General features: G+C 41.6%; 14 protein-coding genes, 1 non-coding gene and 1 pseudogene across 32 annotated transcripts in view; 6 read left to right on the forward strand and 10 right to left on the reverse strand.

The window, feature by feature from the left end:
• The first annotated feature begins 733 nt into the window (after window positions 1-733).
• On the forward strand, window positions 734-35285 carry LOC146692809 (gamma-aminobutyric acid receptor subunit rho-2-like). Its single transcript, XM_085433007.1, has 10 exons — window positions 734-1049; window positions 2774-2842; window positions 3742-3848; window positions 21811-21878; window positions 26045-26268; window positions 26352-26434; window positions 27567-27707; window positions 29615-29767; window positions 29942-30150; window positions 30236-35285. Exons 1-10 carry the CDS (start codon window positions 928-930, stop codon window positions 30548-30550), a joined length of 1491 nt encoding a protein of 496 aa, XP_085289133.1. The 5' UTR covers window positions 734-927; the 3' UTR covers window positions 30551-35285.
• A 642-nt stretch (window positions 35286-35927) lies between these two features.
• On the forward strand, window positions 35928-36073 carry LOC146692810 (U1 spliceosomal RNA; annotated as a pseudogene).
• A 3619-nt stretch (window positions 36074-39692) lies between these two features.
• On the reverse strand, window positions 39693-59320 carry recql (RecQ helicase-like). Of its 2 annotated transcripts, XM_085433006.1 has the most exons (16): window positions 59213-59320; window positions 58292-58343; window positions 52766-52993; window positions 52498-52677; window positions 52287-52393; window positions 51204-51402; window positions 50937-51103; window positions 48277-48358; window positions 47482-47630; window positions 45737-45854; window positions 45499-45637; window positions 45320-45411; window positions 45010-45226; window positions 43721-43850; window positions 42004-42143; window positions 40364-40428 (listed from the first exon to the last, which is right to left on the reverse strand). In XM_085433006.1, exons 2-15 carry the CDS (start codon window positions 58299-58301, stop codon window positions 42039-42041), a joined length of 1923 nt encoding a protein of 640 aa, XP_085289132.1. In that variant the 5' UTR covers window positions 58302-58343; window positions 59213-59320; the 3' UTR covers window positions 40364-40428; window positions 42004-42038. The 2 variants fall into 2 exon arrangements, with proteins under 2 accessions (XP_085289131.1, XP_085289132.1); XM_085433005.1 differs by lacking the exon at window positions 42004-42143 and having other exon boundaries at window positions 39693-40428; window positions 59213-59319.
• A 347-nt stretch (window positions 59321-59667) lies between these two features.
• golt1ba (golgi transport 1Ba) lies at window positions 59668-69042 on the forward strand. 3 transcript variants are annotated; one of them, XR_014915292.1, is made up of 6 exons: window positions 59668-59922; window positions 60479-60570; window positions 62958-63136; window positions 66034-66115; window positions 66854-66917; window positions 68422-68510. XR_014915292.1 is itself a non-coding variant. In XM_085433009.1 (6 exons), the coding sequence occupies exons 1-5, from the start codon at window positions 59898-59900 to the stop codon at window positions 66461-66463; spliced, it is 387 nt and encodes a 128-aa protein (XP_085289135.1). In that variant the 5' UTR covers window positions 59668-59897; the 3' UTR covers window positions 66464-66489; window positions 68422-68510. The 3 variants fall into 3 exon arrangements, 2 of the variants coding, with proteins under 2 accessions (XP_085289135.1, XP_085289134.1); XM_085433009.1 differs by lacking the exon at window positions 66854-66917 and adding an exon at window positions 66455-66489; XM_085433008.1 differs by lacking the exon at window positions 66854-66917 and having other exon boundaries at window positions 59675-59922; window positions 68422-69042.
• A 6767-nt stretch (window positions 69043-75809) lies between these two features.
• Window positions 75810-78477, forward strand: spx (spexin hormone). Its single transcript, XM_085433014.1, has 6 exons — window positions 75810-75947; window positions 76397-76480; window positions 76626-76683; window positions 76810-76872; window positions 77654-77740; window positions 78302-78477. The coding sequence occupies exons 1-6, from the start codon at window positions 75942-75944 to the stop codon at window positions 78364-78366; spliced, it is 363 nt and encodes a 120-aa protein (XP_085289140.1). The 5' UTR covers window positions 75810-75941; the 3' UTR covers window positions 78367-78477.
• Window positions 78478-79340: 863 nt separating this feature from the next.
• gys2 (glycogen synthase 2) lies at window positions 79341-92711 on the reverse strand. Of its 2 annotated transcripts, none has more exons than XM_085433011.1 (16): window positions 92465-92711; window positions 89713-89894; window positions 88774-88965; window positions 88452-88637; window positions 86694-86838; window positions 86226-86343; window positions 86001-86121; window positions 85811-85917; window positions 84866-84925; window positions 84687-84765; window positions 82962-83075; window positions 82581-82707; window positions 82379-82474; window positions 82115-82278; window positions 81496-81576; window positions 79341-79909 (listed from the first exon to the last, which is right to left on the reverse strand). In XM_085433011.1, exons 1-16 carry the CDS (start codon window positions 92586-92588, stop codon window positions 79727-79729), a joined length of 2079 nt encoding a protein of 692 aa, XP_085289137.1. In that variant the 5' UTR covers window positions 92589-92711; the 3' UTR covers window positions 79341-79726. The 2 variants fall into 2 exon arrangements, with proteins under 2 accessions (XP_085289137.1, XP_085289139.1); XM_085433013.1 differs by lacking the exon at window positions 79341-79909 and adding an exon at window positions 80396-80487.
• A 7083-nt stretch (window positions 92712-99794) lies between these two features.
• kiss2 (kisspeptin 2) lies at window positions 99795-101790 on the forward strand. The gene is made up of 2 exons (XM_085431160.1): window positions 99795-99925; window positions 101105-101790. Exons 1-2 carry the CDS (start codon window positions 99814-99816, stop codon window positions 101365-101367), a joined length of 375 nt encoding a protein of 124 aa, XP_085287286.1. The 5' UTR covers window positions 99795-99813; the 3' UTR covers window positions 101368-101790.
• A 2001-nt stretch (window positions 101791-103791) lies between these two features.
• Window positions 103792-113800, reverse strand: ldhba (lactate dehydrogenase Ba). The gene is made up of 8 exons (XM_085433015.1): window positions 113667-113800; window positions 109708-109844; window positions 108500-108617; window positions 108230-108403; window positions 107965-108138; window positions 107759-107876; window positions 104986-105109; window positions 103792-104663 (listed from the first exon to the last, which is right to left on the reverse strand). The coding sequence occupies exons 2-8, from the start codon at window positions 109834-109836 to the stop codon at window positions 104496-104498; spliced, it is 1005 nt and encodes a 334-aa protein (XP_085289141.1). The 5' UTR covers window positions 109837-109844; window positions 113667-113800; the 3' UTR covers window positions 103792-104495.
• Window positions 113801-125075: 11275 nt separating this feature from the next.
• Window positions 125076-127899, reverse strand: LOC146692817 (uncharacterized). 4 transcript variants are annotated; one of them, XM_085433019.1, is made up of 5 exons: window positions 127291-127899; window positions 126546-126636; window positions 126334-126468; window positions 126100-126177; window positions 125076-125918 (listed from the first exon to the last, which is right to left on the reverse strand). In XM_085433019.1, exons 2-5 carry the CDS (start codon window positions 126625-126627, stop codon window positions 125743-125745), a joined length of 471 nt encoding a protein of 156 aa, XP_085289145.1. In that variant the 5' UTR covers window positions 126628-126636; window positions 127291-127899; the 3' UTR covers window positions 125076-125742. The 4 variants fall into 4 exon arrangements, with proteins under 4 accessions (XP_085289145.1, XP_085289143.1, XP_085289144.1 ...); XM_085433017.1 differs by having other exon boundaries at window positions 126546-126978; XM_085433018.1 differs by having other exon boundaries at window positions 126917-127899.
• A 5040-nt stretch (window positions 127900-132939) lies between these two features.
• slc25a3a (solute carrier family 25 member 3a) lies at window positions 132940-138297 on the reverse strand. 2 transcript variants are annotated; one of them, XM_085433022.1, is made up of 8 exons: window positions 138212-138297; window positions 137607-137769; window positions 135761-135885; window positions 135143-135322; window positions 134703-134884; window positions 134047-134219; window positions 133768-133878; window positions 132940-133391 (listed from the first exon to the last, which is right to left on the reverse strand). In XM_085433022.1, the coding sequence occupies exons 2-8, from the start codon at window positions 137746-137748 to the stop codon at window positions 133231-133233; spliced, it is 1074 nt and encodes a 357-aa protein (XP_085289148.1). In that variant the 5' UTR covers window positions 137749-137769; window positions 138212-138297; the 3' UTR covers window positions 132940-133230. The 2 variants fall into 2 exon arrangements, with proteins under 2 accessions (XP_085289148.1, XP_085289146.1); XM_085433020.1 differs by lacking the exon at window positions 135761-135885 and adding an exon at window positions 136732-136856.
• On the reverse strand, window positions 134434-134633 carry LOC146692819 (small nucleolar RNA SNORA53). Its single transcript, XR_014915426.1, has one exon. It is a non-coding gene; the product is annotated as a small nucleolar RNA SNORA53 (small nucleolar RNA).
• Window positions 138298-140279: 1982 nt separating the features above from the next.
• On the reverse strand, window positions 140280-150520 carry tmpoa (thymopoietin a). The gene is made up of 6 exons (XM_085433027.1): window positions 150010-150520; window positions 146292-146409; window positions 145842-145967; window positions 144055-144182; window positions 141610-141710; window positions 140280-141214 (listed from the first exon to the last, which is right to left on the reverse strand). Exons 1-6 carry the CDS (start codon window positions 150247-150249, stop codon window positions 140860-140862), a joined length of 1068 nt encoding a protein of 355 aa, XP_085289153.1. The 5' UTR covers window positions 150250-150520; the 3' UTR covers window positions 140280-140859.
• Window positions 150521-151193: 673 nt separating this feature from the next.
• Window positions 151194-160456, reverse strand: strap (serine/threonine kinase receptor associated protein). Of its 3 annotated transcripts, none has more exons than XM_085433029.1 (10): window positions 160392-160456; window positions 159221-159414; window positions 158055-158190; window positions 157177-157258; window positions 154445-154517; window positions 153698-153797; window positions 153474-153611; window positions 153175-153311; window positions 152136-152327; window positions 151194-151636 (listed from the first exon to the last, which is right to left on the reverse strand). In XM_085433029.1, the coding sequence occupies exons 2-10, from the start codon at window positions 159330-159332 to the stop codon at window positions 151575-151577; spliced, it is 1032 nt and encodes a 343-aa protein (XP_085289155.1). In that variant the 5' UTR covers window positions 159333-159414; window positions 160392-160456; the 3' UTR covers window positions 151194-151574. The 3 variants fall into 3 exon arrangements, with proteins under 3 accessions (XP_085289155.1, XP_085289154.1, XP_085289157.1); XM_085433028.1 differs by lacking the exon at window positions 160392-160456 and adding an exon at window positions 159543-159711; XM_085433031.1 differs by lacking the exon at window positions 160392-160456 and having other exon boundaries at window positions 152136-152285; window positions 159221-159702.
• A 298-nt stretch (window positions 160457-160754) lies between these two features.
• Window positions 160755-185275, forward strand: LOC146692822 (protein bicaudal D homolog 1-like). 4 transcript variants are annotated; one of them, XM_085433023.1, is made up of 11 exons: window positions 160755-160997; window positions 168415-168627; window positions 170417-170572; window positions 173057-173361; window positions 173601-173775; window positions 175427-175921; window positions 178036-178214; window positions 178472-178850; window positions 179511-179705; window positions 181280-181431; window positions 182240-185275. In XM_085433023.1, exons 1-11 carry the CDS (start codon window positions 160764-160766, stop codon window positions 183243-183245), a joined length of 3489 nt encoding a protein of 1162 aa, XP_085289149.1. In that variant the 5' UTR covers window positions 160755-160763; the 3' UTR covers window positions 183246-185275. The 4 variants fall into 4 exon arrangements, with proteins under 4 accessions (XP_085289149.1, XP_085289150.1, XP_085289151.1 ...); XM_085433024.1 differs by having other exon boundaries at window positions 170420-170572; XM_085433025.1 differs by having other exon boundaries at window positions 160755-160982.
• Window positions 185276-197954: 12679 nt separating this feature from the next.
• Window positions 197955-267435, reverse strand: large1 (LARGE xylosyl- and glucuronyltransferase 1). Of its 4 annotated transcripts, XM_085433034.1 has the most exons (16): window positions 265783-266265; window positions 265474-265521; window positions 247674-247860; window positions 243930-244228; window positions 237964-238046; window positions 227283-227406; window positions 226965-227136; window positions 219831-219935; window positions 219413-219525; window positions 215862-215987; window positions 213198-213353; window positions 207317-207480; window positions 204730-205008; window positions 204490-204636; window positions 203572-203767; window positions 197955-201032 (listed from the first exon to the last, which is right to left on the reverse strand). In XM_085433034.1, the coding sequence occupies exons 3-16, from the start codon at window positions 247777-247779 to the stop codon at window positions 200835-200837; spliced, it is 2268 nt and encodes a 755-aa protein (XP_085289160.1). In that variant the 5' UTR covers window positions 247780-247860; window positions 265474-265521; window positions 265783-266265; the 3' UTR covers window positions 197955-200834. The 4 variants fall into 4 exon arrangements, with proteins under 4 accessions (XP_085289160.1, XP_085289161.1, XP_085289158.1 ...); XM_085433035.1 differs by lacking the exons at window positions 265474-265521; window positions 265783-266265 and adding an exon at window positions 266841-267435 and having other exon boundaries at window positions 247674-247782; XM_085433032.1 differs by lacking the exons at window positions 265474-265521; window positions 265783-266265 and adding an exon at window positions 266841-267435.
• Window positions 267436-282081: 14646 nt separating this feature from the next.
• The window catches only part of LOC146692824 (interferon-induced protein 44-like), a 4808-nt gene continuing 568 nt past the window's right edge, over window positions 282082-286321 (reverse strand). Inside the window, exons 2-8 of one of the 2 annotated variants that reach the window (XM_085433038.1) lie at window positions 285719-286210; window positions 284949-284997; window positions 284663-284858; window positions 284427-284579; window positions 284155-284326; window positions 283709-283809; window positions 282082-283620 (exon numbers count right to left, since the gene is read on the reverse strand). In XM_085433038.1, the coding sequence (XP_085289164.1) occupies window positions 283426-283620; window positions 283709-283809; window positions 284155-284326; window positions 284427-284579; window positions 284663-284858; window positions 284949-284997; window positions 285719-286190 (1338 nt within the window). In that variant the 5' untranslated portion in view covers window positions 286191-286210 and the 3' untranslated portion in view covers window positions 282082-283425. Of the gene's footprint in view, window positions 283621-283708; window positions 283810-284154; window positions 284327-284426; window positions 284580-284662; window positions 284859-284948; window positions 284998-285718 lie in introns of both variants that reach the window. The other variant, XM_085433036.1, reaches the window with a different exon arrangement.

Genomic DNA, 286321 nt, shown 5'->3' on the forward strand with positions numbered 1-286321 from the left:
GAAAATTAAAAATACAGATACCAATGTTAGAATAAACAGCTGTACTATCCTGATTTTATTCAATGTGTTTTTGGGTCCAACTCCTGCTATCATGGACTTTTGTAGGCTTTTCTTTTTCACATTTGAACAACATCAAAAGTTGTTTAAGGAGGACAGCCTCCATTTTTACTGTGCTTGTTTTTATTGCCTAATTGTAAAATCTACTCTTGCCAGTAGCAGTAGCAGCAGCAGTAGTGAACCCGGGCGGGCTTAAAGAAAATCATCATCTGTTTGTTTCTCCAAACACTTGATAGGATAATGCATTCTAATCATTTAAGAGCACATCGTCCTCAACACCCACAAAGACTGCTCGAAAATTTGGTGCTGAGTTGACGTCAGATTATCTGGGAAGAAATTTACTGTAGAGAATCATGTCCTGACTGACAGTAGAGGATTTTGGCGAAACCTCTGATTTTATAATGTATATATCTCCTATTGTAAACTGAAAATGATATCGCAAATGCCGGACAGTCATACATACAGCTGACTGGAATTAATCTAAGGAGTGTAGCTCGCAAATATTGTTTTTCATTGTTATTTTTTTTAAATATTAATACAACGATCACTCCCAGCTCGTCAGGCGTTCATTATGTTTATGTGCTTGTTTATATATTTGATTATTTCATGTGACGCTACATGTGGTCCTGAAGCTGCGCGCTCCTATCCACGAAAAGCACCTCTGGAGTTTGATGACCAATCACGGCGCTTTTCAGTCTTCACCATCAGTCTCTCTCTGCGAAGCAACTGGCGCACTCCTTCACCACAGTCTCTAGACTCAAGCTCGATTGTCTTCCTGCTTTAGACAGAAACATGGTACGGCTCACGGAGGGTGCTGCGCGTGGAAGGAAAACGTCGCTAATCGACTCTCAGCTGGACTTCTAACTCATCATGCCGCGTTACACCAGGGTCCTGCTTCTAGTTTTGTGTGTGAGTCTGATCGGGGAATGCCGGAAACACAGAAGTAGGAAAAAACGGTGGCCGGCACCGGCCGGGACTCATAAGCCAGCAAAGTAAGTTCTCTGTTTCGTTGTATTTTAAAGTAAAAGAAAAACAACAACAACAACAACAACAACAAAAACCCCAAATGAAATGAAACAGCAATGTGACGTAAATCTTTTTGCACGTCTAGATAATTCACTCGTGGTTCATCCATCATATTAAAACATTAGTGTGGCACTGAACAGCATATTTAAGTCTTTAGTCTTTCTTTCTACGAACACATAGAATCACAGCATTCAAGTGTAAATTCCCCGTGGCTAAATACATTTTACCAATTTGCAGTCCGGTTCATTTTTGAATGGTAACTAATTGTGTGTTTATGCAACCAAACCGTGCGTAAAAAGCAGCCACAGAACAGCAATCCGCTGTCCTCGAGCTTCGAGAAATCATCTACAGCAAAGAAAACCATGCTTGGAGATACAGCGTGTTATACAGATGTTATTTTAGTTATCAGGACTTCTGTGAAGGGAGCAGGAACGGGTCCGTGGGGGGCAAGAATTTTAGGAATTATCATTCTGCCTGTTATTTAGCTGCTATCGTTCGCTGATTGTCAGCTCTCTAACAGGAGCACTCCATGACTCTATATCCTGGATTTAATCTCTTTGGCTAACAAGATGTGCAAGTTACTGATGCTGATCGTGTAACGTCGGATTACAGACTCACGTTTCCTTTAGTTTCTTCCGTAATAATTCTCCCTTTTCATTGTTGATCTGTTGCTGATTATTCCTGATTTCACATGTGTCATGGTTCCTGTTTTCCCCCAGTTTTTGTGTGTTCTTGATTCAGTTCTGAGTTATGATGTTATGATTTCCTTCCAGCTTCTCATGTTTTAGTCTCCCCCTATGTTTAATATTATGCCCCATTGTTCATAGTTCACTTATGGATATTTCTAGTTTCTAGTCTCAGCTAGTTCCCCCTCATGTCCAGTTTGTCTTAATCACATCTTTGTGTTTTTTCCTTCCAAGCATCCCTCTTGTATATCAGCATTCTCTCTGGCTGTTTACATGTCAAGTCTACTTCTGCACTTCCTGTCTTAATTTACCACCAGTCCCTGGTCTTGTGTGCCTTGTGCTCAGCTTAGTTTCAGTCTTGTTTCTCAGATTTAGCTCGTGTTTTCTTGTGTGTTCCAGCTCCAGTTAATTATGTCACATGTGTACTTAATCCCCCAGTTTCCCTCAGTTCCTGGTCGTGTCATAAACCGTCATGCTATGTGTCTCCCCTGTGTCTCCCCTGTGTCCCTTTTGCCCATCCAGTAGTTTCTCAGGGTATTTTAATACTCGTTTTTTAATTTTATTTTTGCTGTACCTCAAACTGGGCTCTTACAGTGTTTGTGGATCATAATTATTTGGACACTTGCTAACTGCTTTTCTTCCTTCATTTTATATGTAAATAGAGTTGGTTGCAACTCATAAGGGTCACCATTCATACATGATCCATTCATACCACAAGTGACAGCAACTTAGTATAGTGTGTTATTTTGTCACCAAAATTCAGAAATGTGCATCCATCAACCTTTGCATTGCATTTAACTGTGTGACTTTAACTTGCAACAACTCACCTCCCACAAGATTTAAGAGTAAAATGTCTTTATTAATTGAGCTATTTATATGTATTAGATTTATTGTGTTATATTTTGTAACTTTGCAATATATTGTGTGATTTAATTTAGTTGACTTTTATTAATGCACAAAGTTCCTAAATATTTTTCATTTGAATATAAATATATGTCTTATAGGGAACTTGCTGGAACACCTGACACTGTTGTTATTGTAAGGCCAGGCTCTGAGACCAGGATGGAGGACAGGTGTGTAACACATTTGTCTTTTATGCCCAACATTCCAATGTTGCAATTAATTGTTCACATTTGTTTTTAACTGTGACCACAATCTTTCCATAATAAAAATTATAATTATAAATGTATTCATCACACTCAATCACAATTACATTTGTAAATTTCAAGAAAAAATATTTGCAAATTAATTACGGGTCATAAAAGCAAAGTTTGAAAAGATATTAGATATTATTTTATTTTATTTATTGTTGTTTGGATAGTGTAATGGTTGTTTGTTCCTAACAGAATTATCATTGTGACCATTAATAAAACAACAGCAGTCTTTCTAGTTTAAGGGTGACAACGTCCGCATTAGTAAACAGCACACGACTTTTAGAGTCTCATGTGGTACTACTTCTTGATTTCATCTTTACTTTCTTTGTCCTTTCTTTAGTCAGAGTTAGGAAAGCTGATGGTTTGGCCTAGTATAGACAAATTATCACATTAGGAAGTTGAGGTTTCTAGGCAACCAGGGTGACAGGTTCAGCTCACACATGTAGGCAGAGGTCATTTAGTTTTAAATCATAAAGGTAATAAGTAATAATAAGCTGGTTACACAACTGAACTATTGACTTATTTTGTCACAGAGCAGTCTCCTTCTAATTAAGCCCAAATGTTCAGCTGTTAATCATCATCATGTTGGGTTCATAGAAAATGTGGTATGTGTTTTGCAATGAGTGAGGATTGTGGATGTTGTTCACCACTGCTAAATTGAAAGATCAATATGAAGGAATCATTTACTGACGAATATGAGGAGTAAGAATGATTTGAGTCATGGGCACCTGACAGTTTTTGCTTTTAGCAAACGTTCACTACTTCTTAATCCTATCTTTTAGTTCCCCTTTTTTTCTCTGTCTGGTTTTTGTCATCAGTCCTCTATCAAAGAAAGTTGTGGATGGAACTAAAAGCCGGAAGGTAAAGACCAGCCACCTCCTGCGCATTGATGAACACGATTTCACCATGAGGCCCGCATTTGCAGGTAAGCTCCAATAGCTGCTAATTTCCATCATGATAAGAGTAATGTGTTCTTGATTTCTTTAAAGACATGTGTTTTCTGAGAAATATAGAAAACCTACAGAGGCAACTGGATATGTCAGCTCAGCGCTTCACTAACATAGTCTCCCAGTCTATTTCTCCAAATTTTGTTCAACCTAAAGTCAATGTTGATACCACTCTGACTCTTTCCTTCTTGACTGACCCTTGTAACCCTTAGTTTAAAAAAGATTCATTCCATGATCACTTGTGCTCTTTAACACGTGACTCCTGTGAGACTCTCGTGCAGTCATTTAAATGAGGAAGAAGTCAAAGTGTGCACCAGCTGTTGCAGTCCCTTCTGGCTTTAAAAGTAGCGACTGCAGTGTAACTAATGAAAGAAGTGTTTAGTGTTTGAACTGCTTCTAAAATGTATATCAGAGTGTGACAGTACACAAGGTTTATCGTCAGCAGTGTATAAGGAGAGCTAATAAGGTTTCTGTGCTTATAATTAAAGCACCTGCACTGCTCCCATTGGACTGTGGTGAGACACATTTAATAGATGAACAGTAGCAGACAGTTTGGTGAAATATTTGGAATATTTCATATGACATCAATCTGCAATGTATTTATGTAGCTCCACCTTCATGACTGTCTACAAAACAGGGCAGATACACTTGTATGGATTGGTTCTATTTGTAGTATTGAGACAGTCTGGTTTTTATGTCACCAATGTCACTCTGAGGAACTCTGCAGTGGGATTTCTTTCTGGTTTTACTGTGTGTTACATTTTCATTGTCTGTGAACTGCAAAGGTTTGCATAAATGTCATCATTAGACATGGAGCATGAGGTTTGGAGTGGACATCTACGTGCACGACAATTTCTTTAGGAATGTGCGGCCCCATCAGCGGGGACTTTATGTTCCACAGGCAATGCAATGCACTTAATATGCATGTGTTGCAAAGACTTCAAAGAAGTATAACAGGAATGATTATTCCTCCAGCTGTCTGTGTCTATGTTCGCAGCAGAGTAAAATCACTGCTTAATGCACAGGCCTAGTTGTCTAATCTAAGCACAGTCAACCAACAGTGGATTTACAGTTGTTAATCCACACAGAGTTCAGCATGGAATGGACAAAGTGTTTTCTCTCTCTATTCTGGTGAACGGACAAGATAATAATTCAAGCTCTCAAAACTAAGGCTGACTAGGAAAAATTACAGCTGCAATCTTAGATATGTGAAAAAATAAAAAGCAGTTGATTAGTATTTAAAAATGAACTCATGCTTCAGAATCAATCACATTATGTATGTAGGGAGACACTCCTTAAAATCCGCACTGCACCATTTGAATAGATAGAAACAAAGGAAAGATTGATGGAGGGGTTTGGTTTTTTGGTTTGGGTTTGGTCAATTTAGCACACAAAAGAACTAGATAAATAGCAGCCCCACATGTGCTGAGGCACAGGATTAAGATAAGATAAGATAAGATAAGATAACCTTTATTAGTCCCACACGTGGGAAATTTGTTTTGTCACAGCAGGAAGTGGACAGTGCAAAAGTTATGAGGCAAAAATTAGAATACAATAAGAATAAATACAGTACACAACTGTACTCACCCTGTTCAGCAGGGGTCAATAATAGTGGGACACCCCCACTAGGGCTTAAATACCTTGGACTCTCCAACAATTGCCCTTAAATCTGAAGAAGCTTTTTGGATACGAGGTGAAATGTCTTCAAGAAACTTAAAGAAGTCCAGTCGCTTTTCTTTCCAAGGTCCTTAGAGCTCCATAGGCCATACAGCAAAAGTATTTTTCCCTATGACATGAGCTGAAATTTACTGATGATAATGGAGAAATGAAAACGAAAGGCTCATCCCAAGAAACAAACTTGTAAAAGCATATGCGTTACTACTACTAATAAAATCTGTTTAATAATTTTACTCTAGAATGAGCAAATGTTAGTCTACTAGTTGACTAGACTTTCCTTATCTTTACAAAAAAGATTACACAGTTGTATGACTCCAATCTAACAGCAACAGTAACTGAAAACGTATATATGTTTATGTATTTTTAAAATTTTAAACAAAAGTTAAACTAACAGGAAATGCAAACCCTGGTTCCCCTGGGTGAAAACCTATCACGCCAACACTGTGGCACATTTTGTACATACTGTTTTGTGATCTCAAACATGTATTTGTGACAAATATACCAAAAAATAAGAAATCAAACACATTTCCACAGCACGAATGTAGCATGATGGATCCATAGTGATGATGCACTTTTGATTTGTGGGCAAATCCACACATAGGACACTTCATGCAACTATCTCATCAGTCTATAAATGTTTGGAAGAAGAACGGATACCTGCTTTGTCCGAAAGTCTCCTTATATTTCAATCGCATCGCTATAAGTGCAGTGTTAATTTCTGCCGATAAGTTCCACTTTGTTCTTACTGTTTGCTGCGGTGATGACGTCACATGCTTTTACGACGCTCCTGCCGTATCACGAGTCCGAGGAGCACTAGCCATGTTTTTTCTCCATGAGTGTGGGGGAATAGCGATCTCCAGCCGTGTGCGTTCCTGTGCAAATGTGAGTCAAAATCCCTCCAGTTCTACGAGTCTATTTCCACTTATAGCACGGGTTGTACTTTGACATTGATTACAGGGGGTTTATGCTAGGAGATTTATTGAGAGTGGTAGAGGCATGTGACTTACCACCGTAGCATTTGTTGCAGGTTGGATCTGTGTACCGCGGTTGTGTTATTTAGCCACAAGAGGGCACTGAAGACCATGTAATTGCTGACCTTTCCTAATTTGGGCGCATTAGGTCTTTTCTGTTGTCTGAGATATATAGATATTCTTGTTTCCTGCCTGTTTAAATGGGATTGTGGGACTTTCTTATGTCAGAGCATTCAGCTGATTATTTGGGTTACAGATCATTATATTGGCATGATGTTGGGAAGTGACGAGTGTTATATTTATATGTGAAAATTGTTTCTCCTTGTTTCTTGTTATTCAGAACCACACGTCTGTCCACCCCTCCCACATTCGTTAAGTATGCCTACTGCTGTACTGTTGAGCTGCTATTAACTTCCATTAAAGTATATCCGGACATCACTCTCTGTGCCCCACTCTCTGACCGGAGTTTAAGTCCTGAGGGAGCTATCATCCCAGCATCCCAGAGATAACTCTCTAACAAGTGGTCCTTCGAGCCGGATAGATAGCTACTCTGAGGACGACATGGAGTTTAAGCACCAGGATATCCCTGACATATCCGTGCGACGGAAAACTCAGCGAGAGAGACATCTCCCGGCTTACTTTGATGATTATGAAGTTGAATATCAACCCAAATCAGGTACATCCACCGATAAACCAACAGCAGGTGCAGAGGCAGGGATGGCTATAGATCAGCGCTCTGCCAGGCAGCGCTCGACCGCTTCACGATCACATGCCTCAGGTTCTCAATGCAGTAAACCTAGATCCCAGGCTAGTGGTCACTCACCTTCGGGAGGCTCTATCATCGCAGGGCTAACTGATTTGCAGACAGCGATGTTGGAAGAGAAGATGAAGGGCATGGAGCTAGCAGAATTGCAGCGGCAGATGATGGAAGAGAGTCTAGCTGAGGAACAGTGTTTAACATTGGATGCTCAGGCCCGGGAAGCCCTCAGTAAGAAGGAAGAACTATACATGCAGCAAGAAAGGCAAAGACGTCAATTAGACGAAGAGGCACGTACTGCTCACAACACCAGAGAATCTATTACCAGACGTCTATCAATGCAGCGTCGACTCAAAGAGAAGGAGATGGAGCTAAAGAGAGCTTCCCTCATTGCTGCTTTTCTTCGTGATCAAGAAGATGGGCTGCCAGCACCTAGACCTTTAAATAACTGTGAGTATGACTCGGGCCTGCAGGCTTGCAGCAGTGGTGTAAACTCCCAAGTGAATCTGTCAGAGCACCCAGCACATAACGGACAGCAACGTAATATGACCAGCTATGCGAATGCTTTCCCACCTTCCATCTTGCCAGTGGATGCATCAGTACCAGATTCGCAGCCCTTACATCCCACCAGCTCCTCGTCTGTCCTGGAGCCAGTATCTGAAACTCTCCATGAGTGTCCAACGCAACATATCAGTCCTGCTATGGACACTCCCTCAGCTGGTCATCAGTATGGTCAGCAGCCAGGCGGAAATCACCCCTCTATTACCTACTCGACTCAGACTCTCCGACCTGCAGCAGAGGACAGCTCTAATATTCCTAACCGACAATCACAGCCTCCTGGAAAGGTGAAACACCAGGGATGGCTTCCTCCAGTGCCATACTCAACACCCAGTCAGTTTCTACCGCTTCCTGATTTACCGTCCCGCCTGCGGGATAAAGTCGGACCAGCTGGCTGTGGGCCCACGGCGCCGTCTTTACAGTCCGAGATACAGTTGCCACCTACTGCCAGCAATGGCAACAACTTGATGGAACTGCTAATTGCCAGCTCGTATGGGATCCCCAAGCCAGCACTACCTTCTTTCGCCAGTGGTAAGGAAAGTGATTTCGCGCTTCTTAAGATGGCTCTGGACAGTCTGCTTGGTAGCCATACTCATCTCACAGAGCAGTTCAAATATCAAATCCTTCTGGAGCAGTTAAAACTACCAAGTGCTCACAGACTAGCACAAGCATATATGCATGATCCCCTGCCATATACTACAGCACTCCAGGCTCTCCAAGACAAATATGGTCAACCTCGTCAGCTCGTACAGAGTGAGCTTGGATCTATCCTGAACTCTCCCCAAATCCGGGTGGGGGACCCAGAAGCCTTCGACAATTTTGCTCTGGATGTGCAAGCTTTAGTAGGTATGCTTCGATCACTGGACGGTGAAAACGGCTACGAACTGCGATGTGGCTCTCATGTCGATAAGTTACTGAGTAAGCTCCCAGCAAGCTACAGAGATGGGTTTGTTGAGTACAGCCTCAGTCGTGGGATACTGAGAACTGGAACTGACAAGACATATACCCTGCCAGATTTTTCGGCCTGGCTCCAAGTGAAGTCGCAGGCCAAGCGCATATCTATTAGGGCAGCCGACATGTTTCAGGACCAGACCAAACAAGGTCAGAAAGGCAGGAAAAGCCAAAGATATCCTTCCACGGTGTATTACAACACAGACAACAGGAAGGGGGATGGAGCTCATCTGGAACCAGGTCATCGGACACCTCCCAGTAAAGGGAAGATTAAGCCGAAACCTTACTGTCCATACTGTGACACCCGTGAGCACTACCTTAATCTTTGCCCCAAATTTAAGACACTGTCCACCACCCAAATTGCAGAGTGGATCAAAGATAAAGGTTGTTGGCGTTGTGGACGGAATCATGCACCTGATGTGTGCACCCTGAAGGCACCCTGTAAAGTGTGCAAACAGCAACATCTTACAGTGCTGCATGAGGTTTGCCAACAGGAGCCTAGGAAAGTCCTGATGGTTGGCACTGCCCCAGATACGTCCACCATCTACATTGATCACCCAAACCGTCCGCATAAGGTCCTGCTAAAGGTTGTGAAGGTGTATCTGTACAATGCTGGGTATTCATTGGAGACCTTTGCTGTACTAGATGACGGTTCTGAACGATCCATCATCCTACCACCAGCCGTGCAGCACCTCAATCTAGGGAAGGAAGCCGAGACACTTCCATTAAGAACTGTTCGTCAGGATGTGATTCACCTGCAAGGGGCCTCGGTCTCCTTTGAGATTTCCCCTGCCCATGATCCTAAGGTGAGATACCACATCCATCATGCCTTCACTGCTGACAAACTGGGCCTCTCCGAGCACAGTTATCCGGTTAAGGCACTCATGCAAAAATATGCACACCTGCAGGGACTCCCACTTTCCCCTGTCGACAGGGTGCAGCCTTTAGTCCTTATTGGCTCAGACTTCCCTCATCTGCTTGTCCCAACGAAGCCTGTACGGTCTGGCCCTCCTGGGGGTCCATTGGCAGTCTGTACCCGCCTTGGGTGGGCTCTGCAGGGTCCAGCTAACTTAACCCAGTTCGCTGTGGAAGAGCAACAGTGTCTCTTTACTGGGTCCCCAAACAATGATCTCCTTCAACATGTAGAACGATTGTGGAAGACAGATGTACTCCCATACACAAATGTGAAGACCGCGACACGTTCTAAGGAAGATCAGAAAGCACTTGAAGCTCTTGAGCAGCGCACAACCAGAGTGCAGGTGGAGGGAGTGACAAGATATGCAACGCCCCTCCTCCGTCGCAAAGACAGTCCTCGCCTCTGGGCACCCAGACTGGCCTTGCTACCACAGCTACGGAGTACTGAACGTCGGATAGCGAGAGACCCAGGGCAGGCTGAAACCTATTGTCAGGAAGTGCATAAACTGGAGGTGGTAGGCTATGTTGAGAAACTATCCCCCGAGAAGGTGGATTGTTCGGGCGAGTCATGGTATCTACCCCACCATGTAGTTCACCACAACAACAAGGCTAGACTTGTATTCAACTGCTCATACCAGTACAACGGGCTCAGCCTCAACAGCCAGTTGCTTCCAGGTCCAATTCTGGGACCTTCACTGCTTGGGGTCCTCCTCCGCTTCAGGGAGCATACTGTGGCCATAAGTGGTGACATCAAGGCAATGTTCCACCAAATTCGGTTGCTGCCTGAGGACAAACCTCTGCTCCGCTTCCTATGGAGGTCTATGAGGAAGGATGAGGAGCCAAGTGTGTACGAGTGGCAGGTTCTGCCTTTTGGTACAACGTGCAGTCCTTGTTGTGCCACCTATGCCCTCCAAAGACATGTCAGGGACAACAGCCAGGGTAATGAAGATATCTTGGACACGGTGGAGAGGGCCTTCTACGTCGATAACTGTTTGCATAGTCTCCAATCTGCAGAGGAGGCTAAGACACTCATAGATCGGATGCGAGAGTTACTCGCCAAAGGGGGATTCGAGATTAGGCAATGGGCCAGTAATGTTCCATCGGTGGTGGAACACCTACCAATGGAAGCCAAAGCAGCCAGCACAGAGCTTTGGCTCTCCCAGCACAGCCAAGACCCAGAAGAACCAGCTCTGGGCCTTCGTTGGAACTGTCTCACTGACCGCCTTGGATACAGGCATCGACCTGTGGAGTACTCTCTGCCCACACTGAGGAATGTTTACCGGGTGATGGCATCACAATATGATCCTCTGGGCTTCCTCATACCCTTCTCAACTCGAGCAAAGGTTCTAATTCAGGATCTTTGGAAGGCAGGAGTTGGATGGGATGCACAAATCCATCCTACGGCCTTACTAGACAGATGGACACAGTGGGAGAAGGAACTAGTGAACTTGCCACAGGTGGAACTACCAAGATGCTATGTCTCACCAAGAGCCGACGTCGGGAGACCGGATAGAGGGGCTCACATAGTTTGTGATGCCTCCGAAAGAGCCTATGGAGCAGTAGCCTATCTGCGAACACAGGACTCCCAAGGCGGCGTCCACGTGGCATTCATGATGGCGAGGTCAAGAGTAAGCCCCCGGAAACAGATTTCTATGCCACGTTTGGAGTTATGTGCAGCTCTTGCCGGAGCCCAACTGGCTAGAGTACTGGAGACCGAGCTGGCATTTCAACCCAGTGACATTACCCTATGGAGCGACTCAACAACCATTTTGACCTGGATCCAATCTGATTCATGCCGCTATAAGGTCTTTGTTGGTACCAGGATTGCCGAAATACAAGATCTTACCGAGGTGTCAAGTTGGAGGTATGTCAACACCAAGGACAATCCGGCTGATGACCTCACGCGAGGGAAAAGCCTTCTCGAGCTGGGTCAACCAAACCGTTGGACTCAGGGCCCACCTTTCCTTTTAACGAACCCTGATACCTGGCCAACTCTCCATGAAGGTGAAGGTCAAGAAGACGATGGGGAGCTGAGAGGAACAGCATTCTGTGGAACCACCAACACATGCAGTCCACAGCAAATGGTGCCAATTTCCAATTTTGGCAAATGGAGTGAAGCGGTTAAGGCTACCCATCGGATCCTTCATGGGGCGGCTGCTGATCACGAAAACCATGTCATGACTGCTACAGATGTATCAGCTGCTGAGCTGCATCTCCTGAAACAAGCTCAAAATGATAGCTTCCCCGAGGAATTACAGACCCTGGTTGCTGGTAAGGCAATTCTTAAGCAGAGTCGCCTGCTAACACTTGCTCCAGAGTATGATCCGGCTATTGGACTGATAAGAGTTGGGGGAAGACTCAGAAGAGCAGAAGGTCTGGACTTGGATGCCATGCACCCCATAGTCCTTGTTCGGGGAGATGAGGAGGAAATATTGGATTCTCCGAGGAAGGGAGGCAATCAAGCGGCACCAGCACAGCTGTGGTGAGTGTCGAAGGTGGCGAGCCAGTCCTGATATTCCTCGGATGGCAGATCTACCCCCCGCGAGGCTGCGCCTATACAAACCACCCTTTTGGTCCACTGGGGTCGACTGCTTTGGCCCTTACAACATCAAAGTGGGACGGCGCACTGAAAAGCGCTGGGGTATCATATTCAAATGCATGACTACGAGCTGTGTGCATCTTGACCTGTTGGACAGCATAGATACCGATGCCTTTCTCATGGCTCTGCGTCAGTTTATTGCACGCCGGGGCAAGCCATATGAGATCCTATCTGACTGTGGTACCAACTTCAGGGGAGGAGAGACCGAACTGCGGTCTAGTTTCTCAGCTCTTGAAGCCCCCATTAAAGAGCAGCTGGCGGAGCAGAGGATTGAGTTCCGGTTCAATCCACCAGGTTCCCCCCCATTTTGGAGGTACTTGGGAACGGGAGATAAGGTCTGTGAAGACAGCTCTTCAAGTGGTGTTGGGAGGCCATACGGTGACAGAGGCAGTTTTGCAAACTGTGCTGATCGAAGTGGAAGGGATCATTAATGCAAAGCCTCTTGGGTATGTCTCTTCGGATGTAGCGGATCCGGATCCAGTCACACCCAACTTATTGCTAATGGGGCGACGAGATGCATCACTCCCCCAGGTGATTTATGCTTCGAGTGAGATGCTGGGAAGACGGCGATGGTGCCATAGTCAGATTCTGGCGGACCATTTTTGGTCCAACTTCCTGCGTCACCATCTGCCGGATCTTCAGAGGAGACAAAGATGGCAGGGGGAAACTGACAACTTGACCATGGGACAAGTGGTTATGGTGGTTGACTCACAACTACCGCGAGCGCAGTGGCCCATCGGAAAGGTGGTCAAGGCCTGTCCAGGGCCAGACGGTCGGGTGAGAGCGGCTGAGGTGACAATCAAGGGACAGACATATCTTCGACCAGTTGCCAGATTAGTCAGACTCTCAGCCTGGGAGGATGATGAGGCCTGTAAACCCAATGATGCTTAGACTTTCAGTTGAAGAGCAAATTTATCACTTAAATTTGGGGGCGGCTGTGTCCGAAAGTCTCCTTATATTTCAATCGCATCGCTATAAGTGCAGTGTTAATTTCTGCCGATAAGTTCCACTTTGTTCTTACTGTTTGCTGCGGTGATGACGTCACATGCTTTTACGACGCTCCTGCCGTATCACGAGTCCGAGGAGCACTAGCCATGTTTTTTCTCCATGAGTGTGGGGGAATAGCGATCTCCAGCCGTGTGCGTTCCTGTGCAAATGTGAGTCAAAATCCCTCCAGTTCTACGAGTCTATTTCCACTTATAGCACGGGTTGTACTTTGACATTGATTACAGGGGGTTTATGCTAGGAGATTTATCGAGAGTGGTAGAGGCATGTGACTTACCACCGTAGCATTTGTTGCGGGTTGGATCTGTGTACCGCGGTTGTGTTATTTAGCCACAAGAGGGCACTGAAGACCATGTAATTGCTGACCTTTCCTAATTTGGGCGCATTAGGTCTTTTCTGTTGTCTGAGATATATAGATATTCTTGTTTCCTGCCTGTTTAAATGGGATTGTGGGACTTTCTTATGTCAGAGCATTCAGCTGATTATTTGGGTTACAGATCATTATATTGGCATGATGTTGGGAAGTGACGAGTGTTATATTTATATGTGAAAATTGTTTCTCCTTGTTTCTTGTTATTCAGAACCACACGTCTGTCCACCCCTCCCACATTCGTTAAGTATGCCTACTGCTGTACTGTTGAGCTGCTATTAACTTCCATTAAAGTATATCCGGACATCACTCTCTGTGCCCCACTCTCTGACCGGAGTTTAAGTCCTGAGGGAGCTATCATCCCAGCATCCCAGAGATAACTCTCTAACATGCTTTACATTCTCAGTAATTTATTGAACATGAAAACTTGTATTCGTCCTCTGGATAGACCACCGCTATTTCCTTGTCACTCTGTTTGGCTCAAAATGGACTTTGACTGTAGCCAGAAATTAGGCAATCCTGCTCCAAAAGCACTGCTAGCTGAGGCTTTTTCTCTGCAGGCATCTAGTGTTATGTCAGCTGAAGGGGCGTGTCTTCAGGAGGAGTTATAGTGAGTCCAGAACGTGACATGTGACATATGATGTGAGTAAGAGAGGGGAGAACACTGACAGCTGGAGCTGGGCACGAGTTACTATCCCTTCTTCCAGGTAGCAGCTTTGCTGTGCAACCAGTTATGTAAGGCTGACTCTCTCACTGCTGCAGAGATTAACAACACCACAGCAGCCAATGTGACTTTCATACAGAAACGACAGACTGCTGTGTGAATTTGTTTCTATCTGTTATGAGCCTGCTAGGATACTCTTCCATATCCCTCTAAATCCCAGACTGGCCTTAAATATAATCATCTCATCAGCTAAACAACACAGAGGAACAAACATGAGAATGCTGTGTTCTGCCTAACTCAACCTTTCATGTGAAATTACCAGTTATTACTACTGGCTTTAACGGGATACTCCAGCCTGTTATTCTAGGATTGTGTAAGGAATGCACTGAAAGCAAGTTTGCAGATCATAAGAGTGACTGCATCACATCTGATGTCACATTTCTATTGAAATCAAAGAAGATCTTAGCACACTTAGTTTGTGTCATCAGAAACAAACAGTTAGACACTTACCCATTCATGAGACAATATGCTATAGTTATGAAAGCCAAAAGTTCTTGTCTGTTGTGGAATTTCAGCTGCTCAACACTTTGGGGCCCTCACTGGCTTCTTTTTTTTTAAATTTCAAAATGTACCCAATAATTTCAGTGGGAACTGTAGGCAGGCATGCTGTTTTGCCATGGGGCCATGTTGTTGGATGTCCAGTTTGTCATCATCTTACTGATATAAGCATGGAAAAAAATGCCTGTGCATAGTTCAGTTTTATTGTTGCCTTTACAGATGTGCAAGTTACCAAATGTGCATTAGTGCACCATAGACCTTACCCCTCAGGATTCGGTGTCCATCGTTTTCAACATGTCTTCGTTTAGGTCAGACCAGAGTCTGGCCAAAAGGAAGACATTTTCAGGACAGTGTTCAACTTTGAGATCTTGTGTTTTCCTGCTGGAGTTTAAACTTGCATTTGTGGATGCAGTGACAAACTGTGTTCATAAGCAATAGTTTATAGAAGAGTTTCTGAGTCAATATAGATCTAGGTCGCTTCTTAAAGCTGTTGTCAAGGCTCCACTGTGTGGTGTTGAGAGTAGGGCCCAAATGCAGGATTCACAAAGCAAGATTTAAAATTCAAAAGGAGCTTTACTGCTGAGAACTTCAAAGTAAACATAACATAAAGCAGGAACAAATAATCTGACGAGAGGCACCTAACTGGAGGCACACAGCGAGAGACACAGCTTGAGGGTGGACGTGACAAATAACAGAAGCAAACCGAGGCTTTAAATAAACAAGAGGTGATTATGTCAGAGTGCCAACACCTGCAAACACAGCTGAATTGAATCTGACTAATTAAACAAGGGGAAGCAAAACCAAATATAATGCACACAAGATGAGGGACTGTCAAAATAAAACTAACACTGCAACCAAGACTATGACATAGAAACTGGACACAGTTTAACAGGGACCATGGAGACAAGACAGAAAGATACAGGGACATTATGGGGGAACAAGAAAGGTAAATAAAAAAGGAGACAAGACTGACATGTCACAGGAGACAGTGACGACAAAACAAAAAGACGAAGCTGGGACAGACTGGACACGACAGATATATAACATAATAAAATAAGAAACCAAAATCTTAAAACAGAACTCAGATGCACTACAAAATATTATACTCAAAACTAAATATTACAAAATTTGACCATAAGTCATCTTTTAAATCCAAAAGAAAGAAGAATGAGTCTACAACAAAAACTTAAAACATTGGATCAGCGACCCTGGACCATGACAGCAGTGCTACCTGCTAGCCAATTATTTCAGCTTGACCTTTATGCACAGATTTTTCTTGATTCTCTAAGAATTTGTACTATAGATGATGAAATCTAGTTTTTTTGCAGTTTGGCAATGAGAAATACTATTATTTACTGGTTAAACTTTTTGTATAGGCCTTGTTCAGTCTTTTGAATTATGATGAACTATTACTATTAATTACTTACTTATTAAGGTCAAGGTGAACTTAATAAGGTAGCATGTTTCCTGGGCTTGTAATCATTGTCTTAGCATCTTTGAAATATGTTAACAACAAATTTAAAATTTGTTTGCAGGATTTCAAATGTCAGTGACAATCTGGTTACTTTTTCCATTTTATTATTTCAGTTGAATATAGAGAATATTAGAAAATCATCTGTACCTCTTTTTATTTACAGTATGCACAGGGTTCTAACTTTTTGGATAAAGTTTCAAAAGCAATGTGATTTTAATAGATGTCTTCACTATTATTAATTTGTAAATAGCTTTTTAAGTGTGCTTATTCCTCTGTGCACAGATATGCGCCTGCACAGTTTCTATCCTTGGGCAATAAAGACTAAAGACAATAATGAAAGTACTTTAGGTTCTACTTATTCTCATTGTCTTATTTCCAGTGTTGTAATATACTATTTACAGAGGTGGGAGGTAATGAAGTATTTGAACTGTACTGTAATTTTTACTTTTACTCCCTTAATTTTTTAAGAAGTATCTGTAATTTCTACTCCTTACATTTTCAAAACAGACTTGTTACCTTTGGTTTAATGTGTTATTTTAACTTTAAAAATCACGGTGATTTGAGCCTAAACAGTAACACAGAAGTCCCGTTCATGTATTAATCACCAAGGGTGAAAGGGATGTGCCATAGTCAGAGGTTAAAGTGGGCCAGTGTTTATTTATTCATTTATTATCATTGTTATTATTTTATTTTATTTTTTGGCACAATACCAGAACAACTGCATGTTTCCATAAACTGCAGTTGCAGTACCAGCTAGTCCTATAGAAGAAGAGTGAACATAAAGTGGCAGGTAATTTCAAATGGGTCATTGCATTTTTTCATGTTGAGAAGGTAGACTGTGCTATTGAAAGGTTGCATGAAAATACTTTGCAGGTTACTGCACAATAAACAGGTTAGTTTGCTGTACTGTGACAGATTCAAAGTAAAGAATAGTGTGTCGGACTGGTGCACAGCAGTTGTGGTGCTCATGGTCAGTTAGGTACATAAAGGCTAGCAGTGATTAAGTTGAAGTTAAACTGATGATGTTGAGATTCATTCAGTAAATTCAGAATCAGAATACTTTGATAATTCCTAAGGAAATTATGTGGGTTACTGTTGCTCCAAGATAACAACAGTAACAGACTGAACTAATGAAATAATACAATATATTACAGTAAGAAATATAAGAAATAGCGCTAATATATATACAAATAGCTCAATTATAAATATCCAGAATATTACAGAGATTAAATATATAACAGACATTTACTCTAAACTGTAAAACGTTGTTATTTGTTATTTTACTGTAGAACATATGCAAAAGAGTGTGTAACTATTGCACTGTGTACTGTGCATTAGATGGAGGAGTTGTACAGAGATATTCACATGCAGGAATGATTTCCTGTGATGTTAAGTGGTGCATTATGGGTAATCTAAGTCTCCCACTGAACATGCTCCTGTGACTGGCCAGCACATCATGGAGTGAGTCGGAGGTATTGTCCAACATTGTCCTTGTCTTGGACAACATCTGCGTCTCCGAGTCCAGCTCCGTCCCCACAACATTACTGGCCTTGTCGTCAGTTTATTGAGTCTGTTGGCATCTGCAACCCTCAACCTGCTGCTCCAGCATGCAACAGCATAGAGGATGGCAGCGGCCACAACAGACTGATAGAAAATCCTGAGCACTGTCCAAAAGATGTTCAAAGTCCTCAGAGACGACTCTGGCCCTTCCTGTAGAGTGCAGTGGTGTTTTTAACCCAGTCCAGTTCATTATCTATGTGTACTTATCTATCTAGTATTTATAGTCCTCCACAATGTCTACATCGATCCCCTGGATTAAAACAGGGGTCACGGGTTTCCTGGTCCTCCTAAAGTCTGCAGTCAAGTCTTTGGTCATTGTCACATTGAGCTGCAGATGATTCTGCTCGTGCTATCTTCAGAAAACTTCTGAAGATGGCAGGTCTCTGTGCAGTGGCTGAAGTCTGTGGTGTAGTGGGTGAAGAGGAAGGGGGAGAGGATGGTCCCTTGTGGTGCCCTTGTGTTGCTGATAACCTTGTCAGAAACACAGTGTTGAAGATGCACACATTGTGGTTTTCCTGTTAGATAATCAACAATCCAGGACACAAGAGACACATCCACCTACATCGCTGTCAGCTTATCACCCAGAAGGATTAGTCTGATGGCATTGAATGCACTGGAAAAGTCGAAAAACATGACCCTCACAGTGCTCGCTGGCTGGTCCAGATGGGTGTAGACACGACTGAGTAGGTAGATGATGGTGTCCTCAGCTCCTCTGAAGTGAAGGGGATCCTGATGTGGTCTGACTATAGGTCGCTGGTCAAGGATGAGTCTTTCCAAGGTCTTCATGATGTGGGAAGTCAGTGCCACAGGCCTGTAATCCTGGGACCACTGGAACATGGCGTCTTTGGTACAGGGACAAGGCATGACATCTTCCACAGCACTGGGACCCTCTGCAGACTCATACTCAACATGAACAGTTTATGAAAGACTCGACAAAGCCTTGAGAACATGAGGACTCACCCCGTCTGGTCAGCAAACTTGCCTGAGTGGAGTCTCCTCATTTGCCTCTGAACCTGGTCGTTAGTGTGATAGGTGGGGGAGGGGTGTCAGGACTCAAAAAGGAGGCAACGATGCAGTGTTGAGAGGGAGGGAGAGACAGTGGTGTGGCTACAGGCAAGTCAGTAGGGGGCTGAGCATTCACTGCAGTGTTGAATCTGTTGAAAAGCACATTCTACTCGTTGGCTCTGTCCTCACCACCCCCAGCTCCCCTGCTGTTGGATGGCTTGAATCCAGTGATTGTCTTTGTAACAAACCCACAGCAGACTCGGGTGCACCTTCATGCTTTGCAGCATCATTTATTTGCTGGTTGCTGTATACACACAGTTGGCTGCAGCTCTCTTTCGCTGCCAGCCACACACACTGACAACAACAACAGTACTGCAGGGCCCAGTACCATATTTAAGTGATTGCGGATGCCGTGCAGGTATGTCCACCTTCCCTGCATGACACCGCAGGCTATGCCCCACCACAGTCTTCATGCCACTCCACACCTCTCTCATGCTGTTCTGCTGTTCTGTTATTCAACCTTACCAGCTGTAGAGTGTATAATATAAAGCATAAACAGTGTACTGTCCGTGTAGAGGATGGAAATCAGCCAGGACACCTCATGAAACATCTGCTCATACAGTGGGGCAAAAAAGTATTTAGTCAGCCACCGATTGTGCAAGTTCCCCCACTTAAAATGATGACAGAGGTCAGTAATTTGCACCAGAGGTACACTTCAACTGTGAGAGACAGAATGTGAAAAAAAAATCCATGAATCCACATGGTAGGATTTGTAAAGAATTTATTCGTAAATCAGGGTGGAAAATAAGTATTTGGTCAATAACAAAAATACAACTCAATACTTTGTAACATAACCTTTGTTGGCAATAACAGAGGTCAAACGTTTACTATAGGTCTTTACCAGGTTTGCACACACAGTAGCTGGTATTTTGGCCCATTCCTCCATGCAGATCTTCTCGAGAGCAGTGATGTTTTGGGGCTGTCGCCGAGCAACACGGACTTTCAACTCCCGCCACAGATTTTCTATGGGGTTGAGGTCTGGAGACTGGCTAGGCCACTCCAGGACTTTCAAATGCTTCTTACGGAGCCACTCCTTTGTTGCCCGGGCGGTGTGTTTTGGATCATTGTCATGTTGGAAGACCCAGCCTCGTTTCATCTTCAAAGTTCTCACTGATGGAAGGAGGTTTTGGCTCAAAATCTCACGATACATGGCCCCATTCATTCTGTCCTTAACACGGATCAGTCGTCCTGTCCCCTTGGCAGAAAAACAGCCCCATAGCATGATGTTTCCACCCCCATGCTTCACAGTAGGTATGGTGTTCTTGGGATGCAACTCAGTATTCTTCTTCCTCCAAACACGACGAGTTGAGTTTATACCAAAAAGTTCTACTTTGGTTTCATCTGACCACATGACATTCTCCCAATCCTCTGCTGTATCATCCATGTGCTCTCTGGCAAACTTCAGACGGGCCTGGACATGCACTGGCTTCAGCAGCGGAACACGTCTGGCACTGCGGGATTTGATTCCCTGCCGTTGTAGTGTGTTACTGATGGTGACCTTTGTTACTTTGGTCCCAGCTCTCTGCAGGTCATTCACCAGGTCCCCCCGTGTGGTTCTGGGATCTTTGCTCACCGTTCTCATGATCATTTTGACCCCACGGGATGAGATCTTGCGTGGAGCCCCAGATCGAGGGAGATTATCAGTGGTCTTGTATGTCTTCCATTTTCTGATGATTGCTCCCACAGTTGATTTTTTCACACCAAGCTGCTTGCCTATTGTAGATTCACTCTTCCCAGTCTGGTGCAGGTCTACAATACTTTTCCTGGTGTCCTTCGAAAGCTCTTTGGTCTTGGCCATGGCGGAGTTTGGAGTCTGACTGTTTGAGGCTGTGGACAGGTGTCTTTTATACAGATGATGAGTTCAAACAGGTGCCATTCATACAGGTAACGAGTGGGGGACAGAAAAGCTTCTTACAGAAGACGTTACAGGTCTGTGAGAGCCAGAGATTTTCCATGTTTGAGGTGACCAAATACTTATTTTCCACCCTAATTTACGAATAAATTCTTTACAAATCCTACCATGTGAATTCATGGATTTTTTTTTCACATTCTGTCTCTCACAGTTGAAGTGTACCTCTGGTGCAAATTACTGACCTCTGTCATCATTTTAAGTGGGGGAACTTGCACAATCGGTGGCTGACTAAATACTTTTTTGCCCCACTGTATCTTGTTCAGTTCAGTTGTGTAAATCCTCAAAGAGCACTGAACATCCCTGTCCCTTTCACAGCTGGGGTTCCGTTCTGCCAAGACGAGCCATCGGAGTCTAACCACTAAATACATCTGTCTAACTTCTGTTCATCAATAAATCAATTCATTCTTTTAATTACATGTTCTTATTGAACTGATTTTAACAAATCTGCTTTAACCTCTTCCCTGCTCATTTTCCTGTTTATAGGCAAAATCAGCCACTACAACGCAGGCAACAGAAAACAGAGCTATGTTTTTATTTTGTTCCACTTAACTGATTCAAGCTGAGGAACTGTATTAGAATTAAAATTTAGACTGAAATAAAGTTGGTATTCTTATATACTAATGTTATTTTATCATGGCATTAATATAGCAAAGGATTCAGTTAGTTTTGCATAAAAATAGGTGGTAAAAATGTTCTTCAAGGAGCTACTTTACTTTCTTACTCTGAGCTACTTTACTTTCTTACTCTGAGTACATTTCAGAGCTGATAGTTTTTCATACTTGAGTAAAGAAGTTGAATTAGTACTTCAACTTTTTACTGGAGTATTTTTAACACTAGTATCTGCTTAAGTACAGAATGTATGTACTTTTGGCACCACTTCAGATTTGTTTGTTTATATCTGAAGGTCCAGCTGTCCCTGTTGGGGTGGACGTTCAGGTGGAGAGTTTGGACAGCATATCAGAGGTAGACATGGTAAGTATTTTAAATGCATTAAATGTAAATTTGCATTACACAAAATGTAGCTTAACAAGTATTTGGATAAAGTACCTGTAAGGCTGAATGTTTAATTGACACTGAAGTTTAAGAGACATGCAAAACTGACTGTGTTATCAGACATGTGACCCCATTCATTTAGAATACTGGAATAGTGATTATGGAAACTGCTGGTTCTTGTAGTGCACCCAGCATCTCGTCATCTAAATTTGTGGCACAAACGCAAAACAGTGCCAGTGACTTGGACATCAAAATTTCCAGAGCTGGTAGGAGACTGCTGTAGTAATGTCCAGATGTCTGGAGCTATATAAAAAAGTGGTTTCATTACTGCAATGAAGGAAGTGTGAAACACAACAGGTTATGGCAATAATCCCAACAGTCCACTTGGTACCTCAATTAGACACACAGCATAAGTATCATGTGCAGCCGGGGGCAAATTTTCAACCATGCCATAATCTTGCTAAGCAGTTCTTAGTGCCTAAAAATGAAACTAATCACACAACATAACACAAATTTAACACAAACACACAAACTGTCCCGTCTCACCAACTTAACGTGTTACAATGTGGACTTTAAACAGAGGGTCATTATCTGTGAGCACCCAAGCTTAACATGACTTGTGTGTCAAGCCTTGGAATTGGGGTAGATTTTATCTGCCAGTGCTTAATAAATATAGCATTGTCCAAGTCTAATTTATGAGAGACCATGGCTAAAATATGCTACGTGTAGGTAGAACAGGGGTGGCATTTTTACTTTTACATAAACTGCTGATCAGTAAAACATCCTTCAATAACTACTCCTTCATTAGGCTTAAGGTACTGGCTCAAAATGGGTATGTTTTAAATTTTTGTAATTAATTGTAATAAAAATTAATTAGGTGACACTAACACTTTGTGACAACCAACCTTGCTTTGGGGTTGGTTGTCCCCAGAGTTATCAATGAGATATCAGTAAAAATTGTGATTTTTTTTTTTTTTTTTCTGATATCATCTGAGAGCCCAGCTTTGGCACACACATTGACACATCAAAGCCATTCTTCCTTGGGCCAGCTACTGATATAAGGCTCAACACAAACCAAGCTGTTCTGTTCAGTGGAGGTGGGAGGAGCCAGGCACTCCTGTAACCCAGATAAGGTTGGAAGACAAACTTTGGGCAAACTCAAATTCCTGAAGATATCTCTATTTATTGGGTAGATGCCACTTACCCTGAACGATACTGGATGTTGGTAGGGGGTGCAGCTATTGGGAAGGAAATGGCCACAATCCTTAGAATAACATTTGGCAGCATCCAGGCATCACGGGCAGAGTTGACATACTTTTTAAAAGATCCATATTTTGACCCGTCCATGGGATTGAGTTTACGTGAGCAATCTGGAGGGAATAAAGGATATGATGCCCCCTCCCCCCCCCACCTTCTGCTTCGTTCCACAAGTTATTCAATTCAAATCTGTATTTCAACATGATCTGCTCCTGGTTGTCAAAGAACATGCCAGCATTCTCCCTGTTGAAACTTGTAGTGCGTGCCAAGCTTGTGGTCTGTGGTGATCAAATGGCAAGAGTAGGGCAGTGTTTGAGGAAGCGACTAAACCAGTCTGCCTCGGCTTGACTGGTTTTACTCCAGGGCTTTGAGATTGTGACTTTCTGTGCCACTGCAATGTTGTATACACACTTATGGACTTTTTGTTGGTGCAAAGTCATATTAAATATCAGAGGCCTTAATGATGGAGCTTTCCAGTAGTTTTTCTTGATTAGTGCCGACAAACTGACAATTGTTTATGTGCCAACTTGCACATATGAAATGGTTTAATTCCCTTCTTCTCGGTAGATGTTTTTTGGTAGTAACAGGTCAGTGTTCTGTAGTTCAATTCAATATTATTTATATAGCACCAAACTGATCCTAACCATGGCTTTACCTTATTATTAAGTGTCTAATACTGCCAAAGCTCTTAATAACAAAAACCAAAAACACACACAACAACACGTGAAATTACTCTGAATACCTCCTCAACTCGGTCTATTTTTGTTTTACAAAATGATCGCTGTAAAATGGACAGCTCGTAATGGTTAAATATGTGATATCAACAAAGTTTCACAGTGCCTTCTAGTGTGGCAGTAATAAACAACGTGCCAACCAGCCCAAATCTGTCCTACACACTGAAAACAGTCTGAAGTACACAAGGCAAAAACTGTTTGTCAGGATTAATTTCAGCTGTATCTTTGGAGGTGTGTGACTTTAAACTGCTGTGCAGAAAGTATTGTTGGTATTTGCAAAGAGAACATGGACAACTGTGTGTAAGAAATGGAAACTGGATTTTTTTTAAACTGACCATATTGCACAAGCATTTCTGTAAATTAGTTACTCAACTGCTAATTGTGCCAGTTTTCAATGCTAAAAAGGCACGTCTTAATTTTTGAGCTTGATATTGCAGCAGTTACTGCTGTGTGGAAGAGGCATTGCAAAGGTTTAAGAGTGCATGCTTAGAAGAGTTAGACATCTCTCCAATTTATTTGGAATGTCAGATGAAGATGTTATAAAAGAAAATGGATTACCAAACTTCCTGATTTTAAATTTTCTCATTTAACTTAGAGATGACCTCCAACCAAAACAATACCAGCAGCAGTAAAACTTGTCCTGGTGGTAAATTTCATTGTTTGTGACCTTATGCTAAATAATGCGGCTCTTGGCATGTCATTTTGAACTAAAACTGACCGCGCTTGTGTGTCACTTCACAATTTTAACAAATGGAGTCATTTTAGTCTCTGGGCCAGGGACAAGTTACTGCCCCAAGTGGAGTTTAAGTATCTCAGAGTCTTATTCATGAGTCAGGGAAGAAGGAAGTGGGAGAATAACAGATGGATTGGGACTATGGCTACTGTGATGCAGATGCTGCATTGGTCCGCTGTGATAAAGAGCATAATAACAAAGATTTACCAGTCAGTCTGCACTCTGATCCCTCAGCTGTGATCATACCTGGGTACTACCTGGGTGAGGTGTTTTGGGCATGTCCTACTAGAATAAGGGCACGGGACAGACCCAGGACATGCTGAAGGAATTCAATTTCTCAGCTAGCCTGGGAATGCCTCTGTGAGCGGGAGATGAGCGGGAGGAGGTGACTGGGGAGAGGGAGGTCTGGGTGTCCTTGCAACCCAGCCTGGATGAGTGGAAGAACATGAATGGATGGATGTAGTCACTGTCTGTCGTGTTTCATGTATATCACTGAACCCACTGTTAGACAACATAATATACTGTATATTTCTGGCCAGAGTTTACTTTTCATTGCTTAATGCAAGCCATTCAGTGTGCTTTAATGACAGCCATAAAGACAGAAAACATGCTCTGTAATACTCCAGCAGTTGCTGTCTAACACTCACTGTTATTAGGTAGCATTAGACACTAAATTATACCAGACTGTAGCAACAAAAACCCTCAGCACAGTATTCAGTGACATGAGAAAATGTGCTATTTTGTTTCTGTTAAATCCAATTTTTAATAAATAAAAGACAGAAAATTCAATTTATTCTTACAAAGCAGTTTTGCTTTTGACAGAGATATATAAAAAAAAAACCATGAAGCAAAATTTTACATGACCCAGTATACCAGTATATGGGTTATTAAAACCATGAACTTGAAATATGCAAGAATACATACTTTAGATCTTTAAAGGTGGAATCATCTCTGATTAGTAGACATAAGTTATTAATCATGTGAAAGTCTCAGACATGCCCTTAAACTGGTCTTATGCAACATCAAAGGTACTTGTTCACTTGGTGCCAAGAGTACATGTTGCTACAGTCATTAGTCATTATAAATCCGTTGTTATATAATTGTAATACTATGAGAACAGGACAAAAGATTATCTGTGGTGTGGAGGGGGGCATGCACGGGCGTAACCATTCCTGCCTGCAGAGCAACGTAGAGGATGAAGGAGGAAAAAAACGAGGGTATTCTAGGACCAAATGAAGCCTGTGGACTGTACTTGGTTAACATATGTTCAGCATTTTGGCTTACTGTACATTTATCTATAAACAACTTCAATAATCCAGCAGCCACTGGCTGCAGTGATGTAATCCCAGGAAAAATTAAATAAATTAGGGATAGCAAGACCCTTTCATTCCGATGCTGTCTTCTTTCTCCCATTATCTCAGGACTTCACCATGACTCTGTACCTGAGGCACTACTGGAAAGATGAAAGGCTGGCATTCCCAAGCACTACAAACAAAAGCATGACCTTTGATGGTCGCCTGGTGAAGAAAATATGGGTACCTGATGTGTTCTTTGTCCATTCCAAGAGGTCCTTCATCCACGACACCACTACTGACAACATCATGTTAAGGGTCTTCCCAGATGGTCATGTTCTATACAGTCTGAGGTGAAGACAGGAAACAAATGCCTTGCAAGAAAGGGCCCCCTGTCTAGAGTTACTAAGGTTTATATTCTGCTTTAATTCCACAGAGTAACAGTTACTGCAGCTTGCAACATGGATTTTAGTCGTTTCCCTCTGGACTCACAGACATGTACACTGGAGCTGGAGAGTTGTAAGTATTCTTAGACCATGAGACTCCTTCTTGTGCTGCTATGCAGTGGGGGAGATAATAATTTTATCTGCTAAATCTCTAAGTTCACTCACAAAGAAATTAACAGTTTGAGAATGTCAACCAAAAATCCAAACCAAAAGTGGAGACTGGCTAGGCACCTCCATGATGTTAATTTGCTTCTTCTTTAGCCACTCCTTTGTTGCCTTGTGGTGTGGTTTAGGTGACTGTCATGCTAGAAGGACGGTGTCATCCAAGATTTGCGGTGTCATTGCAGTGAAGTCGTCATCTACCTTAGCAGAAAAAAGTCACGCAACATGATGTTTCCACATCTGTGTTTAACTGTGGGGAGGAGACTTTGGGTCATTCCCAGCATTTCTCTTTGCAAACACGGTTGATACCAAAGAACTCGATTTTGGTTTTATCTGACCACAGCGCTTTCTCCCCCGCCTTCTCTGAATCGTTTAGATGTTCATGGCCAAATTAAGGTGGGTCTACACAGATGCCTTCTTGAGCGGGGGGACCTTTTAGGTGCTGTAAAATTTCAGTCCATTACAGTGTAGTGTATTATACTAATGGTATTCTTGCTGACTGTGATCCCAACTGCCTTCAGATCGTTAACAGACTCCTCCCGTGTAGTTTTAGGCCGATCCACCACCTTTGTCATAATCGTCTTCACCCCATAAAGTAAAATCTTGCATTGAGCTCCACTCTTCCATTTTCAAATAATTGCATCAACAAGTGTCACCTTCGCACCGAGTTTCTTGCTGATGGTCTTGTAGCCCTCTATAACATCATGCAGAGCTACAGCCTTGTTCTTCATATCCTTTGACAGCTCTTTGGTCTTGCCAGCTTTTTGGTTGATATTCTGTCTTTCTTCATTAAAAAGACACCATAAAAATTAGAGACTGTTTATTTTTGTGTAAATGAGCAAACCTACAACAAAAAGGGGCTTTGGTTACTAAATTATGAATTGATTATTAGTATTAGTATTAGTTTAGTTCTTATTTGAAACTCAGCCATCAGCAGAATACAAGCTTTTATTGAATTTATGAATTTGCTCTGTTTGCTTATCCAGGTCCAGCTATGTTCATTCAGATGACTGCTGTTTCCATTCCTACTTTCTGTCCTGCAGATGCTTACACAGATGAGGACCTGATGCTTTATTGGAAAAGTGGCGATGAGTCCCTGAGCACAGATGACAGGATTTCTCTGTCTCAGTTCCTGATTCAGAAGTTTCACACTACCTCCAGGCTGGCTTTCTACAGCAGCACAGGTTGAGAAGGAAAACAAACCCAGATTTCACTTACACATACATATTTTGTGTAATATTAGATTGGTCACTATTACAACTGCTCCACAAAAACCAAAGATTTAGGGGAAATAATCTGAAGTTGTTGTAAACTACCATATATGAAAGTCCCGTTTTAGCATCAACATTATGATTATCTGGGAGAGATTCTACAGTTAATTTCATGTTTAATCAGTAAACTAAGCCAAACTAAGTTGGGAGAGGTTTACATATTTCCTCTGATGTCTGCTGATGGCTCAGCCAGATCCAGCTATTACAGTCAGAAGTCATCCTGCTGACTGAGCTGAACCTCAGTGGGGCAAGTTAAAAAAAAAAATCCCAAAACATGTTCATAGAGTGGAGGGAAAAAACTCTTTGATTCCTTGCTAAATTTGTCAGTTTGAAGACTTACAAAGAAATTAAAAAATATCTTATTTTTATGGTAGTTTCATTTAATGAAGAGCCAGAATATCAACAGAAAGATAAATAAACAGTGCAACACAATGCAAACATAACAAAGTTATAAATTAATTCGGATGTCTCTGAGTAAAATACATAGGTAAGTAATAAGTAGATTTCTGGTTCCCACAGGTAGGCTGTGTGCCCATGTGGCAAACAGATTAGAGTGGCTATCCATCAGTACATTAGTACAAGTGCATTTGCCTTGTCAAACCTAAAAATAGAAATTTATATGTTAAAACTTACCAAAGTAGAGCAATTTTCATCTCAGACAGTTCTGTCAAAAAGTCCTAGTCTATCAATTGATATGTACATCTGGCCCTTACATTACTGCCATCTTGTGGCCACAGTCAGATATTGCAGCTGGAAGCTGTGCATATTTCATCTCGTAGCAAAGTGTGTGTCTCTTAGGGCATGTCCATCTCCCAGTAACAATGACTGGAGCTGGCTAGGCTGAGAGGCCAGCAGCTTTATTCTGGTGGTTTGCACATGTGCATTGTGGATAAATCTCTGGTCCTTGAGAGAGGAGCACGCGAGGCTCAGCTTTTAGTTCAATTAAGTTTTATTTCTATAGTCCAAAATCCCAACAACAGTTGCCTCAAGGAACTTAAGACTTTTGCTGCTCTTAGATCAATTTCAATGTGTTATGGAAACTCAGCTAGCATTAGCAAGTAAATAAGATTCAGTGATTTAGCAGCAGAACAGATAAGTTTGCAGTTGCTAACCACCTTCATTCAATTCAATTCAATTTCATTTATACAGCACCAAATCACAATAACAGTCGCCTCAAGGCGCTTTGCATTGTAAGGTAGACCCTTCAATAATACATATAGAGAAAAACCCAACAATCATATGACCCCCTATGAGCAAGCACTTTGGTGACAGTGGGAAGGAAAAGCTCCCTTTTAACAGGAAGAAACCTCCAGCAGAACCAGGCTCAGGGAGGGGCGGGGCCATCTGCTGCCACTAGTTCTTTCTTAAAAGTAGAGATAGTGTCTGTCTCCTGAATCCAAACTGGAAGCTGGTTCCATAGAAGAGGAGCCTGAAAACTGAAGGCTCTGAGTTCCATTCTACTTCTAAATAACCACCATGCCTAACATGTATGATGCAGAGAAGATGGACTGTGATAAAGTTGCTAATAATCATCTCTGCTTGCCTTTCTGTAAACGCCACCACACAACACTGCAATCAATCAATTAATTACAGAAACTCCTCTTTTCAACTTGTTATGTTTATAAAGCACATGAGAAGAAGCAATTTCTTCCATTCCAACCTAAGGAAAGATCAAATAGCTTTCAAGAGCTTTTAATTGTTAATTGATTGTTAATTTCCTCATGTTCTGTCATTTTACCTTGTTTTTTCTGCTTTACCTCTAACACATAAAGCGAAAAGTATATTGTGTTTTACTTATTCCTCACTTATTCTATCTCCAGGTTGGTACAACCGTCTGTACATCAACTTCACGCTGCGGCGTCACATCTTCTTTTTTCTACTGCAGACCTACTTCCCTGCTACTCTAATGGTGATGCTGTCCTGGGTGTCCTTCTGGATTGACCGCAGGGCTGTCCCTGCCAGAGTCTCATTAGGTAAGAGGATCTGCATCATTGTAACTGTTGCCTGCTAAAACTGAATATGTTTCCTAAGGACATCAGATGTGAAAATGTGAAAATGGAAATCAGTTAGCTCTTTTTGGCCATTAAAATGACCTTCTGTTGTAGTTCATTGACTGCTGCGCTAACAAGACCTTGTATGCTCTTCAGGTATAACTACGGTGCTCACCATGTCCACCATCATTACTGGAGTGAATGCTTCCATGCCCAGGGTCTCCTACATCAAAGCTGTGGACATTTACCTCTGGGTCAGTTTTGTCTTCGTCTTCCTGTCTGTGCTAGAATACGCTGCCGTAAACTACCTGACAACTTTGAGGGATGGGAAAGACCGCAAACTCAGAGAAAAGGTTAAGGAACAGGTACAGGCACCTTTTTCAAAACTCACACATCTCAAACAGTGATCAAACCTTTTTAATTATGATTCCTTTTGTCTATTTCACCTAGTCCCAGACACTCCCTTGCACATGTGGCATGCCCCATACCAAGACCATGATGCTTGATGGGACATACAGTGAGGAAGATGCCAACAGTCTGGCGGGATACACAAGAGCCTCGATGGTTGCCGAGGACATATCAGATAAACAGGAACAGATGGTAGTGCATCTGTCTTTGGACAACGAGTCCACTGGCACCAAGAAGAAGGGCATCCGTGGCTTCCGGATCATTCAGAACACCCACACCATTGACACATATTCTCGTATGATTTTCCCAGGCTCATATATCCTCTTCAACCTGATCTACTGGTGTGTGTACTGTTGAGAATTTTAGCTCAAATTGTAGTAGTGAAAGAAAATTACTGTGAAACCATTCTGTGGGACGTAAGCCTGAGGTTTACCTGTTCAAGTTTGCCAGGATGGCCTATCAAAGACATCTGGGAGTGAATACTACCCATTTCATTGTTGGACTGGACATTCGATATAGCTTATTTTTTAATTTTTATTAATGAATCCTTTATTTATCCAGGTAAAAATCTCACTGAGATTCAAAACTCATTTCCAAGAAAGACCTGGCATCATGGCAGCAAAAGACCTGTTCCTGCCTCACAAGCTAATATGTACCCAAGTCACGCTGAGAGAAAACTCATGGGGCTGGTTGCACATTCACTCTAATACAGCGGTCCCCAGCCCCCGAGCCACGGTCCGGTGCCGTGAGCCGTCTGGTACCGGGCCGCAAGAGTTGAGGCTCGGGTGTGAAATTTATGGTCTTCAGGGCTTTTATCGGTTTTTATTGTTATTTTTTATAGTTAACTCGGTTTCCCTGGGTCTTTTCCCGTGTGTTATGAATAAATCTTTTTTTTTGGTACCGGTACTGGTTTTATTTTGTTGTATTTATCTGCAACACCTTAAAGGCCAGTCCATGAAAATATTGTCAGACATAAACCGGTCTGTGGCGCAAAAAAGGTCGGGGACCGCTGCTCTAATAAACAGGTTAATCATGAGCCTAAAAAGCTTGCTACAGCACCCTAAGGGTAACAGTGGTGATACTTTTAGCTCTTTCACAAAGATGTCAGTTTCCTGGATACATTCTTGTTTGCATCTTGTTCTGTTTTATGGTAACTTCAGCAGAAAGTTTCATCTACAATCTCTCACCACTGAATTTTGTCCTTGTTGGTCTTTCAGTAATATACAGTTTCAGCTTAATAAATAGAACTTAGCTCAGTTTACAAGTTTACAAATAATCTAAGTGGTTTATTCCACCTCAAATGTTCATTTGGACTTTTTAAAACAGACTGTTTTCACAGCAGATATTTTGGCTTGTAAAGATTAAGTACAGGTGTAACACATACCATGAAAAACTATTTTTATTCCATTTAGGTGAGCAAATTTCAGACCTCTGCCATTCATGCTGGCTCACATATAAACCTTAACTCAACTACCTGATGGAACTGCACTATCTGCAGTTAAGGTACTTTCACTTGTGATTATCAGATATGTCAGATTGTCTGACATGAGTGAAGTTTGATGGCCTGATATTCTATTCAATTTTATTTTGTTCACTCTGTCTAACATGTGTAACTTAGTTGTTTACTATTAGTAGCAACGGTCTATCCCTTTGTTACCAAGTCAACATGATAACTGGGGTAACTCTTGCTAAGAACTCTTGCAATATACTCTGTGGGTAATAATATGGTTGTTTTCTGTTTCTATTAAATTCAATTCTACTGTATTTATATAATCCCAAATTACAAAAACAGTTGCCCCAAGGCATGTTATGTTGTTGGGTATAGACCCTGCAAAAAAATCTGTTTTCTATTTTTTTCAATTTGTCAAGGTTTTTCACATTATTTTTCACAGTTTGATCTGTAAAACATATAAGCACATTTTCTGCAATGGTTTAGTATTACTGACCAGTGAATCAGTGAGCAGCTAGGTCCCAATATTTAAATATCATTTGTGGAAAGAAACATTTATTCATTTTCTTGTGATTTGTTGGAGTTGCTCTTCATTTAGATGGAAGTTTAACCTGCAGATTTTGCACAACAAAAGTACTTTTGGACAGTTAAATCTAGCCTGTCTCTCTGCAACCAGCCCCTGTCCAGGCTTCCTGGAATAACACACTTCAACCTGAACCTCTCAACTGTCATGACTAAAAAGATTAAGAGAATATAATTTGGCTGCTATTGCCTCTGTAGTCATTGGATTTGACTGAGTCATGTATCTGAATTTGTCCAAAGCAGTTGGAACTTTAAAAGTACTTTAAAAGTACAATTCATTACTGTTGCTGAACAAAGTATTTTGATTATCTATTTATAGGATTTTTAAATTCACCACATTTTATTTGTTTAATGTTTTATTATTTATTTGCACCAGTATTGGATCCATGTGTCATTGCAGGCAAGTTGCAGGAAACAGGGCTTACACAGAAACTGGTTGGTGAATGCTGCAAGACATGGAATATAATATCTTCCTATATGTATTTTTCTTAGAAAGAACTTTAAAACATAGAAAGCTTTACCAGTGATGTAATTAACTTGAACCGCCTTAAGTGAACATTGTTTTCATGTACATATTTTGACAAGATAGATTTTTTGTTTTTAATTAATTTCAGAGCAATGATTGACATTAATCATGTAGGTAACTAGAAGTTAACATTAGACTGATTGTGCTATGATGTGTGTGAATTCATCCATCACAACACTACTGTATTTTAAGCAGATAGTTCCTACAAAGATACAGTGAGTAAATTATTGAACACTTCACCAATTTTTTAAGTAAATATGTCTCTGAGGTGCTACTAACATGAAATTCTCACTAGATGCCTGTAACAACCCATCCAATCCTTACATGCAAAGAAATCCAATAATATGTGTCCATAAATTATGTATAATCATGAGAAATGACACGTGGGAAAAGTATTGAACACATGAACAATGGGAGGTGCAAGAAAGCCATGTAAAGTGATGACACCAGCTGAAATCTATCAGTTATTAGAAAGCAATCCTGCCACCTATTGCAAATTAAGATATTAAGAAATTACAGATACGCTTCCCAACCCCCTGAGCCACGGTCGCCCGATAGTCTGGACAAATGAGACCAAAATTGAACTTTTTGGATGCCATAGTACACATCATGTTTTGAGATCAACAGGCAATGCATATACCCCCCCAGTTTGGAGGTGGGAACATCACGGCGTGGGGATGTTTTTTATCATACGGCATTGGCACGCTTCACATAACTGAAGGAAGAATGAATGGAAGCTGGATATCTCAGGAAGACAATATTTTCTTTTTCTGAAACCAGCTGAGTTTCCTTGACTGTGTGTTTGGGATCAAAGCTGCTAGAATGATCCAGTCAATAACCTGACCTGAATCCAACTGAAATCCTATGGCGAGAACTAAAGCTCAGAGTTCACAGAAAGGGCCCGCAGAACCTTCAGGATTTGAAGACTGTTTGTATGAAAGAAACTCACCTGAGCAATACATGCAACTTTTCACCTCCTGTTTCTCCATACAGGAGGCGCCTTGAAGCTGTCATCACCACCAACAGCTTTTATAAATACATTTCAGTAACCATGTTCAATACTTTTTCCCTGTGTCATTTTTCATTTTACACATAATTTATGACATCTGTGGTTTGATTTCTTTAGCTCAATTCAATTCAATTTTATTTATATAGCGCCAAATCACAACAACAGTCGCCTCAAGGCGCTTTATATTGTAAGGTAGACCCTACAATAATAGGGTCTACCTTATTATTGTCTACCTTGTGTGGATTGAAATGTGTTATTACCAGCATCTGGTGAAAATTGTATGTCAATAGCACTTTCAGAAATATATTTACTTAGTAAACTCATGACTTGTTCAATAGTTATTTTACGTGCTGTATACATTTCTGACAGATATACAGTTTGACAGATTAGTTCTTTTATTTATTTACATAATTGGTTTAGCTTAGCATAAAGCAAAGGTACGTAAAATAGCAAACCTAGTTCAAGTTGGTGTTTGTACATTTTTATTCTGGTACTCCACTCCAGGGTACTTTTGCATGATTCACACATAAAGAAAAATCCTCATTTATAGTGGGGTAAAAAACATTTAAGTTTGCTCATTTACAACAGGCTCTAAAATGTATGGTAGTTTAATTTTATCAGCTGATGTGCACGTCATTGAGTAAAATAAGTATTTGATTCTCAAGCAAAACATGACTCATTAATTGGTGGAAAAACCCTTGTTGGCAAGTACAGTGTTAAGATGTTGCTTGTAGTTGGTGACTAGGTTTGTACTTATCTCAGGATTTTGGCCACTCCCCTTTACAGAAACTCTCTAAACAAGGGTGGCTGTGGCACAAGACGTACTAGTTGCAAGCAATGTGGTTCGATCCCTTGTTACTCCAGTCTATATGCCAAAGTACCCTTGGGTAAGATACTGAACCCAGAGTCCTCCAATGCGGTTAAGAGTGGGAGGGATCATTGTAGTTGCATCATACAATTTTTTTTCTTCAAAGATGGTGGGTTGAGTTGAAGCCAAAAAAAATCTATTTTGGTTTTATTCTGACCACAGCACATTCTCCCAAGCCTTCTCTAAATCCTTTAAATGGTGTCTTACAAACTTAAGATAGGCCTACACGTCTGCATTTTTGCATAGGGGCACCTTGTGAGCACAGCAAAATTTCAAACCATTATCGCATAGTGTGTTACCAGTTGTGTTCTTGGTAACTGTGGTTCCAACTGCCTTCAGATAATCAACAAGCTTCTCCTGTGTAGTTTGGGGCTGATCCACCACTGTAGAGGCTGAGCCCACGCTTGAAGCCACTGAGATGTTCGTTGGCTGGGGTGACGCGATGCCACTGTTATGAATGAAACTTATCACAGTCCGATAACTCCAGCCGTACTTATCTTGTTCGTTTAGAATCTGTATTCCACTTCCATCAGTTGCATTTGTTGTCAACAGTTCTCTTTATCCAACACCATTTATCATAAACCGTTTGCTCCTTCTGAACAACAACACACCTGCCGCTAATTACGTGTGTCTACCCTAAATACATTCCCGTCAACACACCATATCGTAAAACACAAAAGGTAACCCCTAATGGCATACATAATGTACCAACACAAAAAATGGCTCCACTTTCTCATGATCACCCTCAACCCACGAGCCAAGACTTTGCATAGAGAGCAAGACTGAGTGCAGCTGACGGTCATTTTATATTTTTCTATTCCTCAATAATGGCATCAACAGTTGTCACCTTCTCACCAAACTTCTTGTTGATGGTCTTGTAGCCTGTTCTAGCATTTTGCAAGTCTATAGTCCTGTTCATGGTGCCCTTTGACAGCTCTTTGGTGGAGCGGTTAGAATGGAAATTGAAGGAACCTGATTTTGTAGACAGGTGTACTTCATACATAGTTGACATCAGGAATATCTTTAATTGATTGATTGGTTGTAATTTGTGGAATTTTGGTTGATATTCTCTCTCCATTAAAATAAAACTTCCATAAAATTAGAGACTGTTTATTTGTTTGTAAGTGAGTGAACCTATAAATACAGCAGGTAATGAAAGCATTATTTCCCCCACTGTCGGAGAATTGTATGTACACTGTTTATAACACATTTCAGTTTCTGTTCCTTGAAACCTGAAAATGTGAGCCAGAAATAGTAAGGTAAACATATACTTTTATATATATTTACTTGTATATATTTATACTTACCTGGCAGGGGAGATACCATGATCACGAAGGTGGCTCACCCAGCACTGCGGTTGTGCTGACCCCTGTGAATTCCCCAAATGCGGGAATCTCAACTGCATAATTTGTGGTAGTGGAGGACTGCGTTCGCGCTCTCCCCTCACTTTTTTTTAAACAAATTTCCCACGCATGGGACTAATAAAGGTTATCTTATCTTATATACTTATATTGTTACCTCAGAACTTGAAACATTGGTCACACTTAATTTGAACCTATCTAGGACGGGGAGATACATCTAGGTCCCCTTTGATTAGTACTCGGACTGTTAAAACTACATTTGCTGTAGTCTGTTCATTTTGTCTTCTTTTGTTCAACTTAACATTATGATAATGAGCGTTGTCTGTTTGTGAATGGATTTACTTAGTTTTGCTTTACCAGTCTGTAGAGAGTGGCAATTCTTTCTAATACACTGTTAACTTCTCAGTGTTTTCACCTTGTCTTGGAAGAAGTTCTGTGAAGTAGCAGTACAGAGGTGATATCAATTTTCAGGTGATTGTAATGAAAACAATTTTGGAATCAATATTTTTAATAAAATGTGACATGAAAGAATGAAGTAGCAGGGAGAAAAAAGTATAAGTATCTGAGAACTGTACTTGAATACAGAGCTTGAATAAATTACTGATACACAATGCATCACTGATCCCATTGCAAGGCTGATCATATCAAAACATAGACACTAACATTTATATTCTTTCCAGACTCTAACACTGCTTTGTTTGAGCTCAATTGCATGACTGTTTTTTGTTTTTGTTTTGTTTTGTTTTTTGTTTTTTTAATTATCATTTCTGTATTTGATCTTATCAACTTTTCTTTTCTTTCTTTCTTTTTTTCTTTTTCTTTTCCTTTTTTCCCCCCAATAACACACAAAAATGTTTTTAATGAAAAAGGCAAGCACCCTTACAGTCAGTTTCCAGACGGATGCCACTTATTCCTTGATCTTTGGAAAATTATTTAGAATGTAATGCTTTTGCAGCAATTTTTTTTTTAAATTGTGTGAAAGATAAACTTTAAAGTCTTTCTTTCACACATTATACTGATGCCTAATTTATAGCTATGGATAATCAGTCTAACCATAACATTCAGTCTCAGGATTTGTTAATTCATCATTACCTGAGAGGCCTGAAAATCAGAATCAGAATCAGAATACTTTATTCATCCCGAGGGAAATTAGGGGTTACAGCAGGCAGCACGCTAATGGCGCATGCGCACTCACAAAGTAAAGCAGGTTTATTTCAAAAAACAAAAGAAAACAAAAGCATAGCTCCCAGGAATACTGTATAAGATGCAATCTTCCTGTGTGACCAACTTTGAACTTTAATCCATGTTTCAGAGAGTACTGTGTGCTCACCTAATCCTCCAATACACAAATCACATCAGATTTACCCTTGCTACCACTACTTAAATCACATTCCTGTAGTAGGGCAACTTCTGTTCAGTTCAGTTTTATTCATACAGAACCAAAGCACAAATGCAGTTGCCTCAAGGTGACAATTGATTGCACACTCTCGTCTGTGTTGTTTATTAATGTAGCCGCTGCTTGGGGTTAATACTGACTCACGCTCCACAATGTCTGGCCATAATTTATACCCACCAGCCTTAAGGACTTATTGTCCTAAGAGGACATCTGTGCTGTACGTAGGGTACATTTGCAAATATTTAGAAAAAATGAAAAGAAAAAAACCAAACATGATAAAGTTTTACAAATTCCTGTATGCACAAAGGCACTGGGTTTGGGTGGTTTGTTCAGATTTGAGTATGAAATGATGTGATTTTAACTAAGCATAACGTAGATGTTTTTGTTTGCTTTGTTTTGTTTTTAAATAAAAACATTGCACAGTAGAAATGACTAACAATCTTTATTTGATACCCTTATGTAGAAACTGGGAAACAAAATGGTTATGAATTACATGATTGCTGTCTCGGACTGTAGTGATGTGTCATGTCATTAAAAGTATCTGCATGACCTGATACCACCGCGAGCTCAAGATCAACACAAGCTTTCAGGGGGGCTTTCAGGTGGTGAGAGCTTTCAGTGGGCTAAACTAGATTAACCCCAGTGTAATAACAATTACACTGAGTTCTCTTCCCAGTAATTAATGACTAATCTGCCTTTCCCTCCTTTATCAATCCCAGCTTTAACTCTTCCACCTTTACTTCCTCCCTTTGCAATCCCACTTCAACCCCAAGCCTTTCAAGTTCAACCTGCAACACATCCATCAACCCCCTCCTTCATACTATACTTGGCACATCTGTCACTATTCCCTCTGTCACTATTACCAGTTATTAAGGAGGGAGGAGGGTCATGAGGAACAAGCAAAGCCACATGAATAGCCTTACACACTGTAACCTATGCAGTCCATGACCTCCCCTTCAAGACCCTACTTTTGTGAGTGGCATGTTGTATGTCCAGAACCACTGGACCATATAGCATGTACAGTTATGTGCAAAATAATAGCAATGTATTTAAAACAACAGAGGAAAAGTTCCACGTTACTTCCATAGCATTTAGCATTCCAGCAGCATTTATTTCCATGTATACAAAGGAACTGGGAGCCGTGCACATTCAATCCCAAATGAAAACATGAACAATTTTGTCTGTTCTTCTCTTCTTCTTTTTTTAACTGAAAATGAAGAAAAACAATGGGTTGTTTAAAAAAATTTAATTTACAAACTGGAATATTTACAGTATAAACTGAAAATAAAATGAGGATTTTGCTTTTCCTTTAAGCACTGATTATTTAGTTGTATAACCATTATTTCTGGTCACTGCTTTGCATCTGTGTGGCATGTAGTCAACTAACATTTAACACCTAGAAACAGAAATTGCAGCCCAGGCTGACTGGACTACAATCCACAGATCTTCTGCATTTTTGGGTTTTGCATCAAAAACAGAATTTTAGAGGTCATTCCACAAATTCTCAATCGGATTGAGGTCAGGAGAAGGGGCTGGCCACTTCGCGACATCAGTCTTTTCGGTCTGCAGCCAGGATGTTGCCCGCTTGCTGGTGTGTTTGGGGTCATTGTCCTGCTGAAACACCCATTTTAAGGGGATTTCTTCCTCAACATAAGTAGAGATGGACCGATCCGATATTACGTATCGGTCCGATACCGACCTAAATTACTGGATTGGATATCGGAGAGAAATAAAAAATGTAATCCGATCAATTCAATATCACAAAAGCACCTCACAAAACTTGCAACATAGCAACCCAGCTCATAACCTTAGCATGTCGGAGGAGTATGCATCTCGTGATAGAGCGTCTGTGGCGTGTGAGACCTGGTCTGGTTCAGCATTTGGAGCCTCGCTACGTGCTTCCAAACCGGCATTTAATCTACGAGAAAGTTATCCCAGAGAAGTAAAGCAAGTGTGTAAGCTCATCTCAGAATGTTTGAGTTGGCAATTTGTCTTAATTTTGTCTTTGTCTTAAACTTTTTGGCTTAAAGTGACAAACTCCAACGATCTCAAACATCCTACTCATCATCCTCGTCTACATTTTCATGATCATAATTTTTGCGCATATGATTGATTATTACCGAGTTATGTAATATCATAATTTCATGATATTCATGAAAATAGAAAATTAACTTTTATTACTTCCGTTACAATTTCCTGAGGCATAAATCATTTGACACGGGGGCCATAAAACATTGGTTTGACACGAGGTAGGTAATTTCTCTCTCTTCCATCTATATAATAATAAATATAAAAATATACAAGACATCCAAACAAAGTTCATTTTATTTTTATATTTAAACAGTAACAAAAGTCAGCAGCGGACCAGCTTTCTCCTGCCACTGATGCGTGTCCACAGGGTTCGAGCTGTCTGGGCAATGATCAGTCCACGGGGCAGGCGGAGGCTCTTCAAAGGCTCCCTGATACAGGCCAGCACTCCTGGGTGTGTGGGCTGCCCCAAGTACTCGTGGGAAATGTAGTTTATTCTCCTCAGCTGTTCGCCATAATAATTCCTGAGGTCGCAGAGCTCCTCAGCTGCTGTGTCAGAGATGATGGAGGTCTGGGAAGGAGAGCTAGGCACAGTGATATAGGTGGATGGACAGGGAACATGCCCTGTGGCTGCTGCTGTGTGAGCACAAGCTTTCCTTCGCATTCTCTGAGGGGTGCTGGATTTGCAACTGGAACAAGGTTTATCTGAATGTGACGGTGTTTTCTGACAATCACTGATTCCTACATGATGTACTCTGTTCATTTCAACATCCGCCTCAATTATATGTTGAAATACGATAGGTTTATTCTTCTTTTCCTCTGCCTTCCCATATCTGTCCGGTCTCGCCATCTGCTTGTTTGTCTGGCTGACTGGCTTCAGGTCTTGTCTTCTCGATACGTTCCTCTTTTCTTTAAATATTATCTGTTTAGGTTGTGGGGGACAGCTGTCCTCCACAACAGTGGAGTCTAAGGTCATATTGACATCCTCTTCATTCACTTTAACAGCTGAGGTGTCCTGTAAACATGAAATTCAATGTTAGTGAAGTCTTCATTCTGGAATAAGCCACTGGATGTACACAAAGAGGTGAATGTGTCAAAATAGAGAAACTTAAAGTATCATGTTCATAAAGTGTATACAGCAACAGAATATTTAACCTACAAGTAACCAGGAATGTGTTAGTTTGATGAAATGTTAGCGAGAGCTTGGTGAAACATGCTTCTTAGTGTAAAATCTGAATATTTAAGATTTTACACTAAGCCCAACAGGCGTGGGCGAGAAAATATAATCAAGATAACCTTTATTATGCCCAAGGGGCAATTTGCTTTGTAGCCAGCTGCATAAATAACACATCCACCCAAAATTACATAACAGAATTTCAAAAATGAATAGTGGTAGGGACGAATGAGAATTTAAATCTGTTTGTTCTGCAACGAGGCAAGAAATACCTCCTCCCTGAAGGCAACAGCTGATACTCTTAAAAAAAACAAAAAAAAAAAAACAGAGGGTGTCATAGCACCCTGAATCCGTTCTGACTTCAGGGTCGGCCTCCCTTTATGCATGAGGGCAAGATCATTTAGCTGCCACTTTGCTACACAATTTAAAAATGAGCTCCAGCCTTTTCTTATTTTTCAGGCTAAGAGACCCAAACCAGCAGATTGAAGAAAATGAAAACAGACTCAATAAAACAAGAACATTTTCATAAAAAATATTATCCACATTAAAACCACTTAGTTTCCGATACAAATACATACGCTGGTGAGTCTTTGCACATATGGTGTCTGTAATCACATCAAATTTAAACTTTTAATTAAGTATGGTGCCCAGATATTTATATTTCTCTATCCCCTCAATTTCTTGCCCAGGAATACAAACAGGGTTAGATGACATTTTTTATTTAGAAAAAAATCAACAACCATTTCCTTTATTTTAAACACATTAATGTCAAGAAAAGACTGTCCACACCATGCTTACAAAGTCATCTACAACTGGGCCACAGTCACAATCTGTATCGTGGAGCAGAGAGAGACGATAACGGAGTCGTCTGCAAACTTGATTATATGTCCGTCCTGGTAGAGGCTCTGACACTCATTTGTATAAAGAACCAAAGTGGAGAAAGGACACACGCTTGGGGGGAAACAGTGGAAGATAAAAGCACATCTGATAAAATATTGTTGACTCTCACTTTCTGAGGTCTATCTGTTAAAAAGTCAATAAGCCAAGAAATCAGTCCAGAATCAACATTAAATGTACGGATGAGATGTCTTGCTAAAATATGGGGCTGAAGACAAAAAGCAGGCAATAAAAGTTTGCTACACCATCCATGTGCTTCAAAACCATATAGAGCAAGGTGCACACAGCATCCTCTACCCTACCTATTACCTGTTCTATAGGGGGTGAGGAGGTGTAATTTATCCTGAGTAGCATGCAAAAGCTCATGTTTTACAAGCTTCTCAAAAGTTTTCATCACCATGGAAGTCAAAGCAACAGGCTGAAAATCAGGATTTTAAAAATGCGGTAACAAGTAACAGTGTTCATAGCACCATGCATACACAAGCAACTGTGAACAGAGTAGGGAATGATGAACTGTACTTTGTAAACTTGTCCTCTGGGCAGGTGAGAGAGGGCTATGGGAGATGTGTCTTGATTTTCTTGGACACAGTGGCATCTCCACAGCTCTGAACTGATCTCTTTCCCTCTTTGGATTTGCCCTTGCCACTGGAGACTTTTACCTGCAGGTCATTAACAAAAGTGCTTTATCCGAATAGGTTCACACCGATGTGGAATGTATGAGTCGACACTAGAAGGGGAGGACATGCAACAATCCAGGACAGAATCTGATTCAGTGCCAAAACAGGAAACCGTGAGATCTCAGAACGGTACTGCTGTAAAGATCTAATTTACAACCCCATTTCCAAAAAAGTTAGAAAAGATCGTCTGCATTCAAGTATTAAGTATTTCAAGTCTGAGGAGTTGTAGCTTTCTATATCAGTGTGATTTGTCCACCATCATTGTTTATATAAACACAGATCCCTCCTCCCGTTAAACGGGAAAATCCACTTGTTAGCTTTAATGTTCGGGTGTGTAGAGCACTGTAAAGCAAAGAGGACTGTGCAGAGGAGAGCATATTTTAGTTGGCTAGTTCTGTGAGTGTAGCTGTTGAATTGAAGAGTACATTGACAAGTAGTTTTACTTAGTTTATTCATAAAAAAAATGAATTATCTTTTCTGAAGCAATTATATTTTTTTTGCTAATTTTTTTTTTTTTTGATAATGCTTGGAAACTCCAGGAAGAGAAGCAGCTGAACATTTTTACTGCAACCAATTTTTAGGACTATTTACATGTGGCATAAATAATACATGCAGAAGTTTATGTCCCGAACAGAAGTAATGAAAGTCATGCATTTTTCTGTGTACCCTGTACCCATACCATTGACCTGTTTAACCCTTTTATAACCCATTTATATTAAATAGCTTTATTTCCAATTCAATTCAGTTTTATTTATACAGCGCCAAATCACAACAACAGCACACTTTATATTGTAAGGTAGACCCTACAATAATACGGATGACCTAATATCGTCGTGTTGGTGTTGTTCCCACATCATCACAATAAATGTTGTTCCGGGTTCAACATTGCAAGTGACCAATCACATAGTTGTGACGTCATGCTTTTGCGACTACAACACGAGGATATCAAATCGTGCCAATAATACATACAGAGAAAAACCCAACAATCATATGACCCCCTATGAGCGAGCACTTTGGCGACAGTGGGAAGGAAAAACTCCCTTTTAACAGGAAGCAGGAAACAGGAAAACCTCCGGCAGAACCAGGCACAGGGAGGGGCGGGGCCATCTGCTGCGATAGGTTAGGGTGAGAGAAGTAAGACAGGGATCTAAAAGTGTTTATTTTGACTAGAGTGTCCTTATGACATTTTTATTCACTTAGAGCTTTTAAATAGAACATAAATGGTTTATTAGGCTCTTTTGGATTAGTTACTAATAAAAATAATATTCCAAACAGTACAGTGCAGTCTGCTCACTCTGATCTGTTTGTGCTGGCACTCAGTCTGATTGTAGCTGTAATATCTTACAAATTGGAAATGTTTGTTCAAACCTGTTGCAAACAAAGACAGTGTGATGTACTAACTAAAGTGAGTGTTTTAAAATTCAGGCCTAACTACACCCAACTGTGACATGAAAACAGATGTGATTTGTAACTTACTTTGTAGTTAGGGTTAGGTGTTATACTAAAAAACTCTCCTAAATGATGGTAACAGAAGAATATGTTTTTTCCTTCAAACTTACCAAAGCAGTTCCGGCCCCTGCATCTCTCATCTTCACGCTCAGTGTGTGTGTCGGGTTCTTCAGCAGAGAAGCTTTGCGGCCCAGCTTCATGTAGAAGTAGGTGGTGTAAGGTGTGAAGCTGAAATCCTCTCTGAGGTCAACACATTGGGAAGAACTCTGTGTCAGACAGACTTAATGGTCACAGGATCAGAGCTTTATCTTTAATCCCATGAACTAGAGACTTACACAGCCTGATGGTTTGCCACAGTCAGTCAGGTCAAGTTAAGGTGAGTTTAAAGCTTTATTCAAAGAAAGTAAAAGTGAAAAGCATGTCTGGCCTTTAACTTCAGCTACTCCTCTCTATAGACTAAATATGGTCCGATTTCCAACACAATGTATTTGCAGAGGCTGTGTGATTTGAGGGAAACTTCTCAATGCATTTTTGTTCTTTACATTGTGACAGGTCTGATCCTAATTAGAAAAGCTAGAATGGATATTCTGAAAAGGGCCTGATGTTTTGAGTTCAATTTAATTTATTCTGCATTTCCTAGGCCCCACATCTGCAACAGTGCACCGGTTGCTAGCTCGAAGGCTAACCTAGTGTAGAGGAAGAAAATGGTATCCAAACTTGGTTAGCAGTTTGGAGGCACTTCATTGACACCAGTGGGTTTTCTTTGCATTTCTTTGCATGAAATCAACATCTTTTTCTGACGTGTCAGAAAAGAGAGATGTGTCACACAAAGATGATCTCTTTTAGACCAAGAAGCACTCCAAGAGCACCAACCTCTGCCCAGGCAGCTCACTCTCTTCTCCTCAGTATTTACTTTTAGGGGTACATTATATTTGCATTTTGTTGTCTTTGTTCTTTTTAAATGTATTTTAAGAAGATTGCAGTGAAGTAACAATAATGCATTTGGGGGTTAACTTTAAAGAAGTGCACATGTGAAATGTAAAAGTGATGTCAGAGATCAAATGTGACATATTTGGATCTAACTGTAATGCGATATTTAGAATCCTTATATACCAGTATCATTTCCTGTGCCAATACAATCAGAGGAAGCCAAATTTTAATGGATCGTTAAGCCAAGCCTTCTCTAAACCCCATCCAAGGTTTTATCAGAATTCATTCAAAACTTTTCCAGCTATCATCTCTACAGACAGGCTGACACACAGACATGCACACACTGGTCAATTAATGAACAAAAACAGAACAATAAACAAAGTCATCTTGAAAAACTGTAGTGAATTGATACTTAATAAATAAAACTGAATTAAGCTAAATCCACAGAAAGAAACGAAGCATGAATCACCTGAGGTATCCCTGCAGGAGCAGGTGAACAATCACAACTTCAGCCTGTCGCCGAGACAGCGTGGTGGTCTGAATCATCTTCCTGTGCTTTGCAGGGCCTTTCCCCATCCATGCATCCACCAGTTTCAGTGGGGTCAGTTTCTCATCCATGGAGGCTGCAAGCTCCACAATCTGCACCACTTGCCTGGCATGTTGGGTAATGTCCACAGTGGGGTAATCTGGAGGGGGGTGTTAAAAGTGAGGTGATGGATTTAGGGCATATGATCGATATGGCTGACACATAAAGCAATACATTTCCTCACCACCCACACCTTTTGCTTGACTGCAAGTGTCACACATCTGGTTGCATCCTTCATCATCCCACACTTCATCAAAGTGAACTGCCATGAGAGAGCGCCGACACCTTCACAAAGCAGATATTACATTTAAGAATATATATTACATTTAAGACTGTGCAAATTGGGCAGCCCGCACTGACATCCTGTGCTACCTGTTAACATTCTGGCAGTAATCTACCATCTGTAGCAATTTCTGCTGACCAACATTCTCCATCACCACCATGGTGCTGATCCTGAAGATATCAGCGAAGCCGAAATAGACAATGCAGTCAGCCGGAGAGTCATCTCGACCTGGAGACACAACGGAAACACTTAACATTGGAATAATAACCGTGAGTAATGCTAGAACGGTATTGCTTATGCTACCAATAGAAATTATAGGCCGTCTACCTGCCCGTCCACTCTCTTGGTAGTAGTTCTCAATGGACTTGCTGATGGTGTGGTGGATGACAAACCTGACGTCAGGCTTGTCAATGCCCATGCCAAATGCCACAGTGGCTACCACAACCTAAACACACAAAAACGAAAAAAACAACTCATGTGTTTTACAGATGCATTATTCAGTGAGCTGTTTACAAGCATGGAATGGAATTTTTTTTCCAATCAGAGGTATTGCCCCTCTCTATGTATGGGGGAACTTCAGTGCTGATTTTGAACAAAATTGATATGATTTTTAGTTCGGATCACATTATTTATATAATATTTACAATCTTTTTTAATCAAGTCCAGATGGAAGGTTAAGTAGATAAATTAAAGTGAAATCAAAGGCCAATTGTGGAAAAATTGTTAAATTACGTTTGCTACCACCTCTGTACAGTAGGACAGCTTTGGACAATCCCAGAAGATTTGGAAGAGACCTGCAGATTTATTACTGCTCGTTCTCTGGCATGTCCCAGACCTTTAGAGGTACTGACATCCACTTATTGAGTGTAAATAAATATTTCTTATAAAGATTTTAGTCCTACTGTATTCAAAAGAGTAATGAGCTATCTTTTAATAATTTTCTAAGCAAGCCAGAGTTATGCCTCCCTCCTCTTTCATTAGCTCTAGAGTTTGTGACCTAAGCCTACATGTTATCTTGACCTGGATAAAGGCTGATATCAGGCTATTAAACTCAATTGTTTAGGAAAGTGGTGTCAATTTTATATATATATATATATATATATATATATATATATATATATATATATATATATATATGGAAAAAAAAGACGTCCCCACCCCCCACCCCTCCCCCCAGTGGCCCTAATCCTCTTCCGTACATTGGTTATTATGATGAACTCCTCTCAGTTTCAACGTGTTTCAAGCAGATCATCGCATGGATTACTTCCAGCTGTTTACCACCTACAATGATAGGATCTCCATTTAAAAGTGACTGCTAAGAGGGAACTGGCTCTGGACTTTGTAATCCCATTTTTCCAGGTCGTTTGTGGCTTTGGATGCGCTGCTGTAGATCACGGAGCTGGAGTCATAAAACACCCTGAGTTTTCCTGGATAGTGTCTGATGATGAACTCATTTTTCCTTGAGTGTCATTCTGATTGCATTATATGCTTTTCTTTTAAGTGCAATCTAAATCCCAAAGTGCTGTTTAAAGAACACTCCTTCCACTCTACTTGATCTCCATTTTTTCCATGCAAACCACCTCCTTAGTTCCATATTCCAGGAAATAAGCTATGCTCACATCCCCCTTGAGCTCATTTGTAATTTATAGTTCATTTTCTGACTTTGCCATGTTGATTTCTCCCTTTAATCAGAATCAGAATACTTTATTAATCCCGAAGGAAATTCCTATTATCCCCTTTTATGCTATTTAAATCTACATTTTAAGCTATGACTTAATTATTTATTTTGGGGAGCACTGACTGTAGTTTAAGCTGCTGCCATCTACAACACTACAGAAGTCCAGAAATCCACTAAAACCCTTTTTAGAAGAATATTTTAAATCCAAAAATTAGTTTTAATAATATCTAAAAGCTATGTGCTGAACCATTTATTGCAATTAAATAAAAAAATATATTAAAAATTTTTTTGTGGAATCACTCCAGGCAATATTAACCATGAGCAGAAAATCTTGACCCAATTCTTATAGAAAATCTCAGCAGAAATGCAGCTGTGCATATGTTTCTTTACTGACCTGAATTTTGTTGGAGGTCCATTTGCGGTGAACCCGGGACTTGTCCTCAGAGTCCATGTTTGCATGGTAAGGATATGCCAAGATGTCTCTTTTCTGGAGTTCTGCTGACACCAACTCTGCATCCTTCTGAGAGAATACATACACAATTCCTGTGGCATGTATGAACAAAGCAGAAAATATTCATACATGATTATTACGTATAGAAATATTCACATTATAATTGTCTATTCTAGCATGACTAAAAATACTTTGCAGAATTGAGGATATTAACCTTTTTTAGCCATTTTCCACTAGTGCCCACTCAGCTCGGATTGGCTCAAATCAACTCAATTTTAAGGGTTTTCCATTAGGTGGTAATAAGTGGTAACCAGGTACTTTTTTAGTACCTATTCGGTAAGGCTTCCAAGCAATCTGAGACAATCAGAAAATGGAACAAACTGGATGACGCCAATTGGCCAGTCAGTGGTGTCACTGGGGTCATGAGAGTGACTCCTTCTCAAAAATCAAAACCACTATTTTTGAAACCCAGCACTGAGGGAAATGGCTACACAAAAACCAATACCATGGTCCGCAAGTTTAACAGTAAGCCGTAGGCTGAGCAGAAGGTATACCATCGCCTCAGCGTCCTTCACTGTTTGTGTAGTATACAAAACCACGTTGCTATAACAACCCATGCATGTACTCAATTTTAATGGAAAATCACCAAAACAGAAGAGAATCAAATTGAGTCGGCACTAGTGGAAAAATGGCATTAGTAATGTTTTATATATGCAGCAGTCTTGTTTGTCATAGTACCTGATTGGTCCTTGTATTTACTCTTGATCAGAGCAGCTATGTCATTTACTGATGCTTCACTGACAGAATCCTTTATACGAACCTGAGAAGGAAATGAAACACGTGTTAAGTGTGTATGAAGATGGGGAGCATAGTAAAAAGAAGTTTATGAACCCTAACTCTTAACTTCTAGAGCACAGGTGTCGAAATCCAGGCCTCGAGGGTCAGTTTCCTGCAGGTTTTAGATGTGTCCTTGATCCAACACAGCTGATCTGAATTAAATGGCTAAATTACCTCCTCAACATGTCTTGAAGTTCTCCAGAGGCCTGGTAATGAACTAATCATTTGATTGAGGTGTGTTGAAATAGGGCGATATCTAAAACCTGCAGGACACCGGCCCTCGAGGCCTGGAGTTCACCACCCCTTTTCTAGAGAATTCCTCTACAGCCTTTTCGAACTTTGTGTATTCATAGAGTATCTTCTGTCAGTAAGAGTTGTTAGATCAATGCATGATCCAAACCATGTCTTGTTGAGAATTTGTATAACTTAACTTCTATAAAGGGCACTTCTACAGTCCAAAGTTATAGTCAAGGGGCTGAAAATGGAGCCAAAAACTACAGGCACTTCAGGCTGGTTTTAAAAGCCAGCAAAATACCAATAGAGTCCCATGTTAAAAAATACTAGCTCTACATTTTGACTGAAATTGTGTTAAGCGTTGGAGTTATCTGACAGAGTTGGTCACATTAGTGTTAGCCCAATTTAGCAGACATAACTAATGTAACTATACTCAGCTCACACATTTGATGTGTGAGAAAGCAAGTTGTATAAAGCTCTTTGAATGCTCGGAGCAGAAATCCTTCCTTGCTGTTTGGCATTTTCTTTTATGTGCAGGTTCAAATACACATAATAAATAAATGTCTTTGTGATTATTACATCGTATCATGTCATCATCATGTTTATTTGACAAGGTTTTAACCGTTAAAATGAAGTCGATTTGATTTAGTTATTAAATCAAACCAAAAGTAACATCAATTTATTCAATACAGTGTTAATATCTGAAATGGGACCCGCAGTAAAAAAGGTTAAGAACCTCTGCTCTATTTAATGATTATACAGTGGAGGTGACAGTTATTAACTCTGAGAAAAGATAAAGAGCTGACTTCATAAGCACATTTATTTTTTATCTTTCTATCATTATTCAGAGAGTTTGCCTTCCACCTGATATATTAGGTAGATTCAAAGACAGATGATGTCAAGCACACCACACAGTAACTGTGTGATCCGACTGTGAATAAGCAGCACACTATTTTGTCCCAAATTCACAGGGAAGAAAGAGACTGACAGATTGGTTCAGAGACTTTCAACATCCAACCACATCTAAAATATTGTTTTTCTTATATTATCCTGCATTTTCTTTTTTTATTTTACTGGCCTTTTAAAATCAGCAATGGTCCACAGACTAAAGCAGGGGTGTTGAACTCCAGTGCCAGAACTTCAAGACACGTTGAGGAGGTAATTTAGCCATTTAAATCAGCTGTGTTGGATCTAAAACCTGCAGGACACCGGCCCTCGAGGTCTGGAGTTCGACACCTTTGGACTAAAGTGTTTTTCAGTGGCTAATGTAATGTACATACTGACGTTATACCTTGGAATAACAATAGTGGTCTATTCAGCATATTTTCCCAACAGTTTAGCATATGTCCTGCTACCACCATAAATCAGTTTATGTTTGAGTATGAGGGATAATCATTTTGTGTTGGTTTCAAACTGGATATCGAGATTCATGTAAGTCTACTGTGACATCCCCGCCCGGTGATGCTGGTGTCTGTCCTGCCAAGCATGTGACAATGACATTGTATTGACTGTTGTTAATCAATTGTTTATTTTAAACTGATGCATTTTCATGTTTGCAATAACTATTCATTTGATATATCATAAACCTCTTGGCATGTCAGTCTGTATGAGATCAAATTGCTTTTTGGACATCTCATAAATCCTGTTCTGTACGGTGACAACAAAACTGGATTTTATTTCCAGAATATTTTTTATGTAGATTTTTAGGAAAAAATCATAAATAAACATTTCAGGGTAGAAATGTTTCATTATAGCATAAAGTGAATGACTCGGAAATACTATATTGGCTGTCACCCATTGGTTTGTCTTGACATGTCTTTGACAGCATAATAGACAGAAATGTCTTCAGTTTCCTTTGTCACCCATTTAAATAAAGTCAATGTAATTTCTAATAATTATTTTAATTTAAAAATAAAAACAATTCTTTTTTTTTTTCCCCAGGTCATTTTTTTAAACTGTGTTATGGGCACTGATCACGAAGGGATGGGCAGGATGTATACTATTGATTGACAGCTGGTGTGTCACGTTTGCTACAAGTTAAATATGAGCATATTTGTTGAAGATGGCCACCACTCCTTCAATGGACTATACTGAAAGTTAAAGACGTATTAAGGTATAAAGGTGGGGGATTCTAATTTCAATCTAATATACAGAAATTAACAATTTCTTCACAGAGTTCGTAGCTGTTGCGGCTTAGCAAACTACCAGCCAATCAGACAACGGTATTGCCTGTTGCTAGGGTAAAAATGTACATTTCTAAACACATATTTTTATATTAAAACATTTGACTGGCTAAGTGGATTTTTGAGTGCAGTGACAGTGCTTACTTCATAGTAGAGATTAGTTCGATTGAAGGAAGCAGTGAGCGTGATTGCCTGTGGCACACACAGGATCTTCTCGCAGTCTTTCAGGACACTACTGGTTGCTGTGGCTGTGAGGCCAAGGAGGGGCACTTTGGGGAACTGCCTCTTCAGGATGCCTAGCATCTTATAATCTGAACGACAAGCACACAGGTGAACCAGTATGTAGCACATCATAGCGACGGGGGGGGGGGGGGGTGCTTACTAAATATGATCTGAGGTCAGAATACTCACCTGGTCTGAAGTCATGACCCCATTGGCTGCAACAGTGCACCTCATCAACAGCAATACGATTCAGGAGGTTTGCTTTGTAGGCTTTCTCCAGACGAGACATTAGGAGCTTGCTCTTAGCAATTTTCTCTGGAGTCACGTACACCAGCTTGAAGGGGGCCTTTGGATCTGTCATTCCAGCCATGACCGTCTTAGCATGCTCCTGCGAATGATGGAAACAAAAAACAAGCTGCAGTTTAGTGCCAGAAACATAAAGCTCTGCAGTTGTTGTGGATCATTACAGATGATCCATCCATGTTGTTTAGATGCCCTAAAGCCATCTCAGTCTTCATTTCTTGTCCACAGCAGAAGTGTGTGTAATGTCACTAAACGATTCTTGGACACACTGGTGAACAGTGAGTGCAGTTCCCATGGTTATTTCATTGTTGCTTAAAGCAAAATGAAGACATGGACACAAAATTAAAAGCGGTTGTCAAGAAAGTCAGTTTACTCATCAGATATGAACAGCAGTCATGGAATATACAGAATGAATGATTTTGGATGATCTCTCACATTAGTTTTGTAAACCAGTGAAAACAAGATCACAGCTCCTTGAGGCAACTATTGTTGTGATTGTGGCTGTACAAATCAAATGTTACTGAATTGAATAGAAGATAGTACCTGTACGTGTAGTTTTATTTTCTCCCTAAAACTCTGTTTTGCTAGTCTGTGCATTCACACACACATTTGCAAGTTCACTTTCATGAGACATACTATTAAACTATCAACACATGTGTATGTGTGAATTTTTGACAGATGTGTACATCTGTCAAAAGCTATGGCTCAGGCTGTCACAAAAGAAGGCTACCTGGAGGGAGAGTGGGTATGACCTCTAGTTTTTTTCCACTCTATATCTTTGGAATCACAACACATAACACAGTTGGCTAGCAGATTTTTTTCCTTTGCAAAAATCTGCACCCTTTCAGTAAAACAAACACATAGTTACAACTTGTATCCAAAATGTGGATTACAAAAGGCAATTCTTTTCTTTCCGCACACACGCATAATCCTCAAATAATCTTTTTCTACATGGCAGGCAGTTCTTACTCTGCTACTGGATGCATTGAGCATGACTGCCGACACGTCAATAGTCTTCAGGTACATCAACTGGTCCTCCATCAGGGATACAAGTGGAGTGATGACCAGTGTAAAGCCTGATAAATGATAAAAGTAAAAGAAATAAGTCGTAAGAAGAAGAGCATAAAACTGGAAGGACAGATGTTTTGTTCCAAAACTCTGCATGTGTGTCTCACTGTACCATTAGAACAGATTGCAGGAAGCTGATAGCAGAGACTCTTCCCTCTTCCTGTGGGCATGACCAGGAACAGGTCCTTGCCTGACATGGTCAGGTTGATGGCTTTCAGCTGCAAAGGTCTGAAGTTAGAGAGATGGAATGTGGCCTTCAGGTGCTGCTCCACGTTGCTGGACCATGGAAAATCTATAAAGCATGATGTTACTGCATGTCAACACAGTGCACAGACGTGGCATATTTCTACAACTAGTTGTCTAGTCTGTCTGTCGAGTACCTGTGCCATCATATCGTTGCATTTCCTGCTTGCTCATCGCTGGCTTGGCTTCAGATGCCTTTGAGGCAGAAGAAGATAAAGGCTGTGCAGTGTCACAGGCCTCCTCCAGCTGCTGCAGCAGGGCATTCTTCCGAGAAGTGAGCTCAGCCTTTTTCTGCAGGATCTCTGCGAGCTGCAGTTCCACTGTGTCCAGCTCGGCCTCGATCGAGTCCAGCTCGACCTGCATATCTAAACAGCAACACCAGGAACATTGGTAGCAGGCTCCAAGCACTTATTTGTTGTGTCTTTGGACCCCAAACAGTTCAGCAATGCCCAGATAATAACTACTCTTGGGCAATCAATTCTGGTTTGTTCAAAATCACTCATCCATTCAGCTTGCGCATGTCCAGAAGTGGCCACCAACTAATTAAGTCTGTAATTTTTTTTTTATTTGCATGGTTTTCTTTTGCTATTCTTACTGCATAAAGTTTTTAACTAACATCAGCTCTTTTCATAAATATAAACCCATAAAACACCAGTTTGTTTGTACAATGCCCTTGTTGGAAGACAACCTCAAAAATGACAATTTCCTATATTTGCAGTGCTACTGGATTTCTTATATTGTTAATAGTAGAGTTTAAGACATGTCCTCGATTAACAACAACATATATTATTATTTTTGTGCACGTAAAGCAAAAGTTGATAAAACTCCCACTCAGCTTATTCATGGCCAAAAGTGGCCACCTCCTGTTTACATTCATAAAATACAATAAAATATATATATATATATATATATATATATATATATATATTTGAGTGAGAAAGGTGATATCTCCGTGAATCGCTACCTTATCGTGGTGGAGGGGTTTGTGTGTCCCAGGGATCCCAGGGGCTATGTTGTCTGGGGGCTTTTGCCCCCTGGTAGGGTCTCCCATGGCAAATTGGTCCTGGGTGAGGGACCAGACAAAGAGCGATTCAGAAGACCCTTATGAAGAGAACATCGAGGGAACAGTTTACCCTGCCCGGGATAGGGTTACCGGGGCTCCGCCCTGGAGCCAAGCCCGGGGAGGGTGCCCGAGGGCAAGCGTCTGGTGGCCGGGCCTTAGTCCATGGGGCACGGCCAGGCACAGCCCGAAGAGGAGACATGGGCCCATCCTCCCGCAGGCCCACCACCCGCAGGAGGCACCATAGGGGTCGGGTGCATTGTGTGCCGGGTGGCGGCCAGGAGCGGAGGCCCTGGCAGACTGATCCCCGGCTGCCAAGACTGGCAATAGGGACATGGAATGTCACCTTTCTGGTGGGGAAGGAGCCTGAGTTAGTGCGTGAGGTTGAGCGGTACCGGCTAGATATAGTCGGGCTCACCTCTACGCATGGCTTGGGCTCTGGAACCAGTCTCCAGGAGAGGGGCTGGACTCTGTCTCAGTCTGGAGTTGCCCCTGGTGAGAGGCGGTGGGCTGGGGTGGGTATTCTAATATCCCCTTGGCTTGCTTCCGGTACGTTGGGGTTTTTCCCGGTGGATGAGAGGGTTTGTTCCCTGCGCCTTAGGGTCGGGGAACGGGTCCTGACTGTCATCTGCGCTTATGCGCCGAGTGGCAGTTCAGAGTACCCAGCCTTCTTAGAGTCCCTGGGGGGGTGCTGGAGGGTGCTCCACCTGGAGACTCTGTTGTCCTCCTGGGAGACTTCAATGCTCACGTGGGTAACGACAGCGAGACCTGGAGGGGCGTGATTGGGTGGAACGGCCTCCCTGATCTGAACCCAAGCGGTGTTTTGTTATTGGACTTCTGTGCAAATCACAGTTTGGCCATAACAAACACCTTGTTCGAACATAAGAGTGTCCATAAGTGCACGTGGCACCAGGACGCTCTAGGCTGTAGGTAAATGATCGATTTTGTAATCGTATCACCAGACCTGCGACCATATGTTCTGGACACTCGGGTAAAGAGAGGGGCTGAGCTGTCAACTGATCACCACCTGGTGGTGAGTTGGATCAGGTGGTGGGGGAGGACGCTGGACAGACCCGGTGCACCTAAACGCGTAGTGAGGGTGTGCTGGGAACATCTAGCAGAGGCCCCAGTCCGCGAGATCTTCAACGCACACCTCCGGCAGAGCTTCAACAGCATTCCGAGGGAGACTGGGGACATTGAGTCCGAATGGACCATGTTCAGCGTCTCCATTGCCGAAGCTGCTGCATTGAGCTGCGGCCGCAAGGTGGTTGGTGCCTGCCGTGGTGGTAATCCCCGAACCAAATGGTGGACACCAGAGGTGAAGGGAGCCACCAGGCTGAAGAAGGAGTCCTATCGGGCTTGGTTAGCCTGTGGGACTCCGGAGGCAGCCGACAGGTATCGACAGGCCAAGTGGAATGCGGCTCGGGCAGTGGCTGAAGCAAAAACTCGGGTGTGGGAGGAGTTCGGAGAGACCATGGAAAAAGACTTTCGGACTGCCTCGAAGAGATTCTGGCAAACCGTCAGGAATCTCAGGAGGGGAAAGCGGTGCTCTACCCGCACTGTGTATAGTGCTGGCGGAGCGCTGCTGACATCGACTGAGAAAATTGTCAGGCGGTGGAAGGAATACTTCTCCTTAATCCCACTGACACGTCTTCCGAGGAGGAAGCAGAGTCTGAGGATGAGGGGAATGACCCGCCAATTTCCGGGGGAGAGGTCACTGAGGCAGTTAAACAACTCCTTGGTGGCAGAGCCCCTGGTGTTGATGAGGTCCGAGTACCTGAAGGCTCTGGACGTTGTAGGGCTGTACTGGTTGACACGCCTCTACAATGTTGCGTGGAGATCAGGGGCAGTACCCCTGGACTGGCAGACCGGGGTGGTGGTCCCCATCTTTAAGAAGGGAGACCGGAGGGTGTGTTCCAACTACAGGGGATCACACTCCTCAGCCTCCCTGGGAAAGTCTATGCCAGGGTGCTGGAAAGGAGAGTTCGTCCGCTAGTCGAACCTCGGATACAGGAGGAACAATGCGGTTTTCGCCCTGGTCGCAGAACACTGGACCAGCTCTTTATCCTCTCAGGGATACTTGAGGGTGCATGGGAGTTTGCCCAACCAGTCTACATGTGTTTTGTGGGCTTGGAGAAGGCATTCGACCGTGTCCCTCGGGGTGTCCTGTGGGAGGTGTTGCGGGAGTATGGGGTGTCTGGCCCATTGCTACGGGCCATTCGATCCCTATACAACCGTTGCAAGAGCTTGGTTCGCATTGCTGGCAATAAGTCGGACTCATTCCCGGTGGGTGATGGGCTCCGCCAGGGCTGCCCTTTGTCACCGGTTCTGTTCATAATTTTTATGGACAGGATTTCTAGGTGCAGCCAAGTGGCAGAGGGCTTTCAATTTGGTGGCCTCAGAATCTCATCTCTGATTTTTGCGGATGATGTGGTTCTGTTGGCTTCATCGGGTGGGGGCCTCCAGCTCGCACTGGAACGGTTCGCAGCCGAGTGTGAAGCAGCGGGAATGAGGATCAGGACCTCCAAAGCTGAGGCCATGGTTCTCAGCCGGAAAAGGGTGGAGTGCCCACTCCGTGTCGGGGATGAGTTCCTGCCCCAAGTGGAGGAGTTCAATTATCTCGGGGTCTTGTTCGCGAGTGATGGGAGAAGGGAGCCGGAGATCAACAGACGGATTGGGGCTGCAGCTGCAGTAATGCGGACGCTGCACCGGTCCGTCGTGGTGAAGAGGGAGCTGAGTGTAAAAGCGAAGCTCTCAATTTACCGGTCGATCTACGTCCCTACCCTCACCTATGGCCACGAGCTGTGGGTACTGACCGAAAGAACGAGATCGCAGATACAAGCGGCAGAAATGAGCTTCCTCCGAAGGGTGGCTGGCCTCTCCCTTAGAGATAGGGTGAGAGGTTCGGCCATCCGGGAGGGGCTCAGAGTAGAGCCGCTGCTGCTCCACATCGAAAGGAGCCAGCTGAGGTGGTTCGGGCATCTGACAAGGATGCCTCCTGAGTGAGGTGTTCCGGGCATGTCCCATCGGGAGGAGGCCCCGGGGCAGACCCAGGACACGCTGGAGAGATTATATCTCTCAGCTGGCCTGGGAACGCCTTGGTGTTCCCCCGGATAAGCTGGAGGAGGTGGCTGGGGAGAGGGAGGTCTGGGCCTCTTTGCTTAGGCTGCTGCCCCCGCGACCCGGCCTCGGATAAAGCGGATGAAGATGGATGGATGGATGGATGAAACTTTGTCTGACTTGAGTTTTTAAATTAGCACCAGTCCTAGTCATAAAATTCAGAATTTTGACCCTTTCAAAACCAGTTACATCACATCATTCTGATGATTTACAAAGAGATAAAAGGATAAAATAATTATTTTTTACCAAATAATACAAGCAATCTGATTTATTTTCTAACCATGATTGCAGTTAAATGTATATCAATAATTAACCTTTTACGATTATATATGAGTCATTACTTTTTTGAAAAGAAAAAAAAAAAAAAAAAAACTCCCACTCAGCTTGTTAGTGGAAAATTTGGCGACCACCTGTTTACGTTCACAAAATGTTATAAAATTAATACATATTAAAACAGTTTCCACTCGATTTCTCAAATTGGCATCATTCCTTGTCATTAAAACCAAAAAAAAAAAAATTTACCCTCTAAATGCTAGTTAGGTTGTCTATTACCAGTAACTTTTTTTTTTAGAAAAAAAAAGAATAAGAAAAAAAGAGGATAACGTTCTCATTTTGTCACCATATAATTGTTTTCAGTCAGCGTTAAAGGTCAGTACCAGTAACAATGATTTATTTTTACTTTTTTGCATTTACTTTCAGTCTTCTTCAGTCACCTTTCTCACTCACTATGTGTTAAAAGACCTCTCTGCACTGAATCATACTTGTTATTAATCTCTGGCTCTCTTCCACAGCATGTCTTTTATCCTGCCTTCCTTCTCTCACCCCAACTGGTCGCAGCAGATGGCCGCCTCCCCCCAACCCTGGTTCTACCAGGGTCTGATTTTATCTTTAGCGGTGCACTTTTTGGTCCTACCTGCTTTAATTCATTCACCCTTTAGCTGACCCAAGGAGATCGGAAGAGAGCCTTTGTTAAAACACAGTCATCTAAATTAAAAATAAAAGGCATAAAGGATTCAACCAAAATAGAATCTAAATAAAGAAACATCTTTATGACAGTGTGACTGACAGTGACGTCTTGAAAACCAAAGGAGCACTTTCATTACTGTGTTGGCTATATCTGCGATACGTTATGTACCGTCAGCTCCTTTCATAGAGACAGAAATGTGCAGCATGTTCTCTCAGTGGACTGGTGTTGTTAGAGTGGGCAGAGTAGACAGCCAGGTCTCACACCTACACAGTAACAAGAGCCCTGAGAATCACACCCCCGCAGTTAATGATCTTATTCCTTCACCTCCCTCTGGAGTTGTGGCAGTGTTATCGTCTCCAGTCGCCATGCTAACAACATTGTCTCCAATACAAAAGCTATCACAGCTATTTTATCACATGTATGCATATCAGTACTGTTCATTGTTCACTGCTCCACAAAAAACTCAGCAAACAATTAATTGGAAAAATATTAAAAAGTATAAACAGAAATACTTACCTGTATTCATATTTCACAGTCTGATGTGCTCAGGAGGAAATCAGCTTTCAGGCTGTCACAGACATAAACCATATAAAAAATAAACTTTAAAAAACAGTCAACTTCATGATTTTGTATGATAATATGTATGACCGGAAACAACGGTACAAAGTCGACAGAAAAGGTCGTCTTTCTACATCTATAAGTTTCATTTTTATTTGCCAGTGAGATATCTGAATGTAAAGCGGACTGCATTTTTATCAGTGGTGTTCAGACCATTTTGTTTCTATTTATTTCTGTGAATGAGTACTTGGAGTAATTTCTTTTTTAAAATTTATTACTCGTGTTAAAATTCGGGGAAACGTTCATGTTGTAATTTCTTAAGCAGACGATTTACTTCTAAATTTAATTTAAAAATTCAGAATCAGAACTACAGCTAAAGTTACTCCATATTACTGAGACTTAGCCAGCCACGTGAAATTCATTACGCTGTCCAGGCTTAATAGGCATAGACTAATATTAATCCCACAAACCTGTTACAGCAGCACAAAGGTCTGGACGTAAAATTAAATTAAATTACATTACATTAAATAGGTAAAAAATAATAAATGAGAAAAATAGTGAAAACGCCAAAAGACTCATGGTTACTACATGCAGTAAAAGACACTATGTCACAGATTTTTTTTATATGCACATAAAGTGCATATAATGAATATTAATAAAGGTAACATGCTAGACTCTAAAGCGGTGCACCTGTTTGATCGCATTGTAGCTAGCTGCTAGTTTGTTATGGTAATGAGCATCAGGAGCCTGGAGAGTGCTGTTCAGTAACTCAGTCTCCTCTAGCTCAAAGGAACCACCGTCATTCATTCACTTTCACTTTCTTGGTGAATTTAGCCTCTGCGACAAAACTTCGAAACGCACAAATTTCAATCGACTAACCATTGAAAAAACACTGTATCCACGACCACGTCTTCCCGTTGGAGCAGCTACTCAGTTGCTACAACAGACAGACTGACAAAAAGAAACTCGGAAGCATATGCATCAGAGAAGACTCGGGACATTTTCGCCCCGAGCTTAATCCACTAGGCTGTCTGCAAATACCTTCTCCTGCTGGACGATTTACACCCTTTATCAACTATAACCAATTTTAATATATTACACATTTTAAATACATGAAGTCGGCGTTTAATAGGTAAACTGGAAAGTCTGGGTGAAAACAAAGCAATCAGGCAGTTACACATTTCTACATTGTTTGCCTGACAGACCAAACGCAGGCGTTAAAACAAGCGCGCACAATGTGGTACATTCAAGATGAGCAAATGTGTTGTTACGTTCCACTATTTTGCAACATATTCTACTATGTGCAATCCAGATGTTGTGTTATAATAGAGCAGGGTAGCTACGTGGTATATGTGTCCTAGTGAAGGTTATGTTATTAACTATAATCTTAATGAACGAAAGTTGCCAAGATGAATGCGTCATGGACGCTGTTCCGGAAGATGTCAGCGAGAGAAGGTGTGTTTCCGGAAGACGTGGCTGTTGCTGCAGTGGCAGCTGTCATCCAAAATTATTCTGAGAAGAGCTTTTTTGTTCTGCTTCTGTCTCATCCAGCTACATTATCAAGATGATTTCTCTAACGGACTCCCAAAGTAAGAGCTGTGTTTTTGAGTGTATCCGTAGGTTCCTGCTGTCTGAGCTAACCCTAGTTTGAGCTGCAGTGCTCAAAGTGCTAACTAGCACTGTCAGTACAAGAAAGTTACCTTTCATTTTTCTCTCATGACATTCAGTGGCACAAATAGCCAGCAGCTTTCCCCCCGATAATATCCGCTGTAGCCACTAGAACGACCAGAGTTACGTGCAAGTACATTATTAAGCGCTCTGACAACTTTACCATTCAGCGTGAGCAGCGGAGCTCCTTTGGAAGCCCTGCTGTGATTCTTATTGTGGATATTTCTGCCATCCTTGTTTGCATATGTGTTATTGGAGTACTTCCGTGTGCTTTAATTTGAAATAAGTCTGTTAGAGTTATGACTATGTGCAGGATTACATTCTGACATGCCGAGCATAGCTTCTGTCAATGTGTCCGTAACGAGATGTAAACCAATTGGTTTGCTTTCGACGTAGAAAAACGTGTAACAAAATATTATCTCTTCATGTTATCTTAAGATTTAAATGTCAGACTCTGATGGTTTGTGTGTCCTTCAGAGATTGGAATGGGATTAACAGGCTTCGGCGTGTTTTTCCTCTTCTTCGGGATGATCCTGTTCTTTGACAAAGCACTTCTGGCTATTGGAAATGTGAGTAACCTGTTGTTGTTGTTCCAAAGGATGTCTAAAAGTGCAACTTCTGATTACGCAGATGCATTACTGTGTGACACGTGACAATTATTATTAATTATAATCTGTTAGTGTGATCCAGCTGTGTTTAGTTTCACATAAACATAGCAACAGCATCATTAATAGCATCAAAGTGCCTCACTTTCTCAGCAGTGTCACATTTGCATTATTTCAGTTACACAGGAAATATAACTAAAATAAAATGTCTCAGTTATGAACTTGCAGGCCACTCTTCTGTGGAACCAGCTCCTAGTTTGGATTTGGGAGACAGACAACCTCTCTATGTATATTAGGCTGAAAACTTTAGTCTCTGATAAACAGCATAGTTAGGGCTGGATCAGGTGACCATAAATCTTTGAGGCTCCCCATGATGCACTGAGTGCTTCTTCTTCACTTTCCTTTTTTTAGGTCCATTTAGTTATTAGTTATTAAAATCTGACTTTCTTCCACAGCATGTCTTCCTCCTCTCGTCCCCAAACAGTCGCAGCAGATGGCCGCCCCGCCCTGCTGGGGGTTTCTTCCTGTTCCCAGGCAAATTTTCCTTCCCACTGTCACCAAAGTGCTTGCTCATAGGGGATCATCTGATTGTTGGGGCTTGTCTGTATCATTGTAGGGTCTTAACCTTATGGTATAGAGCACCCTAAAGTAACTCTTGTGTGATATGGCACTATATATACATAAAATTAAATTGAATTGAATCCAAAATCCCTCATAGATATTCAGCTGACTGCAATTATGATTCACGTGATTTTAACACATATAAACCTTCCAGTGAGCCCAATCGTCCCACGAAAGGGGGTAATGTTATCATGAAAAAGACCATTCCCATTTGGACAATAATGTTTCATGTCACAGGATTGCTATTACTGCTAAACATAAGAGAAGCACCCAATCACCTGACCATAGAGGTCAAAGGTTCAAGCATGATCTCTTGGTTTTTTTTAGCTGTTGAAAATGTATTCACTTCTGCGTGTCTCACTTTTTGCGATGCTGACGGCCTCTATTTGCTTTATAGTGCTCTGAATATCCACTGTAACCCTAATATCAATATCTGTCGTCATAGAACTAATGATGGACTATTATTGGAAGAGCTGCTCTTTGCCTTTGCTACCAAACTAAATCAGTTATGTGCCAGACTGCAATTCATACTTTCTAATCTATTTAATGACATATTTCCCATAGATCTGAATGTAAATGGCAGTTAGGCAGTGTACGGATACACTGTCCAGTTGAGCAGTCTTTGTGACAGAGGGTCCTGCCACATGGGCTGCAGCAATAAACCATCTTTTAAGATGGTTTATTGCTGCAGGTCTCTTAGACCTTTTCTTCCTGCTAACGTGAAACAAATTCAGAATAAACAGGACCTGCTTGGAATTTTTTATACATCATGCCGGGAGTATTGCATGAAGGCTTTTACTCTAACACTGGATAGATGGACTTGACACGTTCAAAATCATGACATTCATCATTTTTGTCGTTAGCAATATGGCTGCTTGTAAAAAGGATTGCATTTTGGATTTTTCTGTAGTGCTGCACAGTGTTAAAAATGTTCCTTCTAATATTCTCTGTAAGCACAGAAAATATACCCTACCAGTCAAAACGTTTAGAACAACAACATTCCAGTTATTTATTGGAATTCAAGTCGTTCGAGGTACAAAGGTAAGTTATGAACTGCCAGGTTAAAAAAAAAAAAAAAAAAGCTAAGGTTACCCAAAACTGAAAAAGTAATGCACATTTCAGAATTGCAGATGGCATTTTTCAGGAAACACAAAATGGGTTAACAATTTAAAGCTGTTCGGATCAAGCCTTGAAAGCTGGTGCTACTAATTTTTACAGGTGTTCCAACTTTTCTAGATCACTCACAGCACCCTCTGTCTGCATAAAAGCAGTGTTGGAGTGTGTTGCTACAAAAATGGTGAGGAAAAAGGCAATTAACAATGGAAGAGAGACAGACCATCATAAAATTTAGGTCTTTCCTACAGAGAAATTGCAAAGAAAGTCAAGGTGTCAGTGAGTATAGTTTCAAAAAGACATCAAAAGACACTCAGAAACAAACTCTAACAGGAAGAGGTCTGGCAGACCCAAAACTGAATCAGAGGACAAGTTTCTTAACCGCTTGCATGCATTTGGTTTGTGGCAACTCTACTGGCTACACAATTATCATTTAAAACCAATAAAATTAAACTCCAGTGTTTTTTCCTTCATTCATACTAGTGCAAATAATTGCTTTCTTTCAGTCTGTTTGGTATTTATATGATGCCAATGACAACACTGGATACTTGATTGCGTGTGCTTGCAGTTTTGAACCCTTCTCTAATATGTTTCCACTCTTTTTTTTGTCTCTGCAGATTCTCTTTGTTGCTGGACTCTCCTTTGTCATCGGCCTTGAGAGGACCTTCCGCTTCTTTTTCCAGAAGCACAAGATGAAGGCCACCAGTTTCTTCCTGGGAGGAGTGTTTGTGGTGTTGATTGGCTGGCCCATTATTGGAGTTTTGCTCGAGATCTATGGTTTTTTTCTCTTATTCAGGTAAGATGAATACAAAAGGCACACAACAGATTCAGTAGACTGACAGTTATCTTGTTTAAAGAGCCCACGAAACACTGAAACCTGAGATACAGTAAACTTATTCTTTACATGAAAGAAGCAGGATGACTTGAGAGATCTGATTGAAACTTGGGCTCAGTCCTGAAAAGCCCTAAATTTTATATATTAAATTGCACTTTGGAAAGCACTGTTTTCATCAAAGTTGCAGTGTGTTTAAAGACTTAAAGTGGACATGAAACACTACATGGAGTACTATGCTTTAAAAAACTGCCATGGATTTCGCACTGTCTGTCTTATTTCTGGATTTAAGAAATAACTGCTCAAAGTCTTTGAAACAAGTTTAGCACCATCCTGAGTCTGCACAGAACATGACATCACCGGGTTGGGTTGCTATTTGTGGTCTATAGACTTACTGTCACGATCAGGCGAGCCATTTATTATGGTTGAGAACAAAGCATGAACATTAAAAAATATATATATATACACTGTAAAAGCTAAATTCCTAACAAACTGAAAACCTGGAACACTGGGAATACCTGGAGACACTTTGGAAATATTGAGAGAACGAGGAGACGCGAGGGAGCATTAACAGACGCAGCCAACTGTTGTTGCAATTTGGCACTATATACATGAAATTGAATTAAATATCCTAGGAGCCACACATAGGCGAGCAGTCTGAGAGTGAAGAGCTCTGTTGGGTTAATATGGTACTTTGAGATTATTAAGATAAGATGGGGACTGAATATTCAAGAGCTTGTATGTGGTGAGAAGGATTTTAAATTCGATTCTGGATTTATCAGGGAACCAGTGATAAGAAGCCAATACAGGAGAAATTTGCTCTCTTTCTAGTCCCTGTCAGTATTTTCACTGTAGCATTTTGGTTCAACTGAAGCTTTTCAGTTCAGGGGCCCGTTCTTCGTACGTCGCTCACTACATCCAAGATCAAATGACACATCCAAGACCAAACCATCGCGCTAACCGTGAGCTCGCTAATCCGGTTCCCCGAACACACCTGTTGTTGACGATTAGTACAGCTGGACGCAGTAATGTGACATCACTGGGTGTCGTAAAAGGGGCTACGCATCGATAGTAGAAACATTGATCGGCAACCCGCTGATTGGTCGGCGAAAATGTCGAAGGGGCGCGCTCGGTATTTTCCGGCTGCAGAGCAAGAACTCTTGATTGAGGGATTTCAGGAGTTTCAGAGTTTAATTAAAACGCAAGGGAACACTGCAAAGGCTGCAAAAGCAAGGAGAGAGGGCTGGCAGAAAGTTGCTGACAAATTAAACTCGTAAGTAATTCAATAATAACAATAATAATGGAGTGGATTTATATAGCGCTTTTCAAGGCACCCAAAGCGCATGACAATACCACTATTCAGTCACTTTATTATTTATTCATAGATTTATTATATTACACTATATTATCCAATATTATATTACATTATATTATATTGTTATATTATATCCCCTTTCACATTAGAGCCACAACAGGACCCACTAGAACATGGGAACAAGTAAAAGTGAAATATAAGAATATTCTACAGAATGGTAATATTTATCTCTTATATTGCTTTTCGTCTCTTGGAAAGAGACCCTGAAATAATCTATTTGTTTGTTCATAAAAGCAACCAAGAAAAGGGCAGAGCAAAAAAAAAGACAGGTGGTGGTCCTGCACCCCCTCGTCAACAAGTTGGTTAAGTATATAATACCCTCACGGGAATATCGATATCTCTCAATGAGCACACTGTCACGCTGAGCTAAAGGATCCTGTCTGTCCCGCAATATACGCTGAATTCTGAGGACTCTCCTTATCAATCTTGCACCTTCCGCAATGGGTGGCTCGCGTAAACGGACAGGACATGGCTGCGACAGGCTTCCCAAATCCACCTTCGCTTTTATAGCCGTGGTCTCTCATCTTGATTACACGAAGTGATTTGCAATTACTACTCTGAAATATGAATTACATCTGTAATAATCACATACATGTAATAGAATGTTAATAGTTCATTTCCCTTTTTTAGGAAATGACCTGTATGTATCTGTGTGACATCAATAAAAGGATCAAGTGCTGCATTATCTTTAGTTACATTGATGTTATTTATTTATGGTGAAACAGTGGTGGAATATCGCTGTTGCTTTCGTATGATGACGCGGACATACCTGCGTGGCCGCGATCTAATCCTGTTTACATAAAGTAAACCTGCTCCCGAGCAGGTTTACGCTTACGGCTCGGTTGCTATGACAGCAAGTCCCGGATGAGCTTCGGGGAACCGAACGATCCAAGATCACGCGAAATCGTCAACAATCTAATCCGGCTAACCTACTTAGCGAGGTACGAAGAACAGGCCCCAGGAGTTTTTAGGTTAGTGCTAATATGTGGTAGATATCATTTTAGCCAGTGTTGTTTAGAAAATGTTTTCAAAATAGACTTGACAAGGGAAAGTCTGTCAATTCCAAAATTATCACCGGATAATTAAGATGGAACCAAGAGATGCAGATAATGCTTAAAGACGAAGACCAAGCCCAGTTCTGAGGAGCCTTGAGAGCTAGCAACAACTTGGTGTTAATAATCGACCTGTGGGATGATTCTTTCCATCTTCATTATAAAAACATTTATGCATAAAAGTTGGTCATCTGGTCTGGTTCATACGGAAGAGGATTAGGCTACTGGGGGGGAAAAGTGAGCACGTCTTTTTTTTTTTTTCTTCTTTTCCAGAATTCTGAGAAAAAATAATCCTGATGGGAAAAAAGTCAGAATTCTGACTAAAAAAGACATGCACGTGTTCAAATAATGTAATAATCAAAAAACACTTTTTTTCATGAATTGTCTTTGGCTTCTCCCCTCTGTCTTACTCTCCTTTCTTTAATCACATCCAGGGGCTTCTTTCCAGTGGTTGTAGGCTTTATCAGGAGAATACCAGTCCTTGGCTCCATCCTAAACCTGCCCTTTATCAGTGCAGTGAGTATTACCCAGCTCCACACCTGCTGTGCAGCTTTTGTTTAAACACAGCATGGTTTCTTCATTAATCATCATATTCAAACACCTCAAGCACAACAGATTAACCAGACTGCCCAAATAAATGCCATGGTTATTTAACTGAAAATCAATTTAGCAGACACACGAGCTCAGCATACACAGCTAGGATGGAAGCAGTTTGGAAAATTAAATGTAGTTTTGTGTGTTTAGCTTGTCTCACACATTGCTTTGTGGCTAATAAACATACCCCTACCATGCTGTTGTGTTGGAAGCTTTGTTTTGAGGTGAGCATCTGTCTTTATTTTTTTTTTTTTTCTTAAGCCTTCGTAAGGCTCTGAGGACAATCAGCAGTCGTGGTCAGTCACTGCCGATTTTCCTTTGCATGTTAACTTATCTAACACGCTTTGAGTCTCATCTTTTTGGAGCAGGTAATTGTCTTTTGTTTTTTAACCTTTAAGGCACACACCACAGGCATGTCATCTGAAGACTGATATATCTTAAGATGACATGTTGTACATCCAGTCAGCCAAGCCATCCATCGTCTTTTACTTCTCCAGTTCAGGGTTGCAGTGGCAAGAGTCGGTGGCCTGTCCAGGCTGGTGACCCTGGACAGGCCACCAGCCTATTGCAGGGATAGCACTGAGAGACATTGACAGTCACACTTGTAGCCAATTGAGAATCACCAGTGAAGTTTACCTGCTTGTCTTTGGACTGTGATAGGAAGCTTGAGTACCCGGAGAGAACCTGCAAATCCCACGCAGAATGGCCCCAGTGGATTTTAACAGTAAGGCTGCACCATGCAAAATGCAGTGAAATATGAATTGTACAAACTGCAGACAAAAGGATTTAAAAAGTTGGTCTGCAATGACCCACTGAATATTTTAACAAGCTAAACAGCCAGCTTCTATGGAAGATTAGCTGTCACAATTTCCCACTATCATGTTGGCTAACCTGACAAAATCTTGTAGTTATGGGCATATGTGCATACATTTTCTTCTTTTTTAACAGTATCATGCATAAAAGAAGTGGATATAGCCTTCAGATCTAAAAAGGAAGTCAGTTCCTTAAATGACATTAACCTGCTCTCTCTCCATTGGTATTTAATAGTCCACCTATAGCAGGTGCTGTAGGGGTTCAGTGCAATAAGGACTGGGCAGCAGTCAAAGGCAGAGGTCCCGTTGGCTCTAGGGAAGGGGTCTCGAAGTCCAGTTCTTGAGGGCTGGTGTCCTAAATCTTTTCCATGTGTCCCTGTTGCAACACACCTGTATACAATTAGTAGGTCACTAGCAAGACTGTATAGAACAGGGGCGGGCAGTTCCAGACCTCGAGGGCCGGTGTCCTCATTTTAGATGTGTCCTTGATCCAGCACAGCTGATTCAAATGGCTCAATTACCTCCTCAACGTATATCTTTTCCTCAACATAAGTTCTCCAGAGGCCTGGTAATGAACTAATCACTTGATTAGTTCATTACCAGGCCTCTGGAGAACTTCAAGACATGTTGAGAAGGTAATTTATCCATTTAAATCAGCTGTGTTGGATCAAGGACACCGGCCCTCGAGGCCTGGAGTCTGACACCTGTGGGTTAGGGGTTGCCATTTCAGCATGCAGTCAAGTTCTATACTCTTGCTAATGACCTACTAATTTTATTCAGGTGTGTTGCAACAGGGACACATGGAAACGTTTGAGGACACCAGCCCTCAAGGACTGGAATTTGAGACCCGTACTCTAGGGACATGGAGTGTCACCTCTTTTGTGGGGAAGGCGTCTGACTAAGTGCTTTTGGTTAGAGATACAGGTTAGATATACTCATCAGGCTCACATCAGCACATATAGCTCAGGTTCTGAAAAGTGTTTCCTGGAGAGGGGCTAGACTCTGTTCCACTTTGGAGTTTCCCCTAGTGGGAGGTGGGTTTGGTATATACTAGGCTGCCTGTTTTACCCTGGTGGACGAAAGGGTTTCCCTGCACCATCAGGTTGTGTGCGATTATGTACTGAAAGTATAGTATTCAGACTTGTTAGACTCGTCTTTTTTGTTTGTTTAAACAGAAAGTAGTGCACACAACCTCGTTGCAAACAGGTTATAAAAATGACCTGAAATTTTGAGACTGTGCCTTGTCAGCTGTGGTGTGTCCCTTTAGGTCATGCATGCTTCACTTTAAAGTGTTGCAGGATAATCGCAAACACTGCAGTTCAGCCGCTCCTACATTTATCTGTGCCAAACATTCTCCACATGAGTCCTGAATGCCAACAAGTTGTCACTTAACACGGTTTCTTTCTTTTCTTTCAGTATGCGGACAAAGTGGGCGAGAGCAACACTATGGTATAACAGTGACTTTTTGTAACCAGAGAAAGTTGTTTGATTATAGGTTTTATAAAGCATCACAATCTCCCATGGTGCTGAGTAAAAGCACCTAAATATACAGATCAGATTCAGATTTCCACATTCAAGCAGACAAGGACTGTTTTTGTCTGTAACTTCAGTGGTCAGCACTACCAATCACAGATTCATCACTGTATCGCACCATCAGTTTCTTACTGTCAACACTAAAGTCTCTACAATAAATGTTTCAAATGCCATCGATCCCTTCGCCATTGACTGCATCTTGCGTTTAAAAGGAGGATAGAAGACTCCCTCAAGGCCCGACTTTATCTACATGATGTTCTTAATCTGTGGAACTGTCAGATAAAACTACCCAGTGCAAGGACAAGAAGTGGAAGTGCATCCTGCCATGTTTGCCACGTTTGTGCCTGTGCTTTAACCTAATTTGCACAAAAGCTTTTAAATCCAGGATTTTGTTTACAGTTACACCCCCGTTCAGCTGTTGGAATATTTACTTTGTCCATTTCTTTGTGATTGTGTTCAGTGTTGGCTAGAAGTGTTTCTGTATAAATTATTTTTTAAATATGATCGCTTGACTTTATCTGTTATGAGTGGCAGTCTGTCTACTCGTTCGTTGGGATAGACACAGTTCTCGAGTTAAGTGTTCAAAGACAATGTTCATGCAACACACAAGTTAAGGACACATTGGATCTTGATGAATTAATATTCAAATTGTAAATCCTTACTGACGCACAAAATAGTTTTATACCAAAATCATATACTGTTTGAGAGCTAGGATTTAAAATTACAACAAAAGTTTAAATTATTTTCTGCCTTTTTTTTTTTTTAGCTTTTATGATTTACTTGTTTTTTGTTTGTTTGTTTGTTTTAATAACCGGTAGTAGGAAATGTTGTTGGGTGACTGCTATTAGACATTTAAACAGAAGATGACATGCTACTAACTATAGGCATCAGACCTGTGATATTAGATGTTGCTAAATAAATAAGAGAAGGCTACAAAGCCAAACAGGATTATTATCAATAAAAACTTCTGTGTGGAACTGAAAAAATACTATTACAAAATAAAAAAGGAAACAACTTTCCCCAGCTGGGCCAGATAAAGCTAAGGCACCACAAGTGTGGCACAACTATGTGCATTTTTTTTTTTTTGACAGTGTTGTGGAGGGTCTTCAAAGAGTACTCAAATAGTTTGCAGTAAATATTGAATAATATTTTTGCCATCCGTCTTACTTTTTATAATCATTTCCTGTTTGCTTCCACCAAAGGGGACAGCATGTGGAATAGGCTCAAGCCCCCAAAACACTGAGTTGGATAAGCGAGTAGGTTTGTAAAATTCTTTCGCCTGTGAGGCTTTTTCAGTGTTTTCAGTGTTGACATGACAGTGATCAAAAAAAGCAACACTTGAATCTATTCTAAGGTTTTTGGGCCTAATTCACTAATATGTGTGAACAAATATTCTTAGCTGAAATAGGTGTGCATAAAAAGTTACTCTCATGTTTATGAGATGTGCACATAAGAATCATTCAACAGCCCATGCCCACAGTCAGTATACTGATTTATCTAAGGTAACACTTTAGATAACTAACTAACTAACAGCTCTAAAGCTTAACCTAGACTAAAATGTAGCGTATGTTCAATGACTTTGTCACCATTATACACCATAGATGGGGGTAAGTAATTCATTTTATAAAGGTATAAGAACACACAAGACATAAGAGGGCCACACCAATAACTAAACTCAAGCCTGCTCAGTATTTATTTCATTATAAATTTTTAATTGTTTAATTTAGATTTCACGAGTAAAAATGCCAACATTTAATCATTATTTGATCAATATTTCCAAAACAATTGTGAACAAAATGAGTGAGAAAGATCGAGGCTATTTTGGGCTTGAAAATGTGTATTAAAGTCAGATTGAATGTCTTCAGTATCTCAGTGTATGGATTTGTTAAACTTTATCTCTGAAAAATGTTTGTTTACATAAAAAGGTTGAACGAAGAGAGCCAGCATCTTCTGAGCAAGGTTCCCTACATGTGGAAAGTTCTTGCCTCTGAGAGGAAAATAGAAATCCAGCACTCAGACTAAATGGAAGATTGTTCTGCTACTAATAAATCAAAAATCAAAATATTTTGATTCAGCGTTCTCGCCTGATGATGGTAACTATTTTAGTTACAACACCTCAACTCTTGGAAAGGGCACCTGCTAATATGCTTCTTTTTTCTCAGGGTATATTTGTGTTGCCCATCAAGTACTCTGATAAATTCCCCATCAGATATATATTTTTTGCAGTTTTGTAGGAACCTGCAATTTTTATTTCACCCAACATTTGTCTGGCCTCACATATACCAAAGGAAACACACTGGACCTGGTTTTTACTTTTATTATTTACATTTAATAAGGACTGTATTTGTTCTGGGGACATCTTTATTTGTGATCATCATGTTACTGTGTGGTTAGCGCTCGCGTCTTACATTCCTGTGCGGCTGTGAAATTCCCTGCTTTTGAACAGTCTTATTCCTTCACAATGACCAACAGTGGTTTTACGATCTTCTTTCCATTTCAGATAACATATATCGTGTTACAGTGAGGTCAGCTCCTGTTTCAAAATCTTTACTTTAGACAAATGACAGGATTTGCAGTTTAAAGTGTTCTTGTCAAAAAGTGGAGCATTTGTTGAACTCAACTCATTTATACATTCACCTGCTTCGATTAAAGGATGATGCATTATAGAAAGATTTTGACATGTTTAATTGTATAGTTAGCACTTTTTTGGCTAAGTGCCTACTCATTTTAAGAATCCCGCCACTTAAAAAGCAAACAAAAACAAGCTTAACAAGTTTCTCTCATTTACAGGCCAATCTAAAATTATTTTTTATGCAAAGATGTTAGAGAAGGGTGTGGCTAAAAGCTTACAGCTGTTTTGGACAAATACAGCTTTCTGGATCATTTTCAGTCCGTCTTTAATCAAGCTCATTTAACTGGAACAGGTCTTCCTCCTTTGATCCAATGATGAAGAAGAATGTTCTGTTTTGTTTGACCTGACCTCTGCCCTTTGAACTGCTGACTACTACATGCGTGGTGCTTGTATCTGGGTCTGCTTTGGATTGGTTCTCCTTATATCTGTCTGAACAGTCCTTTCCTGTGTTGTTTCCCAGTACAGGTCCTCTTCCACCTCTCTTGCCTATAATGTGCCATAACGTTCCACCTGGGGGCTTTTATTGTATTTGTTAAATCTTCTCCCTTTTCAGCACATTTTGAGCACCTTTAAGAACTTTTTTTTTATCACTGATATGATGATGTTTCTCCAGTCTAGAAAAAAAAGTGCTATATTAAAAAAAACCCAACATTTTAACTTTGACACCGATGCAGCCCGAGCAGATCCCTGTGATCAGAGAACTAAAGCTTTTACCACAGTGACTCTGGAACTCTTTCCCACTGAGCCTGTGACCTGTGGACTCATCTGTGCTGTTTTTTTACAAAGCAGCTAAAAAACAAAAACTTTTGGGGGAAACCTTTTGTCCCTTTTTGTTTTTTACTGTTTTTGTTCTGAAGCTCTTTGTGATATTTATCTTGGAAAGAATTATATAAATAAAAATGTTCTTAACTAAATGAAAAAGCTGGTCTTGATTGTTCCATCCCTGCATGTGTAAAGTTTGGTTAAAAAGTCCTTGTTGTAATGCAGCTTTGCTAAACAAGGTTTGTCTATTCCCACTCTGCGTCAGTCAAGTTCTTGCATTTCTTGATTCAGATTGCAGTAAATAAATACTTAGAAGACTGGGGTTAGGCTAAATGGTGATTTTAAATTGCCCATAGGTTTGAATGTGAATTTGAATGGTGGTTTGTCTCTCTGTATTAGCCCTGCAGCAGACTGGCAACCTGTCTATGGGTGCACCCTGCCTCTCGCCCTGAGACAGCTTGGATAGACTAAAGATTTTATATATACAGTGGGGCAAAAAAGTATTTAGTCAGCCACCGATTGTGCAAGTTCCCCACCTAAAATGATGACAGAGGTCAGTAATTTGCACCAGAGGTACACTTCAACTGTGAGAGACAGAATGTGAAAAAAAAAAATCCATGAATCCACATGGTAGGATTTGTAAAGAATTTATTCGTAAATCAGGGTGGAAAATAAGTATTTGGTCAATAACAAAAATACAACTCAATACTTTGTAACATAACCTTTGTTGGCAATAACAGAGGTCAAACGTTTACTATAGGTCTTTACCAGGTTTGCACACACAGTAGCTGGTATTTTGGCCCATTCCTCCATGCAGATCTTCTCGAGAGCAGTGATGTTTTGGGGCTGTCGCCGAGCAACACGGACTTTCAACTCCCGCCACAGATTTTCTATGGGGTTGAGGTCTGGAGACTGGCTAGGCCACTCCAGGACTTTCAAATGCTTCTTACGGAGCCACTCCTTTGTTGCCCGGGCGGTGTGTTTTGGATCATTGTCATGTTGGAAGACCCAGCCTCGTTTCATCTTCAAAGTTCTCACTGATGGAAGGAGGTTTTGGCTCAAAATCTCACGATACATGGCCCCATTCATTCTGTCCTTAACACGGATCAGTCGTCCTGTCCCCTTGGCAGAAAAACAGCCCCATAGCATGATGTTTCCACCCCCATGCTTCACAGTAGGTATGGTGTTCTTGGGATGCAACTCAGTATTCTTCTTCCTCCAAACACGACGAGTTGAGTTTATACCAAAAAGTTCTACTTTGGTTTCATCTGACCACATGACATTCTCCCAATCCTCTGCTGTATCATCCATGTGCTCTCTGGCAAACTTCAGACGGGCCTGGACATGCACTGGCTTCAGCAGCGGAACACGTCTGGCACTGCGGGATTTGATTCCCTGCCGTTGTAGTGTGTTACTGATGGTGACCTTTGTTACTTTGGTCCCAGCTCTCTGCAGGTCATTCACCAGGTCCCCCCGTGTGGTTCTGGGATCTTTGCTCACCGTTCTCATGATCATTTTGACCCCACGGGATGAGATCTTGCGTGGAGCCCCAGATCGAGGTTGATTATCAGTGGTCTTGTATGTCTTCCATTTTCTGATGATTGCTCCCACAGTTGATTTTTTCACACCAAGCTGCTTGCCTATTGTAGATTCACTCTTCCCAGTCTGGTGCAGGTCTACAATACTTTTCCTGGTGTCCTTCGAAAGCTCTTTGGTCTTGGCCATGGCGGAGTTTGGAGTCTGACTGTTTGAGGCTGTGGACCGGTGTCTTTTATACAGATGATGAGTTCAAACAGGTGCCATTCATACAGGTAACGAGTGGGGGACAGAAAAGCTTCTTACAGAAGACGTTACAGGTCTGTGAGAGCCAGAGATTTTCCTTGTTTGAGGTGACCAAATACTTATTTTCCACCCTGATTTATGAATAAATTCTTTACAAATCCTACCATGTGGATTCATGGATTTTTTTTTCACATTCTGTCTCTCACAGTTGAAGTGTACCTCTGGTGCAAATTACTGACCTCTGTCATCATTTTAAGTGGGGGAACTTGCACAATCGGTGGCTGACTAAATACTTTTTTGCCCCACTGTATCTCCTAAACACAAACACCAAATCATGCACACTGCTCATAAGTAGATGAAGATGAACACACGCACAAAAAAACTACAAATAGGCAAATTAATTAAATGGCCTATTTTATTTTTAAAATGTCCACTAATTAATATTAAAATATGAGCAGTTTAGAAAAGAAAGAATTCAAAATGATGAGTACTAATGTCAAGATAAAAGCAACACTCCTGTACATCACAAGGTAAATGCAGTGTCAAATGAACACCAGTAAAACCAAAAACAACAAGGACAAACAAGGAACAAAAGAAAAGAATAGCCCTTTATTGTTGTTGTACATGTACAACGAAATTCTGGGTGTCCACACCAACTGTGCTGAAACAAAAAAGAAATAGTAGACAGCAGGAAGAAATATAAAACAGGAGAAATAAATACAATCAAGTGGGATATAAAGTATACAAAACAAGAGAATGTATCCAAAAATGAGAGAGAGAATAGGCCCACATTACAAAACAAGATGCAAAATGCTTGGAAGTGGTGCAAAGAGAAGACCGAATAGAGTGGCCTGTGTGTGATTGGCCTGAGTGATGGGGGCTACTCAAACCATGGCTCAGATTGGTGAGGTGGGTGGGGTAGTGTTGTTGACGATCTGAATGGACCAGAGGAAGAAGCTGTTTGTGAGTCTCACTGACTTGAGGAGCCGACCACACCACTGCTGTGTCATCTGCAAACTTCACTATGAGGTTATTGCTGAAATTGGCTTTGCAGTCATGTGTGAGCAGGGTTTAGAGAAATGAGCTGAGGACTCAGCCCTGAGGGGAGCCAGTGTTGTAGATAAAGGATGGATAAACATGTGATGGTGTTGATCCTAACAGATTGAGGTGTGTTAGTATTGAGTTTTTGCAGTATCATCCTTAACTCTGCTGATATCCCACTGAAAGATGAGTCATCCAGGGCTCATTTTCTGGGAAAATCATCACCTGCACCAACTCTCTGTGGCTTTGGAGTTTGCCCATTCTCTGACCCAGGCTAAGGAGATGCTCCAAGCCCTGTTCATCACCTCCACATTCCCAATTCCTCCACCTCGCAGCAGTAGCAGCAGGAAATCCTTTCCACATCACAGTAGCAGTGGACAAGCCTTCCCACGTTGCAGCAGCAGCAGCAGTGACCCAACTCCTTGAGTCCCTCCTCGTTCACATCACCGCCACAGCTAAATCTCACCTCCTGCAGTTCTCGGCCCAACCATTCTTATGGATTTAACCACCATCCTTCTGATCAGCAGATGACCTGCTGAGCTACAGCCACCCCATGAGTGTAACCGTATTAAAAAATGCACACAAATGCTTGGTGGCATCTTTGAGTAACCAGCTACAATGTGGGAAATAGGACAGTTAGTGATATTCTTCTATTACTGACAGTGAACATCACTCATTCACTCCTGTAGGCTGTGGACTGTTCCTTTCATTAGTGGATATGTTGCCTTTTGATTCATTAAATGAACTCACATCTCTCCGTATACTGCTCCAGTAAGCAAGGTGCAAACATTAAAAATTACCACAGAGGAGAATATTGCTGTTGTTATGAACATCCAGGGTGCTCCACATTTCATATTAATGGCCTGCAGCTCCGACTAATTTTGAAAAACCACCCTGGGGAGCAGGAAGTGTTTAGAGAAGCTTGATTCAATTCACAGGTATTTTACAACAGACTTCAGCTGTCTGTGAAAGGAACTGGATCGATTAGTGGCACAATTCATTCACTCTCCTAACCGCCCCCTTTCCATCAAACTTGCATGACCTATTGCTGGCAGCATCTTGACAGAGCATAGAAGGTTCACAGAGGATATAAGTAGAGGCAGAGGAAACACCACCAGCAGCTACCCTGAACCTTCTACTCTCTCATCGTCTCTGCAGGCGCCAGGCTTACAGGACCTGTGATACCATGAAGGTAGGTGGAAGGCATGAAACGTTTGCAGTATTTTGGTGGAAGGAATTTATTTATTTATTTTTCTTTTAAAACAGGTTTCATTGGAAATTTTTTTTTAAAATATCTGGGCTTTTTGCATCCTCAAAAAAGTGAAATGCATTCTTTCTTGAAAATGTCATTTAGGAAAATGTTATCTTAACTAAACATTTTAATATCTCACTTTCTAAAAGATGAATCAATCAGCAATATCCAAGTAATTTTGGAGATGTCCTCACTAAAAGTTCACTTTTTTCTTTGTATTCACAGATATATTGCATATACACGTTTTTCACTGAGGCTTCACAGTTACTGAGTTAATTATTAAAAGATTTCTTCAAGTGAATATAAAGGCACATATCTGAGTGAGTCGGTCTGTGAGGAAGATGAAGGATGCTGATGACATGATTTGATCATTTCTTTTTTGCTGACAGGGTTTGAAGACTGTCACAATAGCGTATGTACTCACACTTTTATTACTGGCAACATTTATCTCCCAGTCACGGAGCACGCCAAAGGTACGGCTGGTTTGATTTAATTTTTTTCCCCTGTTGAACTGCTTTGTTACAAGATTACCAAAACAATTATTCATATTCTGACAGTATTCTAAAGTCATAAAAATATCTCCAGCTTTGATCTTCAAATACTATTTCTTCTATAAAGGGCTCATTCCAGCGAAGAAACTGGACCCCGCAGGCTATGCTGTACCTCAAGGGCACCCGTATGTATCTAGCTACTGACATAATAGGAACAGGGTGACGATAAACATTTACTGTCACCATTTATCTATTTATTTAGTTAGTTATGTAAATAAACCATAAAGTTGTTTTTAAAAACATTTTTTCAGAGGGAAGAAGGTTCATCTCAGAGGACCGAAAAGAAGGAGATGTCTACGACACTCTTCACCTAGGTACAATAAAGTATCCTGTAAAATGTAATAACAAATCCATCCATCCATCCATTCGCTTCCGCTTGTCCTTTTCAGGGTCGCGGGGGGTGCTGGAGCCTATCCCAGCTGTCATAGGGCGAGAGGCAGGGTACACCCTGGACAGGTCGCCAGTCTGTCGCAGGGCTAACACACAGGGACAGACAACCATTCGCACTCACATTCATTCGCACATTCACACCTAGTGACAATTTGGATTATCCAATTAACCTATCCTCACAAGCTGCATGTCTTTGGACGGTGGGAGGAAGCCGGAGTACCCGGAGGGAACCCACGCAAACACGGGGAGAACATGCAAACTCCACACAGAAAGACCCCGGCCTGATGTTGGAATTGAACTCAGGACCTTCTTGCTGTGCGGCAACAGTGCTAACCACCGTGCCACCGTGCTGCCCTTTGTATAATAAGTAATAACAAATGAATAATTTTTAAAAAAAAAGTAAAGAACCTTTAGTCATCATTGGTGATAACCATAACTCTAATTTGAAAGCAAAATAGCCTCTTGAAAAAAATGAAAATGGTTTTGGATATGTGTGTGGGGGGGGGGGAACATTTTGATTGCACAGGGCTTATGGTAAACACTGATGGTGACTTAGACCTCACAGAGTTAACTTTCATTATTTAAAAGAATGACAAAAAAAAAAAAAAAAAACTTTCCATGTTTATACACAGTAAGTGGTTTTCATGGCGGACCTTGACCTGCAATCACCTTCAGGACTGTGTGTTGTGTTTTCTTGATTGTCAGAGACTCGTAGTCACAACACAGAGAAGCTGACTGTGGACCAGGCTGCTACTGTTCTGCTTAATTTCCTACAGCAAGCTAGAGAGGGAGGTGAGAGCAGAATCTGGACCTATGGGTTCTATATACACGTTTTTCAAATGTATGTTTTTCATGCTTTGAGCATCACAAGATGCCATGATGGCCACTTCAGCTGTTTTTGAGAGAAGGTAGATATTTCTAGAGCTGACTGGGTAACTCATATACTGTACACTGTCATAGTGCAACTCCGACCAAATATACAAAAAAAAAATGATTAACTGTCCTTTAATATCTCTGTGAGAAAACAGATGATTTAGGTGTTAGAGTTCAAGTTGTGGGAACTATGGTACTATGGTAGTTGTCAGCATGGCTGTGTCATTGCAGTTTTATGAAGGTTTTTTGCAACACAAATTTGCCTTTATGCCCTAATAAAGAAAAGAGATTGAATTTTTTTTTTTTTAATTTGTTCCAGTTCGAATAAACTTCAGATTGTAGTGAAAAGGCAATAATAGAAAAAATAAAAATAAAAATAAAGATCTCAAATCTTGTGGCATTTAGTTCAAAATGTGTGTTTTGTTCTTCTTTTTGCTCAATTTCAATTCCATACTTTCTTTTACCGTTCCTCTCTTCTAGCTGATGAAAACGCAGATGAGGTGTATATCCAGGAGCTACCAGTGTGGAAGAGGGAATATTTCTAATGTTTGTATCATTGCCAGACAACCTCTGATTTGTTCTGTGTGGGGGAAAAGGAAGCTGTAAATATAAATTCTCTAAATATGAAATGTGATGTTTTAATAAAAAGAGTTTAATTGAAACTGTTTGGGGCAAATTTTCTACTTTTATGGGCAGTGTTATTTTTCAGGTATATAATCAATCCCTGTAAAACAAAATCAAGAAGCTCCAAATTTCAAAAATATGAATCAAGAATTTAAACAGAACTGAAATTAGGTTACTTGGAAATTCAAGGAAAGATAAGTGTAAACGTGATGATAAATAATAAAATAGAGTACATCAGAATTTTTGCAATATTAGACCACAAGATTACCTTGGAAAACTCAAAACATATACAAACCATTTCAGTCCAGAGTGAAGCAAAGCGTCTTTTGAATCAAATCACGTCATGTAGCTTGTTCCCTTATATTGCCATATTTAAACTACTGTGTAGAGGTGTGTGGTAACACCAAAGTGCACTGTAAAAATTGTGTACTTTAAAAAAAAAAAAAAAAGGGCAATAAGTAGTCGTTAGATTTTGCCCATCACTTTCTTATGTGAAGTGGTAGTTGCATCATCCTAGTGATTCCAAATGTCACTTGTGCAACAAGTCCAATCACAAAAAGTCAGTGGATACTGAGACGCATAGTTTACAGATGTAACCAAATTTTTGCAAAGTCAAATGCTGCAGACCTTCCAACCTCAACTTTTCGGCCTTCAGATTAGCTCAGTGGTCCCTTTGTTCAGTGTAAAGTCCACGTCTGTGTTATACTTCCTGTTTTACTTTGACAGTCCCTCGTCTCATCTCATCGTTTTTGGTTTTGCTTTCTCTAATCTGAAAAATAGTCTTCTAAAATTAAAAGGCTACAGTGTCAAATTCATTGCTCATTCTAAATTGCTCCTAAAGCGCAACCCTCTATCGCTTCATGCAAACAAACAAACGAATGGAAAGCCTGTGACAGACACTTTGTTCTACTCAAGTTTATTTTAAATAACTGTAATGTTCAGTTAGCATTTTTCAGACTCTGCTTGACTAAAGTTATTTTGGCGAGCTAGCATTTGAAGACAGATGATAAACTTAGATTTAACCTTTCTACAAACTTTATAAAAAGTTTGTTATGCAGGGTGGACTTTATTGCCTGGCAGCAGAATAAGTGTAACAATTGTTAACAAAAGGTGATGATGTGGGGGGGGGGTCGTCATTACTGTGGTGTAGACTGTGGGGCTAACCAGGCAGTGACCCCCCCCCACCGCACACATTTGTCTGTCAAGTCCATCCAACTGCAAAGGCCATAGCTACTCTGGAGCATTTCAGTTTCTTGACTCTCCTGGTTGCTGCTTCTTCCCCTATGGCACAGCATTGAGCACAAATGGAGATTTGATATTCATCCGGTCCCTCTCGGCCTCCTCATCTTCATCATAGGGTTCATCATCGTCATCCTCAACATCACTGTGGTGGGGCGTGGAATGGATAGAGGCAGAAGGAGAGGGTGGAACCGAGTAGGGCCGGGGATACCGGAAACCCTCCGTCTGTGGAGACAAATGAGCCCAGTCACTGTAAGTCAGTGATTCCTAAACAGATCTGTGAATTTTGCTACACTAATCTAAAGTTGAAGTAGATCGTTAATTATGATTAGTGTGTGAACTCTTACCAGGTGAGCAGAGGAGCCTAATAAAGTAAAAAGGAAGCTGGCAGGCTGGCCTAGAACCATGAAATGCTCATTTTTATCTGATAATCGCTTAGAAACATTGGATTTAAAAAGCACTCTTAAATACTTAGGAAATTCTTGTTACAGCAGTTGACTTCATCAAGAAAAGAAAACAAACAACAACAAAATGTATATAGTTGTAGTATTTCAGACTCCCAGTTTGCATCCAGTCACAGAACTAACCTTCCTAATCTGTTTATTCAGTCTGTTGGCATCACCAGCTCCACTCCGCTCTCCACAAGAAACTGACAGAAATTCTCCAGAAGTATCTCAGCTCCCTTAGGAAATAGAGGATGCTCACCCCCTTCTTGTATACAGCCTCTGTGTTGGTCTTCCAATTCAGCCTTTTAATGTAGAAGTATCTGGATGTCAACTCCTGCACCACAGCGGCATCTTGTCCTACGATAGACACGGGACGTGTAGCCACCATCTTCGTTTAGATATCCATCACCTTTCTGGTCTTTTCCCACATTCAGAAGCAGAGGATTTCTCTGCTCCAAAAAAATGATCCACCAGTCCTGTGTACTCCTCTTGTTCCCAACATATCCAATCACTACAAGAATCAGTATTTCTGGCGATGTCATGAGCCAGATTTTTACGTCTGATTTTAAGTGGGATGTGTACAAGGACAACAAGAATGGACGCAGCAAGTTCCCCTTGGAGTTGCTGTATTGAACATTAGACAAACTATCTCACATACCGCAGTTTGTCAGTTAGACTGTGATACATGAGATCCTGAGATGTTTACTAACATTTCCTGTATGTCTCTCTTAATCTGACTGAATTGTGTTAAACTTGATAAATAAAACAAGATGACCCTCAGCAAGCATCTAGATGGAAGCAAGGCTTATGTAGAGACCAAATATGAGAGTCGACAATGCAATCAATCTACCTGCCACAATCTGAAGAGGGTCAAGTGATGTTTTCATGGACCATAACAAGTCTCTCAGACTTTCTCACATGTGATGTGAGGGCCGCTGATCATTAGGATCCGATGGCATCAACTTGTTTGGTACAAGAACCACACAGAATTTAGTAACGCCAGTACATTTCTCATGCTTTCAATTAGGTTGTAAATGTAACACAGGATCACAGCTAGCTAGCAAAGGTCCTAGCCTCATGAGAACTGAGGGGAAAGGAAGAATTAAAAAAAAAAAATGTAAAAAAATGAAGTTTTTCTGTTTAACATTTTTTTGTCATTTCCTGCCTCTTTGGGCAAAAAGAGACCAGCCAAACACACGAGAAAGGCCAGGATGTCCTCTGAGCACAAAAGGGGATCAGACATAATCCCCACAAACAGTAAACTCTTTAAATCACTTCACAAAGCTCTACTTTCTCCTCAACACTTACTCTACATAAAGTTTTGTGCACAACTATGATCAAAATCCCTTGTAAAGGATTCCTTACCTTCAGAGGGGCCATGGGATCCATCTTGAACTTGTCTGGGAAAGCTCTACTAAGGGCCAGGTGACGTGCATGTATGTAGAACTGTCAAACAAGCCAGAAATACATTAAGAACTGAACAAACATTTCAATGAAAGATTTGCAATGTGGGCGTCTGAACTACCACCTCTAATTAATCTTGACCATAAGAATACATCCTTCAGTAACGACGAAAGTAGTTTTAAAGTTGGTGCATGCTTTGTTCTACATATGGACCAATTATGAAATCTTGTATGCTTGTTTTGCAATCATCTTGGAGGTCAGCACGTTATCCTGTTAAAGGAGAGGGTGAACTATATAGCAGATCAATACATGGCACATTGTACCACAGTTCACAGGAGCCACAGCATGGTAGCCCTATATTTGACTTGTGTAAGTGGAATAGCCTAGCACAACCAAAGTTGGCAGCTTGCTGTTCACTGTTGTATACCTGTATCTGGTAAACGGCAAAAGCAGTAATGAAATTGATTATTTATTGGCTGAACCAGAATATAGTTCAGTAGTAGACTCCCGTTTTCTCTGATTGTGTCCTGTTCTGACTTTAACCAAGTAACTATTCAGGGCTTCAGAATCAGAAACCGACCCGTCCCAGGTATCTCCAGTCCAGAAGGTCAGACAGCCTCTCAGTTCGGTTGCGCTGGATGATACGCTGCCGCCGAGACTGCTGGCAGAAACTGAACATGAACTGAGTTAGCTGGTTGCAGGACTCCTCAGCAGAACGGAAGCGTCGGTCCACTATATAGATACCTGACAGAGAGGAGGAGGGGGGAAAGAACATAATCCATAAGGATGAACACACATAATTCACAGTGTTTGTGCACCCATGAGTGTGAATGCACTCACACACCATATGCAGCAGGGTCCGACACGTGCTCCTCCATGAAGCAACCAAAACCTGACAAATTGGTGGTCACACTAGGAATGCCCATTACAGTACACTCACCTGGAGAACAGAAGACAGAAGCCCTAAACAATATGCACAGGGGAAGTATAAAGCATTTGTGTAGAAACATGTATGCCTGGCTACAACATGAGGATGGTCAGTCTACCAGGTGTGTAGCCCCATGGTTCATAGTAGGAAGGGAACACTCCAAGGTTACAACCACGGACAAAATCCTCGTAGTCCATTGGCAGCAGAGGACTAGTCGAGGACAAGAACTCCGGGTGGAAAACAACCTGAGAGGGTGACACACAGATAAGAGTTGCCCATGTCCTTATTTGGCAGCATAGCACAAATTAAAACATAAAAGTTAAGCCAGTTTGTTTGTTTTTAATAACTACAAGTTAATAGATTAAAGACCAACTGTGTAGTCACAGTAGATCTCTCCACATTTTAGATATATATTTTAAAAATTAATATCTATCTCCATCAATAGAGAGATCGAGAGATCTTATCACACCTGACATGGCTGACATAATGTTTTGTTTACCTTGACACGGTCGTTCCTGGAGTTGAAGAGGCCAACACGTCTGATGTTGGACAGGATGGGATCTGCTGAGTCGTCCAGCATGTTGTGAGTGGTTACTGGAGGGAGGCTGTGCCTCTGCAAGCCAAGAGGTTAAAGTATGCGATTAGGATAGATAAACATAAAAGTGAGGAATTCAAGTGACCCCTGAGTGATTTTAAAAAGTGCCTGGTGACCAGGCCCTTAGGCAATGGGGTCCAGTCAGATGCAGCCCAAAGAAGCTACACTGGCTTCCCTCCAGTAGGTCCACCACCTGCAGGTTAGGGTTAGAAGGCGCTATAGGCATTGGGTACATTGTGTGACAGGCGATGTTCAAAGGCAAAGGCTCTACAGGAGGGCGGTGGTCCAGTCTCCAGATACCAGGGCTGGCTATTAGGAAATAAAACATCACATCTCTGGTGGAATTGAAGCCTGAGCTTGTGAGAGGTTGAGAGATATCAACTAGATATAGTCAGGATCTGGAACCATCCTTGGCAGGAGCTGGACTCTGTTCTAGTCCAGAGCTGCCCTAAGATGTTAGGAGGAATCTGGTATCAGGCATCAAAACCAGAGGAGAAGATACGGACCCATCATCTCATGTGGAATGTGAGATTTCTTCACAGTAACGTGGATGAATTGGTGGCCCTGGCATCAGTGGGCATCTTATCCGTCCAATTAACCACACTAACACCAAAAAGTAAGACAGTCCATGTTTATCTGCATCTAATCCAGGCTGACCAAGGAGAGCAGAAATAAGACGGGGGGGGGGGGTCTGGCTGTGTTTCTGAATGATAAGTGTCCAGAGTTACACCATCTAACTATCAAAAAGACACTCTGCAGTAAGGACATTGAGCTGGTAAGCTAGTAGAATGAGGCCGTATTATCTACTGTGGGAGTGTACATATGTTATCGTGATAACATGTCTTCCTTCTCTCGCCCCAACCAGTTGCAGCAGATGGCCCCGCCCCTCCCTGAGCCTGGTTCTGCCGGAGGTTTCTTCCTGTTAAAAGGGAGTTTTTCCTTCCCACTGTCGCCAAAGTGCTCATAGGGGGTCATATGATTGTTGGGTTTTACTCTGCATGTATTATTGTAGGGTCTACCTTACAGCAACTGTTGTGATTTGGTGCTGTATGAACTTCAATTGAAGATTGAATAACTGCATGTGCCGCACTCTCTGCTAATACTGCGACAGCCTGCGATGTTATCCACACTGTTAACAGCAGACTACAAAAGGACCCACAAATTAAATGAACAGAGCAAGATGACAATTTAAAAAAATAAAATTGTATTATGTTATATGAAATTCAAAATAAAATATTCCAGCATAGCTTTAACATTTGAGTCAAAATGAAAGTTATATCTTTAATGTTGTTGAAATAAGTTATCCTGAAATTTGTATGTGCCTAAATGTAATAGTGGCGCAACCATAAACATGGCCCTTTATGTAGTAAAAAGGTCGTTTCTGTCTGGTTGAAAAGATCCCAATTTCCACATCATTTTACAGATATTAACATTTTCTTATCAAGAGTGTCACCTTAGGTGTAAAGATTTCAGCTGAACACAGTTTGTCTTGGGAAACAATACACTGGTACAATTTACTGATATTAATCTTTCTAAGTCATCATCAATAAGGACTAATGGTAGTCAGTTACTTGAAAGAGGGGAAGTAGAATTAAAGATTATTTCACGCACGCACGCACGCACGCACACCTGTGTGGCGTAGATGGCTCTCTTCATAATGGTGAAGTCATCTCGGTCCAAAATGTTGTTGAGATCAGGGATCTGCCCTCTAATGAAAGAAGACATACATACATCATCATCATCGATCTGCAAATTTACACAACACTTTGATATCAACATCAAATACCTCAGCAAGTAGAAATACTTACTTTAACAGAGCATCATACAGCTTTTTACCAAATTTCTCCTTAACAGCATGAGCTGTATCCCTGTTAAAAGCAAAGGAAATCTATCACCACTGCAGTTGTTAGTTTGAAGCACCAACAGTAACAGAAAATCATTATTATTTAGAGTTTAAGAGTTAAAGCAGGGAAGGAGCAAAGTTCCTAAGTTGCATTTTTGCTGAACCATGCCCACCTTGGCAACCACTCATGAGGAAGTACACATTTTTTAAATCAATGTTGGATAATGACGAGTCTTTCAGTACAGCTTCCTAATGGAGGTAAACACTTTGTTCAGGCTGCAGTTAAATCAGGTTTGTGTTTCAAATCAGATCAATACCAGGCTGTCTCAAACTGTCTGCTATTTACAAGTGAAGATTGGATTTGTCTGATGTGTCGTGGCTGCCCAGAAAGGTCGATAAGCCCAAGCTTGAAGCAATAAATGTTGTGCAGGTGATCACCACAAACAGGTGGCGAACAGCTACACGAGAAGTTCAGGGAACTTGAGCATCAGTAGCGCCTAAAAATAAATTCTCCTAACAACACTCCTTTGTCTCATTCATTAGTGCACTTTCTTCCTTATTACCTGTTGGCATACAGCCTCTGCTTTTGCATGGCAACAACAACATGGCAGAGACAACTTAGAAGGCCCTGCAATTCCCAGGCTCCATTTCAGATTTCATTCATGTGCCGTTCTTTATAGCCTTCTTCTAAATTGGGAGGCAGATGCACTACAACCTGTGGGATTTACAGTTTTGCCAAAAACTGCAGCTCCCCAAGTGATCAGTGAGGGAGAAAAATCCCAACAGATTTCCAGATTCCCCCCCCCCGGGTATTGTTCATCACATTTAGAGTATATAATGAAAAAAAAAAAATGGATGTACTGTACAGAATTATTTAATTGCTACAAGTAATCAGCAAAGCAGGACGTACCAAAGCTGTTTACGTACTGCCTGCCCCTTCAGTGACTCCACATTGAAGTTGTTAGTTTTCGCTGGCATGATGAAGAAAACTACGACCGTCACATCGTTTCGGTGGACCTGCAGAGACGGTGACGATAGGTTTCCATTAGATGTGTACAACACAACACTACCAAAAAGGCACAAAACAAACACGGCCTCACCCGCAGCAGATAGTTCAGTCTGGACAGTGATTCAAGGAAAATATCTGCTCCTTTGTTTGAGAACTCATAGCGCCCAGCAATGAAGAAGATGAGGGTTTTATCCAAGTTGAAGTCCAGGTGACTACCGAGATAATAAAGATTAATAAAATGAAATTTTCGATTCATTTTATGAAGTACAACAAACTTCGAGAGCTGCCAGGACTACTTTTTAATAAAGCAACAAACCCATAGAAGTGTCCCCTGATAAACTCCTGGATTTGGGCCTTGTTGGTGGAGTGCAGGTTTTGAAACTCATGCATGGCTGAGAACTTCTTCACATTCAGCCCATTTGGGGTGACCACATCTGTACCAACAAAGGAAAAGATGGTTTTATTCATTTTCCGTTGACAGCGGTATCAAAATTACTTTGTGTTTAGCTTCAACATTTTATTTCAAACTTGAAGGTATTTTTGCCATCAATCCCTGGAATACAGTTGTGTGACTGTGTGAACATCATACAGAAACTGATTACTTCAAGTCACTGTTGCTAGTTATCACTACAAATGAGTCAATCATGATATGTATTTATCTACAGGACTGTAGTGTGATTTGTAAAAACATTTCTTGCATGACTGTGTTGCATGGATCGTCAGAAAACCAATAGACAACGTAAAACTACGTTCTTGTGGAGATAGTATAGTGAAAAATTTCCACCTGGTTTCCTGTGCAGCATGTGGTTGGCCTCCACAGCAGTGATCTGAGAGACTGTCGTGAAGACGTGAGCACAGTGAACTGCTGCTCTCTCTAAGCAGTATCGGTGGTAGATCTGCCTCTCTCCAGCCTCCTTGTCAATGTTAAACTGCCACACACAATTTTTAAAAACAGAAAAAACAAAAACATTCATTTTACTTTACAAAACATGTTTAATTATCAAGCTTTTTTTTTTTTTTTTAAACCTGCCCAGAGCAGCAGAATATTTTTCTGAATGCCTTTTTTTACCAAATATATTTGCTGTAACAAGAGGAGCCTACAGAGGGTCTACTTTTCTCATCTGAATGTTTTTGTTGCAATTATTTTAAAAAAGAAAATATTATTCATATTATCGCTTGTGGATATAATGCTGGAGTGGACAGAGGGTGAAGACTAGGCAAAAGACAGGAGAAGTGGAAGAATAGAAGGGACAAAAAAAAAGAGGGAGAGATAGATGCAAACAGACGTGCTTCCTCTGTAACAAAGTACACCAACGATACAACACCTAAAAGACAAAACAGAGGGAGGTACACAAACAAATACAGAGTTATGCTGTGTGTGGATGCGAGCGTGCATACATGTTTAAATGAGCAAGAGAGGACACGAGTGTCCGAGTATGAGCGTTTGTCATGAAACATACTGGGAAAATGAGGATGAGACTGCACCAGTTTAGTTCACCGCATCCTCATTAATCCTACAAGGCAAGATCTCGACTACCCTCGTGGGACCACAAAAAAGGTTTGGTTATAACAGCATGTATAATTATCAATTTCAGGCATAGTTGAGCATAAACAAGAGCATAATAAAATATTGCATTTCATTTATTCAATTAAATGAATTTAAAAAAAATCTCTTTTAAAGTTCATTTACAGTTTGTAAGTCTGGAAATGATCCTGCTTTGTTTTACCACATTGGCTGCATTTTCTGACTCTCAGTTAACAAGATTCCATCGACAGAATAAGTGATGGTCCTAAGAATCATCTGTCAATTATCCATTCGGTCAAGGAGTAACCTTTAGCTCCACATTGACCTTTAGCTTGTGTGGCCAATTACAAACATTGCATTGACATCTCCAAATGTAGCTCAACATTACTAATGATGCTCTAAGTAGTCCTAAAAGACCTAAACCTTTAAATATGAGCATAAATCTTATGGCTGGTCATTGTAGGCAGAGAGGCGCGAGTGTGAGTTGCACGCGTATTTTGTGATGGACGTGGGGTGCCAGGAGACAGACTCTTAAGAACTTTGCTTTTTGTTCTGTTTTCATAGGTACACTGCAATAGGCCTCAGCATGCTGTGGGCTTCTCTTCTTCGCTCACTTTTTGCATTTCATATTGTAGTGTAAAGGCCGTGCAATATGAAATATAAAAGTGATTACTATTGTGATTTGATAATATAAATAACATGCCTACTGTAGTGCCCCTATGTTTACAAACACTGATGTTTTTCCCCCTTCTATTAGGGTCAAAAGGATTTAAGTACTACCCAATTCAACTATCTGAAATTTATTTATAATGAATCTAATATGCACATTGTAGGCAACATATCAGCTGTAAAGATCAAGCTCTGATTCACAATAAAACATTGACAAATTTCCCTGCCTGTATTATTAACTAGAGTCATAAGAAGGGAATGGCTTGGTGTCCATGACAGTTATAGGCCAACTACAAACAGTGTTACTATGTGTCTGTTTGCTGTAAGGCAGTTCTCTTGTTCTCTCACCTTGTCCAGGTTGTTGTAAAAGTCAGTGTTCCCAGCACAAAGGTATCTTCCCAGCAGGGTGGCATGTGTTGTGAATACTGTCGCCATGGGAATTTTGCGTGAGCGAGAGAGAATAAGTCCAGGACCTGCCTGCCATTCATGGAAGTGACTGATGACATTAGGTTTGTCTCCAAGGTGGTCTGTCAACTAAAAACACAAAAGAAAGCTGCCATGTTTACTTATGCCAACCATCTCAGTGATGCATATTGAGATTTATTTATTTTTATAAATCCAAAACTCAGCATAGGAGCCAACAAGACAATTAGGTTCACTTATAATGCACCTCTTTGAAGAACCATGCAATAAGGGAGCCCAAAATGAGCGAGTCATTGGCTTCTCGGTCATGGAAGGGCAGACCAATGTTGCAGGTGTCCCAAAGGTCCCCTTTCCAGCGGTCCAGGTTCCAGGCTGCTGAGCCTATGTCAAACAGGATTACGTAGGGGCTGCCCTCAATCAGCCAGCGACCAAAATGAACCTGCATTAAAAACAAGTTCAGCTTTATTAGGGACACTTTCAGATTTAAGTGCCTCTGTGCTTCTATCCCAGGATATGCATTCAGTTTCATGGCAACAGTTTTAGCCTGAGGTTAGCCTAACCCTAACCCTACTTAGGGCGTAGGTGGTATGAAGATTCTGGTTATATCCACTTTGCTAAGAGAAATTTTGGATGCATGCATTTGAAGTATAAAGTGATCACTATATTGTGTTGTTTTTTTGCATGACAGCAATATACAGCCAAGTTGTGTTCTTACAAACACATTTTCTATCTGCTCTTAAAGTTAGACAATATAACTTAGGGATCATTTTAAACATCTCCAAGGAGCCTTGCAGCTTTAGTGTAGCTTTTTACTAAAGTCATGCTAATTGTTATTTCCTTAAATGTATTCTGACAGTCTGATCTGCAACTGTCTCATCAGCATATGTGCACCCTCTAGTGGTCAAACACGCATTTGGCATCTGAGCCTCCTGCGTAACTACCATTCAGTGACCATCCTCATCCAGCAATCACATCATTCCCATCATACACAGCGTACATCCAGGGCAGCCCAAACTGTATGACAGTGATATTCATCATTTCACAATGATGAATAACTAATTTCATGGGTGAGAACCCCCAGACCCACTAGTCCCCTTTATGGTTAAGCAAATTGTATGCCTGTCAACTCAGTAGGTTTTGGTGTGTCAACTGGTACACAGATAATCTTTCCTCTCCCATCCCTCACCTGGCAGCCGTTGTGGATGAGGGCATCCATGGCCTTCCTGATGGCAGGATTTGGTGGCTCACAGCTCTCCACCTGAGTCTTGAAGTTGTGCTCGAAGTATGGTCCCATCATGTAGTAGTTGTCTCCCCATTCATCCACAGTGATCTTAGCCTTGGTCTGGATGACTGTGTAGATTCCCCCAACTATAGTGACACACAGGGCAAGTGAAAAGACCTGAAGTCACTGCAAAAGGTTTCAAACTTTTGACTTGACTTGTCTTTTAAAAATTCTTGTAAAAAGTCCAATAGGAACCAGTCTGTATGTTCACAGACTCCTAACACATTACTACAGTAATCTGTGGAGGGGGGGGGGGAAAAAAAAAAAAAAAAAAAGACTGTCAGTGTTTGAAAGAAAAGGGTAAAAACTTTTAACTGTTGCAAGCCAATAGTGCTACAATTTGCCACTTTTCCTAACCAGTCTGGTTAAGAAATGGCGTTAAAGATCGCCGTTTAATTAGTCAGAAAAAAGGGGGTGGGGTGGGGGGCGCCTTCAACACCCCTTCTGAGTGGCGGAAAAAAGGGCAGTTTTCCCGGTCTTTGAACGCCGCTTTTTTCTGCCACCCACAAAAACTGCGTTCATTGCGCAGCTACGTGACGTAAAAAGCGATCTGTCGGAGTCAACGCCATTTTTACGTTAATTCTTAATCCAGTTATTTATTTTGAACTTTAACTATTTGATGCAGAACACCTGATTATTCTGTAAATAGTTTTAAATGGTTATATAAAAACGCCTGAGGCCTTGCTACATTTTTAGGAAAGTAGTTTCTATACAACTTTGTTTGCAAAACTTGTGCATAATTTCTTTTACATTTACAATTTCTTTTGCTTTTCAAGTTCTGAAAATGATTTGTCAAACATGTTTGTAGTTTTTGCAGTTAAAAAAAAAAGAAAAAAAAAAGAAGTGTAACTTTTCCTAACCTCATATTATTTGTGTGTTGATTTTAGAGGTAATACAGTACGTCAAAATGAAAAGAAAAACCCCCCAAATCAAACAAGGAGTGCTGACAAGAATTATTTTAAACAAGGCAAGGTAAACAGTTTTAAAAATGTGAAATATACAAGGTAAAATCAAAAGTATTGAAAAAAATGGCCAATTAAACCCCAGAGGGTTAAGTTTCTGAGTATCATTGGGGTGAATTTGCTGGAATGTCAACTGAAAGACTGAAAACTGTTTTGAGTGCTTTCTGACTTGCTAATGCCCTCTCTGCAGAATGACTGATTTCAAATTGCTCAAGAAGCAGCCTTATAACCGGTTACAGACTGATGGGCAACAAAAATTGCTTCCTCATAATTTTGATTCCCATCTTCATTGGCATTAGGTGAACAGACACCTGAATGATAATTAAACTACTGCTACTTCTATAGCTGTTCACATTTCCAGATCAGTTAATCAAATGCATTTAGTAGCAGCAACTGGCTGCTTTTCAGTCTCCTAATTCCTATGGAAGTATGAAAGATGTTCCTAGTTTTTCTATACAGTGTTTTTGCTTTTGGTTTACTTTTGTTAAATAACCTCTTATTATGTGCAGAGACATAATCCAGATTCCATTTTTGTGTATTTTTAAATGACAAAGAAAGACACAAAACATACCTACATACATTATCATCAGCTGTTCAGTCATTTAGTCAAACACTAAATCACTGAAAATAGTCAGGGGCCATCAATTGCTTTAACAGATCTTTTATACAAACCCATTTTGACCAGGAGCTGATATTGCACTGGTGCCATTTGTAGCAGACACAAAATTTCTGGTTTGTAGGGGTCAAAGCACATGTGGTAATGTTTTTCAGTCTCACTAGGCAGCATAAAGACAAATACTGATATTATCACCAAAACATTCAGTGGAGAATGACGTCTGAGCTGCATCAGAGAGCAGGGATCATATAAACAGTAAAGCCAGAGAAAACAGCAGAGTGCCTGATAACCTCTGAACCTTAATGTTCAAATTAATATTTACATTTTTAGATTCATTAATTTGAAATTAAAGGTAATTAAACACAACATGAAACAATGTGCTATTGTCACATCTTTAAAAAAAAAAGTTGCAGTTTCCATATCCAACTTCAATCCAAACTGCCAGTAAGAGTGAATAAACAGGCAGCAGAAATCTTCACTATGCATAAAATGTTCTCAGTGATTCGAGGCAAAAGCCACAATTAGTACTGTAACACGACACCTGCTGTCCACATGCAAACATATTCAATATTCAGTCATTTTATCTTTTTTGTGTTTAGGACACTACATGAGCATCAGCTTAATGTTTAACTCTTCAGAGGGAGCACACTCAGTGCAATATTTGCTCTTCAAGGGGCAAAGAGTGACTCTTTCATAAAATATTACTAATATTAACAGACAGAGGGGGTTTTTTTAAACAGGAAATTGTCACATGGCATGTATTAGAGATACAAATTAAAGTGATGTTTAAACTGAAATACTGATACTTTAAAGATACACATTTGTTACTGTTCATTATGGTTTCACAAGTTTTTTTTAATTCCTTTGATTCATAGATATTTATACATTCTGTATATTGTTTTTCTAGCCACAAGAGTAATTTAAAAAAAACAAATATATACACGCACACTGAAATATATTGACTCAAACACATTAATATGAGCTAACTGATTCAAATGAAATAAATACTACAATGATACATCCAGTGTTTTACTGTATAAAATGGAAATAGAAGTAATACAGTTCTGATGAAACTGACCTTTGTTGGTGACCTCCCAGGAGACTTCGAAGAGCAGCAGGTCCTCCACAGGCAGCTCGTCCTCCTCCCAGGCCGGCAGCACCCCGGTCAGGGATGTCATGGAAAGCGAACGGGACAGAGGCATCTTACAGTTTCTGGGGGTCCAACAAACGTCACTGTTGGGAAGAAGCTCCGCTTAATCTCAATGTAGGACCTTCGAACCTGTTGTGGCTAGAGGCCAGAAAGAGCTTTCCTCTCCGAAGGCAAAGATGAGACTTATTAAAAAAAAAAAAAAAAAAAAAAAAAAGTCACGAGGGCAAAGCACTTCCACCCCGCCTACCTTCCATAATCATGTCAGGGTGAAAGGTTTGGTTTTGGGGTTGTGTGTGATAAAAACAAACTGCAGCTGTGTGCTCAGTCTTACTATTCATTTATTTATTTATTTATTTATCTCTCTGAGGAGTGAAGGCCTAAAGTGATCAATCCGCTTTAGGCTGACTCCATGTTAGCTTAAAAGTGTTGTTTTTAGAGCAGATACTAAAAAACACCTTTACATTCCACTCAATACAACCAAATAAGGATTCTACAAACTACTGAACATCTACAGGGAAATTTCCTCGCTCACGCAAAAAACAGAATAAGGCCTGTTTTCGCCCCTTAGTAGTGTCAAACTCCAGAAAAGTCAGATATTATGTCAGCGGAAGCTGTTCACTCCTGAGTCAACTATATTAGCTAGCATGCACATGTGCTCCGTGAGGAACCACCCTGCTGCTGCTTAACAAGGCAGAGTTGATTAGCAAAGGTGCAGCAGCTTGTGCCAATCTGACACTTCTCTCCTTAAACCTTACCAAAAAAAACTCACCCCAACTACTTTTATCTAATTAAGACTATTTTTGTAATGGTTTGTACTAAGGAATGATTTTGTAATCTGAATTTCTAAAACCAATAAAAGCAAAAATCAAAATTTGTAAAATAATTTGTATCTAACTGAGACTCTTTGCAGGCCTCAATGAGCTCTTACACTGGCTGACTGATTTATGTAGCTTTTTTTCATCTTTGTGACCAGTCAAAGTGCTTTAGTCTACCAGCCACATCTAACCATACATCTATGCGGACTTCCTGGTGAGAACATACCCCTAGGCAGCAGTTTTTGATATGGGCAACATGGGCGGTTCCCCAGGGCAGCATCATGGCATCTGCAAAAAAAAAAAAAAAAGAAAGTTGCTCGCCCTTCTGTTTGCAAGGTGCGCCTGCTGCTTACAGGAGGAGAGGGGCGGGCCGGCTGGAGCGGCATCTAACGACCAGCTTGCAAAATAAAACAAAATAAAAACAAACCAACAAACTAGGGCTTTCAATGTAAACGCCGTTGTCACGATTAATGCTATTAAAATTTTCAACGCAATTAATCCATTTGGAGCGCAGAATGACTCAAAATCCCTGAAATGTCTCTGTCAATGCATTTCGGGCACTTTGTCCAAAGTTTTGTCCATTCTGTGCTGCAGATGGTTTGATTGCGTTAAAATTTTTAATCTTGATGACGGCATTAACGCGTTAACGTTGGCAGCCCTACAACAAGGGTTTGATTAGAGCGTGGAATATTCTTCTTATGAGGGAAACTGATAATCACTGCACTGCAAAAAGCTATGTGCTTTACAGATAACTGGGAAACTTTCTGGGAAAAGTCTGGTGTTGTTAGGTGAGGCAGCATCCATCCCACTTTGAATGGAGTGCTTTCATTTCCACCCAATATGTAACTATCCAGAGTTGGGACCATGAAGCAGAGCTGCAGTCTTACACACCTCTGTGCAACTTCTTTCCTCTTCCATGTACAAAGATAGGCAGAGCCTTCGGCTTTTAGACGCCTCTGTATGGAAAAAAAATAAACTGTGACAAAGCACACAGTTGGGACTGGATCAGGTAACCCTGAATACTCTGTTAGTTAAGCTGTAATAGGCCTAGGCTGCTAGGGGCTTCCCATGATGCAGTTACTGTTTCCTTTTCACTCACCTCTGCATTTAATCATTAGTTATTATTCATCTCTGGCTCTCTTCTGGCTGTCCCTCCCCGAGCGTTGTTCTGCTGGAGGTTTCTTCCTGTTAAAATTGAGTTTTTCCTTCCCACTGTCGCCAAAGTGCTTGTTCATAGGGGTTCATCTGATTGTTTTTCTCAATATTATTATAGGTCTTTACCCTACAATATAGAGCACCTTGAGGCTATATAAGCAAAACTGAATTGAAAATTGAATTCTATTGCACACACTGTAGTTGATTGCATAGAACTGGTTCAGTGACAACTCATGACTTTATATTGACTAAGTAAATGTTGCGGAAACTTTTACCTGGTCTCATTTCAGTAAAAATATAAATCTGATGCATGGGGCACTACCGCCACCAACTGGTGTGGAGTGTATATACAATTTTTGATGTGATAATTAGGTATTAAACATGTTACTGTCATGGTCCGTGTGAGTGGCTGTGTGTTTTTCCGCAGAGCTGGAGTTCCCACCTCTGGGCGCAGCTTCCTCATTCCAATCATGATCTGCGCCTGTTGGCAATTTGGGGCTGCCTGCATATAAGACCAGCGCTCTCAACACACACTCAAACACATCCTGCTATAGCAACACCCTTTTAACACATGTTCTTCGTTCTTATTCAGATATTTATTAGTAAGTGAGTTATGTGTATGTATATATTGTATATATTGTGCTATTTCTTACTTCTTGTATTGTCTGTTTTTGTTACTGTTTGGACTGGAGCACTGTAACCAACATAATTTCCCCTAGGGATCAATTCAATAAGTCTTCGCCAGACCAACAAGTTATTCCTGTGCATCATCGTATTTGGTGTATGCTTCCCTGGTGTTTGTCTGTGGTTTTCAGGAATCGTCTGGTACATCTTTTCACTCTCAACATTACTCACCACTTCTGAACGCTTGTCTGCTCAGTAATCATGATCACAGCCCAGGCTCTGTTAGATATCCATTTACCCGCCTGCCTTCCTCCCTGCTCCTTCTCAAAGGATTCACGATAAACACTCCCTCTGGACACTCGGATTCTGGACACCTGGATCACTTCGACTGCCTTCCTCTCACGCCAGCCTCCACCTACAAAATCTGTAAGACACTTCCAGGTTACTTACTCTTCTTACCTGACCAATCGCTGCCATCTCTGTGTGTTCAAGCGCCACTGACCCTCACCTGAGCCACAATCCTCTCCCTGAGTTGTCTCTCTAGCTCCTGCTATGACGATTTACAGCCCCTTTGGTTTTCACAGCTCATAGTTCACGTTTCTACTTCATAGTTCACAGCTCATTTTCAGATGTTTTGTTCAAAATGATCTTGTTCAGATGTTATTTACTGTCAAGATTCAAGAAGATTATTGTCATATACACCACAAAACAAGTGGTTATGCAGAGCAATGAAATTCTTACTTTGCAGGTTCCCTTCACACAACTAAATAACAACTAACTAAAATAAAGAATAAGTTTAAGTCTGAGCATACAAAATAATAAAGTAAAACAAGTGCTTATGTAGCTTATGTGTGGGTGTAGTCAGAAACTAAAGTGCCAGTAGTTGCAACACTGTCACAGTGGTAATATATACAGAATGTGCTATATTAAAATGTTTAGACTGTATGAAGTTGTGTTATGTTAGATATAGATGTAAAAAAATTACAATTTAACAGGTCAAAGATAATCACAGTTCAAGCGTAAGTCAGTGATTCAGTAGCCTGATTGTGAGGTAGTCACACTCGAACGTCAAGGAAGGTGGTAGGGAAGCAGACTATGCAGACATTTTGGGTTTCCAAGGTGAGCAATTTATTTGCAGTGAACTTAATTTAATGTATAACTTAACAAAACTTTCCCCAAATCAATTCATTTAACAAAACTCAACATAACATGGCTCTGGTGACACAGCTCACCTCTCCTCTCTCCTGCATCTGGTAGAGACTGGCTTTAAATAGGGCCATCAATTTCCCTCCAATTGCCCAGCCAGTACCACTCACTCAACTGAGGGATCTAAAACTCTACTCAGGTTATCTAAAAACACAAAACCTCTACACACTTCTAATATGCACATTTACACAACTAAATGGCAGTATTAACAAAAGGAAAAACATTCAACAAATCCCTTTAAACATTAACACAAACAAAAGGAAGCATCTCTCTGGAAAAAGAAACCCCTCCACATGGTTTGACCTGATGATGTCATGTGTGACATGATCAGGACTTTAAAATGAGGAAATGCCAAGCGGGCGTTTCCCCACACCTGACACTCATGATGACTGAAAAGACAAACAGAGTAAGTATGAACAAATGACTTAATCTGTAACATAATAAAGTATAAAGAAACATAACTTAGTATTTGTCTTAATTTGCAGAATGTTTGATTTGCCGGCAACAAAACGCTTACACAAACAAACCCGGGATAGTGAGTGAAGCAATGTTACTTGACAAATAGCAAATCATAGCAAATACATAGAAACAGAATAATGTGTACAATGTGCAAAAAAAAGGTAAACACATATGGGACAAATGGAGAGAATTACAACTGCTTCTCCACTTTGTCACACTGATAGCCTGTGGATTGTCCTTGCTTTCACACACCTGTAGCAGGCAGATGACAGGAGTGTGAACAGTGTGTGCTGTGGGTGTGTGTGGTCCTTGATGATGTTACGTGCGCTTTTTCTGACCTGAGTGTTGCAAATGTCCCTCATACATTTTATTTTATTTATTGTTTATTTATTGTTATTATTTATTTATTTATTTATTTATGGGGGGGGTCCCCCTCTCTTTTCTGGTATTGTAAATAATGAAAAAAAAATTATTTATTTATTTATTTAAAAGAAAGTAGGTGGGTGATGATAAAGACAGTACTTCTTGGAGTATGCATGGAATGGATTCACCTCAAACCCAGGCCCTACGACTTGAGAAAGGGGGGGGCTGACCTATCCTGCAGCCAGACACCAGGGGGCGATAGAGATGTTTTGGCTTCATTTTGGGGGAGCTGTTAGGTCGTCCCTATTTTCTACAGTCATCCATACAGTTATGTGTGGGTTTTTTTTTTTATGTTTAAATGACTCGGGTCCCTGTTAAGTGTTTAACAAAAAAATAAAAGAAAGAAAGAAGGATGACATACAAGAGCTGGACAAAAAAATGAGTAAGATAAGATAGAACTTTATTAATCCCTCGGGTGGGTTCCTCTGGGAAATTCGACTTCCAAAAAGCACAGCAACGACCGAAGTTACAGAATTGTTATATATATATATATATATATATATATATATATATATATATATATATATATATATATATATATATATATGTATATATATATATATATATATATGTATATATATGTATATATGTGTGTATGTATATATGTGTATGTATATATGTGTGTATGTGTATATGTGTGTATGTGTATATATATATATGTGTATATATATATATGTGTATATATATATATATATACAGAGACAAATATAAATAAAATATACAAAGGGGATAAATAGAATAAATAGGAATAAAAAATATTGCACAAGGTATTGTACAGTGAGGTGAAGAGGCACTACAGCTTAGTTGTTCCCCCCTCCTTTGTCCTCCTGTTTCCCCTCCAGAGAGGAGTTAAACAGTTTGATGGCGTGTGGGACAAAGGAGTTTTTAAGTCTGTTAGTTCTTGTATTGGGGAGAAGCAACCTGTCACTGAACAGACTCTTCTGATTGTTTATGGCCGTGTGCAGAGGATGCCCAGCATTGTTCATAATGTCCAGCAGTTTCTTTAATGTCCTTTTCTCTGCCACTGTCACCAGAGTGTCCAGCTTCATGCTGACCACAGAGCTAGCCTTCCTGATCAGTTTCTCCAGCCTGGATGAGTCCTTCTTTGCTGTGCTGCTCCCCCAGCACACCACAGCATAGAAAAGTACTCCAGCAACCACCGACTGGTAAAACATCCTCAGGAGCTTCCTGCAGATGTTAAAAGACCTCAGCCTCCTGAGGAAGTACAGTCGGCTTTGGGCTTTTTTATACAGGTGCTCTGTGTTGCATGACCAGTCCAGTTTATTGTCCACCCACAGCCCGAGGTACTTGTACTTGTTGACCACCTCCACCTCCTCCCCCTCTATCTGAACCGGCAGTGGACCTGCTCTAGACCTCCCGAAGTCCACAACCAGTTCCTTAGTCTTTGAGGTGTTGAGTTGCAGGTGGTTTGTGTGACTCCATGCGACAAAGTTCCTCACCAGACTTCTGTACTCCTCTTCCTGATCATCCCAGATACACCCCATGATGGCTGTGTCATCTGCAAACTTCTGAATATGGCATAATTCAGAGTTGTAGCAGAAGTCAGAGGTGTACAGGGTGAAGAGAAGAGGGGACAGCACAGTTCCCTGTGGTGCTCCTGTGCTGCTGACCACAGTGTCAGACGTGATGTCCTTCAGCCTGACGTACTGTGGTCTGTCGGTGAGGTAGTCGGAGATCCAAGCCACCAGGCAGGGGTCCACCTCCATCCTGTTCAGTTTTTCCTGAAGCATACAGGGCCGGATGGTATTAAAGGCACTGGAAAAGTCAAGAAACGGTATCCTGACCGTGCCTTTTCCCCCATCCAGGTGTGAGTGGGCTCTGTGTAGGAGGTACAGGATGGCATCCTCCACTCCGACACCCGCCTTGTATGCAAACTGTAGTGGGTCCTGGGCATGTTGTACCTGTGGTCGGAGGAAGTTGAGGAAGAGCCGCTCTAGAGTCTTCATAAGATGTGACGTCAGTGCCACCGGTCGGAAGTCATTCAGCTCATTGGGCCGGTTCTTTTTGGGGACCGGGACGATGCAGGATGCAGGAGTAGCAAAGTAGCAAATACACACTTTGAAACCCCTTCACGAAGCTGCTAGTGATCAAGATCACTTTAAAAAAATTACAAAAGACTCACTTGAAGCAAAATATAAAGAAATTATGGGTGTCTAAAGACTTTTGCACTGTACTAGTTGTACAGCATTCAACACGGAGAATGAAAAAACTAGAATATTTTTATAGCGACGACTCATTCCACATTCCCGCTCCAGCTTTTTGATTGACTGCAGATGGGATTAAAAACTGAACTGCAACATTACTCAACAGCTTCATCGCTTTTTTGATTTAAGTGTTTGGTTTTTTTATGCAGCATAGTGATTTGTACTGAATGATGTTCTCAGCATTTCGTAGAAGCGCTGATAAATGACTTAAGCAGCATCAATCAGCTCTACAATTTACAGGACAGAGATGCACGCACTGTGATTGGCTGGCAGCCAAGCGGCGCAGGCGGTCACCTGGTGGAGACATAAAACAGGTTTGAATGGAGGGAAGGCTCAGTAGACAAACAATTTTTGGATCTGGTGTTGAAAGATGAGACTACTGGCTTTGGCTGTGGTTTGCGCTCTCATTGCTATCCAGGATGGACGGAGTGTGGGAGCAGCTCTGCAAGGAGTCGACCCTGCACAGAGAACACATGCAACAGGTGGCTACTGAAGTCTAATATTTTTTATTTGTTATTTATTACAGCATTATGCTATTCATTTAGCACTATTAGTACAGACAGGAAACGTGTCGCCTCAAGAGTTGCAGCCAGTTAGGTTTTTATAGGCTTTGTGAATTTGGAATTTACACTAAAAATAAAGGGTTTGAAAAAATGTAGTTTCACGTCTCAGAATACAGGCTAGAGGGGTGCAAAAAATCATGAAATTCTCAGCCCTAAATTGAATCAAAATGTTTGAATCATTCAGAAGCTGAGCCTGCTATAGGTATACGGATTCTAATGTATATACTTTTTGTTCCTACTAATCTGCTGCACTTTTAGGTTGTCTTGCATTCAGTTTTCTGTCTACTTCATGCCAAAGCAGCTTGATGGGGTTTATGTCTGCAGTTTGTGCCTGTTTCCTTCTCGTAATACTTTGGCACACTATCTTGTTGTAATACAGTTCTTCTCAGTGTTGCAGGCCCCACTGCACCGATGACCAGAACAATGTGGAGTAAAACTAAATCAAATGAATCTGACTTTTGCAGACAAAATAGACTTAAAGGAAAATGTTGAGGCTTGTTCAAAATGCTGATATTAAAATTGTGAGATCTGAACTGTTTCCATCTTTTGAAGTGGGGCAGAAAAGTTTGAGTAGCTGTAGCTGTAGGATGAAGCGCTGAGCCTCCTGTTCTCATCATTATGAAAGCAATATACAGTCTTACTATCATTAGGACTGTATTTTCCTTATGATTCATGGATTAGCAGAGGATTTGGACATAATCAGTAATAGACAGGGTATCCATATGAAATATTTGCATCAACCATGAAGGCTTTGTTGACTCCTGTGGCTGTTTTAAGTGAAAATTATGATGTCGTAATTGACTGTCTTAATTTTGATATGAAGCTAAAAAACAAACAAACAATAAACCCATAATTTGGTATAAAAATAACTGACACATAGATATTTCATGGTCATAAAATCCTCTTTTTAAAAACAAAAGTACATGTCAAACTAAAATAATCTAAAAAAGAAAAAAAAATACATGAGTTACCTCATCAAACACTGTGTGTGTGGTGATGACTGATTCAATAGATTGTGTAGCAGGTTGCAGCTGCACGTACTCTGCTGTGTTTGTGTATTTGCAGTTGTGGACTGATGTGTCTGGGGTTTGCCTTCAGGAGCAGTGTCCTCTGCATTCAGGAGAACAGCAGGCGACTTCCTGGCAGAGGATCCGAGCCTCTGCTTTTCCCTGAGAGAGAACGAGGACCAGAGGCAGCTCCTTTGCAATGATCGCAGAAGTAATTTCAACTACAACCCTCTCAGCCTTCGCTTTGGAAAACGCTACAACGGCTACATTTACAGAAGAGCTGTTAAAAGAGCCAGAACGAAAAAGGTTTCACCCTTCTCTCTGTTCTTGCGAGAACTGGAGGTGCCCACCTGAAACAGAGGACATGAACTGGGGAAGTATGTTATTTGTGGTGGAAAGTCAAACGGCGACAGCAGTGTTCTTAAAACTCTTTATTTAAAAAAGGTTTCCCTGATTAAAACTTTTGCACCTATCTTTAATGTAAAATTATTTTCAGATGCTACAATGGAGAGGAGAACTATGTAAATAAAATACTTTTAGAGAGCATGTCTTGTCCTGTGTCTCGTCTTAATAATCTGATGAGTTATACGAGGAGATCCTTAGTAGTAATGAAGTGATTTAATTGACTGCAGTCACAAGAGGGCACTGCAAACTAAATAACAGGGAAAATAGTCAAATGTGTTTAGTAGAATTGTAAAAAAATAAAATAAAAATGCTGAATCAATCCAGATCAAAGCGCTTCTTATTACCGGGACATATGTAGAAATAACCTTTGAAAACATCTATCTTTGACCCTTGAGATTCTCTATGACTCCGGTTTTAGGTATGTTCATTTAGCGTCTATTGGGAATCAGAATCAGAATATTTTATTTATAGCAGAGCAAATTAGGTGATCACAGTCACTCCAAGACGCTAAGAACAATAACAAACATGGAAAGGTACCAATATTAAATAATACCTTTAAAAAACAAAACAAAAAAGCATTTAAAAAAAAAACAAAAAAAAAGTTGACATTGAGGTAACCCTCTTGTCATTTGTTCCATGGTTATATACTTGTTTTTTCTTTATTGCATTTCAAGTCAATAATTGACAGTTTGAGTTCTTCTAGTTTCAAGTTACTTTTTATTTTTAGTTCCTTTTTTAAAAACAAATTCATTCAGTTTGGTTCCATTTAGGTTCCAGAGGGAGTTTAATTGTTTCAGTTTAGTTTTTTTAATGTTTGAGCAGTTTTAGTTTAGTTTCTCTTGGCTTCAGTGGTAGTTTGTTTTTATTAATTATTTCCTCTTACCAATAACAATAATAAAATTTTGCAATGTTGTAATTGTCCACTATAGCACTACAGAACATGAGACCATTTTTTGGCAGAATACTGGTTATTGTTATTACAGCTTATTTCCTTTATTTGATTCACAAGAGTTATCCTTACACTATTTAACAATGTAAATAAAACACATTGTTAAAGGGATTCTCTACATGTGCTTAAAACCTACTTAATAACTATAAAAACACATCCCCATAAAGTCATTGGTTCAGGTATGTGGATGACACCTGGGCGAAAATCAAATCTCAGGATGTACCACAATTCACAGATGGTGTGGTTGTGTTCCAGGGTAGGATAACATGGCCCTCTTTTTCATTTCTTCCATGTACAAGTCAGCCACAGTGGGTGAAACTGGAGAACCCATGGCACACCCATGTGTAGTTCTTGTTCATTCAGTGGTGCTAGTTTCAGTTATTGTGCAAATGTACTGTGTATGTGTGGTAGTACAATTTTAGACACACTGAAACTTTTAGTCATACTAAATATTTCAGATTTAACTCAACAAATTTAGGCTACCTTTCCAAGTCTTTAAAGTAAAGTTTTATCAGTACAGATAAACAAGTCATTGGAATGCCTAAGATTTTATAGATCTACATGTTGATCAGCTCGATTTGAGATATTGCAGTATTATTTTTAGGTTATCATTCCAAATGATAAACTATTTTGAAGAAGGAACACATCAAATATCTTACTCTGCTGGAACTGCAGCTAATAAAACAGAACACACACCAAAAATAGATGTACAAGCAATCGCATTAACTAAACAGCAACACTGAGAGGACACCCAGTAATTACAAAAAATTATCTTGAATTAAGATGTTTCTTTTCCCCCCTCTGTTTGACAAATCATCAGATGAACCCGTTTCTGCAGCATTTGTCTCATACTTGTGACAGTATTGTCCTTTGCTGTATTTTCTTTGCAGATCGTCTGATAATATCTCTGCAGTGCAGAAAAATCACGACCTATGAAACCCCTCTTTTTAAGTCAGCGCACACAGTCTAAAGCAGAGAGCCATGGTTAACAGAGAAAGTGGTTATGATGTCCGTCATCTCCAAAAGGAGATTTAGGGATTTTTTTCCCCCCCCCCCCGAGCCAGCTAAGACAAAGAAAGCTGGCTGTGTTGAACTTTGTTCATAGTAAACTTTTTGTGTCTCCTTGGAGCTAAATGAACAGGTAATACAAAACTGCTCCCCTGCCAACTTTTTTGAAATGTGCTCCTGACACAAGATTTAGAATGAATATTTCAGAAAATGAAAATTATTTCACTTTTAACTTTGATATGTTGTCTTCATCACATTTTGCCAAGAAAGCCTTCAAATGACTTCTAAATTATTGCATTTTGTCTTTTACATCAAACACAATCAAAAGTTATTTGTACTTTTCCACCAGATGATAGAACAGATTCATTATTTTGCTACAGGCTGTAACATTAACATGAACAAACATCAAAGACACATTCAGGAGGTGTAGTTTTATTAAGTCACACACTGCTGTTTACAACACAAGGCCAGAAAAATCACACCTCGTATCCATAAATCAGTCCTAGCTGGATACCCACATGCTTCCACTGCTACTGCACCTCGCTTCGACAGCACAGAGAAAGAAAGATTTCCCATCTAGACCCAAGTATGTGATGATTTGTCTGCTTCAAAGAAGCAACTTCAGAGGAAGGCTGTCCTTTGGCTTTGTTGATTATTTTGCTCAGTGACTCCCTGCTCTAAATTAAAACAACACGTGAAAATGCAGTTGAAGCAGTCAGTGACACTTTGTGTGTTTTTCTTGGGGGTTTTGTGTGGACTTCTAAGTGCATATGTTGGCTGACACTCTGGATCCAAAGACAGTACAGGAACAAAGGGCATAGATGTGCTAACACAATCACCGCGACAGTAACTTAGGCCTAGCGCACGACGGAAAGCAAATGTGCCCTTTTTTAAAAAAAAGCATACCAGTGTTTTTTTTAGACCTACAAATAATCTGGTGATTGGCATGGAGTGAGCAGAAACATGATGTAAAACTGAAAAGTTCCCTGACAGTCTTAAAAACACTGGTACTGTTCTTCAAAATAAGGCAACACAAAGCTAGAAGAATGGGCAAGATTATGAAAGGACTGCGTGTGCGAGGACAGGCCTCACTGCATCATGGGAGTGGTACGTGGTGTGTTCACAGGTCCTTGAGGTCTTTCTGGATCCCCCACAGTGTGTCAGCGCTCTTCTTCAGCTGGGCAACCTCGTCATCAGTGAGGGTCATGTTGACCACACTGTTCACACCGTTGCTGTTCAGAATGCAGGGCAGGGACAGGAAGACCTCCTCAGCGATACCGTACATGTCCTGGAAAAGACACAAACACAAAATGAAGAAACACACCAGATGCCCTTTCTAATTCAAAACCCCAAAGGGGATTCATAAATCATGACTAATGTTGAGAATTAACTACAGAATTAACTGGTGATTTACAGCAAATGTAGCTTTGGCCTAAAGAGCCAACGTGCTGTTCTGTGTAACAGCCGCCACGTGAAAAATGGTTTTCATGGGGTGACGGTGGCTCAAGAGGCAGAGCAGGTCAGAAGGCTGGTGGTTTGATGCACGCTGCATGCCAAAGTAAGACAATATACCCCAATTGTACGAGACAGAGTCTGTGTGCGTGTCTGACCTTGACCATGGTGGAGACGGGATGGACACGGCTCAGATTCTTGACAATGCTCTCGGTGAGGTCAGCAACGCTCAGGCCGATGGCCCAGTTGGTGTATCCCTTCAGCCTGATCACCTCATAGGCACTGAGATACAAAACACCATTATTAGCATCTGTCTGCAATTAGATATTAAATGTGTTACAGGAAGCTCGATTAGTTTACCCAGGCACACTGACAGGAAGGCTTTTATTATGGGGAAAAAGTTACAGGATTGTAAATCATTCTGAGCAACATGTATAAAGCCTTCGATCTTCTTATAGCAAGTCGAACATATGTTTATTTTTTGAAGCGATATGATGCTGGATGCATATATAAAAAAAAAAAAAAAAAAAAAAGTACTTTGAATGAATGACATTCTTTGCCTGTTGTAATAAATCACATTATAGTACACAGTAACAGTTGCTGCTTCTGATAAACAGTAGCAGCTTCATGTATAATTTGATAACATCTCTCTGGTCTTAAATGCACAATTATTAACAGAACCCACACCTTGAAGCGAGTCCTTGCACACTTACATTAGCTTCAGCTCTGAAACTAACTAAATACAACGACTGAGGTTAGAGGTTCTATTCCCACTGGAGCCACCTTCTGTATAACTGTAATTACTTGTGGCCTTGAATAACTGCAGACATTCCCAGAATGACACACATATTTAATTACAGAAGGATACTGGCTTCAAAAACAGAACATCTGTTAGTTTGATTTGTCAGATCACCATGCGCCTTCCTTTACCATTTTCTGTTTTAACTTCTAGCGGTCAGTTTAAGTGTCCCAGCAGCATTTTTCTGATTGTATGCTTGTGATGCAGATAATTACCGATTACTGAATGCTGAAGAGGATTTCATTTACTTATATACTGATGGCACACACATATTTGCATTAGGTAGTAAGATTATGTTTGAAAAAGTTTGACTTTAAAATAAAAGGTATTTGTAGCAGGGCGCATAAATACAATTAAGTGTGTCCCTGTATTTATCCCAATTTCCTTTTTTGTTAAATTAGACAAGTTTCTCTCTGGGTACATTTGGAACAAAAAAAAAAAAAAAAAAAAAGACAAAAAAGAGAAAGTGGTACTGGCTGGTCTCAGGTACTGGCTACAGGTGGAGGGCATGAAAATTCCCCCTGCGTGGCTGAGCTTGGAGATTTCTTCTTGTGCCTTATCCTCTTTACCAGCCCTGATTTATGCCCAAAAGCAGCCTCTGAGTGGAGGTTTTTATAATAACTCTATTGTCAAAGTTACCTTGAAAATATGGTATCAATTTCGTCATTATTTTAAGTTGCCCTTTTTTCCCCTTCAGTCACCCATTTTGAAAAATCCCTCTTTTCAGCCTTCGTTAGTTGATGGTGCTTTTTATTTGTGGGCCTCCTTGGGTATCAGGTCTTTTTCTGATCTGTATATTCAGAATACACTTGCCTCCTTTGAACAGCTCTCATTGAAATGTGGCCTTCCAAAAAGTCACTTTTTTCGCTACTTACAAATCCGGAGTTTTGTTAAAGAGAAATCTTCCCAGTTCCCATCTAGACCTCCTTGTCATGACTTTGATAACCTTCTATCGCCTCCCCCTTCATCACAGGGCCTGATCTCTTGTCTGTATGGGAGAATATGTTCCTTTGGCAACTCCTCAACCTCGGCTATTAAAATGGCATGGGAGCAGGATTTGGGGTGTGTGATTCAGGATGACTTTTGGGATAAAATTCTGTACCGGGTCCATGGCTCCTCATTATGTGCCAAACACGGGTTGATTCAATGTAAGATTTTGCACCGCGTACACTGGACTAAAGCCAAACTAGCTCAACTATACCCCAACCTTAGCCTTGATTGCGACCATTGTCATCAAACACCAGCCTCTCTAATACATGTGTTTTGGTCATGTCCATCCCTCAAACAATACTGGATTAATATTTTATCTAAGATCATCCAGCTAACTCTCCAACCTGTGCCCTTAACTGCTTTGTTTGGGGTTCTTCCTGATACAGTTGTCTTGCCGACGCCCCAAGCGGATCTGGTAGCATTTCTCACCTTATTGGCAAGACGCAGAATATTGTTATATTGGAAGTCCCCTTCTCCCCCATCCTGGGAAATCTGGATCAGAGATTCTTTGCATTTTAGCAAACTTGAAAAGATTAAATCCACCCTGCGTGGGTCTATGGCCAAATTTCTTAAGATCTGGCAACCCTTTTTTGACCATGTTCAGACTTTGCGGTCCCGCAACGCTCCCAATTAGCCAGCTCAGACTTTATTCTATTTTATTTTATCTTATGTTTAACTATACGGACTCTATTGTGCCTGCGCTTTATGATGGTATTTATTTACCTACTTTATACATATTTCTTTTCTCTTACCGATCTGACTTATCTCTACAACTAAGCTGACCACTCATTATGTTTTTGGTTTTTTTTGGTTGGTTTGTTTTGTTTTTTCTGTGTATGTGTGGGGGTTCTGAAACTCTCCACATCTCTCTTGTACACTCAGGAACTGCTATTTTGTACTCCAGGGTTTACTATTCGTATTATTAGATTGGATCCTTTCTTTTTTCTTTTTGTACACCCACTGGTACTCCTATAATTATGAGGTGGGAGTGTATGTTTCATATTGTTTTATGTTCTTCAAAAAGAAAACGGCATATTGTTTAATTTGTCTTTTGTAAAAATGGATGCAGAAAACTTAATACAAATATCTGAGAAAAAAAAAAAAAAAAAAAAAAAAAAAGGGTATAGAGTTCAAAGTACAACCTGTCCACCACTGCCTTGTGTGTGGCCTTCCACTGCTCCTTATCGGCATCAGTGCCGATATCAGGGTTCAGCTTCTGCAGGTTGACTCCGGCCACATTTGCTCCGCTCCACACGGGCACTGAAGCAGGAATTCATGGAGATTTTACATGCAGATATGATTTTATAATGCTGTTATTAGACAGAAGCTAATTCGGGTGTGGACTCACCGCTGGTGTCTCCGTGCTCACCCAGCACCCAGCCGTTGAAAGAGCTGGCGTGGATGCCGAGTCGCTCAGCCATCAGGTAACGGAAGCGGGCTGAATCCAGATTGGTGCCGCTGCCAATGACACGGTGCTTCGGCAGACCGCTCAGCTTCCAGGTCACATATGTCAGCACATCAACTGCATTTAAACACAAACACACAATGCCGAAAACCAAATGAATATAAATAAATAGTATTCCTAAGGGTCTTTATGAAACTCTTGCACTTACCAGGGTTGGAGACCACAATGATTGTGCAGTTGGGGCTGTACTTGGTAATCTGAGGGACGATGGACTTGAAGACATTAACATTCCTCTGCACCAGGTTGAGGCGGCTCTCTCCCTCCTGCTGGCGAACACCAGCAGTCAACACGACTAGGCGAGAGTTGGCTGTCACTGCGTAGTCTGAAGGAGGAAGGAAAGAGTAACACATGATCTGCTCAGGCATGTATTCAGACATCTTTCTGTAGCATGGGGGTCAGTGCAGGTCCAGCTCCTGACCTTTGTCTGCCGTTATCTTGGAGGTTTTAAGGAAAAGGCTGCCGTGCTGGAGGTCCATCATCTCTCCTTTAAGACGGTCCTCCATCACATCAACCAGAGCCAGCTCATCACACAGGTCCTGACCACAGGAGAAAATTCACTACTGTATTTCCACACATTTCTCCACATCTCCGCCATATTCCAGGAGACTCTGGAGCTCCCCAAGACTCCAAAGATGGGGGGGAGAAAAAAAACAAAAACAAAAAAAAAAAAAACTGTTGTCAATTTGTTAATTCTATTCCATTTATATAGTGCCAACTCACAACAGTTACCTCCAGGCTAGAGCATTGCAAGGTAAAGACACTACAATAATACAGAGAAACCTCAACAAACATTTGACCCCCTATGAGGAAGCACTTTGGCAACAGAGGAAAGGAAAAACTCCCTTTTAGCAGGAAGAAACCTCTGGCAGAACCAGGCTCAAAGAGGGGCGGCCGTCTGGCGCGACTGGTTGTGGTGAGGGGAGGAAGACAGAACAAAAGACATACTGTGGAACAGAGCCAGAGATTAATAATAACTAATGATTCAATGCAGAGAGGTGTATGAGGATGTGTCCTTATAGGAGATCTGTTCAGGTTTCCTGTGGGCTTTTTAACATGCAATATGAAGCAAATGTGACTGTGGATTGTTGCTATGAAAACATATATATAGTTTCGCACTAAACATGAAACTCTCAGATGGGACTGATCATAAATGAGACACAGATTTCTGCTTATTATAGAAATATGGCTGGTTCCAGAAGTTTTTTTAATTAGACAGCAGTGAGTTTGTGGAAGTTTCTTCACCAGTTTGGTGAAAATAAAAATCATGACGTCTGAAAAAAATCAGTGAAAAACTGTCAAACGGCCAGAATTTCCATAAATCACAGAGGATGAGTTAAGACTGTCAGAGAAACTGACTCCAAACTTCAAAGACATGACAGTAGAGCATGGGTCTGCACAGACGAGACACACTGAACGGTACTTTGTGTTACCACATCTCAGGTTTAACCAATGAGAAACAATGTTTTGGTGGTGACAACTCATCTCTTTTTCTAGACACAGCAGCCTCCCAGGGAGTGCTCACTTCTTTAGATCAAATGGTGGAAACAGGAGGTCATTTTATAATTAAATTTCATCACAGCTTTATGTTTTCCTTCACACACTGGCTGAAGGCGGAGTTTGTCTTACCCGCAGCAGGATGCTGACAGCACAGGCCATGCCCACTTGGCCCACCCCGACCACCGTCACCTTGTTCCTGGGAGGCTCAGCAGCGCTGCCGGCCTGAGGGCTGATAAGCTTTTGGAGCACTGAGGACATGATTGCACCTGCAGGGAGACAGAGAGAAACAGGAAATTCAGTCAACTTGTCAAATGACAAAATAAAACAAAGGGGAAAAAAAATTTAAACAGATTGTGTTGACTGCTGCTGCTGAAGATGGGCCAGCACGGTGGTAGAGTAGAGGGCACTGAAGGCTCCTGGCTCAAACCACATGAACTTTGGGTTAAATGCTCACTCTAAATTGGGCATGTGCAGGAAAAATTTTTTTTTTGATGCATACAGAATAAAAAAACTCCATGAATGTGACTTACGTATCCTAACGTTCTCCAAGTGGTAAGTGTGACTAGAAAAGCACAATATTAACTGCAAATATTACTGACCAAAACTATCTGTGAAAAGTTCTTCTAAACTGTTTTAAGCACCAGAAGAGAAAAAACAAAAAAACAAGTGCTCCTATTCCAGTTAGCTCCAGTCTTAATTCCAAAACTCAGCCAAAAACTTCCAGAAAGACTACAAAAGCTCAGGTTTGTGGGTTTGCTCAAATGTTCACCTGAGCTAAAACTGTCCCATTTCCAGTTTACTTCCTCCCAGTCCTCTTTAAACATTCTGGGCCTATTACTGGGTGAGGGTTCTTATATTTTATCAGTCAAACTGTCCTTGTAGGAAAAACCCTGAAAAACTAGTTAAGCCACATAAACACATACTCTGGCACATTCATAACAACAACCAAAGGAACCAGCTACACAATGAACGGAGGGTGGTCCTTAGGCACAGAGGTGCTGGAGCCCCTTTTATGCATGTGCTAAACTCAGAGTTGACTGAACCACCTGTGATCAGCTGTTCGGGAACACCTCGGAGTTTTATTTTAAACTGTGATTGTTGACCATGCTTCCTGGTACAGGGCCCCAGGTGCTCCTTGTTCTCACACCGTTTTAAACCACAAACACCAGTGGAAACAGTTTGGAAGGTTCTGGCTTTCTCCTCAGACACTACACCAACTGGTGTAGGGTTTATTCTTTCAACACTGATACTGCTCTCTCCACTTCACCTACAGGTAAAATGTTTCCTTATGGACTGGTTCTTATATAGCGCTTTTCTACTCTTCTGAGCACTCAAAGCGCTTTACACAGGGGTGTGGCCGTATTCAGACTGCAGGCAGTAAGAAGGAGCCAGTCTCAGAATGACTGATTCACTGGAGGTTAAAACAAAATAATCTTGTCTTTTGTGTATTCTATCATTATAATAATTATAATGATTGTAATTTTTAAAACTGGGTAAGACCATTTCTATGCAAATATTAGCCATTTTCTACAAGTGAGAACAAAAATTCTATTGTATATACAAAAAGAAGATTTTTTGTTGTTATGTTTGTTTGGTACGAGTTGTAAACTTAAAAAAAAACCCATCTAAATCGGTATGAAACACTTACAAACCATAATAACATATGTAAATGTGATTTGGGGCTGAAATGTCTCAGTAACCTGCAGAGGGTCTACTGTGAAATGACCTACATTGGGTCCAATGGTTGGTTTTATAAACGCCATCAAAAAGTCAAACAAAGTGAGTTTTGGACACAAGCTGTTCATTTCATTAGTTAATCATTATTAAGTTAAAATGATTAAACACTACCACACTCAAGGTTGACTTTGGCTAATATGTTTGATCACAAATGATGTGACATCACCATTAAAAAAGAAAACAAAAAAAAAAACAAAAAAAAAACACCATAAACACAAAAGATGTAAGTATTTGGGTTTTGGAGTGTTGAGGTCAGAGACAGCTTTGAGGAAACAGCATGACTGTGATGGAGTTAAATCTGCTACATTGTAACTGCAAACTCTTCTGAAACCTTACACTGTAACCTATAAACTGCTCCTCCCCACAAATAGAACTATGTGCTACTGTTGACACAGACCACACGGGTATAAATTTTGGCAACAGTGTCAGCCGGTTGCCAAGGTTACTCCATAAAGCACATTACATTGACTGATGAACATCATCATGGGACAGATCATTAGTCCCCAAAGCAATGTGGCTCAGGCCTATACCACATTTTACCACTAAACAATAAAATCATTTTTATTACAAGTATTTTCTTTATATCAACTAACATTTTTATTTTTTTCCAAATTATGTGACATCAGTCCGTCATTGTAAAAAACAAAAGAATATTTGTTAAGCTGAATAATCAAATAAGATCATCTCCACGAGTCAACTACTGTTTTATTTCCGTTCTCTTTTCTTTCATTTTCACATTGGAGCACAAGTTTCTGCCTGAAAAGACAAAAAATATCAGGAGACTCGGAAATAAAAATGTAGATGATGACAGAAATGGTTTCGGAGAAATTTTGCAGGTCTTTCCGTCCAACTGCTGTCAGACTCTACAACATGGTCTCTCCAGATGACCACACACGTACGTGCAGACAGACACACACAGACACACACACACACACACACAGACACACACACACACAGATAACTTTCGCCATGTCTGCTTGATGTGCAATAGTACCGAGTGCAATTTCCCAATATAACAAAGTATGTTATTCTATTCTTTTCTAATTCTTACTGCTTTTAAATTGTACCTTCTGTGCCATGACCAAAAAAATCCCCACATGTGGAACTAATATAGGTTTATCTTATCTGTTATCTTCAGCTGAAAGCCATAAAAGTATTTCCTTTTTCCAAATACTACACTGCTTACTTTCTTAACAGCCAGTGAGGCTCAATAAGAACAGGAAATTATTCTTTCAAAATAACAGTTAAATGACAGTTAGTTGTATTTTGGGGCTGAGGCCTTAGTCCTGACCTGTGCAGCTGTAAATATGGTGGCTCACACATCAAGGTCAAAAAAGTCAAAGACAAAAATAAAATAAACCAGACCTTACCAAAATATTACGTCCAATCTGCAGAAACTGCCAAATCTGATGTATTAACAGTGTAACATTTCAGTGCAACAAAATGACTAATATAATAAAATGACTGTGTGAACTGTAGATACAGTTATACAGCACATGATTTGAACGAAAACTGCTAGGCGAGGATCCAAAAAGAGATCTCTGAAGTTCACAGGGCCTGTGTTTGGAAGCCACTGACCTTAGCTGCCAGTCAGTGGTAAGAACAAAGCCAGCGAGGTCACCTTGTGTCATATTTAGCCTACCAACAAGCTCCAACCTCTCGGCTATACCAAGGTCAAAGAAATTTGTGAACAGGCCGTGGGGGAGGGGTGCTTTGTCTCCATAAAGGATCACCTTCTGTGCACACTTACACAGGATGTAGCTGCTGAACAGCACGTCTTTTCCTACCCTCTTAAAAATTACCATTGCACAATTCAGCCGTCAGCCACGTACATCACGTCTTCAACACGCCCCGAGTTCGTTTTTCCAGTTTGTGCTATGCCTCAAGGGTCATGCATTGTAATTTAGTTACGTAAGAGTCCAGGCCCGAGTCCTGCCGTCCGCTTTCACGCAGAGAAAACTATTTCAAAGTCACGCGCACAGCGGGAAAAACGATTACTTGTAGATAACGATAAGTCGACACGGATGTGGTGGAACGCACATAAAGGGAAGGACGACGACATTCGCGTTGCATCACGGCTCTAGCTTCCTGAGTGGGCCTCTCCAATTGAAATAATTTTTTTATATCATTTTTAAAAAGCTAATATTAAACAGTGTTTTAAAGCTGTGCAAAACAAGCGTGAAATCGCCCCAATTTTAACGATGCTGCAAAGATTGCGCAGACACTAGTGGAACTTCCTATTCACTGAAAATGGTTTCCTTTAGCTGCCGTTTTAACTCGGAGCATCCATTTCTGATGCGAACACGACGCCGCTTCAGAAAACAGCCACAACAACAAGAACATGGACTTACAGGTTTATAGAAAGCCTGATATTCGTTATCTGGTCCCGGAGGAGGAACAAGGTGATGTTCGGTGGCTGGTGAAGGATGAACAGAAATGTGGTGTGGAGCTGAAAGGGCTGCTGTGAGGAGGGGGAGGGTATAGAGGGAGGTGGATGTGAATAGGCTGGCTATGAGAAAGAGGTGGTGCGGGTCCGCCTGCTTGCCTGAATTCACACCTGTTTAATCAGACTCCTTTCTAGCATTAGTGGTGGTCAATGCGCTGTTTATAGGTGAAGATGAAGACTTTCGTTCAGTGATTCAGATCAGCTGCAGTTTTGCCATCTGTAGCAATAAAGACGTCCAGTCATAAACATCATTGTACTCACAAGCACTTTACTTTGGATCATTTAAATATATGAACGTCAAACGATATCTAAAGTGCAAGACTAATTTCCACATCAGTGTGCTGTGAAATTATGTTCCCTTGGTTCCAAGTTTCGTTCTCCGCTTGCTGCCATTAAAGACTGGTAAACTACATGTGGACTACTTTTAATAAAAATGATTATGGAAACTGCTCATTGTTGGTAAATACAACAATGCATAAGGCAAATGCAATATTTAAACTGGCATCTTTGTTTTCCCACTATGGACCATACCAACCTAGACTCTCTTTGTATTGTTCCTTGGTGATTGTAACAAATAAACTATCAAGCACGAGTTCCCCCAATGCAGACTGTTAATTAATGCCTGACCGAAAGAGTAAACGACTCTGGAAAATCATTACACTACAGTTAGCAATGTATCTACAATTTCCACCTTCACTTCCTCATTCTGGCCATGTCATGACCCAGTTTATTCCTGCATACAGGCAGAAACTAAAAATCTCTGAAACTGTCGTGAGGAAATCCAAAAAGTGATCCAGTGAGGTAAAATAATATCTTCAGGCTACTTGGTCTGTGCCAACTGGGATGTGTTCAGGACTGTTACCAGTAGTTTGGACGAGTGCACAAAGTTCAATTTAAATTTAAGTCATTTCCCTTTATATAATGCCAAATCATAACAACAGTTGCCTGAAGGAGCTTTAAGGTGTGAATAATACTAAGAAAACAGAGAAAACCCCAACAATCAAATGACTCTCTATGATAAAACAGGAAGACCAGGTGCAGGCTGTGCAAAGATGCCCCTGAGACAATCCAGCACATACCAGCAGGGTGCAAGATGCTAGCAGGCAGTGCATACATGTAACTCCATAACGAAGTGGCTGGCATAGTTTACATCTGTGCCGAATATGGCCTGGAAGTCCCAAGGTCAAAATAGGACACACCCCCGAGGGTGACTGAGAATGACTGAGCTAAGATCCTCTGGAACCTCCCGATACAAACAGATAAACTGGTGATGGCGAACCAACCGGACAGTGATAGCTGTAGCTATGCCAAATAATAGCAACATCAGGAACATGAAAAGCTGAAGAAATACAAAGGACTGAGAGAGGAACTCGAAAACAATAGGATGTTGCAGCCTTGCCCTCTTCATCCAGCAACACATTCATACCTTAAGGCACCCAGTCAGACACACTGAAAATCAGTATGTGAACAGAAAGGGAAGTAAGAAAGGGAATATTGGGGAAAGTGCAAGAAGACATGCAGAGTCAAAAGTCTGTCACAAAACACCCCACCCCCATCATAGTAGCTGCATTCTTGCCTTATCAGTATTCCTCATTCTCTTTATCTCTAACACTTCAACGGCTTCCAATATTTCTCCCAGCCATCATTATAAACAGTCATCAGTTTGTCTCCATGAGGAAGAAATACGCAAAAAAACCAATCCCAAAAAACAGTAATCAAATATTCAGGTCCTAGTTTGAAACAAACAAAATTAAATATATTGATGCATGCTCAATCACCTGGGTAAGAAAATCTCAGAAAGTTGATTCTGTTCATCTGGACATTGCATTTTCAGCAGTACGCTACATTTAGGTCAAAGTCAAATTCAGCTTTATTGTCAAAATTTGTATGTGCAGATCAAACAGGGGAATTTGAAATTGCATTGCTCCAAAGGCCCTCAGTGTTACACTTAAACAATATAAAAGATAAAAAGATAAAAATCATATGCGCAATACAGTACAATGAGGGCTGGAATGGCCATCGGGCATACCGGGCATTTGCCCGGTGGGCCGCTCGTGATTTTTCGTTTTTATCGGCCGACGGGGTTTTATTTCTTTTCTTCTTCTTTTTTTAATGGTATAAATGAATGGTGGTGGATTGGCCAGTTGGTCATGATCGACTCTGGGCTGGACCAATTACAGAAGGAGGTCGAACTTTAAAGTTGAGGTGAAAAGGAACGCGATTTGTCCCGTACTACTTCAGCTAGAAAGTTGCTAATTCAGTCATGAAACTGATCAATGAAGTTTCATGACTGAAAGAGGAAACCAGCGGAGGTCGTGCTAAACAACAGCAGCACGTTTAAGCTTGATCAGCTGTTGTTAGAATTTATTTAATATTAATTTCTAGTATCAGCTGATGTTTGCTGGAGCCACAGCTGTAAAAACTGCTGGTCATGATGTCGGTTTGGATATCTGGTGAGAAGGAAACATGAAGATGAAACCAGGAGATGTCCTTACTGAATCATCAGAGCTGAACAGGTGACGGGGAAACAGGTTTACCTTTTAGGTGACATGAATGAGGTGAAGGGAAGTTATGAAGTGTTTCTGAGAGACAAATAACACCAGGATCCTTTTCTAAGTAGCTGATAGCTACGTGTGCAGGGGCGGGTCTAGCAAAGTTTTGCCAGGGGGGCAGGTAGGGCATTAACAGGGAAAGGGGGGCACAAAGAAATACTTTTCTTTCTTATTCTTATTTAAAATGTCTAGCTTTTAATAAATAATTATCTGAATCTTACAACCAAAGTTTTCATCTGATGTAAAATGTACAGAAATCCATTATAGTATTCAGTAAATATTAAGTCTAGTATATACCCTTGTAAGTTATAGTATTCTTTCCTTTGGGAAGGTACCATCTGTGCAGTCTGCAATTCTGTTGAAGAAAGATGTTGAATCTATTTAATTACTGGAGAAAAAGAATAGATTTCTGTGCATTTGTTTTATACGTGCATTAAATTAAAATCAGTTTTGTCAATTAAGCATCTTGAGGCAGAGGGTACGGGAGTGGTTCCCTTTTTTTTCTTTTTTTGCTGGGAGTTGGCAACCCTATTAGTTAGGTATATGTAATTATAAATTAAGTTGTTTTATATTTTTGCTAAGTACTGTTTAGAATACCAGAATAGGGAGGCTGGTGTAGGTTTAAGTTTATTATAAAGGCTTTATGGATTTTCCTGTAATACCATGGTGGGCCGGTCACTAGTCAAAATGCCCGGGCTGATTTTTTGTCCCAGTCCAGCCCTGAGAACAATACAATCTTATATACACAACAGTTTGCCATCCCGATGGCAGCAAACTGAAAAGACTGTTGGACGGACGAGTGGAGTCACCTGTAATGCAGAAGGCTTTTAAGGTGAGGCAGGTGCAGCAGATGTCCTGGAGGGAGGAAAAAGAAGTACCCACAATCCTCTCCACTGCTCTCACTACTCTTTGTAGCTTTTTCCAACAGGACCCAGTGCAGGAGCCGTACCACACAGTGATACAGCTGGCGAGGATACTCTCAACAATGCTTCACTAGAAGGTGCTCATAATGGGGGTCGAAGTTCTTGCTCTCCTCAGTTTGTGGAGGAAGTAGAGTCGCTGTAGGGCTTTACTGACCATGATGCTGTGTTTTTTTGACCAGGAGAGATCTTTATCTTCTATAAACAACTTTAAAGATCCAATTTCCCACAGGCCTCAGCAGACTCCTTGCTGAATTCCATTTCTACTAGGACCTTAAATGATATGCAGTCACAGTAAGTGGTGTAGAGCACTATTAATCTTCTCAAAAATAACAAATCACCAGGAACAGACAGTCTAGCTGCAGAATTTCATGAGGTTTTTGCTACTGAGCTAGCTCGTTTTTATGTGAAGGAACGTCTCAATGAAGAAAGTCTTCCACTCACTATGACTCAGTGACTGACCACACTGATTCCCAAACTCACGAAGACCATTTACCTGATTATTCTGATTCTGATTCATGTTATTTTTTAGATTTTTATAAAGCCTTTGACACTGTGGAACACCAGTCCATTGTACAGTCCTTACATAAATTTGGTTTTGAAAGTTACTGTTGTTAATCCATAGAGACTCTATACAGAAACGGCAATGGCTCAGTGAAACTAATTAGTGGAACCTGTCCTAAAGTTGATCTGTCAAGAGGCATTAGACAAGGATGCCCTGCATCTCTGTACCTCTTTTTACAAGATCTTTAGATCTCACATGTACAGTGGGGCAAAAAAGTATTTAGTCAGCCACCGATTGTGCAAGTTCCCCCATCTAAAATGATGACGGAGGTCAGTAATTTGCACCAGAGGTACACTTCAACTGTGAGAGACAGAATGTGAAAAAAAAAATCCATGAATCCACATGGTAGGATTTGTAAAGAATTTATTCGTAAATCAGGGTGGAAAATAAGTATTTGGTCAATAACAAAAATACAACTCAATACTTTGTAACATAACCTTTGTTGGCAATAACAGAGGTCAAACGTTTACTATAGGTCTTTACCAGGTTTGCACACACAGTAGCTGGTATTTTGGCCCATTCCTCCATGCAGATCTTCTCGAGAGCAGTGATGTTTTGGGGCTGTCGCCGAGCAACACGGACTTTCAACTCCCGCCACAGATTTTCTATGGGGTTGAGGTCTGGAGACTGGCTAGGCCACTCCAGGACTTTCAAATGCTTCTTACGGAGCCACTCCTTTGTTGCCCGGGCGGTGTGTTTTGGATCATTGTCATGTTGGAAGACCCAGCCTCGTTTCATCTTCAAAGTTCTCACTGATGGAAGGAGGTTTTGGCTCAAAATCTCACGATACATGGCCCCATTCATTCTGTCCTTAACACGGATCAGTCGTCCTGTCCCCTTGGCAGAAAAACAGCCCCATAGCATGATGTTTCCAACCCCATGCTTCACAGTAGGTATGGTGTTCTTGGGATGCAACTCAGTATTCTTCTTCCTCCAAACACGACGAGTTGAGTTCATACCAAAAAGTTCTACTTTGGTTTCATCTGACCACATGACATTCTCCCAATCCTCTGCTGTATCATCCATGTGCTCTCTGGCAAACTTCAGACGGGCCTGGACATGCACTGGCTTCAGCAGCGGAACACGTCTGGCACTGCGGGATTTGATTCCCTGCCGTTGTAGTGTGTTACTGATGGTGACCTTTGTTACTTTGGTCCCAGCTCTCTGCAGGTCATTCACCAGGTCCCCCCGTGTGGTTCTGGGATCTTTGCTCACCGTTCTCATGATCATTTTGACCCCACGGGATGAGATCTTGCGTGGAGCCCCAGATCGAGGGAGATGATCAGTGGTCTTGTATGTCTTCCATTTTCTGATGATTGCTCCCACAGTTGATTTTTTCACACCAAGCTGCTTGCCTATTGTAGATTCACTCTTCCCAGTCTGGTGCAGGTCTACAATACTTTTCCTGGTGTCCTTCGAGAGCTCTTTGGTCTTGGCCATGGCGGAGTTTGGAGTCTGACTGTTTGAGGCTGTGGACAGGTGTCTTTTATACAGATGATGAGTTCAAACAGGTGCCATTCATACAGGTAACGAGTGGGGGACAGAAAAGCTTCTTACAGAAGACGTTACAGGTCTGTGAGAGCCAGAGATTTTCCTTGTTTGAGGTGACCAAATACTTATTTTCCACCCTAATTTACGAATAAATTCTTTACAAATCCTACCATGTGAATTCATGGATTTTTTTTTTCACATTCTGTCTCTCACAGTTGAAGTGTACCTCTGGTGCAAATTACTGACCTCTGTCATCATTTTAAGTGGGGGAACTTGCACAATCGGTGGCTGACTAAATACTTTTTTGCCCCACTGTATCTCACTGCTGGACAGAAATCTGATAATCAGTCAAATGGCTGATGATACTGCTGTTTTTCTGATGAACCAAAAACACATGTCTGCAGCTCTGGAAGCAGTAAAAGCGTTCTCTAGAGCTTCTGGCGTAGATCTGAATATTAACAAGTGTGAACTTAAGGAATATTTCAGTACATCTATTTGTACTATACAAGTTAAAAATGAAGTGAGATACTTGGGAATAATAATTACTAAGGATCAACCAAGAGGAACATCCTTAAATGTGAAATCTGTCTTCCAGAAAACTCAAAGTAGACTAAACCAGTGGCCCCTAGAGATCTCTTCTTAAGAGGAAGAGTTTTGATCACCAAAGCAGAGCGAATTTTACGATTAATATATGCAGCTCTGTCTATCCATGAGGAGAAAAAAACTCTTAAATGTTGCTGAACTGCAGAGCTCCTTCAGTGACAGACTGCTGCATTCTCGATGCATGAAGGAGTGTTTCGCAGGTCTTTCCTCTTCTGCAGCTGTCAGACTCAGAACTGCTCCCAACAAACATAGATGTTTACATCAGCACTGTAACTTGCACTATTTTATCAACCGATTCACACTATAACCAGGTTTTGCCTCTTATCTGTATTTAATTTAATTTAATTCAATAATGATACAGTACTCTGCTTTTGGTAACTGCTGGGTCTGTGTTTCCACAAGCCTCGCTAATTCTAGAGACTTATTCATCATGAAGAAAACAAGACAGTCGATCGATCGATTACTTGCGCAAGGGAGGCCTCGTCTGTGTCCACCACGAAAATGACCCCAAATCTGGCTTCCTCCCGCTGCCTTTTATTGAGAGACAGTTCACACAAAACACATCACAGCAAAGCAACGCCCACATGGTCCTAAGACCAGGCATTGTATGTATATGTGTGAACTTCTGTAAGAATGTGTGCGTGTGTGTGTGTGTGTGTGTGTGTGTGTGTGTGTGTGTGTGTGTGTGTGTGTGCATGTGTGTGTGTGTGTGTGTGTGTGTGTGTGTGTGTGTGACCTCCTGCTGACCACAGGAAGCTTAGATCAAAAAGCACAAGGATGTGTCTGTAATAAAACACTACAGCCCCCCACCCAGAACCTCGAGAATCTTGGGGGAAGGACAGTGGAATTCCTTTCATCAGAGGTGGCATAAAAATGACAACATTTAACAATTCACTCCAACAGAACCATTGTCCTTGGTGTAAATATGTAAAAACTGTATGTTTCTGTTCTGTGTCTTGTGTACTGTTTGTTTGTATATGTGTCTTTCTTGCTGCTGTTACACACAAATTTCCCCTTAGGGGCCAATTAAAGGATTATTCTATTCTATTCTAAATGACACTGACAAGATGCTCTTTAGCTTTGTGTGGAGAAATAAGACTCAGTATTTAAGGAAACTTGTTCTCTTGAACACATATGATAAAGGCGGTCTAAACTTTCTGGATTTTAGCACTTTAAACAACACATTTATCATTAATTGGGTAAAAAATGTACAAAAATATCTCAACTCCACTTGGAATGTTATTCCTCTCCATGTGATAATTAAACTAGGACCCGGTCCACGCAGACCGCGAAGGCCGGGTCCTCGAAAGATGCGGCCTAGGTTTTGGGACACAGCTTAACAATTGTATAATTTCATATGTCCGTTATTAATAGTCGAATCTTCAGTCCTGGAGCCCTGCTGATCCATGCTAGCAGGGGCGGGACTTTATTTTGATGGGCATATCATGCGGCCAATCACATGCAAAGACAGACTGGGAACATATCACTATGTAAAAGAAGATAGGGGACAGCCGGGAGCCGGTGTTGCGCCCAAAACTGTTTTCCAATGTTTCCGTATGTTTTTTTTATGTGTAATATCCTTACGTATGTTGGTAAATAGACTTCGGTGAACAGGGTTTACAAAGGGGTTACATATAAAATTTAAAAATGACCTGTTTTTCAAGTATCTTTATAGCTCTGTCTTATTGTACTTAGATTATAACCAATCCGGTCCTTTTTGTCCACTTAAAATATGTTTACAGAACTATTTTTTATATTTGTTGCAATTTCCGCTGTCAACTTGAACTTAAAAAAAAAAGACATTTTTAATGTCAAGATAAATAAAGGATATATAAAAGCCACTGCCAAATACTGATTGTGGCTTCTACCTTTTTACAGGATTGTTGTTTGTGGCTTAAGATGATGAGGGATACATTTGACATATGTTTCACGTATTATAGACCAACAAGTTATTTATAGCAGTTTAAATAGGAGCAATCAGTTTTTGGCAAATACCGGAAATCGGTTTTTGGCAGCTGGCGATCATTTTTGGCACAACACCGGATTTAAATGCAAGCATCTCGGGAAAGAGTAAAGAAACGAAAGAAAACATAAAATGAGCAGCATCTGGCTAAATTTCAGTAATATTGTTATTGTAAACCGCAAAGCTGAGTGCAGACTTTATAAGACTAGGACCTGGATAAAGTCATACCCGTTTTTCTTTTCAGCTATTTTCCATTGTGCAGGATTCAAATTTGTCCAGGCCTTAAACCTCGTGTGTGTCTCCCTAGTAGTAGCAAATCCATAAACATAGTTGGGGGGTTCTGACAATACAGAGTTAAAAATTAGCTTCCTTGAAAAAGACTAAAGTGACAGTTTAGTATTGAATATTACTTAAAGTGTCACAGGCTGGGTCTCCGACCCAGCACTCTGAGTTTTCTTTGTATTTTTTGATATGTTATTAGTTTGTGTTATTTCCTATTTGCCTTTAGTTTAGGCAGTTATTGTTCCTGGGTTTTCTATGTTTTGGGGTTTTCTATTTATTTCATCACGTATTAGGTCTGTTAAGTTGTGTTGTCATTTCCTGTTTTATTCTGACAATGTCATGTGTTCTTTGTTCATTGTATTTAGCTTTCCTCTCCTGGTCCTGTCATTAGGTTTATGTCTGTCAGCTGTTTTCCCCCATGTGTCGCCACTTCCCCTGATCACCTCATGTCTGTATTTAAGCCTTTTGTTTTCTTCATGCCATTGTCAGTTCGTCTGTTTATTCTCACCAGAGTTACAGTCATAGTCTTAGCCTGTTTATTTTCCACCTCGGTCATAGTTATAGTTTTTGGTCTTAGTACCTTTAGTGTTTTGTTACTTAGTGTTTTGCCAGCTCAGTGTTTTGTTTCTTAGTGTTTTGCCTGTTTGCTTTGGTCTCTTGGTTCATTTCCTGCCGTCATCGCAATAAAGGTTCACTTTTCTGTTAATCATTACTATTCCTCGTCATCATCTGCTTTTGGGTCCTGTTTCCGCACACATCGGCGCACCCCGCCGTGACAAAAGTATATACAAAGTGTCTTTGAATGGCATAGATGCAGAAATGTCTGCATGTAGCACACAGCTATGGCTCAGTGTCTGAGTGTCTAAATGAGTCTCACAGGCCTGAATGTGCACTGCTAAAGATATTTCTTAAGAGTGATAGGTGGCCTATCATGTAAAATGAGTTTGACACCCCTGCTCTGGAGTAATCAGCTTTAAGTCTGGACCCCAGGTTGAGCAACTCGAGGGCAGTCAGAATGTTCCAACTCCTTTGTTGTCATGAGGTGCCTGTAGCTAAGGAGGTAGAGCAGATCATCTGCTAATTAGAAGGTTTTCTCTTCCTTCAGACAAGGTGAGTCAAGTTAATGCTACAGAGTTCAACTTTGGTTTAATCTTTGGCCAGGGTGCGACAGAAATACCCAGTGCCCTCGTTCAACCATTCACGTTGGCAAAAATACTGTTAATGTAAAATAACACTAAATGATAAAGTTTGTAACAATCCATATACATTTGTTTTTTAGTCGTTTGCAGGTTATCTAATATGTTTTTTCATAGGACACATTACAGTGTTCAGTAAAAATATTTTAAATAAAAAAAATTTTAATAAAAAAAAAAAAAAATAAATAAAATATATATATATTTTAAAAACTGAAATCTTTTGGACTCTAAAGTGCACAAACACTTTTTTAAAACTCAAAACAGTAAGAGAGAAAGAAAGGAAAAAAGCAAGTTTACGGGGTCCTCGGTGCATGATCTGCCTGTCTGTGTGGACTTGGCGCAGTGCAATGGAAACATAGTTGAAAGTGGACCTGATAATGAAGGCTAAACCCTGACTGTCCCTGATGGAGGCCACTGCTATTTCCATCAACAGTGGGACGTGCTGGAGATGGAGTACTAAAATAGGCCACACATACTGTTCAAGCAGCATGTGCAATAACCCTGTTAGTTTATCAAATCAATGGATTCTTCGTATTCTACCTAAACGTGGAAATTACTGGAGCGATCCACCCAAAAAGAGGAGATGAGTAAACTGAGCGTCTGACAAACCTTTTTATCCCCCATAGTGTTGATGTTTTATTCAATCATTCACAGATGACAGTGTTGCCTCACAAACAGGGAACACATAAATAGACTCCATTTCCCATGACCCCCGGCAACCTTATCCTGCCAGGCGGCCCTGTTGTACCCACTGAGATGCAACCTTATCCCAATAGAAGACAACACTATTGCTGCCAGTGTAGAAGCTGCCCATTTTGTGGGCAACAAATGGATTGTAATGACACCATCAGTACAACAGCACACTGTGTGTGTCTGTGTGTGTGTGTGTGTGTGTGTGTGTAAGGGGGAGTTTCTGTGACCCAGGCCAGGCTCAGGCCCATTAGATGAGCATCAGGTAAATCTGCTAGGCGCTATCATTTCATTTGTGACACAGTAGTTCCTTTTAACTCAGTTTGAAATGCAGTGTCTGATTTTTATGTTCCACAGCTCTACTACATCATTTTAGCAAATGCACTATTAGGATCATGAGGCACAACGTGAGCGTATGATAGTGGATGCATGCAAATGTATCTGCAAAATTTAACAGGAAGCAGTGGCTCCCTGGTAATCCAGAAGCAAATTAAAAACCCTTTTCCTCACATAGAAGGTCTTGAATAATCAGGCCCCATCTTATATTCCTCAGACCTCACAGTACTATATCACCCGAGTACAGCACTATGCTGTCAGACAGCTTACTTTTGGTTCCTTGGATATTTAATAGTAGAATCAATCACTTTTATAGAGCAAAAAAATATAAAAATAAAATTCTAAATTGTCTTTCTCTCTCACACACACAAAACTGTGCCATTTGTACTAGAAAATAGGATCTATCAGTAATGAACAATATCTATTGCACAATTCCAGCTTTTGACTTCTATCACAGCAAATTCTGGTCTTTGGAATAAACTCTCAGGGAGTTCAGATTAACTACATTTGAGTGTACATGCGTGACCATCGAATGAACTCTAGTGCAGAGTTAGAGTAACTCTTTTCCGGGAGTTGATTTTTCAACTCTTTATAGGAGTTAAAACTAAACTCTCACGGAGTGAAATTTCTACTACCATATAGAGTAAAATTTAACTCATAACTAGAGTTAAGTTTGATATTAACTCTTTTGTAGTGTTACTCATCAATTGAAAAAGGTTTTAGGTTTTTGGTGCAAATTACTACAAAAACACAATAGTGATTATTATGAATGTATGGATTTTATTTATCAAAAATAACATATTCAAATATGAATGCTGCATGGATTAACATACATTCTGTGTAACAGTACTGTAATAGCATAATATCCACCATTACTGGCAGCTAAACAGTTGAGGTCAGAAAGGCCTAACATTGGGCGAAAAGAAAAAAAAAACAGAATTAAAGGAAAAAAATGACTACAGAATAAGCACTTCTTGTAATGCAGTGTTAATGTGAGGTAGACTCTGTAAAGTCTCCATCAAGCCAACAAATTAAGTAATGCAACTCTCTCACAGAACATAAAATTGTGAATCACACCCATATGACATTTGGGCATCAAAACATTTGAAATGTCTTACTTTCTCCCTTTCTAGGACCAGTATCTTCTTAAAAATGGTTTCATTTACCTGAAAAGCAGGACACTGATCATGGAAACACGTTTCATGGTTAACATGCATAACAAAAACAGAGAGAGAGCGAGAGAGAGAGAGAGCAAGTCTTATTACACACTACAGTTGCAGAGCAAACTACATGAAATACTATATTAAATTATTTTTCTCTAATCTGTTTTATCTTCGTGTTTAAGCTTTTTCAAGTAATGGCAACTAAAGAGTCAAGTATAAGTCAATTAAGTACTGTATCTACATTTCTTTCATGTATGCTGTCCAATAGAGGCTGAACCATTTGAAGTCCGGCATCACTTGTGTCACTGCTCTGACTGCTGGTGGTTGAGACAGACAATGTATCTGTTAGACTTGGAGAGGAGGGCTCTTCCACATGTTGCTTCAGGACAGTCAAATCTGAGGGTGACAAATAAAAATATTAGAATACAAGGTATATACAATCAAAAACACAACACAACAAAGATACCATTTATGCACACAGGGCCAGTAAATTGCACGGTTTGATTAAATTATACTTTCTCCCAGGAGAACAGATGGTTATTTTGTATTTTATTATGGTAATATACAATTTACATACCACAAGGTGTGAGTGTCACATAGTGTGTTAGGTCTGAGCAGTCACGCAGCTTCTTGGATGATTGTGTTTCCAGGATGTCTGAAATGCATGTGATAAATCCAACTTACTGTTGAGCCATGAAAACAGCATTTTGTGATTGTTACCACAGGATATTAGACAAATTAAAAATGTTTATTTAAGAGTAACTGTACAAATCAAATCCTTCAAAATCTATCAGAGCATATATTTACTTACCTTCAGCTGTATAGATGACAAAACACACCTCTTTGACTGCTGCAAGTTCAGGAAAGATATCCTCATCCACCTCTATACCCTGCTCATCCGTGACTTTCAGTGCTGCATTTTCTGGTATAAGAAACTTCTGCTGCACTGAAGTAAAATCATCACTTAGTTAATAACAACATTATCATTTCTTCTTTAATGACTTAGTACAAACCATAACTTACCTGCTCTCACAAAATCTGTGAAGCTGACTTCTTCCAATTTTGCATATTTCTTTGTCTCTCTGTGTTTTACTTTTATCAACATCTTGGCCACCTACGGAAAAAAATACCTTTACTACTATGAAACACAACACAAGAAGAAGAGGTTGTTTATGGTAACTCTATGTAAACTGTGTATAACTTAATCAACGAACACTGTCTTACATTGAGTTAGCCTGTCCACACTAAATATTGCTTAAAATCTATTTAGCTAGGCTGGTTTAGCAGACAATGTGACTGCATGTTTGCTGTGTCCTTGTCTTTACAGTTCTGGAGACAGGGTTGTGTGCATGTCTCAGTGTGCAGCAGGACTAACTAACTGATGTTAATGGTACCTCAACATCTCATCAGTGCAGGCTGCACCTCTCTTTGGTTAAATACGGCCATTACCATGAGTCTAAACAGAATATTACTGTAGTTAGCTAACGTTAAATTAAACGTTGGTGTTAAAATTAAGAAATAGAAATAAACGTTTTCATTGACAACGTGAAATGTGTATCTTAAAATACAGTAAGATAAGTAAGTTAGCTAACTTTTGACTAGCATTAGCCTAGCTGCTATCTCCAAATCAGCATAACATACAGAAAACACATGTAGTGCTAGTTAGTTAACTTTATATTTTACTTGTGCATCCATGTAACTGAATATATATATATAAATAACATCACTACACTCACAGAAAATTCCAAAGTAAATAAAGTATTTTTACCTCCTACATGTCGGAGTCCAAGAAAGAAACACAGATAGGCGCTGTAACGGTCGACAGACAAACAACACCAGCAATGTGTTGAATTAGACTCCTTAGCACCCAGTGAATGAACACCTAAATATTACACCGCTTTAGAGTACTCCCCAACACTGACTGTAGTATAAGGTGAAAAATAAACTCCCGGAATGTAACTCTTGCGCACTTTTATGCCTAACTCCAGAATATTTAACTCCAGTGATTTGCTGTGTACATTAACCATCAACCACAGTCTGAGATGAGGACAATGGAATAATTGATCATATGTTATGCTATAATCTCACACCAGCATGCAGAGAGGAGGTGCAACATCTAATGGACTGGTGTAGAGTCAACAACCTGTGTCTGAATGTGGACAAAACAAAAGATTTCAGGAGAGCACAGAGAGATCACTGTCCACTTAACATTGATGGAGCATCTGTGGAGGCTGTCAAGAGCACCAAATTCCTTGGTGTCCACCTGGCGGAGAACTTCTCTTCCCTCCATCATAGACACCTATCACACCCACTGCATCCGCAAAGCCACCAGCATTGTGGAGGACCCCACGCACCCCTCACATACACTCTTCACCCTGCTGCCTTCTGGCAAGAGGTACCAGAGCATTCGGGCCGTCACTGCCAGACTGCCGAACAGTTTCTTCCCCCAGGCCGTCAGACTCCTGAACACTGAGTAACTGCACTGACACACACACACACCTCCAAGTTACTTTTTGTACAATGCTCAGTTTCCACTGTTGTGTCTATATCGTTCTGCTCTGTCTGGTGTTGCACTCTTTGTTTTGTTTATTTGCAATTTTTGCACATTGAACTTTGTAAAGTCCTGTGTTGATTGTCTGTTATATGTCATATGTAGCTTCATGGTCTCGTTTCACTGTGTACTGTACCACTGCACATGGTTGGAATGACAATGAAGCCACTTGACTTGACTTGCTTAGGGAGGGGCAGCGACTGGGTGGCGTGAGGGGAGGAAGACTGGACAAAGACCTCCTCTGGACTCCAGATATTATAATAACTAATAATTAAATGCAGAGAGGTGTATAAATACCAACAACAAATAGTAAGCAGGTCTCATAGGCACAGCCTATGGGCCTACTTCTAGCCAACTAGAAGTAGAGGACCGCAGTCCTAACAGCTGAGTGATTAAAGTAAAATTAACGTGGTAAAAGAGTAAAATGAATGCCTATGTGACCATCAACTATGGCTAATAGTGTGGCTTTTAAAAGAAAAGGCAGCTAAGATGCTAGTAATCATTTAACTTTACACTTAAATTGTCAATAGTTTCAAATTTAAGGTTGTGGGGTATGGTAATGAAATGGCCAGGTTTATATTTGCTAAATAAGGATCTTTCCTGATGCTCACTATAATTTTTTGAAGGAAAAAAAAAATAAATCAGAAAAGGTCTGTTCTTCAGCATTAAAGTGACAATGGTCAATCTTTCTACTACTGCACAGCAACTGTTGATAATTGGGAAACTTCATTCTGAACACTGCTTATGTGTGGCCAATTGCATTGTGAGTTCTCTTCCTTTGGGCTCTGCCCTCCAGTCACTTGATTCATAGAGTGAGTGCATCAAACTGCAGCAGTGCTTGCGCAGCATATTGAATGGTTTGTGTGCATTGCTGCAGAGTTCTGCATGGGTAGGTTGTTGATTGCATGAGTGACAACAAATGTGGCCATCAAATGAAGTTATTTGCTCAGATGATATATTTTTCTCCCTTCGTACCCAAATATAATTCCATAGCATTTTCGGTAGGAGAAACATCCCTCTCAACTTCTTCAGCCTGAAGGTGGAGTAAGACCTCCCTCTGGTGGTACTCTAAAACACAGGCCCACCAAGAACACCTTGAACAGTGAACAAAGACTAGTCAGTCATCTCTAATTAAAATGTACCGATCTTCCAGTGAGTGTATTACACTACGCAAACAGTTGACAGAAATCTGGTTCTCCATGCTGATGACCTCAGGCAACTGAAACTAGCAGCATATGATGCATCACAACTAGAGCTGGGCGATAGAACGATAACGATATGTATCGCGATATAACTTTTACTCGATAGAGAAATTAAGCTATCGCGATAGACCTCGCCGCTCTTGTCCTCTTAAAAAAAAAAAAAAAAAAAAAGGTCAGCCAATCCAAATTAAGTAGCGCAGAGCCGAACCAATCACAGCCGCAGCGTCACGTCGCGTGACTTGTTACGTACAGCACAAGTGCCAAGCCGCACGTGTGTTTGTTTGGGAAGCAGCCAGCGGGTAATGGAGGAAATGAGTGCGCCGACTAGAAAAATCAACCGAGCGTGACCGAAGAGAAAACAGATAATGGTTCCAACGCCGGAGAGATTGTCGAACGGAAGAGCCATAGAAGTTCCGTAGTGTGAAGGTATTTCGGCTATTTCAAGTCTGACAAAAAACAGAGTAGCGTGCACTGTAAATTGTGCCGAAAGCAAGTCTGGAAATACAATAAACTGGTGCATGCGTCACACTGTGCGCCACGTTATTGTTTCGGTGAAATGAATTTCTACAATACTGTTACTGTTAATTCTACTCTCTGCAGTGTTTAAATGCTTACATATACACACAGTTACTGTCCCTCCACACATACGACTCGGTTCTGCTTCTATGCCCCAGCTTTGTTTACTTTTTCCCACAGAGGCTTCTAGACTTCTGATTGGCCAACATTTCTGCACGGTTAGGAATCTAGCGCCACCTGCTGCTTTGGCATGTTCATAGCAGCGTTTTCCTTCATTTCTGCCTTTATGTGTGGACGGGATTATTTTTTAAAACGAAAACGGAAAATCTCTGTTTTCAAAAATACCCGTGTACGTGTGGACGTAGCCTCAGTCTCTAACTGGAAGCGCTAATTCGTCATTCGGCTTTTGTCAGACTAAAGTAACTGTTAAAACTGTTTGAAAAGCTAAGCTATACAACAAGGAGAGATTGAGAATTTCCTTTTAGTTCTCAGTTTATTTGATATTGACAAAAGTTAGTCAGTTTTGTCTGTTCTTCTGTAAAACAAACTAAGATTTATTTTTAGAATTAATATTTTGTTTCTAAGTGGAATTGACAATTTAGTCTGTTTCGTTTGTTCTATTTTGAAACTTAAATGCTTTAGTGGCTGCCTTTTGTGTAGTTTGCAATATTTGCCTTTATTTATCTGAAAAAGTCTCATGTTCCTTAAGTACATCTACCCTGTTGAACTTATTATGGGAAATAAATATTTAAATAAGAACAAGCTGCTGATTATTTCACATTTTACTTGTGAGCAACAGCACATTTAAATCTTACAAATTCTTACAAGTTATTTGGCTTATATCGTGATAGATATCGTTATCGCCTGAAATGAAAAAAACATATCGTGATATGAAAAAATCTCATATCGCCCAGCTCTAATCACAACTACACCACCTTAAACCAGAGGCGGAGCCAGACATTTGAAACACCCGGGGCTTAGCCCTAAAGGGTAGTATGCATGTGGGATTTTTTTTTTTTTTTTTTTTGGGGGGGGGGGGGGGGGGGGGTTAGAAATGACTGAAAGATTGATAGGCTCTGTTTTGAGTTTTGTTCAAAAAAGAATGACTTCATATAGGGAAAAATATATATCACATATGCAGGACACCTTAAACTAGTTTTTTAAATAAGCAGCAAGGCAGAACAAAGTCGGGGCTGTATCAAGACACGAGGACTAAACCCCAATTCAACCAGACCCAGAACTGATCCGGAATTAAAACAGGACTACAACAGTTCAAAATCAGGACTACTTAGGATTTAACCAAGACAGAACCACAATCAGAACTAGATGATAGTAGCACTAAAAATCATCATAGACCTGCACTACACTTATTTTTTTAATTCTACCAAAGTACACTATTTAGATTGAGAAAAGTTTATATAATTATTTAGCCTTGTTGTGCAAACAAGCCTGCATAACTTAATAAATATAGAATTTGAAAAATAGCAAACCTAAAAAGAAACACTAGGTACAAGATACATGAGGACCTATGATACGGTGATACTTTTGGTAAACAACCATTTGACTAACATGTGTGTCTCACCTGCTCTTGTTCATCTCTGTTCTGTCCTCATTCTCCTCTCTCTCCCTCTCTGTTCCTCTCTCTCCCTCTCTGTTCCTCTCTCTCCCTCTTTGTGCTGACAATCATCAAATATACAGTTGAAACCAGATATTTACAAACTCTTCAGATCAAAACACAAACACTTTTTTAATTGTAACATCAAATCAGACTAAATGTTTATTTTTTTTAGATTGATAAATATAAAAACATATTTGTTAACTTTAAGAGTAAAGAGAGAAACTATCTGTATTTCTTAATTGCAAATGGCACCAAATTGTATTCAAATTGAGCCACACTTATGGAGCTCCACAGTTCTTTTCCTGGTGTTTTGGTTGACATCTCTTGATTTTCCCATGTCACAGAAACAGGCTCTGTGTTTTGCCTTATATGCATCCACAGCTGTGCCACCAATTTACTCACATGGACTCTACTAACCTATCAGAAGCTTCTTCAGCTCAGAACAGAAACGTCTGGAGTTTCTTATTAATTAACAAACTTAGTGTACATGTACTCCTAAATTTGATCAAAGTGATAAAAATAGACAGCTCTGTCTCTCTTTATTCTGACATTTAACTAATTCAAAAGATATTTTCAATATTTATCTAAAAGTTTACTCTAAATTGATGTTGTACAGTAAAAATGTTTTATGTTTTCTCCCTAAAGTGTATGTAAATATCTGGTTACAAATGTGAATATACTGCTGTGTACTGAAATTCCTCTTGTTTTGCATAGAAATATACTGAACAACATACAAAGCATAATATATAAAATAACATTTACCTGAGTTTTTTCTTTGAAAGAACCCTCTAATGTCCATTCTTATATTTCAGTACATAACTGAAACCGATTTAGTCGGGGAGGGTAAGAACTGAAAATATGAAATAAACACATGTAAGCTAAGACTCTAAAAAAATAGCATTTGTTCGGCTTTTCATTTCGCCATTTGTTGATTCACTTGAAGAGCAAGTAACGTAATATTGGTCAAGTGATCAGTTTGATATCAATCTTTCGTGATGCACCGTCATATTTACATTATTTGTACGGTACGAATGATTTGCTTTGGTACCTGGTCAAACTTAAGCTCTCCTTAGTATGGCTGGCTCCGTCTCTCCAACAGCGCACTCACAGGCAGCAGCTGCCCCGCCCCCTCGCTCAGTCGCTTAGTGCCTGAGCTCGGATCATACCAATATCAGGGGGGATTCACGCACAGTCGTAAATTCCCACAGTGTGCACTATGTGCTTCGAATATTGTGTGTACTTTTTTTTTTTATACAGTTGTCAGCCAGGCATCTAACTATGAAAAAATTACACTCCAAAAGATCCCGGGCTTCTGACAAAACTACCCGGGCTTAAGCCCAGTAAGCCACCCCCACGCTCCGCCCCTGCCTTAAACCACTGCAAATTTCAGTGTAATACACAGAACCTTCCCAGTTATAGCAGTAGCGCTCCTTTAAAATTGATATTCCTGCACAGGGCAGATGCACTGTGATAGATGTTGTATAACCTTAAAAACAAACGCTTTAATTCAAAGCAGAAACAGACAACAGGTGTTTTCCAGGAAATATTTAATTAGAATTTCCAAATAATCTAAGGACAGGAACTGATAAAACCAGACTGATGTTTCTACAGAGAAAAATTATGTCAGACCCTTGATCAGCCAAGAGTGACGGCTCCATCTTCTCGCCCGTTTTGCTTTTAAATATACATGAGAAGTAGCACCCCTGGGCCCTGAAGAGCAGCAGGAGCTGAGGACATAAATACAGTGGCTGCTGTGTGCTGTAGGAATTTGGGGGTTTAAATGTGTTGCTTCTGGAGAATGCAGCTCAGTGACAAGATGGGTTACTCTGTAAGACCGAGCTTCTTCTTCAGGGACTCGGGCATCTCAGGTGGAGGGGGGCGTGGCAGGCGGAAGTACACCTTCACAGAATCGTAGATGAACCACTGCAGGGCTGTCAGAGTACCAATCATGATGATACGGGCAATAAGACCCTTCCACACACCTGAAAGAGACAGCAGTCCGTTATTCCTCACCTCACAAAACAGTGGTTCAGGTCAATCAAGTCCTACTTCAGTAGACACAAAAGCCACTTTGCTATCCACTGAACACAAAAATGTGCTAGACACAAAGTCATCATTCAACCCTACTTGAATGTAAACCAAGTACAGGAGGTGAGCAGTGTAAAAGTGAATTGTTCACAAAGTTGCACTCCTGAACCCCTGAGACACAACTGAGGCCTGATTGCAGGTATGCCATGACTCAAACTCCTCCCACAACATAGGAGCTGCTGAGAAGCTCTGCTCCTCCAGCAGTGGATGGTCTTAAACCTCGTTTCATACTACTGCTGATGAAACAACTGAAATAATGTTGATACAAACCTTTGGGTCCCAGCCTCTTGAGGACCTGCATAGCAGTGCTGCCCTTCTCTTTGTTCAGCACAGACACGACCGAGTCAGCAGGGTGGGACACGATGGCACAGAACACACCAGCTGCACACAAAGCAACGAGACATTAGAAACCTCAACCTTGATTTTCTAGCCTTATACAGCAAAAATGATTGGAGTTTACTTTGCATGCTACAACTAAAGGTCTAGTAGTTACTCAAAATACATGGCAGCATTTAATCAACATCAGCAGGGAAACATCCCCAAACTCACCAATGTAACCAGCCGTAAAGGTCACGACCAGCTGCTCAGGTTTGGTGCACTCACTGCGGGGCTTAGGGACAACATACTTGTAGAGCAGCTCCACAGTTCGCTCAAAGCAGGCAAACTTCATCATGGTGTAGGGGATCTGCCTCATCCACAAGGGAGCCACTCCTTTATAGAAACTGGGATTACAGGCAAAAAACAAGGAATGAGCTCAGAGACACTTGGCACTAGAACTTCATATAGAGATAAATATCCCCTAATTTTAAAGTAAGTTTTAGGCTCAGGTACCTGTGTAGCTTACACATTTTGCTGGTTAAATGTAGTTTAAAAAATAAATAAAAAAAAAAAATCACTCCAAACTGTCTTCCAGCTCTATGCAGAGACTATGTCGAATGTGTCCGTCCCCCAGGCTCGCTGCACTGGGAGATCCCTGCCCAGTGACAGGGTTGCCAGTGCAGCAGATGGGCTGGGGGACAGGTAGACTGTTCTCACACGCCAATGACTCAAGCACCTCCAACTGTACAGCCAGAAAGCTGCTGAGGAGCTCTGCTCAGAGAACAGCACCCTCCAGAGGTGGATCTAAGGAGCGTGTTAGCATCACAAACTTGTTCTCCGTTTAATTATTCAATCAAGTGCTACCAAACGTTATGGAACAAACTTACGCCCAGAGGCCCTCCTCTGCATACATCTTGGGGGCACACTCTCTGAGGGTGTTAGCATAGCCTGGCTGGGTCTGGATACGGACTTTGGCAGCCTCCATTGGAGCCAGAGCGATGTCAGCGAAGAACTCTGCGCTAGCTGAGGCAGCCAGGTACAGGGAGGTTCTCCACAGGTACGTATTCTCCTGTTGGTCACACAGTGGGAGAAAATAAGAGTAGTTCCAAGCAAGTCACACATAGCCTACACTGCATTTACACACATGAAGAAGGCAGTTCAGATTTCTCCAAAATAATGTGACAACTCAGAGCAGCTTCATGGTCAATAAACGCTCAAAGGACTCCTTTAAACTCATCCCATCTTTCTTCTGTAGACCAGAAGCATGACTCGTGCCCACCCTGCTTTGGCAGGCGTTCCCAGTCAAGTGTCAAAAAGTTCCACTCACCTCTCCTAGCAGGTCACTGTAGAGGATCTTGAACACTTCATAGAAACCAAACTTGCAGAGTCCCTGCATGGAGTAGCCAATGAAGGTAGGAGCCCAGCCCTTTGCCAGACCTCTGACACCATCTTCTCTCACCGTTACTGCAAATCCATTGCCAATGCTCTTGTATTTATCAGGATTCACCTAAGGAACAGAAACACTGGCGTGATCACCATATCAGCTCTGAACACAGGGGTTTTAGGGGTAGTGTTGTCTGCAGGTAACCAGCACCAGAAGGCTGACACTAAGAACATACTTGGACTGGAGACGTCTGTTTTCATGTCAGGTTACTGTTAATAACACTTATAATAATACTGTGTGAGGGCAAATAGAGTCATTTACTGTTAATTAAACTTGTCCATTTCTGCTTTGCTTGGTTTAACAAGCTCTTGTACACTCAGGATCCACATTCTCAAGAAGCAAACAGTTGTCTTTGTTTGTTCAAAGTCACTTCAACTCAATGACTGATATTTATTTTAATATACAATAATTCATAGACTCCTTGCTAACATACTCATTAGTTGAAGGTTTGAGAGGCTGGCGTAGATGCTGGCTACTGGGAGGTTCAGCTTCCATACAAACCTGCAGACGGCACTTGACAAGGTCGAGGGGCACCACTGCTGTGTGTGTTAGGCCGCAACTCAGGATACCCCCAAAGCCACACAGAGCATAGTACTTTGAGGAGCCAAACTCGCAGCTGACTTCCTCTGTGGTAGAAGGGAGGGGACAAAGACATGCAGCATGCAAGGTCACATGCAACAGGACAAAAATCAACAAACACAGGGCCAAGTAATGGAAGGAGTCACCACTGAAACACCAAATAAGTGTGTTTTGCTCCAGGTCGCAACGGTTTCAATTCAGTGCCAACACCCTTCCATTATGGATGCCTCTGTCACCAACATGCCACCAATCATTAGGACAGTATGATCAAATCACTGTACAAATTCAGTATGAGCGGTCAGGGACCACAGTAATGTTTTGCAGTTAGGCAGTTCTCTCTCCTCGTTTACTGCTTTTCTTAACACACTTCAAACTTCCAACAGATCGTCAATATGTCAGTAAGTCTAAAAACAAATGCAAAACATTAGCAGGATCCCCAACTGATTAAAAACATGGTCTGATTAAACTGAAATAAAACAATATTCATTTCATTGGAATGATTACACACAGCAGAGAAACTGTCGTATCAAACGTACGGCTGTCTTTGCAGTCCTGTTAATGAACAGTCAGTGTGTTGCCTAAGCCAAACTCAGCTGTGTGTAATAAAACTGTCAAAAGAGAAACTGTTCTCCCTCAGGTCGGTCCTTCTGACCTTCAGACACTGGTCCTCTTCTGTGGGTGGCATTCATTTAACAATACCGTGAAAAATCATGCAGGTATGTTATGATCACTCCAACATGTCAGATTAATGGGAACTAATGGCAAAAACAAATTCACCACAACTATGCTGGTGACATTTCTCCCATGGAAAGATGCATTAATTTTTTTTAAAAGGACAAACAGAATTATGGTAAGTGGGCCAAAGACGATGGCAGCAAGCCGCAGCGACAGACCTGCATTCGGCATTTGACCAGATCGAGGGGAACGACAGCTGTGTGTGTGGTGCCACAGCTCAGAATCCCACCAAAGCCACACAGGATGAAATACTTCTGTGAGCCGAACTCACAACTGTCTCCCTCTGAAGAAACACAGGACAGACTTTAAGAACAGGGCAATATGAGCTCAGCATGACTGAGTCTGGAGCAGTGAGCTTATGGAAAGTTTGTCATCCACTTTTCCTCTTACCCAAAGAGCTTTTTACTGCCCGTATCATTTAACTAGGAAATTGGATATTTTGTCTTCCAAACTTAAACAAACACTAACAAACGTAAAAACTGCAGTTTCTGTTTCAAAAACAAATGATCCAAGCTTGATGTCAAATGGCTGGGCCTAGACTTGAGCAGGGAAGGAAGTTCAAATCTTGTGCTGAGACTTGGTTCTCTGAAAACCTGTTTGCAGACTGCAAGGCCCCAGATAAGAACACTGTTGTACTGTGTACCACAGCCATTGCGCCATCTGCCTTCAAAGGTGACCCCTGAGCAGCTCAGAGTCAGGGTCACATTCATTTTTGTTATAATTAGCGTTCAGAAAATCCTTAAAGTGTGTCAAACAGCGCATTGCTGTGCAAAGGCTGAGCGCTGCTGTGTCCTTCCGTGTCCTCCACGGGCGGCCTGTATGCAGGGCAGGCCCGACTGCTCCAACATCATCATCCAACAGTCCTCCGGACCACCTAACCCGTACATAAAACAAATCGAGTACACGTGCCTGCTCAAATAGTAAGTCCGACTACATATAATGTGCGAAAGTAGTTAGCCGCAACCGGGTACATCTGCTCAGCTAAGCTAACGCTAGCCTTGCAGCGACCTTTCGGAGTCTCGGCCGGCTTTACCGTCTACGGTGGCAGCTGCTGCCAATCGTCGGCTCCTCTGGCCCTTATGGCTCTGGAGGGGTTCTTCCACTTTCTGCAGGGTGAAGAGGGGGGCGCTGAACGGGTTGGCCCGGGCGATCTGCGTCAGTGTAGTGGGATACATGGTGGCGTCCTGCCGGCGGAGCTGCAGTGCAATGAGAGACAAGGTTAGCGTGAGCTAAGCTAACTGCTAACACAACCAACCCACTCGCGAGAGTGGGTCACGTGCTGCTCAGCTTAGTTTGACTGTCAGCAGGAAAATCTTGGCTTAATGACCTCAACGCACCTAAACTACAACAGTTATCTAACGTTAATAAAAGTCGCCGAAAGGTTACCAACCAGCTGTACATGAGCTCAAAATGCACGGCAGGCTAGCATTACACTGGCTTTAACGACACGGTAAAATGCTATGCTACATCAAGCTAACGCGACCTAAAGGAGGAGTGTCTGCGCTTCACATTAGAGACAGAAATAAAATAAACCCGCCTTTCAACATGAATCGCGGTTTGACAGTTACACGTCCATAACAAACTAATCGCCATTAATTCTTTCCTCTGTTCTCTCTGAAGAAGAAAAGCACGACTCACTTTCAGTGTCCTAAGATGGCGCCTCCGCTTCGCTGTAACCGGCTGCTCGAAGAGGCCGAATGACCTCGCGCTAAAATGATTTGTCCTTTCGTGACGTCACCAATAGTGGGAGGTGGGGCACAACAAGTAAGTCTTCAGTCGTCATCAAGGCGGTCCTTGTCGACAGGTAAGACTGGGTAGTTGAAACACACTGGACTGTCATATTATATTCAACATTCAGGTGTTTGTGTTCTATAGAGTGACTTCTAATTAGAACTGTGAGAGGAACACCTCTCATAGTTCTAATTAGTTCTCAAAGTTCCGGCTGGGTAAAGCTTTGCTCTGAAGGTGTGATGAAGCCCCTTTGGAAGTACTGACATCTGCTGGTCATTCGATGTACAGCAGCCCTGCTGTGATAATACATATGGGCTACAAACACAGTGGATATGTTCACGTAATTATGTATCAGTTGCACAATACTCATGAAGTCCTGTATAAAATATTTTTATATATATATAAAGAGAGAGAGAGAGAGAGAGAGATAAAACCATTTGTTTATTCTCCGAGGAGAGTCCAGCAAAGCCTAAGAGCTCAGAAAAATACAAGAAGTCCTTCAGGAGGAAGCTGGAGTTCAAGCTTCAGCAGAACACCACAGGGGATGTGTGGAGTGGAATGAAGAAAATCACTGGGTTTAAAGTGACAACCGGTGGGCAGCCCGGAGATAGGAAATGAGCTGAACAGTTTCTTCATTCACAGCCCATGTCCACATGGGTCACGGAAAGACTGGCCCTGGCTCACCTGGGCAGTTCCCAGATCAACCAAATCTGGAAGTGGATGATACATTAATCTACATGCTCCAGAGAGGTTACGCCAACCTAAATAGTAATGACTGCACGGCCAGGATCACTCACGCATTTCACAACACCAATTGCCTCAGGGCAGTTTATATTTCTGGGGGGCACCGAGTCTTTTCCAAGCCAGCCGAGAGTTATCTCCAGCATGTCCTGGGTGTGCCACTGAGCCTCCTCCTGGTACGACCTACTCATTTTATTCAGGTGTGTTGCAACAGGGACACATGGAAAAGTTTCAGGACACCGGCCCTCAAGGACTGGACTTCCAGACCCCTGCTCTGGAGGATGCTACAATGATCAGTTTGTCGATCTCCCGTTTCACTCTTCACTCAATCACAAACAAGACCCATAGATCTTTGAACTCCTCCACCTGGGGTAGTAACTCATCACTGACCTGAAGCAGGCTCTACACCCTTTTCTGGGTGTGAGCTTTTTCCTGGTCCTTCTTTCAGTCCTGCTTTATTTTGACGGTTAGTTTAGTTATGCAACTTTGAGTTCTCTCCCTGGTTTAAATTCAGTCTGTATTCATTTCCCCATTCTCTGTTCAGTTATCGTCATCTCTGGTTCAAATTCCTGAAAATATCCACTGTGTGACCAGCACAACAGATACCAAGGCCAGGGTTATTAGACAGTCTGTCATGACCAGAAACGGCTCTTAACATTACAGCGGTTAAAAAGAGTTTCCAGTTATGTATGTTAGGTACACTATAGATTTCCCACTGAAGCATAATTCAGCCATTAGACTGCATAGTTATAGTGGAAGGCACTGTAAGTGTTAAGGAGTAAGACTGGTTTTCTCCTGACCTTCCAGTAACTGCTGACAGTGCAATAATTGTCAGTAGTTACTGAATAACTGAAGCCTTTCATTGAACTGCCAAATAAACACATTGGTCCTCTCTTTCTGGCCGGACACGTGGCAGCACTTCTGCTATCATTTGTTTGTATTTAACAAAATAAAAGTGCAGACATAAGTGTACACATTAGTTTTTGACTCTCTCACTGAACTACACAGCCTCAGCATGTCTGTACTCTCTGCTCATATTGCCTTCATATTAAATCATTGTAACATTGCACACAAATCCTGCCTAACAAAAAAAGTCACTTCATTAGCATTCTAGTTCTTCATGTGAGTATACGGGCCAGAAGTAGGAGTGGCGTGGGCCGCAAGTGGCCCCCCGGGCCGCGAGTTCGACACCCCTGTTCTGCAGTATTGATCAGAATTTCATTAAACTTAAGAGAAAATGTAATACATTGTTTGAGAAAATGTATTTGGGTATAAAATTTTATTACAAGAGAAGATTAGGAAAATAGTGGGGCAGGCTTTAAAAAGCATTTGAACTATAACAAGAAGCCTCCGTGTCTCAATAACAAAGATGGTCCAAGGTACAAACCAGAATAGCAGCTTCAGACTCTTAAAGACTGTTAAGAACAGAGATACTAAGGCATATTTTGAAAAGTTACAATCACACACACATTCACACCATGCAAGTACGACTAAAAACAAAACGACGAGGCTCCTGTGTCTTTGAAAGCTCCTGTGTGTGTTGATTAGTGACTGGCTTCGTCATCACCTGAGGTCCTAGCTTAAGGATGAACCGCAGACAGGGCTGCTGGGTGCTTTCACAATGAGAGTCATTGAAATGTATTTCTCTTCTCTATAAAAGCTTATTCAGAAATGAGGGCAAAAAAGTAGAATAGTACAAAATCTGTGATCGCAGCAAAATGTAAAGAACACTTAACACACTTAAACATTAATGAAACATGAACGAGTTAAAGCAGACTAAGTCTTCTTCACCTCTCAGTCTCCAGCTGTGCTCTCTATGCTGTGCTACCAGCAGCCACCTCCATGTCTGAGGTCTGAAATGGGTTTATGGAGGTGGTCTCCATGGCCTGGTAAACGAGGAAGAGGAAAGTGGCCACGATGGCCAACAGGAAGAGCTTTATCCACAGAGACATGCTGCGCTGTGCTGCTTGGGTCTGCCCTGCAGGCGGGAGGCTGGAGGAGGTGGTTTTGGGTGGCAGGCTGGATACTCTGTTTACTGAGTAGCTCTGAGTGTAGGAGGAGATGCTGGTCTTGGTGGCTTTTGGAGAGAACAGGCTGTCATCACTCCACAGGTCACTGGATGTCACAGGGCGCCCTGCTGCTCCTCGGATGGGCCGGCGACAGGTGGCACTACAAGAGAAACATTTAAGATTTAATATTCACAGAGACCTCAGCTCGTCATGTAGAGCAGATAATGTACTGGACTTTCCACTGTTCTGAGTCTCGGTCAATCCAGTAACTGCTGTCAAAAAAAATCCTTGTTATGACAGCACTTACTGACCCTGGCCATGCCAAGTTAAAAGACACTGTAGAGACTTCTGCTCCACTTACAATGCCATGGACTAGTATTTGGCCCCTTCACACTTGTTAAAGTAGTAATTTTAATATCTTTTACTTTCGCTCTGGGGTTCATGTCCTGCTTTCTGTGGTGCCAACTTTAGAAGATCTCTGAATATTTATTTTACTGCTGACTAAACACATCAAACTTCATTTCCGGTAAGAAAAGAACAGCCGACTGCACTTACGTGATTCCCGCTGGACCGCTCCGGTCATTAAGAAAGAGCTCCTTCAGAACGTCTTTCTCGTCTACTTTTAGGGTTTGATCACTGGCTGCGATTTTCTCCACCTACACAGACAAGAGAAATCAAGGTTAAGCTGGGAAATGAACACACTGTTGGACAGTGTAGATGCACAGCCCATCGTGTCCTCCTCTGCCACTCACTTCTCCCCCTCGATGCCTCCCTTGGACATCGATCGCCTCATTTTGTGCCAACGAAGGAAAAAGCAACACCCTATCTGATGCTGCTGTCGCATACGGAGCACCACCCGCATTGCCTTACCCGGGACCTTTCAGTAAAACAAACATCTGGCTGAGTACCACGGGACTCTGGTCCCAAGTCCAAAACAGGCCAGCGAGTGTGCTCGTCTTCCCAGATAAACTGAGCTTTGCTTTATTCGTCCTTTTGTGGTTAAATCAATTCTTAATCTCTCAACTGTCTTGAGTTATCCAGAAATGTGACGATCCACAACACTTTCCGTGTCTCCCACTTCAAGCCGGTTCATTTCAGAGGGCTTGAGAAAGAAGACAACGTCACCTCTTTAGGTCTGTGAAGAAGTTTAAGTTCTCATCAAAGAGGCTGCTGGAGAGTCTCAGGCCTACAGCTGAACAGACAACATTGTATCCACACGATGGGTATAAAGGAGCTGTTATTAATTGACCTTTATAAACCCCGTTCATGCCTTTGCAAAGGTTTTAACTTTCTTTTAAATAAATCTCAGAAAGTCAGTTTGGTTTAGATATTCAAATGATTTTTCACAACATCTGCCACCCTCAGCCTGCTGCTGGCCTTCATCTGACAGAAAGTAAAGGACCTCAGTCTTTCTCGTAAAGGGTTCTGTGTTCTTAATGAAGTCCCGTTAATTTGTCAGTGGAACCCTTTGAAATTCAGATTATCTGGTAGCAGCATAAACCAGATTGACTTGAAGTTTGTCTTGAATTTTTTAAATTAAGAAAAGGAGATGGTGGTTTTATTACTTCAGCAGGAGGAAGTAAATTAAGTGAACTGCATATTGGAGACCACGCTATATTCATTAACTTCCCTTAATCTGATTACGGAGCAATGAGAGAACCTCCACAATATTCACAACTGTACTTACTGAAATCATGGCAACACTGGTAGAAATGAAATGGAAAAACACCTCAGCAGGTGCATGTGCAGTGCCTGAGCAGCAGGGGGTTCTGTTGCTACAACCAGCAGCACAGTATCAGATCACAGCACTCACATTACATAACTTCACACTGCTGTTATTTCTTCAAATGAGTCTGGCCATGTTGCTCTTTAAGCAGCTTTGACTGTACAGACAGAGTGGGGAGAGGGCTAAAAGTGGACTGCTTCAGGTGGCTCCAGTAAACAAGGACACAAACAGACAGATATCACAGGCACTGTGGAGAAATTAATCCACATCATGTGGTTTGAGTGTGACTAGAAGCAAGCTGATCCACTGAAGCAGTCTCACACTGAGCTTGAGTGAGTGCACTTGAGCTTCGAGGATGAAGAAGATACCATGCCGTGTCAGAGGAAACTGTGATTAAAGGCAGCTGCAGGGGTCCCACTATATTACACTTACTACATCTGCATGATACGTCACAATGATCTGCTTCTTGCTGCCACATACAGCTTTGATCGCCAAAATCCAAAAAGTCCGGTCATTGGAACCATTCCACTTTCACTGATAGAGGAGCAGGGAGTCCTGTTCCTGAAGCAAAGACTTGTGGGTCACTTCCACACTTGTACTTTAGTTTTTCTGGTGCAGTATAAATTTCATTTCATATTCACGTACGTCTTTTCATACATGAATAAGAGCTCTATGAGAATTTAGCAGGTAAATTTTCAGCAGTTTCTCATATGTAGCACAGAGCAAGAGATACAGAGCCTGGTTCATTACAGGCCTTTTAAAGGACGCATGATGTGGTCCCTCCGAACTCCACACACAATACCCGTGGCCTTGCTCTCGGCTAGAAGCCTAATAGTCAAGAAGAACAGAACCATTAAAAACATGAGAACCTCTCTGAACGCACTTTCCGCTACAGTGCATTGACGGCATACAAAGTAAACATGGGTAAGAGCAGATTACCGTTGGATGCTATCAAGTAACGGACACCTAAGAGCCTCTTTGGGACTCCCCTCACCGCTTAGCCCGTTTCTAGGTGTGACACAAACAGAGTTGCAGCTTTAAAGAGTGACCAGCAGTGGAATTATGAACGGTCCGTGTCAAGCTGCTGCCGTCACAGATGAGTGGAAGCCATCACAGGGGGTCCCGGTGAGTAAGCGACACGCAGCTCTACTAACACAGCAGCCGGGCACTGACACAGAGCACCAGACATCCCTTTGTTCTGCTGCCAGTGACGGACATTGAGCGGAAAGAGTGACAGGTCTGTTCTCTGTAAGTGCGGTGAACACTCGTCTTACCGCAGCGTGCTGGCTGCTGTGGCTGCGAGTGGACATGACCGTCTTCTCTCTGCTCCTCACTGTTCTCTCAACCACAGGAGCTGGTTCTGGTTCCTCCACAGGCTCTGGACCACCAGCTGCAATCACCTCTGGCAAAACGGACAGTCACACAAAACACTATTTAAAACATTTAATACCTTATTTATTCATTCATTTCCAATTTTTATTAATTATTGACACATTTAATTCATTATTTAATGATGCATCTCTTTAATTCATTTTGGCACTCCTGACCCTGCTGCTGTGTTCATGAATTAATTTTATTGGTCAGCCTCACCCATCAAAGTCAGGGGGCGGGGTTAACAAGACAGGTCAATCCTAGATAATCTGATTGCTTTGAACTGGTGGTAGAGATGTCGCTAGCTCTGCTAACAGCTGACAGAGTGTACCGAGCGCTCAGCCCTGGCGTTCCAGGTTAACTGTTTTTTACATTAACTGGTTAGATTTTGTTACATTGTCAAAAACATGTCCATTATGCTAGCAGTGTCCAAGAATTCTTTACCCCCTCCCCCCTGCAATGGCTCTGCGCCCATTGTTAGGGCATATAGTTCAGGTAGTAACTATATGCTATAAATCACATAGAGCTGGATCAGGTGACCCTAGGTCTAGGCTGCTGGGGGATTCCCATGATGCACTGAGTGTTTCTTCTTCAGTCCCATTTTTCATTATGTGTTCATACACCTTTCTACGATGAATCATTAGTTATTAACCTCTGGCTCTCTTATACAGCGTCTCTTTGTCCTGTCTTCCTCCCCTAACCCCAACTGGACGCAGAAGATTGCTGCTCCTCGCTGAGCCTGGTTCTGCTGGAGAGTTCTTCCTGTTAAAAGGCGGTGTGGCCTTTTCATTCTCGCCAAAGCGCTTGCTCACAGTGGGTCATATGATTGCTCTCATTTTCTCTGTATTACTGAAGGCTCTTTACCTTGCAATGCTGCAGCCTTGAGGTAACTGTTGTTGTGGTTAAAACTGAAATAAAACTGAATTGAATTAACAAATTGACAACAAATTTTTTTCTTTATCTTTGGAGTCTTGGGAAGCTCCAGAGTCTGGAATTTGCAGGCAATTTGGAGCTCCTTTAATATGGCTATGTGGATATGTAGAAATACAGTAGTGAATTTTCTCCCGTGTGATGAGCTGGCTCTGGTTGATGTGATGGAGGACCGTCTTAAAGGAGAGATGATGGACCTCCAGCACTGCAACCTTTTCCTCAAAACCTCCAAGATAGTGGCAGACAAAGGTCAGGAGCTGGAGCTGCACTGACCCCATGCTACAGAAAGATGTCTGAATACATGCCTCAGCAGATCATGTGTTACACAATATAAAGCCCCCTTGAGGTAACTGTTGTTGTGATTTGGTGCTATATAAATAAAACTAAATTGCACCTGCTGTCTTGGAACGTCTGCCCCCCTCCTCCTTTCACGTAATGGTACGATCCCAGTCTGTATTTGATTGTGATATGATTGTGCCCCTCAAAATAAAGCCCCCACCTCTGCCTCCATGATTTTTCAGCAGGGCTGAAGATTCAGCCCCCACGTACTAACAGGCCATCAATAAATGACATATGAAATTATCTTGCAGGCCGGATACAACTGTATCAGGACATACGTTTGACATCTGTTCTACACACAACATCCCCTTCATCAACACGATATCACATTTCTCATATAGGTGATGAGGGAACATTTCAAATCCAAGCACTCATTAAAATGCAGCAGCGCTGAATGAGCTGCACCGTGGGTCCTTCCTACCGTCCTCCCTGTCACTGTAGAGGTCAGACTCTGAGCCTACGAGCATCAGCTGTGGTGGCGGAGGCTGTGGAGGCCCTTCATCCAGCAACTTTTGTAGCTTCTTCTCATACAGCTTCCGGGTGGAGGCTGGGAGGACAAGACAAGGGTGATGTTGTAGCAGTGAAACCAACCTGGTTAATCCAGTAATGGGAGAAGTATCTGTCCCCTTCCTAATTTTTTCAAGTTTCACTACAGCTCATAGAATAAATGCTGTTTGCAGACAGTCAAGCAAACTATAAGCAATCTCAGCAACCTTGCTGACGACCAAAGCAACAACGTTTTTGGTGCAACACCCTCTTTGCAACCAATTTTCCCCTGGGACTGTCTGCATCTGTCATTTTACAAATGCGCAGTGAGTGCAGTCTCTGTGCCCACTACGGTGTCTGCAATGGTGAGCAGGATTACACTCACCCACAATTGGCCCCACGTCTAGTCCACGCTCGAGCAGTTCATCCCTCAGGCTCTTGTCACTCAGCGCAGTCACATCAAGCTCAGTCGGTCGAACCTTGTCTGTTTTCCTGGTGGCTTTCTGTGGAAAACAGCAGGGCAGCACACAAAACAAATGATCAGAGCCAGAACGGAGCCAGCGATAGATTTTTTTTAGCCTGAAGGCAAATAATCACAAAGTAATGACTGACAAGAGTCACCTAACACAGTTTCATTTTCAAAGAACCAGCACACACACTGCTAAGTTCACCAAGCCATCAAAAAAAAAAAAAAAAAAAATAAATTAAAAAATACTTAGACGTTAAGCAACATTAAAAATGAATACTGAATTATATACTCAGTTGCAGTGCCAGCCTCACACAGACACACACACCTACAGCTGGAGTAGTTAGCGTGCATCATGTTAAACTTTAGGACTGTCAGAGGTCAGTAAAGCTGCTGATTCAACAACACTCAAATATTAAATTGTTACCATAAACATTAACACTAACCATTGACAATTCCGATGTTTCCATGTGTTTTTATGTATTCGTATTGGTTAACAGACTTCAGTGAACAGGATTTACAAAGGGGTTATACATACAATAAAGAAGTTACCCGTTTTGTAGGTACCTTTATGACTCTGTGTTACTGTACCAACATGATCCCTAATCCAACCAATCTGTTGTTGGTCACTTAAAATATCTTTGTACATCTATTGTTATATATGCTTCTTTCTCTCCCCGAAGCTGATTTTATGGTCAAAGGTAGCACCTCCTCTCTGCCTGCAGACAGCTCTGTGGTCAGATGGAGGCAGTGTACAGTCTGTGGGCCACTCTGCTTGTGTTGTTGGTAAGTGAAGTTCTAAACCTGACAGTGCTGAAGTGAAACTCTGTGTTAGAAACAAGGAAACATATCGCTGCAGTCACTGCCTGTGCTTTTAGTGCTGGATTTCTTTCTTTTTTTTGCAGTTCTCTCCCTCGTGCTGAACCCCACTATCGCTCCTTCTCTATTCTGGCCCAACATTTTGAGACAATTATGTCATCTGGTTCAGGTGATGTGTAGTCAGGATCTTGGAAGAGTGCACAGGAGTGCGTCTCAGATGGGTGAAAAGCCCTCTCCCCCCCTCTGTCACCCGGAAAAGTGTAGCAGAAGGACTCTGCTCATAACATGGGAACTCATGTGAACGACAGAAGTCAAACTGCAGAAATTTTCCAGAGCAGAAAGGTGGTTACCACCTGTAACGTTCTGGATAACACTGCTGTCACTGCACATAAGCAAAGCCTTTTTCAAAAATCCAGGAGTAGTATGCAGGAAGATTCGTTATTTTATGAATACTTCATTCCTAAACCACCGTTGAGCAGATGTGAAAACTTACTCATGTACACAAACACGTTCTTTAATTTCCTGAAAGGAAGCTGCCAGGGGAAATATTTAGGGAGGAGAATGGGACCGTCTGAAGATGCTGGAGGCGCTTCATCATAGTCTGAAGTTTTACTTAGCGGCTGACAGGAAATTACTTGTGAGGCCAGCATAGTGGCATGATGCTGTGTCTCCTAATTAACAAAACTAAAGGCAGCTCTGCCTTGGAGCAAATCAAATAAACGTACAGTAAATATGTTGCTGAATGCAGCAGCGACATCATACTTCTGAAGACTCAACAGGACAGCTGTCGATAGCTTGTTGGTGGACAGGAACCCTCAGCTTTCTTCTTAGCTAGGCGCTACATGGCTCCAAAGGAGCGTACATGTGTGTGTTGAATGCACAGCTATAAAAATGTGACTCCTGGTTATTGAAGTAGAATTTACGGTCAAGCAGAGCGACCACATTCGCTGTCCACTGTACTCCACGAACTGCCGTCTGTCTGCAGAGGGAGAGCAAAGCTCTAACATACAAAGAGCTGAAGTGAAACTCTGTATTAGAAACAATGACAATTGTGAAACAGCTGGATGTGAACCCAGCTGTTTCACAATCACAGCAGCAGCTCCAAAGACTGCAAGAGTGGAAGGAGGAGGAGGAGGAGGAGGAGGAGGAGGAGAAGTGCCTCTGCAGACCACACCCTGGCCTTTACAGCCATAACTGAACTAAAGAGCTCACAGCTCTGTGGAACAAACTCACTGTGGACTCTCAGACTCTTCATAGAGTCCTGGACAGACGCTCACACATTCCTCACACTTTACAACAATCCATCCAAATCTCATTCAGACCAACATCTAATCTGAAAACATGAAGCTTTGCAGACTCGAAGAGTCACAGCGAGTATCCTCTTTCATGTCAGTCACTGAAAAATGTCAGGAATTCATTTTTGGGCACCTCCCTTTGCAGCCTGTAATCCCTCAGGTATGTGAGCAGCAGCTTTCACAAGATAAACGGCATCAACACTCTAGTGCCAAGACACCAACTATGCTGAGTCGGAGTTCTTCCTAGCAAAAGCATTTCCTCAATGTTCACAATGATAATGTAAGCAGCTGCAGGAAAACATCTGTCTGCTCCACCACCTAAACCATGAAACCGCACTAAACACTCACTGCAAGAGCCACAGCACATGGTGGCTCAGTTATAATAATGGATTGGATTTATATAGCGCTTTTCAAGGCACCCAAAGCGCTTTACAATGCCACTATTCATTCACTCTCACACATCACCTCTGCAATCATTATACTCTTATTGAAACATCAGGCCTTTGGACAACATGGAAATGTGTACTTTTTATAAAAACTACATACTAGTATCATCTAGTACTGCCTGTAGTTTTAAAGTGGGCACACATCCCACTCACTTTAAAAGTGGAAACGTGTAAGATGCACTGTTTCTGTTACAACCTGAACTGATCATCAATCTGCGTCACAGCCAAATTCAGCTATTTCATGAGAAACCCGCTAAAAAACAGGCTGGAGTGCCAGCCTCCCCAAGGGACAAAGCGGGAGGGCTGCTTCAGGAAGGATACCCTGCAGACTTCAACACCGCCTCCTGGTCTATAATAAAATGCTAAATAGTAGTGTCACTCCTGTTTTCAGACACTTTGCTCTGTCAGACCTGAACAGACATCAGTTCGAACACCTGCCAGTTTGTCCCATTTCCTCCTCAGCATCAGAACAAATCTCTTCCTGACTGAGTGCATGTCTGCCAGCTCCTCTAACCTCAAACTCTTTATCCCACCTACAAAAACGAGTAACCGCTGTGCACATGAGCGCGCTGATGCAGAGCTGAAAACTATCAAAAGGCTCTCGTTCCAGTTCAATGTAGTCGGCAGAAACCTTCATTCACAGATCTGTGTCTGTGTCTCTGTCTACATCTTTTCTGTATGTGCGCTAAAACTTTCTTCTGCGTCCCGATGGAGAGTCCCCAGCTGCTGCGGGATTAGTAAGGATGGGGCTGGAACTGAAGCAAAGAAGGAAACTCTGTGGGGAGGTGAGACCTGTGAGACTGGTTTGTGGGAAGTGATCTGGATTTGCTCTGCGATTCATTCACGAGACTGCCTTATACTTTCAATCGGAATGACGTTTCCAGTTATGTCTGTGAGGAGAGAGCGCACGTTTCAATGTGAGCCGTGTCCGATGGATGTGTTCTGAACATCCGAAACTATGCTGCGAACATTTACAGTAGTTAACAGACGACGAGTTCAGAACGTGGATTTTGGTGGCTGAGTAATCCTGGTGGGTGTGGAAGTGTGCAAATGAGACGGGAGTGGGAGAGCACTTACTCTACCGGAGGAGCGGCTGGTGTCAGGCAGCGCGGGCGGAGGCAGCTCCTCGTCGCTGGAGAACGAGTCCGCAGCTGCAGCCGCGGGGCGTGTGCTTTGGCCGGCCAGCTTCGTAAGATACAGCTGCACGTACACGTCCTTCGTGGGGTTGCCGCTCGGGAGCTCCACGTTGTTGGCCAGCAGCTCGCTCTTTAGCTTCTCCTTGGTGAGCACAGAGGGGTCGCCCAGGTACTCCGGCATGTCGGCGAGAAGACGACCGGGCAACGGGTCAGCAAGTAACAGCTAGCAGAAAACAGCGGAGCCGCTGATGGCGGATCGGGCAACCAGCGCCGCCCACTGGACCGAACTGGCAGAGTAGTGTGTGCTTCAAAGAAGCACGTGGATATGAGCTGCTGTCTATCCTCTCGCTCCCTCCTCCTCTCGGGAGAAGGAAGGAATTAAAGTGGGAAGAAATGAGGAATGCTGCACGGTCCTGACCGGAAGTGGCAGTTGGTAAAGCCCACCTCCTTCCGCTACAAGCTGGGACTGATCAGAGCCAGAGGCTCAGTCACATGCCCAGTGAAATCCAGCTCTTCATTCACAGACTGCTCACTGAGGAACTGGATACAGGAACACCATTAGATGTAATGTGATCATGTTAGACACGAAGATCCTTTTGGGTTCTGTCACTGAAAATTTGCTCAGATGTCACAGTTATGGATATTTGTGCTTTCTAGTTCACACCTGATGATCAGCTCTGTTGCAGAAGTCAGCCAGTGCTACATTATTTTATAGATTTAATTCTCTGAAACTGATGAACTATTGTTTACTCAATACAAAAAGTGTAGTTAGCAGAGAAACTCCCAGACCTTCCTCACCAGCAAACGTTATGGTTATGTTCTTTTCAGCATCTGGAGTGTGTATTTACAGTAAGCCTGCACATTTGGCAGGCGCGACGGTCAAGAAATAAAAGCTCAAAGTCCCTTTTTCTTTGTGCATTACTTTCAAATAAAAGTGTAATGCTCAGTTTATTTCATCACTGTGCACAAATGAAGACAGAAACCAAACAAGAAATAATCTCCTCTCCTTTGTCACAAAACAATATTAGCTTTGATTTGGACACTTTAGAACAACTTTAGATACTCAAGCAGAACACTGTAAAATACTCAAAGCAATGCTTCTTTAAGAAATGAAAGCCTCAGAACTTGAGCACTAACTCATTTATTCCTGTAACCATGAACAGAAAACAAGCCTTGGTCCAGCTCATCAAACACCTCAACACTGAAACCAAAACCGATGATGATGATGACGTCGTGCAGTTTGGGGTTGGCGGCTCTACATTAATAGAAGTTAGAGGACAGACAGAAGTGGGCTGATCAGAGAGAAAGCAGGCAGCAACGAGCTCACACTCACAGCTCTACTGCTTCACTCTGCAGCCCATGGACTGTCGGTGTGCAGGTGAGTGGACTGATGCTGTGACAGACAGGCCAGTCTTAGTGTCCACATCAGTTCTGATGGATGAAAATGCTCTGGACTTGGCTCCTTTCGTGGATCTCGTTGAGGCTCCAGAAGGCGACGCCCTCTCCTCAGGCTTTGATCTCAGGGGTGGAGGTGTACAGCTGCTCAGGGTTCTCACTCCCCAGGTCCTCTGAGAAGGAAGTGAAGAACAATGTGATACATGACAGTGTAATATCATCGTATGTGTGTGTACACACACACACACACACACACACACACACACATACGTATAATCATACTATGTTCTGTAAATATACACATACACAAACATTTTACATGCTGCCACAGTTTAAACTCGAGTATTTTCCATGTGGTCATGACATGGTTTGAAAAATGTGCTACGCTGTGGTATAACATCATATGGATAGTTCACAGAGCTCTGAGGTCAGAACAGATGACTGGTCAGCAGCAGCACCGCCTCACAACCTTTGTCTCTTGTGCATATACAGTGCACAACACCACACAACTGAAACAGTGTTGCCAAAGACTGCTTTGTATTGCTCTAATCTTTATAAAAACTTTTTCATTCATTCGTTCAGCATTGCTGTCATTACAGTAACAGTGCAACAGTGTAACTGAATCCAGATGAAAGCATGAACACGTGTCATCAGTTCAGAGTTCAGACTTACCAGGAAGGACACACTTCCACAGGCCGTAGGTTTTTCCCACCGCTGTCTGCCACAGTCGGAGAGTGCCGTCCTCCGAGCCGCTTGCATACAGCTCCCCGTCAGGACTGAAGCGAACACAATGCACCGGACCAAAGTGCCCCTTGTAGGATTCTGCAGACACATGAGCAGCAGCACCATCAGTTTCCGATTGGTCTATGAAAACATAAAGGAGTAACTGACCAAAGAATCAGGGTTTAACCTTTTTTTTACATTTACAGATAAGTAAGTAGATCCTGTCATGAACTGAGCTGAGCTGGTCAAACAGCGAGTTTAAAAAAAAAACAAATAAAAAAAACAAAAAACAACCCCCTCTCTCTCTAGTGACAGCAGAACAGAAACGTTGGGATGTGAGAAACTGAAATGAAAACAGAACCTCGTGAACCCAGATGTTTTTAAATTAGTCTCCTGCTCTAGCACGCTGGCAACACATGTTTTTCATTACGCTCATTTTGAATTTGATCTCAGCAACACATTGGCAGCAAAAGACTGGGGGAAGAAAAAAAACAAACAAAAAAAAAAAAGAATCAGCTCGTGGAATGTCCTGGTCAGGAACACGAGTGGGAATGAAAAGATCATTTCTGTTAGAGAGCCAGAGGTTCACATTCAGTAAAAACTCGTGTACAGACTACGACAATCTGGTGACATCTCTGCGTGCAAGGGACAAGGCCAGACATAAGTATTGGATAGCTGAGACATTCAGGGCTCAGCGGAAAAGTGAGAAAAGTCAGCAGCTGCTCCCCTCAGCAGTTAAAAGAAGCGAGGATGGTGCACAGGGGGAAACACAGCCCTGTCCTCTCTTCCACAGTTGTGTGGCTGCCATCAAATTCAAAATGAACGGTTTGCTCAGTGCGATTATTCAATATGTTTCCTAGGTTCTGTTGTGAATAAAATATGAGTTTATGACTTGCATTTATTCTGTATTGACAGGTTCTGTTTCTAATTTCATTAAAGGAGTCAGACTGCTCCTCTTCATGATACAATGGAGCACTCTGCTGCTCACCCAGCTCTTCCTTAGTGCTGTAGTCAAACTTGTAGAGCTTGAAGTCATCACCACCGGCAACAAAGAAGTCCTTTTCTGGATGCAAGGAGGCTGAGTTGATAGGAGCTGGGGCCTCCACAGTCTTGATCAATTCCAAGCTTGATAATATTAATAAAAATAGAAACAAATTTAAATTATAAATGATGAATACTTAATCAATAACAAAGTCAGTAATAAATCAGCATTAATAGAGGTGGTGGATGCCCTCTGTTTTATACACGTCACTCATTGACAATGAACGGGTGTGGCTGCAGGCTGACCTCAGAGCGTTGTAGAAAGCGATGGTCTTTCCATACGTGATCACAAGAATCTGTCCATCAGCTACGTACTCCATGCTGCTCACGGACGTGTCAAAGGTCAGTGTTTTCACCTCCTCCATGGAGCTCCTGTCCCACAGCCTACACACATGAACAGAGTGGTTGCTATGTCTACTGTCAGAAGTGAGAGGTAAGACGGGTGAGGGCGTGTGTCACAGTGCACTGACCGGATGGTTTTGTCGTCAGCAGCAGAGAGGATCTGCTGATCGTTGTTGCACCATAGAGCCTTTTTTATGGCCGACGTGTGGCCCGAAATTTCCTGTGGAGCTGACAGGGACACAGAAGCAACAGCCAGACACATTATACCACACCCAGAATCACTTCCTCCTGGTTTAGTGCCTCAGTAAACATCACATTGCAGGCTACCTCTACACTTGCTATAGCTCAACCTTTGACCTTCAGGGCATAAAATTTCATAACTGCATTTTCTTCTTTGGGGCATATCTAGGTTTTGACGTGTCCAGGATCTTTCTGTGAGGTTACAGTGAGCTGTGAACTGCTCCAAGCTGTGCTGACAGTAACCATCTGCTCACTGTAAACAAGTGATCGATAAAGGCAACTTCCTCCACCAGCACAGACGGCACCTTCTTCATGAGTTACCATAGTAACACCTGCTGCTGTGGAAGTTTTCACAATAAACTGTTACATTGTATATAATTATTTACACTTGATGAATTTGTCAGCTTCATCTCAAAAGAGTGATCATGCAGATCATTTTGTGATTTTACCAAGTCTTACTGTGTGTTCCAGCACAAACCAATGCTGCCGGCTGCTGTATAACCACCCACACAGCTCTGCAGTACATGCAGCAAGTGGCTAGTAATGGTCTAGCGACAGTACATATGGATATGTGGGAGCATGTACTGGTCATATGGTCCACACATACACGTGTGTGCATGAGCATGTCCACTTACCTGCTTCAGGGCTGCTCAGGTCATAGATACGCAGCAGTTTGTCGTTACCTCCAGTTAGCAGGCAGTTGCTGTCCTGTCAAAAAGAAGCACGTATTCATGGGAGGCTCTTCACTCCCACCCAACAAGCACAGAGAGTAAAGCTGGATTTATAATCCTGCACATGTGTCATTTTGCAAACAGTTTTCAGTTGTAAGAGGAGTGAGGGCGTGGGGGCTTGTCACTAGGGATGGGTATCGTTTAGGTTTTATCCGATACCGGTGCCAAATCGGTACTTTTGAAACAGTGCCGGTGCTCAAACCAGTGCTTAAAGAATGGAGAACACAAAATTGGTCCAAAAACCTCTCATGTTCAGCTGTTTTTTGTAAAAATATAACAATGTGTGCCTTTTCTGCAGCTATGGGGCATATATGGTATCACTCTTGGCTGGAAGCAGTGCTTAAACAATGGAAAAAACACAAACTTTGTCCTAAACCTCTCATGTTTAACTGTTTTCCACTTTTTCTTTGGTCATTTTAGCCTTTTTAGCCAGGGTGAAGGGAGCATCTGCCATTAAACAAGAAGACAGCAGCATGTAGCTATGATGATGTTTGCTAGTTCACCTTACATGCATTAATGTAATAACGTGGTTAGCCTACTCACGCAGAGAAGAACGGCTGCTGCTGCATCATCATCCGTCATCATTTCTGCTACACTGGCAGGGCTAGGGGCCAGGACTCTCCTCTTCGTGTTTTTGGGGGATGTTGCATAACAGGCAACCCACCCGCAGTAGATGTGCTCGGTGTGAGGTCTCGCAGCAAGCTATCAAATACGGCGCATTTCTGGGCTTTTAAAAAAAAAACGCTATGCGTCGCCAGGTGTTTCATCGGATTTGAGGTGTTACCTCCTTTGACAGTATCACAGTATCAGCTTAAAGCACTTGTTGCAGGCTGCTGAGTTTGCATATTTTGCTATGAAGTACAGCCAGACTTTTAACCGCTTCGCCTTGGACATTTTTAATCTGTAGCTCTGCTTTAACAGAACGTACGTACGTACCTGGCCCCGCCTACTATCCTCGGAAACGTAAAATGATTGGCTAGAATCTAAAGTGTATCACAGCTCAGGAAAAAAAAAGCACCGAAATAAAGCACCGAAATGTACGTTGCTTTTCGGTCTGGTTACTACCGTTTATGTCAGAACCGGTGCCACACCGGTACCCATCCCTACTTGTCACCCATGTGAGACATGCTACCGAATGTTGATTGGTTGATAAGTGAGCCGGAATAGAGCAGGAAGCTATAGCAGAGTTCAATGAGGACGAGGCAAAACGCAAAAAACAAGCTCAAAAAACAAAGCATGAAAAGCACAGACAGTGACACATTTCATTGTTCCACAGAGCTGTGAGCGCTATAGTGCAGTTATGGCTGTAAAGGCCAGGGCGTGGTCTGCAGAGGCACTTTTCTCCTCCTCCTCCTCTCGCAGTCTTTGGAGCTGCTGCTGTGATTGTGAAACTGCTGAGATCCCACCGAGACTCAGACACAGGAGCTTGCCACTTCATGTGCCCTCCATATCTCTCACTTTGTCAACCAGTATCCAAACGTCATCATTGAATCCCTCTCATTTTCTGTGGGTTCTCTACCTTGTTTGTGTGTGTGTGTGTGTGTGTATTTGTATAATATTTATTTTTTCACTTTGAAAGTGAAGTTTTTGTGGGTAAACACTTGCTCTGAGTTCTTTAAGTGTGGTGCTTTATTCAAAATTCATGGTGCCCCAAATGTGTCCATCTGTGTACACTATTCCAGAGTTCACCAGGAGTGGGAGAACTTCTAAGTGATTCTTAAGGTGTTTTCACAGCTGTGCGCTTAGTTCATTTAAATCAACGTGATTCAACCCCGATCAGAACCAACTACCCAAACCTCTACATTACAAGCTTGAGCTAAAAAAAAGGTTATGTAGCCATCTCCTGATGATTGCTCAATCATCCAGGTAAGAAAATCCCACAAACATTTTCAGTGGGAGAAACGTTTTTTCAGACTGATGAACAGAATGCTTTGTATTCTGGGATGGAACAAGGTACTACAGATGTGCAAAGGTCTGTACGGGCTAGAAGCTACCTGTGAAATGAATGTAAATTCTCCAAGTTTTCCAATAATACACAACACAGCACTTTCTTCCATCCCAGACACATCTAGCCAATGAGCAGACTGAACATTCTCACGCGGTTTGTAGTGTTGCATTTTGGCTCGAAAAGCTACAAGTTTGCAAACTCATCAAACAATTCAGACCAGAGGAAACCAACTATAGGTGAGAAAACACCTCACGCACTACAATAGGTTATCCAGATAATCTGTTTGCTTTTGAAGGCAATACTGTAACATGCATCCGGTGAATCTTTGCAAACAGCATATTTAACTAATATTTATTACGAGGCACCGCGTGCCTGACATTGTAACTGGAGCTGAACACTGCTAAAGCTTTGGCCCTAGAATCACTACGGGCATGCAGGCTCAAATGTTTACTTAAACATTTGAGCTTAAATCTTAAATCTTTTACTAAATGGTGATTTGAACTTGAGCAGGCCAGGGCCTGTTAACTTCTGGTTAGTGATCAACATTGACAAAGAACTTGTTTCACAGCACTGACTGGACTAAAATGTTACCTTATCAACTATATTCTGTTCTTGGTGAAAGGTGTGCATCAATTTAAACCCACAAGTAGAGAAACACATACAGAAACACATGATGAAGTGCACTGACCTGAGTAAAGCTGACAGTTTTCACAATGTGTTTGTGTGCCAGAGACAGGACCTCATCTCCACTCACTGCATCCCACACCTTTCTGCAAAAGTCCACAAGGGAGCTGTTAACAGTGACCTCACACTGGGTGGGTGTGTGTGTGTGTGTGTGTGTGTGTGTGTGTGAATGCAGAGGCTGCTTTATACAAGAGACAAAGTCAGAAGACACATATATGCAGAAAACTCATTCAAAGCTCAGTGTGCAAAACTGTTTCCTCTGTGACATACATGTGATAGAACAAGTCAGAGCCTCGTCTTACAAATCAGTGAGAATGACGGGTACATCAATATATTGGCTTATAACAGACTCTTCGAAAATAAGAACATTTAGCGGGACTAAAGATTTAGCTGTTGTGTCACTGAATTGTCCTTGCTTTGCTGGAACAAAGGGATAGATAAGAATGAAATAATAGGCGCAGCAAGATATTCTATTGTCCACAGAGTTCAGCTCATGATCACACTAATAAAAATGGCTTTACTTTATTCAGTGTAAAGCTTTTTCTTAGAAGGATGCTGGGAAAGCAAGGGTCACCATGGTGACCATGTCTATCACAAAGGCATGTGGGCTACGTCACTGCTATAGCCAAGCTAGAAAGGTCCCTGAAGCTTGTACTAGCACTCACATCTAAGTGATCGATTTTCAATACCATAGCATGAAGCAAAACAGCCGTTTAAGGTTATCCTGAAATGAAATGAGACCAGATCACACATGAACTGAGGTTTCAGAGTACATACAACAATACAACACTGCCAATGGATGCATGACAGATTATCCACAGAGAGGAGCACTGAGGATAACTGCCTCTTTCAGGCTAGTTTAGTCTGAGTGTGTGAACTCACGCTGTGAAGTCGGCAGCAGCAGTCGCTGCTTTGGTGGCGTCTGTGTTTAGAGTGGCTCCCCAGACAGCGCCCTTGTGACCCAGAAACGTTCCTATCCAGTCCCCTGTGTCTCCCTGGCGCAACATGGGCTTGCCATCTGATGGAGAGAAGCAGAGAGGATGTGAGCATCACAGTGTAACGGCAGGGGGCAGTAAGGATAATCCACAGGTGTCTGCTAGGTCCTGCTGACCGTGCGACAAGCAGGGGTCACTGACTTCTAGGGTGACATTTGGTTGTTGCTAGGTAAAATTGGTTGTAAAGAGTTGGTACTGCATTGAAAACCTCCTTGCGGTTGCTCTTTTTGCTAGCAGACTGCCACGTCACAGTTTGTATGGAACATGCAGACTTGTCTGCAAGCACTTGCCAATTAGTTGCTAAGTGGTAGTGAAAGTTAAGAGTGCAGTGCAAACAAAAAGCAAAAGCTGCATCTTTTGCAATGTGTTGGTTTAACCCCGGAACAGTTAGGCACAACCTTGACACTGAAGGCACACTTTCACTGTTCAGAAAATGTTTGCCTTCAGTTGTAACAGCTTCACTACTGCTCACTTCAATACTGATTAGTTGGTGAGTCAGCATCCTCCATGCAAGCTATTAATGACTCTTCCTAAAAGAAAGAAAAGGAAAAAAATGAACTTAACCTAGTAAATCTAGGAATAGGAACACTGTTTGCTCTCAAACACCATCTTTCTCAGGGCTGTTTAGTTGCAGATCTGTAGCAACTCAGTGACATGAATACCATCTGACAGCCCAGAGACGATCATTATCTGATCATGGACTTTAGGACATGATCAGATAATGATAAACAGGATGTAATCTTTTCTATACTTTTTCAACAAAGTTGTACAATTCGAGATCAAACTTTAGGAGGAAGGTAAACCATCAGTAGTTAAGCTAGCCGCATGTGCCTCTCTCTCTCTCAGGCTCACACACACATGCGCCCCCGAGCGCACACAGACACACTTAATGACACCAGAAAACAATACAAAGACACAAAGTCAATCAATGGAAGAACATCATGTTTTATAAAGGGCTCATTTTAAAGCCCAACCCGCAACAGACCACGTCCAGAAGTAACACCAGATTCTCACAGGCTACTTTATGTTCATAGTCCTGCCAACACCTCTCACCCTTGCAGGCGCTGATGAGGAAGTATCCATAAGGAGTAATTCCACTGAAGGCCAGGTCCACCACAGGCCGGGTGTGACCGGAGCAGGTGAGGGGAGTCTGTCTCATCGCCATGGTCCTCCGGCCGGCCGGGAGACGGTTTGCACTGATGGAGGAGACGGTTGGATGCTAGCGGCTAGCTAGCAAGCTAGGAAAACTAGCGGAGTAGAAGGAAAACAAGATAACAAGCTAGCTTTGTAGGTTATGTTCCGTTGGATAGCAGTTAGCTGCTGCTCACACTGTGAATCAGAAAGAATAAACTGTAGGTCTGTCGTACAGCTCTACCTTCCAGCGAAGGAACGGCTACCGTGCTAATAGCTACAACATTGCAACTAACTAGCAACGTGCGACACGGCCAAACAACCATAGAGACGACGATGTTGCCGGTGTGTTACGCCAGTTCCGCTAATCATGACGATAACACTTCCGATGCCTTTCATAGTAAAAGTGTCATCGCTTCTAACGGACATTGATACTTTTTAAATTTTGATTGAACAAATATTGAATAAAGGCTTCTTCAGCAGTGCTGAGAGAAATGTTGATATCGATCTGTTATCAAGTAAAAACGGACAGTAATGTCCATACCAATACCTTTCACCCATAAAGGAGGCTTATGTGGGGGAGAGCAGTGTGTCATTATTTATTAGATGTATAATTATTTAATGGCGCTTCTATAGTTGAAATGTTCTATAAATATCTATCGTTATTATCAATACCTGGGTTGATCTACCCACCACTATTCTTCATGAGCTACCTGTCAGCTCGTTTTCGTTTTCAGACTTTAACTCAGACTTTTCATCGTGTAAAAGACACAGTTAAACGTTGTGACATGGAAGGCATCAAAGCTACTTTGTAAACAGGACTTATACTAATATTTCAAACAGAGATTGATTGTTTATTTGTATTACTTATGTATGTAATATTATCACAGCACGTAGTGTCAGTGTTACTTGGATGAGCGCACTTCAAGAGCCCGTGAAAGCTCTAAGGCTGTAAAAGACGTGCAGATGTATGCGAATGCTTTCTAGTTTTTAGTGTTGAGGTACCGGCAGATCTCACACCAGGAATGAAACTATTAAAACTCTTTGTTTCGTTCGCCCCCATAAAACAGAAAGAATGTATTTATACTCTTACCTCCAGAGGGCGCTGAGTGCATGGATGTATTACTGTAAACGCTCAGTGTGCAGCAGGATGACAGGGAGAGAGGAAGGTGCCTTGCTTCACGGCTGCAGGCAGAGATGGCGTCCCGCTGCCGGTGAATAAGCAGAAAAACCAATCAGAGGGAGGAGAGAGAGGACGCATCTTTCCGAGCATCGCACGGCTGAGGATACTCCCGCTGCGATGGCAGCAGCGCTGTGAAAGCCGTGGATGCTCGCTGGTGCTGTTTGAGTTGCAGGACGTTGGGACTCCCCCAGAGGAGACGGTGGGGCTTGTTTTCTCCCTCTGGCAGGGCTCTCTGTTCGTCCGCCGCAGGGAAGAGAGGGCAGAGGGAGGGACAGAGGAACGATGGCTGCCGGAGGAGCAGGATGCGGGGATACGGTAGAGGAATATCGGGCCGAGGTGGAGCGCCTGACCCGGGAGCTGGCGGAGGCCAACCGCGAGAAGATACGGGCGGCGGAGTGCGGACTGGCGGTTCTGGAGGAGAACCAGAGCCTGAAGCAGCAGTACGCCGACCTGGAGGCCGAGCAGGAGGCGCTAAGGGTGGAGCTGGAGCAGCTGCAGGAGGTGGGGTCAGCAGGGGTATGACTCCTTACTCGAAATCCATGCACTGATCTGATTAGCGTGAGGCGTTTCTGACAGCACCTTCTCACCTGCACCCGCTGGAGGATGTTATGAGCTCACAGGGTGGTTCATTAAAAAGCCTGTCTGTGCACACTTCACCTGTAGTCACACCTGCTGGACATGCCAGCTCTTTAGCCAATATGGCTTAGCTTGTCAAAGATTAAAGACAGTACTGTAATACAGGCTAGTTGCTTTATGCTCTTTATTTAATCTGTTTTTAAATCAAGTCATTATATTTCACACACTACAAACTTTCTGGGCAAAATACTAAATTCCCCTCATACACCCACCATTTCTTTATATCATGCTTCCAAGGAGTCTGGTTTTCTTGTCATTTTTAACTGGTTTCAGTAGTTCTTAGCTTTCTCATGGGCTTTTTTGGACAATGTCAGCTTTTTCCACTCATCTTCACTCCAGTCCTTGTACCTGACGATTTTCAGAGGAATGGTTTTTGTTTTTAAATCCATTTAACACTGACTTATGAATCATTCGAACATGAAAAGACACCCTATGACTACACATAACAGGCAACTTTTCAAAGAACCAGTTTAAATTGTATCTTTAGGAATTTGTATTGCAGGCTGCTGGAAACAAAACACATTATTATTACATAGGCTGGTACTTTTATGGTGCTGTTGTTGAGCACTCACAGGACTTCCTGCTGCAAGTCTCATTTACTCAATCCCATACATACGCATTCAGTGCTTTAATCTATGCCCAAGCATTTTTTAAACATTCACTCACACTCAAATTCCAATAGATGCATCAGGAGCAGCTCAGGGTTCAGTACATTGTCCAAGGTTAATTGTGGGCACAAGTAGGACTGGAGGAGTCAGGAGTCAATCCACTGACCTGCTCCACCACCTGAGCCACACCTGCCCATTTCTTTGTTTGCATCTATGGAAAATGTCTTTAAGAAATAGGAAAAAATACAATACAACAACGCTGAAACCTCATAAACCTGTTTGCGTTTGTGTCCATATAATGAACATGAGATTAGTATTCACTCTCCTTCAATCTCAGGGTAAATCAGAGAGGTCTACATATTAAAGTGTCCTTGGGCAGGATACCAAATCCCCAAATTTCCAGTCCGTCACTGTCTGAGTGGCAAAGTTGAAGCATTTATGGCAAAGAATAAAGGGCTATATCAATGTGTGAATGTGGCTTTTTGTAGAAAAGCACTTGGAGTGGTCAGTAAGACTAGAAGAGCTTTATATAAATCTCAGTCAACATACCAGATATAGTAGCAGTGTCCAGGCTGGGCGAAGTTTCTCCATTTAGAGTTAAAAAACGGTGCAGGCTACACTTCTGGTTGTCCCCTTCTTTTTAAGTTTCAGCTTTGCAACCATACTCCCCATGGACTTTGGTTTCCTTCATGCTAGTTGGCAGGTGGTGCAGTGGTTAGCACTGTTGCCTCCTGGCAAGAACAACCCCAATTTGACTTTGTGGAATCTTTGCGGAGTGTGGTGTGGTGGAATTTCCATGTGTTTGTCCAAAGACACGTAATTAACCGGGTTAGGTTAACTGGTGATTAGGTGTTCACTCATAATCGACTGGTTTCTGTCTCTCTGTGCTAACCCTGCATCAAGCTAGTGGCCTGTCCAGGGTGTACACCGCCTCTCGTGTTATTGGGACATTTCACCACGTGTAGGTTGTTTGTCTTTCAAGACTTTTAAGTACTCAGCTTTACTACTCAATATATTTTATAGAATTATGTAATTCTGCATGGGGTTTTTATCCACACTGGAGCTTAATGGTGATAATGATTCACCTCCAGTGAGTCTCATAGTCAGTCTCAGGGATAATTTTGGGATTGTGTAATTTTTCTGACTTACATTTATTGGAGAGCTACTGTATGCTAACACCAATCTGCCAGTTTGTGAGAATGTGTATGTGTCCATGCGACTCCATTAATTTAGAGAATATTTAGGTTTCTATAAGGAATTTCTTAAATTCAAGTGACCAGGCTACATCTCTACTGCATCTGTTTCTCTTCTGTCTTCTTTTTAAAAATACATTCAGGACAGAGATGACCTACAGGAGCAGGACTGAATCCATGATTCATTTTTGTGTTTTTTACAGTTTGTCTTGATGCATGCTCAATCATCTAGCATGCATCAAGAAATTCTAACCCACTTTGGCAAGGACAGCCTAAATGTGTATGTCAGTATGAGCAAACAGCACGTAAGATGGTGATTACAGGAACCACATGAGATTCAGCCTCAGATGCAGACAGAACAGAATCAACTTTTTGGGATATTGTACAGTTGTTTTCATTGCTATGAACAGCAACAATTAAGACTAAGTTAGCGTGTACTAATAGCAGCACAAGTTAGCATTGTGTTTGTTGTCTTCAGGTTGCAAAAAATAATTCTCATGAAATTTTAACTTTTTGGAGCTAATGTTTAGAGCAGGGCGATATGACCAAAAATATTTATCATACATTTGAAAATTTGCGATAACGATATAACTGACGATATAATTGACACTAGACAAAATACTTTACAATTCCTCAACTTTATTAGTGCAAAAAAAAAACAAAAAACCCATCAATGTATTTTCACTTAAACAAGCAGCTTTTTTTAAGTGCATTAAAGTTATAGAAAAATGTAACAGTGCAAATGCAAATTCCTTGGTGACAGTTTAAACAAAAGGCATTTCCAGTGGAAATTGGCCGACATATCCTCAGCATAACCATGTATAATATCCACAAAACTTAAAAAGAGGTTATACACACACAATACGGCAATATTATGTTGAAGCACAGTACGTATCACTCCGCGAGGCTCCGCCTACGATAGCCGTAATGCTCAGACAATCCATCAAGCAGTGTGGGTTCATAGCTTAGCAAAGTCATACTGAAACATTTGACAGATTTTCGAGCGCCGTGTACATAAAATCATTTCCAGGTCAGTAAACACAACCAGAATTCATACATAAGGCACACGGGATTATAAGGGGCACTGTCGATTTTCAGAAAAATCAAAGGATTGATTTTAAGTGTGCTGTATTTTCCAAAAAACACGGTAATAACGACGGCCCGCTAGCATGCGCTACCAAAAATAGTGCTTTGTTGTGTATCTGACGGATGAAAGCCAAACCAGTCCCACACCACTGAAGTTGCAGCATTTTTACAAACCAATTCTGGTTCATCCGTTTCATTCAACGATCCACTTTCGCTCTTCTCATTCTGCATCGCCGCCATGTGCGTATGTAAACAAAGGCACTGCGCATGCGCGTTTTACCCATATTCTATGGCGATATTTCATTTTCCTATCGTTGCCCAACATTATACCGGTATTACCGTGAACGGTATGATATAGCCCAGCCCTACTAATGTTGTTTCCTATGACCATGCTTGAATAAATCCACTCCTAAGTGTTAATTCAGGCAATCCCTCACACATTTTAAAGTTTGTGTTAAGTGGCCCAAGAACACAGGAAACCATCCTGGACCAGGACATCACTGAGATTCTGGACAGTCGGAGGTGCAACCTGGCAGTGTCAGATGCAGTGAAATATGACGTCCCTTAGGTGTTCTTGCAGATTTAGGTCAGGCAAGCATGGGGGGCAGACATTGTCATAAATTCATTCATCCTCCAGGACTGCCTGCATGCTCTCATCCAGGGCTGCAACTATTCATCGAGTAAATAGTATATATATAAATATAAAATTTAGCATTTAAGTTTTTTTATTGTTTTTTTTTTCTTAACAGATGTCTTATGCTGGTAAACTTTAAAACATTGCAACTTCTAAAATGGAACCCAATTAGCAGTTCATTCTGAATTTTTTTCTCTTTTGAATATTTGCTATTACCCATCAAAGGTTGATTCTGTTCATCTGTACGTAGTGTTTTCATTGGGGGAAACGTTTCGTCACTCATCCAAGTGACTTCTTCAGGAGACTTATGGAGACTGAAGAAGTCACTTGGATGAGTGACGAAACGTTTCTCCCACTGAAAACACTATGTCCAGATGAACAGAATCAACTTTTGGAGATTTACTTACCTGGATGATTGAGCATGCATCAAGACATTCATTATTGCTCATCAATAAAACAAAAGTATTTCTTATCTGATTATTCGATTCATTGATGGAATAATTGATAGATTATTTGGTTACTAAAATAATTGATAGCTGCAGCCCTAGTCTCCTCACATGAGGGTATGCATTGTCATGTCCGTGGAGGAAACCAGGATCCACGTCACTAGCGTAGTCTGACAGTTAGACCTAATAAGATGACCTAAACCAGCTTATTTTAGCGTAACTAAGGGATGAGTCAGGGTCACTAACTATAGTGACCCTGACTAAAAAGCAGAGAGTGTGGAACCAGCTCCCAAATCCAAACTGGGAGCTGGTTCCACAGAAGAGGGGCCAGAAAGCTGAAGGCTGTGCCTCCCATTTCACTGTTAAATGTTCAAGGAACCACAAGTCAGCCAGCAGTCTTAGACTAGGGTAATATGGTACTATGAGATCTGTGAGGAGACTTGAGATTTAACAGGGAGTCAATGAAGAGAAGCCAATTTGGGGGAAATATGCTCTCTCTTTCTAGTCTATATCAGTATTTTGGATCAACTGAAGGTTTTTCAACAAGTTGTAGGGCAGCCCATTAATAATGAATTACAGTAGTCCAGCCTAGAAGTAATAAATGCATGAACCAGTTTTCAACGAATGATGAAAGCGGATATTTCTAATTTTAAAGATATTGCTCAAATGCAAGAAAGCAGCACGCCCATGTTGGGATGACTTCTTTGTGTGTGTGGCTGCTGAGTTCCTATCCATCTACCTGCACCCGTGAAATTAAATTAGTTGCCTGAATTGTATTTTTTGTCACACTTGACTTTTGATAGAAATGTAATTCCATACTCTTCCTATCATTTTCCTACGGTGTGCCATAAGGTTCCATTTCGGGGGTTTTACTGTTTCTGTTAAATCTGCTCCCTATGCAGGACATTTTAATCATTGGTATTTGGATGTCATCACTATCATTTTTTTATACTCACATAATACAAACAGGATATCTGTAAGAATATGCACAATGTACAATACTTGCAAAAGTCTTCTTATTTATTCTTCAGCACAACCTGAACACTGTCAGGCAGCTTTCTGTGATTTCTGTAAATAATACTTCAGGAATAGGTGTCCAGGGTTCATTCAGATCTCTTTGATGTTTCTGTCTTTTTCCTTCATTCTCTGTCAAAATGATGCCACGCTGCTTTAACAATGTTGAGGTCTGGGTTCTGGGCAGGGCATTTCAGGACTGATGGTGTTCTTCTATGTCCCTTTTCTTCTATGAATGTTTTTTATTGCACTGGCAATGTTGTTGATAAGGTGCTGGTTAACAGGTTTGCACAGTAGTGTTAAGGTTTTAGGCAAAAAAAGTACTCTGATGCTAAGAGGTCAGAAACAAACACCGCATGTCTTTTAATAGTCAGCCTGAGTGAATGGGATATGTGACAAGTGAAGCAGAGGGGAAAATGCAGTGAGTTCATTAGTGTAGCTGATGAGGCTAAAAACAGAAGGGGACTGAGTGCAGTTATCCTCTGTGATGTCATGCAGCCAATGGCACCCCTCCCTTTATAGTCATCAGACACTGCCATCCTTACTCACCTAATGTTGTGGGATGGATCCTTTCACTCTGCAGGTGCTTTGGAAGAAAAGTCTTTATGCTGGCAAAAATCAGTTAGTAGAAAGTAATTCTCATCCAGGAGGAGCTTTGCTTGAAAATTGCTGAGATATGATATATATAGATATATATAGATATATAGATCGAGACGCTGCAGTGACTTGTTTTTGGCCTCTATTTCTGATCTCTGTCAGTTGTGGAAGGAACAACCAAAACTGAGTTGCTCTTAAAAACAGCCTGGAGGTCTAAATGATGCATGCCTGGACAGGGTTTCAAAGCATCCGCACAAAAATGGAGAGGATGTGATGAATTATTCATTAAGTACGGGCCTATGATGAGTCCAACCCGGTGACAGCTTACTGTAACACATAATGATGTTATCTTGTTAAGCAACCTCAAGAGATTTGGTCACAGCAAATGCTTAAAAACGACTTATTTTTGCATTCTGAAGTCAAAGTAATTATGATGGAGGCAAAGAAGGTGAGGTAGAGTCATGTGAAGAAGAAAGTAAGCCCTCGTTCACTTTAAGGTTTTATTTAACAGGACTTAATAAGACTTCTGGGCCCAACACTGCGTTTAATAAGGCTTTTGTGTTTTTAACATGTTTTAATGCTTCGTATCCTGTTCTATTTAATCTCAAAAAGCAATACGTGTCATTTAGACCCCATTCCCACAAGACTGCTCATCAAAGTCCTACCATTAATTAATGCTTCAATCTTAAATATCATCAATCTAGAGCTGTAGCTATCAGTTATTTTAGTAATAGCATCACACTCATTTTAACAATTCTTAACAGAGATGGATTGATCTAGGGCTGCAAAGATTTGAATAATTTGAATAGCTTTATTATAAAAAAAATCACTTTTGCAACAAATTGGAATGTGAAGAAAAGTGAACTTCATAGCTGCTCCATCCACTGCCATTTGTTTCATACAGTAAATGTACAGAAGTAAGGCTGCATTAAAACATACAGAGGAACTGTCAACTTAGTCTGATACAATGTTTAAATTAGGTCACTTGCTGAAGGCTCACGGCAGTAGTTAAACCATTGCCAGAACTCAGTTCAGCGTCAGATACTGTTGACCATAATATTTTATTAAAGCGATTAGAGCATGCCGTAGGTATTACAGGTACTGTGCTGCAGTGGTTTTTATCATATTGATCTAACAGACTCCAATTTGTTCATGTAAATACAGAATCCTCTTTATACACTAAGGTTAATTATGGAGTTCCACAGGGTTCAGTGCTAGGACCAGTTCTGTTTATGTTACATACGTTTCCTTTAGAAGACATAGCATATACTGATGATACCTAACTTTATCTGCCCATGAAGCCAGATATCAAATACCAATTAGTCAAACTGAAGTAATGTCCTAGAGACAAAAAAGAGCTGTGTGACCTTTTATTTTCTGCTTCTAAATTTAGATAAAACAGAGGTTCTTGTACTAGGCCCTAAAAATCTTAGAAATATGGCCACTAATCAGATACTTACTCTGGATGGTAAATAATAAATAGATAGTTAAATGGACCGGGTCTCATGTAGCACTTTTCTATTCTATCTGGCATGCATTACCTTGGTCTCTACTAATTGCGTTAAAGTACATGAAACAATATAAAAATAAAGGATAAAAAAAAATCTTGTTAATCACTCATGTATCATTTATACAAGGTGAAAGGGACTTTCATTTTTGTACCTTTCTCCCCAGGTAAAGTCAAGAGAAATAATCCTTTCCCCTCCTGTCCTGTTCCAGGCATTCGGCCAGGCATACTCCACCCAGCGTAAGGTCGCAGAGGACGGGGAGAACAATGAGGAGACACTGCTGCAGGAGTCTGCCACCAAGGAGGCCTACTTTAGGGGTCGTCTCCTGGAGCTCCAGTTGGAACTGAATCACAGTCGAGTGGCTGCCTCCAGTGCACAGGCTGACAGCGAGCACCTGAGCAGCCTGCTGCAGGAGCTCAGGGAGGTACGGTACAATCATAAGGCTCTCATATTTAATAGAGATACTTACTCTGGACGTTTAGACTTATGGATAACTTGATAGAGTGTTTTTAAAGTGTCATCAAAATCATGATCATGGCATGTTTAATAAGACTTGAAATTCGATCACATTCTCATCAAGAAAGTGACTACCGAGTTCATGGACAAGGGGCTGGAAGGGCTGTTTTGTCAGAGACTTCAGTACAACCAGACTTTAAAAACCCTTTGCATACAGTCATGACCAAAAGTTTTGAGAATGACTCAAACATTGGTTTTCAGAAACTTTCCTACTTCAGTTTTTATGATGGCAATTTGCTATGATTTCATTACTCCAGAATGTTATGAAGAGCGATCCGACGAACTGCAAAGTCTTTCTTTGCCATGAAAATGAACTTGATCCCAAAAAAAGCCTCCACTGCATTTCATCGCTGCCATAAAAGGATCTGCTGAGATCCTTTCAATAATCTTCTCGTTAACACAGGTGAAAATGTTGACGAGCACAAGGCTGAAGATCATTATGTCATGCTGACTGAATTAGAAAAGCAGACCGGAATTGTTAAAATGAGTGTGAGGCTTGAAATCATTGTTCTTCCTGTTAACCATGGTTACCTACAAGAAAACACGTCATTGTGCTGCATAAAAAGGGCTTCACAGGCAAGGATGTTGTTGCTACTAAGATTGCAGGTAAATCAACCATTTATTGGCTCTTTAAGAACTTCAAGGAAAGAGGTTCAGTTGTTGTGAAGAAGGCTTTAGGACGCTCAAGAAAGTCCAGCAACGACCAGGACTGTCTCCTAAAGATGATTCAGCTGTGAGCTCAGGAATTGCAGCAGGCAGGTGTGAGTGTAACTGCACGCACAGGGAGGCGAAGATTTTTGGAAGATGCCCTGGGTTCAAGAAGGGCAGCAAAGAAGCCACTCTCCCCAAAAAAACCATCAGGGACAGACTGATATTCTGCAAAAGGTACACGGAGTAGGCTGCTGAGGACTGGGGTGAAGACATTTTCTCTGATGAAGCACTTTTCCAATTGTTTGGGGCATCTGAAAAGGTAGGCGCTACCATCAGTCCTGTCTCGTGCCAACAGTAAAGCATCCTGAGACCTTTCATGTGGGGTGCTGCTTCTCATCCAAGGGATTGGGCTCTCTTAGTATTTTGCCAAAGAACACAGCCATGAATAAAGAATGGGACCAAAACATCCTCCAACAGCAACTTCTTCCAACCATCCAACAGTTTGGTGAAGAACAACACCTTTTCCAGCATGACGGAGCACTGTGCCATAAGGCCAAAGTGATAAATTAAGTGGATTGGGGAACAACGCACTGAAATCTTGGGTCCAGGGCCAGGAAACTCCCCAGACCTTAATCCAATTGAGAACTTGCGATCGATCAATCCTCAAGAGGCAGGTGGATAAACCAAAACCCACTAATTGTGACAAACTCAAAGTGTTGAATATGAAAGAATGGGTTGCCATCAGTCAGGATTTCGCCCAGAAGCTGATTGACAGCATGCCAGGGCCAATTGCAGAGGTCTTGAAAAAGAAGGGACAACATTGCAAATACTCAAAACTTTTAACCACGACTGTATATGAGCTTCATTCTCCATTTTTTTTTTTATGTCAGTTTTTCATGGTTTTGTGTGGAGATATACTGTAATCCATCCTTCACCTTCCCTCTTTTAAAAATTTCATCCTGCAAACTCTAAATACTGGTTACATTACCTTCCTTTGTGAGAACTGTGTCATAAGCAGCTCCAGCTCTCATTTTGTGCTGTCTTAGCAGAGCAATGAGATGTTGGAGCTACAGCGGACCCGAATGCGAGAAGAGATCAGAGAATACAAATTCAGAGAGTCACGGCTTCTCCAGGACTACACCGAGCTGGAGGAGGAGAACATCTCTCTGCAGAAACTGGTGTCAACCCTTAAACAGAGTCAGGTACAGACAGTGCTCAAGTAACGTCGTGAAACTGTTTCAAAGTGTATGTATGATGCTGAAGGTCATTAGACTTTAGCGCTGTCTTTGACTTATTAGCTACAGTTACCAGACAGTTATGTATATTCCCTGCTGGCTCAGATGTCAATCAAAGGTGTACTTATCTACTAAGAGGTCCAAAAGTTAAAGAAGCACAATTCATCTAGCACAAAGAAAAGATTACCCTTTATGTCCCTAGCTGCTGCTGACAGCCCTCTGTCTTTCTGTATACTTCTTTTCTGAGTGAACTCTGAGAATCCATCCATTAGTTAGTGTTCTTACCCACTTAACCAGCAACAATTGCAGGGGAGTCAGAAGCCTGTCCCAGCTTTATACCAGGTATGCCCACGCAGATGACAATATGTGGTCAGGCTAGAGCAAACAGGTGGTCCTGGGTCCAAAACTTCCAGGGCCTTTCTGCATCTGTAGATTTTCTCCTTGTCATCTAGTATTTTATCACAATCCAAACATATGGATATAAAAGAAATGAAGCACACAAAGTGATTTAGAATATGGGCGAAGATGAGATTTCTTCATAATCTCCGATTCATTTCACTTTCCTGTGGAACTTCCAGTTTGACAGGTAAGACATTAAGATTAGTCAGACGCTGAGCATGTGCAGCATTTCAGTATTCATCCACTGTCAGGCCAATGTCTGTGGATTCACTACATTGTATTATGGAGAATCTTCAATCAGTCAGTCACTACGGTTGGTTTTTCTACCTGTTCAGTGTTAAATGACTAGGAGTGGTTCTCCTCATATTTACATCACCGATTTTTTTTCTGTGGCAGTCTCTGATTTCAGGTCATCCTCTACCTCCCTTACTTACGGTGTCCCTCAAGGTTCGGTTTTGGGGCCTTTATTGTTTTTAATATATCTTCTTCCCCTCCAACATATATTGAGCCCCTTCGAGGACATTTCCCATCACTGTTATGCTGATGAAATTCAATTCAATGATTTTCTTTTTCATTGAAACGGAGCAAATCTAGAAGATACCATCCTGTGCTCAATCAGTCGCTGACTGGTCCGGCGTCCCTCAGCTGGTTCAATAGACTTCCCGCGGAAGTAACCACAGGTTCCAACAGCAAACCATCTGTGTGGGTTACCATGCTTGAATTTGCTTGACAGGAGGTTGGTTCCCTTCTTCCAAGGCCAGGGCCTGTAACAAGAGGTGTTTTTGTGTTTGCTGTGCTGGTGCAAAGGTGAAGGATTGGAATCAGAGATAGAGACCCTTTCTGGCAGCAGTCATAATGAGAAATGTCAGCTCTGCCCAACAAAAGTGATAATCTAGAGATATTGGTGAAAACTCAGAAAGTATACTGTGGTGTAAATGAGACGCGGCGGGTCCAGGGATCATAGTTTTGAGCCATTTTATTTAAATCACATCACACCACAACTCCCACCAACCCCCGAGTCCCTGTGTTTTAACTCGGCGGGCTTGATTAAGGATGCCGTGCAGGTGCGTCCACCCTCGCTGCACGGCACCGCAGGCCACGCCCGACCACATATACCGTCAGTGCTCACTCATGTTTTTCTGAAACATGGTTGAATCAGTACATCTGAGACCAATGTGGATCTGCCTGGTTTCACCCACATATGGGGAGATAGCTACTGGCAAAACAAAAGGTGGGGGTTTGGCTTTATTTGTGAACTGTCAAGGAGAAGATGTTCAGAATACTTTATTGATCCCTAGGGGATTTATGTTGGTTATAGTGCTCCAGTCCAAACAGTAAGAATAACAGACAATACAGGAAGTAAGAAATAGCACAATATATACATATAAGTCACTTACTGATTAATATCTAAATAAGAAAGAAGAGCATGTGCAAAAAGGGTGTAGCTATTGCAGTATACAGTGTGTTAGGTGGATGAGTTGTACAGGGAGATGGCCACAGGCAGGAATGACTTCCTGTGTCGTTCAGTGGTGCTTTTTGGTAATCTCAGTCTCTCACTGAACGTGCTCCTGTGGCTAGCCAGCATGTCATGGAGTGGGTGGGAGGAATTATCCAACATTGGCTTTATCTTGGACAACATTCGCCTCTCCGACACCACCTTAAGAGAGTCCAGCTCCATCCCCACAACATTGCTGGCCTTGCAGATCAGTTTATTGAGTCTGTTAGCATCAGCAGCCCTCAATCTACTGTGGCATGTGACCACAGTAACAAAACCTGCTTAGCCTGGTGAGTGATACCAGCAGCAGGAGGAATGTGTTTTTTACAAAGTTGGACCTACTTGTCACTCTGGGCATCAACATGCCTATCTAAGCTGAAGTATTTAGGTTTGCAATTGCACAAAATATATGCATAAAGTTTAGAATAAATATATATTGTGTTTACAAACATTTCAAAGCAATTTTGATTTTAATATATATTAATCACCTAAACAATGTAGCAGCAACTCAAAATAAAGGTTCATACATTTGAATGTGAATGTCCACTCTTGTTCAGGTGGAGTATGAAGGCCTGAAACATGAGATCAAAGTTCTGGAGGAGGAGACAGAGCTGCTGACCAGCCAGTTACAGGATGCACTGCGTTTGAAGGACATCTCAGACGCCCAGCTGGAGGAGGCGCTGGAGTCTCTGAAGAGTGAGCGCGAGCAGAAGAACCACCTGCGAAGAGAACTTGTTCACCACCTCAGCATGTGTGATGTGGCCTACACTGGGAGTGCAAATCTAATATTCTCCTCAGCACCGCCCAGTGGCACTGCTACCCCAACTACTCTGCTCTCCCCAAACACAGAGGAGCCAACAAGGTGGATATCACACCTACAAACACAGGCACACAGACCTGTCTCCTCGACCCAGTGCATTCAGACTGTAATCTGCAGAAATGGGAGAGTAAGGGGGGGGTGCAGCAGTTACTAATTGGTCACTGGCCACAGCTGCTTGTGTTCAAAGGTCGTTGCTTACATGAAGTTGCTTTAAAACTTTTCTTCTTACTGTTATTGACACTATAGCTTGTGACAAGACACTTTCTGCTCTAATCTGCCAGATGTAACGGTCACCTTCAGAGTGGCTCAGGACCAGTGACGGCTGTGGGCTCAGCGCTCAGGGCTAATGGAGAGTGCAGAAGGCAGTGTCTGAAAACTGAGGGGGCCGCCACATCAGACCTACTTACTGAGATGAACCTGACAGAGATTCAGAAGCTCAAGCAGCAGCTGATAGCGGTACGTTCCAATGATATCATCCTGACATGTAGACTACGGAAGACAGTCAGTTTAATAAATGTAATAGTTTATGTCAAAGTAAATTAATTTACTTCTACAACCGCACCCAGTCTGCTTCACATTACCAGCAGTGAGTCAGACTGCTTCGTCACCAGTTCTGTTCAAGGCATTTAGGAACAGGCTTTTTAGGAGCAGCCAAGCCGTGGACTGTTTGGTGGTCTCAGGATCTCGTCTCTGCTATTTGGAGATGATGGTTCTGTTGGGTTCATCTGCCCCCAGCTTGCACTGGAGTGCTGTGCAGCTGAGTATGAAGCAAGTGTGAAGAGAATCAGCACCTCCCAGTTTGAGCCCGTGGTTCAAGACCGGGAAAGCACAAAAATGCACGAATTTAAGGATGTTCGTGAGTGAAGGGTGAATGAAGCAGGAGATAGAAAGAATGAGATCATAGATATAAGCAGAAATTTGCTTCCTCTGAAGTAGGGTGTGGAGCTTAGAGTAGAGCTGCTACTTCCCCTCATAGAGAGAACCAGGATGCCTCCTGAGCATCTCGTGGGTGAGGCGTTCTAGGCTAGAAAAGTGGCAGACCCAGAGCATGCTGGAGAGATTTACTGACCCTGGGGGGATTAAACTGAGCACAAAAAGTGTTTGTTTAATATGACTAAAAACTGTGAGGATGATAAATAAGCTTTTGAGGAAAAATGTAGCATGTACTTTGAATAAAAGTACAAAAAACCAACAACAAAAAAATCAGCTTTTCTTTGGATGACATAACTAATAATGCTTTAAGAAGAAATATATCTGGCTATTATTCCTGTTTTGCTGTTATGACTAGAGATGCACTGATGTCTTCACTCACTTACATGCCAACAGTGTAGCATGTGGCTCGCTGCTGTGCACAAAATGTGCATGAAACACACCGGTTCATAATTGGTCTTCTGGGATAACTGTTCCTGGCTGAAAACTGGAAATCAGTGCATCTGTGTGATTCTCAAAGTAAATTGTTCTTGTGGTCCCCAGGAAGCCCAGTTAGTAAGAATGTATGTGAAATATATCAGTGAGATAAGGGCTAGGCTAACAGCTAACGTCCACCTACGCTTTAGCCACCAACAGCCAGTGGCTTCCAGGTTGCAGCTTGCTGCTTCTGGGTTTGTTTGCACAGTTGCTGATGAACTTTAGTTTGAATTAGTGCTGGACAATCTCATTCTGGTGGCAGACAAGGAAACATTTCTAGGTGTCGCTTAGATGATGATGGTGTCAAACATGGACACAAGTATACACGGCCTTGGCGGCAAGTACCGGCTCAGAACAGTTTCTTCCTGAACGGGTTCTAATTCACATCTTCACATCAGTAGCAGCGTAATCTTTGGTTTTCCCCTTTTAATACGTTTAGATATTAAAACGATTTTTTCCAGAAGATGGTCAGATTGTGATATCTGTGCTACTGTCACTAAATTACTTCCCATTTAAATGTTGTGTTTTTATTTTCATTTAAACAGCCTCTCAGTTTTTTCAGAAATGGGATTGTGGTTGCACCTCTTATCTTTTTACTTTCTTACAACGATTATGTTGACATCACTGTAACCTCAGAAACTGCAGTTTATTAAGTCACGCGGGATACGGCTTTCCTTAATCATGCACTTGGCTTCTTCAGGTTGAACATGAGAAAGCAGCACTGATGACGAGCCTGCAGGAGTCCCAGACTCAGCTGCAGCACACCCAGGGGGCCCTAACTGAGCAGCACGAGAAGACCCTCCGCCTGAGCCAGAAAGTCTCTGCTCTCCGCTGTCTTCATCGAAGGGTCAGCCAGGAGGCTTGTAGCAGTCCCACCTCTCAACTCAACTGTGAAAGTCTGCTGGTGCTGGATAGAGACGATGAGGCTGAGGAGGAAGGAGAAACTGCAGAGGAGAAGAGTAAAAGTCTGGTATTTTCATACCAAACTCCCAGTCTGGAGATCTTGCAGTGCAAGTACCGTGTGGCTGTGACAGAGGTGGTGGAGCTCAAGGCAGAGTTAAAAGTGCTCCATGAGAAGCTTGCTCAGTGTGTGGAGGGAGCTGTGGAGGAGAAGCCAAGGCAAAGGAGTCAGCTCCAGAAGCTGGAGAGGCAGGTTGCCTCTCTGGAAAAGAACTGCCGGGAGGGACGGGATAAGGTAACAAAGTCATACTGCCTGTTGTCATAGAGTCTGTTTCCTCTCCTCTCCTGTGAGTCTGTGAGAGTGAATGTTTCACATTCTCTATCTTTACACTGTGAACTTAATGTGAAGGTAAGATTAGTTTTGCCAGTTTCATGAATTTGTGTGTTGAGTGAATGAAACCTAGTGGATTGTGTTTGGAGGCCCTCTGCAGAGAGAACTGGCCTCCCTGTCTATCAGACTCGGGGTTGGTGGCTGCGGGAGGACAGGTGGATGTGAAAGTATCACTTATTGCTTTCCAATGAATGTGGCTGCTGTTGTCTTTCTCTGAGAGGAGTGTTCAGTTCAAACAGTGTTCAGCTGTCTCTTCACAGATTTATATAGGTTTTTACAGTGGTTATACCAGCTAAGGCAGGATGGTGATGTCAGCTACAGAGTGCTGGTGACACCAGCTCCTGCAGTCATGCAACAAACGGGCTGCAAACCTGAAAACTGATTTGGCAAAGTTGTAAGAATAGTGCATGAGAATAAGGAAGTCGGCTCACAGATAGGTGGAGGAAAATGAAGGTAGTGGACAGATGGGGAATGAAAGCTGAAGCCGATATGCAGTATGTTTGAATGAAAGCAAAGAGATGGTTCTCTATTCCAGTTCTCAGATACTGAGTAACAGGGTGACACATTTATTATCTCTGTTCTGAAGGGAACAGCATTTGGTTACGAACAGCTAAGTAAACAACAAAGAGTTCATGGAAAGGATGAGGACACTGAGTAAAGTAAGGGGAGAAAAGCACTTACAATAATGTGGGTGAAGCACAGATATCAATGGTAAAGAGTAGGCTCAGTGGTAATGGTAGGAGCAGACTGGAATATACCAACTATCCTTCAGCTCATAGCAATGAGAAGGGTTTGTTTAACTCAGGGGTAGAAAACTCCAGGCCTCGAGGGCCGGTGTCCTGCAGGTTTTAGATCTCACCCTGTGTCAACACACCTGAATCAAATGATTAGTACATTAGCAGGCCTCTGGAGAACTTCAAGACAAGACTTGACAAGGACATAAAAGCCAAGCGGGAAAAGATAAGGGAGGGAGAGGGGAAAAAGATGCGTCCACCTCCACCAAGAGCCAAGAAAGAGAAAGAATTTCACTGAGAAACAGCTAGTGTTGAACTTCTGGGACATCAATCAATATTCTGCTTTTTGTTTTTTGGGGGACTACAATTTCAGTTTTGTTTTTTTGTTGTTTTTTTTTATTTTATTTATTTATTTAGGACAGTGCATGTTAATGAACATAAATGTAAAAAAAAAAAAAATTACATGAATGTAAACATGCCAGATTATAGCCAAAGGCTAATTTCCATCTGTTGTCCTTAAACATAAAAAAATAGACATAATAATTCATAAAAATTCATCATTCATTCATAATAAAAACTCCATCACCAAACTTACACATACACACCATTCTGTTCCCAAATAAAACATTAAAACTATACAACTCATACATGATCACACACTTGATTTGTCCATAACCAGTTTTTAACCTTTGCCTTAAACAAATTGAGTGTAGAGCATTCTCTAATGGGTTGAGGAAGACTGTTCCACAGATGGCCTCCCTTAACAGAGAGGACGTTCTGCCCAAATGCTGTCCGTCTGTGGGGTATAAACAAGTCTCCTCGGATTGTAGCTCGAGTGGTCCTGTCTGAGCTTTCTTTATGCCTAATGAACTGCTTTAGTGGTGGTGGAGCAAGGGAGTGTAAGACTTTATATATTAAACTCACTCTTTTAAGTTTCACTAAGTTATTGAAGTTCAGTAATTTATGTTTTTTTTTTAACACATGACAGTGGTGGTGGGAAGTCGGTTTTTTGTCAAGTAGTTTTAAACTTCTTTTATAAATGTTTTCAATAGTTTTAGTGTTGTTGGACAAGCAAGTGACCAGGACGTCAAACAATAGTCCATATGAGAGATGATCATTGAGTAAAAATAAGTTTTTGCAACATTCATATTTAAATTATTACGTATATGATTAAAATTTCGATTATTAAATTTAAGTACCTGGGACACTTTATTTATGTGTCCCAGGTACTTAACAATTGTGCATATGTTAATTTTTTCTCATTTCCTTCTCCTCTCTTTTCAGATTTGTAGCCTGGAGTTTGAATTGCAGGCTGTTCAGTCAGCAGCCAATGAGAGCCAAGGGGCACTGAACGCAGCTCAGGATGAGCTGGTAACCCTGAGTGAGGAGCTCGCCCAGCTCTACCACCATGTCTGCCTGTGCAACGATGAGACGCCCAACCGTGTCATGCTGGATTACTACAGGTGTGACTGTTTTACTGCTCTTAGAGTATCCATGGAAATTCAAATAATAAATAAAACCACTCACATCATAGGTGTGTTTGTCTGTTCTATAAAAACTTCTTTAAAAAATAATATCATCTACGAGAGGCCTGGGAGCTTAAGGGTGAGGGTTTGGTGAGCATTGAGCTGTTTGCTTGCTTTCTTTTACTTGATGTCTTAGTTGAGAAAGCACCTATGACACTAAAGGTTCTGTTCCATTATCTGTTCTATTCTTCCAGACAAGGCAGGGGCCTCAGGGGCCTTAGTTCTAGTCTCAAAGCCATGTGTACAGACAACAGCAAAGTTCTTCTCACACCACGCCTAGCCAGACGGCTTGCTGCTGTTGCTTCAACAACCTCAACTCCAGGAGAGTCGCGGACGCCCTCGGAGTCTCCATCCAAAGAGCCCTTACATGGAGGGAGCCGAAGAGTGGAGAAAGAGGTCCTTCAGGTGCCATCTGAGCAGAGCCTGCCACCTAGCACACCTCCAACCCGCTCACCTAGCATCAGTGCCTCTTCATCATCATCGTCATCTTCATCGCCAGCCATGGAGCCTGCTGGTGAGCTGCGCAGGGAGCCCATGAACATCTACAACCTCAGCGCCATCATTAGAGACCAGGTACATCTGCCTGTACCTCCTGATGTGCTGCTATATTGCCAAAGGTCTTTTCTCATCCCTACAAGCATTCAGGTGTTCCAAATACTTCCATGAACATGGGTGTATAAAATCAATCACCTCGGCATGCAGACTGCTTCTACAAACATTTTTTAAAGAAAAGGTCCTCACTATTAAATATCCCACAGGCAGCTGTTAGTGGTACATAACAAAGTGGAGGCAATCGGGATCAACAGAAAGTCAGTCAGAAAGTGGTACGCCATATAAAATCACAGAGTGGGCTCCGCGGATGCTGAGGTGCATAGTGGCTGTGGTTTCCAACTTTCTGCCGAGTCAATCGCTGCAGACCTCCAAACTTGTAAAGATTAGCTCAAGAACAGTGTGTAGAGAGCTTCATGGGATGGGTTTCCATGGCCGAGTAGCTACATCCAAGCCTTACATCACCAAACACAATTCAAATGCTATAAAGCACGCCACCACTGGACTCTAGAGTAGTGGTGACATGGTCCAATTCATGTTCGTGTGAAGGCAGATGAGCAAATACTTTAGGCAATATAGTGTTAATCGTTGTTCCTCCTCTCTACCACCTTCTTTTCTTCCGGCATAAGATGTGACACCTCCAGTGGTTTCCTTTTTTCTTATCTGCTCCTGTCTCCTCCCCAGGTGAAACACCTACAGCGGGCAGTGGACAGGTCACTGCAGCTGTCCAAACAGAGGACTGCAGCCCGGGAACTGGTTCCTCTCTTGGATAAGGATAAGGAAAGCTGCATGGAGGAGATCCTGAAGCTCAAATCTTTACTCAGCACCAAGAGAGAGCAGATAGCCACTCTTCGACTGGTGCTCAAGGCTAACAAACAGGTGAGTATGGAAACGTGATGGTTAAGTTATTATAGGCAACAATATTTCAATAATTTTCTATTGCTGACATTTCCCTACGTGTATTTAACAAAAAAGTAAAACCCCTCAGAGAGTTTTAAGCACCAACCCAACAAGTAGAGACATAAGCATGTAAATAAATGGTAAACGGACTGATTCTTATATAGTGCTTTTCTACTCTCTCATAGACAGTGAAAAAGAAAAGAACTGTTGGTTTGACTGGACGGAGCAGTTTGGTTTTTATGCTTAAGTGCTTTCTTTCTAACAGTCACAGATGCCAACTTCCCTTCTTCCTAAAAACTGGTTCTTGGACTTCCTCACATGTTGGCCATGTACATCTCACATTTGCTTTCTTCCTCTCCGTTATGCATATGAAACATATAAATGATATTTGCAAACAACTGATTACTGCTGTCCACTGCTAAATATTCTAGACAAATAGTCAAGGAAAGTCATTCTGAATCGGTATACATAATATACACTAAAACCCCTGTTATACGAGTACCTACTTGGATCAAGGTCATAGTACCTGATACCAGGTACCTGCTCAGCTGGGGTTCCAAGCGATTTGAGCAGGTACTAAAATGTGACTTCATGTCAATTGGCTGTCAGATAAGTGTCCATAAGAGGGTCCTGGAAACCCTATTGATCCTCTACCTAATCACACGAGCCAAGGTGTGAAAACAGGTGTGAATCACAATCAGCTAAGGTTTTGGATGAACCCATTGTGAAACCTAGCCCCACCCTTCATGTGATTTACTGAGGTCAAATGACCCAGGATGTGAGTGGGCGTTAAGGCGTCTGGGAAGGATCTCAAAACTGGATCATAGGTGGCAGACAGTTGGTGTCATAAGCCACCTCCTCTGTTCAAAGATGGTCGCTCACAGTGGACATAGATGGCTTCTTTTACTCCTCTTTCAAACCATCTGTCCTCTCTGTCCAAATTGTAAGCATTGGCATCCTCAAAGAGTGACCTTTGACCTTTAGATGCAGATGGACAGCCAAGTGTTGTCCTATGGAGGTGGCTCTTCTATGTTGTGCCATGTGTTTATGAAGTGGCTGTTTGGTTTCTCCAATGTAGAGGTCTGAGCATTCCTCACTACACTGTACAGCATACACTACATTGTTAAACTTGTCTTTGGGATGAACCAGTTTTTGTCTGACTGTGTGGCTGGTCTGAAGTACACTTGGATGTCGTGCTTTGAGAAGACTCTCCGGAGTTTCTCGGACAAACCTGCTACATAAGGGTTGACAGTATTGTTCCATTTGCCCTTCTGATTCTCCCTAGACAGAGGAACCTCTTAGGGACACTCCCAATAGGGCTTGAAAATCTGGAACTCTCCACAAATTGCTTTTAGAACTGAAGAAGCTTCTCGGATGAGAGGTGAAACGTCTTCAAGAAACTTAAAGTCCAGATGCTTTTCTTTCCAAGCTTTTTAGACTACGATGAACCTTCACAGACACTTCACAGTAATTCAAAACCAGTTTATCCAAGTAGGTACTAATGGAAAAGGGGCTTAATATACAGTCACTAATATGTCTGTGTGTTTAACTAGACAGCAGAAGTGGCTCTGGCCAACCTGAAGAGTAAGTATGAGGCGGAGAAGTCCATGGTGACCGACACCATGACAAAGCTGAGGAACGAATTAAAGGCCCTGAAGGAAGACGCCGCCACGTTCTCCTCTCTGCGAGCCATGTTTGCTACCAGGTCAGAGAACAAAACAGAACATACTGAAGCACAAACATTTCCAGAAACTCTTTGAGAATCCATGTGTTGGGTTAGTGCAGGGGTGTCGAACTCCAGGCCTCGAGGGCCAGTGTCCTGCAGGCTTTAGATGTGTTCTTGATCCAACACAGCTTATTTAAATGGCTAAACGACCTCCTCGACATGTCTTGTAGTTCTCCACAGGCCTGGTAATGAACTAATCATTTGATTCAGGTGTGTTGACCCAGGGTGAGATCTAAAACCTGCAGGACACCGGCCCTCGAGTCCTGGAGTTCGATACCTGTGGGTTAGTGTGTCAGGGAAAGCCTCTAAAGAATTTAACCAGGATGTAATAAGAAGTCCAGTCATTTCTCTTTCCAAGCTCCTTAGGATTACCATGATCTGGATGACCGAGCACCCACACAGACAACCAGGAATGTACTTCATTAATGTACTAATGTACATCACAGCCCAGCTCTATTTCTAAAGACAAACGGTCCAAAAACTCAGCTTTGTGTTTCCTCTCAGTCAACAGACTTTGTCATCTTAAAGAATAGGTTGATATTTCATGCATTTACATTTTCCTCATTTTACTTGTTTCAGTCTTTACAAATGCTCCACACAGCACCCAGCTGCTTTTATCTGGAGCTTATTAACTAGCATCACGTATCTTTTTCACCATACTCAAACTTAGACATTCCACCAGGTAATGTGTAGCTATCCAATTAGAGTGCAAACATCATCTGTCTTTCTTTCCACATTTTACATTTTAGTTCATTTTCTACACTACTCAAATGTCTGCTTTGTGCAGGTGTGATGAGTATGTGACCCAGCTGGATGAGATGCAGAGGCAGCTGGCTGCAGCCGAGGATGAGAAGAAGACTCTGAACTCTCTCCTGCGGATGGCCATCCAGCAGAAACTGGCCCTCACCCAGCGTTTGGAGGACTTGGCCTTTGATCAGGAGCAGTCCCATCGCACCCGGGGGAGCAGGTTGACCCGTGGAAAAACCAGCACCCCCAAAGTAAGTCCCTCGACTTTGACTACAGCCTCCAATCCTGCTCAAGGGTCCAGTCCAGCTTTGGCCCCTGGCAGCCTCCCTTCTATCAGCCCCACACCAGCTCTTCGCAATGATCCCTCTGACCACCTTAGCCCAGCCACTGCGGCTCTGGCCTCAGCTACCACCTCCCTCACCTCGCACGCATCCTCTCACAGTCCGTCATTACCATCGGTTGCCTCGCTGAGTGGCCCTCCAATGCCAGGGAGCCCCCCTTCTCTGGAGACCCCCTCGCCTCCTTCAGCACAGACCCCACCCTCAACCCCTCTGAGGGTTTCTCACTCCCAGTGGACGGTTGGGGTGCGGACGTTTGTGGTCGACTCCCCCAGTTTCAGCGCCAACATCTCCCCTGCTCCCGCTCGCCCCTCAGGCCTATCCAGGCACTGCACTCCACACACTCACACCCCTCCTCTCTCCCCCACTACCAGGCCCACCCAGCCAGGATCTGCTCCCTCCTCTCCCTATCGGTCCCCTGGTCTGGGTCTCAGACGGTCCACGTGGAGCCCCTCACCTCGAACTCGTCCCCTGCCCAGCATGACACGCTCATCCGTCCTTTACACTCCCTCCTCATCCTCCCCTTACTCCTTCCCTTACTCCCCATCTTCTTCCCACAGCTATTCATCTGCCTATTACAGCTCCCCTTCTGCTTTTACCCCCTCTAGCTCCTACCTCACCTCTGGCACCTCCACTTCCTACAGCCATTCCTCACACTACACGCCCCTCTACCCCAGATTCTACAGCTCCTACAGGCCCCGGGAATGACGCTGTACTGCAAGTCTGTCAAAGGCTACTGCACTGAGCTCCCCGTTTCTAACAAACTGCAGCCCCCATAACGCTTCTCTTTTATCACCTAAGAGGGGGCTCACAGAAAGGAGGACAGACTGGTTTCCCGTTTCCTGTGCCTAAGCCATGGCCAGTGGGTTCTGAATGTTCAGTGACTTTGCTCAGGGATTATATGGAGCACAAACGTCCCCGCCTTCTTTTATTCTGAGACTGCTGACTGGTTCACAGGAGGACATTAACGAAGACTTTCCAAAGTTTTTAGCATTTAGATGAATCAGGTTGACTACACATTGACTGGACACTTACATGTTTAGATGGGGCTCATGACACATGAAACACTGTACTCTGTATTCAGTTTAATACTCACATTGATTGGTAGTCTGTCTCATATCCTCTAAACCGACACATTTTTGACACAGAGGAAGCAGTGTTTTTGCTGTGGGTCCTCTGTCCTAGACCACGGTGAAAATCCTCATGGCACAGATAATGATGCATAGCTTGGGCACTCAGTTACTCTCGTGGAGCCCACAGGTTGTGTGGACAATTGTCTACAGCTGCTCGTTTTCATTTCCTTCCCTCGCTGCAGGCCAGTGTACATTCTTGGGACACTCCTCCCGTTGTGGTCTTCTTTGTCCAGGGTGTTGCCATGATAAAGCTCATCCCTCAGTATTTTTTGTTCATCTCTAGCAACACCCAGTGTTCTTTTTTTATATATAGCCATACACTCAGCTATGCATGTTCACTGTCCCTCCGCTTGCCTTTGAAAGGTCTGTGTAATTGCAGTTGAAGGCTGTTTGGAAGGTTTGGGATGGAGAAAATCTTTTAAGATGAACAGGAAGCTGGGATGAGGGACCTTAAACTGTATGATCACCGTATGATCAGTTGATACTATAGTATACCAACCGTACCATCTCATCTCATGTGTTCTTGTAGCCAACACACAGTTTTCTGGTTAAGTTTTTTTCCCCAAAGATTAGAGTTTTCGTTAAAAGGAAGAAAAAGTTTAATAATTTTATTAGATGAAGACGCCACACATTTCTGATTTTTCTTTTCTGCGCAGTACTCAAGGCTGCGTCAGGCTCTCCAACCCATCAAATTTCAGATTTGCCTGAAACGATTCAAAGGGAAAGATACACTTCTGTGTGTTTCTTTTTGTCCATTTTTGGTCATTTTAGTAAAAGTCATCACATTTTGTGGCAAAAGAACGAAATGAAGGATGTTTTTCCTGCTGTGAAATGTCAAAACTGCTCAAATTTGACCTGAACAGTATGTGAGGGTTAAACAATATGAATTATGTGCCTTGTATACGAGAAATGTACAGAATACAGCAGCCCCCACCTTCAACACTGTGCTCTCTACAGGCCTCTAAATCTGATAGCAGAGACTGGACATCCAAATATTTTAGATTTTTCAAGGATCCATCATTCCAAGACCAATTTATAGTCTTTACCAGATATTTACCCTAAAAATGAATAACCTAGCTTAAGTTAATCAGTGTTCATTCCTTTAAGGATTTTTTTTGAGGAAATCCTTTTCTCTGCATATTCTTTTTAAGAAGCGCTGACCCATGAACATAATCACAGAACACACTGCATGTATGGCATGGATATATAGGGAAGAGCACATTAGCTATTAACACATTAGTTAGTAGATCACTGTGTTGTTTTCTTGGAAAGCTACCATATCCTCCAGAACCATCATTGAATTCTTTCATGTATTTATTTTCCCTAAAATCACTTTTTCTGTAATATGCTGTCATAGACACTGAGCGGAAGTGATTAAGCATTACTCTGACTCACTCCTGTCATGGTAGACTTGGTTGTAATGGCATGCCAACAGTGTAGCATCTGTAAAAGAATGAATGATTTCAGCATAGCTGAGGGCTCACCTCACCAAAGTTAGTGAACCTGACATATGTTATTCAGCCTGGCACGAGTCATCCTGGAGCTGGATGACCTGTAGCATCATGGTGTGGTTTGAACTGGGAGAAGAGACTGGCTAAACCGAGTGAGTGAACTTAAAGGAAGAGTGAAAAGAAATACGCTTGTTAATCAAGGTTGATATCTGTTTTGAAACTGGCCTCTTGTGTAACCACTTCTTGATTGACAGATGATGTGAAGCTTCTTGTGATGTGAGTCTACTGACAGTTATTTTGAAAGATGCTTGACGGGCCTTAAAAATTCTGTTACACCTGATATCTCAGCAGGAACCAGCTGCACGGTACTTACAGTTTAGCCTGCTCTGGCAGCTTGCCTTCACCTGGACACAAACAGATAATGTGCTTCCTTTTACATGTTACTCCTCCTGTACCTCAGGCTAAAATGCTGTTCTTTACGTATTTGTCTTTGGCTTGGATTACTTTTAGTCATAATACTTTTTTTGGTCTGGATACTGTTCGTGAAAAAAATCTGGAGCCAAAATGATCAACTTTGTGTGGCCTGTCACTTGCTTTTTAGATTTAATTGATACTAAAAACAGTCAGAAACATAAATAAATAAATAAACGATTTGTTTGTTGCAGTGCCATTCATTGACAAAGCGCAGAGCCAAATAAACCAAGGAGCACCCCTGGGGTGTCAGGCCTTCAGCACACGCACCAGCAGTCGCCTTCTTTGGAGTGAGGATGTCTGAGTCCTCGTGTCTTTGTTACTTAACCATAACGTACAACAAAATGTGTCGTGCACTAGCATACACACTGAGTATTCACACGCTCGTTAGACTGACTCACAGTCACAGCTTGGCCTTCTACAGACACCTGCCCTCAGCATTGTTAGTCTCTTCTGCCCATTGACTGTATGACAGCCTCCCTGTAAGGCCAGTTTACTGTGCTGGGTTTAGCATACAGGGCTTACAAAATAGAGACACAGCTTTCTGAGGTCAGTTCTTCAGGCACAGAGGTCACTCACTAAGGCACACAATAACAGTAATGTTTCCACACTGGTTACATGTAGCAGATTAAGAGAACGTCAAATCTTATCCACTGCGGTCCTTTCATTTCAAACACATTCACATTGTCCTGATCTAGAACAGTCATACTGCATTTCCTTCTCCACAAGCGTTCAGTTAGTTCATTACAGAAGTCATTTAATACATAAATATGTTTAGCTACTGTAAGCTGGGAAAAAGCAGACAAAAAATGTGATTTCTTACTCGTGTTTGTAGGGCTGTGTGCCAAATCATGCTCCAGGAGACAACTGTGTAGAAGATCACAGCAGAACAATGCTTGTACTGTTTTGTAGTCATGATGAATACTACAATTTGATTTCAGTGCAGAAGTGAACTAAGTGAAGGCTACAGGAAACAGGGAAAGCCAACAGTATTGTCAGCAACACTGCAGGTTTATCACTCAGAGACATATTTACCGCGTCATACAGTATATCACTTTAGTTACATCGGTGAAGCCAAAGAGGACACATGTTGTCCGAGTTAAAGTTAAAAACACCTTCCCACTTTAACCCGACTGTGGTACATGTCCTCTCTTTTTATGCAACATCCTCCGGTGATTATTAAACACGCAGGACTGCCTTTCAAGTGATTATTTTCAAATGGGTTTGATGTTTGAAGGCTCGCAGTGACAAAGTAACTCGACCCAAATCCGTTAAAGCAAACATAACGTTTTCTGTTTAGAAAATGTAAGAAGTAGAAAGTACAGATATTTGTTTAAAAACGTAGGGAGTAAAAGTAAAAAGTAGTCGAAAATGAAACTACTCGAGTAAAGAACAGATACCTGAAAATTGTACTTAAATACAGTAACAAAATATTTGTACTTTGTTACTTCCCACCCAGAAAGACAAGTTACAGTGATGGGCAGCATGGCTGTCTGCGGTCACAAAATCGGTCCTGGCATTTTCAATCCAGATGATTGCTCAAAGATAGATATATATATACACACACACACACACACACACACACACACACACACACACACACACACACACACACACACACAGTTTTGAAACAGTTATTCTTGTTAATCACGTTGTTACAGTTGTTGTTTTGTTAGTTCTTAGCTGCACTGCACACATGTAGCAAAAAGCTACACTTTGACCATTAGCCACTGCTAATAGCTAAAGTAGCCGTTCACTTTACTTGAATCCTTTACTTGCTCCCTTTCTGATTACTTTCTTCATCTATTTTCTCTCCTTGTTAATTTCACCTCTCGCTTTCTCATCCTCACAGTGGCCTTTCAATTATGCCAGACTACCAGTCCAGTCCTATTCATACCAGTTTTTTGTTTATATTTTTTTTACAGTTGTTTCTCAAAAATCCTCCAATTTTGATTTTGAAGTAAGTTCTGAGCTTTCTTTTCCCCCAAAACGGATCCTTGTCAGGAGTTGATATTTTATAAATGTTCAGGAACTTCACAATAAGTAGTCCAATTTTCTGTTCAGTTTTTTACAGAGGAAATTTAAGACATTCATACTTGTGAATTATTAGAACCCTGATTTAGTCAATTAGTCTTTCTGGATGTTGTGGAAATCCAACTTAGATTATTTGCTGGAGGGATTTTTACCCCTCTTGAAAGAAATCCGATGAATAATTGGTGGAACTGGTTGGTTGTTGTCATGTTTCCCTAAAAGGTCCAGGGGATGTGGAAAAGCAACAAAATGTGGTTTAAAAAAAGAAGATGTGAAGGCAACATGGTTAGATTAAATATTCTTATTAATCTGTTCTAACTAATCAAGCTTAAAGAGACAAGTCGCCATCGCCTTTAGAAGAATGGAAACACAACAAGGCTCTGTAGTCGGTGACTAAATATAAAAGTAAGTCAAAAAGTGCTACCAGAACAGGATTAAACAGCTACCACACACGGGTCCCTGGCTGCAAACCAACAAGACTCTCTGGCACTAGAGCGCCCTTTCTCCAGCCTTAAAATCTCCGCCTTAATTGCTTAGTAAAGTTGGCTGGGGAAAGGACAACACCTAAGGCAGGAGAAATCAAAATCCCTACAGACCCTATTAGGGTCATAACAGGTGGTATAAATGGAGGTCTCTCTGAAACCTGTGGGAGTCCCTCTTACCATGAAGTGTCTTCAAAGTGCTCAATTTGTAAGATGGCTACATTAACCATTGGTGGATTTGTGGCCTGAGATGAATAATTAGTTGTATCTGGACATTTGGGGCGATCGTGGCTCAAGAGTTAGGAGTTCGCCTTGTAATCGGAAGGTTGCCGGTTCGAGCCCCGGCTCGGACAGTCTCGGTCGTTGTGTCCTTGGGCAAGACACTTCACCCGTTGCCTACTGGTGGTGGTCAGAGGGCCCGGTGGCGCCAGTGTCCGGCAGCCTCGCCTCTGTCAGTGCGCCCCAGGGTGGCTGTGGCTACAATGTAGCTTGCCATCACCAGTGTGTGAATGTGTGTGTGTGAATGGGTGGATGACTGGATATGTAAAGCGCTTTGGGGTCCTTAGGGACTAGTAAAAGCGCTATATAAATACAGGCCATTTACCATTTACCATTTGGCTTCTCCAGACAGTGTATAACAGAGAGCCACATAGTTTAGATGTCCAGACAAGAAAGATTCAAGGAAAGCTTGAACATTAAAAAAATGAGTCTAGATAAATATTTAAAGGGATAACATTTACCTTAAATGCTCACATGCTGGTCATATGAAATACCTAGAGCCTTTTAACACCACAGGAGTTTATGAAAAGGGCAGCAATTATATATATATATGCACATATTTATTTTATTCAATGCAACTGTAACTTTTTTTCCCTCTTATGAACACACAGCAAAGTAGTTTTGGTGTTCTGATCAACTGGTAGCTATAAACACGAAGTATAAAAATAATCGTCCAATAGGGAGGAAACAGTTTTTTTTACTTCAGTTATTAGCACACCCTGAAGCACTTTTATCAAACTTTAATGTCAGTTTACTTGTTCACCGTGGCTCATAATCACAGCATTTCATGTAGCATAGCCACATAAATTTAACAGATTATGTAACGGTAACGATTTTGGTGTGGGATCATGTGGCACCTGTCAATTTATATGATCATGTGGAGAGAAATGATTTGGCGTTGTTGAAGGCCATACTGGATCCCCGGGGTTAAGTGGTTTCTGTTTTTGCCCCTCTTGTCCTTTATGGAACATGCTGTTGAGGTCACCTCCTTGGCTTACTATCAATATACTTAGCAATGTACCATCACGAGCAGGAACAGAAAAATTCACACCAGGGTTTGTGGAAATGTAAAGTTTTAAGATGAGTTTCACTTTAGCTTTCATGGAACTAAGTGGCTGCTATGTTTCTACTGTTCTTAAATGCATCCATAGACCCACCAAGAATGATTCAATTTAATTAAGGGAATATGTATTCAGTTCTAGACTAATTTTGTATCTTTTGTAGTTTCCATCACTTTGTATGAGTTTTACTTTGGTCAGAGGCAGGGGCACTGCACTGCTTGCATTTAAAAACAAATAATTTTGTTGAATTTATAACCAACATTTTAATCTGCTTTTCCAGTATCATGTTGCTGAATGTACTACACAACACCGGGATTCATGCTTTCTTTTCATGCTGTGATCATACTGGGTGTTCTGTGCAAACAGCTATTGATCTGTCGTTTTGGCACCCAGACTATTAAATGTCATACAGCTGAATGTGTTCAATGCCTGTTTGCTTTCTAACCACTTGATAAGCAGGTGTACATACTGAGTATTTCAAAGCTTTAAATGTACAGCTTTATGTAAATGTATATTGCAAATACAATTGAATACCATGTGTCATTCTTTGCTACTGATCACTGCTCAAGTCACTTACACTTGACAAATTTCCATGATTTTCATTTGTATTTAGATGTTTGTAGTTCTGCCTCTCTACAATCTGCAAATATACAGCCTTAATCTTACTTTATATGAAATATTAAATTCAAATTTGACCTTTTTCTTCATGGATGTGTTGGTAAGTGTTAAATCTCCTGTTGATAAGCCTTTATTATTCAAGTGGTTAAATGTGAAATAATACCATTCAAAGTTGGTTTGCATCCATCTAACAGTGTCAGTTTCTTGCAGATTGTCAGTAGCCTTCTGCCACAGTGCCGTTCCGTATTCACTCCCCACAGCTGAGGGTTTGTCCTTCTTAGCACTGATCACAGGTAACAGCAATGGCACAACATATCAGCAGGTGTGTGATATCTGTTGGCAAGCATTCTCCCTGCATCGCTTTAAACTCTGATCCAACATTAGATTATTATGTTGTTGTCACCTGTAAGTTTCAGTCAGATTCTTTCACATGCTCGCAGAACAAATTAAGAAATTATTAGTGCTGTCAGCGTTAATCTCGTTAAAACTACGTTAACGCCATAACAGCATTAACGCGGCAAATCTCCGTTAGCGAGTTACCGCGTATCGCCCCGTGTGTGGGGCTGCGCGGCATCAACGCGTTAGCCTGAGTGGGTTTCTCTGAGTACTCTGGCTTTATCCCACAATATGTGACACAGATAAAGTACTTAAAACACTGTATGGTTTAATGTGGCTCATACTTTAAGGTTCTTTAAGCTTCAAGTTTCTCTACACTCCAAAATTTGGAGGTGTGACCGTGGCAGTGTATCCCGGTAAGAAGAACCAATATCATAACACTGAAAAAAAAAAAAATCTAAAGTTACCAAATGAGGAGTGAATGAAGCCCCATGTTCAACATGCAATCTTTGTGTACTTGTATTGATGTCATAAATAGAACGGTGAATCATAAATGGATTGGTGCCGATATATTTCTACTCTTACTGGTCTTAATCTGTTTTGCATAACGTCTGAACAATGATTTCTAACTCGAACTTTCATATCGTCAGCAGTGGCAGTTCCTCGACCCTCTTCCGTTGCTCAGAAGACGTTTGTGAGTCTTCATCACCTGTTGAAAAGAGCCCATAATACCAGTCTGTGATACTGTCATCCCAGAAGAACTGCAAAACCGTTTCTGCATAGACTCGACCTGAGAACTGTTCCACAATATCTTTGGTTATGTTTACTTTGAAAAATCAAAAATATTACTGAGACAGTTTCTACTGCTAGGAGAGCAACATGAACCACAGTCCCTCTTTATCTGTGTATCAACCCATTCAGTGCTGGTCAGATCCTCCATTTGTGTCATTCACTGTGGTTATTATGTCTCAGTTGGCTTGTTGCCCGGTTTTATTATGTGATCGCAAGATAATATTCAAAGGAAGAGGTTAGCAAAAAACAAAGAGGGATAACTACAGATGAAGAAAGTAAACAGGGGTTTGAGGAAGCAAGGTGTTTGAGTTTAATCTGAGTAACAACAATACCTAGAACTACAATAATACAAAGTCAGGTGAAGTTTAAAGGTTTTATTTGTTTTGCAAATGATTTAGATCATTTAATTTCAAACCTTTTAGATAAAATGTATTTCAGAACCTGCTAAATAAATAAAACAAACGTCACACATCAATTTAATAATTATAGAAGAAGAGCATTATGGAGAGGTTCCAATTGAACGTTGGATAAAGGGTAGTATTATTTATCTTAAAATAAAATAAAAAACAAGCTCACTGTCTGCCTCAATGTTAAGATGATAATAAATGACGAAAAAAGCAGAAAAGTTCAAGTTTATCATTTTGTCCACATCTGACTGCAGCCTCTCTTTCACCTCCGTCTGCAGCCCTTTCCATCCTTGTGATCCCAGTGTTTTTCCCCAAAACATTCCCATAACAGAATGGTTAAACCCTCATTTGCACTTCATAAAGTATGCACAAGGCTTTAGCTTTTTATACAACAAAACTTGTTGCCTGTTTTGGTGTGTTGCCGGGGTTGTGGGCGGGTGGGTGCATGGGGGCCCGGCCCTGGAGCAGGGTGCCGCCGGTGCGTCGAGCCGCCTGGGGGGCTCTTCAACTGGTGGGGGGGATGGTCACATCTTGCAGGAGCTTTCTTCTCTTCAGGAACTCTCTGCAGGAGGGGGAGATACAGGAGAGGTGGAGGAAGATCTCAGCCTGGGCGTTTACCGTCTTATGTAGTCTGGAAGATGTGTGGATGGTGGGGTGGGTGCAGTTTTCTCTGTGGTGGGGTTGGGTGGACTGTCCAGGGCTCTGTGGAGCCGGAGGGCGCTACTGCACTGGGCCCCGGTCTGATGGGCCTGGGCCCCCCTTCCCTGGCGGGTCGCGAAGGGTGGGAGTGCCTACTGGGGTCAGCGGGGGAGCTGGCCCCAGGGAGGGGTTAACTGCCCCTCCCTTCCTTCCCTCCCCATCTCCAGCTGCCTCCCTCTTCCCGCTCCTCCACAACCACCCACACATGCAGGGCCTTGGAGTGGGGGTATGTCACCAGGGTGCAGAGGAGGCTACCCCCTCCCCCCCCCCCTGTCCCCTTCTGGCTGCCTCTGCCTCAATTTTATCCCACAACTTAGACATTCACATTATTCACACTCTCATTACACATACATATAGGATCTTGGGGGTGGGCACAATCACGGAGTCCAAATTACCATCAGGGTGTACACCCCACCCCTGGCGTCGTTGCCCACCTCTCAATTTTAAATACACTTAGTCATTGAGGGCTAGCAGGAGGGACTATGCGCTTACCTGCTGCTCCTTGGCAGGTAGCTCCATGCCCTCCTGGGTTTTAATTGCACCTTAGAACACACATGCATCAACACTACAATGAGCGGGTGGAGGGAGGTTTGGAGTCTTCTCCCACCCCCATTCTCTGCGGCCTGCTGGAGCGGGAGGGCTAGTAGGAGGAGTTGGCCGTCCGACTGCGGTCTGGGGTGTGGGGCCTCCCTGCTGCTGCGGAGTCGGGGTGGTCTGCCTCTCCCCACCGCAGGGAAAAGGGTAACACCACCTGGGTCTGGGTGCAATTCCCCCCTCCAGGGGCAAGGGTACCTAGACCCGGTTTGTAGAGTACGCTTGGGGAGTGTGATTGTGTGTACAGCGTCTCTTTATGTCTGTCTCCACGTTGGTTGAGTGTGGAGTGAGTGCATATGAGAGCATGAGGGTGGGAATGGATGTTTGTGTCTGTGTGTGCCTGTATGTCTGTGTCTATATGTCAGGTTGGGTATCAGACGCCACCTCTCTGGGGACACCTCAGGCCCTCCAAGGTTTGGAGGCCTATCTCCACCCACCACCACTTCCCCTGCCGGTGGCGGACTCCCTCAGGTGTCGGTGTGTTGGTGGTTCTTTGTGTCTGGGGGTGGGCGCCCGGGTACACACCGGCTCACTCCTTGGCGGCCGCTTGTCGGGGCCTGGGGCCTGGGGCTCGCTCGGGCCCCCTTTGGAGGTGGGGTGCCCCCGGCCTCTCGGCCTGGGGCTCGGTCACTCAGGCACAGCTGGGGGCCGGCGGAGCTCACGGGCGCGTCACTGCAACTCCCCCTGGCTTCTGCTCCGCGGCTGCTGGGCGAGCCCTCATCTGGGACTCTCCTCGGCTCTTACTGGAACAGTGGCGCGGCTGCCCCTCTGTTGGTCTTCCATGGTCTCTTGTGTTCTGGGGGCCTCTGGATGTCTGGAGTTTTGATCTCCTCCATACCCGCTTCACACCCTGGAGGACGGGGCTGTGGCCCCCCCACACTCCCTAGCAGATCATTACATGGAGAAACCTTTGGAATGCAAGCATGCTGATCCACACAGGTATGCACACATGGGTATTCACAGACGCGGACTAAAGCTTTCTTGGCTGCTGCCTCAAAGCACACTGTGCGCTGTCTATCTTGCGTGCTGCACAATATCGTTTATTATTTAGTAAATATTGATATCTATGACTAGCTAGTTTATTGTGATGGTGCTTTGTTTTCTCTATTATTATGTTGCTCTTTGTTGTTTGCTGTCTCCTCTGTTTGTTTTTTTTGTTGTTTTTTTTTTTTTTTTCTCCATACAGGTGACCCAGGAGTTCTTTTTTTTTTTCTCTCTCTCTTCCCCCCCCTTCTCACCGTCTCTTCTCCCCTTTGGTTTTCTTTCTTTCTCTCCCCCTCTTTCTCTCATTCATTCCCCCTGTCCTATTTATTTAAAAAAAAAAAAAAAATGACAAAGGATGAACTGAAGCTCTGCCATCACGTAATGTCGCATACTGCTGTTTCTGATGTCATTTAGAAAAAAAAAAAAAAAAAAAAAAGGAAGAGGTTAGCAAAAAACAAAGAGGGATAACTACAGATGAAGAAAGTAAACAGGGGTTTTAGGAAGCAAGGTGTTTGAGTTTAATCTGAGTAACAACAATACCTAGAACTACAATAATACAAAGTCAGGTGAAGGTTTTATTTGTTTTGCAAATGATTTAGATCATTTAATTTCAAACCTTTTAGATAAAATGTATTTCAGAACCTGCTAAATAAATAAAACAAACGTCACACATCAATTTAATAATTATAGAAGAAGAGCATTATGGAGAGGTTCCAATTGAACGTTGGATAAAGGGTAGTATTATTTATCTTAAAATAAAATAAAAAACAAGCTCACTGTCTGCCTCAATGTTAAGATGATAATAAATGACGAAAAAAGCAGAAAAGTTCAAGTTTATCATTTTGTCCACATCTGACTGCAGCCTCTCTCTCACCTCCGTCTGCAGCCCTTTCCATCCTTGTGATCCCAGTGTTTTTCCCCAAAACATTCCCATAACAGAATGGTTAAACCCTCATTTGCACTTCATAAAGTATGCACAAGGCTTTAGCTTTTTATACAACAAAACTTGTTGCCTGTTTTAAACTTCTGTATAAGGAAATATAAACATTTACTTTTTTCCCATTTCTTCTCCGGTCAGGTTTTTCCACAATATTTTTTTAAAGTCCAGAAAGCTGAAGACATCACTGGCTTTGAGGCCAAGGGAAAAAGATCTGTATGACTTCAAAATGACTAGCAGTTATATATGATAAATAAATAAATATAGATCTCAAATACTTTTGACCATTTCTTTTCATTCTTGGATTTCTTAGGGAATACCACCATTAACAGATCTCACCCCTGTCTCTCTTTCTGTCTAGTTGGAACAGATTGTGGACAAAGACACATAAGACTAGTCAGTAAACTATGTTATTCACCTGAGTTCTGCTATAATACAGGCTTTTAAAATACAAATTTTCCCAGTAATACATCTTTTAAACAGATAATGTGATTATGTGACTATTATTGCTTTAAGGAATTTCACGCATATGTGCACATACATAACAAAGGCTATCAGTTTTGACCAATCATGGTGGCCACCCAGACCAAAAATGCCAGGTCTGATTTTTTGTCCCAGTCGAGCTCTGATTTGGATTGTGGAATTTGGTGTAAGAATGAAAGAATGGATCAATGTAGGTCAAAAAGTGCACCAGCACTGAAGATACAAATACCTCAGAGACACAGCTAAACACTCCTCTGGGTCAACACAATCAATGTCCTTGAGTGGCCCAGACTTGAACCTGATTAAACATCTCTAGAGAGATCTGAAAAATGCTGTACACCAACACTCCCCATTCAACCTGACTGAGCTCGAGAGGTTCTGTAAAGAAGAACTGAGAAGCTGCCAAAGGTGGTTCAACAAAGGCTATGAATACTTACGTACATGGTATAGTTTTGTTTTTTATTTAAACAGTAATCAAAATCAAACATACAGCTTTCATTGGCCATGCTGGATTAATGACTCCCAAGTCAGGGAGCCAATTATGCAGGTGGGTGGAAGGATAGTTTTCTAGTCAGGGGATCAGTCAGACGTTGAAAACTATCTTGACATTTTGATAACCAGATCTATAGGTGATAGTAATTAATGAAACTTTATGGCCTCACAGTCTACCAAACTGTATTGATGACATATCTTAGCAGGTATTACTTGTTAGGGAGAAGATATTGACTGCCAGTATCCTTAGATTTATTGGCTGGCACAGCCTTTTGGCCACACCGGACAAGTAGAAACAAAATGACCTTTTGTGCCACAGTAAAGACGCTCACCCACTGCAAGGCATCCTCTGTGGGTTAGTCGAGAGAGGCGAGTATGGCCGAGCAACATGGCTTGCTTGCCTGACTGTTATTGCTAGCTCCCTCCGTTACTCCACCCTGATGGAACCTTTACTGTGTCTGACTTTAAAGGACCTCTTTCCACAATGAAACCAAAGAAGTCTTGGAAAAGATGAGAGTATCATCAAGATCAAGAGTATCAAGATTGACAAAGTTGTTAATGAAATCTCTGGACATCGTTTGAGGGTCTGAAATTTCTGCAGGAGCATTTGTTAAACCAAAAGACATTACCAAGTACTCAAAGTGACCCAGATGTGTATTAATTGCTGTCTTCCACTCATCCCCAATCCTTTATTCTCACCAAATGTAAGCATTACTGAGATTCAACTTGGTAAAAACAGTCGCACTCCTGGAGCAACTCAAAAATAGAGGTAAGCAAGGGTAGAGGGCATTTATTCTTTGTCGTTATCTTAAACCACGGAAGTTGATACAGGGCCAAAGGAACTTGTCTTTCTTCTCTACAAAGAAAAAACCTGTGCATAGGAGATAATGAAGGACAGATCATTCCTTGTACTAATGAGTCAGTAATGCACAATCCATGGCTTCATGTTCTGTCTGTTGAACAATCATCTGCACCATAAGGAAGAGAGAGAGCTAGATCCTTACTGAACATTTTGGCTAGGTCGTTAGGTCGAGCTTGGCAAAGGTGTCAGTTTCAACTGAGGGAATGGCTGACTTAAGGTTCTGTTGGTGGCAGCAACATTTCAACCAGAAATTTTATTTTTGCTTTTAGTATGTGAAGGTTACATTCACTAAGCCACGAGTGTCTTATAACCAAAGTGAGGTGGGGCCTCACCCTACTGCCAGAGTAAAAATAAAAGTACAATATAGAACACCAACATCAGAAAGACAACAAAATCTGAATAAAATGAACATTTCTGTACTGGGTTAAAAGCCAAACCGAAAAGTTGTGTCTCAGAATCTCCTCTCTGCTTTTCGTAGATGATGTGATTCTGTTGGCTTTATCAGGATGGTGGCCTCCAGCTCGCACTGGAGTGGTTCACAGGCCAGTGTGAAGTGACCATCTGGGAGGGGCTCAGAGTAGAGCTGCTACTCCTCCACATTGAAAGGCATCTGACAATAATGCCTCCTGGGTGAGGTGTTCTGGGTAGTGCAGTGCAGACCCAGGACACACTGGAGAGATTTTATTTATAAGCTGGAGAAGCTGGCTAGGGAGTGGGAGGTCTGGGCTTCTTTGTGTAGGCTGCTGCCCCCGCGACCCGGGTAAACTGAAGAAAATGGAAGGATGGATCAAAGCATTTTGTTAACAATATAAAAAGGTGCTAAATAGTTCTTCTCATTACTGTGGAGGACAATGCTTGTCTGACAAGGGTGCCTGGGGAGGTGATTTCAACACACAGCCAAGACACATCATGTATCAGATATCCTGGCAGCAGTGGCGCAAGAATGGATGAAAATGTAGTCTAAGCTGTGCGGTGCACTTTGGAGTGCTTGGGCCCTTACATAGCTGTTTTACACCTCGGCTTCGGACAAATCACATGATGATTATTGGGTTAGTGACCTTCAGGACCATCTCCAAGGTCACAAACCAAGTCTGGGTTAAATGGGAGTCTCCATCAGTTGTTAGAACTGAAGAGGCTCCTTGATAAGAGCTGAAATGTCTTCACAAACCAAAAAGACGTCCCTCAGACTACTGAAAACAGAATGGGCTATTTCCCCTATACTGTAGTGCCAGCTGTGTTCTTATTTATTGTGTTCATGAGGTCAAACTGGCGATCACAGAAGTAGGAATGATGAAACGGCACGCTTTGACTCTTTGCTTTTATTCAGGTAGCAGCATCAATCAGCACTGTCCTACTTACACACTGCAGCCCCACTCAGCCCTGCAAGGCTAACAGACGAAGACCGAATATCATACAACAGTCACTTAGATAGCTTCTTCACATTCATACACACTAACCTGCACCAAGACCTTGTGCAGCTTCCTGTACAGGGTGAGAGATCACTGGGATGTGTGTGAGAGAGAGGCCTCTAGTTTCACATCAGTATCAAGTTTGTGTGAGTCCAGGGACTTTTTTTGGAGACTAGGACCGAGTGACAAGTTGCTGCCTAATGACGCGTTCACTCTGATCCTGGCTGGGACCTGACAGAGGCCGCGGTGCCTCCAGCTGCTCAAAGTGGAAGAGTGAATCCATAACTGCAGCTGACTGCACCTTCAGTTAACAATTTTTACACGCCTAACCTGCAGGAAGAAGGACTGATGTGGATTAAAATGCATGTGTTAGTTTTATTACATTTTGGTTGCTTAGGTAACAGGTTGCTTTACCACCACACTCATGACTGAAGTACAGCAGGCAGCAGGAAACACAAGGGCAGCAGCTGTGCTCAGATAATCAGATTGTCTTTTCCTAGCTGAGCGAAGCTGCACAGAAGAATGTGAGCCATAATTATATCAGGGTGAATTAAGGAAACGTGGTTCAATGCTGCCTTTATTTCCTATAACAGGAAAGCAGTGATGGTGTCCTATAAGTGGACTGACAAGCAACACAGATCATCATCTACATCCTAGTCAAAGATATATATATTTTGAACAATTTGTTATGCCCATAAATGAACTCTTCTTGAAATGACCTTTGCATGAAGCTCATTCCCGTGTGAAACGCTTTGTAAAGCAGACTTAATAAAAATGAATAAAAAAGGTAAATGGACTGATTCTTATATAGCACTTTTCTACTCTCCTGGAGCACTTTATACAACACGCCACATTCACAGAAGCACTTTCCTTTCAGTGCTTCCTAGCTAACACTCACACACTGATGGATGCTTGAGAGACCCTGCAACTTGGAGCCAGGGATCGAACCATTAACCTTGCGATCAGTAGATCCTCAGCTACAGCCACCCCGGGATGATACCTGGGGTGGCTACCTTATTAGGTATTGCCAAGATTAAATAATTTGACTACAGCAATGTGTGAAGTGCACAGGAGGAGCGATCGGACCTTTACACAGCCGTTTCACACTGTGACTCCTGGGGCAAATCACATGATGATTAGTGGGTCAGCAACTTTCAGGACCATTTTAAAGGTGACAAAACAAATCTGGGTTAAATACCGGGATTCTGCTTCACTACTTCTTTCCTCACCTGACCTCATGATGTTTTCCACTGAAGTCAAAACGTTCAGTTTCACTTTCACTGTATTGATTACAAAATTATTCCTGCAGTGATTTGTGTTCCTAATGTCTTTAGACCCGTATCTAACTTTAGTTTTTCTTTATAATATCATACAGGACATTAATGCCCAGTAGTGTCTTGTTATCAGGACTCTATGGCTGCCAGTCTGTCCACAGCCTCTCCAGGTAACATGAAATTAGTGGCACAACATTCATACCAGACCAATAATAAGTTGACGATACACCAACTGATGGTGTGACACCTCACAAACAAAGAGAGCGCACACTGGCACTGTGTTATTGGCTCATTTGGCTGCTATAGTATCATTGTAGGGTCTTTACCTTACATTAAAGCACCTTCAGGGACCTATTATTGTGATTTCGCGCTATATAAAAAAACCTGAATTGAACTGCTGTCAAACTAGAGGCCAGAGGGAGAAAGAACGAGCGTGAGGAAGAAAGTGTTTGGGACTCACCTTACTGGAACTGGTAGATTTTTACAGATTTCCCATCCACCCATCAACCATTTAACCCACTCATAGATAATGCTGACTGTTGGGCCTTGTTGCTGCACTCTGTTATGGGAGGCAGTTAACTAAGCGACAATGCTTCCATCTGCTGTCACATTCTGTAGTCGTACCAAAACCGAAGACACACTACAGGGCTGATGTGGAGATCCCCTGAAAATTAACCAAGCGGATGGTCTCCAGACATTATTACACTTTTAGCTTATTTGTCATACGAGTAGGAAGATTTATTCTGATCTGTATCAGCCATGAAACAAATTCAGCAGCAGCAGATGGTCAGATGGCTGCTACCCTCAGTATCTGAGTGTGTCTCACTCGTCACAACAAGGTTTTTTAACTCTCTGTCAACATGTTGACCTCTTTGTCCTGCTGCCTGCAGATCGGTTGCATTGGAGCCGGGGCTGTGCTGTCAGTCATACTGCAGCTTCCTGTTACTTCATAGTTTTGGAAAGCTTAGTCCACAGTGCTCTACACCCTGCTAAGCACTGTCCTGGCAGAACACACACACACACACACACACACACACACACACACACACACACACACACACACACGTATCTACCTTCACATACACATACAAACACACACCCACACACACATAATGTTACACATAGCCATAACACTGTCATTGGTCTTAGAAATATGGCAAGGCAATATTTTTGTTTGCTGTCTATCATATTCCATAACTGAAGCTTGAGGCCCACACACCTGGGGCCCAGCCCCAGCAGTCCCTTGTGCGATCATTCATAGCTTTAACATCCTGGGAGAAGGAAACACTTCACACATTTTCTCCTTTATCCACAACTGATGACAAAGTTGGAACAAAAGAGCCCCTGCAGTGTCACACTCAGTGTCCAATGTTCTGAGGGACTTAAGTCTCAAAGTATCCCCAGGACCCACACAGGCTTCCGTTCACACTATGCTCCCCTCGTGCAGCCTGTGGAGCATGTCAGTAGTTCAGAGTTGGGGCTATGAGGGTCCGCAGTGGTGGCTAGCTGTTGTTTTCAGCCGTCATGTACTTAAGGGCGGCAAAACCGTACCGCCGCGACATGTTCTGTTGGAACTCCTCCTTCAGGGTCTTCAGGCAGACCCGGTACTGCTTATTGGAGCGGAACTTGGTGATGTCAAAGCTGGGTGCATGAGGCATATGGATCATGAAAGCATTGGGCAGAACCACAAATTCATACTCCTGTGGAGAGAAAAGAACAAACTTTCAGTCTGAATTCCTCAGGAATCACCGTTCATACCTGAGCCCATCTGATCTGGTAACATGTAACTGCATGAGCCACATGCCTCTTGGTCGTGCATAAGAAGCTAAAATTCTCAGTCGAACTGAACCGAAGTGCGCAGTTAACATAATTACTATTCTCATATTTTCAACAATGAGCAACACCTGTCACAGGACACACACAGACATATAGTGACAATAAAAATTTTATAAACACAAAATAGTTTCTATGACTTTTAGAAGTTGCATTTTTATGCTCCAAAAAAGGATGTTTGCATAAAGACTATTGTTAAGCACTTCAGTCAAACCTGACCTATGACCTCTTAAAATTAAAACCCAGTCATAATGAGTCGCATGCTGATTTCTTCTTCAGCTAAAAGAGAACAGGACCTGTCACTGTAAAGCCATACAACCTGTCCAATCATTTGACCGACTGAGCTTTTGAGCTTTCTTTATCCTCAAATCCTCAAAATACAAAAATAAATGTGGTTAAATTACACAGTGGAAATCAAAATTATCTTAAGTTAAGTTATCCTAATGGAATGGAATATAGTGGAAAAGGATTTCATCATTTGAAAATATTCTGTATCACATTATAAAACAAACTTAAATGAGAAATTTAAACGTTTTCCATCCATCGACTGCAGCTTGTCTGGGTTACAGAGGCAGTTGTCTTGGCAAAGATGCCCAGACCGCTCTCTCCCCAACTACTGAAAAATGTCCTTGTTTAACTACCTCCTTGACCTCATGCCCAGGGATAGACCAGTCATCCCTTTCCCCCAGAATTTGCCTCCTCAAAGGAAAGGATGTCAGTGGGCTCAAAGAAACCCTCCTAATAAGTCAGTTAATAAATTGATACATTTTTGTACTACTCTGAATGCTTGAAGTGCTTTTTTCAATTTCTTAGAATCTAACATTGTTTCACACTCTCACACTCTGATGGGGAACAACATGGGCTTCAGTATCTTGCTTTGATATGCAGACTTGAGGAAGTTGAGGGAGTGAACCCCCAACCTTCCACACGGTAGACAACCAGCTCCACCTCTCAGTCCATAGCCACACCACATTCACCACCTAACGATATCCTTATATGAAGTCAGCAGCTCTCTATCCTCACCACATACAGGTGAGCTGGAAGATGCTTCTCTATTCTGAGTCACTTGACAGTTTGTCAGTTTGCCTTGACGTCAGTTAAAAGTCTTGTTCCATAGCATCACCAAACCCAGGTTTTTGCTTCAGCTACTGCCAGAGTCACTCTCTTTGTGACTCTGGCAACGTAGGGCCTACTGTTACCTGTCAGCTGACTGGTCAGCGTATCCTCAGAATAATAGCTTGAGTATGAGACCTATCTAGCGTCTTCCCCTACAACCTGACTTAACTTGCCACCAGTTGGTGATGAGTTGTGCTGATCAGCTATGCTTTTAACTTTACTTGAGGTCCAAAACACCAGTCTGAAGGTGGTGGTGGTTTGAACGATTCTTTTAACTGCTGAGGAGAGCAACTGCTGACATTTCTCAGAGGAATGTTGTCCTGGTCTTATCTGATAGAGGATTCTAGCTGCTCAACAGTCCTGAGGCTCCAGATGTTCTAAGCTGGTGAATGGTGTGGACTCTTCTGCTATGAAGCCGTGCTGCTGGAATAGATGCAATATGCAGTTTAGCATCGTCCTGCTAAACTATGATAAAGACACCTGCTGTCTTTATGTTGCTCTAAAACCTGTATATACCTTTCAGCACTGATGGAGCCTTTCCAGATGTGTCAGCTGCCAGTTCCATAGGCTCTGATGCCCCCAGTAGTATCAAAGATACAGGCATTTGAACTGAGCACCGATAAGCAGTCAGGTCATCCCTGTCCTCTTTAGTCCAGAGGACGCAGCGTTTTCCAAAAAACATTTTGGTTCCGATTTCTCTGACCTAAGATCCATTTTCCACTTTGAGCTTTGGTCCATCGGAGACAGCAGTGTTTGTGGATCAATGTTACAGATGATTCTTATCTGCATGATAGAGCTTTAACCTGCACGTACGGACGGCACTCTGAGCTGTGTTCACACACGGTGATTTGTGAAGTGTTGCATTCTCTCAGTCTGTTGATGATATAATGTACTGTAGACAATGAGATGTTCAGTCTTCACAGTTTAGGAACATTACTGTGTTATTGTAGGATCTTTATCTTACAGTATAGAGAGCCTTCAGGTGACCGTTGCTGTGATTTGGCGCTACATAAATAAAACTGAACTGAATTAAGCTAGTTGCAAAATTTGTAGATACATTTTTCTTCCTGTATTTTCTTCTGAGAAAAACTCTTTTTATATCCACTCATGTTACTGACCTGTTGCTAATAAGTCTACTGTATGTTCGTCCAGTTGTGAGTTTAAATAACCGATGTGTTATTATATGACTTAAAGAGATTTTCAAATCACTGGATTCTGTTTGTATTTACATTTTACACAAAGTCCCAATTTTGGGAGTAACTGAGGTTGACAATGGGAGCACCGAGTTACCTGTGCATCCAGCTCCATAATGTGAGCCACCTTGTTCCAGCCAAAGCCCACAAAGCGGCGGTCATACTCAGGACTGTCCCTCCTCACCATAACATAGGGCTCAAAGTCAGCCTCCCACTGCACTCTGTAGGGAGTGGTGGCTGTCCGCCATTTGGCAAAGTTAGTTGGTGCATGGCCTTTAGTCCACACATGATATCTGTAAGGAGAAAAAAGGAAAGTAGTTTACCAGAGCAGAAATGCACTCTACAGTTCCTAAAAGATTAGGTGGTACTTTGGACACAGGGATGCTAAAAGCTCTTTCTCTAGCGCAGATGTGAAAATTGAGTCTTTGAGTTTTTACCCCACTATTCAGACCAAATCATTTATGATGGCAGCACAGTTATCTCCATATATGTGAGTGCCATAAGACCATAAGATAAAAGACGTATTACAGACTGAAGCAAAGTGAATATGACTCAAAGAGCCTTGGGCACCCATAGAGACTGCACACAGGAGTCATGTGTGCAGTCCATGTAGAGTTTTGACCAGTATAGTGTTGCATCTGTACTCACACTAAACATAGGCATATAATTATCTCCATGTCTGTGAGATGAAATTACATTTTCATTAATTTATGTCAAAGTTATTAACATCAGTATTTTGTGAAACCAGCTTCTTATCCTTCTGTTCCAGATGTAAAGCAGAAGGTTTGAGTCACGCTGGTTTTACTGGATGTCATGTGTGCCTCATTGCAGCTTTCTGTTAGTGCCACTCATGTCTTATGTCTGCACTGAGCACCCCTGGTGCGCCTTCCCTTCAGAGTAGTGGTGTTCAGACTGCTCTCGTCCTCTGAGTCCACTGACAGAACGTATCTGCGAATCTACTATTCTTTTCTGGTTCACATACCTTCTACGACAGACAGGGACAAACATGTCTAACCTGAAGGTGAAGAGTGTGCCCATGTCCAGCTGAGACAGCAGCTCGGCTTTAGATTTCGGGTATGACAGTCGATACCGAAGTGTCTCAAAGGCGGGAACCACTAGAGCTTTCTTGGTGTTGGCCATGTCCAGCTGCACCACAGACTTCCTGCACATAGACGGTAAGTGATTGTTCACAGTGTCAATGAGGAATGAGATCAACATTTAGAGCTGTCCTTTGGTTTTTACTTAATCATCTTACCTGAGATACTCATAGAGGCTGTACATAGGCAAGAAGTCAATGTCTGATAGGAACATGTAGGGTGTGTTGACGTGTCGCATGGCCACATTTCGTAGCAAGTTGACTGGGTAGAACTGACCCTCCTTGTAGACAATGTGGTAACCGACATTCCCACGACTCATCAGCACCTCAGAGCCCTGAGCATAGCGAAGGAACTGCTGGGCTTCAGCATCTGACAAGTACAGGGCGAGGCTGATGGGGCCTTCCCAGTGCTTACAGATGGCCTCCAACATCTGGAGCCTACAAGACCAGATCACAGGCATAAATAACTTATTATATATATATATATATATATATATATATATATATATATATATATATATATATATATATATATATATATATATATATATATATATATATATATATATATATATATATATATATACATACACACACACACACACACACACACACACACACACACACACACACACACATATATATATATATCAGCCAATGACAAAACATCTGCTGTTCTTTCATATTACAGAAAACAGCAGGAGACCTTGCAATGAAATACAACTACTGGATTGCAATATTTGAGATGTTAAAAAGGAAGTCTGCTTGCTAGCTGTGGGCAGTTCTTGTTCTGTTTTGTTCACAATGATTATTCTGAATTGATGTTAGAATAAAAATATGAAAAGTCAATAAAATAATTAAGAAGTCTTTTTTTTTATAAACCACATATTTCTGTCACTGGCAACCGCAGTGACTGAGTAGTTGAGAGTGGTGGTTGGAAGTTGCAGGTACTCACTGTGAAATTGATTGGTGAAGCCCAAGTGAGGCAGGCCTAGAGGCTGTCAGTGGTAATTAGGGTAATTAGGAAAAAAATGTGTATTTCCTGACTAGCTGGTGAGTAGTTGCAAGAGGCTGCTTGCTGTAGCAAAGTGGAATTGATTGCAAAGGTGTATAGAGCACTGAACCAAAAACCTCCTTGTATTTGCTTTAGTTGCAAACACATTTCCATGGTTGCCCATAGACAGTATGGAAAACACTGACTGGTCTGCACACAAGAAATGGAGATCATTCCCCTTTAAAGTAAAAGATGAAATTTTTGAAAAGTGTTAGTTTCTGTTAGTTAACACTGAAGGCAAAGTTTTGGTTTGACTTGCACTTTTCCAAGTTACGCTACCATTCGGTGGTTAGCTTTTATCGGGGCGACCATGGTTCAGGGGGTTGGGAAGCTCATCTTGTAACTGGAAGGTTACCGGTTCGATCCCCTGCTCTGTCTGTCTTGGTCGTTGTGTCCTTGGGCAAGACACTTCACCTACCGCCTACTGGTGTTGGCCAGAGGGGCCGATGGCGCGATATGGCAGCCTCGCTTCTATCAGCCTGCCCCAGTGCAGCTGTGGCTACAACTGTAGCTTGCCTCCACCAGTGTGTGAGAGTGAATGAATAGTGGAATTGTAAAGTGCTTTGATGGTCTCGAAAAGCTCTAAATGTAATCCATTATTTTAAGTGTCGGCAGACAATTCGATTCAATTTTATAAAAAAAGTGCCAAAACAAAACAACAGTTGCTTCAATACCCTTCAAGACCCTAAAATAATACAAACTGCCATTTTCCATGCAAACTATAACTAACTATGATAATTTACTAGCGGACAAAGCAATCACAAGGATGTTTTCAGTGCAGCATCGTCTTTGCAGCCAATTTCACCAAACCACAGGGAGCAACCTCCAGCAACCACTCAGCAGCCATCAGGAAATATTCATTTTCCTCTAGCGACCAGATGTTGCCAGGGGTTCACAGACTGGTTTTGATTTTGTTAGTAAGTAAGTAAAGAATTTTAATGCTCCATCCACTACATGTATGTTATACAGTCAGTTGTTGATTGTTTTACTATGTTGATGTATTGTCTACTTTGCTACCAGTCAATATTTTTGCAAGCATTCCCCATCATGAAGATGTGAAAATAAACCTTTTTAATGCCACTATATCGCCTTGATCCAGATTATTGCCGAATAAGAGATGAACTGATCTCACTTTCTGATGTTAATCAAGGACACTTTTAGACTCTAAAATTATTAACCTAGAAGCTCAGAAGTTCTGGGGGTAGTCATTTTTACTGACTGTTAAATACTTTTCCCTGGTCTATGGTTTTAAAAACATAAAACTGCAGAGTACAGGCCGAATGGCTAACCTTTAAACATTTCAGGTAGGTTTGGGTATTTGACAGTATGACAAAAGCTGCAAACTGAAAAAGAGCTGTTACTGGAAGGATGTTTGCTTCTGCTTTTTAAGTATCCTAGTATTCTTTGGTAGTGCAGGACTATATATATATAAACCATTAGCCTAGATATGTAAATATATTTCTCCCCCAATGTCATACCTAAGAGGTTTGCTCCTTCGATCTTCATCAGTCAACAGATTTGCCAACACAGCTGTTTATTGTGGGTTTTTTCTAACCAGGAGCAGCTCTAATATGTTTTTTCTTAACATTTTCAATGTTCTAAAACCTCTGGAAGCCTTCCACTTCATTGTTCTGCCCACTTTGAACTAAACACACCTGTGTAGCTTCTGTAAGTGTGGGTGTAAACCAGCACCTGTCCATAGAGAGCTGGGCGACGAGAGTGACATCTGTGTTGTCAGAGCTGGGTTTATACTCATAGTGCAGGAAGTAGAGGTGTGTTCGATGGACAGTGAATCGCTCTCGACGAAACTCGTAGCACGGATCATCTTCATCCAGCTCTGACAGTGTCTTCTGGAGCTGCAGATAGAGAAAGATAGGAAGAATAAGACAGATTACAGACCAGAGAGACAGAATCTCAACAACAACAAAAAAACTAGACAAAACATGCATGTCACTGAGTGAAATAAGTATTTGATCCCCAAACAAAACATTTCTAGTACTTGATGGGGAAACCCTTTTTGCTGGTAATTCTCGTAGTTTGGACACATCTCAGGAGGGATTTTGTGTTACCAATGGCAGTCTTGGTGACTGTGAGCTGCATTCATCTGCCTTCAGATGATTAACAAGCTCCTCCTGTGTAGTTCTGGGCTCATCCACCACCTCACTCTTAACCATCCTCACCCTACGAGGCAAGATTTTGCAAGGGACTGTGGCTGCAAGGTGGTTGGTATCTATGGGAGTGGTAATCCCTGAACCATATGGTGGACAGAGGTGAAAGGAGCAATCAAGCTGAAGGAGGAGTCTTATCAGTGTTGGTTAATTCAATTCAGTTTTATTTATACTGTGCCAAGTCACAATAACAAGGCGCTTTGAATTGTAAGGTAAAGACCCTACAATAATAAAGAGAAAACCCCAAAAATCATATGATGAGAGTGGGAAGGAAAAACCTGGCATCACCAGGCTCAGGGAGGGTGACACGATACTGTGAGGCCTGATTACTTAAGACAGGGAGCCAATGAAGAGATGCCAGTATAGGAAAAATATGCTCTCTCTGTCTATTCACCGTCAGTACTCTTGCTGCAGCATTTTGGATTAACTGAAGGGAGTTTTTAAGACAACTTATAATAACAAATTACAATAATTCAGTCTAAAATTAATAAATGAATACACTAGTGTGTCAGTGTCACATGATTTTAGAGATCTTGCACAAATGAAGGAAAGCAGTCCCACATATTTGTATGTGCATTGAAGGACATATCCTGATCAAAAACGATACAAAGTTTCCTTTCAGTGTTACTGGAGGCCAAGGTAATGCCATCCAGCTTTGTAGTACAACACTCGTCAAAGGACAAGTGTTGTACTACAAAGCAAACAGGGATGACAGACTAAGGTTGGTGTTCCCACAGCAGCAGCGGGAGCAAGTTTTAAGATTGGGGCATATTATTCCACGGGTGGGGCATCTGGGAACTAAGAAGACAAGGGACCGAATTGCCAGCAGGTTCTATTAGCCAGGTATGAACAGAGAGGTTGAGGAGTTTTTCTTGCTCAATCTGTCAGCTGGCTGGTGATAAAAATGTCCCAAAAATTCCTTTAAAGCCTTTACCTGTTATTGATGTTCCATTCAGTCGCATTGCAATGTATATAGTGTGGCCGCTAGAGTGAACCCAGGCAAGTAATCGCTATATATTAGTGGTTTGTGCCTACAGTACCAGATATCCAGAAGCATTTCCCCTTAGGGAAATTACAGCTAAACAGACAGCTTATGCTCTCTTGCAGGTTTTATTTCCCAGGTGGATACTCCATCTGAGATTTTGACGGATGATGGTTTTGAGTTTCTTTTGCATACCCTGAGGCAGGTGTATAAGCTTTAAGGTATTAGCAGTATTTAGACCCCCAAACAGATGGCTTGGTGGAGAGATACAATCGAACTCTGAAAGCAATGTTGAAGAATTTAATCTCAGCTGATGCTAAAGATTGGGACATGTGGCTTCCTGATTGGCTGTTCGCTTATAGGGAAGTGCCTCAAGCATGAACCGGCTTTTCACCTTTTTCACCTGCTCCTGTATGGCAGGCAGGTGAGAGGACCATTGGATGTTCTGCAGGAATCCTGGGTGAGGCCGAGGAAAGAGGTGACGAGCGTGTTGGACTACATTCTTCAGATGAGGGAGAAAATGGAGCAAAACACCAAATTGGTGAAGAGACATATGCAGAGTACTGTCACAACAGGGCCGCAAGGGAGAGCTCGTTCAGCCAAGGACAGCAGGTACTCTTATTACTTCCTACTGCTGAAAACAAATTGTTGGCTAAATGGCAAGGTGCTGTGCTAAGAAAGCAGTTCAACAACTCATGAGATCCAGATGCCAGAGAGAAGAAATCCAAAACAAATTTCACATCAATCAGCTAAAGCAGGGGTGGGCAACTCCAGGCCTTGAGGGCCGGTGTCCTGCAGGTTTTAGATATCACCCTGGGTCAACACACCTGAATCAAATAATTAGTTCATTAGCAGGCCTCTGGAGAACTACAACACATGCTGAGGAAGTAATTTAGCCATTTAAAGCAGCTGTGTTGGATCAAGGAAACATCTAAAACCTGCAGGACACCGGCCCTTGAGGCCTGGAGTTGCCCACCCCTGAGCTAAAGGAATGGAAAACCCAGAATAATCCAATCCAGCAGCAGTTGTTCGTGCAAACTGTGGCTGAGGAGGATGATATCAATGAGGAATTTATGCCTGTTGGGCTTAACTCTGTCTCTCTTGACCTCTCCCATCTCTCTGTAACTCAGCAGGAGAAGTTGCATGCCATTATTCCTGCCAAGTTATTTTTAAGAAGAAACCAGGGATGAGAAACCTTGTGGAGCCTGACATCTGCCTGAAAGAGAGTACACCAATATGGCAGAGAATGTACAGGATTGGAGTTTTGGAGAAGTAGGTAGCTCTGATATTGGATTTGGGGGTTACTGAGCCCTCAACCAGTGAATGGAGCAATCCTATTGTGATGGTAAAAGTTGTAATTGTAAAAGAAATTGAAATTTCGTTTAAACTCTGTTCCAGTGAAAATAAAAGCATTCTAAACTCAAATGGATTCCTTGGAAAGAAAAGTTTCACGATCTCCACCAATCCATAAATTAATTTGTTTTCAACTGACAGCATGGCAAGAGCATTTAACCTCTGCTGTCCCATGGTGTTGCATGTGAAGGTCTTAATTCTTTTCCACTTTATAATCACTTCTGCTGAATCAAGCAGAAGCTTTTCAATTTCTGGCAGTGACACTCTTTCAGATAAGGCATCCTGAAGGTTGTTCTCAATTAGCTCGAGCAGAAACAAGTATTTCCTGTGTGCAACTCAAAGATACTGTACAGTGACTTCATCCTAATTTTGATCGCTCCTTCAAGTGTGACACTGGGAAATGATGTGACAAACTTCCTTCAGAGAATACAGTCCGTTATTCTCCGGAGGAAGTCGGACGGAATAAGGTGACCACTTTTGATAAATGTCTCCTGTACCTGCACGACACATTTAGTCCTCTTATTCTTTCTCTCTCAGTCAACCCACTCTCTCTAAAACTGTGTGTTTGACTGGATGATCATGGCCATTTTTACACATTGCTTTTCGAGGACATACATAATATTAAACTCTGGTGTCAGCATAGAAAAACTGTAGAACCTGTAAAAATGAAATAAAGCAAATAAACCTGCAAAAATAAAAAAAATACTTCCAAATCAGAGAGTCTTGTTGACTGCTGAAGTGCCCACTCCTACCTATCTATCTATCTATTGCATCATCATAGGTTTGCACAATTAATTTATTCTTGCTATTTTATTGCTTGCGAGTCATTTTGTCCTTAACCTAAACGAATGCAACTTCACATGTGCTAAAAAGTTTCTGCACGTTATGATTCTAACAAGAACAGACCTGTTGTCTGCTGTTTGCTGACTGTGAAGGTCAGTGGCACTTTTGCGTCAGTCTGAGCCACTGACTTTGATCATGAACATTATTACCGACATGTGAACAGCTGCTTTTGTGTCTGGCATGGTAGATAGACTGGTGCTTATGCTATACTCTCCTACTCTGCCTTAGCACTGAGCACTTTATACAACATGCCTCATTCAACCATTAAACAAGCCCTATCTATGCTGAGATTCTATAGTATATTTCACACTGTTTGTGTGCCGGGGATACAAGTTTCACCTGGTTGGAGTTTTGTTTAAGTAAATGTTTATCACTGTTGACAGTAGAGGGCAGCAGGGTGCCTGCTGTGGGACTGTTATGGCAAGACACACCTCTGTTCATTCTATTCTACAGATTAGTAATGGCTCCAAAAGCACAAAAACTTATTAATGAACACTGAAGTTTATCCTCTGTTACTCCAGGCTATGTTTACAATGTCCAATATGTAACACTGTGCTTACTTGAGCTACTCTGGCTAAAATAAAAATTGCATAGATATGCTTCAAGCACAGGTAATTTCTTTTAACACAGAATCATTGTCATGGTCCTGGGTCATTTTGTCCCAGTGTTCCTAGTTTTTCTTGTGTTTTTGTATTTTGTTAGTTCATTATTTATTCCATGGTTCCTAGGTTGTTCAGTTTAGTTTATTGGATTCCCTCCTTGTGTCTCTGCCCTCTGTGTCTCCCTCTGTGTCTGTGTTTATATTGTGGTGTGAGTTCTTGTGCCGTGGTTCCCTTCATGTTTTATTGTGTTAGGTTTTCCATGTTTCCCCAGCGTGTCGTGTCTGTGCTCTCCCTCGCTGTGATCTGCCTCTCCTCTACTCCCACATCATGTTTCCTGTTTTATTGTGAAGGTCCTGCGTTTTCATGTTTATTCTGTTCAGTCCAGTCGCCCTGTCTCGTTATGGTTATTCATGTCAGCTGTTCCTTGTGTCTTCTCACTTCCTTGTTATCCCTCTGTGTATTTAGGTCAGCATCTCCCTCAGTCCTCTGTCGCGTCGTCCCTCATGGCTGCGTGTCTCTCCCTGTGTTTCCCCATGAGTTCATATTCTTAGATTTTCCCGGTTTAGTTTTGTATCGCTCCCTCTGTTCCCGGCAATAAAACTGTATTTTGAATTCACGTTTTTCTTAAGTGAGTTTGTGTTTGAGTCCAATTCCTGGTTCATGACAATCCTGCTCTCTTAAAATGTAAAGATCAGATCACTTAGTTTTAGATTTTTTGTTCAGTGTTTGTATGTTAATTATACAAAGCAGGTCTGAAGTTATTCAGACCACCCCCCCCCCCCAAACAAAACATTTGAATACTGTCAGTAGCCAACTTGACTGGGAACACGTAAAGCATAAAAGTAATATGAAGTACAATACATATGGATATAGGTTTCTTTCTTTCTTTCCTTCCTTCTTTCCTTCCTTCCCTCCCTCACCCTCAAAAGATGACTTTCCCTCCCTGAGCCTGCTTCTGCTAGATCACAGGTGTCGAACTCCAGGCCTCGAGGGCCGGTGTCCTGCATGTTTTAGATGTGTCCTTGATCCAACACAGCTGATTTAAATGGCTAAATTATCACCTCAACATGTCTTGAAGTTCTCCAGAAGCCTGTTAATGAACTAATAATTTGATTCAGGTGTGTTGAAACAGGGTGATATCTAAAACCTGCGGGACACCGGCCCTCGAGGCCTGGAGTTCGACACCCCTGTGCTAGATGTTTTCTCCTGTTAAAGAGCTAATGATAGGAATTCATAAAACCTGGCGCACACCTCAGAAGCAGTAAAGGCATCATGAGTGTAGGTGATGCAAAATGTCCATGTGCATCCACAATGCTAATGCTAATGTCTGACTAGCCAGCATACCCTGAACCTACCATGTCAGGTATTAATTTAATGTACTAGGCATAGCAGTTACATCAGGAGATGTAGAAACTCTCATGTATGTTGTCAATACCAAGTCAAGAGTTAAGAGAATTCCTGACTTATGTTTCAATTGATAAGAAATTGACTCTTTGTTCGCTACAAATGTAACTTGTTTCTAACTAAATGGATGATGGCAGTTTGAATCCCACAGTGGTTAAGCACCATCTCAAATAACTTCACTACACTGACAACAGAAACAGAAGCACAGAAGTCCCACATACATTCTCACTGTTGTGGTCAGCCTCACTGGGACAGCCGAACAGCTCTCGTCGCAGAAGGTTGCCATCGTACTCCAGAAAGGTAAGATAGAGATTCCGGAAGAATTCCACATGCTTGTTCTTTACTCGCAACTTCTTTGGAGAGTTCCAGTGGATCACCTGTTGAGGAGAACCACAAATGGGAGAGTGGTGAAGAAGCTTCTGGTATCATCAGGTTCTAAAGAATCAGAGCAATAAACCAAAACATTTACACTGCACTTTGCCAAGAGTGCAGAACAAAGTTACTACTTGTTGTTAACACTTGTCCGTTATTTGGCTCAATACCTGGCAAAAATAATGAGAGAGCAGTGAAGAAAAGCCTCATTATACTGTTTGCTAAGATGTGAAATTACTTCACTCAGTGCTTTAGACAAAGGTGCCATTTCACTAACTGCACTTTTTTGCAGATTGATATAAATACGTTTCAGCAATGCCATTCAAGATGCTCGTTTGTCACATTCAGCAACTCAGTGTTTTGGCCAAGAACACTTTGTGGACATAGAATGAACTGCCAACCGTGCGAGGAGCACATGTAGCATTATCCAATGCAAGAAGATACATTATAGAAGAAACCACATGAAAGAATCCACAAAACTGCCAAAACATGTATGAGGCGTGGCTTCACTTTTGATTGGTAAGATCAAGAGCTTTTCCTAAAACTCATTCAGCAGAGTTTCTTAATGTCTTTGTTTAACGGTCTCAAAAGCACTGTGCTAGTGTGGAAAGTTAAACACGTCCAGTTATTTTCTATTACTTTTACTTGGATGACTAAAAACCTACACAGACCAGTGTGGTAAGAACAGTAACAGACCCTGTGCACGAGAAAATGCTAAGTTCCTGTTTTAAGACCGGATGTAGGCTTGTACATTTCTGGTAGCTTTATTTTGCGGTCAATCGCTACTGCGAAGGTGGACTCCAAAATCATGTCCGAAATACGAAAACGGAAAGATTACATTAAGTTACAAAGAGCAAAAGGTGGGAACACTCACCATTGCCGTGTCATTAAAAATAAAATGATCAATTTTGACGTTTGAAGCGTGTAGATCGATTGGTTGTTTACATCACATCAGAAGACACATCGTCCACATTCAGAAGCACATCTCTGTATAGTGACAGTTCTTATGATTTAAACAGGAAAATGTCCAGTATTGAAACTACAGGTGAAGAATAGTCAAAGCCAGATGTTTCCCCGTTATGTCGATATCAGCTGGTCAAGTGCTCTCCTACACAGCATGTCAACAAACCGTGAAAAAAAGCCACAGGATATAAAAAATACATGAATGATTGCTGGTAAGGGTCTCTATATATTAGTATTTACAAAGGGTATGTTGTGACTTAGCTTCACAATTACAGTGGTCCCTCACTATAACGCGGTTCACCTTTCGCAGCCTCGCTGTTTCGCGGATGTTTTTAGTGCAATTTTGCATGATTTTCTTTTTTTTTTTTTTTTAAAGCGCAGTGTGTTCTGCGTCCTGATTGACTGCAGACCGTTGTCGATCTCCGTGCCGTCTCTCCTGTACAGTACAGAATCTGAAGTGCTGTACTGTATGTTTGTAAGTTTGTAAGTTTTCTCCTCAACAAAAACAATGCAGACGAAACGTTTTGCACCGTCATAGGCACCTGTGGTAGCACCCGAGAGGCAGAGGAAGATAACCATGGCACAAAAAACATTGGACTTCTGGGACCATACGGCGCACCGGGTTATAAGGTGCATTAAGCTTAAATGAAGCAATTAAGCTTACATTTAAATTCATTAGTTCTAAAATCCGTCATTATTATTTATAGGAAAACAAATATACTGTATGTTTACTTTTCAACTAAATGTTTGAGACTGAAAACAGGTTTTGATCTTTGGTTTCATTCTATAATACTGGACTTTTTTTTTTTTTTTACGAAGGTTTGAACTCTTAAAGTGTTTAAATGACAGAGAAAAGTGGGAAAATGTCGATGCCTGTCTGAAAAAAACTGTACAAAGCGTGTAGTGAGGGGTTTTACAGCCTTAAAACATATAAAATAATTGTAAAAAAATAAAGTTGGCTTCTTTGCAGATTTCACCTATTGCTGGTTATTTTTAGACACCCGCAATAAACGAGAGAACACTATATACAAATACTAAGAAATATAAAATTTGAATCCTTTTTCTATTTTGCCCTGAGGCGAGGGGGAAAATATCGACAAGTCGATGAACATCATCTACAGATATATTTGTTAAATGCTCAAGACATCTTGAGAAATGTAAATCGCCGCTTGATTCATCCATTTGGTTGACCTGTTTTTGGAAAACCCGACCGTAAACAAGGTGCGAATATCACACCGGAAACGAAGCGCCTTACAGGCGTTTCCCCACCGGAAGTAGCATATGCTAAAGTGCACATAATCTATAGCTGCATGCTGGTGTTATTTTGGAGTTTAGAGGAGCAGTGAATCTAAAGAGCATGGTTAATGGCACTAACAACTAACATTAGAGTTTGTTTTGATCTCATTTTTTAATAGTACTCTTATGCAGGGTTTGAAATGTCTAGTTATTTGAAAAATAGAAAGTAAAATAAAGGATAGAAAGTGGGGAACACCTCCGAGCAGGTTCATATGTGTCTCGATAAATGTATAACGGGCTTATCAAGATCTCACCTTTAGGTCGGACACATCTTTGTAGCACTTTTCGGAACGGGTGTGGTCAGACAGCTGGACGTTCCAGAAGCAAGGCAGCTGATGAACCAGGAACGGGTTTTGTTTGATCACTGCGTTAAAGATATCCTGCAGACACAAAATCATATAAGATATGATATCCCCACACAAAAACCCCCACATATTTAGGTTGTCCATTCTTTAATCTGCTGAAAGAGATGTGTCTTCCTGAATGTTTTAAATGTGGTACAAATGCTAACTTAAAGAACTAAGTTGGAATCTGCTTTGTGAGTATTTTTCTGTGTTTAATTGATCGATTTCGATTTTTTACATACATGAATCATTTATCATCATCAGCAACCGGAGAGCTGGGAGGGATTACTACCTGCCTCATGGTTTTATGTTTAATAAAAAGCAAGTGAAAAAGATATTCTGGAATCTTACTGGTCTGGGCCCAGGTTCATAGTTCTGACTCAGCCACCATCCTGTTAAGTGTGCTGTATGTATCCAGATGTTCATCCTTATACAGTCCATTTATTCGTACACTCACTCTCATAAAGCGAAAAACTTGAAATTGCTTTGAGGAAATGAAGTCTGGTTACATCTGACAGACTTTTCTTTAACTTTGAGATTTTTGAAAACTCACAAAGCAAAAGCCTAAGTGGCAGCTTTAGCTTCCTAATGGGAAACATAAAAACTATTTAACCATGTAATGAATACTACAATAAAGTGGGCTGATAGTCCATGGAAGGAAGTCATATAGCAGAAGGCAGATGGAAAGCTGAAAGGAGCCTGCTCCTTTTCCAAACTGCCTACCTTGCGGGAATTTTACTTAATGAAGGTTTAATTTAACTCTCATAACCATACCTCTCATCTAGACAAGCTCTGAATAACTAAACGGAAAAAGGATAACTTCACAAAGCTCTCAGTGTTTGCCCTGTGACTGTTGATGTGGAACAACTCAGAGTATGATAACATGTCTTTGTGACCACTGGCACATAGGTATGCCCAAGTGGACTGTGGAAACTGTGAAGACCACTAACATATACATGAAGAGTTCTATCATCCTGGCACAGGCACAATGCAGGACTCCAGTTATTTAGTATATTTAGTTTTGCAAAAGATCCAAACATTAAAGTTTCAGAGGAGAAAGAGTCTTATAAGTTTTATTTACGGTAGCTTGTAGGTGTCTTGAGTCAGCTGACAGTCACTGACAATCCAAGAGGAGAATGGATCCGGCAGTAGCTGAAGCAAAAACTCAGGTGTGGCAGGAGCTCATTGGTATGGGCCATTAGGTCCCTGTACAACTGTAGTGAAAGCTCTTGATCCAGCAGTAAGTCGGACCCTTTGTTATCAATTCTGTTCCTAAATTTTATGACTGACCAACATTTTTAGGTGAGGCAAGTCACTTTATAGGCAGTGACCTCCAGCTCCCACTGGGTGATTTGCAACCAAGTTTTAAAGCAAAAGAAATGAGAATTGCCACCTCTAAATCTGACACGATTGTTCTCAGATGGCAAAGGGCTGCATGCAGCTAAGGGAGGAATCGCTGTTTATTTTGACGTCCTATTTACTGAGCGAAGAGTGAAGCAGGTCACTGACAAGTTGAGGGAGGATGTCTATAAATAGACAGCTGCCTCTGTAAGCTGGACCCAGATAAGCGTGAGAAAATGGATGAAGGTTAAAACTATATCTTTTGAGATACAATGTAAAGCTGGGCATACACTGTGCAATTTTGGCCCATTTTGAGCCGATTTTTCAGTCGTGCGACCATTTTGGGGATCGGCCCGAGTTTCGCCTTAATCGTGTGTTGTGCATCGTGTAGTACATAGGTGTCAAACTCTGGCCCGCGGGCCAAATTTGGTCCGCAGCCTAATTACATTTGGCCCGCGAAGCCATACCAAATTACTATTAGAGCTGGCCTACTGGTATTATACAGCTAATATATATATTGTTTAGTATTAAGCTTTGCTTGTTCCATATTCAGTTTTTCAGCTAAACTTGTTTGAGTCCATAAGAAAAGATTCATTCTTATATCTGGAGGAAGATTTTTTTTTTCAATAAATATTAACGTTAGCCCGCGACTTTGTTTCATTTTGAATTTTGGCCCACTGTGTATTTGAGTTTGACACCCCTGGTGTAGTATATGTGGGGTAACAAGAAACGATTAACACCTCACGACCAGCTCCCGATCATCAATCGTTTGGTCGTAAGAAAATCAAACATGTTTGAAATCCTGTCGTGAGGCTGTCACTGCAGCCTCTCACACTGCGCACGCGCAAACACAGAAATGAAAGTGAAAAGACGGAGCAACACGGCAGTGCAGCGTATGATGGAGGCACAACTTGTAGAACTTTGGCAAGTTCATCTGGGTCTTTTCGATGTGGCCTCACAAAATTATCACGACCACAACAACCATGAAAATAGTTGGATCTATACATTGCTGCTCAGTCACAGCTGCCTGATCAATGTTTTTCATTAGCAATTTAGCAAAGTTGATGGTGGTGTGTGTGTGTGTGTGTGTGTGTGTGTGTGTGTGTGTGTGTGTGTGTGTGTGTGAAAGACAGAGAGGGGGAGCGAGAGGCACATTTTGTGTTATAAGCTTCATGTTATGGACGCACAGTGTGAGCACTCAGGTCGCATCAGATCAGGCCGTATAGTGTGAGACGCTGCATCGTGACCTATGAACTTCTAACCCCTGCGACTCAATCATACAGTTTGAGCAGGAGCTGAATAGCGCGACTGAAAAAATTGCACAGTGTGAGCCCAGCTTAAGACTAACGCCTGATTTAGACTTTTGCAGGGAACCTTTACCATTACGTGTTCATGTTCCAGTGTTTCAACTGTGATGTCAGCCAATTAAAAAAAAAGAAAAATGCTGGTACTTTTCTCTCCCAGGTCCCTACTCTTTGCTGTGGCCAGTGAATTTTTGGGGTTTTTTTTGGGGGGGGGAAACCAATAGTGGATCACTGACCTTCAGAACCATTTTCCAAAGGGGGGGAAAATCAACCTCTGACCCCAAAGGGGCCAGAGTTGATTTTGTTTTCCAGTAACTGCTGTCACATCATTTTGCTTTCAACAAATTAAAGAAACATTTGAACAGTTCAATCATCAATATCCAACATGTCATTTTTTGTACAGTCTATAACCTTTATTGACTGCAACATTTGATGCAACATACTCATACTAATTATACACAACTGAAAATATTTTTTTAATGACTTTTATTATAATGGCAGGTTTACCCACCAGTCCCAACCTCCTTTTCCTGGTGATTTCATCCAGTACCAGAGTGAGATATTCCTATTCAGATTTTAACTGTCACTGAATGCAGAGTTGTCAAATTTAAAGGACATTTTTATATTGGTGCAGCACCATAATGCTGTGCTGTCAGTATATGAAAGCACAACAGGTTTATTTAATTATGTAAGTCCGAAAATACTACTTTCAAATACAGCTGTTTTCACAATTTAAATGACACAATTGTGATGTGAGCTATGACAGTGTGTGTGTGTGTGTGTGTGTGTGTGTGTGTGTGTGTGTTTGTGTCTTACCTGGTCTGCCAAGGAAGTGGACAGCATGCTCATTAGTTCCCTTTCTGCAGTCAGTCTCCACATCTGCTCCCATCTGAGCTTTCGCAGACGATCCAGGAGGAGCAAAATAACCCCTGTAAAGTGGACACACACACGCTCAAACACACACACACACACACACACACACACACACACACACACACACACACACACACACACACAAAAAAGGTACAAACAAAGATGGTAGCTTAAGAAACAGAGTGATTGGCGTCTAGCTGGTCTTAAGGAAGGCCAGCTCTTCCTTAAGACCAGCTAGACGCAGTGCCAGAAGTGTTGTTTCTCGTTCACATTTTCTCATTTTGTTTCCTTTCTTAAATTCAGTCATCTAGACTTTGCTTTACACAGCTAACATGCTAAAAGCAGGTTATAAGGTACTCACCAGTGTTAAAGCCTCTGCCCAGTGCTGGCCAGGGTCGATGGTTCTTCCACAGGTTCCCCAGATACCAGTCACTCTGGTTCTCTACCAGACCTAGAACTTGCTGGCCTGCCACACACATACATATCATGACTGTTCTCACTTGTTTTTTGTTTTTTGTTTTGTTTTTTGTCTCAAACAAGCACCTTTTTTATCTCCACAACCTTCAATTCATTCAACTCTAACCTGCTGCACAGTGGCTGCAATGTCATTAGTAATTACTGATTTGTAGTATTTTGAGGAAAAAAATAAAGGCATTTCATAAGGGATGAGGACAAAATATCATGATTATATTGGGAGGAATAACTGTATGCCACAGTCCTGGATCTGGTGACCCAGTGTTTGTGTTTTTTGATTTATATAATATAATATTCTTTGATTATTGTTATTCATGGTTTTGGTTATCTTTATTTCTTAGGTTCATAGTGATCTTAGTTCTTCCTCAACTTTTATCTAGCCTGCGTATAGTCGGTGTTCCTTGTTTCATGTCGAGACACCCTTGTCTCTATGTTCTGCATTTCCTGTGTCTCCCTAGTCAGTCGTGTCTCCATGTCTCAGCCTCAAGTCTGCATCTTTGTGAATGTCTCATGTTTTCTGTCTCATTTTGTTAGATTAGCTCCAGCTGTGTTCCCACCTGTTTCCCATCCTCTCGTTACCCCTCTGTGTATTTAAGGTTTGCTGCTGGATGGACTGTGTATCTCCCCTGAGGGTTCTACTTTCCCCATTTCATGCCGGTTATTTTGCTATGAGCCTATGTTTTAGTTTCTTCCCAGTTTAGGCTTTGTAGTTTATTCGTTGTCTCTTTTCATGTTGCATTTGTGTCCTGTTCCGCTGCTAATAAAGGCTCACTTTTGGTTTAAGTCCGTCCAAAGCGTCTGCATTTGGGTCCAATGTCTCTCTACTCCGCACTCCGAGTTCAGCAAGACTTTGAAAGGACGTATGTAGATTGTTTAGATAAGAGAATTTATAGAAACAATCTGCTCGTTTCTAGAGCGGGTTGATTGCATCATTTGAGAAAGTGTTTCAATAGCAGTAACAGTAGATTAAAACTGCATGAATGACATAACATGAGCTTAATAGTGGAGTGAAAAACTGTTGCCTCAGAGCAAGAAGGTCTTGGGTTTGAATTCACTATCTGGCCGGGGCTTTTCTGTGTGGAGTTCTCTCCTATCAATTGTCTCTCTGCAAGAAAGGTCACCAAGCTGGAAGCTGGACGCATCAGTAGCAGCAATGGCGTGTCCAGCGGGGTGGCCTGGGGGGGAACAGGCCACCCCCCAAACCAGACTGGCCACCCCAGGTGCCACCCCAAAGGCAAAACAATAAAATTCAATCAAATATCAAATGTCCGATTATGTTTTCACGGTGACGCTCAGATATCCGAGTGTAAGTGAATGCAGCATCGCGTCTGCGCTATGCGCATCACGTTAGCAAAGGTAGGAGAGCCAAGCACGAAAGACGGCACTGCAGGAAACAATTTTTCGGTGAAAGAAAATGAGGACAGAATAAATGTCCCGGTAAGTAATATTAAGTTTGTTGAGTTTAGTAAACTTCGGTGAAATTAGAATACCAAGGAAAAAATAACACTTAAAGAATTATTGCAGCTGTGGAATATTTCAGACAGTATGCTACTGAGGGCAGCTAACATAAGAGTTATGAGTTATAAGATATAATCTAAGTCGTAACATTGCTGTATGGAGCTGCAGATTTGGTTGCATAGCTGGACTGGCCATCGGGCATACCGGGCATATCCCCAGTGACTTATTTTTTATTTTTTTTGTAATGGCATGAACAATGAGAGGTGGTGGATTGGCCAGATGCAGGTCGATGTGTAGAAATAACTCCGTTGTTTGGTGGTGGCTATGACGGGGCTTCCACAGAGGCAACAGGTGGATGAGGGAAGGGGAGGCAGGAGGAGAGACCCGAAGCAGCCGCCAGTCCGAGTGTCAGGTGAACTGAACTTCAGGTAAGAAGTTATGACCTGCAGTCTATCTGGGTCAGATATAAACCAAGTTTAGGTGGAGTTTATTTTCATGTTGCTGACTTTTTACTGTCAGTTGCAATAACTCATACTGCGTTCTAGCCAGTTTGACGGAGTTTTTATACAGCTGGGTGGGTGCTATGATGTTACTGATAGTGAACTTTATTTTATTCATAAGGTTAGTTAGTAGAGTTGCCAACGGCTCCTTAAAAAAATGGAATGGTCCCTCATTCAGAGAAAATATTACGCGTTTCGTATTGAGCTGAGAAGAGACGCAGTTTGTCCCGAACTTCAGCTAGAATGGAAAAAAGACACAAAGCTGGATTTATTCTGTCCTTACGCTGCACAGCTGCCTCTTCTTCTCTCATTCTCTCCCCCTCCCTCTCCTGTTGCTACTTCAATCATGAAACTGATCAATGATCAGCTGATCGGCTTTTCTCTCTTGTTTATCGCCCACTTTGCGCCAGAAAGAGGAAACCAGCGGATGTCGCGCTAAACAACAGCAGCACGTTTAAGCTTGATCAGCTGTTGTTAGAATGTATTTAATATTAATTTCTAGTATCAGCTGATGTTTGCTGGAGCCACAGCTGTAAAGCTGCTGGTCATGATGTCTGTTTAGATATGTGGTGAGAGGGAAACATGAAGATGAAACCAGGAGATGTCCTTACTGAACCATCAGAGCTGAACAGGTGATGGAGAAACAGGTTTACCTTTTAGGTGACATGAATGAGTTGAAGGGAAGTTATGAACTGTTTCCGAGAGAGGTGGGCACAAAGAAATACTTTTCTTTCTTATTCTCATTTAAAATACCTAGTTTTTATTAAATAATTATCTAAATCTTACAACCAAAGTTTTTATCTGACGTAAAATGTATAGAAATCATACATATACCAACAAGACTGTACATCACTGTCACAACAGGGTTTGTTTTCAGTCAAAGTCTTTATGGCTTTACTACCTGGTGGGTCGGTCTGTAGTAAAAATGCCCAATTTTTTTGTCCCAGTCCAGCCCTGCAGGTTAATACTGGCAGTGTCACCATGCCAGCTGACTGTATTTTATCATCAGCCAGTGTTGTTCTTTATCAATATTACCAAAGTTTACCATAAGGCAGCATAGAAAGTATTTACTTGCTTTCAGGTTTTATTCAAATGTTAGTCTTTTCATTTGTTTCCCCACTTTTTTCCTGTTTCAAAATCAAACACCAGTTTGTGAGAAGATTATCTTCTTTTTTTAACAGGCAGATAAAGTTTTGCATTGGCATTGGCTAATTTGTCAATTGTTTGTTACAAATGTTCGTATTTTAATTTTCAAAAATGTTTTTGCCCAAAACATATGTGCACTATATGTCAGTAAAAATACTATGCAAATATTGATGTCCTTGAATGCTGAGTAAACACTGACAAAGCACTGATTGTATCTCTTGTACTTTATCAACGCAGTATCTAAAAACTTTGCACCGTAGTGGTTAAAATCTCATTCTAATAAGAGTTAAAAGTGCATTTGGTTATTAGGTTTATAGGATTATTGAATTATGGTTAACGGTTGGTAGAATTTTTTTTTTAAAACATTATCTGCCAATTAAATCTGCCACACTTCTCCAAATCTGTGCCCCTACCTGGCCCCCCCCAACAAAAATTTTCTAGACACGCCACTGAGTAGCAGACACTTTAGGGTCAAATATCATAACATCCAGATCCAATAGAAACCTAATCATATCATAAAACCAGCTTTTATGTTAAATTCACAACAAAGTGTCAAAAACTTTAATTGCTGCCTCATAAATGGAACCACGCTGCAATAAAAAGAAGCAAGAATTGAATTCACTCATACATTTAAAGCTTTTGAGTCACTGAACAAAAAGTATAAAGACAGCAAGTGGGTGGAATTAAATATAACTGGGAGATTAAGAGAAGAGAGGAGGAGGGGAGTATGCGGGCTTTAAGGTGAGAGATTACTGAAGGAAGCTGGGCAGAGATAAAGGTTGAGGAAAGAGGCAGTGGGAGCCTGGAGAGAAGAGCATGGGTGCAGTGGTGGCAGGTTTAATGAAGGCTATAAGGAAGATTAATGAGAGCTTATTGCAGCAGGCAGCAGAGAGCAGGGTGCTCCTTTACAAAGGCTACGAAACAAAGAACGCAGATCTGCCTGAGCAGGATAATTAGAGCTCAAATACAAAAAGCTATAGTTTATAAAGGTTAATCAAACTGGATGGCCACAATATTTGTATGAAATTAGTTGAGTTCCAAGTGAAAAAAAAAACACAGGGAACAGTTATTCAGTGTTAGACTGCATCATGAAATACATCAAAAACAGCACTGTCCGAATGTTCCTACAGCAAATCAAATCACTTTTATTGACACTGAACTAAGCAGGAGTGTGAGTGGTAGTGACAGAGACAGGGCGCAGCTCTTTGGCCCAATTACTCACCCTAAGAGGTGTAATCTAGCTGTAAACCCAAACACTCAAACTAAAATAAATTAATGTAAACTTATTTTTTAAAAACACTCCTACTAAAATGGTAAATGGCCTGTATTGTATAGCGCTTTACTAGTCCCTAAGGACCCCAAAGCGCTTTACACAGCCAGACATCCACCCATTCACACACACTACTAACTCAAATAGCTTAGGTTCCTGTAACATTTTTCAACATATTATTTTTAATGAACTTATTAGCAGTGTTGGTCAACTTACTAGAAGATAGTAATTAGTTACTAATTACTGATTACTTCTCCAAGAAAGAAATCCCATTACTTTACTGATTACTTATATTCAGAAGTAATTAGTTGCGTTAGTACTCAGTTACTTGTTAAAAATATGATACACAACCTGAATACGTAATAAAACAATAGACCTTTCAACCCAATTCTATTTTTTCTGCATAATCCATCATATAAAATTAATCAAATGAAAAAAGTCTCTTTTTAAAATTTGTTTTACGAGTTTTAATGTTTACATTTTATGCACATTGCATTAAGCAAAAATTATATGTAGCTGTCTTTGACTTGAAGAAATTTGTTTAACATTTAAACCTGTTTTCTGCATATTTCAAAAATATAAAATAAAATAATTTTTTGTGTTTACACTCACTCTTTCAAATAGATGCAAGTAAAACACAGCAAAGATTAAATAAAATCAAAGATTCAGCTGCACTGAGTCCTGTTGCTCTTAAATCTATTTTCACCTGTTTAGCAGGAGTGGGGCGGGTGGAGGTTTGCCCGGTACTGTAGCAGTCATGTCAGTGGGGGGATCTGGGGGTTTCTCTGTGAATTTCACATTCCTGTGGCAGTGTGCTCGGTGTTTGCTCAGATTTTCTTCCCACGCACAGTTCACAGCAGACACTAAGGGGGCAGGGATAGCTCAGTAGGTAGAGTGGTCGCCCCATGATCGGAAGGTCGGGGGTTTGAATCCACTGAACGGCTACCCTGAGGTACCCCTGAGCAAGGTACCGTCCCTACACGCTGCTCCCCTGCGCCTGCTTAGTGGCTGCCCACTGCTTCACTGAGTGAATGGATCAAATGCAGAAAGTAATTTCCCCACAGGGCTCAATAAAGTACACATTATTAATGTTTCTGTCCCTTTTTACAGAATCAAACTCAAAGTAATGTAGTTACTTTTTTACGCTTTACAAAATCATGGTTTGGTGACGCAGTAACGCAGCGTGCTTATGAGAAAGTAACAGTCATCTAATTACTTTTTTCAAGTAATGAGTGAAGTAAGGGGTTAATAGTAATCCCTTACTTTACTCATTACCTGAAAAAAGTAATCAGATTACAATAACACGTTACTTGTAACTTGTAATGTTTCTGCGTTGCCGGCTGGTACATATGTACATTCAGATAGTGCACCTTATAAATCACTCCTCGTTAGTTTGTGGTCAGGAAGTGGAATTTCTTGCAGATTCCGGGGCCACTCATTCTGTGTTATGCTCAGATTCTCTCTTTCCACAGGCTGTCTTAAGTGAGAAGTTCACTCATTCTGGATTTGCATCAGGAACCGTTCAGAGGGAAAATTTCACCGTAGCCCCGTCTTGTGTAGAAGGGCAGGGGCAGAAATTCAGACACGGGTCTCTGTGGTCTGATCTGTGTCCCGTCAATTTGCTTGCCAGAGACTTAATGTGTAAATTAAATATAAATTGCATCTCCTGCCATGATGTTATTACACTAACGCAATCAAACTGTGATCATATGATGGTGAAATATTGCCCCGTGATCCTGGCTTTCGCTTATGAATGGAAGCTGGGAGGAGGGTCGCTTGTTGAAGAGCTCGCGGCTGCATGCCTCCAGAAGGCCCATTCTCCCAGCAGTTACATTAGACTGGACAAACATGCTCAGCATGTAGAGCTCTGTAGTATCCTCAATATACTGAAGCAGGTTAGGTATCCAAACAAAGAAGAATTCCCACATTTAGAATAAGAAGAACAGAACAGGCCAGTGCACATACTTCACAGAACAAATTATAGGTGCACGTCAGTGAAACTAATCCAGTATATCACATCTTTTATGAAGGTAGAACTGGAGAAGTGTTGATTAAAGAATAAGAACATTTTGGAGGTTTTAGTTTGCGATGCTATTGAAGTGCATCACACAGAGAGGTTTTTCTGTTACTCTCACTGATATGAGGACGCTTGACATTTTCAGTAGAAACAATAATAGCAACGTGTCTGGACAACAGTTTCTATAACAAAACTAAGCTTTTTACATTTCATAAAAGTGGGAACAGAGGAATGTTGTATGTTTAGTTCAACTAAGTTTTATTTATTCTTACCAAATCCCAAAAGCAGTCACCTTGTGGCACTTTATTTTCTTTATCATTATTCTTTTCTCCTTCTTTTAGCTGCTTCCTTTTGAGCTTGCTACGCTGGATCATCTGTCTTCATCTCACCATGTCCCTGTATCCTCCAGCCTCTGCATACATTAACCTCCTCTGAGGTCTTTCTCTTTTCCTCATGCTTTCAGTCCATGTTAACCATCTGTTGTTCAGTATATCCACTCTCACTCCTCTGCATGTCCAAATTATCTCAGCTTTGCATTTTTAAGTTCAGAGTTCAAAGACTCTACAATAATACAGAGAAACACCAAACAGGGAGGGGCGGGGCCATCTGAGAGAAAAGGAGTTGCATTACCTTTGAACTTGTGGAAGACGGCCCAGAGTTCAGCAATGTCAGTGGCAAAGGTGATGTCTGTGTCTAGAACGATGACTCTCTGTAGATCTGACGGCAGGGTCTTTGTCAGTACCAGTTTCATTAGCCCATAAATCCCAGAGTAATGTTTGTTAGGAATCCATGAGACTTCGGACTGAAACACAAGAGGAAATAAGGGTTGGGATCATTTACTGTTAAATAGAAATAGCTCATAATGTTTCGCATTAAATAAAGCAGTAGCCATGAGATCATTAAGCAGCCCAATCAGTAAAGCAGGGTGATGGAGTCTGTGTTCCCCACCTTCAGCTCATCTGCGTCATAGAAGTCCACCCTGACGGCAGGAACCATCCATGTATGAAACAAGGAGGACAGGATCTGCTGAGCAATGGAGTCTGTGATGAAATGGAAATGAAGGGGATTCCGCCTGTAGACACACACAAATACCAAGCTCCAATGAATTCACGGCTTTTACGTTTACTTCCTGCATCATATCACAAAACATTCAGTACATGCACAGTGGGAGTTTGGAAAGGACAAACTGTCCATTTTTACAAGAAACTTGAAATAAATTCTGCAAAACGTCACCAATGTGCCCATGATCCACATATGTGTTTCTCATATTCTCTGAAAAATGTTCATCACACATCATGATGTCTAACACACAGATGGCATATTAAATGAGCAGCCACATTTTTTCATTGCGTTTATTTACATGAGCTGTCCGCTAGGAGAATAACCATTTTAGCAAAGTTTGTGAGAGACTGAGTTTAATAAGGCACAAGACGTACAGGTACAGGAATGGAAACTGTTTTCACATCCATTTCAAAATGCACTCATCTTTCCTGTTGTCTTAGAACCCAATCTTTTCTTGTTTAGCACATAAATATAAACTGTACTTTTCCTGGTCAATAAGACTATGTGATATGCTTGAGAACTCCAAAACAAGAAAACAAGTCCAGTTGTTTCAGCTTCAGCATTAATAAATGCATGTGTTAAACCCTAAGGCTGCAAGAGACAGACATGGCACACTGATGGAGAGATGATAATCTTACATCTCATTTCAGCTCAGGGAAGAGGTGTGAGGGATGGGGGTATAAAATAGGTGTTCAGGACTTCCGAATCAGGTCACAGGAAAGTGACACTAAGCTGAGGATGTGAGCACCCGGGGGTGTCTTATGCTGATTGACTTTGTGTATCAATGTGTCAGCTGCACTGGCTCAATAAGCACTGAAGGCTGGGAGCTGTCAGAATGTATCAGAACCCAGAAAATCAGAAAAGCTGTCAACACAGCAGTGCACATTGAAAAGACCTTCACATCCTTTGGATAAACAGCAACAAGGTTTTGATGGGACAATTAGAATTGTGCTAAAAATAAAGTGTCACGTACATCTGATTATAAAAACTATTAGGCTGTAGTGACCCATGACAATTTCATCCTCATGATGCAACGGCGTTTTCTTGTGGATTTGGTGAAAGACACTAAGATCCACTGTGCTCATATCTGCTCAGAGTGAAGGATTATCCTAAACTACAACAGATGGCGTGTGTGTGCAACTGGGGCACCTTTTCCCCTCTCAGTGCCCAAACAGTCAGACCATTGGCTGTCAGCCTCACAATATCCTATACGACTGTGCTTCAACATATCTAATATATCTGTTTATTTAATATACTCGACTGACTGCTTCTGCTGTGTGGTGTGCCAGTCTACTGTACATTTTTAGAAGTTTAAATTTACATCCACTTCTCTTTTAAACCGCCCCAACTTTTCTGTGAGAGACCCTCACTGAAGATGAGAGCTCAAGTGTGGTAGAGCAGTTTTCAGTGCAAGAGACTACAGTTTCCAAAGTAAGATCAAGACCCTCATCGTGCTCTTTTAAGATATTCAACAATGACAGAGAAAATTTAGCCGAAACATCAGAACCGTGGTGCGTAAAAGAGTCCCATCTTGTGCAGGCTCAAACCTGCACCAAGACAATGCTCACTCACTGACTCAACCAGCCATCACCTTTGGCCTTCTATAACTTCCTTGACCTTCAGTGTCACAGTGGCCATATTTATATCAGATAAGGCTTTTGATTTTATAGATCTGTTCTCAGAATCTTTTGATCATACCTCATTACTTGTAACACTTTTGGAAATGGTAACTAATTAGAAAATAGATATGTAGGGAAGGTATGGTAGTCATAGTTAAAAGTAACAACTGTTGAATGGGCATACATTGTCCACATTCATTTTTCAAAAATTGTTCAGCCAAACCTCTTGCTTAGAAAGCTTTTTTTTGTAGACCTGTAACAACGTCATGTTACTATGGCAACAGTATTTACTTTTTCCCTGGTGCAGCCCTTGAGGTTATCTGTCTGGAACAGGACACTTTAGCCTTAAAAAACACAAGAGTGGCTCACAGTCACAGATGTGTGACTGAGATGACCACACAGAAATATATTCGCTCTCACTGACATCGAACAGAGCCAAGAGTAGGAAAAACTCTCTGAAACTGAGTGCTTCGAGCAGTCTGAAGCCTGAGCTGCTAGGTCATAGAGATTTCCTGCACGCTGATCTCAACTTTTTGTATTTGTCTTAATATTAGCATACACCATTGTAATGCAGGGTGGATGTAGCTCAGGAAGTAGAGGTCATGCATTCATCAGAGTGTGACAGAAAGCACTTATGTGTAGTAAAAAACAAAAGTGCTTCTATGAGTGGGTGAATGAGGCATGTTGTACAAAGCGCTTTGAGTGCTTGTCACACTTTATATAACAACCAGTCAATTTATCTTAGCTTACGTGTCAGAAAATAGCAAAGACAAAATAGGCTCATTTTGAAACTGATGACATTATTTTTCTGCTGAGGTTGTATTATTGAGACAGGACATATACAGTTGCTGCTGAACAGAAGACAATGATAAGAACCTCCACTATGTGACAGAGTGCAGCATAAAAAGGCCATCTCTCAGGAGTGACAGCATCAGTCACACAGACAGGCTCTTCTACAAGGCTCTCCATCATTTAGGCAAGAGATTCACTGGTAGCAAAAAATTCATTTGCTAAAACATCTAGCGGCAGAAATTAAGCGGCAGAACAGTAAATATAAAGAATGAAATGGCACACATCTTTAAGCTTGTTTCACAGGGAATTAATAGCATATTCAATAATGAATTACAAGGTGACAATAGAGGGAAGAAATACCAAAATTAAGTAATTTTGTTTAAATCTTGTCACAAGGTCAGAGTGGATCTGTTGATCAGTGTCCTAGATGCTGTTCCACATTTTGATTCACCAGGATTCCCTACACAGTCAGAACAATCCAACAGGATGACTGCTCAGGCAACTGTCTGCTCAGGAGGAGGATCCATCATGTTTTCACTTCTTTAGTGAAGGGGAGCCCAATGAGTTGTCTTTGACGTACCAAGTATGTAGCCAGTCATTTATATAAAACACAATTAGGCAGAACGGTCATGTTGATCTAATGATGGACACTTCTGTTTCTGACTTGGAGAAGACTCATAAAAACTCAAGAGCCTTCTTATTCCAGCTTCAGATGTAGTTAGACATTTTGGACCCAACGTGCCACCAACTACCTACCTGCAGTTGTTAGACTCTGCATTTGGCACAGCTGAGGATGGGGAGGAACTGTTGGTGAGGTTCATGAACACGTAGCAAGATTATTATGGCTTACTTGCATCGCTTGCAGGTGGCATTGACCGCATTGTATATAGGGGAGGTATACAGCCACAACAGGTCAACAAACACTTCCTGAAACAGTTTTACAGTGGCTGTTGAGACCATGACTTGCTTGCTGTTCTGCAGCTAGAACTTAAGAATCAAGAACCCCCATCACTTGCTGAGCTTTTGTGGATGCTGCGTACTGCAGAACATAGGCAAGAAACAGAAAGTAGTTGAATAAAACTGCACCTCTGTACTACAAAACTGAAGGTTGTCTCCCATAGACAGAATGTTCAGCAAGTGAAATACAGGCTGAATCTGCATCAAGCGACATCAGCAGGTTAAAAAAAATCTGAAAAAGCTGACCTGAAAAGCCAATTGATTTCCCTCATGGAACAAATGAAAACCACAGCTTCTAAGAAAGAACAGATACAGAAAGATGAAACTAAAAAAACCTGACCATGCAAAGACCAAACCAGGGCCCTCTTACACAGCACCTCTACTTTAAAGCCAAAACTGTGGTAGTGTTTTCATTGTGGAGAGGATGGTCACATTGTGGCCACGTGTGAGTCAGATTCAACTCATGCCTTGGTAGCTGCAAAAAAGAAGGAACTAAGAATTGTCAGCAGTTATGGGAACGCCAGCAAAGGAACACACCTTCATTAAACTGAAGACATTCCCTGTCGTGAGACAGATGGGAAATGCAACGGGTCAAACACATATGACTGATAAGAAGTCTAAAGTGACCGCTAAGAAGTGTGTGATATTAACATTGCATGCTGAGCGAGGTCATTTCAAATTACCCAAAGGTTTGATAGGGGTAAAAACTACAGCACAGGTTCAAATGGAGGGCAATTGTGATAGCTGCATAATGGATACAGGCTCCCAGGTTACCACAGTTCCCGAGTCTTTTTACAATCAGAACATGCCACAACATGAGATCAGAGCAATCCTTGAGCTTTTGGAGGTTAAAGAAGCCAATGGCTAATCTATGCATTATCTAGGCTACATTGAGATTAATGTTGTATTCCCCAAGGACTTTTTGGGTGCTGAGGTTGAAGTTCTCACACTTGCATTAGTGGTTCTAGATGACTTGACTTTGGGAGATCAGGTAAAACACTGCGTAAGCTGTCTGATGAGATTCCATTTAAGCACAGTAAAGCTGTCCAAAAGCATTTGCAAGAACAGCCAGGTGTAATCAGGGAGTCCACGTCACCATTCTCTTCGCCCATAGTGGTGGTGAGGAAAAAGAATGGGAACATGTGTCTCTGTGTTGATTACAGGAAACTCAATTTGCAGACAGTGAAAGATGCTTACGCGCTCCTGAATTTGGAGGAGACCTTCTCCACGCTGAGTGAGTCCCAGTGGTTCTCTGTCCTCGACTTAAAATCTGGCTGGCCATCCCTCCCTAGTTCTGCTGGGGGTTTCTTCCTGTTAAAAGGGAGTTTTTCCTTCCCACTGTCGCCAAAGTCCTTGCTCATAGGGGGTCATATGATTGTTGGGTTTTTCTCTGTATGTATTATTGTAGGGTCTACCTTAAAATACAAAGGATCTTGAGGTGACTGTTGTTGGTGATTTGGCGCTGTATAAATAAAATTGAATTGAAATTAAATCAATACCGATCCTATCACTATGGGACTTGGTACTGCCTTGTATCAGGAGCAGGAGGGTCAGATAAGAGTCACAGCATATGCTAGCAGGGTTTTGTGTAAGCGTGAGTCTCATTACCATGCCCACAAATTAGAGTTTTTAGCCCGAAAGTGGGCAGTTACGAAAAAACTTTGTGATTACCTTTATGGTAGCCAGTTCAGTGACAGTAGTCCTTTAATACACTCAACAAAAATATAAACGCAACACCTTTGTTACTGCTCCCATTCCCCATGGGATGGACGTAGAGACCTAAAATTCATTCCAGATACACAATATAACCATCCCTCCCAAACAGTGGTCACAAATCAGTCCAAATGTGTGGTAGTGGGCACATCTGCTATATTGAGATAATCCATCCCACCTCACAGGTGTGCCACATCAGGATGCTGATCTGACATCATGAGTAGTGCACAGGTGTACCTCAGACTGCCCACAACAAAAGGCCACCCTGGAATGTGCAGTTTTTTGCGCTATTGGGGGTCTGGGGACCCAGAACCGGTCAGTATCTGGTGTGACCACCATTTGCCTCATGCAGTGCAACACATCGTCGCATGGAGTCTATCAGATTGTCAATTGTGGCCTGTGGAATGTTGGTCCACTCCACTTCAATGGCTGTGCGAGGTTGTTGGATATTCGTGGGAACTGGTACACGCTGTCGTATACGCCGGTCAAGCACATCCCAAACATGCTCAATGGGTGACATGTCCGGTGAGTATGCTGGCCATGCAAGAACTGGAACATTCTCAGCTGCCATCTGCCCTGAACAATGTGAACCATGATTCATCCGTGAAGCGCACACCTCTCCAACGTGCCAGACGCCATCGAATGTGAGCATTTGCCCACACAAGTCTGTTACGCCGACGAGCTGGAGTCAGGTCAAGACCCCGATGAGGACGACGGGCATGCAGTTGAGCGTCCCTGAGATGGTTTCTGACAGTTTGTGCAGAAATTGTTTGGTTGTGCAAACCAATTGTTCCAGCAGCTGTCTGGGTGGCTGGTCTCAGACGATCTTGGAGGTGAACCTGCTGGATGTGGAGGTCCTGGGCTGGTGTGGTTACACGAGGTCTGCGGTTGTGAGGCCGGTTGGATGTGCTGCCATATTCTCTGAAACGCCTGTGGAGACGGCTTATGGTTGAGAAATGAACATTCAATGCACGGGCGACAGATCTGGTTGACATTCCTGCTGTCAGCATGCCAATTGCACGCTCCCTCATTGCTTGTGGCATCTGTGGCATTTTGCTGTGAGACAAAACTGCACATTCCAGGGTGGCCTTTTGTTGTGGGCAGTCTGAGGTACACCTGTGCACTACTCATGATGTCAGATCAGCATCCTGATGTGGCACACCTGTGAGGTGGGATGGATTATCTCAATATAGCAGATGTGACCACTGTTTGGGAGGGATGGTTATATTGTGTATCTGGGATGAATTTTAGGTCTCTACGTCCATCCCATGGGGAATGGGAGCAGTAACAAAGGTGTTGCGTTTATATTTTTGTTGAGTGTATATGCAGTGAGCTATCGTTGGCTAGCAGCACTTTCTATGTTTAACTTTTAGCTTCAGTGCAGAGCTGGAAAGCTGAATTCTAATGCAGATGGTCTTTCAATGTGACCACATCGAAAACTGCTCAATGACACTGTTTCACAAAAAAGAGCAGGAACATACATTCAGTGAACAGTGGTTCACTGAAACAGATCTGTCTGGTCAAGGAATCACAGTTGGCCCAGATGTGGTACCAGCTATCTGTGAGAAGCATCTCCTTGGCTGTAATCCAAGTGAAAACACAGACGTGGAGTGTGCGTTCACCCTAGTACACTCAGCCTTGTCTGTAGCTGCTATACCAGATGAGTTTGTAAATGAAGATCAGTGTGATGATTTACTAGTTATTCCCCACATGCCAGTAAAGCAGCTAAGAGCCAATCAACAAGCTGACCCATGTTTGAGGGAAACCATAGCTCAACTTGAGACTGGGAACAAGGTTTAACCCAACTTTAGAAAGCAACTGCCTGATATCCCCTTGCTAATTAGACAATTCAGTCTTCTTGAGCTACACAATCAAATACTGTACCGGACACATCAAGTTGTTGATTCTGTAACCTGACACACTGTTCTTCCGGAACAGTTTCGAGATGCAGTCCTCCAGAGTCTCCATGATGATATGGGAGGCTTACGCATTGTACATACTCTCAACCTCGGTGAGAACAAGATTTTACTGGCCAAGCAGATGTTGAGGGAAAGATTTTGAGAGAAAAGATTAAAACCTGTTAACACTGTGTTCTGAGAAAGTTCCTTCCTGAAAGCGCTGCTCCTTTGAGCCTATCATGTTCAAAGGACCAAAAGAGCCTGAGTAATATTAAGGACATTTTTGTACTTACAGACCAGTTTATTAAGTAAGCCATTGCAATCCCAACACCAAACCAGAAAGCTCAAACAGCCAATTGTCTGTGGGGTAATTTCATTGTCCGCTATGGGATTCTTGAACATTTGCACAGTAACCAAGGGCCTGACTTTGAATCACACATCATCAAAGAACTTTGCAAAATCATGGGTGTTCACAAAATACATACCACACCCTACCACCCTACCAGTGGAAACACTGTGGACTGTTTTAATAGGACTTTGCTGAACATGTTTGGCACATTGGAAAACAAAGGCAAATCACAGTGGCATAGCTATTCGAAACTGTCGGTCCATCCGTACAATTGTACAAAGAATGATGTAACAGGATTCTCATCTTATGAATTAATGTGTGGTTGTCAAACCAGATTGTCTGTTTTAGTGCATGCTGTCTGCCTGAGAGGGAAATATAAACTTGCTGAGTGGGAGTCAGATGTTTATGTTGCGGTAAAACAAGATAGAGATCTCCCAATTTACACCATAAAACCTGAGAACAAAGAAGCTTCTTGGCGAACTGTTCATCAAGTTCTCTTACTCCCGTGTGGCTTCATCACACCAACTGGGGAGAAGCCTGTTACGACAAAATTCAAGCACAAGCCAATAACGCGGTTATCAGCTAAATAGTATGATGAGACTGAGCCTTCTGAGACAGAGGAGGATACCATCCGGCTTCATGAGAGGCTTCCCAAAGAAACCACCCAATTCACCACAATATATGAGGTTCCTAAATCATACTTTGATAGAGCTGATAGTGAGATAGTGCAGCCAAGTTTAACTGAAGACTGCTTAGGCGTCGATGACACAGTGATCAGAGAAAACTTGTTTCATGATAATCCAGAGACCACTGTAGAGTGAAAAACACTTGACTGCTGATGCTCCCGAAAATGAAAGTGACTTAGCAGTAGAGCTGGGCGATATGAGATTTTTTCATATCACGATATGTTTTTTTCATTTCAGGCGATAACGATATCTATCACGATATCAGCCAAATAACTATATTTGTAAGATTTAAATGTGCCGTTGCTCACAAGTAAAATGTGAAATAATCAGCAGCTTGTTTTTATTTAAATATTTATTTCCCATAATAAGTTCAACAGGGTAGATGTACTTAAGGAACATGAGACTTTTTCAGATAAATAAAGGCAAATATTGCAAACTACACAAAAGGCAGCCGCTAAAGCGTTTAAGTTTCAAAATAGAACAAATGAAACAGACTAAACTGTCAATTCCACTTAGAAACAAAATATTAATTCTAAAAATAAATCTTAGTTTGTTTTACAGAAGAACAGACAAAACTGACTAACTTTTGTCAATATCAAATAAACTTGAGAACTAAAAGGAAATTCTCAATCTCTCCTTGTTGTATAGCTGAGCTTTTCAAACAGTTTTAACAGTTACTTTAGTCTGACAAAAGCCGAATGACGAATTAGCGCTTCCAGTCAGAGACTGAGGCTACGTCCACACGTACACGGGTATTTTTGAAAACGGAGATTTTCCGTTTTCGTTTTAAAAAATAATCCCGTCCACACATAAAGGCAGAAATGAAGGAAAACGCTGCTATGAACATGCCAAAGCAGCAGGTGGCGCTAGATTCCTAACCGTGCAGAAATGTTGGCCAATCAGAAGTCTAGAAGCCTCGGTGGGAAAAAGTAAACAAAGCTGGGGCATAGAAGCAGAACCGAGTCGTATGTGTGGAGGGACAGTAACTGTGTGTATATGTAAGCATTTAAACACTGCAGAGAGTAGAATTAACAGTATTGTAGAAATTCATTTCACCGAAACAATAACGTGGCGCACAGTGTGACGCATGCACCAGTTTATTGTATTTCCAGACTTGCTTTCGGCACAATTTACAGTGCACGCTACTCTGTTTTTGTCAGACTTGAAATAGCCGAAATACCTTCACACTACGGAGCTTCTATGGCTCTTCCGTTCGACAATCTCTCCGGCGTTGGAACCATCATCTGTTTTCTCTTCGGTCACGCTCGGTTGATTTTTCTAGTCGGCACACTCATTTCCTCCATTACCCGCTGGCTGCTTCCCAAACAAACACACGTGCGGCTTGGCACTTGTGCTGTACGTAACAAGTCACGCGACGTGACGCTGCGGCTGTGATTGGTTCGGCTCTGCGCTACTTAATTTGGATTGGCTGACCTTTTTTTTTTTTCTTTTTTTTTTTTAAGAGGACAAGAGCGGCGAGGTCTATCGCAATAGTTTAATTTCTCTACCGAGTAAAAGTTATATCGCGATACATATCGTTATCGTTCTATCGCCCAGCTCTACTTAGCAGACATGTCCACTTTCTAGGGAGACGTTCTCCGAAGTGGAGAAGACTCTAACATTGACCCTAAGGCCATTAACAACAAAGATTCACAGCAAAGTGTGGAAGGTTAAAAAAAATGGACACTATTAGGCATTCAGTCAGAAGCAGACTTCAACCAGAAAGACTGCAGCACACCCACTTGGGAAACCCACTGATATCTATTGTGCAATATTTATTCCAAGGCTTAAGCTTAGCTTAGCTTAACAGAGCAAAGTTTCAAAAACTCACCAGGGGCTATTCCCTCAAGTGGTGAAGTCACAGCCATTTCTGATGCAAAGTGACTTGCATTACTTTAGGAGAACAAAACTAACTCTGGTTTCATGACTGGTGAAATGTAGAAACATTTTGAACTTGTCATTTGTACAATACAATAAAAACAGAACTTGAATTTAAAACTAATTTTGTTCATGCTTCATTCCTCAAGCAGAAATGTTTATAGATATTTGTCAGTTAACTATGGTTAATGTGCATTTGAAGTAACTCTGACCTCGCTCTTAGGTCAGATTTTTTGATTTGGAGATCAAAGGACTCAAAGTCCCCAGAGAACTTCGAATTTTAGACCTTCTGGAAATCCACAGAAGGAGAATGATCTTCCATTGCAATGGATGTCGTGCCACAGCCCATATGGAACTCAATCTTGCAGTCCGATTGCCTGAATTGGGTTAGGGTTAGGACAAACTGTGCAAACCGTACATCAATCGTTAGACCGATTTCACACCAATAAACTGCTGAGATCACCTGACAGGCCTGAACTGGATAACACTGATAACTAAAAGGCCCGGGTCTTACTTTGGTATCTAGTCTACTCTATCAGAATACATCAATTTGTTGGAAAACATTATTATAAACTAATCAGTGTGTATATATGAGTACACAAAAAGAAAAAGAAAAAAAGATTTATACTCCACCAAGTCTGTTATTTTAAGAGAAGGAGAAAAGATTTGCTGTACCTGTGGAAGAGGACAGATTTAACCAGCGTCACCACATCTCGACTTGCGTTGTAACCTGCACATACAATGGCCACATGGATGGTCTGAGGAGAAAATGACAAAGCGATTAAGGAGAGATGTGCACAGCACAAGGAACAAAGTATAACTGTGAATTGGCTTAGTAAAAGAAAAAGAAAACAGTGATTGTGTGTTGGAGCATTCATTAACTCATTCCACCTCAATCCAAAGGGCAATTATAGTAACTGTCAAACAAAAGTTCTCAAACGTGTATAAAACTCAACTGTAAGATGAAGCTTTGTAAAATCGAATGAATTTTTAATGAGAAGATTGAGGAAATAGATTTGATAATACTTTTATGATACTATACTATATACTCATATGATAATATCTTCATACATTTAGAGCAGATATTCTAATAATTCTCAAATATATGTTGATTTCACAACATATAGTTGAACAGATGGCTGGAAGTTCTCCTTTATGATATTTTGGTAGACGGCAGAATTCATGGTTCCATTTACCACAGCAAGTCTTCCAGGCTCTGCAAAAGCAAAACAGCCTCAGACCTTCACACTACCACCCCCATATTTTACTGTTGCTATGACACTCCTTTTCTGAAATGCTGTATCACTTTTATGCCAGATGTAATGGGACACACAACTTCCAAAAAGTTCAATTTTTGTCTCATCAGTTTATATTTTCACAAGAATCTTGGGGTTCATCAAGATGTTTTCTGGCAAAACTTAGATGAGCCTTTATGCTCCTTTTGCTCAGCAGGGGGTTTCATGTTGGAACTTTGCCATGCAGGCCATTTTTGTCCAGTCTCTTTTTTATGGTGGAGTCATGAACATTGACCTTAATTGAGGCAATTGAGGCCTGCAGTTCTTTCAATGTTGTTCTGGCTCTTTTGCAACCTCTTGGATAAGTCGTCTCTTGGATGAGTGGGGTAATTTTGGTTGGCTGGCCACTCCTGGGAAGGTCTTTACATCGCAATAAAAAGCCCATTGAAACAACTGCTGCTGTGATTTGGTGCTATATAAGTAAAATTAGAATCAGAATCAATCAGAATCAGCATACATTATTAATCCCTAAGGAAATTGTATGGTTATGGTTGCTCCCTGTAATGGCCAAACCCGTGGCCACACTCTAAAGTCGGTAACTTTTGTATTTTCATTCTTCATTTGAACATAGTAATGAAGAAGACATTTTAGTTGCCAATAACTTCATTGATTGGTTTGGATACATTTGTTCTATTTGTAAGCGCGCACATTTAGTTTACTTATGTATTCATACTACTTCATTTCTTTGCTTTCTGACTAACCTTTGTCTTTTTATTTCTTACCTGCCATCATCCCTGGGAGTTGCTGGACAAAAGATGGTAGCTAGGGTTTGAAACCATTAAATATGAAGGAAGATAATTGGACCACACCACCACTTCCTGCTGAAGGGGGGAATGTGTGTTTTCTTTACTTTAAAAACAAAGTATTTGTATTTAATTAAATATTTGAGTTTAGGGTTTAATGGGGTTTTTTGATTTTCTTCTTTAGTGTTTAGTTTATTAACAAACTAGATTGTACTGCATCGGTTGTGATTTATGATTGTGTTTTGTTTGTTACCCCTCATGTGTCACAATGGTCTGATCAGCCATTATACAGTGGGGCAAAAAAGTATTTAGTCAGCCACCGATTGTGCAAGTTCCCCCACCTAAAATGATGACAGAGGTCAGTAATTTGCACCAGAGGTACACTTCAACTGTGAGAGACAGAATGTGAAAAAAAAATCCATGAATCCACATGGTAGGATTTGTAAAGAATTTATTCGTAAATCAGGGTGGAAAATAAGTATTTGGTCAATAACAAAAATACAACTCAATACTTTGTAACATAACCTTTGTTGGCAATAACAGAGGTCAAACGTTTACTATAGGTCTTTACCAGGTTTGCACACACAGTAGCTGGTATTTTGGCCCATTCCTCCATGCAGATCTTCTCGAGAGCAGTGATGTTTTGGGGCTGTCGCCGAGCAACACGGACTTTCAACTCCCGCCACAGATTTTCTATGGGGTTGAGGTCTGGAGACTGGCTAGGCCACTCCAGGACTTTCAAATGCTTCTTACGGAGCCACTCCTTTGTTGCCCGGGCGGTGTGTTTTGGATCATTGTCATGTTGGAAGACCCAGCCTCGTTTCATCTTCAAAGTTCTCACTGATGGAAGGAGGTTTTGGCTCAAAATCTCACGATACATGGCCCCATTCATTCTGTCCTTAACACGGATCAGTCGTCCTGTCCCCTTGGCAGAAAAACAGCCCCATAGCATGATGTTTCCACCCCCATGCTTCACAGTAGGTATGGTGTTCTTGGGATGCAACTCAGTATTCTTCTTCCTTCAAACACGACGAGTTGAGTTTATACCAAAAAGTTCTACTTTGGTTTCATCTGACCACATGACATTCTCCCAATCCTCTGCTGTATCATCCATGTGCTCTCTGGCAAACTTCAGACGGGCCTGGACATGCACTGGCTTCAGCAGCGGAACACGTCTGGCACTGCGGGATTTGATTCCCTGCCGTTGAAGTGTGTTACTGATGGTGACCTTTGTTACTTTGGTCCCAGCTCTCTGCAGGTCATTCACCAGGTCCCCCCGTGTGGTTCTGGGATCTTTGCTCACCGTTCTCATGATCATTTTGACCCCACGGGATGAGATCTTGCGTGGAGCCCCAGATCGAGGGAGATTATCAGTGGTCTTGTATGTCTTCCATTTTCTGATGATTGCTCCCACAGTTGATTTTTTCACACCAAGCTGCTTGCCTATTGTAGATTCACTCTTCCCAGTCTGGTGCAGGTCTACAATACTTTTCCTGGTGTCCTTCGAAAGCTCTTTGGTCTTGGCCATGGCGGAGTTTGGAGTCTGACTGTTTGAGGCTGTGGACAGGTGTCTTTTATACAGATGATGAGTTCAAACAGGTGCCATTCATACAGGTAACGAGTGGGGGACAGAAAAGCTTCTTACAGAAGATGTTACAGGTCTGGGAGAGCCAGAGATTTTCCTTGTTTGAGGTGACCAAATACTTATTTTCCACCCTGATTTACGAATAAATTCTTTACAAATCCTACCATGTGGATTCATGGATTTTTTTTTCACATTCTGTCTCTCACAGTTGAAGTGTACCTCTGGTGCAAATTACTGACCTCTGTCATCATTTTAAGTGGGCGAACTTGCACAATCGGTGGCTGACTAAATACTTTTTTGCCCCACTGTATATACCCTTGTATGTCATTTCATGTTTTAGGTCAATTATGTATGTTTGAGCAGTCATTTGGTTTGTTAAGTTTGCAGTCTGTGCCTAAGTTCAGTTTTGTTTCTTTGACCTCTTTTATGAGCTCAACATTTATTAGTCTTGTAAATATAATTTTGGGGGTTAAATAAATGGAAACTATATTTTTCTAATAATTCCTGGGACGACTCCTGTTTTTTCAACTCGGTCTATCACATTCCCAGACAATAAGGACAGTAACTGAACTAAATTAAATAATACATCATATTACAGAGTTGCAAAATATAACAAATAGATCTTGTCTATATATAAATAGGTCAATTATAAATATACAGAATATTACAGAGATTAAATTGTACTCTAAACTTAAAAACTTTATTTTCACTGTAGAGGATGTGTAAATATTTGTGCTGTCAGCATTAACCTCGTTAAAATGACGTTACCGTTAGCGTTGTTAACGCGTTGACCCTGTGCAGCCCCACGCACAGAGTGATCCGCGTTAACTCGCTAAAGGAGATTTGCCGCGTTAATGCAGTTATTGTATTAACGTCATTTTAACGAGATTAACGCTGACAGCACTAGTAAATATTAAGGGTGTAACTATTAAACTGTACAGTGCATTAGATGGAGGAGTTGTACAGAGAAATAAGCATTGTCTGAGAAATGTTAAAAGACTAGCTGCCCCAGAAAATAGAAACGACTCTGGCCCTTCCTGCACAGTGTAGTGGTCTCTTTAATCCAATCCAGTTTATTATCACCGAGGTATTTATAGTCCTACACAATGTTCACATCAACTGCATGGACTGAAACAGAGTCGCAGTTTTCCTGGTCCTGCTAACATCCACAATTGGTCCTTTGTGGTGTCCCTGTGTTGCTGATCACCTTGCCATACACAAATGTTGAAGACGCACATATTGTGGTCATTCATTTAGGTAATTAACAATCCTGGACACAAAAGAGGCATCCACCTGCATCGCTATCGGCTTATCACCCAAGAGGGTTGGTCTGATAGTTCTGAATGGACTGGAAAAGGGGATCCTGATGTGACCTGACAGTAGGTCGAGCTGGTCAAAGACGAGTCTTTCCAGGGTCTTCATGATTTGGGATGTCAGAGCCAAAGGTCTGTAACCCTGGGGGCCACTGGGACATGGTGTCTGTGGTACCGGAATGATGTCTTCCACAGCACCAGGATCCTCTGCCGACTCTGACTCATTTATGAAAGACTCCACAACACTGGAGGGCACAGGCCTTGAGGACACGAGGACTCACCCCGTCTGGTCCAACAGACTTGTCTAAGGGGAGTCTTCTCATTTGTCTCTGAACCTGGCTGAAAGTAATACCTGGGGGAGGGGTGTCAGGACTTTTACAGGAAGCTATGGTGCAATGTGTAGAGAGAGTGGCGTGGCTGTGGATCGCAGGCTGACTACAGGTAAGTCAGTAGGGGAGTGAGCATTCACTGCAGTGTTGAATCTGTTGAAGAACACATTCAGCTCGTTGGCTCTGTCCTCATTGTCCCCAGCTCCTCTGCTGTTGGATGGGCCTGAATTAGGTGATTCATGCCATGTCACGCCTCTCTCATGCTGTTCTGCTGGAGTTTCCACTCCAGCTTTCTCCTGGAGTCGTCCTTACCCTCTATGACCTTGTCCTTCAGTAGTGCCTGAACCATTCTCACCTCTGTTGCCCATTCTGAAAGTCCTCTTCTTGTCATTGAGGTGAGCTTTTATGATTTGAAGCCTATTTTTTAGCAATATCTTATTTAGCAGTTTAGTAGAGAATATAAATAAAAAAATTAATTAAAAACAGTTCAAACAAGAAACAGACAAATATGTCGGCTGCCAGACCATGAGAAAGTTCAACAAGAAGAAAAGGTACAGAAACAGAGGTTATAGTCACAGTAGGAACCCTCGGATAAACAAATGAATTAGCAAATCACTCTACAGAAAAAGCTGACATAAAATGAGTTGACATAAAGTGCTCTTATAAGCGCAGATTGATGTTACACTCAGCCAATAAAGGCCACCACATCCTCCCAAATTTGTCTCTAGTACCAACTGTATTTAGTTGAAGCTTTTTCAGTTGTAGAACAGACATCTCATTGAGCCAGTGTTCAAAACTTGGTTGGGTAGGATGAGTTTATTTGCCACCTCCATCCCAAGGTGCACAGCCATCTGAATATAGAGCGCCAGCTGATGTGACTCGGAGGAGCATCTAAATATTGCCAGATTTTGATTTGCAATGTTATTGCAATGTTACAGAAAAATTATCCAGAAAACCACTGAAACACTGCAGACCAGAATGCGGTTAAGAGTGGGGCAAAACCAGAATAGGTGGGCAAAAGACCCCTCACCCAATTGGCTTCTGTCACATACAAAGGATATTGAGGGAAATATGTGATTCAGCATAACTGATTTGAGGGCTCTTGAATCTGTGGATCACAGTACGTTATGATTCATGGCAGGACACTGATACTGTGTCAAACACAACATGGATATATTAAAGCTTACATTACCAAGCCACGTCACAGAGTCATATCTCGTTGAGGAGGCCAGCAATTAACTAGAAGAGTAGGCTAAAATATGCCTAAAGGCATCCTGTAGAAGCAGAAACTTTGAATGGTCTATTGTGGGTAGAACACTGTAGTATTAGAAAACCTGCTTGTGGAACCTGCTAGGACAAAATTAAACATATCTCACCTCGCACTTATCCACCACTGGGTGTCGGACACAGTCTGAGCTATTACCCACTGTAACAGCTTTCTGGCTCTCATTGTCACCTGTGCCTTCCTCTGAATGTGTTCGGCTTTGGTTGCCACGGTGATTATTGCTCGGAAGCTGTGCAGATGGGCTCCTAGGTGGACGGCTAAGTTCTCGGCGCAGCGCCCGGTTCTCTTCCTCCACCACCCGAACCCGCAACTCTAAGGCCTGTCGTTCACCGGCTCCGCCCACCGGGGTGGATGACAGGGCTTCCAATGGAGAAAGAGGGAGGGGCTTCACTGTGGAATTATAACAGGGAGAAACTGATTTAACATGATTAAGAACATCAGTGTCAGTGGCCAATATATATGAAGTTGAATACTAATAGAAAAACCCACACTGACCAGCCCCAGTGTGGGTTTTCTATACAGAGAAACCACTGATATGAAACGTCACTGCACAAAAACAAATCTAAATTGAAGCAGGTAAGTAGCTTGTCCAAAAAGAGGTGCGTCAAGTGTATAAGGCTAGAGCTACAGCTATTATTTATTCCTATCCATGGCTCATACCCATGGACACATCTTATTAATCTGGAATGGTACAACAGAAACATATAGTGCTGTGCTGCATAGTGCAGTTTTAGGCTTGATTCAAGAGTGGTACGACCATCTTCATTCTTCAGCACAACCTGAACTTTGTTGGAAAACTTTCTTTCATTTCTGAGGATTTTTTATGAGTCTGTGTGGCCAGTACCATTCTCTATGCTGTTGCTCGCTGGAGCAGCTGGTTGAGGCTCTCAGACGCCAAAAGACTCAATACACTGAACCTCAAGACCAGTAATGCTGTGGGGATGGAGCTCCCTTAAGGTGGTGTCAGAGGGGCGGATGTTGTCCAAGACAAGGACAATGCTGGACAATACCTCCCACCCACTCCATTACCTGGTGGCCAGTCACAGGAGCATGTTCAGTGAGAGACTGAGATTACCCATAATGCACCACTGAACAACACAGGAAATCATTCCTCGCTGTGGCCATCTCCCTGTACAACTCCTCCATCTAATGTACAATACCGTAGTTAGCTGCACCCTTTTGCACATCCTCTACAGTGAAAACAACAAATAACAAAGTTTTTCAGGTTAAATTACAATGTCGGTCACAAATAGTTCTCCAGGCTTCTTTTAAAGCTCTTCTTTGGATGTTTCTGTCTTTTCTTCCATTCTCTGTCAAGATGATCCCACACTGCTTCAACAATGTTGAAGTCTGCATTCTCAGGAGGCCAGTGAGCAGCAGATCAAATTATAAATGGTTTTAAGTGCACATTCAGACCTGTGAGACTCATTTAGAAATCAGACATTGAGCCATGGCTCTGTGCTACATGAAGACATTACTGCATCTCTGCCAGTCAAGGGCACTTTGTATATAGTTTATTAATTAATAACTGACATATGAAATGTTCTCACAGGCCACATTGTATCGCGTGCCAGATGTGGCCCATGGGCTGCATTTTTGACACCCCTGTCTTAATATTTTTTCCCCCAATTTGTATATTTATACATTTTATATTTTTGAATACTGTTCATATGTAGTGCTGTAGAAACTGCCCCCCCCTTTCCCCACATGTCTGCACTGAGTAGGAGATCCTCTTTATCTCATTGTACATCTGTATAGTCACAATAAAAGGCATTCGACTTCTAATATGATTAACTTCCCAGAATGGAATTGTAAAGGAATGAAATACTTGGAACATATATTTATTATATTATATATTATTCTTATTATATATATTTATTCCATCTCACAAAATAGATATACAGTATGTGATTAACAAGATTAGATTTTTAGAATAACAACAAATTAAATCTATAGTAAAAAAGAAATTTAAACCTAATAAAGTTGAATTACAAACATTAGTCAGTTTAGGATTTCAGCTTAGACCAAAACTTCTGGTCTCAGATTTGCTTAAAAACCTTTAAAAATTGATTAGAAATCTATTTATTTTAAAAACTTTTTAGGGGCTTCTTTACAGTTTACTTTATTTCTATGGCGTGTTACATTTTCCTTTTAAATTGCTTACCACTACTTGTTTTGTCTTATTACATTTTGCTTATCAGCTTAAGAGTCACCTGTGAAGAATTGTACCAACCTGCATAAAAGCGTCTTTACAAATAAACATTGATGTATGTAAAACATGATGTATGTAAGACATTTTAAAGAGCCACATAACTGCTGGATTCATGCTTTGTTCACAAACCAGTTCAAATGGGATCAGTCCAAGGATCATAGTTTCAAAATGTATAAAACGCATTGCTTTGGCAATATTATGAATATGATCAAGCCAATAAAACAAATAAAATGAACTGAACTGAGAGGTAGTGATAGAGTCCAAATGTAAAACTGAATTTGAGCCAGTAGTAGCACATCGGTCCTGTCTCACACATCCAGGCTTAACCTGCAGCCAGGCCCTGTCACAGCTTATCACACTCCCAGGAACTGCATCCCACCACCAGGAATTACTGCCAAATCTAATAATTACTTTGCAGACCTTGGTGACTATTCCATTATGGGAGTGTATACACATATACGCTCTCCAGTGACTGTGACCCCAAGTCAAAATTGCCAATTTAATCATAATTAATAATGGCACTACTGCAGCATTTCAATCCTGTGAGTCAAAGTGATTAAAATGGCTCCAAGAACTTTTGGACATTATTGTCTGGAGGAAGTAATCAACTTTAGACAGGCCTCAGTAATTCATTAACATACCACCTCAGGAAGAAAGTTGGGAGAGAAAGGTCACTTTGTCTACAGGAAATTTGTATCTTCACACTTTCTGGGATAAGCCTCGGGCTTTAATATTAAGGCATGACATGCACTGAAAAGTATGACAGTACTGTTCCTTATTTTAATCCCAGCAACCTAAACTTTTATCTTTACTATGGATGGCTGTAGCTAAGGGGGTAGAGCAGGTTGGTGGTTTGATCCCTGGCTGCTCCAGTCTTCATGCCAAATATCCTTGGGCAAGACACTAACCTAGAGTTGCCCTATGATGCATTAAATGTATGTGACTGTTCGATAGAAAAAAATATAGAAACACTGCTTGTATAAATGGGCGAATGAGGCAAGTCGTATAAAAGCAATTTAAGTGCTCAGATTAGAAAAGGACTATATGAGAACCAGTCCAGCATTTTGTTAACATTTAATCAGCTCAAACAGATTTTTCAAAATAGGTAATATTTATCTGTAATATTTAAAAACTTAACGATGTGTTAAATTTAGAAAAGAATAAAGTCAAAAATAAAATGTTGAAAAAAAAACAACCTTTTATCATGAATTTTTTAATTTTAAAACAGTTAGAACAGGAGAAAGTTTCCCAGTCTTGCATCACTTTTTTTTAAAAATCCTGTCCTGTCCTTTTATCATGAATTTTTTAATTTTAAAACAGTTAGAACAGGAGAAAGTTTCCCAGTCTTGCATCACTTTTTTTTAAAAATCCCGTCCTGTCTGGTAGCTTTTGCAATCAGAATTATGATCTGAATGTGATAATGTACCAAACACAGTTTGCTTTTCCAAGAAGAACTCTATAGGCTCTTCTTGTTCTTGTTTTATGTGTTTATGTATTCATTTCTAATTAGTGTTTTCATTATTGTTAGACTGTTTCAAAATGGTCAAAAAACCCCCACAGAAACCTAAATAATTTAAAGCCATAAAAATTGCAAACAACTGTGCCAATACTTATTGTCCTTACCTTGAAAGCTCCCGACTGACAGGTAAAGCCACGTAAGTGCTGGGATGAAGAGCAGGGCGAGGGAGGCCACCAGGAACTTCCGGCGCCCGCGACACATTCCCAGCATCCTCTGGACCAAAGCAGATAGAAAGAGAGGTAAAGTGACCTCTATGTAGGTAGGAGCTGCTGTCCAGGCTGAGTCATAGCACTGAGGGAGAGGAGAGACCAGGACAAAAAAAAAAAAAAAAAAAAAAAAAAAGAGGTTAGAGAAGAAGCACACATTTCACAGTCTACATAGATTGATTATTATAATGATTATTTTTTGATTCCTGACGCTGATGATGTTTGAGCAGGTTTACTCATTCAGCTTCAGAAGAAGGTGACATACGCGACAACTAAGGAATTTCTAGATAACATGGACTCTTGGAGAAGATAGGACACCCTAAAAGCCATGCAATCTGCTCCGTTAGAATTTCATCCAAGTGTGTATGATACACAAATGCCACTTGGTGGAGATGTGACATCTGCATACTAAATTTTAAATGAGCGAAGAATGCGTGGTGGCCTGTCACTTTCCTCCTTACATGCTGCAACGTTTACTTACAGCACCAAAGCTATATTGTGTAGGATGAGGAACAGGTAAAAATCTGGGTTAGAATACCCAACCTGTTCCCAAGCAAACAAATGGTTCTGACCAAGCCTGCAGTATATGACTGCCTGAGAGTAGAAGTCAATCATGACAATAATTGGCAATGAAATGTATCATTGCCTTGTTAGGAAGCACAGGTTGTGCAAGTGGCTAACATTTCTACTTTCAATTCAGTTTGGTTCAATTCAATTTATAGCACTACATAATAAAGTGAAAACTGCATCCATTTATTGTATACAATTGCAAATGTCAGATCCAAACATTTAGCTGTTTAGCTGAATATTTTTTGAAAGACTTTTTGACAAAAAACAACAACAACAACAAAAACAAACACAAAACAAGTTAAAATAAAAAACATCAGACAAAATTATTCAGTCAAACTGTTCATCTAAAACTTAAATCACACCTTCAGAAATGAAGTCTGACAACTTTCATGTTATTAAATATCACATAACACATCAGGCAGTCACACACTATGTGGCTTTATGACCTAAAGCAATTTACCACAGTCTGTCCATAACGAACATCGTGTTCAAACATAAGTGTCCATAAGTGCACGTGCCACCAGGACTTGGCTTCATCAGGTGATGGCCACCAGCTCGCACTGGAACTATTCGGGGAAGAGTTTGAAGCGATGGGAATGAGAATCAGCACCTCCAAATCTGAGGCCATTGTCCTCAGCCGGAAGTGGGCGGAGTGCAAGCTCTGGGTCAGGGACAAGTTCCAGCCCCAAGTGGAGGAGTTTAAGTATCTCAGAGTCTTTTTCACAAGTGACAGGAGAAGGGAGCAGGATATTGATAGATGTATTGGTCCTGCGGCTGCAGTAAGGCAGATGCTGTACCGTGGTGAAGAGGAGAGAGCTGAGTGTAAAAGCGCTCAAATTACCGGTCGATCCTCTTCCCTACCCTCACCTATTGTTACAAGCTGTGGGTAGTGAACGAAGGAACGAGACTGTGGATACAAGCGGCAGAAATGGTCTTCCTCCGAAGGGTGGCTGGTCTCTCCCTTAGAGATAGGGTCAGAAGTTTAGCCATCCATGAGGGGCTCTGAGTAGAGGCGCTGCTCCTCCACATCGAAAGGAGCCAGCTGAGGTGGTTCGGGCATCTGATAAGGATGCCCCCAGGGCGGCTCCTGGGTGAGGTATTCCAGGCATGTCCCACTGGTAGGAGGCCCCGGGGCAGACCCAGGACACGCAGGAGGGATTATATCTCTCGGCTGGCCTGGGAACGCCTTGGTGTTCCCCCGGACAAGCTGGAGGAGGTGGCTGGGAAGAGGGTACACTAGGTTTCTCTGCTTAGGCTGCTGGCCCCAAGACCCGGTCCAGATAAGCGGAAGAAGATGGATGGATGGTAATTTGACATATTTTAGTTTGATGTAGAGCACAGAGGTTAGAAGTACAATTATATAATATTATTTGAAAAATCCTTTTTCCATTATAACTACATTTGTAGTTAGGGAAGCAATATAGTATCATAGTGTCACCCGGTAAAACGATGTAAAGCAGGCAGAGTTTAAAATGAAAAGTATTACCAAATCTGTTTTTTTTGTCCTTTTTCTTTTTTTTAAACATATGGCCTGAGCAAAGTAAAGAGTGCAGAGTAAAGTGGAGTGGCTGGGGAGACTTAACCAAGTGTCTCCACAAAATTCTGACAGGCAGGCTATGAATCATTTTATTAGGTCCTTAGCATTTGACCCTTGTGTGATAATAACTCCACTAGATCCTGTAATTTACATTACAAATGCTACACTGAAGAAATTTATTACCACATCCAAGTCAGATGTCAGAGGACAGAGTGAACAAATCCAGCTATGCAGGGATCAGCCTCAGAGTCAGAACACTTTAATAATCTATAAGGAAATTATGTGGGGGAAAAGCAGGCAGAAAAAACGCATTGTTTTGAAAAAGCAGGAACACAACACTGGAGAAGGAAAATAGCATACCTCTGTATTTTCCTTCACTTACTAAGAAACAAACAGTGTCTCATTTTTATGGTGGTTTCATTTTGACAGCGAGAGAGAGAATATCAACTAAAAATCCAGAAAAAAACTATTGGTTTGCATATAGTAGAGTGAAATAAGTATTTGATCTCCTACAAGAAACTGTGGCTCCAAAGGTTGGCTGTCTCCATGTGGCACACAAATTATAATCAATTAATCTATTTCAGCTACTCTTGATTGCAACTTGTATATGAGTATAAAACACACCTGCCCACAGAATCAGTTTCAAAGCAAGACTGTAGAGCTGTACGAGGCTGGAATGGGCTAGAAGACCATCAGCAAGAAGCTCTGTGAAAATATGACCACCGTTGGTACAATGGAAGACATACGAAATAACCATCAATCACCGCTGGTCTGGAGCTCCATGCAACATCTTGTTCATGGGGTGGAGATAATCTTGAGAAATGTGGTGGATCAGCTCAAAACTACACAAAAGACGCTTGGTAATGATCTGAAACCAGCTGGGTCCACAGTCACCAAGAACATCTTTGATAACATGTTACAATCTTTTGAATCATCTTGTAGGAACCACAAGGTCACCTTGGATCAAGAAATAAACAGGCCAAATTTAAGTTTTTCAGTGAACGTTAGAATGATTAAGAGAAGGCTTGGGAGAACGTGCTGTGGTCACATCAAACTAAAGCCGAGCTCTGTTGGCATGAACATCAACACTGTATTTAGAGGAAGAGAAATGCTTAATATGACCCAAAGAACTCCATCGCCACAATGAAGCACAGAGGTGGAAACAGAGACTGTGGAAACAGTCAGCACTGAACCACATTCAGCACTGGATCAGATAACTTACTTCCCCCATTGTAGATTTACAGGAAGAGACATACACTAATCAGCCACAACACTGAAACCTTGTGCTGTCTAATCACCTATGAGATCCTCAAGTCCAAAAGTACTGTATAGTGTCCTAGGCGTTTAGCACTTAGCAGATCCATGGATTCAGTGTCTTGTACAATAAGACCTCTCTGGGTCGAATTTTCCTAGCAGAGTATTGCAAAGAACCGATTAATGTCATTAAGCTCTTTTGTTTTTTCTTGTTGTGGCTAATTGATTATATGCAGCACTGACAGATAGACATGACATAGATAAGGTCAATGCTTGGGAAACCAAGTTTTGATTGATTGGCTCTTAAATTCTTTAATTCTGTGAGAAGACCAGTTTGCATTACTGCTACAATAAATTACATCTATTTCTTGTCATTATGGTTTATAGTAGAGATCCACCAATTTATCACTTTCTCAATTTGTTGACTATTTCCTAAAATGTGTTTTTAGAGAAACTTTCTCCAACACTCTCCAGCAAAAATTAAAACAACTAATAAGATCACACACGCACAGTCCCCAAAATAGATCTTGCTCTTGAAATGTAATTGGGAATAAGCCTTGATGGGGAGTTTCTCACAGTATCAGAAACTGTGACATATAAAACCTACTCTTTTTTAAGGGTGGAGTTATCACATGACTCAGCATTGTCCACTGTCTATTTTAACTGTATATTTTTTGTACTTTGTTTTGAGAAAACAGAAAAAAAAGAAATATAGAAAAAGCCTTTACACTATTATTGGAAAAAGTCATCCCGGGATCCAGCAAACAGCCCCAGACCATCACACTTCCTCCTCCATGTTTGACAGTTGATGTCACACACTGTAGAACCATCCTTTTACCTGCTCGAAGGCGTACAAAGATTATGCGTGATGAACCAGAAATTTCAAAACTTGATTCATCACTCCATAATACCTTCTTCCAGTCTTCAGTAGTCCATTGGTGTTGTTTCATGGTCCAGGCAAGCCACTTTGCCTTATTCTGACGTCTTAGCAACGGCTTTCTTGCTGCAACTCGTCCTGTCAAACCTGCAGCTCGAGGTCTTCTCTTCACAGTTGAAACTGAGATTTTCTTACTACGACCACTATTAAGTTGTGCTTAAAGCTGTTTTTTTTTTGTGAGCCACCTATCATACAAGCTGTTAACTCTCAGAAACTTGTCCTTTGATTTAGTTGTGGCTTTGGGTGCGCCAGACCTCTTCCTGTCAGAGCCCAAAAGGTTGAATCTATTCAACTGGACATAGCATTTTCAGTGGAAAAATGGTTCGCCACTTATCTAAGTGACTTCTTCAGTCTCAGCTGACTGTGGGTTTCCCCAACCTTATAAACAGTACCTTTGCACAGCGACTGAAACTAACCCAGTTAATGAACAATGGGCTGTGAGGTCAGTTTCTTGGTCATTAATATGTAAAATGTCATGACCATTGATCAACAACCACTGATCAAAGACCACTGATCATTGATCAATGGCCATGAGTATAATAAAATGAATAGAATTAACCTTTTAGGATTTACTTTCCTGGGTGATTGAGCATGCATCAAAATGTTTTTTCCAGATAGTGTTTTAGCTTGAAGTAACTGCGTCTGTTTCCTCTGTAAAAGCTGTGTGATTCTAAACTTTATTTCCATTAATGGGGGTAAATATTATTATTTTGATTACCAAAGGGGTGTAGTGATATGAAGTAGAAACCTAGCATATCGACATTAAGAGTCAGAACTGAAACTAACATTTGAAATCTGACTTTAAGAAGATGAACATGTCAAAATATAATATGCTGTAAACCCTCATATACTGTGTGAGCCTGGACATGGACCATAATGCATTGTCTCCAAAGTCCACTGTTAATATGAAAAGTATAAGCACATATCACGATGCAAGAAGAAAAGAATTTCTTGTTTATTCAGTGAATGTTTTTGTTTAGTGCTGGCAGCCCAGAATGAGAAAATCAATGAAGCAGTGACCAGAAGAGGCTCGTTTGCTGATCCAACATACTTCATTTAAGAGGCAGCTTCCATGTTTATTTATAAAGACAAACAGGCATAATCTTGAAACATTATGCATTCTGGGACAAAAGGCGATATCGATTGTTGCCTGATTAGCTTAAGGTTTTTGACTCATTTACTGTTAACATCTGAATACCCAATCCTCAAAGGTGAATTTACTGACAGGATTTTGTGCAGAAGCACTTAATGAAGCTGAAACATCCTCCTGATCTTATGCTCAGAAAATGATCCGAATCATAGCCAGTGGTTGTTCATGCATTTATACACACAGCTGTATGGTCATTCTAAAAATATTATATTTTTACCTTTGAATTAAGATATAAGAAAACAATAAATAATTTAAAAGTTTAGTTAATAACAGAGTTACAAAGTTAAAATATTGACCATTACAAAAATTATTTAATATGTGGTGACACGGCCTTCAAAATGATTATTTATACTGTATTTTTTTCTCATTTACTTACATTTTATATATTCCATTAATAATCAATTTATATGCCTACAGTCATGTCAAATATATGCTACCACAGTTGTGTTTGTTTGTGGAAGTATTTGCTTATGGAGAGATGCTTTGCACCTGTGCAGCCCTCCAAAATCTTCGCATTGCCCAGTGTAAATGACACTGTGCATTGGTGGAATGCCAATTAGTTGACAAGTGGCCTGGAACATGGAAGGGAGACCGAGGCCTTTCTCAAAGTGCGTATTTGTGTGTACTTGTGTTCTCATGCACTTGGTCTGCAACTGATGACATATAACAAGTACTGTCCCAATTTAAAGTACACATCAAGCCAAGTAGCTCAAAATTCCCGGATGTGTTCTTGCTCCTCCAATTCTATCGAGCATGCATCGGTGGTGACTTGTGGACCTGGTGCAGCCAAATATCCCAGAATGCATTTCATCCAAAACGCAAACGCGGCAATGGTGGAGGAGAGCGGCTAAGAAGTTTCAAATATTACTCTCTGTGTAACAAAATAAACTTTTAAGATATTTTACGGCAAGAATGTAGCTGTGTAAACTTCAAATATCTGCTATCAAGACATCACACATTTGCAGAAGTGCTCCAACAGTTTTGGAGATGTCTGTTACCCCACCAGCTTAGAGCCGGCGAGAACACTTGATTCCCGGCACATCGTTTTGAAACCCCCGTGGTCTTTCGCTACTCAGGTTAAACATGACACAAGTCACTTAGGTAATTTAATTTAATAAAGTAAATCTTATTTATTTCAGTGTTTTATTTGTTCCTGAACAAATCAGTTTGGCAGTAAATAAAGTTAGAACAGTTCAGTTATGAAGCTTATTTAATTTTAAAGTCTTACTTTGAGAGCTGTCAGCATATTTTAAATAGAATATTTCACCCATCATATCCCTGATGTAAAAATATGCTGTTCTTATTTAAACAGCTGACTGAACTAAATCTAACTGTAGAACATCTGACTAGTGTTGTTGAGTAATGAGGGTTTCCCATACCTGTTTGAAGTGAATAGTGCACTGCGCGTGCATGCAGTGAAAAAAAAGAAAAAAAGGCTAATACAGGACCAGGTTCCCCCCCAGAGTCAAGAAGCTTCTTGCATGTAATGTCTCCACAGTTATACACTGTAAAAGCTGATAAGGAATCATGAACCCAGCGTCTTTACTAAACATCAAACATGGTGTCAGAAGTTGTGGTGTGGTCGTGTGCTAAAGAGCTGCCAACAAAATGCTAAAGTGAAAGTTTTCTCAGCACCTTGATGACATAAAATCCCTTGTGCCCAACTCTGTGCTGCCCTGGGTTCCTTTGCTAGCTCTTCCTGTGACTATGTCAGTAACTTGGGTGTACTGCTGCATAGCTCGCTCGAACTCAATAAGCAAGTGTCTGCTGTAGTGAGATCTAGCTTCCACCAACTGCACCTTATCTCTAAGGCTAGGCATTATGTTCCACATGAGGACCTGGAGAAGCTTATTCACGCTTTTGTGACCTCCAGGTTGGATTATTGTAACTCCTTGTACTACGGTTTTCCCTCTTCTCTTCTTCTTAGACTGCAAACAGTCCAAAATGCCGCAGCTGGCCTCTTGACTGGTACCAGGAAATTTTGCCCTATTACTCCTGTTCTAGCTAGCTTGCATTGGCTGTCCATAAAGTACCCTATTCAATTTAAAATATTACTCCTTACATTCAAAACTATTAATAAATTAGCGCCGAGTTATCTTAGTGAACTTCTCAAGCCACATACTCCTGCTAGAACACTTAGATCTGCCACTCAACTACTTCTGGTGCAACCTAGATCTCGGCTGAAGTCCCGGGTGACCGTGCGTTTGCTCTGGCTGCCCCGGTACTGTGGAATACCCTTCCACTCGATATCCGCGTATCTGATTCCATTGCACTGTTTAAATCACGACTAAAAACCCACTTATTCAATCTTGCCTTTCCCTCTAAGTTAATATTTCTTTTATGATTTTATATTATGCACATTTATGCTCATTTAATTTCTTGTTTGCTCTGTACCTGTTGCTTTCCTATGTATCAGTGACAGCTACCTGCTTGCATACCTAGTACTTCCTTTGGTCCTATTTCTATTATCTTCCTTCTATTCTCTATGTTACTTGTTAAGCACCTTGGCATACCCTTGGTTTTTAAGTGTGCTTTATAAATAAAGTTTATTATTATTATTATTATTATTATTATTGTAGCGAGCAAGCAGCCAGCTAGTGTTGTTCAGCTATCGTATCAAAGACTAGTAAATGACCATTAATGACCATGTTGGAAGGATTCCGTACACCAGAAACATTGATGTTCAAAGGAAACACTGCAAAGAAGCGGCATGTGTTCAAGCAAAAATCCGATTCATTCATTGCAGCTGCTCATTCAGATAAGGATGCCCGAACTACAGCGTTTATCCTTCTAAACTTGGCCAGCTATGAAGCCATCGAGAGGGAGCGTGCCTTCCTTTACACGTGGAGAACACAGACCAGTGACCAGAGCAGAATCAAGAAAAAACGTGCAATGTCTCAAATGCAAATTCCACAAACTGTGTATTCCTCAAATATAACTATAGAAAGTAGGGCTGCTCAATTAATCGAATTTTAATCACGATTACGATCTGGGCTTTCAACGATCATTAAAAATGACTGAGCCGATTATTAGCCCCTCCCTCATTTATCCGCGACACCTTAAAGGCCGGTCCGTGAAAATATCCGGTTGTTCAGTGATGACGCGACGAATCCTACTTCCGGGTCTAAAGTAGTCTGCGTTTAATATGGCTTTTGTGTTGTTAACATGTTTAATGTTATGTATTTTCTTCTATTTGATCTCAAAAAGCTCCTAAAACAGTCAGCGACCACTGTTGACCTCCCTCGGCTTTTATTACCGCTAATCATTTATTTAAGCTCAGTTTTTAAAACCTTAGGATGTAACTACAGCCCAGCCCATGCAGCAGTATATGAATGACTAACCTCGTATTGTGGATGGATTATCTCAGTTGTTCTCCTGGCTGAAGTTTGGTCCTTTTACAGCATCCTGCCATGCGATTACATTTGTTCCTGACCACCGAGAACACTCACATTAACTTTTATCGAGTGGAAAAAAAGTTAGCTTGTTTATATTATGCTAACATAGCTGTGTCGCTAGCGGTCACGTAGCACATCATTATATACCAGCTAGCCCAACTTCAGTAACCCTACAAACGTCACTGCTGTTTAGTTTTCTGTCTTCATTTATGCTGGAAGTGATAGCAGAGCTGTACGTTTTAATTTGTTTCCAAAACCCCGCAGTCAGGACATGCTATATTGTATTTAGATAGAAGCTAGCGAGCTAACTCTCTGCTAACTTCTAACTCCGTTAAATGTCATAAATTCCGTTTTCATGGATGCCTGGATGTTAAACTCAATTGTTACACCTGGTAGAGGAGAAGGCTGATCATTTTATTAAAGATGAAATACTTTAGACAGTTTTTCAACTCTCAGTAATGCCATAGTGATCGTTTGATATATGGACCTGCAGCGGAGTTTAGACCCAGACACGGCTAGTGACGTCAGACTGAACAACCGGATTGTCGGGCATAAACCGGTCCGTGGCGCAAAAAAGGTTGGAGACCGCTGATTAAGAGGCGTCTTAAAAATGCATCCACCTTTGTGCTTAACGACAATAAATGTCCATTCCTCAAAAAGTGCTATAAAAACTTTATATATTCATATTTTTTTTCACTTTAAATTGGTCAGTCTTTTAAAACTACTTCTCCCTGAAATATTCATATAAAGTTTTAATAATATTTTCGTTGTTTTAACCCTTTAAATCCCAGTTTCATTACATGAGCGCCCTGTTTTTTTAGCCCCAAAAAACAAAAAAACTAAATATTTTCCAAAAAAAACATTTGAAGTAATATTTGATTGTTATTATAATTAGGCCTTTAGATGGACTAAAGATTGGCACCAAGAGTCATTTCGATCGCCTTTTATTTTTTTTCCAGGAGCGCATTTCATAAAATGCACACTATCGACCACGCCCAAAAAGTGCAATAAAAATATTAAATATTAATTTTTTTTTTTAACTTTAAATTGGTCAGTCTTTTAAAACTACTTCTCCCTGAAATATTCATATAAAGTTTTAATTATATTTTCGTTGTTTTAACCCTTTAAATCACAAAAAAACTAAAAAAAAAAACTAAAAAACTAAATATTTTCCCAAAAAAACATTTGAAGTAATATTTGATTGTTATTATAATTAGGCCTTTAGATGGACTAAAGATTGGCACAAACAGTCATTTCGATCGCCTTTTATTTTTTTTTTTCAGGACCAGAAAATGGTCTCCAGGCGGCAAATGCTCCTCCTCTAGGCCGAAATAAGTGCATGTTGCCGGGGTAAGTCGCGACGATCACCGGGGCACGATCACCGGGGACTGCTTTTTCCAGCCCACACGTCCGATACCACGTGACAACAAATACGTCATTTCCTGTTGACTAAAAAAAAAAAATGCACCCTCTCATGGTCCTAGGGACCAAAAAATGGTCCGCACGATCAGCGGGCGAAGCCGCTGCTGCACGCCGGAAAAGAGGCGTCATTTCCGGCAGGTCTGTCCAAGCAGCCCGCTGTTTTCCAGCAGAGGTCAAATGTGAAGCAAGGGCGCCACCCGGTGGACAAATAAAAAAATTACAACTCTAAGGCCTGTAGTCCAAAACGAAACCCAAGCTGGAAACCTGACGACCCCTTTGACCGTATTTTTTCTGGCGTGAAAAATAGCGTTTATAATGGGTTTCAATGGGACAATTTTTGTCCAAAGGCATAAAGGTGGATGCATTGCTGTAGCTTAGCCATTTTAGGCTAATTTAATGAATTTACACCACAATTAAACAAAAAAAGTAAAAAAAAAAACTTTGACAAATTTGGCTTTAATCCACTCAACACAGTGAAAATGGTTTAAAACTAAAAATTCAAAAGACAATAAATGTCCTTAAGACCCTCCAGGGGTTTTAAGAGGACCCGAGGGAAGCTCGGAAAGCTAAGCAGAAGTTATTTGGAGAGTGACTGCCGTTGGTTGAAAAGAGAGTTTAAAAAAAAAAAAAAAAAAAACTTCAGTGGTGTTGCACACTATTTTATATTATTTTTTTAAAGTCATTGTTAACCCTTTAAAGCCGGTCAGAGCAGCACGCTCCGTTTTGCGTAACTATTTTTAAATCCCTGTAGAACCTGAACCGTGTAAGCTAGCGCAATAATTTGTTTTGCATATGAAACTGGAGGAATTGTACTTACATCTTATGCCATCAGCTTGTCCTCGGTCATGGTTTCCTTCCACATATAGCTTTGCAAAAATTGCATAAAAAGCGCTTGCAGGAACAAAAACATAATATTCCAGAAACACGCTTTGCCGATCCTATCAGCTGTTCGTAACACTTCCCACAGTGAAATGAGGCACATGCTGTTTTCTTTGCAAATTTGCATCATAGGATTGTTTTTTGTTTTTCCTGCAGTATATAAAAATTGGTGTATCTCCAAAATAAAACTATGAAGACACTCAAAATAAATTTCCTGTGGTGGGAAACTATTTTTTGCAACTTTATTGTATTTAAAGTTTTGAGGGATAAACCTCTTAAATTTCTCCAAGTAGAAATATATGTAAACAAAACAAAAGCGATTTTCAATTTTTTTTGTAGTTTATTGCACTTTTTTGCAATTTATGTAATTACTATGGACTTAATGCATACATATTATTAAAATATGGGCTATAACAGTTGTATTGATGTATAGCAACTTGAAATGCTCCCACAAATGGCACTACAGCATGTAAAAAAAAAAAAAAATATATATATATATATATATAAGCTCTGGTGGACTTGGTTCCATAGTAGGTCTTAAAGGGTTAAATAAATATTGTCAAATAATCGTGATCTCAATTTCAGTGAAAATAATCGTGATTATCATTTTTGCCATAATCGAGCAGCCCTAATAGAAAGGCATAAGTTTAACACCAGAAACCAATGACCGTGATGAAACAAGTCTTATGTGGACTTGAAAAATAAGGCAGGCAGTTGCAGGTTTTGCCAACAACCTCATCAGAGACATACTCATTTGTGTAGTACATTAATGTACAACTTCCAGATATTGTACAAAAAAGGCTTACATTGCACGATCTGGCAGAGTTTGCAAGCCAAACCCCAACACTAAGACGTAGGAGATGGACTGTTTAAAATTGTTTTTAAAAGTGTACATTATTTCTTTAAATATTTATTTCTACTATTGATATTCATAGAAATTACATGTAAATTGATGTTGACAAAGTGAAATGTTGACCATGTTCTTACCAGTGAAACAGTTCCAGGTTTCAAGTGAATGGCTAATTTTCAAGCTATAATATTATGGATTACAATCTATTGTTAATGCATTATGCTGAAGATGTTGTTGCTAGGGTTAGGGCCCACCACCCGCAGGAGGCGCCATAGGGGTCGGGTGCATTGTGTGCCGGGTGGCGGCCAGGAGCGGAGGCCCTGGCGGACTGACCCCTGGCTGCAAAGACTGGCAATAGGGACATGAAATGTCACCTCTCTGGTGGGGAAGGAGCCTGAGTTAGTGCGTGAGGTTGAGAGGTACCGGCTAAATATAGTCGGGCTCACCTCTACGCATGGCTTGGGCTCTGGAACCAGTCTCCTGGAGAGGGGCTGGACTCTGTCTCAGTCTGGAGTTGCCCCTGGTGAGAGGCGGCGGGCTGAGGTGGGTATTCTAATATCCCCTCGGCTTGCTGCCGGTACGTTGGGGTTTTTCCCGGTGGACGAGAGGGTTTGTTCCCTGCGCCTTAGGGTCGGGGAACGGGTCCTGACTGTCATCTGCGCTTATGCGCCGAGTGGCAGTTCGGAGTACCCAGCCTTCTTAGAGTCCCTGGGGGGGTGCTGGAGGGTGCTCCACCTGGAGACTCTGTTGTCCTGCTGGGAGACTTCAATGCTCACGTGGGTAACGACAGCGAGACCTGGAGGGGAGTGATTGGGAGGAACGGCCTCCCTGATCTGAACCCGAGCGGTGTTTTGTTATTGGACTTCTGTGCTAATCACAGTTTGGCCATAACGAACACCCTGTTCGAACATAAGAGTGTCCATAAGTGCACGTGTCACCAGGACGCTCTAGGCCATAGGTCGATGATCGATTTTGTAATCGTATCACCAGACCTGCGACCATATGTTCTGGACACTCGGGTAAAGAGTGGGGCTGAGCTGTCAACTGATCACCACCTGGTGGTGAGTTGGATCAGGTGGCGGGGGAGGACGCTGGACAGACCTGGTGCACCTAAACGCGTAGTGAGGGTGTGCTGGGAATGTCTAGCAGAGGCCCCAGTCCGCAAGATCTTCAACGCACACCTCCGGCAGAGCTTCAACAACATTCCGAGGGAGACTGGAGACATTGAGTCCGAATGGACCATGTTCAACGTCTCCTATGCCGAAGCTGCTTCATTGAGCTGCGGCCGCAAGGTGATTGGTGCCTGCCGTGGTGGTAATCCCCGAACCAAATGGTGGATACCAGAAATGAAGGGAGCCACCAGGCTGAAGAAGGAGTCCTATCGGGCTTGGTTAGCCTGTGGGACTCCGGAGGCAGCTGACAGGTATCGACAGGCCAAGCGGAATGCGGCTCGGGCAGTGGCTGAAGCAAAAACTCGGGTGTGGGAGGAGTTCGGAGAGGCCATGGAAAAAGACTTTCGGACTGCCTCGAAGAGATTCTGGCAAACCGTCAGGCGTCTCAGGAGGGGAAAGCGGTGCTCTACCTGCACTGTGTATAGTGCTGGCGGAGCGCTGCTGACGTCGACTGAGAAAATTGTCAGGCGGTGGAAGGAATACTTCGAGGACCTCCTTAATCCCACTGACACGTCTTCCGAGGAGGAAGCAGAGTCTGGGGATGAGGGGAATGACCCGCCAATTTCCGGGGGCGAGGTCACTGAGGCAGTTAAACAACTCCTTGGTGGCAGAGCCCCTGGTGTTGATGAGGTCCGCCCCGAGTTCCTGAAGGCTCTGGACGTTGTAGGGCTGTACTGGTTGACACGCCTCTGCAATGTTGCGTGGAGATCAGGGGCAGTACCCCTGGACTGGCAGACCGGGGTGGTGGTCCCCATCTTTAAGAAGGGGGACCGGAGGGTGTGTTCCAACTGCAGGGGGATCACACTCCTCAGCCTCCCTGGGAAAGTCTATGCCAGGGTGCTGGAAAGGAGAGTTCGTCCGCTAGTCGAACCTCGGATACAGGAGGTGTTGGAAAGGCTGTCAGCTGTGTGGGGGGGCCCCCTTGTGGCGAGAGAGCACAGTTGCACTATTGAGCACATGTTCCAGTGATCAGAGTTGGAGCTAACACATAGCAAGAGCCGCCTGGCAGACTGACTCTGCAGGGGATGTCTACACACGGTGTGAGTTGTGTGCGTCGCTAAAGAACTGTGAGTAGACGTGGAGCCATGCCTGAAAAGGACAGTTTTAGTCTTTTATGCCAATTAGACATTTAGTGGATGTAGAAGTGTAATGTGTATCGACCTGTTCGCTATGTGGCTAGTTCATGCTACTAATGCTACCTGTTATGCTACATACCTGCTAGCTGTAAGCTAAACGATTTGGTGTTTGTGATATATTGTTGTTGGGTGTATTGGCAATCAATGTCATGTACTGTAAGGGTTTGGGAGTAGTGTATGAAACTCGTGCATGTAGATGTTCATATAGGAATTCCCATTTGTAGTTCTGGTTAGATTCGAAGAACGCTAATGCATCATAATTCATGACTTAGATGTTTATTACATTCAGTATTCTGTATATGTTCTGTTCACAGACCACACACACACCCACACCCCTCACCACTCTGTAAGCCTGCGGTTGCATTACTGTGTTGCTGTACTGTGCTGTTAAGCTGAGGAATCACAGTAAAGACGGTATAACCTTTATCTGTGCGTCCTGTGTGTTCTGACCGACACCCCAAGGTGAACACCACTGCTATTCAGCCAACGCCTATACAGTCCTGGGTTCAACCCAAATTAACAGGAGGAACAATGCGGTTTTCGTCCTGGTCGCGGAACACTGGACCAGCTCTTTATCCTCTCAGGGATACTTGAGGGTGCATGGGAGTTTGCCCAACCAGTCTACATGTGTTTTGTGGACTTGGAGAAGGCATTCGACCGTGTCCCTCGGGGTGTCCTGTGGGAGGTGTGTTGCGGGAGTATGGGGTGTCTGGCCCATTGCTACGGGCCATTCGATCCCTATACAACCGTTGCAAGAGCTTGGTTCGCATTGCCGGCAATAAGTCGGACTCATTCCCGGTGGGTGATGGGCTCCGCCAGGGCTGCCCTTTGTCTCCGGTTCTGTTCATAATTTTTATGGACAGGATTTCTAGGCGCAGCCAAGTGGCGGAGGTCTTTTGCTTTGGTGGCCTCAGAATCTCATCTCGGATTTTTGCGGATGATGTGGTTCTGTTGGCTTCATCGGGTGAGGGCCTCCAGCTTGCACTGGAACGGTTCGCAGCCGAGTGTGAAGCAGCGGAATGAGGATCAGCACCTCCAAATCTGAGGCCATGGTTCTCAGCCGGAAAAGGGTGGAGTGCCCACTCCGTGTCGGGGATGAGTTCCTGCCCCAAGTGGAGGAGTTCAAGTATCTCGGGGTCTTGTTCGCGAGTGATGGGAGAAGGGAGCCGGAGATCGACAGACGGATTGGGGCTGCAGCTGCAGTAATGCAGACGCTGCACCGGTCCGCCGTGGTGAAGAGGGAGCTGAGTGTAAAAGCGAAGCTCTCAATTTACCGGTCGATCTACGTCCCTACCCTCACCTATGGCCACGAGCTGTGGGTAGTGACCAAAAGAACGAGATCGCGGATACAAGCGGCAGAAATGAGCTTCCTCCGAAGGGTGGCTGGCCTCTCCCTTAGAGATAGGGTGAGAAGTTCGGCCATCCGGGAGGGGCTCAGAGTAGAGCAGCTGCTGCTCCACATCGAAAGGAGCCAGCTGAGGTGGTTCGGGCATATGACAAGGATGCCCCCTGGGCGCCTCCTGGGTGAGGTGTTCCAGGCATGTCCCACCGGGAGGAGGCCCCGGGGCAGACCCAGGACACGCAGGAGAGATTATATCTCTCGGCTGGCCTGGGAACGCCTTGGTATTCCCCCGGATAAGCTGGAGGAGGTGGCTGGGGAGAGGGAGGTCTGGGCCTCTTTGCTTAGGCTGCTGCCCCCGCGACCCGGCCTCGGATAAAGCGGATGAAGATGGATGGATGGATGTTGTTGTTAGTCAGACATAAGCTAAAGAAAGAGATTGTAGAACATCTGACTAGTGTTGCTGAATAGTGGGGGTTTCCCATACATATTTGAAGTCCATGCACGCAATTAAAAATGGCTAACACAGGACCAGGTTCCCACCCCTGGAGTCGAGCTGCTTGCATGTAAGGTCTCCACAGTTACACACAGTAAAAGTTTATAGGGAATCATGAACCCAGAGTCTTTACTAAACATCAAACGCTAACATTAAAAATATTTTAATTCAGAAGGAAACAGGAAACAGAAACAGGATGTTAATATATGGAGATCCTGAAGACTGCTCCAGAAATGATCAAATTATGTTTTAAATATTTGTTCAATTCTCTTCCGAACCCCAGCAGACTATTGTAGGTCTTGAGTGTCTACTAAAATAAAAGCATTCTAATATCTCATCTGTTTGTTTTTATTCAATAAGCAGCATAGCTTATTAAGAGAGATTAAACTTGAGTTTTTGTCATGAAGTGATTGTGCTCAACTGTATTAAGCTTAGACATTATGAAACAGATAAAAGTAAAAGCAAATTTGGCCAAAATGCTTAAAATACTTATTTAAATTATTTGTTTTTTCATAAAGAAATCTACTACATCATGCGTCTTTTCAATTGCAAATATTAATCACAGTTAAATTAAGAGGGGATGGCAGTTAAAACCCTGGAGCTGAGATGTCATCAAGTATACTACCATTCCAATTGTGGAATGACGATGAACTTACAAAGTACGGACTAGCGAGAACGTGAGTACAGACTTGCATAGTATTGAGAAACAGCCAGAGTTTAGCAGGAGTGGGAGAAACAACAGGGGGGAAAAACAACAACCAAAAAAAAAAAACAACATGAAAGATTAAACAAAAATTAAAAATGTAATGTATAAAGTAGAGGCAGTGGCTGCCATGGACAGCTGTCATGGTTTTTAAAACAGCAGCTCTCTACATGTTGCACAATCATGTCGCTATAATTAAAAAGAGGGAGGACTCATAATCTTCACCAGCATCACACTCAGAGGAAAACTTTTCTTTCTCCACTGTAGGCCCGCCCCAGAAGATGGACAAACCCAGCATTTCATGAACAGTGGGACAGCGAACTTTGCATTGTGTGATATTAGACGTACTCACATCCTCAGCCAAGCTTAGAGGCTCTGGACTTTTACATAACAATGATATATTCACTCCTGTAGAAAGTTATACATTAGAAATATACATTATCCCCTCTGGGTACTCTGGTATGAATTATAATGATTTGCTATTGGCAAAACACAGTTGGGTAGAATTCCAGGTTAAAGGTTTTAGTTCAACATACAAGTGACAACTTATGACCTTTCACCAGGTTTTATTTAATGTCCTCTTCATGTAGCTGAAGACATTCATTGTTAAAAGCAAAAGCTGTGCAGATCTGAGATCAGCAGCGTTCTTAAACACCAAACTTACTGTTTATGCTCATTGTATATTGATGACCTGATGTTTTCTCTTTAATTTTCTCAGTAAAACAGCTGCAGCATTCACTAACAGTACATAACATGGTACTTTAGACTTTGTACTTTATTCCATTAGTTACATCTGGAGTTATTGCTAATTTACTCCAATATTAAATTAAGTGTATTCTGCATTAAGAGTGAACATACAGGATGATGTTACTGGGTAGTGCTGAGGTCTGAATTTGAGGGCAGCTCCTGTAATCACAATGAGAAAAGACTCATAACAAACTGTCAAATGTGAAGTTTATCTCTGAAATCTGAAATAAAACCGATCCATGTCCTCACACACCCGTATGTACGGGTAGCATACGGTAACAGTGATTTCTTTAGTCAAGGTAAATTCATTCATGTGCACGGATTAGCTAATGAGCACAGCTTTACCCAAAAGCCAACTGTAAGCTTAGCTAGCTAGCTAAGGACTTTACTGATTAGCTTACAAACACACATTTAACTTACCAAAAAAGTGCAGCAGGACCTCAGGTCCTTCTGTTGATCATCTCATGCTGTCACTATGACACAGTCAGTCATGGTTTTGTAAAGTAAACGCTTGCCCTCCTCTCAGCATCCACGGATTCATCTGCCATTCTCGAACAGAGATAGGCAAGTTTCTCCGTGATTGCAGCTGTTTTTCAGAGCTGTTAAGATGACCAAATTGAACAGTATTATAGTTGTAATTAGAATCAGAGTTATGAGAAGGGAAACCCCTTGAACACGAATCAGCATGACGCGAACTACTAATAATGGCCGAAAGCACATCCTTGGAAAAAATTATCTGAGGAGAATTTTTGTTTTTGGTTTACCCCAGTCCCACCTTCTAAAATGGAAGAGGCGGGGTTTGTGACCTATACTGTAGCCAGACACCAGGGGGCGATAGAGACTTTTTGGCTTCATTTGGGGGAGCTGTTAGGTCATTGGTTAGAACTTGGATCTTCTTCACGGTAACTGGTTGCGCTGCACATTTCTGACACTGCCCACATCTGACAAAACGTGCAGGTAGACTGTCAGTCAGCACCTGCCCACGGACTACCAAGCCCATGCTACCATTCAACGAGCTTTTCCCCACCATGACCGTATTCCTGCGTGCAACTGTTGCCGCTGAGCTAGGCAGCTGACGTACGGCTGTCTGTGTGCTCAGTGCCATCACCCGAGGACTGGGAAGCAAGAATTAGCATATCTGAAAACATGGCAAAGTAAAGGTTGTTGGCGTTGTTTTCGCAGCTCTCAGTAAGATTAAAAACACTTTTTAGGAGAGGGGACTGAACTTGAACCGTTTACCATCTCCTTCCAATATTTAAGACTGACTTAGAGGAAAATGCCCCAGTTTTTGTATGGGAGGACGGCACACAGTAAATCCGCTGCGCTGTACACATGCTTAATGACCGTATGAAAAAGGGCCTTATAGAAATGTAAGCACAAGGACTTTAAAGGTTATAACAAGCGAAACAGATCGTGGCATAAATACCAGGGTTGTTAGCGTGACCGTGATAGTCATTGGTGAATAATGTCACACTCACCTGATGCAGAGAACCTCCAAATACTGCTTTTATGAGCCCTCGATCAAATCAATACCCAGCACTGAACCCCGTGGCGCTTTTCAAAAAGAGAACTGAGCCTGCAGCTCAGTCATAACGGTCCTTCTGGCGCAAAATAAGCCCGTGCTCCGTCGCTCACTCGCTCCATCAGGTTGGGATTTTCTCGGGATATTTATGTGGCCCAGCAGCCTCGGCTATTAGCCCCGGCTACCAGCGACGACATCTGAGCCTTTCCGTTTGCTTCGGGCTAAATAAAGACTTAATCTCACACCGGTCTGTGCTGCGTCGAAAACACGGCAGTTCCAGTCTCATTAAAACAGCGCCGGCTTCGCGTTTGTGAGAGCAGCAGGCAAGAGGCGAACAGCCGCGACGGTCCGCAGCGGGAACACGGAGACCCGGTGTCGCTGCTCCGCTCAAGCTCAGCAACTTTCAAATCGCTCCGAGTTCCCAACACACTTTAAAATCCCCCAGTTAAGATATTCCAACATCGTCCGTGTCCTGGTTCTGTCTGAGTTTTCGGCCTCAGCATAGCATCTCTTTCTTCCTGACAGGCAGCCAACATCCAATCCCAACGCTGGATTCTGGAAGTGTGGGAGGATACAAAGGAGTCGATCAAACGGATTGGAAGTCTTGGAATTGACTAACCTACTGATGGGCTGAAGACCTCAGCAGCCCGATTAACACAATCAAAACACAATTGAACTGAAGTAACAAAACAAAAGCTGAGGGTCAGTTTTGAGATTTTTGGGTTCATCGCGGTTAGCATTGCTTGACCTACAGGGTCTCTGTCAGGTCAAGCAAGGCAAACAACATTTGCCTTGTCATGGCTTCAAATACACCAAAGTCTCTCTCTGTCCTTCCATCTCCTTCCATCTCACAAAGCCTTCTGCCATTGGGATATTTCACCTATATTCATCTATCCTTTACATCAGTGCCATTTTGTGGCTGCAGCCAGTGATTGTAACAGGGGATTAGCATCTAAGACAAACTGCCACTAGTTCTGCTCTGAGATCAGTTATGAGCCACACTTTGTGTGGAAACAGAGTTAGCATTAGCATTTGCATGATAAGTTTAACTAGCTGCTTTCCCAACACCCTGCCTTCTTTTTTTCAATAATATTTTTACGCCCTCTGGTAGATATTAAAAGTTAACCATGTCACAAGCTGCTTAAGCCTTATTTTTTTTAAAACATTGATTTTAATATACTTTTATTAAAAAAAATAAGATGTATGCCTGTTTTTCTGAGCTCATTAACAGCAGCACCCATATAGCACTGATGGGGACCTTTTTGTACAGAATAATCATTTTCAGTTTTAATAATTTCTAATAATAATAAGAAGAATTTAAACCGACTGTCAGCATAAGAACTACATAAACCTGTCCCACAGGTGTTTTTTGGATCACATATGTACTTTAATTAATTTTGTTGTGTTATTAGTAAAAACATTTATAATCACATATTTAAAAAATATTAATTGTTCTTCTATAGACGCTACATATTCATTGTATAAGACAAAATCAGTTACAAGCACTATTAGCATCACTGTTTTATGAATTTATTTACAGATTTCAATGACAACACATATTAGTACCACTGCACTAAACACTGTTTAGCAAAATGTATTTACAATAAAACAGTGTACACATAATGTCAACATTTACATGTTACCATTTGTTTTGAGATAAGCTACTTTAAATATATAATTTGTAATGATTTGAGTGTTTTGAAAATAATTCAAAAAGAGCCCACAAAGACACAAAAAAAAACCTTACTGAAAGTAACATAGCAAATATCATTACCCCCCCCCCCCCCCCTCCCCTCCTCTCCACGATACAGTTGTGGTATGACCTAATTTGTTGGTCTTTATATAGATTCTTAGTTCATCAGCCAAGGAACTGGAGCAGCTGCCACTAAGGTAACTCAGAAAACAGAGGAAGATTACATTAAGTGTAACAGTGTAAATTAAAGTGTGCACACTTATTTATAGAATACAGCAGGGGTGTCAAACTCAAATACACAGTGGGCCAAAATTCAAAACTGGAACAAAGTCGTGGACTAACTTTAATATTTATTGAAAAAAAAATCTTCCTCCAGATATAAGAATGAATCTTTTCTTATGGACTCAAACAAGTTTAGCTGAAAAACTGAATATGGAACAAGCAAAGCTTAATACTAAACAATATATATATTAGCTATATAATACCAGTAGGCCAGCTCTAATAGTAATTTGGTATGGCTTCGCGGGCCAAATATAATTAGTCTGGGGCCAGAGTTTGACACCTATGGAATACAGTATTGTGTGATTGTATAAATCAATTCTAAACCAAAACCACCTTCATCACTCTGTAAAGTAAAGGCTATTTTTAAAGAAAGCAAAATATAAGTGTAGTGTTATGTATAAGTCTCTATTGTAGCACTGTGATGTTTGGTAGATATTACTATATGTGTGGCTATAACTGCAGCCATCAATTTGATATGGGCCCAATTTGATATGGTGGAACAGTTTGTATTAATGCAGCTCTCCTGAGCTCCACCTGAGTCTCAGTCCTCAGAACTATGGATTTTGCACTTTCACAGTGCTTGTCAATTTCTATCTGAAGAGTTATTTCTTATATCAGAAGCATATTAATTTTCCTTCAGCCTCCTCAGTGATCTGAACTGCCTCACGTTTTTCAGAGAGAAGCCTACATTTACACTGGAATATTTTGGTTAGCAGGCCTACAGTGCTCACGCTCCCTTCTCATGAGTTTTGAGTCCTTCTCTTGGGAGAATGCTGGTTATTACTGAACTGGCTGCGTCTTTGTAAATAAATCATTAGTGAATCACACTGTAATTGTGACATCACAAAATTTGCCTCACTAAATAAACCTGCCCCACATTTAAATGAAATGCATCTTATTTTCCCATATTTTACTGTTGTGATCCAGTGAAACTGCTTTCTTCCTCCCTGTTTAATATTTCTGTGACTGCAGAAAAATTCCTTCCATCCATCACTTATGACAACTGAACTGCAGTGTAGTAAAAATTAATCCTTAGGACTTTAATCCTTAAGACTGCAAAACAGCAAGGCACACTATACGAACACTGATTATACAGAATCTTAAGCTCACTTTTATCAGTTAATATCCTGTAGATCATAATCTTGAGCGTCACAGCATTTATAACACCTTTGCGCAACAGCTGTACATTTAACAAATTGTTCTTCAAATTCTCAGCAGGCCCTGGCAAGACATGGAAATTTGCAATCATAGTTAACAATTACAGATGTTTGGAAATACTTTGTGTAACATGATGGAGTCTTATTTCTGCCCAGCCTGACACCCACAGTGTCTCAGTGCTTCCATACTTGGTTACAATTTAGTTTTTTTAGGCTCTTGTTGCTGGCTTCCTAGAGTATTTGAAAGTAGAATGGGAGGGAGAGGGTTCAGTTTTCAGGCCCCTCTTTTATAGAACCAGCTTCCAGTTTGGATTCAGGAGACAGACACTATCTCTACTTTTAAGATTTGGCTTCAAACCTTCTAAAGCTAAAGCATATAGTTAGGGCTGGATCAGGTGACCCTGAATCCTCCCTTAGTTATGCTAAGTAGGCAGGGTTCTAGACTAACTTTTTGCCACGGTTGAACTGGTGCGCCTAACTTTTTTTCTTAGGCGCACTCAAATTTTTCAACTGCATCGCATAAAACCGCAGTTTTACATGTGCACTTTTTTGGGGGGGAAATTGTGTCTATACAGACACTATTAATTTGTAAATGATTAACTAACAATCTTGTCAACACAAGGTTCTTTGTTTGGAGCACATTTCTACAAGAAAGATAAGTTACTGAAAAAGTGCTTGTGCTTAAAGTCCTTTGGCACTCTTTGGCAATATTGTAGACAATGTTAAACTTAATCATCATCTCAGCCTCCTCTGACAACCTGTTTGCTGCTGCCTGCTGCAGCAAACAGGTTGATGGCTCCGTGTCAGAGCACTGGCTATGAATTTCAGATGGATCAGGCCTTAACTTAACAAGAAAATTATCAATAGTTCTTTTCATCTTTTCTTATTACCCACAGCTACATCCACTTCTGTCAGGCCTAGGCTATTCACTAGGACTGGGTGTCATCACTCATTTCTAAAATCCATTTGATTCCGATTCACAAGGTCCCAATTCGATTCAATTTTGCCTCAGATAGTCAGAAATATTATAATTCTGATCATTTTTAAGTACTGATATATGTGAAACTTCATCAGAGGTGTGAGCATCAAAGCAGATGTGTCATGAACCGTAGTTCAGCACACAAGCTGGACCCAGAAGCAGAGACAACACGCCAAGGTGCACGCAAAAGAACTTTATTTTAACTAAGGGCGTCCCGGAAGGGTCAAAGGAAAACACGACAGGTAACTAGAAAACCAAGGGACCGGGAAATAACTCAGGAACGCCGTAATCGGGACTGTGGGAGGCTGCAACAGAAAGAGGAAGAGGGTTACTGGGGAACGGAGAAATAACAGCATACGTGGGTAGAGAATGAATCTTACGGTCCAGATGGGGCTGTGGGAACTGGAGGGAGGGGTGAGGGTCCGCGGGGAAGTTCCAGGTGATTAGAGGAGACGAGTGCCGGTAGTGATCCAAAAACTCCAGGCAGGCAGGAAGACAGGCAGGAGAGGGCTCCAAACACGCCAAGCTGTTACCGCTGAGAGGTGACTAACGGACTGGCGTGGAGCAGCTGGCTGAGCTGGGTTAAATGGTCCACCTGATCGCCTGGGATGGGATGCAGGTGTGGAGTCGACGGCCACACCTGTGAGCGTGGGCATCCCATCAGCTCCCTGGACACCGGGCCACGGACCATGACAAGATGCCTTCGTGTCAGAGTAACTGAGGATAAAACACAGAAAAAGGAGATTTTCCTGGCCTGCATGCTTTTTATAGCAGATAACCTCAAACACATTGTGCAATTTTACATGATTTTAAAAAGTTTAAATTTCTTCAGTACTGAACAACAAAAATTAGACTCTCTTTTCCGAGGTCATTTAAGTAAAAAGAAAAAAAAAAAGAGCGGCCAACAAGGCTGCAAACAACGGTAGACTGGTAGGTAATAAGTGAATGAATAATGCTGAAAACAGAGATTTGAGATTGGAAACTGTTCTTGAAGTACAGAGAGAGAGAGAGAGAGAGAGAGAGAGAGAGCTGTGCATGAAGTGGGATTTTATCGTGGTGGGAGCCAAACAGCAGAAGTCAGAGGGAATTCATGACGATGTTTATCAAATGTGGAGCGTAGTTTTGATCTTCTTTTGCTGCTGCTTCAGTGATGTTTGGTTGGTGAGGGCAGTAGCAGTTTTTGATACGGGTGACATAGATGGGTGGTTGCCCGGGGCGGCATCACGGGCATCGGCAAAAAAAAAAAAAGTTGCTGTTGCTGGAAAAGTCTCCTCCACAGAAAAACTTTATTGTCATCTCCGCCACATACAGTCCAGTATATAGAGAGACGAGATGACGAGGCTCCAGTTACAGCAGTGCAAGTAAACAAACAATAAATATAAGAAGAGTAAGAAAATAAATATACACTTTAGGACCAGGGGTAAAGGGATTAATAACAATTTAAAATTTATTATTTACAGTTTGATGATTTAAAGTCTCACACACAACCTGTTGACAGGGGAGGGGCCCCGGCTGGTTCCAAGTAGAGCACATTTCATTCATAATGATGTAAACCCAAGTCCATTATGTATTCATGATTTGAATCCTGGGTTGTGTGAAATCCCAGAAATACACCTGAGACAAAGTGAATCTGTGAACTAAGGTGTAGGTCTATTAGGTTATGTTGTGGTGATCCTCGAGTTGGGGGACTTGTGTTCATACTGGAGTGCAAAATAAAACCAATGGAAGATGGACAAGAAAAGTTCAAAGCCATCAGGTGCTCAGTTTAGAAAAAATAGAAAAGAAGAGGAGGAGAAACGAGCAAAAGATACAGGTAAGCAGATGTGTCATTGGATAATGGCAGGTCATCCTGAAACAATCAGAATCAGAATCAGAATACTTTATTAATCCCTAAGGAAATAATGTGGATTACAGTTTCTCCAAAAAGAAATGGTAAAAATAGTAACTGTAACAGACTAAACTCCAAACAATACATTATGTTACAGATTTTAATATTACAGTTTTTCTCGATTGCTAAAACACATTTCTTGAAACTACGCCTCATATCCTCACAACAGTAAACACAAATCCATAACATCTCACTCAAATTCCCAAACATCCTATTTCCAGGTCAAAATGAAGCTCTACACCCAAAACTATTCACTCCTGCTGAAAAACCAAACTTTGCCCTCAGACATCAAACACAAGCCCTCAAAAAGACACACACTACAACAGAGTTTTGCACACTGGTACAATTAATTCAAAACAATAGTTCCAAAACAAATAGGTTGCTTATGATTCTCCCCTTCAAAACCCTTGTCACATGATAAACACAAAAGACGCAACCAATGTATGTACAGTGGCACATTGTCATTCATGTACTATACAGTACAACACACACCAGAAACATTATCCCACCTCAGCATCTTGTCTTTGGTCTGGGTCAGGCCAGAGAATCTCATCCACATCACAGGCTATATTGGCCCCAGCCAGGCAGCGGGGGTAAAATCCTCTTGCATGCCTGATCCACCCCTGGCATACATCTACTGATATGTCTAGGCAGGCCTCTTCCATGGCCTGAAGGAGGTGAACACGGACATAAGGTTCTCGGTCATACACTTTCCACCGCCATGCCGAAAATAACTCCTCTACCGGGTTTAGAAAGGGAGAGTATGCAGGCAGAAAGATATTAGAAAACCTTGGGTTATTGGTAAACCAGTCACGAACCAGAGCAGCGCGATGGAAGCTGACGTTATCCCACACAACAACGTAGTGAGGCTGCTCTGGCTGTGCTGGTTCCCTGTAGTCCAGCTGGAACATATGTTGTCTTAAACCATCAAGAAAAGCAAGGAGAAGCATAGTGTTATAGGGTCCTAGTACGGCATGGCGGTGGAGTACCCCTCGTTGGCTGATGGCTGCGCACATAGTGACATTCCCCCCATTGACCAGGGACATTTACAATAGCCCGATGGCCAATTATGTTCCTCCCCCTTTTCCTTCTTTTGGTCAGGTTAAAACCTGCCTCATCCACAAAGATTATTTCATGGGGAATAAATAAAATTGAAAATTGAATTAAATTAAACATCATGGAACTGAAGCAAGTTTTAGTATTGCACACTGCATTGATAAACATGGAAAGCTATTTACAGACTGAGAATTTATTAAGGAGGCTTTTCTCCCCAGCTCAGAGTTGTTATTTACAGTTTTTTCTGATTGCTTAAGCACATTTTTTGTAACTATTGGCTAATTTTGCAAAACTCTTCACACAAATAAGAAAACCTGTCACCCAATAATCAAAACATTGTAGTTCTCTTGCAAAAGCGAACACAGCTAGATTAACTCTTCACACCTTCGTAAAAATGGTGTTTCTGTATCAAACAGTACACACAAGCCATCATCTACTAAGCACACAATGCGCCAACTGCACACTGATGGTATGAATACAAAACACATCTGGCTTTTGCGTTCTCTGTGCACAAGGTAGGCTATGTCAGTTTGAGCTCATACTTCTGTCATAGATCCATAAGCATAGAGGTTTCCAAACTTCAAGTACTGGTGTTTATTCAAACACATCAAAACAAACACAAGTGTTTATTTCCAAGTATAGGATTATTTGCAATCGCCATAATGACTATATGGGTTACTTGGTCTGCAGTGAACATGCTTCCTCTGCCCCCAGCATCTGGTCATCTAGCAATTCTGTAAAGTAACAATTTCAGTATTTTTACATCAATGGTGTTGGTGTGTTTCTCATTGGCATATGGCAGTGCTACAAATCTTTGTGCGAAGTGACTGTACTAACCGATTCTCATTTCAAGATGTCCTTATGGTACTTGCTACAGTGTAGCGGCTCGAGTTAGGCTGGACCCGTTGGCCAGCTACCCTCAGGGTCATTCCACGGTTGATTACATGGTCCACTATTGTAGCTCTGATGTCATCAGCAATTCTATTTCTTACTCTTCCTACCCTTCCTCTCCCCCCTCCTCATCTTCCTCTCCCCCCTCCTCGTCTTCCTCTTGCTCCTCCTTGTCCTTGTCGTCCTCTTCATCCTACTTCTTCACCTCCACGTCATCTTCCTCGGCCTCCTCTACTTCTCACTCTTTCTGCTCCCTCCATTGTACTCCGCACACACAGCTTACCTGTATTATAGTGCTTAGGCTGATTGCAAAGTGAACTAATTATCTAAAGAAGTTTTGACATGTGAAAGTGTGCCAGACAGTTGGCAAATTAGTGTTAATGATAGCCATACATGTGTATACTTTTGCTAGGAGTGTGTTGGAAATTTGGTAATTGAGTGTTCAACCATCAGCCAGAATTGTGGAATGACCCATCCAGGAAATGGGTGACAATGTCAGAGCCCAACAAACAGCTGGTCTGAAAGAAGACCAAGTGTTTAGTGTAGCGTAGTGTCTAGAGGCTGTACAGGAGGAACTGTTCTGCTTACAGTTTTTTCTGAATGCTTAAACCCTAACTGTGATTCCTGTAGCACAATCTCTAAAACTATTCAGACTTATAGCAAAACCACTCACTGAGTTTGCAAAACTAAAAGCACAAAAACTGCTTTGCACTCAGTTTGCAATTTTGTAACACACACTTTGCAAAACTTTAGGCACAATTCACTGCACAACACTCAATTACCAAATTTCCAACACACTCCTAGCAAAAGTATACACATGTATGGCTATCATTAACACTAATTTGCCAACTGTCTGGCACACTTTCACATGTCAAAACTTTCTTAGATAATTAGTTCACTTTGCAATCAGCCTAAGCACTATAATACAGGTAAGCTGTGTGTGCGGAGTACAATGGAGGGAGCAGAAAGAGTGAGAAGTAGAGGAGGCCGAGGAAGAGGACGTGGAGGTGAAGAAGTAGGATGAAGAGGACGACAAGGACAAGGAGGAGCAAGAGGAAGACAAGGAGGGGGGAGAGGAAGGGTAGGAAGAGTAAGAAATAGAATTGCTGATGACATCAGAGCTACAATAGTGGACCATGTAATCAACCGTGGAATGACCCTGAGGGTAGCTGGCCAACGGGTCCAGCCTAACTCGAGCCGCTACACTGTAGCAAGTACCATAAGGACATCTTGAAATGAGAATCGGTGAGTACAGTCACTTCGCACAAAGATTTGTAGCACTGCCATATGCCAATGAGAAACACACCAATACCATTGATGTAAAAATACTGAAATTGTTACTTTACAGAATTGCTAGATGACCAGATGCTGGGGGCAGAGGAAGCATGTTCACTGCAGACCAAGTAACCCATATAGTCATTATGGCGATTGCAAATAATCCTATACTTGGAAATAAACACTTGTGTTTGTTTTGATGTGTTTGAATAAACACCAGTACTTGAAGTTTGGATCCCTCTATGCTTATGGATCTATGACAGAAGTATGAGCTCAAACTGACATAGCCTACCTTGTGCACAGAGAAAGCAAAAGCCAGATGTGTTTTGTATTCATACCATCAGTGTGCAGTTGGCGCATTGTGTGCTTAGTAGATGATGGCTTGTGTGTACTGTTTGATACGGAAACACCATTTTTACGAAGGTGTGAAGAGTTAATCTAGCTGTGTTCGCTTTTGCAAGAGAACTACAATGTTTTGATGATTGGGTGACAGGTTTTCTTATTTGTGTGAAGAGTTTTGCAAAATTAGCCAATGGTTACAAAAAATGTGCTTAAGCAATCAGAAAAAACTGTAATCCGATGCCTGAAACAACTCAAGGTGAGGATCTCGCCAACGTTTTTAAGGAACATTTTAAGCAGCGAAAGACTGACATTACAAAGACTTTTGCTGTGACAACTGATGGTGCGCCAGCTATGGTTTGGAAACACGATAATACTTTGTGTATTATGAATGGCCATAAGGGAGGTTTTTATTAGTAACAAAAACTGTAAAATTTATGAAAATACATTAAAAAGTCCAACATTTCTGCTTATGTGTTTGTGGTAAGCAGCAGATCAAACAAGTTAAGAATTATAAATGGCTTCAAGTGCACATTCAGGCTTGTGAGTTCAATGTAAGCGTGGCACTGCTGATTTACCACAGTGTTGCTGGAAAAGTCTCCTCCACAGAGAAACTCATTTCCCCAAAATAAAGGAAATGGAGGAGGTGTGGGCACGCTTTGCACACCTTCCCATGAGGTATTCCATTGCATTGCTGGTGTAATTGCTGGACACCAGATTCTTCCATTTGGAGAACCACAGAAAAAAATCGCATATCAACACGAAATCTCTGTGATGCCAGAGTTTCGTTTCATCAATGTGTAATTTCAACCTCCTCATTCAAACAGTTTGAAAACCTGTTTGTACATGATGTTTCTACCACCTCCTATTGTTCACGAGTGGGAACTGTTTCTCAGCCACAGTGCATTCTGATGCCCACAGGGCTGCATTCTCAGCCCCCTGCTGGACACCCTTTTATTAATAATGGATTGGATTTATATAGCGCTTTTCAAGGCACCCAAAGCGCTTTACAATTCCACTCTCACATTCACACAAGCTACAGTTGTAGCCACAGCCAGACTGCCCTCTGGCCAACACCAGTAGGGTAAAGTGTCTTGCCCAAGGACACAACAACCAGGACAGAGAGCCCAGGGATTGAACCGGCGACCTTCCGGTTACAGATGCGCTTCTCAACCCCCAGTGCCACGGTACTGTTGACCTATAACTACACTCCAACCAAACCAGCCAATGTTAACCTCTACTGTGTGCCTTCCTCCTGTTTTCTATATATTCATCTTGTTTGTATATACTCATTTTGCCTGCTTTTTTATTGTTCCTGTCCTGCTATTTATAATTTTATACATACACAGTTGGTGCAGAGCATCCACAATTTTGTTTTCCAAGTCCAATAACAATAAAAGGGTATTCTATTCTATTCTTCTGTTCTAACAAGTTTGTGCTTTGTATTCACCAGCAGGCCTCTTGGGAGATGGAGAATCAGAATCAGCATACTTTATTAATACCCATGTCTGCAGAACCCAGTCGCATTAATGACACCATATATTCAGCCTGTTCCAAATAAGAACATTATTACCTTCACATTATACTTACAAACACGTCATATCAGTATGACACTCAAGGCAACTGAGAGTGCCAGAACACAGAGTCTCACATACTTTTATTATTGTTCAGAAAGTCATTTTCTTTTCTGTTCACTTCTTGTACACACTCTACCTCTGCAGTTCTCACATTTGCTTTTCAGGACCATTGCTGCTGTAACTTCACTGCAGCTTTGGTGCTGTCAGCTTTAGTACTGCTCATCTCCACACACACATAAGTCCCAGTGTCCCACTGCGTAAAATAGGAGAGGTATAATTAGGTGAAGGCTGGCAGCTGTCCCAGCCAGCCTCCCCTGGCACTGCCCCTGAAACCCCTGTACCACCCTTCCCTGCAGCTGAGTCACAAACCACACCCTGCCACCACAATCTGTTGCTGCAAACTGTTTTAATGTCACTTTTCAGCAGAAACATATCAGAAAACCTATTTGCTGTTAAAATTGACCTTAGCGTGGCTTTAACTTCATATATTTTCATTACATTTTTATTATTGCTGTTCTGTTTTGTATATAATTTGTGTATCTTTCTGTAAGATGATTTATACATCGGGGAAACCAAACAACCTCTAGGGAAGCAGATGGGACAACACAGAAGAGCTAACTTGTCAGACCAGTGCTCTGCAGTCTATTTAAACCTAGAGACCAGTGGACACTCTTTCAATGATGAGGATGATACAGGGGATGAACATGTCCTGGACAGGGAGGAACCCTGGTTTGCTAATTTTGATCATTCTTCCAGAAGTGCATTTGTGAGACCTGGCTCACAGTCTCTGCTCTAATTCATCCCAAGGATGCTCTGTCAGGTTGAGGTCAGGACTCTGTGCAGGCCAGTCAGGTTTTTCCATACCAAACTCACTCATCTACATGTTTATGGACCTTGCTGTGCACACTGATGTGTAGTCATGTTGGAACAAGAAGGAGCCATCTGTTTCCAAGAAGTTAGGATCATGAAATTGCACAAAATGTCTTGGTGTGCTGAAGCATTAAAGAGGCCAAGGACAACTCCTGACAACTCCAGACAAGTACCATTCTCATGGCAACTGCCAAGCCCAGTCTCACCCATCGGATTGCCAGATGGAGAAGTGGGATTCACCACTCCAGAGAACATGTCTCCAGTGCTCCAGAGTCCAGTAATGGCATGCATCCCCATCACATAACCACTGCATCCGACACTTTGTATTACACTTGATGATGCATGGCTTGGATGCAGCTGCATGAAGCACTCCACACAGTGTTCTTGAGCTAAATTGAAGGCCACATAAAGTTTGGAGTTCTGTAGCAATTGACTCTGCTGAAGGTTGGCGACCTCTGTGCACTGTGTGTATGTTTGTAGAAGCAGTCTAGTTGATTTTATACACATGTGGCCATGGAAGTGTTTGGAACACCTCAATGATCTGGAGGTGTATAAATGTAGATTGTACAAGTTTACAGATTTATTTATTTTTTTGCCACTAATTAATTTGCTGCCAATTGAATTTTACAGCTGGGATATTTGTAGATTTTGAAATCAGGCAAAAGTATTAAAATTCAAAGAACACCAATAGATTTAAGAGAGAAAGAGATTCATCAGCACCAGTGTTGGTCAAGTTACTTGAAAAAAGTAATCAGATTACTGCCCTTCTTATAGTAAACTTACCCTTCATGTTGTCTTTATTCAATTTCTCAAAAAAGAGTGCAATAATTTATTCAGTCGTGAAAACAGCTGTAAGCAGGTTTTCTGAATGAATCTGTGTATTCTATTAAAAACAAACATAAACAATAAACTTAAAGCTTAAAGGACATGTTAAATATGTAGCCTGAAAAGCATTTTAAACAGGTCTTGATTATAATTAGCTCACTTTATTTTCTCCTGCATTCCTTCACCAGAACTTGGTGAATCATAACATGTAGCCTTTTTAAGTTACTTTAAATACATTCGATCTCAGTTAACTTCTAACTGGCCCCCTATCTATCATCAAGCCTCTTCAGTGCATAGAATAGCTCTCCCACACATGGATTTATTCATTTTCCATGATCTGAAATACTCCTGTAGTATTAATCAATTGAGCATACGGAGTCAGAGGCCCAGAACTTGAAAGAAAAGTAGCTTGCTTTAATTCTCTTTTGTTCCCTAACTTTTTTTTCACTTCAGATATTTTTCTCTTGGAATTGGCTAAAACATGCCAAAACAAATGCATTTTGGTTTCAATTTTCTGGCACATTAACACATTAAGTTTCACAATTACACACTTTATGCAATGAAGAAATGAAGAGGATGCTTTGTGACACATTTTAATTTTAAAACAACTATCACCTGGGGCGATCATGGCTCAAGAGTTGGCAGTTCGTCTTGTAATCGGAAGGTTGCCGGTTCAAGCCCCGGCTCAGTCTCACTTGTTGTATCCTTGGGCAAGACACTTCACCCCACCTACTGGTGGTGCCTGTGTCTGGCAGTCTCACCTCTGTCAGTGTGTCCCAGAGCAGCTGTGGCTACAATGTAGCTTGCTATCACCAGTGTGTGAATGACTGAATGTAGTGTAAAGTGCTTTGGGGTCCTTAGGGACTAAGTAAGTATACTACAAATAGAGGCCATTTACCAAAGTCAAATCTGACAACTGCTATCTAAGTACATTAACTATACTTTATCTTTTTATCAGTAATAAACAACCAACCAAACAAAACCATGGGTACCACTACAGGCACCACACGAAAGCAGTTTACTTCTGCCAGAACTTGACTAGACTGGTTCTTACTTGCTACAGAGGTAACCCCCCCCAAACTTGTGTGCGCCTTCACCGTTTATATAGTACTAAACACAAGGTATAGCTAAAGGTGATGGCAGTATCAGTAGTTTCATGAGAAGTTGGTCACACGTAAAAAAAAAATACAGAAATTTGGTCTGTTTGGATGATAACACCACCCATCCATCCATCCATCCATCCTCATCCGCTTTGTCCGGGGCCGGGTCGCGGGGGCAGCAGCCTAAGCAAAGAGGCCCAGACCTCCCTCTCCCCAGCCACCTCCTCCAGCTTATCCGGGGGAATACCAAGGCGTTCCCAGGCCAGCCGAGAGATATAATCTCTCCAGCGTGTCCTGGGTCTGCCCCGGGGCCTCCTCCCGGTGGGACATGCCTGGAACACCTCACCCAGGAGGCGGTGGTGATAACACCACGTAACTTGAAAATTTCCCACTGCAGACACATCAGCTGCAGTACTGTGAACCCTCAGTATCTGTGTGATAGCATTATTTTAATATTTTATTATGTGTGTTTTATTGTGTAGTTTTGTTGCACTTTTTTGGTTGCATGCATTTATTTTGAAAGTGTGTCACTTCCTACCTACAGTCTCCCCCAACTTAAAGAATGACTTGTACCTGTAACAAAGGGTCTCGCAGCTAAGAAATGGATGCTAAGAAATTTTAATTGGGGTAATAATAATAATAATAATAAACTTTATTTATAAAGCACACTAAAAAACCAAGGGTATACCAAGGTGCTTGACAAAAATAAAATAGGAAAAGGGAGATGGGAAGGAAAAGAAAAAGGACCTGGCACGTATCAATTATAAAAACCTTGACAATCATAAGATATAAAAGTAGTTCACAAGCATAAAAAATGTACCAGCGCACACCAAGTGTTAACTAGGTGGAAAGGCAAGATTAAACAAATAAGTCTTAAGCCGTGATTTAAACAGTGGCATAGAGTCAGACGCCCGGATAGCAACAGGAAGGTTGTTCCGGGGCAGCTACAGCAAACGCGAGGTCACAGCGAGACTTCAGCCGAGAACGAGGTTGCTCCAGAAGAATTTGGGTAGCAGATCTAAGTGCTCTGACAGGAGTGTGTAACCTGAGAAGCTCATTGAGGTAGCTCGGCGCCAAGTTATTAATGGCACTTGATAGTGTTTGTGAGGAATTGGGAGGACATATTAGGATTGGGCTCTTATTAGATGGCTATGTAGTGTTTAGTTAGGCATGATTAGTCTCCTCACAGCTCTGGATTTTTCAGATATAATTTAATAGTTGTTTTTTTTTTTTTTTTGCTGCTTTCTGTCTGGTCTGCCCTCCCCTTGGGTCACATGACACACAACAACTTCAGAAAAGAAGTCGAAGATCCTTTCTGCAACAGGTAAAGGACTGGCGATTTATCTGTTGCTGCAAGGAGAACTTTTCCACACTGAGACTCAACATTCTTACGTATTTTTCTTTTTAAAACTTTGAGGCATCATCTGACAGCTTTGATTGTTCAAAATGGTTTATCTTTATCTTTAGTGGCAATTCAATTCTAGTGCCAGTGACAAATCACAGCAACAGTCGCATCAAGGCGCTTTATATTTTAAGGTAGACCCTACAATAATACATACAGAGAAAAATCCACCAATCATATGACCCCTATGAGGAAGCATTGTGGGAAGGAAAAACTCCCTTCTAGCAGGAAGAAGCCACCAGCAGAGCCAGGCTCAGGGAGGGGCGGCCATCTGTTGCGACCGGTTGGGGAGAGAGAAGGAAGACAGGATAAAAGACGTGCTGTGGAAGAGAGAAAGAGATTAATAACAGATATGATTCAATGCAGCGAGTACTGATGCTTTTCACAAAACTTTGCACATTCCTGTACACACACGTTCAACTTTAACAAAAGGAAATGTATAAATCATAACAGTAGTGTTGTTACATTTGCATTTTATTTGTGCTATTACTACAGAACACTGACTTAGATGACTCATTTGAAGTAGTTATACTGACATAAACATTTTCAGCACAGATTGCATTTTTACTTTACTAAAAGCTTCACTGCATTCACTCTGCTCAGTAAGGACCATCACTGACAAAGCTGAAACACAGGTGAATGTAAATAATGTCAACATCATGATTAGACATGAAAACATCTGAAAACAAGTTCCAGGGAAAAAAGAAGAAACTGATAAATACTGCAAAGCTTGATGTAGGGAAACAGTTCATGAAAGGACTTGATGGGAAAACATCACACTGTTGGCGAGTAGCCACAGTTTTAGCCACATTTAATAAAGAAAAAATAAGCAAAATACATTAAGTTACTGAATACATTTATAAATAAAATTTAAATGTTTGTGCAACATAAAAAACTCTTATGATGAACATATTTTAGTTTGCCAGACCTATTCATTTATGATAAAATATATAAAATTAAATAAAAATGTCTTGGTGTATCCTCAATGCCAAATTTTTCTACTGCTAGATAAAATTAAACTTAATAATCAGTGCACTAAATTTCTGAAGTAAGACTCTGGATATCCCCGCCAAGGTATCTCACAATATTCACAATATCAAACCTCTGTCAACACTGGTAACCATCACTCTGCAGGGTCACCTGCAGGTACATGAAGTATTTTTAGGGATATTTCATCACTTGCTTATGCCGGCTCCTCAGTCTTTTCCTAGTCTTTGGTTTGTATGTTACTCATTCGGTCACTGAGCTCATCAAAGTAATTATCAACAAAGCGAAACATCTGGATGACGGCGCTGAGCAACAAGATGTCACAATTCATGTCCAACTCCAGCTCCTCGCTGTAGTTCTTCACTGGAATGATACAGGACAACGGCACCCCGAGCCGAGAGCCGGCCTCCTGCATCTGTATGAAAGAACACAGGAAAAAAGTATTAGTACCCTCATCTAATTTTTTACTCACTAAAAAAGAGAAGAAAAAAGTACAAACTCACCACATCCTTGATGTAGCCACTCCTATATACATTTCTCACATCCTCTTTCACCTGTGGACAGGCTTCATCTACTTTAGTGAGAAGGACCAGCTGAGGAATACCTGGAAACAAAGGAGCAGGAAGATCACTTCCAGACTGCCAGAGATGTTTATGCATTGGACTGTAAGAATTTTAGGAACACATCTGGACTCATTGAAGATCAAATGAGCTGAAGTTGAAAACTTTGATCACATGAAACAGTCTGGATGCAAAACTGATCTGCCTCCAGTTATGTTATTGTATTTTTTGGTATACCTTTTAAAAAATATATAATTTCACGAACTTTGATTTACACATCACTGCATTTTCTTTTGATTTTGTTTACATGGCATGGATTGTACATTCCACATAAACTTGTTCAGAAAAAAGAATACAATGAAACTGAAGAGGGACTCAGTTTTACTGACCGATTAAGTTGACCTTTCTGCGGATAGCATCCAGCTTCTCCTCCAACCCTGTGGGCATGATGGAGACCTTGGAAGCATCAATAACATAGGCCACACAGTGGATCTTGTCCTTGAGTCCAGGAGATGTGCGATAGCCGTGGGCCTCAGGATGCAGAGGAGCTGAAGGGTTGAACTAAATGACACAGTTGAGGAGAAACAGAGACACAGTTTGAGTCGACTGCTGACGAATCAGTGTTTCATACATTCAGTGTCCCGCTGATATAATATAGCACCTGATAACGGTCTGGCAGGTGACCTTTGAGGATGCTGCTCAGATCGTCTATGTCAAGCCCCGCCCCTTTGGTCTCCTCCAGTCCCATGGTATCACACAAGATTATTGGCAGAGGTTTCCCTTCACGTCCAGCTTTCACAGAGTAGGAGCGAAACTGTTTACAGTACAATGAGAATGAGTGACAGACCACTGAAATCAGTCACAATAAGTGGAAATCATCAGACAGCAGACACAGACCTGTGTGGTGAGGCTGGTGGAGGAGGAGCCAGAGATGGCCTGGCTGGTGACGTGGCCTCTGAATACAGAGTTGACAGAGTTAAAGAAGCTGGACTTTCCAGCTCCGACTGGTCCAATGAGCAAAACCCGAGGCTGGGTCACAGAGCTGACTGTGGGTTTGTAGCTTTTAATGTACTCAATCAGCTCCGTCCTCTTCCTGTACAAAACAAGGAAATAAAGAACATTAGAAGTCATATTGACTGTGAATTTTGCAGATATGCCAGAATGGTGGTTCTATCAAACCGACCCAGATTCCCAGATTACAGTCCTCCATGGTCTCTCAAGTTCAGTTGTTCCTGTTAAAGAGAAAAAATAAATGATAAATATCAGATTGTAGGTGTTTTAGGTGCACTTTGTAGCACAGTTAATGTGCTAAATCTAATGTCATCAGGTTGAATCTTAGCTTGCTTTTTAGTAAATCATATATAAATTGATGTACAATAAATCACAATAAACTTCACACTCACGTAGTCAAGATTTGCGAGTCATTTTATTATATTTATCTATAGACTGTCACACCTAAAATGTATCACTGCTTGTCTGCAACAACTAAATGAAAATGTGATTATTCATGCTTATTCATGCTAGTTTTATGTCAGTTGTAACGGGACTCAAACCTTCAAAAAAGTTCACTTTTTGTATTGCCAGTTGACAAAATAGTTTCCCAAACGTCTTGTGGCTCATCAAGCTGTCAATTTTAAATGTGTATATTTATTTATTTATTTATTTGTGGATAATGTCTTTCACCGTGGTTCACTCTAGTCCCCAACTTTAGATGTCACTGACTTTGTTTCTCAAGTTTCTTTATTATTTTGTGATGTTTTGCTTTTTGAGATCTTTTAGCTTACTTCATTTTTTCAGACATCTTTAAATTAAGAGATTTCATTATTCGGCAGGTCTGTTAGTAATCATGCTTGGGTGTTGGCATATTGTAGTATTTGTACTGTGATATATCAAATTTATCAACACTTATCTGCAACAGCTAAATGATTACATGATGCCTTATGTTACACTTACCCTCCACTTGGTAGACTTCACACTCAGTCAGGTTGAGATCATTGCCATGCATTTGAGCAGCGGGGAAGTTGTAATAATTTCCTGGATTGCTGTGCGTTACTGCTTGGCTTGCATTGACAAGAACCAAATCTTCTCCAAAATAAGGCCCAGAGTTAGCTATCATTCTCACTGCACATGCAAAATTATTAACTGGATATTTGATGAGCTTTTTAGCATTAAATGTGAAAAGAAAAGCCTGATCATCATTCACGTACTGTCCAGACTGACTAAAAGGTTGTTTGGTGTAGCCTCCAAACACAAAACCAGAGTTGTTGTAGCCCACAGACACAGTGGGAGAGCGGTTGTTACATCTTTGGTGAAATGCTGCACCGGTGAAGCCGTGGATGCTGGCCTTGTACAGCAGCTGTAGTTTGACTCTCCCCAGCTGAGCGCAGATTGTTCTCTGCTGGCTTTGTGTTAGTCTGGGGTTCATTTTGGACTTGGACTTCTGAACTGAGTAAAGGACAGTGAATGAATTTGTGGAGCTCATTGAACCAAAACAGACACAAATGGTCAAAACTACATTGTTTTAAACCACACAAACTTAAAGCAACACTACAGCAT

Source organism: Copadichromis virginalis, linkage group LG15 (genome assembly GCF_057382275.1).
Source record: "Copadichromis virginalis isolate Kocher_CV1m ecotype Utaka linkage group LG15, C_Virginalis_male_GT1.1, whole genome shotgun sequence".
In the NCBI taxonomy this organism is placed as follows: Eukaryota; Metazoa; Chordata; class Actinopteri; order Cichliformes; family Cichlidae; genus Copadichromis; species Copadichromis virginalis.

Excerpts from the sequence above, each read along its gene's own strand:
- LOC146692809 (XM_085433007.1), top strand. The coding sequence starts at position 928 with ATGCCGCGTTACACCAGGGTCCTGCTTCTAGTTTTGTGTGTGAGTCTG. Across the intron at positions 3,849-21,810 it reads CATGAGGCCCGCATTTGCAG|GTCCAGCTGTCCCTGTTGGG; the intron begins GTAAGCTCCAAT and ends TTATATCTGAAG. Across the intron at positions 26,435-27,566 it reads TACACTGGAGCTGGAGAGTT|ATGCTTACACAGATGAGGAC; the intron begins GTAAGTATTCTT and ends TCTGTCCTGCAG.
- recql (XM_085433005.1), bottom strand. Across the intron at positions 51,104-51,203 it reads GGGTCATGACTTCAGACCAG|ATTATAAGATGCTAGGCATC; the intron begins GTGAGTATTCTG and ends CTTGTCGTTCAG. Across the intron at positions 48,359-50,936 it reads GAACTAATCTCTACTATGAA|GTTCGTATAAAGGATTCTGT; the intron begins GTAAGCACTGTC and ends TTTCCTTCTCAG.
- golt1ba (XM_085433008.1), top strand. The coding sequence starts at position 59,898 with ATGATTTCTCTAACGGACTCCCAAA. Across the intron at positions 59,923-60,478 it reads TTCTCTAACGGACTCCCAAA|AGATTGGAATGGGATTAACA; the intron begins GTAAGAGCTGTG and ends TGTGTCCTTCAG. Across the intron at positions 66,116-68,421 it reads ACCTGCCCTTTATCAGTGCA|TATGCGGACAAAGTGGGCGA; the intron begins GTGAGTATTACC and ends CTTTTCTTTCAG.
- spx (XM_085433014.1), top strand. Across the intron at positions 76,481-76,625 it reads AGTCACGGAGCACGCCAAAG|GGCTCATTCCAGCGAAGAAA; the intron begins GTACGGCTGGTT and ends TCTTCTATAAAG. Across the intron at positions 77,741-78,301 it reads ACAGCAAGCTAGAGAGGGAG|CTGATGAAAACGCAGATGAG; the intron begins GTGAGAGCAGAA and ends CCTCTCTTCTAG.
- gys2 (XM_085433011.1), bottom strand. The coding sequence starts at position 92,588 with ATGCCTCTGTCCCGTTCGCTTTCCATGACATCCCTGACCGGGGTGCTG. Across the intron at positions 88,638-88,773 it reads TTGCATGGTTCTTCAAAGAG|TTGACAGACCACCTTGGAGA; the intron begins GTGCATTATAAG and ends TTGTGTTTTTAG. Across the intron at positions 84,766-84,865 it reads CTGTATGATGCTCTGTTAAA|AGGGCAGATCCCTGATCTCA; the intron begins GTAAGTATTTCT and ends TTCTTTCATTAG.
- kiss2 (XM_085431160.1), top strand. The coding sequence starts at position 99,814 with ATGAGACTACTGGCTTTGGCTGTGGTTTGCGCTCTCATTGCTATCCAG. Across the intron at positions 99,926-101,104 it reads ACAGAGAACACATGCAACAG|GAGCAGTGTCCTCTGCATTC; the intron begins GTGGCTACTGAA and ends GTTTGCCTTCAG.
- ldhba (XM_085433015.1), bottom strand. The coding sequence starts at position 109,836 with ATGTCCTCAGTGCTCCAAAAGCTTATCAGCCCTCAGGCCGGCAGCGCT. Across the intron at positions 108,404-108,499 it reads CAAGATAACGGCAGACAAAG|ACTACGCAGTGACAGCCAAC; the intron begins GTCAGGAGCTGG and ends TTCCTCCTTCAG. Across the intron at positions 108,139-108,229 it reads CATTGTGGTCTCCAACCCTG|TTGATGTGCTGACATATGTG; the intron begins GTAAGTGCAAGA and ends GTTTAAATGCAG.
- LOC146692817 (XM_085433019.1), bottom strand. The coding sequence starts at position 126,627 with ATGTTGATAAAAGTAAAACACAGAGAGACAAAGAAATATGCAAAATTG. Across the intron at positions 126,469-126,545 it reads CACAGATTTTGTGAGAGCAG|TGCAGCAGAAGTTTCTTATA; the intron begins GTAAGTTATGGT and ends ATTTTACTTCAG. Across the intron at positions 125,919-126,099 it reads TGTGACACTCACACCTTGTG|ATTTGACTGTCCTGAAGCAA; the intron begins GTATGTAAATTG and ends TGTCACCCTCAG.
- slc25a3a (XM_085433022.1), bottom strand. The coding sequence starts at position 137,748 with ATGTATCCCACTACACTGACGCAGATCGCCCGGGCCAACCCGTTCAGC. Across the intron at positions 134,220-134,702 it reads GCAGAGGAGGGCCTCTGGGC|TTTCTATAAAGGAGTGGCTC; the intron begins GTAAGTTTGTTC and ends CTGTAATCCCAG. Across the intron at positions 133,392-133,767 it reads CAAGAGGCTGGGACCCAAAG|GTGTGTGGAAGGGTCTTATT; the intron begins GTTTGTATCAAC and ends TGTCTCTTTCAG.
- tmpoa (XM_085433027.1), bottom strand. The coding sequence starts at position 150,249 with ATGCCGGAGTACCTGGGCGACCCCTCTGTGCTCACCAAGGAGAAGCTA. Across the intron at positions 145,968-146,291 it reads AGACGTGGGGCCAATTGTGG|CCTCCACCCGGAAGCTGTAT; the intron begins GTGAGTGTAATC and ends TTGTCCTCCCAG. Across the intron at positions 144,183-145,841 it reads CTACAGTGACAGGGAGGACG|AGGTGATTGCAGCTGGTGGT; the intron begins GTAGGAAGGACC and ends CCGTTTTGCCAG.
- strap (XM_085433029.1), bottom strand. The coding sequence starts at position 159,332 with ATGGCGATGAGACAGACTCCCCTCACCTGCTCCGGTCACACCCGGCCT. Across the intron at positions 157,259-158,054 it reads GCTGCTGCCGACTTCACAGC|AAAGGTGTGGGATGCAGTGA; the intron begins GTGAGTTCACAC and ends GGACTTTTGCAG. Across the intron at positions 153,798-154,444 it reads CCTGAGCAGCCCTGAAGCAG|CTCCACAGGAAATTTCGGGC; the intron begins GTAAGTGGACAT and ends TGTCCCTGTCAG.
- LOC146692822 (XM_085433023.1), top strand. The coding sequence starts at position 160,764 with ATGGCTGCCGGAGGAGCAGGATGCGGGGATACGGTAGAGGAATATCGG. Across the intron at positions 168,628-170,416 it reads TGCTGCAGGAGCTCAGGGAG|CAGAGCAATGAGATGTTGGA; the intron begins GTACGGTACAAT and ends GTGCTGTCTTAG. Across the intron at positions 178,215-178,471 it reads GTCATGCTGGATTACTACAG|ACAAGGCAGGGGCCTCAGGG; the intron begins GTGTGACTGTTT and ends CTATTCTTCCAG.
- large1 (XM_085433035.1), bottom strand. The coding sequence starts at position 247,779 with ATGCTGGGAATGTGTCGCGGGCGCCGGAAGTTCCTGGTGGCCTCCCTC. Across the intron at positions 238,047-243,929 it reads CAGTGGTGGATAAGTGCGAG|ACCATCCATGTGGCCATTGT; the intron begins GTGAGATATGTT and ends TTTTCTCCTCAG. Across the intron at positions 201,033-203,571 it reads TTATGGAGCTGGATGCACAG|GAGTATGAATTTGTGGTTCT; the intron begins GTAACTCGGTGC and ends TTCTCTCCACAG.